This window comes from Procambarus clarkii, chromosome 64 (assembly GCF_040958095.1).
Source record: "Procambarus clarkii isolate CNS0578487 chromosome 64, FALCON_Pclarkii_2.0, whole genome shotgun sequence".
In the NCBI taxonomy this organism is placed as follows: Eukaryota; Metazoa; Arthropoda; class Malacostraca; order Decapoda; family Cambaridae; genus Procambarus; species Procambarus clarkii.
This window is the reverse complement of record NC_091213.1, coordinates 20,678,054-20,924,943: the sequence shown is the minus strand read 5'-3', so window position 1 is coordinate 20,924,943 and position 246,890 is coordinate 20,678,054. Positions and strand designations below refer to the sequence as shown.

Genomic DNA, 246,890 nt, shown 5'->3' with positions numbered 1-246,890 from the left:
AATGTCTCGGACGCCTTGTGTGAGGCATACCATGAGGGGAAAACTGAAGGTAAAGGCCTCATTCACATTTATGACATCACTTGCAATGGTAAACCTATGAAACATAGCAGAAACTATGAAAATAAAGATGAAGCAACTGAGGAGAATAAGGATGAAATAGTGGAAGAGGTTGGGACTAGGGAGGAGTCAAGCGTGGTGATAAATCTTATCCTTAGAGGAAATAGTTGAGGAAGTATAGTGACGAAATACTAAGGGACCTGATTGAAGGCCACAAGACGATGAAGGAGTTGCAGGAGGAACTGAAGGTTTTGATGAAAGAAGTTATAGACCTAAACAAAATTAGATAATACATATATGGGGAAAGTCCCCGGGGCCAACCAGGCGTCCCTTGGGGATAATCAGAGACTCGGGGGAACTCAGGGTATACAGGCAAAGTTCCGGATAGACATGCAGGGGCTCAAGTGAGGGATGCAGAAATCATGGATAGTCATTGACAAAAACTAACCACATTATAAGAAACTTTTCGAAAAAAGAGCACAAGAATGACAAGGAACTCATTGAGGCAATGTTAGAGAAACCAATATAAAGAGAAAAACTTAAGTATATCAGATTTCAGAAGGTTTGGTAGGCCGGAAGCAAATATAGTAAGAATAACCATTGTTAATTTTGAACACGAAAGGAAGATACTAAACCATGTCCACAAACTCAAAGATCTCGAGGGGTATAACCAAGTATACATATCTCCAGACTTCACTATAGAGCATACAAAATAGACAGGGGTGGTAAAAGGCAAACTGGAATTAAGAAACACAGGACGATACAAAAATGCACAGCTAAAGATCAGGAGAGGTCAAGTGATCCAGATTGCAGGTGGAGAAGATGTCTTAGTTCTTTACTCGGTCAGGCAGGATTAAACCTATTTATCTCGGACGATAAACAAGTTCAGAACCAGAGCGACATTGTTCAGAATAGTAATGTGATCAATACAGGAGCACTCTTACAGTGACCAGGAACAACGTCGTGAGTTTTAACGGTTTCTTCCCAAATGCCAGAAGCCTAGTAAATAATTTTGACTCATTATGTGCATACGCAGAGGCTGAAAATCTCGACATCGTTGGCATCAGTGAAACATGGAGCAGAGAGGACATTAGAAGGTGAATTCCATTCTCCCAGGATACCACTCACCATCCAGAAAGGACAGAACAATAAGAGTAGGTGGGTGATGCTGTATGTGTAAGAGAACCTGGCTGAAACCAAAAATAAGGAACTAAATACCATGGGATCCTCAGAGTCTGTATGTTGCAACATATTAACTCAAGATGGTAACAAAATGACTATGGGAGTATGCTACAGGGCTGATATAGCAGCGACACAAGAAATTGCGGATCTGCACTATGTGATCAATGTGGCATCTGAAACCCAAACCCTAATGATGAGGGACTTTAACCATAAGACCATAGATTGGATCAACCTAACTTGACAAGCAACAGGTGAACAATTTCTAGACCTAGTACAGGACTCCTTTCTCATACAGCATATGGTAGAACCCACACGTGGTAAAAGCATACTAGATCAGTTGCTAACATCAGAAGAGGGCATGATTAGTCAAATTCATTTGAGAGAAAAGCTAAGCCCGTCCTGTGATCACCATATTTGACGATGAACTACGAATACAGAATTCTCATAAAGGTCAAAGATAATAAATTTTTAGATTACTATCGAAAAGACTATCAAGGAATGAGAGAGGAACTGCAAACCATCTTCTGAAGGGAGCTGATATGCGTACATTGCACGAAAGCATCATGGAAAAATTGCAAGAGGGTCATCACGGAACTTGTTCATAAATATGTTCCGAAAAGAAGACAAGAAAGGGAACTAAACGGATGACACAGATCGTAAAGCGAGCATTGGTAACCAAGAGGACTCTCTAGAGAACATATAACTTAACGATGGGCATCATTGATTAGGAGTTATTTAAAAGGGCACTAAGCTCGGCCACCCAGAAAATCTGATCAGCCAAAAGAAACTACGAAAGAAAACTTTCCCAAAATATAAAGAAAGACACAAAATCTTTCTATGCCTATATACGAGATAAAACCTAAATAAAGAACTCAGTATGACCCATAATAGTTGAGAATTACCATGTAATAATGGACGATAAAGAGGCAGCAAACACTTTAAATGAATATTTTACATCGGTGTTCACATTAAAATAGTTAGATGACATCCTATCACCCACACCAATCTTAGAAGGAGGGGAGAAGAATGAGTTTAGAGATATACCTATAACATGCGAAATAATTAGGAAGAACATTGACGAACTGAAAGGTTCAAAAGACCCAGGTGAGGATGGCATCCAATCCAATGTCTTAAAGGAACTGGCAGAAGAACTATGCCTAACGCTGAAACTACTTTTTACCATATCCCTGGACCAGGAGGTAGTTCCCCTAGATTGGAAATATGCAAATGTCACTCCCATTTTCAAAAAGGCAGAAATTCAGCCGAAAACTATCGGCCAATCAGCTTGGCATCACGCATCTGTACGCACATGGAGAGAATCTTCAGGGAGGGAATAATTCACCATCTTATAGTGAACAGTTTTGCACAATCGACACAACATGGGTTTGTTAAAAACAGATCGTCTTATAAACCTGCTCACATTTTTAGAAACGGTAACCAGCAACTCAGACAAAGGCCTTCCGGTTGATGTAGTATACATGGATTTTGTTAAAGCCTTTGATAAGGTATTGCATGAAAGACTGATAAGAAAATTACAGGCTCATGGAATAAATGGTAAAATATTAGAATGGATAAAACTATGATTGAAAGAAAGAAAACAAAGGGTCGTGCTAAATAGGAACGATTCTGAATGGAGAAATGTGGTAAGTGGGGTGTCACATGTGTCCATTTTGAGGCCAACCCTCTTTTGTCACATATATCAATGACATATATGAAAATATTACAAACTACATCATCAAATTTGTAGATGACACTAAGATTTACTGAAAAGTGGCAAATGATAATGATGTTGAAGTCTTACAAAGAGATTTGCATGAACGCCACAAATGGCCAGAAGACTGACACAAAATGCCACACCCTGCATGTGGGACAAACAGCCCAAGCCACAGCTACCAAATTAATAGCAATGCATTACAGCAGATTGATGAAGAAAAGGACCTCGAAGTCAAAATCCCCAACTCACTAAAAGTTGCACAAGAGGTAGGAGTAGCAGTGAGAAAAGCTAGCCAAATCCTTGAAATAATCAAGCGTACTTTTGACCTTTGGGAAAAAAGGTAATGATTCAACTGCATAAATCGCTGGTGCGCCCTCATTTTGGATTACTATATCCAAGCATGGAGAACTCCTTTTCAGAAGGACGTAGCTGCTCTGAAGAAAGTGCAACACCGGTCAACAAAAGTCATTCCAGAGCTAAGTCATCTCGTATCAGGAACGCTTGAAGGTCACAAGGCTAACAAAACTGCAAACTAAGCATGACAGGGTGGATCTCATTTACTTCTAAAATACTGAACAGATTAGAGGATGTTGATCCAGAAAATTTCTTCAAAACGTCAGATGTTACTCAAAGAGTTAGCAACGGTTTCAAGCACAACAAGCCACAATGGAAGATTGAGAACAGGAGATTCTTTTTCACCCACAGGGTTAGAAACCCCAGTGAAACCATCTACTCGCTGAAGCTATAAATGCCTAAACTGTGTTGAGTTTAAAATATACACAGAAAATATCATTAAGGCAAATGGTAGGGGGGTGGGGGGGGGGGGTTCCTTCGACAAGCCGCCTGTCTTCGTCGAGGCCACTAGGGTTAGTGGACCTCAGGTAAATATATGTAATTCATGTTGGGGTGTTGACCTACTTTAACCATACCCGGGAGCCTGGGGGTTATATATAAAACTTAGTAGGACTTAAAGAGAGCCCTCCAAACTTCCTATCAATCCCAGGTTGTATAACTTTTATTAGGTCGGGGTGGGCCAGTGGTAGAGATTGTTGCTGAAAGTATTTTGGCCGAGGGTTCGAGTCACTTAAGAGCTCCAACTGATTTTCTCATTGATATATATCTCGTTAGTGTGATTTCTTTGTAATTACTATTATTATTATTATTATTATTATTATATATTTTTATTATTGTTTTTGTTTATAATAATAACAATAATAATAATAATAATAATAGTAATAATAATAATAATAATAACAATAATAATAATGATAATAATATCAATAATAACAATAATAATAATAATAATAATAATAATAATATTATTATTATTATTATTATTATTATTATTATTATTATTATTATTATTATTATTATTATTATTATTATTATTATGATTATTGTTACTGCTGTTGTTTTATTCAAGCCGTGAACTCAGCACTTGAATGTGTAGACATTTAACGCTCATTTGCTATTAAGTACAATATTATTTTGACTATATTTAGAACTCAAATCTTGTATGGGAGAGTACACTATGACTGTAGGCATGTAGTACGATAATGCGCTTAAATAGTTTTAGCTCAGCAATATTAACAGCAAGGTCTTGTGGCCACAACGACAGTCATCTTTACTAAGCTCCCCGTAGTCTTGGCTGTGATTTTCAAAGGTGTATTCATGAAGGCAGTATTCATGAAGAGTTAGTCCTTCAGGTGTCCACAGGTGTGTACACGTGTGTACTCCAACCCCCGTCAATGATGTAACAGGAGCACCCGGCGTCCTAGCCCTCACCTGTCACTGACCAACCTGTCCTCACACTTAATACCTCACAACATTAACATTTTCAACCCAAACGTTAAATTTTCTGTGATTTATTGAAAGTTAAAGCATTGGAAATTTAAAGCTTTCAGAGACCAATGAGCATAGTCTTCGACAAGTTATGTTGGTTGCCAGGGTTCGACTCTTGTGGTGAGGCAAAATCTTTTTAAATGTGAGGTTCAGAGGAAGGCTTAATTGAGGGTGAGGCGATTGGGGTCCACCAGAGCCAGTCTCTGCAGCTTCTCCACGGTGAGGGGAGCGTCTGAAACACCACAACAGTAGTGACATATATTAACATGCTTCACCAGAGGTGATCACAAAGTTCATTGTGGTTTGCCTCGTGGAAACTCGTGCTCTTTCTTTATTGTTTGAGACTGATCACGAGAACCAATCAGCGATTTTTAGGCTAACATAGCATATGTTGGGTTATGCTAGGATAGGTGGGTGTATTTAGATTTGGTTAGAGTAAATTAGGTTAGATTATTGAAGGTTAGGATAGGTTATGCAGGGTTAGATTAGGTTAATCACGGTTAAGTTAGGTTAGATTAGGTTAATCAAGGTTAAATTAGGTTAGATTAAGCAAGTTTTAAATTAGGTTAAGTTAGGTTTGGTTCTTTTAATATAGGTTAAATTAGCTTAAGTTACGTTAGGTTATGATAGGTTTAGTAAGGATAGGTTAGATTAGATAAGGTAAGGTTAGGTTAGGTAAGGATAGGTAAAGTTAGATAAGGTAAGGTTAGGTTAGGTAAGGATAGGTTAGGTTAGATAAGGTAAGGTTAGGTTAGGTAAGGATAGGCTAGGTTAGGTAAGGATAGGTTAGGTTAAGGTATGATAATATAGGTTAAATTAGGTTAAGTTAGATAATGTACTTATTCCATTAGAAAGTGTTCATGCAGTATGATCGTGATGAATGAGTAGATTAGGTCAGAGTGATGTATATCTAAATATTGCAGTTGCGACCCTAATTAATACTCACCGGTCGGTGACTGCATTGAAAATAATGAAATCAGAATTGCATATACAACTTGAGCTATATTTGAAAAGCTCGGCAAACTGTTGGTATATTTTGGCCAACGTGGTGTTCAATAATTCTGTAGTAATTAACCCTTTGATTATTCACATGTATACAGGTTTTGTTTCCCTATGAAAACTTAAAACCTATTTAATTTAATATTATATATATATATATATATATATATATATATATATATAAAATACATAATATATATATATATATATATATATATATATATATATATATATATATATATATATATATATATATATATATATATATATATATATATATATATATATATATATATATATATATATATATATATAATATACATACATATATAAAATAGAAGAAGGAAACACTATTGGCGCAATACGAGTCATCACCAGTGAGGACTCAATTGCCGACAGAGATGCCGCAACAGCTCAAGCCCTAAGGGAGAAACACCCACCCAGGGCTCCGCGTGAGGACGACATTGTACAAGTGGGGGCTACCGGAGCAGAACCTCTCTGGGTGGCTGAATCTGTGGTCCATAAAGCAGTCATGTCCTTCCCAACAGGATCAGCAGGTGGGTTCACAGGACTAACACCCAACCATCTCAAGCAAATGCTCAACCCTGCACTGGGTGACATTGCAAAGAACCTCTTGGTGGAACTAACCAGATTCACCAACACATGTCTAGCTGGCAACATACCAGCGTCCATAAGACCTATCTTTTTTTGAGCATCTCTCTGTGCTCTAAAGAAAAAGGATGGAGGGATCAGGCCAATAGCTGTGGGCAATTCTCTCAGGCGTCTCGTCGCAAAGGCAGCTGCAAGAACAGTTAGTGATGCAGCGACCAACATGCTGAAGCCAAAACAGCTCGGGTTAGGCATTCCACAAGGGTGTGAGGCGGCAGCCCATGCAGCTCGAGCCTTCATCGCCAACATCACAGACGAAAAGGCCCTTATCAAGCTAGATTTCAAAAATACCTTCAATTTGGTGCGGAGGGATGCTGTACTCCGTGCGGTTCATAGTCATTTCCCTTCCCTCTACCCTTTTGTACATTCATGCTACAGTATGGTTCTGAAGCTACTTTTTGGCGAACATGAAATTGACTCGTGGGAAGGCGTCCAACAAGGTGACCCCCTTGCTCCTCTCCTTTTCTGCTTAGTCATCAAACAAGTCACAGAGGTCCTGTCCAGCGAGCTTAACATCTGGTTCTTGGATGATGGTACCCTAGCTGGTTCCCAAGACTCCCTCCTGGAGGACATCAGAAAAATCCAGGAGCAAGGTGCAGTTTTAGGCCTCACCCTGAACCCTTCTAAATGTGAAATAATATGTTCCAACCAGGGCATCGTAGAGAGAATAGAGGGTCTTCTGCCAAATATCCATAAAACTAAACCTGAAGACAGCACACTCCTAGGAGCTCCCCTGGGGTTGAAAGCCATCGATGAGGTCCTTGATAAGAAAATCGCCGACCTTAGGAGGATGGATGGGAGGATTGAGGATATGGATGCTCATGATGCACTCTACCTCATCACCAGATGTCTGTCCCTCCCCAGGTTAACCTACTTTCTGAGGTGTTCACCATCTTACAGTAGCCAAAAACTAAGTGAGTATGACCGGTTACTGAAATCAATGCTAGAAAAAGCCCTTAACCTCTCTCTTGATGACCTACAGTGGAAACAAGCCTCTCTTCCCGTAAGACTTGGGGCCTCGGAGTTCGAACAGCAACGCAAATCGGTGTTCCAGCCTTCCTGTCCTCCTTATCAGCATCCGACGACCTTGTGAAGGAAATTCTACCTGCCCACTTACATCAGCTGGCAGGTGTACATGATCCCAATTTTACATGCTGTGCCACAGAGCGGGCCTCTCGTGCAGGCCCATCACCTCAACCATCATCCCCAAAAGCCCACAAGCAATCCAGCTGGGATGGCCCCATTGTAGACCAAGTTGCTGCAGAGTGCCTGGGTGCTGCAACAACACAACACGACATTGCTCGCCTCACAGCAGTAGCAGCCCCACATGCAGGGGATTTCCTGTTAGCAACCCCAATGTCGGCAACTGGCACGCGTCTCACACCACACGCCCTCCGAATTGCTGTGGCCCTCCGCCTTGCTGCCCCAATCCACACCAGATATAGGTGTATTTGCGGCGAGGTGGTGGTTGACAGTTACGGCCACCATGGCCTACTCTGCCAAAGCACAGGGGGATGGCACACGAGGCACAGTGAAGTTATCGACATCATCAAGAGGAGCCTCACCACAGCTGGATGCCCAGCTGAAAGAGAGCCCCGTTACCTAACGCCCCGTAACTCTGATGCTCTTATTGGTCGCCCGGATGGTATCACAGTGAACCCCTGGAAGAATGGCAAGCAGTTGGTATGGGACTACACGTGCGTATCAAACCTAGCTAACACCTACATTAACCTCAGTGTTGCACAACCAGATGGCGCTGCCACCCACAGGGAAGCAGCCAAATCCCGTAAGTATAGAGAACTGGATCACCACTACAATTTTGTCCCCATTGCTTCTGAGACACTCGGCGCCTAAGGTAAAAGTGCTACCAGTTTTTTGAAGGAACTGGGTTCTAGGCTCATTGAAACAACAAGGGACCCTAGAGCTGCCAGCTTTCTTTTCCAGCGCCTCAGCGTGGCGATACAGAGGGGAAATGGGCACTGCATCCAGGGTTCCTGCCCGCCATCTGAGGAGCTGGAGGAACTCGACAACCTATGATAACCATCTTTGTAACCTATATATAACACCTTTTTTGTAACAAAGTTCAAATAAAGCAAATATATATGTGTACATACAAAAGAATGGGAGTGGTAGGAGATTATATTAGTGTTCAGTGAGAAACCACAAGGTCTCCTCTGAATACTTTTTATTTTCTTCTCCGAGGCTATGGGTCCCCACATTGGCACCAGAGGTGGTACCCTCACAAATTTTATATATATATATATATATATATATATATATATATATATATATATATATATATATATATATATATATATATATATATATATATATATATTATTATTAAATATGACCGAAAAAGTAAGATTAATAATTCTAACACGAATTTTCTCAATCTTTCGTACATTTCTTTTCACTGTTGGAGGTAAATCAAAAATCAATTCTCCAAAATTCATTTTTATTTCTAGTCTGACGCGACACGAGCGCGTTTCGTAAAACTTATTACATTTTCAAAGACTTTAGTTTGCAAATACACAACTGAATAGAACTTACGCATCTCCGATTTTATATCTACATTTGAGTGAGGTGGATGGGGTGAGGTGGCATTAATAGGGTATTAATTTCATCAACACAAGACAGAACAAGAGGTGGTATTAATAGGGTATTAATTTCATCAACACAAGATAGAACACGAAACAATGGGTATTGAATAGAAGTGTTTGTAGAAAGCCTATTGGTCCATATTTCTTGATGCTTCTATATTGGAGCGGAGTCTTGAGGTGGGTAGAATATAGTTGTGCATTAATTGGCTGTTGATTGCTGGTGTTGACTTCTTGATGTGTAGTACACATCAAGAAGTCAACACCAGCAATCAACAGCCAGTTAATGCACAACTATATTCTACCCACCTCAAGACTCCGCTCCAATATAGAAGCATCAAGAAATATGGACCAATAGGCTTTCTACAAACACTTCTATTCAATACCCATTGTTTCGTGTTCTGTCTTGTGTTTATGAAATTAATACCCTATTAATACCACCTCTTGTTCTGTCTTGTGTTGATGAAATTAATACCCTATTAATGCCACCTCACCCCATCCACCTCACTCAAATGTAGATATAAAATCGGAGATGCGTAAGTTTTATTCATTACGGGCTATTCATGCCCTGCCACCTCTTGGGTGGCTCAATCTTTATCAATCATCATCAGTTCTATTCAGTTGTGTATTTGCAAACTAAAGTCTTTGAAAATGTAATAAGTTTTACGAAACGCGCTCGTGTCGCGTCAGACTAGAAATAAAAATGAATTTTGGAGAATTGATTTTTGATTTACCTCCAACAGTGAAAAGAAATGTACGAAAGATTGAGAAAATTCGTGTTAGAATTATTAATCTTACTTTTTCGGTCATATTTAATAATATATGTCTACAGGAAAGACTGCTACCAAAATATACTAATATATATATATATATATATATATATATATATATATATATATATATATATATATATATATATATATATATATATATATATATATATATATATATATATGTCGTACCTAGTAGCCAGAACGCACTTCTCAGCCTACTATGCAAGGCCCGATTTGCCTAATAAGCCAAGTTTTCATGAATTAATTGTTTTTCGACTACCTAACCTAACCTAACTTTTTCTGCTACCTAACTTAACCTAACCTATAAAGATAGGTTAGGTTAGGTTAGGTAGGGTTGGTTAGGTTTGGTCATATATCTACGTTAATTTTAACTCCAATAAACAAAATTGACCTCATACATAATGAAATGGGTAGCTTTATCATTTCATAAGAAAAAAATTAGAGAAAATATATTAATTCAGGAAAACTTGGCTTATTAGGCAAATCGGGCCTTGCATAGTAGGCTGAGAAGTGCGTTCTGGCTACTAGGTACGACATATATATATATATATATGCAATTGACGATCACAAAACACTGATCATTTTATGCGGAAAATCCACAGAGAAATATGAAATGAGGTGTAATAAGTGTAATAAGAGGTAATAAAAGGTTCTTTCACCTCATTTCATATTTCTCTGTGGATTTTCCGCATATATATATATATATATATATATATATATATATATATATATATATATATATATATATATATATATATATATATATATATATATATATATATATATATATATATATATATATATATATATATATATATATATATATATATATATATAATAATAATTTAGGACAAGTCATTGGAAATATATATATGAATTTATTTATGTCAGCAGGAGTAATATTGATATTGTAAAAAAAATTTGTAGGGAAAACTCATATCACAAAATACAGATTAAGTGCTTAAAACCATTTATCTTAGTTTCTTTCCATCTGATGTTGATGATTATTTTGTTCTTTAGTTAATTAAAAATATCATGTGTAAATCAAACTCAAGGCAAACTAAAAGTATACTGTAAGCGTCGCTGGATATTCACTCAGGTTAAACCTGTTAAGTTAAGAACATTGCTCACCCATCTGGAACCAGCCCGGGGTGCCGGCGTCCAGGCGGGCGCTGGTCAGCGCCTGGCGTAGAGCCATTATGATGGAGTACGCCAGACTCAGCGGAGGCTCTGCCGTCACTGTCAATCAACAGAGAAAACCTCCAGAAGTTAAAATGAACAAAGACTAAATATGGATTAATAACAGTAAAAATATAATTTATTATCTAAAGAGTTTGTGGGAGCAGTCTGGAGGAGATTCATAAGTATTCCGGAAGCTGCTACTATCCCAGCTCGGTCTTCGGTACTGTCCAGCAGCTGCTACTATCCCAGCTCGGTCTTCGGTACTGTCCAGCAGCTGCTACTATCCCAGCTCGGTCTTCGGTACTGTCCAGCAGCTGCTACTATCCCAGCTCGGTCTTCGGTACTGTCCAGCAGCTGCTACTATCCCAGCTCGGTCTTCGGTACTGTCCAGCAGCTGCTACTATCCCAGCTCGGTCTTCGGTACTGTCCAGCAGCTGCTACTATCCCAGCTCGGTCTTCGGTACTGTCCAGCAGCTGCTACTATCCCAGCTCGGTCTTCGGTACTGTCCAGCAGCTGCTACTATCCCAGCTCGGTCTTCGGTACTGTCCAGCAGCTGCTACTATCCCAGCTCGGTCTTCGGTACTGTCCAGCAGCTGCGACTATCCCAGCCCGGTCTTCGGTACTGTCCAGCAGCTGCTACTATCCCAGCTTGGTCTACGGTACTGACCAGCAGCTGCTACTATCCCAGCTTGGTCTACGGGACTGTCCAGCGGCTGCTACTATCCCAGCTTGGTCTACGGGACTGTCCAGCGGCTGCTACTATCCCAGCTTGGTCTACGGGACTGTCCAGCGGCTGCTACTATCCCAGCTTGGTCTACGGGACAGCCCAGCGGCTGCTACTATCCCAGCTTGGTCTACGGGACAGCCCAGCGGCTGCTACTATCACAGCTTGGTCTTCGGTACTGTCCAGCGGCTGCTTCTGAACCATCCACCCCACACTACTGAACCATCCACCCCACACAAATGAACCATCCCCCCACACAAATGAACCATCCCCCCCACACTACTGAACCATCCACCCACACTACTGAACCATCCACCCAACACAAATGAACCATCCCCCCCACACTACTGAATCATCCACCCACACTACTGAACCATCAACCCCACACTACTGAACAATCCACCCCACACTACTGAACCATCCACACTCACTACTGAACCATCCACCCCCACACTACTGAACCATCCACCCACACTACTAAACCATCTACCCCAAACTACTGAACCATCCACCCCACACTACTGAACCATCCACCCCACACTACTGAACTATCCACCCCACACTACTGAACCATCCACCCCCACACTACTGAACCATCTACCCCAAACTACTGAACCATCCACCCCACACTACTGAACCATCCACCCCCACACTACTGAACCATCTACCCCAAACTACTGAACCATCCACCCCACACTACTGAACCATCCACCCCACACTACTGAACTATCTACCCCAAACTACTGAACCATCCACCCACACTACTGAACCATCCACCCCACACAAAAGAACCATCCACCCACACTACTGAACCATCCACCCCCACACTACTGAACTATCTACCCCAAACTACTGAACCATCCACCCCATACTACTGAACCATCCACCCACACTACTGAACCATCCACCCCATACTACTGAACCATCCACCCACACTACTGAACCATCCACCCCACACTACTGAACCATCCACCCCCACACTACTGAACTATCTACCCCAAACTACTGAACCATCCACCCCATACTACTGAACCATCCACCCACACTACTGAACCATCCACCCCACACAAAAGAACCATCCACCCACACTACTGAACCATCCACCCCACACAAAAGAACCATCCACCCACACTACTGAACCATCAACCCCACACTACTGAACCATCCACACTCACTACTGAACCATCCACCCCCACACTACTGAACCCTCTACCCCACACTTCTCAACCATCCACCCCACACTACTGAACCATCCACCCCACACTACTGAACCATCCACAAATACAACTGAGCCATTCACCCGTACTACTGAAGCATCCACCCACACTGAACTATCCACCAACACTTCTGAACCATCCACCCACACTACTGAGTCATCCACCCACACTACTGAACCCATCCACCAACACTACTGAACCATCCACCCACACTACTGAACCATCCACCAACACAACTGAACCCTCCACCGACACAACTGAACCATCCACCCCACGCAACTGAACCATCCACCCACATTACTGAACCATCCACCCACACTACTGAACCATCCATTGAACCATACTCCAACACAACTGAACCATTCACCCACAAAACTGCACTAAACCCTGCTATTGTACTTAAATATATATTCCTCTATCAAAGAGTTAGGTAGATGTCATGCTCTCTCATTTATGCAGGATATAATTTGGAAGAGTAAGACAGTGTTTGAGAAATGCTTGTACATTGGTCCATCTCACCTTTGGAGGAGAGAACGCCGATCGGGTTGGGAGCATTTTGCAGGAAAGTCACTCTCAGGTCCACTGGAATGTCGAGAGCCATGGGCGGCTTGTAGTTCTGTTAAGTAAAGCATTAAAATATTGTTATACCTTCTTCACCTGGCTCCATGGCTCGTGTGTTCATGTTTTCATCACTTCTTTGTGTGCATAACCCACCTACAGTCTACTGGTTCCTACCATGTATGTAGTAACCCACTAACAGTCTATCAGATCCTACTATGTATTAAGTAACCCACCAACAGTCTACTGAATCCTATCATGTATTTAGTAACCCACCAAAAGTCAACCGGATCCTACTATGTATGTAGTAACCCACTAACAGTCTATGGGATCTTACCATGTATTTAGTAACCCACCAACAGTCTACCGGATCCTACCATGTATTTAGTAACCCACCAACAGGCTACCGGATCCTACCATGTATCTAGTAATCCAGCAACAATCTACTGGATCCTTCCATGTATCTAGTAACCCAGCAATAATCTACTGGATCCTACCATGTATCTAGTAACCCATCTACAGAGTCTTCAAGAATCCATCATGAATACCGCATCACCCACTACCCGCAGAGCCTACTAGTATGCTTGTAATATCGGTGACACTTCCTAGAACCCCACTACTACCTATTGAGCCTTACAGAAACCATTCACTTCATGTAGAGCCTACCATAACCCCACCCATTACGTGTAGACTCATCCACATCCTACCCTTCGGCCTCCAGTGCCTAGCAGAAATAACCCACAACTTATATAGTCTACCAGAGCCCACCCAACACATAGTAACCACCTACAGAGCCTCCCAGGGCTCACTCAGCATATAGTAACCACCTACAGAGCCTCCCATCCAGCATATATTTACCACTTAAGAGAGAGACTAGCAAAGTAGAGGCAGCCTGCGGGAAGACAACATAGAGGAACCTACCCAGGTGCTGTCAGTGAGCCTCTGGCCGGTAGATGGATTATAGAGTGGTTGTTCAGTTAAGAAGAGTCCCTGGCCCATGATGAATGCTCCCTCCACCTGTCCGATGTCCACCAGGGGGCTGAGGCTGCGGCCCGCGTCCTCTAGGATGTCCGTCCGCAGAACCTGCAACACAACGGTAGCCGGAAGGTCATTGTATGTGGCCATACACCCTTGTGTTGTCTGTGGCCATACACCTTTGTGTTGTGTGTGGCTATATATCCTTGTATTGTGTGTGGCCATATACACCTTTGTGTGCGAGTGGTCATACACCCTTGTGTTGTGTGTGGCTATACATCCTTGTATTGTGTGTGGCCATATACACCCTTGTGTGCGAGTTGTCATACACCCTTGTGTTGTGTGTGGCCATACACCCTTGTTTTGGGTGTGGCCATTCACCCTTGTGTGTGTGGCCATACACCCTTGTGGTGTGTGTGGCCATACATCCTTGTGTTGTGTGTAGCCATGCATCCTTGCGTGTGTGGCCGTACACCCTTGTATAGTGTATATTCACCTAGTTGTCCTTGCAGGGGTGGAGCTTTGGCTCTTTGGTCCCGCCTCTCAACTATCAGTCAACTGCTGTACAGATTCCTGACCCTACTGGGCTCTATCATATCTACATTTGAAACTGTGAATGGAGTCTGCCTCCACGACATCACTGCCTAATGCATTCTATTTGTTAACTACCGACACTGAAAAAATCCTTTCTAATGTCTTTGTTGCTCATTTGGGTACTAAGTTTCCACCTGTGTCCCCTTGTTCGTGTTCCACCCGTGCTAAAGGGTTTGTCTTTGTCCACCCCGGTGGACAAAGGCTCCCTTTGGGAGCCGGTCGGCCGAGCGGACAGCACGCTGCACTTGTGATCCTGTGGTCCCGGGTTCGATCCCAGGCGCCGGCGAGAAACAATGGGTAGAGTTTCTTTCACCCTGTGCCCCTGTTACCTAGCAGTAAAATAGGTACCTGGTTGTTAGTCAGCAGTCACGGGCTGCTTCCTGGGGGAGGAGGCCTGGTCGAGGTCCGGGCCGCGGGGACACTAAAGCCCCGAAATCATCTCAAGATAACCTCAAGATAACCCCTGTCAATTCCCCTCAGAATTTTGTAGGTGGTTATCATGTCTCCTCTTACTCTTCTGTCTTCCAGAGACGTGAGTTTCAGCTCCTTTAACCTTTCCTCGTAGCTCATACCTCTCAGTTCCGGGACGAGTCTGGTGGCATACAGCTGAATAATTTTCTCTAACTTTGTCTTGTGTTTAACTAGGTATGAACTCCAAGCTGAAGCTGCATATTCCAGGATTGGTCTGACATACGTTGAATATAGGGTCCTGAACGATTCCTTACTTAAGTTTCTAAAGGCTGTTCTTATGTTGGCCAGTCTATCATATGCCGCTGATGTTATCCTTTTGATGTTGGCCTCTGGGGACTGGTTCGGTGTGATATCAACCCCCACATCTTTCTCTCTATTTGACTCTTGTAGGATTTCACCTCAAAGATGGAACCTTGTGTTCAGCCTTCTGCTCCCTTCGCCTAATTCCATTACTTTGCACTTTCCCGAGTTGAACTTTAGTAGCCATTTTCTAGTCCATTCCTCCAGTTTGTCCAGGTCGTCATATAGTCTCTGTCTATCATCATCTGTCTTGATTCTTCTCATAACTTTTGCAACATTAGCAAACATGGAGAGGAATGAGTCTATACCCTCTGGAATATCGTTTACATATATTAGAAACAGGATGGGTCCAAGTACAGAGCCCTGTGGGACTCCGCTGGTGACATCTCGCTACTCTGATGTCCCTACCCCCTCTCACAATTATTCTGTTTCCTTTTGCTTAGATACTCCCTTACCTACTGGAGCACCTTATCTTTTATTCCAGCCTATTGCTCCAACTTTCGCAACAGCCATTTATGGGGTACTGTGTCAAAAGCTTTCTGACAGTCCAAGAAAATATAGTCTGCCCACCCTTCTCTTTCCTGCCTAATTTGTGTTGCTTGGTCATAGAATTCTATTAAACCTGTGAGACACGATTTATCATCTCTGAACTCATGCTGGTGATGTGTTACAAAGCTATTTCCCTTCAGTTGTTCTACAAGCCTTTTTCCTTCACAATCTTGTCCATCACCTTGCATGGTATTCAAGTTAAGGAAACTGACCTGTAGTTCAGTGCCTCTTGCCTGTCACCCTTGTTGTATATTGGGACTACATTAGCTGTCTTCTAGCTTTCCGGTAGGTCTCCTGTTTCCAGTGATCTGTTATACACCATAGAGAGAGACACATTTCGTGCTTTTTGCACCTTCTTTTAGTATCCATTGTGATATTCTGTCAGGCCCAACAGCCTTTGTCACATTCAGCTCCAACAAATCCCTTTTGATCACTGGTGAGGTCAAAATCCTCCAAGGTTGCTTGGTTTGCCTCCTCTTCATTTAGCACAGGGGCTTCTCCTTGTTCTTTTGTGAAAACCTCCAGGAATCTCTTGTTGAGTTCTTCACACCCCTCCTTGTCATTCTCTGTGTATCTATTCTACCCTCTTCTCAGGTTCATCACTTGTTCCTTCACCGCGGTCTTCCTCCTGATGTGGCTGTGGAGCAGCTTTGGTTGGGTCTTAGCTTTACTCGCAATATCATTTTCAAACTGTCACTCTGCTTCAATCTTCACTCTGAGGTACTCATTTCGTGCCCTCTGGTATCTCTCCCGTCTCTCTGGCGTTCTGTTATTCCTGTAGTTACTCCATGTTCTTGTACTCGATTGCTTTGCTACCTTACACAAGGGTGTGTGTTGCCATACACCCTTGTGTGTGTTGCCATACACTCTTGTGTGTGTGGCCATACACCCCTTGTGTTGTGTGTGGCAATACACCCTTGTGTTGTGTGTGGCCATACACCCTTGTGTTGTGTGTGGCCATACACCCTTGTGTTGTGTGTGGCCATACACCCTTGTGTTGTGTGTGGCCATACAACCTTGTGTTGTGTGTGGCCATACACCCGTGTGTTGTGTGTGGCCATACAACCTTGTGTTGTGTGTGCCCGCCATACACCCTTGTGTTGTGTATGGCCATACACCCTTGTGTTGTGTGTGGCCATGCACCCTTGTGTTGTGTGTGTAGCCATACACCCTTGTGTTGTGTGTAGCCATACACCCTTGTGTTGTGTGTGGCCATACACCCTTGTGTTGTGTGTGGCCATACACCCTTGTGTTGTGTGTAGCCATACACCCTTGTGTTGTGTGTGGCCATACACCCTTGTGTTGTGTGTGGCCATACACCCTTGTGTTGTATGTGGCTATACACCCATGTGTTGTGTGTAGCTATTACACCCTTGAGTTATGGTGGCCATACACCCGTGTTTTATGAGGCTATAAACCCGTCTATTGTGTGCCATACACCCGTGTAACGTGTGGCAATAAGTCCGTGTATTGTGTGGCCATAAATCCGTGTGATATGTGGATATTCACTCGTATTTTGTGTGGACTTAAACCCGTATTGTACTAAATACTTATATACTTAAGCTACTTGTACTTAAGCAACTTAAGTAGCGCGGGTTATGGTGAGCCCACAGTGAACATTCCTGGCTTAGGAACGGGGCTGTAACTGTGAAGATTTGTACATTTCTTGAGTATATATATAATGTTGGAAGAGAGGTACGGGAAAACACCATACTCAATGTAAGTAAATTAATCTCTTAATTCTAAATTAAAGTTAACTATTGCTAAAGTTAGGATTATTAATTACATAAATATATGATTTGCCCATATAATAAATAATTTTCCGGCAGGAAGGAGACAGCACCAATGAGAGTTACTGGAGACATTGACCACAAGGTGTGTGGCCATTTGCACGTGTTGTGTAGCCATACACCCGTGTATTGCTTGAGGCAATACACGCGTCTTGTGTGTTCTCATACACGCGTGTTTTGTGTGAACAAACACCCCATGTGTTGTGTGACATACACCCGTGTACTCGTAAACCTGTGTGTTTTGTGGCTATCCAACAGTGTTGTTTGTGTAGCAATACACCAGTGTGTTGTGTATGGCCATGCTCTCTAGTGTTGCTGTCATACACCCGTGTGCTGTGAGGCCATATCTTTGTAATGAGTAGCCATTCACCCCTGAGCATTGTGTGGCCATACCCATATGTTGTGCGGGAATACACCTGTGTGTCGCACGTGTGTGGCCATACACCCGTGTGTCGCGTGTGTGGCCATACACCCGTGAGTCGCGTGTGTGGCCATACACCCGTGAGTCGCGTGTGTGGCCATACACCCGTGTGTCGCGTGTGAGGCCATACACCCGTGTGTGGCCAGAAACCCGTGTGTCGCCATACACCTGTGTGTGGTCATACACCCGTGTGTCGCCATTCACCCATGAGTCGCCATACACCCGTGTGTGGCCATACACCCGTGTGTGGCCATACACTTATGTCTAGCCATACACCCGTGTGTGGTCATACACCCATGTCTAGCCATACACCCGTGTGTGGCCATACACCCGTGTGTGGCCATACACCCGTGAGTCGCCATACACCCGTGTGTCGCTATTCACCCGTGAGTCGCCATACACCCGTGTGTGGCCATACACCCGTGTGTGGCCATACACCCGTGTGTGGCCATACACCCGTGTGTGGCCATACACCCGTGTGTGGCCATACACCCGTGTGTGGCCATACACCCGTGTGTGGCCATACACCCGTGTGTGGCCATACACCCGTGTGTGGCTATACTCCCGTGTGTGGCCATACACCCGTGTGTAGCCATACACTCATGTGCCGACATACACCCGTGTGTGGCTATACTCTCGTGTGTGGCTATACACCCGTGTGTGGCTATACACCCGTGTGTGGCCATACACCCGTGTGTGGCCATACACCCGTGTGTGGCTATACTCCCGTGTGTGGCTATACACCCGTGTGTGGCCATACACCCGTGTGTCGACATACACCCGTGTGTCCCGTGAGTGGCCACACACCCGTGTGTCCCGTGAGTGGCCATACACCCGTGTGTCGCGTGAGTGGCAATACACCCGTGTGTCCCGTGAGTGGCCATACACCCGTGTGTCCCGTGAGTGGCCATACACCCGTGTGTCCCGTGAGTGGCCATACACCCGTGTGTCCCGTGAGTGGCCATACACCCGTGTGTGGCGTGAGTGGCCATACACCCGTGTGTCGCCATACACCCGTGTGTCGCGTGAGTGGCTATACACCCGTGTGTCGCGTGAGTGTCCATACACCCGTGTGTCGCGTGAGTGGCCATACACCCGTGTGTGGCGTGAGTGGCCATACACCCGTGTGTGGCGTGAGTGGCCATACACCCGTGTGTCGCGTGAGTGGCCATACACCCGTGTGTGGCGTGAGTGGCCATACACCCGTGTGTCGCGTGAGTGGCCATACACCCGTGTGTGGCGTGAGTGGCCATACACCCGTGTGTGGCGTGAGTGGCCATACACCCGTGTGTGGCGTGAGTGGCCATACACCCGTGTGTGGCGTGAGTGGCCATACACCCGTGTGTCGCGTGAGTGGCCATACACCCGTGTGTCGCGTGAGTGGCTATACACCCGTGTGTCGCGTGAGTGGCCATACACCCGTGTGTCGCGTGAGTGGCCATACACCCGTGTGTGGCGTGAGTGGCCATACACCCGTGTGTGGCGTGAGTGGCCATACACCCGTGTGTCGCGTGAGTGGCCATACACCCGTGTGTGGCGTGAGTGGCCATACACCCGTGTGTCGCGTGAGTGGCCATACACCCGTGTGTGGCGTGAGTGGCCATACACCCGTGTGTGGCGTGAGTGGCCATACACCCGTGTGTGGCGTGAGTGGCCATACACCCGTGTGTGGCGTGAGTGGCCATACACCCGTGTGTCGCGTGAGTGGCCATACACCCGTGTGTGGCGTGAGTGGCCATACACCCGTGTGTCCCGTGAGTGGCTATACACCCGTGTGTGGCGTGAGTGGCCACACACCCGTGTGTCGCCATACACCCGTGTGTCACATGAGTGACCATACACCCGTGTGTCGCGTGAGTGGCTATACACCCGTGTGTCCCGTGAGTGGCCATACACCCGTGTGTCGCGTGAGTGGCCATACACCCGTGTGTCGCGTGAGTGGCCATACACCCGTGTGTGTCACCTCTCAGCTCTGATACTACTCTGGTGGCATACCTTTGAACCTTCTCTAACTTTGTTTTGTGTTTAATTAATTGTATACTCCAGGCTGGAGCTGGATACTCCAGCGTTAGTCGGACATATGCCGTATATAAGTTTTGAATGATTTCTTTTACAAATTTCTAAAGGCAGTTCTTATGTTGTCCAATCCAGCATACGCCGCTGATGATATCCGTTTGACGTGAGCTTCTGGGCTACAAGTTCGGTGTGATATCAAGCCCCAGATTTTTCTCTCCACTTGACTGTTGAAGGATTTCACCGCCTAGATTGTACACTTCTCCTAGTTGCATTACTTTACACTTGAGTTAAACTTTAGTAGCCATTTTCTAGACTTTTCCTCTTATTTGTCCAGGTCTTCTTGTAGTCTGTCTGTCTACCTCTGTCTTGATTCTTCTCATAATTTTTATATCATCAAAAAATATTGAGAGGATTGAGTCTATGTTCTCTATAAGATCGTTTACATATACCAGAAACAGGATGGATCCAAGTACAGAGCCCTGTAGGACCCCGCTGGTGACATCTTGCCACTCTGAGTTCTTCCCCCTCACAACTACTTGCTGTTGTTGTTGTTGTTGTTGTTGTTGTTTAAGATTCGCTACTTGGAACTTTTTGTTCCAAGTATCATGGGCTATGGTGAGCCCGTTGTCGACTTACCTGGCACAGGAGCGGGGCTGTAACTTGAGCTACTTGCTGTTTCCTGATGCTGAGATACTCCCTTATCTACTGGAACACCTTACCTGTTATTCCTGCCTATTTCTCCAACTTTCGTAACAGTCTCTTATGCGATACTGTATCAAAGGCTTTATGTCAGTCTAAGCAAATGAAGTCTGCCCACCCTTCTCTTTGTTGCTTAATTTTGTCTCCATTACATTACAGACAACACACATGTTTGGGGACCCAGTGTCTATGAGCCATTACAGGAACCACCAATATGACTGGGGACCCAGCGGTCACGAGCAATTACATTCAGCGCCAATATGATTTGGGACCTAGCATCTACGATCCATTAGAGTCACCACCAATATGGCTGGGGACCCAACGTCTATGAGCCATTAGAGACAACGCCGGTATGACTGGGGACCCAGCGTCTATGAGTCGTGAGAAGCCCTACTAATATTATTGGGGACCAAGCGTTCGCGGGGCCAATAGAGGCAACGCCAATATGATTGGTGACCCAGCGTCTACGAGTCATTAGAGGCACTACCAATATGACTGTGAACCAAGCGTTCACTATCCATTAGAGGCACTACCAATATGACTGTGAACCAAGCGTTCACTATCCATTAGAGGCACTACCAATATGACTGTGAACCAAGCGTTCACTATCCATTAGAGGCACTACCAATATGACTGGGGACTATAAATAACTAGCAAGGAGGCTATTAAGAGCAACCAAGAACATTTGACTCCAAGGATAACCAAAGTCAGGAGATTGACTCACAAAAGTTTTGTAAACAATACTTTAGAGGATAGTATGTTTACTGAGAAGGTGAGGGGGTGGATGGGTCCATCTGGACCGTGGAGTGCCCCTGACACATTAAATGGTCTCATTATCATCGTTGCTATCTTGGAGATCACTGCCTCTAATGGTAAGATGGTGCTGGAGAACGACAGTAGCTACACTTGTTTCATCTGGACATTTTTGGGGTCCTTGAGCGGAACCTGACCGACGTGAAGCAGCGTTGCATGGTGTTCAACATATTGAGGCTGACCCTTGATAGTGCGCATGCCAGACTGTCTGAGGCGGAGGGTACCATTCGTGCCAACGGACTGAAGCAGGTAAAAATGGAGCCAGAGATCAACAATAACCAAATTCTCATCAATATATTTAAGATCAAAATATTTGGTCAGAGCCACGTGTCTCTCCCAGTGGGGCCTCCGGGCAAGACAGCACCTGTCAACATGTCCAGGGGTCCCCACACCAGGTGGGTGCTGGCTGTAACTGTAGCTGGGCACATGTTAGTGTCCGGGGCAGGTGAGGGACCTTAGACGCAACAAGGTCACAGATGTCACATCGGATGTCCTAACACAGACGGCTCTGTGTTAGTGCATGAGGAACACATTCAGTTGACAGCAACAACAACAGTTAATTAGCTCAAAGAACCCACTCCCACACCTTCCCTTCCCCAGTAATGTCGCAGTACTGGACATCACTGAGGCGGTTCCCTCTACTCAACACTTTTCTTCCTGAGTTATACTCTTCCAAGAGTTATTCTTTGCACCATCCTGTGGTGTGTCGAAATTCAACATTGGGTGTTTATCTCCAGCAGAAATGGGTGTTTCCTTAAAAGAGCGTGCGAATGTTGGCGATAAGGAGGCTATCCGCATTTGTCCTATTTCCCGTAAAGGAAAATATGACATTTATTTCGACTTCTACCCAGTTATTCAGTCTTCAATTCTCCCATTGGCAGGGTCGTTGGTCTTCTGTTATTGGTATAACATGCTCTTAAGGGTAGCGTGTCCCTATGGCTTTCCTCCTACCACCGTAACTGGCTATGGGAAACAGCTCTGGCGAGGTTATGTCTTGGCCATATACGTTTAATTCATGGACATTTAATGGGGTGCTGCCTTGCTCCTTATTGTCCAAACTGCATTGTCCTTTTTACGGTCGTGCATATCCTTGTTGAATGTTCTGTTTTCCCAGGATGTGCGTTCGTCTTGCTAGCCAACAGTCCCTCGCAGTTACCTGTCCTTCGATAGTATCACTGGTGAATTGGTTCTTTTTGATATCGTTCGCCTTTTGCACTTTTGCTCTCGTATTGGCATAAATATTAGTGATATTTTGCGCCTTTTCAATATCCTGCACATTTGATGGTGCTACATAGCCTTCACGGCTTGGTGCCTTCCTTTGATTGCTACTTACTTGCAAAGGGAAACGTGCAACACCACTCACCAGGTAATGGAAGGCCACCAGTCTTCAGGTACTATCCAGTCACCACTCACCAGGTACTGTCCAGTCACCACTCACCAGGTACTGTCCAGTCACCACTCACCAGGTACTGGCTGGTCACCACTCACCAGGTACTGCCCAGTCACCACTCACCAGGTACTGTCCAGTCACCACTCACCAGGTATTGTCCAGTCAGCAGGTCCAGCTCCACCTCTGTACACGCCACACCGAACACGCTGTAACCCTTCACCTCGTCCACTCCATTCCTGTAAGATGGAGCGGTGAAGCAAAGGGGGGTACAGTAATAAAATATGTTCAGAGAAGCAAAGGGGTACAGTAATACAATGGGTCATGTGAAGGAAGGGGTACTGTAATACAATTTGTCCAGTGAAGTACATCCCAATGGGACCATCTTTCTCTACCATTCGACAAGTACCTGCCCATAAAGTTTGAACAAATTAACGTATATAATATAAATATATACATATAATATTATAAAAAAGTAAATTACTAAAGTCAACAAGGGATACATACGGTGAAGCACCAATACAATACAATACATAAGACAATGGAGGTGTGTGGAGATTGTTATAAAGCATTTGGAAGATGTATTGTAGGCGTCAAATGTTGAATCTGCAACACATGATTTCACCTGAGCTGTGCAGAATTATGTAAACCATGCACAAACAGACAAGGAATATACTGGATTTGCAACAATGACAGGTTAATAAGAGAAAAGATAACCCAACTGATGAATGTTATACCCGAGGCACACAGATTAACATTCACAGAAAAAGTACCAGCGATAAATGCGGACTGTGAAAAGACAACATTGGATAACGACAATAACTCAGGTACTGGTAGTTTAGAGAACCACAGCAGAAGTGTGGAGGAAGAGGATATTGTGGTACAAAACGGCAGCAATATTGCAGAGTCAGGTAATATAAGCAATGAGAGCAACAGTGGGAAAGAGTGCATAAACGAAGGAATTGGGACAAAAACCGTAGATGACTCTAATAAAGAGTTTGACAAGACAGGCACAAGTATAAATTACATGGAAAAAATCTGAGAATATTTGTAAATTCTATGCACAATGAATCTGCATATATGAGAAAAATATCCAAAATGCACTTTTCTGCATCCTCGAAAATGCAGGAACATGTTGGCGGGCGTTGCATGCCATTTTAGAATGGAGTGCAGATACTTCCTCCCTAAACTAAGTTAATTTACAATTACTGACCAAAAAAATACAATCTTCAGTGCCCGGAATTCCACGTGAGAGGTACACAGCGTTATTGACTGGAAGATCAATATAATATTACTTTTTTTTTGAGGCAGGCAGAAACAGAGTAGAACATATAGGAGAGAGGAACAGGCAGATAGAACCACTGCAGGATTACAGAGGGATAGGTAGATATCCACAGGATTGGAATATAAGTCATCATCAAGCACACAGGTACTACACCACACAACACCCGTACTACTACCAAAACTGGATGAACTACTACCATAACTGCACACCCTGGAGCAGGGTGGAGAGGGGGGAGAATTACCAAAGCCCACCAAAAGTGACACACACAATATGGAAAATCATTCATATTTGCAAACATACAAGGCCTAAAGTCAAAATCAAGAAATAAAGTTAAGTTCATATATGGCCTTCTAATAGAATCGAACTCAATATATGGTGCATTTACAGAAACCCACACGAAAGACTACATGGATAGTGAAATATGGATCCCAAATTATAATCTATATAAATGTGACAGAGTAATTGCGTCAAGTGGAGGAGTAGGTCTGTATATTAAAGAGGAACTGGCATGCACAGAACTCATAAACTCGAAAAATGAGGTGGTACAGGTACTTGGAATCAAGGTAGAAAATATAATTCTAATTATTATTCTAATATTCAAACCGCCAGATGCAACAGTCGAGGAGATACACAAAATAGAGACTATTCTTGATAACCTAGCATACCCAGTACTAGATATTATCTTTCTTGGAGACTTCAATCTACCCAGTTTAAAATGGAGAATAACAAACAATAACATTTGGCAGGAAATCAACCTGGAAATAGCCAACTGCAAGTCAGAGAACTACTGAGATTCTGTGAAAAATTCTCGTTCAATCAGCAGATTACAGATCAAACTAGGAATGAAAACACGCTGGACCTGATATTCACGAACAATGCTGAGCAAATCAGACACATTACAATCTCAGACACTACATTCTCAAACCACAAGATCATTTAAGTGCAAACTAACATTAATAACTGTAATAGGCCCAATTAAGATAAACAACAAGTGAGAAGGGTTATTCAGTAAACTAAATTTTAATAATAAAAGGATAGACTGGGAGAAAATAAACAGGGACCTTACAAACATTAAATGGGAAACTGTTCTAAGTAAAAAAAATTCTACACAAGAATAGAAAAACTGACTTCTGAAGCATATGAAGTCTGTCTGAAACATATTCTTTTGAGGAAAGCCAGAAAACGGTCCAACATACAAAGAGAACGCAGACGACACTACAAAAGAAGAAAAAATATAACGGAAATGCTTAAGCACACACGACTTTCCATACAAAGAAGGAATAATTTAAACAAGAAAATTGAATAAATCGAACAGAGACTGAAACATCCATATCAGATTGAAGAAAGTCAACTAGAACAGAAAGCAATTCAAGAAATAAAAAAATATTTCTTCACATATGCGAAATCTAAAGCTAAAACCACTGCCAGTATTGGACCTATTCGTACAAGTGAAGGTTCATTCACGGAGGATGACAAAGAAATTAGTGAAATCCTAAATAAGCAGTATGAGGACATGTTTAGCACTCCAATAAACAGCATGAAAGTGGAAAATCTGGACAACTTCTTTATGCATGATATCCAAACCCCCTGTAAATATAGCTGATATCAAGACGAGCTTGGCAGATTTTGAAAGGGAAATTGACAACATGCCCAGGCACTCAACAGGGCCAGACTCATGGAATTCAAACTTAATAAAGAAATGCAAAGTGCCAGTAGCGCAGGCATTCAGTATAGTGTGGAGGAAGAGTTTAAACATTGGGGGGATATCAGATACGCTTAAATCAGCAGACATATCCCCATTACACAAGGGAGGGAGCAAAGCACTGGCAAAGAATTACAGACCAGCTGCACTAACGTCTCACATAATAAAAGTATTTGAAAGAGTGATCAGGAGTCAGGTCGCTATTTTCATGGAAACCATTGACCTCCACAACCCAGGCCAACATGGATTTAGAGCAGGAAGATCATGCCTTTCACAGTTACTTGACAACTACGACAAAATCACTGAGGCTTTAGAAGAAAAACAGAATGCAGATGTGGTATACAAGGACTTCGCAAAAACATTCGATAAATGTGACCATGGAGTGATAGAACACAAAATGAGGTCAGTGGGAATAACTGGTAAAGTAGGACGCTGGATACTCAGTTTTCTGTCGAAAAGAACAGAAAGAGTAACAGTCAACCGTATAAAATCGAGTTAAACCACATTTAAAACTCTGTTCCTCAGGGGCACAGTCCTTGCACCACTGTTTTTCCTTATTCTCATATCAGATACAGACTCAATTACAAGTCACTGCTTCGTATCATCCTTTGCAGATAACACAAAAATCAGCATGAAAATTACCTCTGTTGAAGACATTGAAAAACTAAAAGCAGATATTAATAATGTTTCGAATGGGCAGCAGAAAATAAAATTGTTTAACAGTGATAAATTCCATGTATTCAGGTACAGTAAAAATGAGGACCTTAAACATAATTCAGGGTACAAAACACAATCAAATCTGTCCATAGTAGGAAAACCGCATGTTAAGGATTTGGGAATAATTATTTCTGACGACCTAACGTTTAGGGAGCATAATCAAGCAAATATTGCGTCATCCAGAAAAATGATAGGATGGGTTACGAGAAATTTCATATCCAGGGATCCCATCACAATGGTTGTACTATTCAAATCGTTTGTGCTGTCCCGTCTTGAGTACTGCTCAGTACTTAATTTCCCCTTCAAAGCAGGAGAGATTGTTGAAATAGAGGGAGTACAGAGAACATATACTCACGCATAAACGCAATAAAGCACCTAAATTATTGGGATCGTCTCAAAGCTCTCCAAATGCACTCACAAGAAAGGAGACGAGAGAGATATCAAATAATATACAAGTGGAAAATACTGGAGGGCCAGGTCCCAAATCTACACAGTAAAATAACAACATACTGGGTGAACGATATTGAAGAATATGCAGAATAGAACCAGTGAAGAACAGGGGTGCCTGTTCTCAGTGCCTGCACAATCAGAGAACACTTTATAATCATCAGAGATCCACGTTTGTTAAACATCATCCAAGCGAGCTTAAGAAATATTGCGGGATCAATGTGAATATCTTCAGGAGAAAACTAAATTTTGTAAAGGAAGTGCCGGACCAACCGGGCTGTGGTGGGCATGGGGGCTTGCGGGCCGCTCCAAGCAAAAGCCTGGGCTCGGGCCGGGTTTGGGTAGTAGACGAACTCCCAGAACCCCAACAAGCAGATATCAAGCAGGGAGGAATGAGGTACAGTAATACAATGGATCCAGTGAAGGAAGAAAGTAGAGTAATACAATGGGTCTAGTGAAGGAACAGGGTAGAGTAATACAATGGGTGCCGTGAAGGAAGGGGGTATAGTAATACAATGGGTCCAGTGAAGGAAGGGGAACAGTGATGCAAGGAGTATAGTGATGCAAGAGACATAGTGATGTAAGGGGTACAATGGTGATGCAAGGGGTACAGTGGTGATGCAAGGGGTACAGTAATTATGCAAGGGGGTACAGTGGTGATGCAAGGGGTACAGTAGTGATGTAAAGGGTACAGTGGTGATGCAATGGGTACAATAATACCATGGCGTACAGTGATGATGCAAGGAGTACAGAGGTGATGCAAAGGGTACAGTGGTAATGCATGGAGTACAGTGGTGATGCATATGGTACAGCGGTAATGCAAGGAGTAGAGTGGTGATGCAAAGGGTACAGTGGTGATGCAAAGGGTACAGTGGTGATGCAAAGGATACAGTGGTGATGCAAAGGGTACAGTGGTGATGCAAAGGGTACAGTGGTGATGCAAGGGGTATAATAATACCATGGTGTACAGTGTTGATGCAAGGAGTACAGTGATGATGCAAAGGGTACAGTGGTGATCTTGAGGTTATCTTGAGATGATTTCGGGGCTTTAGTGTCCCCGCGGCCCGGTCCTCGACCAGGCCTCCACCCCCAGGAAGCAGCCCGTGACAGCTGACTAACACCCAGGTACCTATTTTACTGCTAGGTAACAGGGGCATAGGGTGAAAGAAACTCTGCCCATTGTTTCTTGCCGGCGCCTGGGATCGAACCCAGAACCACAGGATCACAAGTCCCACGTGCTGTCCGCTCGGCCGACCGGCTCCCTATGCATGTAGTGATGCAAAGGGTACAGTGGTGATGCTAGGGGTACAGAGATATAAGGGGTATAATAATACAAGGGGTACTATAATACAAAGGGTACAATAATACAAGGGGGTACAGAGATACAAGGGGTGCAGAGATACAAGGGGTACAATAATATAAGAGGTACAATAATACAAGGGGGTACATAGTGTCACGTGGGGGTGGGCGGTCCGGGGCTCTGCTAACACTCGGCTGCTAGGGGCTCAAAAGGCCCAAATACTCAGCCCCTCCGACTCCCTGGATACACCGGAGTCTCCTTGGTCACACAAGAGAGGACCAACAATGCCCACCTCCGCAGGTCTTTGCTTCCACCACAAAGGGGTGCCACTGATTCACCCTGGAAGCCCTTCAGTCAGACACGGGGAAACTGCTGTTAACAGTTCCGGCCTAGACCCGTGGGGGAGTGAAGGAAGACTCAGGCTTACCTATAACCATAACCTCCCTGAGTCTTGCCTGCCAGACAAAAAAAAAGGGTTGCAGGAACTCCTTTCCCGCCTGTCTTCTCTATCTTCCTCTTAGCAAGGTCGCCAGCTGGGTTATTGTATCTGCATCCCAGCAATGCAGTTCAGTGGGTGTATTATATATTATTTGTAGCCAGAAGTGTATGCTCATAGAGAAATATCATAAATGGAGGCGCACTCAAACACAGTAATAAAATGTGTGGATTTACTGACGCAAATTACATGAACACACACACACAATCACAAGTAATACATGAATATGGAATATGGATGATGAGTCTGGAGATCGTCAGCCTCTTCTTCCACGACCATCCAACGCTCCTTCTACTGGGCAGGAAGACAGGAGTCTCACACTCTCACAGGAGGGCCTCTTCACCACGTCGGCACCTCTTCTTCACTGTCCTGCCATCCATACACAATGTCCTCTCTGACAGTCCTGGACACAAGCTGCCTTGCAGCCTACTCTACTATTAAAGTAATAAAGTCTTGCTGCCACATACACGAGTAAATATTGTGGCCTAACTAGCCTACTCATACAAGGGGTAATGGGAGGGAAAATGATCTACCTTACACTCCTGGCTCACGACGCCTGTCCCCTCGATGGTGTGAGGTTCCCACGCTTCCTTGGGTCGATCCTCGACGATCCAGGGCGTTCCACAGGTCCTCAGGTGTCGTGAAGCCTTCGCGTCGTCGCCGTTCCAATCCCTGAGATTCAGCTGCCCCAATCCTGGTTCATCGATGGGCGCTGAGCTAATCACTATCTTTCCCCACACTCGCCTCTCCCACAGGGCGTCGCTCCTTGTCCTAGGCACGGTGTCGTCCTTCCAAGATTCTCAGTGGATGTGACCCCAGTCACAGCTAGCTTGCTCGCCCACCTTCCAGACCTCAACGTCCAGCCAGCGCGCCGCCGACTATTTTCCAAGTTTGGGCACTTCTCTGCTCACTGAACTTGGTTCCTCTTTGGCTTCCCAGAAGCGCAGGGTCTCCAATAACTATGGTGGGCAACGAAGGCCAGCTCAATCCACTGAACAAGGCTTGCAGAGCCTCCAATCTTTGAGAGCAGACCGAGGCGCGTCCTGTCGCTTCCACGGTCAGTACAACTCTGACGTTGGCGCCGCCCGGGGCACTCGGTGACGTCATGGCGGGCCCTGATTTGTCGCCCGCGACCTACGTCGGCCAATCCGCGATCGGCATAGTGTCCCTTCCACAAGGTCATATCTGCCGTAGGGGATACTGTTTCATTTTATATCAGGGCGCCAACCTTCCTTTATTTACAACATATAATATAACCTCATTCCATTAAATGGCAGTCGGTCTGGTCGCCACATATATCATTAGACTCCCTGAACCTCAGAGAATCAGTAGGGAGAGCTGATATGACTCTTTAAGCCGGCAAACGAAAGAAATAGGAGAGGGCACCGTAACATACCCCTCCCCTTAAAATAAGAGTCATATCGGAAGAGCGGCACTCAAGAGGGCAATCTATACTCTTGCTCCCTCCGTTCCTGAAGTGTCACTCCTCCAGTTGGTGACGTGGCTCGTACCACCTTGCCAGTCACTTGCCTCATTGTATCTCCACCTCGCATAGTACCGGGTGTGACGGGTGTTCCCTGAACACCTACAAGAAATCCTCTCTCCGTGGCTACGAGTGTACTCCCACGGCTCGTTACCACTGTAAGATTCGGTGCATGCAGCGCCTCCACCGCGTCGTGCACTCCGAGATAGTCTTGCATTTCCACTGCGTCCTACAGGTACTCCATGTTTCCTCTTATGATCTCCTCTTCGCCAATCTTCTCTCTTCTCGGTTTCTCTTCTCCCATAGGTGCGTTGTCTCCTCACAGTGGCACTTGTAACCTGTACTCCATCCAGCAGCTTCCTCTCTTCCACACTAGGCTTTTGCGATGGCCCAATGCCCCTCTGGTTAGGCTGGCGCCTACCCTGGGTGTACCTATTCCCTGCTTTCTCCGTATTGCCTTTCCTATACCACTCGCTCCTTCGTTCCCGACGAACATCTTCACTCCTCCATGAGATTCTCTTCCCTGCAGACGTCTTCTTCGGTTCGTGGTTGGGCTCATCCACCTCCCTGCGGCTCACCTCACCACGGTGGTTCATCTTGCACCTACCACTATTCATCTGGCCGGCATAGGGTGCTTTGCGTCGTGGCTCCTCCACTCTGCCCCTCACTGCCGTTCGCTCATCCACTGAGCTTACTTTATTCACGTTTCTGTATGGAGGGAGTGCGGTCTGCAGCCTCTTCACCGCCCCAGGCGTTTGTACAGCTGCTCCTCGCCACTCCTCCACACGCATCATCAGGCTTAGTCGGAGGTCCCCGTCGGAGTTTTCCACAACCTCCGACGACCTCTCTGCACTCTCGCCCTCGTTGTCGTCGTCTCTGGCGACGTTTTCCCTGGCGAATTCGGCTTCCTCACTATTATTTGGAGCGACCGATACCTCACCTGGCAGGGTTGTACCGCTGCTTGCAACATAGGCACTCTTGGCCCAATCGGGTTGTATCCTGCCTCCTCCGAGGTCATTACCCAGCACCATCTGTACATGCTCTAGGGGTAACTCAGGGGCTACAGCTACTATAGCTTTCTCGACTCCGCAGTCGGCAATCAGCTGTACTTCGTGAAGTGGCAACCTGTATTCCTCCCCCACACTGCGTATCCTCACCACTCCCACAGGTGAATCATTAAATCCCTTGGGGAGAATACTCCTGGTCACCATACTTATGTCAGCACCCGTATCTCGAAGCACGGCAACCTCCACTGGGTCTGACTTTCCAAACTTCACGTTGGCCCCGAAAACGAAGGGATGTTCACCCAACTTCATTTCCCAACCATTCACGTTGGGTCCACTATAATATGGGGTGTGAACAAACACTCTCTCCTCTTCCAACATTAATCCTACATTCCTTTGGTGCTCCTCACACTCGCGGGCATAATGTCCTCTCACGCCACAGTTGTAGCATCGGCTGCCTCCCCTGGGCGGCCACTCGCTAGTCACTCTGGCGGTACCACTTGCAGACGTCCCCTGGGTCCTCCTTGGACTCCTTGTCGTCGTGTCCGGGACTGCAGCACTTGCTCCCGAGTTAGGTCCACTGCTCACAGCTTGGGGCTTCCTCCCCGCGTCTCTTGAGCTCTTGAACCACGTTACTTCATCGGGCACACTACTCTTGGGAGAGTCCCCACCCGTCCTCGCTCCTCCTGAACTCCTAAGGTTCCCTCCCGACCTGGGGTAAGGCGAGTGTCTGGGCGGCCCCTCCCTCCTGATATGTAGTGCCTCCTCCAGCATGTCGGCTCGATCCGCTGCAGCCTTCAGGTCCTTAATACCTGCTTCTCTCACCCTTACTCGCAACTCAGGATGGAGCACTGACATAAACTTCTCCATCACTATCAGTCGTTTGATATCATCCACCGACTCCGCTTCCTCCGCCTTCAACCATCGTAGGAATTTCCGTTCCATATCCCTGGCGGTCTCGGCGTAAGTCTTTCCCGACGCTCTTGTACACTCTCTGAACCGCTTCCGGTACATCTCCGGAGTCAGCCGGAATGAGTGGAGAACCGCATTCTTAATCGCGTCATAACTAGTACACTCCTCTAGGTCCAGCATGTTATAGGCTTCCCGGGCCTCACCAGTCAACCTGCCCTGGACCAGAGCAGCCCAATCATCTTCCGGCCACTCCTTCAGAGTTGCTATCCGTTCAAAGTGTTCGAAGAACGCCTCAGCTTCTTGTGGTTCGAACGTAGGTAAGTCACGTTCCCTTACCTTGAGGTCATCCCGCCGTGCAGGTAGTGAGGGCAGACCACGTTCAACGCGACGCCATTCGACTTCTTTCTTTGCCTTTATCTCCTCCAGTCGCAGTCGTCTCTCTCCTTCTTCTCGCTGCAGCCGAGCTTCTCGCTCCTCTCGCTGCAGCTCAGCCGCACGTTCCTCTCGCTGCAGCTCAGCCGCACGTTCCTCTCGCTGCAGCTGCAGCCGTGCTTCTCTCTCCTCTCGTCGCAGCTGGGCTTCCAGTTGCATCTTCATTATTTCCAGTTGCAGGCTCCTCTTACTACAGCTGGACCTTCCACTGCTCCCATGTTCACTGTGAATTCTCTCCACACTGGTAGGCGCTTGGGGAGGCCCTAGTCGGGACGGTTCACCTTGCGATGGCTCTCCTCGGGACGGCTCCTCTTGAGATGGCTCCTCTCCCGTCGCTTCCTCTCGAGCTGTGAGCTGTGCCATGATCTCTATCCTTCGCTCTGCTACCTTAGTCGTCCTCAACCTGATCCCAAAGTGGTTTGCCACTTGTTGGAGCTGGGCCTTGGTACACTCCTCCAAAATTCTCTCGTCCCTTGTGTCAATAAATTTCTTTACTTTGTCTTCCTCCATCTCTATATCATCAAGCATACACGACGGCACAGACAAGTTAGTAGGCACTAATTTCACCGTTTCAGTCCCTTAGCCGGTTGAGTAACAGTACCACCGAATTCACTGGCCACCTGTATTAGTACCCTGGCAACACTTGTCTTGAAATTTGGTCCACACCGTAGCTTGATCCACGCTTCCTGGCGAGGTTCCCAGTTCTTGGCTACCGGGGTTCGAATCCTGGCAAGGTCGCCAGTTCTCTTGTCACGTGGGGGTGGGCGGTCCGGGGCTCTGCTAACACTCGGCTGCTAGGGGCTCAAAAGGCCCAAATACTCAGCCCCTCCGACTCCCTGGATACACCGGAGTCTCCTTGGTCACACAAGAGAGGACCAACAATGCCCACCTCCGCAGGTCTTTGCTTCCACCACAAAGGGGTGCCACTGATTCACCCTGGAAGCCCTTCAGTCAGACACGGGGAAACTGCTGTTAACAGTTCCGGCCTAGACCCGTGGGGGAGTGAAGGAAGACTCAGGCTTACCTATAACCATAACCTCCCTGAGTCTTGCCTGCCAGACAAAAAAAAAGGGTTGCAGGAACTCCTTTCCCGCCTGTCTTCTCTATCTTCCTCTTAGCAAGGTCGCCAGCTGGGTTATTGTATCTGCATCCCAGCAATGCAGTTCAGTGGGTGTATTATATATTATTTGTAGCCAGAAGTGTATGCTCATAGAGAAATATCATAAATGGAGGCGCACTCAAACACAGTAATAAAATGTGTGGATTTACTGACGCAAATTACATGAACACACACACACAATCACAAGTAATACATGAATATGGAATATGGATGATGAGTCTGGAGATCGTCAGCCTCTTCTTCCACGACCATCCAACGCTCCTTCTACTGGGCAGGAAGACAGGAGTCTCACACTCTCACAGGAGGGCCTCTTCACCACGTCGGCACCTCTTCTTCACTGTCCTGCCATCCATACACAATGTCCTCTCTGACAGTCCTGGACACAAGCTGCCTTGCAGCCTACTCTACTATTAAAGTAATAAAGTCTTGCTGCCACATACACGAGTAAATATTGTGGCCTAACTAGCCTACTCATACAAGGGGTAATGGGAGGGAAAATGATCTACCTTACACTCCTGGCTCACGACGCCTGTCCCCTCGATGGTGTGAGGTTCCCACGCTTCCTTGGGTCGATCCTCGACGATCCAGGGCGTTCCACAGGTCCTCAGGTGTCGTGAAGCCTTCGCGTCGTCGCCGTTCCAATCCCTGAGATTCAGCTGCCCCAATCCTGGTTCATCGATGGGCGCTGAGCTAATCACTATCTTTCCCCACACTCGCCTCTCCCACAGGGCGTCGCTCCTTGTCCTAGGCACGGTGTCGTCCTTCCAAGATTCTCAGTGGATGTGACCCCAGTCACAGCTAGCTTGCTCGCCCACCTTCCAGACCTCAACGTCCAGCCAGCGCGCCGCCGACTATTTTCCAAGTTTGGGCACTTCTCTGCTCACTGAACTTGGTTCCTCTTTGGCTTCCCAGAAGCGCAGGGTCTCCAATAACTATGGTGGGCAACGAAGGCCAGCTCAATCCACTGAACAAGGCTTGCAGAGCCTCCAATCTTTGAGAGCAGACCGAGGCGCGTCCTGTCGCTTCCACGGTCAGTACAACTCTGACGTTGGCGCCGCCCGGGGCACTCGGTGACGTCATGGCGGGCCCTGATTTGTCGCCCGCGACCTACGTCGGCCAATCCGCGATCGGCATAGTGTCCCTTCCACAAGGTCATATCTGCCGTAGGGGATACTGTTTCATTTTATATCAGGGCGCCAACCTTCCTTTATTTACAACATATAATATAACCTCATTCCATTAAATGGCAGTCGGTCTGGTCGCCACATATATCATTAGACTCCCTGAACCTCAGAGAATCAGTAGGGAGAGCTGATATGACTCTTTAAGCCGGCAAACGAAAGAAATAGGAGAGGGCACCGTAACAATAGATACATGGGGAAAAGAGATACAAGGGGTACAATAATACAAGGGGGTACAGAGATACAAGGGGTATAATAATATTACAATGGGTGCCGAGATACAAGGGGTACAATAATACAAAGGGTACGGAGACACGAGGGGTACAGAGATACACAGAGAAACAAGGGGTACATAGACACAAGGGGTACAATAATACAAGTGGTACAGAGATACTAGGGTACAATAATACAAGGGGTACAGACGTACAAGGGGGTACAGTAAGGCAATGAATACATAAGTGGCACAATGAATGAAGGTCTGTAGTGAAGTAAGAACCACAGTGATGAAGTGGGACCATTGGTGTTGTGTTGCATTAGAACAGTGACAGCGTTACAGTGAAGACGGACCACAGTGACACTATGCAGGAGGACTACCACAGTGACACTATGCAGGAGGACTACCACAGTGACACTATGCAGGAGGACTACCACAGTGACACTATGCAGGAGGACTACCACAGTGACACTATGCAGGAGGACTACCACAGTGACACTGTGCAGGAGGACTACCACAGTGACACTATGCAGGAGGACTACCACAGTGACACTATGCAGAAGGACTACAGTGACTGTTTTAAACACTGGTAACAATGATGCTGTTAGGCGGATGTATAATGATGAATATGAGGACACTGGTGTACATCTGTACAGAGTACACTAGCTTATGTGGGTACATGAGTACATTGGTGTACACTAGCTTATGTGGGTACACGAGTACACTGGTGTACACCTGTGCACCAGTTCACAATTGAAAAATAAATGAATGGTGTTCTGCCATTTTTAGAGATCATGATTCTTAGAATCGGTAGCAGTTTCAAATTCAGTGTGTATAGGAAGCCTACCAATGTGTGCTCGTATGTTCATTTTTACTCAAATCATCCTATTCTGGTTAAGCGGCCAGTTTTTTCTGGTATGTTTCTCAGAGCCCTGAAGGTTTACAGTCCGGAATTTTTTGATGAAGAAATAACGAATGTATTTGAAATTGGGAAAAAGTTAAAATACCCAAAATCGGTATTGGATCTTGCGTTTGGTCAAGCAAAAAGGACGTTCTACAAACAAGCTCCCAAGTCTAAACCAGAACTGAAAAACTCGTTGATATTACCATATTCTGATAGTCTAGTATATCTGGCCCCAGCCCTGAAAAACCTTAATATGAACCCAGTGTTCAAAAATGATAATACAGTTAGGTTCATGTTAATTAAGAACTCGCCCTCGTCTGTAGCAGGTTGTGTGTACTCCATCCCTTGTAATGAGTGTGCATGTGTTTTACATCGGTCAGACTTTTTCCTCGCGTTTAAAACAACATTCATATGCTATTCGTACAGCTCAGCACTCCAGTGCATTGTATTTGCATTCTAGTTTGTGCAATCATTCTATCTACTTCAGAGGGGGCAAAATGCATTGTTAAAAGTAAGGGTTTTGTCGAACGAAATGTGATCGAGTTTGTTTTAATCAAACACTGTAACAACAGCCTTAAAGTGAGCCCTGGTATTTACAAGTTGGATCCCGATATAAGCCTCAATATAGCACGTCAATACAATATAGCATCCATTTAACTATGTATGGCACTTTTATATATCTTCCAGTTCTGTTTATTAATGGGAGCTGCCTCAAATGAGCCAATGGGCCCTCTGCAATTACCTTCTTTTTTACATTTCCTTTCCTTCACCTTTTCTTGGTGGTCAGGTGATCTGCCCTGGCGGGTATAAAGGTCTGATCAACAATGTTTCCACCTCCATTCTACTTTGCTCTGATGAAGGCGATGTAACCGAAAACGCGTTAAGCATTCTATATTTTCCACATGTGGTTTTTCCGCATACTTAGATCAGTGTTTTTTTTATCATTGTTGCATACTGTGGACGCTTTATGTTATTCTGCACCGACCATGCCCATTCCTCCACTTGTTCACACCAATCAAGTTCCGAATTCCTTTGACGACAAAATGGTTACTGTACCTTAAACATTCGTGCAATATTAGAAGTCAAGAGCCAGATCCAGTCAAAACCAACCAGGGCTATCATTTAAGGTATTAGGACAGTGACTGATTAAAGTAGACTCAATCAAATTTCGCTCAACGAAACCGCCGCTACGGGCAATGCTTTTTGATGCTCTTCAATATCTTCCAGCCCCCCTCGAGTCCCATCTCCAACTTTTTCCCCCAATATCCCATCTCTCCCCTTCTTTCCCCTCTCATATCCACCTCTCCTCCCCTCTCTCACAGTCCCCCCCCCACCCGTCTCTCACCTCTCCTCCCGTGCTTTCTTCCTCTCTCTTTTTCTCAGGAAAATTATATAACAGAGCACAAACTGATGAATAAGTGTACATATAACACAACCAATATTTCAGACTTTATGCCACAAAACTCACATGGGGTTGGAATCTCTATATAAAGGGATATATTTTTTAAAGCTTTTTAACGTAAGAGTTCTCTGACTAGCCTATGACGATCTCCTACCCGACATGTTCATGGGGGTAATTTGGTTGAGGTGAGCCCTAAGCCCCTGGCCTCCAACCTTGGACAGACATTCCCTCTCTTATAAATATAAATAGAAAGCAATTAATGCAAGGCTTTGTTCCTCTTGGTGATATTTTATTTCATACCAACTCCAGCACTCCTTAGTTTTTCCATCCCTCACAAATGAGTAACTTATCTTCGCACAACCATAAAGACCTGACGTCTCTTGATGAGTTTCTCGTACACTTCTCTGTTATTTCCAGTGAATGAGTCCTCTCCTATCTTTATTTAAAATCCGTGCTACTTAACTGTAGTTTTATCTTGATGCTGTGAATCAACTTTGCTTCTGCTGGAATGTCCATTCTTAGCTGATTTTCTGCCATACTTCTCAATCTGAGATATTCATTCCTGACCCCATGAAGCACTCTCTATTTTCTCTATACATTTATTTAGTTTTTTTTGTCCTCGTGCTAATGCACGTCGCTTCCTTGCAGCTTTTGTTAAACCAAAATCAGTTATTGTCTTTCCTCTGAACTGCTAATTTGCTGGCTGCCTGTGAGCAAATCCCGTTAAAGAAGTCCATCATTTACAGTATTGACTTTCCCTTGAGTTCTATCTTTCATGACATTTTTAACAGACGTTTTCTCATTTCCTCTTACTTTCATCTTTGATATGCCAATCTTTCACCTCCAGGTCTGAATACCAAAGAGGGCATTGCTTTTGCTACAAGGTACTCAAATGCCGCCTCACAGTGGTCCTTTGGTCCTTCCCTGATCCCTTATTTCCAGGGAAGGTTAGAAATTTCAGTTCCTCTATATCTCGCTAATTTATTGTGAATATCAGGTAAATCAGGGAACTTTTTGCTATCCTCAGTCTTGTGGGTCTATTGTCATACATAGGAAGTTCCTTGTTTTTACCTCCAAGAATTTAGTTCACCATCACGAGAGCTCTTTCTAAAGAGCTAAAGACCTTTTCAGCCCTTTCTGTGGAGCTCCTCATTCTTCAAATCTTTCTTACCCTGATTGAAGTCCCCTTATGATTAAGATTAAGAGTCGCGACTAATTCCCATTTGCAACTGAGGTAGAAATTACTGGCCTATTGCTCCAGCCATACTCCTGCCTCGGTCTTCTGACGTTGTGTGGAGGATCATATATTACTGCTGCTCTTGCCTAGGGTCCTCTCATCCTTGTGTTTCTGTTATAGTCACTAAATCCATTGCATTTTTGACAGCTTCTTGAATAGCTAGCCATTCCCAGTCAATTTGAGTATTCACCCTTGCTCTCTTCCTTTCCTCTGCTGTTTGAAAACAGTAGTCTTGGGGAGTATTGCATAAGTTATGACTCTTGACACTTTCGTTTTTCGTTTTTTTTTGTACACAATTACATACAAGTTTTCCTGGAATGCTTGTAATTCCTTCTGTAATTAAATGTCGGTGTACAAGACTATTTATCACACTTTTCTCTTTGTATTCTTACGTGTAAGTTCCATCGTCCTTCATTCGTCCTGTAAGGGAATGGAGGACGATGGAACTATACACTTCCTTCACTATACAAAGTTGTATAGTGAAGGAGTTGAAGGGGTTTGGTGCTATTTACTATTTTATGGGAATTTAGGGGTGAAGTAGGGGAAGAGGATCAGAGAGGATATGAAAGAAGAGTAGACAAGTGGGGTGTGGATTAAATGCATGGGGGGTGTTAGGTATTACCAAGCTGTGAGCGGGTGTGAGGAAATGGATGATTTATGCTGCTGCTGTTGTGGTTGATCCTGGGGTGGTCGAGTTGGAGGATGCAGGTTTTTCATTCCCTTCTCTTTCCCTGCACTTTAATTGCATTTCTAGCAGTTGGCTAGTGTTCCTTGCTGCTTTCTGTGAAGTGGTTACATGCATTACTTCCTGCAATGCTTTCTTAGCCTCCGGGACCGTTGCCAAAATCTCCGTAAATGTAAACATTCCTGATGAAGGTTCTTTTTCTGTTCAGTTGCTTACTACATAGTACAGTTTACTGCAAAAAAAATGCACATTTATATAGTGTACTTTGATATAGTGCCCGTTGACACAGTGTAATATAATGCAATGCACAGTGATACAAAACAAACATACGGTGGACATTAAGAAGAAAAGCTCCCAAGACACGAGAAACACAGTGACAGACTGTGCCTAACAACTCTGCCTTACACGTATCTCTGGGAGATATCCACGCCCTGGTTGTAGGCTGTGAGCACCAGCTCCTGCCACGATACGTCTCCGCCGCCCATTGCTTCCTTGACGGCTTCCAATCTCTCCTTGATCATCTTGCATGCCTGGGCCACCACCTGGAGAACAGTCTCGGCTTAGCAACAACCAGCCGTTACTAACTCAGGTTCATTCAGTAAGTAAATAAGAAAAGACTATTGTTATATATTCATATTACGGAATTTTGTTATTTGCATTACAGCACATTCTATAATACTCTTACGGACAAATCTTTCATTTTCCTTTCAAATCTTTCGGTATACCCTAATCTACCTAACATTACTGGCCAGGAATGACTAAGATTTAATGAGTTATCGGATAAAGAACACTTCCCTTATTGTAGATGAAGATTGATCTGATGATGGGCGCTGTTTACACCCCACAACACCGAGTTTATAGGGAAAATTGTGGAGCGTATTGCAGCTCCAGCGAGATGTTTATTTACGTTAAATTTAATGGCGCCTCCCTCCCACTCACGCATCGAGCGTCTTGTCCAGACGTTTATCAAGAAGTGGAAGGAGGTTTTATATTTAAGATGTTTTAGTACTGATTATTGAGATCGTTCATGGGAAATGTTTTTATGATGTTTACAGTCCAGACATTTTTGTTTAAGAGAAATTTCTAATATTTCAACTGGTGAATTTAATAGTGACGTGGCAATGATATTCCCATATTCTTCCGGGGAAAATTCCACTGGATTCTCGTTTTCTTTGAATGAATAAATTAGTACACTATCCGCAGTAACATTAACTACATATTATATTAAATGTTAGTAATAGTGTCTTTTTTCCGATAGAAGTAAGCCTATTACAGTGTTCGGGATACTCATGTGGTAGTAGGCTTACTGCAGTGTTCCAGCCTCACATGGAAAAGAAGGCCTATCCTTTGTGTAAAATGACTGAATTAATGTCACTGACGTTCATGAGTCTCTCTGAGTGAGAATAGCGCTATTAGCCTTTATTATAACGAGTGTTGAGCCGATATGAGTTAACGTGTTGATGCTAACATCGCATGTGACCATAATGCAGGCTGCAACATATAGAACATACACAAGGACTTGTGACTCACGTAGCTAGCAGTGTCGGAGCCAGTTGAGCCCCCAGTGCAGGTGGAGTTGGGGTTGGTGTGGGTTGTGGTGGGCATTACGCTCACATACTCCAGAGGAACACCGAGCTCATACGCGGCACACTGGGCTGTCTGCAACACACAATATCCTCACTAAAATTTTATAACACGAAAAAAGTATGAGATCAATATATGGAGATGCGGACTGACTAGTAAATATGTTCCGGTGGTGTCAAAGTTGAAGATGATAAGTGAACAGGACATGAAGATCTAGAGTCAGACAGATGGACACAAGCATCTGTGCCCATCTGTTTGACACAAGCAAACTGAGAAAGAGCCAAGCTGACCTTAGTGTTGATACCCTGCCCCATCTCAGTGCCACCGTGAGAGATTGTCACGGTGCCATCGTGAGCGTCCACAGCGACCATGGCACTGAAGGGCATCACCAGGTTCACGCCGTATGGCCACAACATGGGCATCACTGCCAGACCCCGCTTCTTCCACAGGTTCTCCTGAAAGGGCGAGAGCAGGACGTAACATTATATTACACTCCTAACAGTTTTGTTTAAACAGAACATGCATGATGACTGCCTTATCACCGACTCGTCTAAATTAGCGAAATCTAGAGAACACTCACGAAATATTTTTGAAAAGTTGAATTCTAATATACAGATCATCTTAGACGATTGGCATCTACAAAAATGTGATACTGAATAGTTAAAATCTAAAAGATTGGAATAATTCAAAGACGGTGGTCTTTCGTTGAATGGTGAACTGATATAATAACTGTCATCTCCTGCACTGACCTTGTTGAACTGGGTGATATCTGTCTTCCGACTCTCCACATCAGCCGTTACCTTAATCTGCTCAATCATGTCCGAGAGGAGATTTCTGGGAACTATGATTTCCTCTGGTATTTTCGACATTTCTGTGAACGTGTTAGAGCTGGAATAGTTAACATGTCACCTTACGAGTGGGCTCAGCAAACTACTTATTTGTGCATTAAACATGATGAGTACTGTGGGCGGCCTGGCGGATCTGTGGTGGTTTGAGGACATTATTGAACAAGATGTAGCAGGAGGTTATCCTCTTGAGGGAGCATGCGAACAACAAGGACAGACTTTAAACAATCACTAACTCGTCGTGCCATAATGGATAACGGTTTTAAAAATACCATAAAGAAACATTGTGTCCCTGTCGTGAAAACTTCTAATGCGTTATCTGCGTCCGAGGACGAGTGGTCGAGGGAGGTGACACAAGCAACTGCAAAAGCAAGTAAGAGGATCTTGTTTGAGAGGATGTGCATGATAAATATATGGGAAGGATTTTCTGGCTATGAATAGGATAAGTTAATAATTTACTATGTGGGAGCGGTTAGTGGGAACATTGCTGACAGTAAAGATAAAGTTAAGGCTCTTGATGTAAAGGGAACACATTATTAGGCCAGCCCGTCTGCCTAAGGTTTCCCAACGTCAAGAAATTGTCATACTAAAGTGCCCATATCCTAACCTACCAGAGGACCCAAAACAGAAAACGGAGCTGAATGTTAATTTCGCGAGCCACTATTATTTCCTAGTGCGACAATATTTGGTCTTAGATAGGAAATACGTCAAAATGCGACATTCTATTACGAAGAGGGGTTGGATTAGCTTAGTGCAGGCAGGAATGATATTAATCAAGTTTGGAGCAAGGAAACAGTAAACAAGAATAAGACAGGGGCGAGATGCATTGTGTCTTTGTGATGTTATACTGCTCTTAAGACGCTCATACACAAACAATTTGTACCATAAGTAGCTGGCACCTGCAGCGGTGAGTCCCATACTGAGGAACTATAGCAGCGGTGAGTCCCACACTGAGGAACTATAGCAGCGGTGAGTCCCACACTGAGGAACTATAGCAGCGGTGAGTCCCATACTGAGGAACTATAGCAACGGTGAGTCCCATACTGAGGAACTATAGCAGCGGTGAGTCCCACACTGAGGAACTATAGCAGCGGTGAGTCCCATACTGAGGAACTATAGCAGCGGTGAGTCCCATACTGAGGAACTATAGCAGCGGTGAGTCCCACACTGAGGAACTATAGCAGCGGTGAGTCCCACACTGAGGAACTATAGCAGCGGTGAGTCCCACACTGAGGAACTATAGCAGCGGTGAGTCCCATACTGAGGAACTATAGCAACGGTGAGTCCCACACTGAGGAACTATAGCAGCGGTGAGTCCCATACTGAGGAACTATAGCAGCGGTGAGTCCCACACTGAGGAACTATAGCAGCGGTGAGTCCCACACTGAGGAACTATAGCAGCGGTGAGTCCCACACTGAGGAACTATAGCAGCGGTGAGTCCCACACTGAGGAACTATAGCAGCGGTGAGTCCCATACTGAGGAACTATAGCAGCGGTGAGTCCCATACTGAGGAACTATAGCAACGGTGAGTCCCACACTGAGGAACTATAGCAGCGGTGAGTCCCATACTGAGGAACTATAGCAGCGGTGAGTCCCACACTGAGGAACTATAGCAGCGGTGAGTCCCATACTGAGGAACTATAGCAGCGGTGAGTCCCATACTGAGGAACTATAGCAGCGGTGAGTCCCACACTGAGGAACTATAGCAGCGGTGAGTCCCACACTGAGGAACTATAGCAGCGGTGAGTCCCACACTGAGGAACTATAGCAGCGGTGAGTCCCACACTGAGGAACTATAGCAGCGGTGAGTCCCATACTGAGGAACTATAGCAGCAGTGAGTCCCATACTGAGGAACTATAGCAGCGGTGAGTCCCACACTGAGGAACTATAGCAGCAGTGAGTCCCATACTGAGGAACTATAGCAGCGGTGAGTCCCATACTGAGGAACTATAGCAGCGGTGAGTCCCACACTGAGGAACTATAGCAGCGGTGAGTCCCATACTGAGGAACTATAGCAGCAGTGAGGGCCCATACTGAGGAACTATAGCAGCAGTGAGTCCCATACTGAGGAACTATAGCAGCGGTGAGTCCCACACTGAGGAACTATAGCAGCGGTGAGTCCCATACTGAGGAACTATAGCAGCGGTTAGTCCCATACTGAGGAACTATAGCAGCAGTGAGTCCCATACTGAGGAACTATAGCAGCGGTGAGTCCCATACTGAGGAACTATAGCAGCAGTGAGTCCCATACTGAGGAACTATAGCAGCGGTGAGTCCCACACTGAGGAACTATAGCAGCAGTGAGTCCCATACTGAGGAACTATAGCAGCGGTGAGTCCCATACTGAGGAACTATAGCAACGGTGAGTCCCATACTGAGGAACTATAGCAGCGGTGAGTCCCACACTGAGGAACTATAGCAGCAGTGAGTCCCATACTGAGGAACTATAGCAGCGATGAGTCCCATACTGAGGAACTATAGCAACGGTGAGTCCCACACTGAGGAACTATAGCAGCGGTGAGTCCCATACTGAGGAACTATAGCAGCGGTGAGTCCCACACTGAGGAACTATAGCAGCGGTGAGTCCCATACTGAGGAACTATAGCAGCGGTGAGTCCCATACTGAGGAACTATAGCAGCGGTGAGTCCCACACTGAGGAACTATAGCAGCGGTGAGTCCCATACTGAGGAACTATGTTGGGAGTGATGACAACAAGAAAAAAAGGCTAAAATTTACTGATATTGATGTTTACAGTTATTTCTATTTAGAACTTGGGACTTATTAAGAGCGAATCCTGGTCGGTGGAAAGCTGTAAACAAGATAATCTTGCTGGTGATGAGGATGAAAAAAGTTTATACACAAATAAAAATATTAAGGAGTACAGTGACCTTAAGTAAAATGATACATTTCTCCAAATTAAATTGTTAAAAATATAACTAATTATTTAAGTGCGCTTGTGTGCAAATAAATAAATGATATTATTGTGATGAAACAAACATTGATGAATGTAGATAACAGGGATCATCCTCGCTATACAAACTGAATAATTACAAAAGGTTTCACATTCACAGCCAGAATAGATACATGTTGGAACGTAATAATATATGTCAGTCAAACTGTAAAAAGTTGTGATAAACACGAACTCATATCTGACCTAAATACGGAAACCATTTGAACTAAACTAAATATAATTAATGATTGACTAGTAATAGGTCATGCAACCTGGCAATATAGGCAGGATGGCATATATTTGAAGAAATGTTGTAGGCATCACAATCTAGTAATGTTTGCATTTCACGTGACTAATTTGAGTAAAATAAACTGAGCCAATAAAATAAGGAACGTCGAGAATAAAGAATTTTTAGAAATAGAAGAAGACATCTTTCTTAAACACTCGATTATTGAGCAATCATATGAGAACAATGTATTAGAGTTCATGCCGACCAGCAGTGAAACACTAGTAAATAACATGGAGAACAATGTATTAGAGTTCATGCCGACCGACACTGACACACTAGTAAATAACATGGAAATAGGGAGTGAGTTAGGAACTAGAATCATAAGAGAATAGTGTTTATAATAGCAAGGAAACGTTATGGAGGAGAAAGGGCTGATAAAGTTCTAGATTTTCGCCAAGCAGACAACAAGGAAGCGAAGAGTCAGGCGGGAACAGACCTTAATATAGGAAACGGACATCACTTGGACTGAATAAGGACACGGCAGCGGGGCCCCGCCGCTGGACCACGATGTGCAGGAGCACAACAACTCATCTAAACCTCCTCAACAAAACCCCAGAAACAGAACACAAATTAATTAGGCCGAATAAAAAATACCAATAATGGACAACCAGATACCAAAGAATCTTATCGTAAAAAAGGCCACACCCAAAGGAATTATGAATGTAGAAGCTTATCCAGAAATAGCAATCCATCACACAAGCAAGAACTGTTCAAGAGAGAAGCATGTTAAGCAAAAATATAAGTACGGACAGTTAAAAAAATCAGTGGCAACCTCCTCAAAACCCTCATACAAACCCTGTCACGTATTGTCCTCCTACAGGAATTCTGTCCAATCATGGGTTCTTAAGTCCATATCAAGTGTTTTTAAGAAAGTAAAAAATACTTACTACTTAATTAAATATAACAAACATTTAAAATAGGCATATTGCAATTGTTTAAAGATAAAATAAAGTATACATTTGTAATAAATAAATTTACACAATAAAAAATAAAGTAATAAGTTTGTCATTGTTTACAATTATTAACATGTAACAAGATATGATAATTATAAGGTTAAGTTAAAATAACAGTCACACAAACCCCCTCACTCAAACCCCTCATATAAGCCTCTCAAACAAACCCCTCACTGACACACACCATAGACTAACTACATTCGGTACGGTGTGATTTTTGACAGTGTGATTATTGCTTACTTGGGTAAACAAAGAGTATTAATGGACATGTTGTTTACTTTGATAGACTGGAGAAGGCCTTGATCTGAATTAATTTGATGAACTAAAATCGGAGGACAGGAATTGGAGCTCGGTTAACGTCCTGATAAACATTTAACTATGTTAGAAATATAGTGATCTTAAATCTCAGGGGATTTGGTCTGATAATAAAGAACTTGTACAAATGAGCTAAGCAGGGAACGAGAGTTGAAACTCGGTAACTGACTTGATCTTATTTCCTGTGTCTGAAATACAGGGGGTTTAAATTTCAGGAAAAACTGATGGGTTATTAACGTAGATACGAGAGAGAGCTAAGGCGGAGGACAAGAGCTAGAGTTCGGTAAATCTGTTATCTTTACTTACTCAGTTAGAAGTATGGCGGGTTTAAATTGCATGAAAATTAATGGGTTATTAACGAAGAAGCACGAGGGAACTAAGACTGAGGACGAGAGATGGAGCTCAGTAACTAAATTATTGTATTGTACTACGCTTGAAATATGGCTAATTAAAATTTTAGGGTGATTGGACTGTTAGTAAAGAAGTTACAGTGATAATTTAAGGCGGAGACAGGAGCTGGAGCTTGGTAACTAAATTATTGTATTTTACTACGTCTGAAATAGCTATGTTTTAAATCTCGAAGAAATTGATTGGATACTAAACAAGTTGTATTAGTAAAGTAAGTTGGGGAACAGGAGCTGGAGCTTGCTTACTGAATTGATTTGATTTACTACGTCTGAAAAACGACTGTTTAAAATTTTAGGGGGATTGGATTCTTAGTATTCAATATACGACAGGGGACTAAAGCAGAGACAGGAGCTAGAACTTTCTTACTGACTCGGTTGATTTGTGTAAAACTGACTCGTTTAATGTAAAGGAACTAACATTACGATGTCGAAAATAGTTGTACGGAATTATGATTGAAAGGGGGTAAGGTAACAGGTAGAGAGAGGGAGGAGGGACGGTCAAGATAAGATTACGGCGGTGAGTTGGCAGCGGCGTTTGGTGGGAGGGTGTGAGATTGGAACTGGTGACGCTGGGGGTTGGGCGGGAAAGGGAACGGGGGGGGGGGGGGGGTGATGAGAGGTAAGGTAGGGCTGGGTAATTAATGACGTCTCATGTAGCTGGCTAAAGCTACAGTTTTAGTTATACAGACATACTCGTTTCTAAGTAAGAATTCTACCTAAAAAGATACAGTCTAAAATAACTGTTTATTCTCGGTATGAACTCTGAAAAATTGGAATTTCTCCTATAAGAACTCTTAACATATTTTCATCATATGAACTCCTAACAAACTTCTAAAATCTCGGAAAATATTTTTCTCATAAGAATTCCCTAATTCCAAATCAGTGACTAGCCAAATTCACCTGTAAACCATGACAACATATCGACAAATGGGGGAAATTTACCTGGAACCCCTGAAGACTTAGCGACAAATGGCGGAAAAAAATTCCATTTGTCGCTGAGCCTTCATCCCTACTACTCCCGGCCGTGTGCCTTTTCTACCACTCCATGCACAGTGTATGGAGTAGTGGAGGCAGACTCCACACACAGAGTATGGAGTGGTGGAGGCAGACTCCATACACAGTGTATGGAGTGGTGGAGGCAGACTCCATACACAGTGTATGGAGTAGTGGAGGCAGACTCCATACACAGAGTATGGAGTGGTAGAGGTAGACTCCATACACAGAGTATGGAGTGGTAGAGGTAGACTCCATACACAGAGTATGGAGTGGTAGAGGCAGACTCCATACACAGAGTATGGAGTGGTGGAGGCAGACTCCATACGCGGTGTATGGAGTGGTGGAGGTAGACTCCATACATATAGTATGGAGTGGTGGAGGCAGACTCCATACACAGAGTAAGGAGTGGTGGAGGCAGACTCCATACACGGTGTATGGAGTGGTGGAGGCAGACTCCATACACAGAGTATGGAGTAGTGGAGGCAGACTCCATACACAGTGTATGGAGTGGTGGAGGCAGACTCCATACACAGTGTATGGAGTGGTGGAGGCAGACTCCATACACAGTGTATGGAGTGGTGGAGGCAGACTCCATACACGGTGTATGGAGTGATGGAGGCAGACTCCATACACAGAGTATGGAGTGGTGGAGGCAGACTCCATACACAGTGTATGGAGTGGTGGAGGCAGACTCCATACACGGTGTATGGAGTGATGGAGGCAGACTCCATACACAGAGTATGGAGTGGTGGAGGCAGACTCCATACACAGTGTATGGAGTGGTGGAGGCAGACTCCATACACGATGTATGGAGTGGTGGAGGCAGACTCCATACACAGTGTATGGAGTGGTGGAGGCAGACTCTATTTAGATGAAACAAGACGAAAAGTGTTAGGAAGTCTGCATATCAGTTGAATGAATGTTGAGGCGTGACCCAAGAGCTTAAGCTCAGCCCTCACCAGCACAAGTTGGTGAGCTTACATCTGTAGTGAAGCACTGACCGTTGGTGCTCAGTAACATGAATATTAAACCTGGTGATAAAGAGGAAGTGTTACCATGTAAGGTCATGTGGCTCCGTAGTCTCATCACGCCCTTGTTGATCTTCCTGGAGCCTCCGTCAGGAAGCAGGTTCTGCTGCCGGAACTGCAGGGGGTCGACTCCCAGAACGTCTGCCACCTGGTCCATTATGTTCTCCATGAAGGTAATGCCCTCTACCGTGCCTGAGGACCACAAGGAACACACACCATTAGCTTGGACATGTCTTTGTGTACTCACCTATTTGTGCCTGCAGGATCGATCACTAGCTCTTGGACCCTTGATTTTCTAGTCGTTGGTTGTTTAATGTAATGACGCCTGGCCTATTTCTCTATCTAGCTTTTATTTCTCTATCTAACTTTTAATGTTATGAATGGAGTCAGCCTCTTCAACCTGCTTCCTTAGATCATTCCATTTGCTCACTTCCCTTAGGCTAAAAGAAAACTTTCTAACATCTCTATGACACATTCGAGTCTCAGGCTTCCATCCGTGACCCCTTGTTCTATTGTTATTCATTGTAAACGTTTCCTCTCTTTCCACCTTGACGATCCCTCTAAGTATTTTATATGTCTGTATCGTGTGCCCCCGCGCCCTCCTCCTTTCTAACGTCGTCAGGTTTAGTTCCTTCAGTCTATCTCTTCGTACTTCATCCTTCGTAACTCTGGGACGAGTCTCGTTGGAATCTTCTGCACTTTTTTGAGCTTCCTTATGTGTTTTTTTTAGATGGGGGGCTCCACGATGGAGCTGCATACTCTAAGAATGGCGTCACATGGGCGGTATACAGTGATCTAAAAACCTCTTTATTCAGGTTTCTGAAGGATGTTCTGACTTTTGCCAGCGTAGAGTATGCGGCAGCCGTTATTCTATTTAAATGAGCCTCTGGAGTTAGATCCGGTGTTATGTCCACTCTCAGATTCTTTTACACTAGTCGTTATACAGAGTTAGTTTCCCTTCATCGTGTATCAACCTTTCAGTCTCCTGGCTCCTGGTCCCATTTCCATCACCTTACACTTGCTGTTATTGAATTCTAGTAGCATTTTCTCGGACGAGCTCTGCAACCTGTTCAAGTCATTTTGGAGATTCTTAAAGTCCTCATGTGTTTCAATCCTCCTCATTAGCTCATCAATCCTCAAACATCGATATATAAGACTCATTTCAAACGACTCATTAAAGTCGTTTACATAAATGAGGAATAGTATGGGACCCAAGATCGATTACTGAGACACCCCGCTTTTTACTCTACGGCAGTCCGATTCCTCGCCCCTCACTGTCACTCTCTGATACCTGTCTGTTAGGTAATTCCACTGAAGCCTAACCGGGGTTTCACACAATTCCCCCATGCACTCGGACTCGTTCAACTAGTAGTACTACCTCTGACGCTGTTTGTTAAGATCAGAGGCGCAGTGGAGCAAATTCAGCTCCTATAATTTCTCTTGGACGAAGTGTGATGGAGATCAGAGTAGTGTTCTACCATCATCAATACGCTGTCAACATAATCAAGGGAAGTGTCCTACCGAAACCCGTTTATCTAATCATTTCTGGCCAGTTAAATGTTAGGTAGATAAGGGCGAACCGGTTAGAATGTGAACCAGCCTCTTAAATAAAGGTAATTAAGCCTTGGCCCTTATTATCTATTATACAGTGTTTTCTCTGATATAGCTGTCATATATTAGGATTCTGGCTTTACAGCTAGTGCCCTTTGACAGGAACAAGAAGAGGAAGCAAGATTTGATACATCAGTTACTGGGTGATGGAAGCTAGCCTCAAACGAGGATAATTTGGTGTCTACATCCTAGTTATACCTGGTGGACTAAGCCTGCTGTACAATAAGATAAGGAACCTCCTCAATGTATACTAATATATCTAATTAACTTTAACTTTATAAAATTAACTAATAATATAGTTAATACTGTAGTTTGATTGGCTGCATATATATGAATTTAATATAAACTCCCCCTAATGTGTAAGGATCGAGTTTGAGATTATTGCAGAAATACAGTCTACTTAACATCATACCAATTGCTATCGAAATATATAAATTAACGTAAATATAAATTCTATATTAATTCATATAAATTAAATAAAAATAAATCTCACAGGTCGGTTCCCACATTATATAGTCCTTCGAACCTAGATGCTATGATCATTCAAACCTAGATGGTCTAGAGAGCTAGATTGTCATCAAATTAAATAAACTAGTGTAATAAATTAGTGAACAATACTTAGCCAGTCAAAGACCGGCAGCGTAGCCTCTTCGAGTGAGCTCAGGAACCCCTCAGCCCAGTTCAGCCTTATTCAGCGGTTTCATGGTCACCCACCGATTTAGTGGCGTGCTATTTTTGTGAAGTGACAGCGCTTATTTTGAAGCCAGCCAAATTAGTGGCCGTGTCCTCGCATGATTGTTCACGGATTTCGTGGTGTTAGTTTCGCGAGAGATTATCCACGAATTTTGTGGAGTTAATTTCGTGAGGTCACTAATAATATTTAATACTTCTTGAAAATATTAGAAGTTTCATAGAGGCAATTAAGAGGCTATCATCAATAATTGTGTATATTATTTCTCTTAAATTGAGAATTATTTAATATATATTGCACTAGTGTTCACAATACAATATTTACTAATTGCCAACCCACAACAGGGTAGGATATTACCATTGACTAGTTGAACTATTTATTGTTCATCTTAGTCCCATTATTACCATAGTCTAGTTGTGCTATATTAAACAACCTAGCACCATTAATGAATGGTGCAGACCCTATTTTGGGAGTAATTGTTACCAGTTCGAGTTGAGTTGCGTATATATAATAATTTATTTATGATCATTACACCTTTGAGTGATTAATTAGTGTCTATACAATCCTAGGGTGATATTGAGGAGCTAATCTAAAGGTACTTCCAGTGACACTGATTTATCACTCAAATCATTAGTGTGTATGATTATATATATATATATATATATATATATATATATATATATATATATATATATATATATATATATATATATATATATAAAAATATATATATATATATATATATATATATATATATATATATATATATATATATATATATATATATATATATATATATATATAATGTGTATTAATTTTAAGTGCTAACCTCTAGAAGAGGTAGGATTATAGCCTAGTGATTGCAGAATTTTACCCTAGGCTACCATCAATACTTGTTCAGTATTATGAGCAACCCAAGTACAAGCCCCACAAGGCTTAACCAACTAGCCAATATGGATAATGCAGGGAGAATGAAAAGAACCCTTGCAGGTCTTAAAGGCCACTTATCAAGACAGATCAAGAAATGTGAGGATTTGTCACAACAATCTCCAGTTGATTATGCTGACCTGGATAGCTATTATCAAGCAGCTGCAGGTAAATTTGAGCAAATCAAATGCCAAATTGCAACATATGTGGCTGAACTTGCCAACACCAATTTATCAGAAACAGAAATAGACGACATTATGGTTGATCTAGCGAGTTATGAAGATCACACTCAGGCCACGTTACGTCAAATTAATTGCCCAGAACAAGGCAACAGCAACAACAACAGTTGCATCTAATACGAGTCAAGCAGAGGCTCGACTACCTCCAATTACTTTTCCCACTTTCTCAGGAAAAGACGAGGAAGATTGGGACGAATTTTGGAACAAATTCGTTGACCTTGTGGACTCAAAACAATCTTTACCTAAGAGTAGTAAATTCTCTTATCTTCAAGGCCAATTATCAGGTGAGGCTAAAACAGTAGTATCTCATCTGAGATTAACTAATGACGGCTACGATCTGGCAGTACAACTCCTCAAGGATAATTATGCTGATCCAGAAGTAAGAACATCACATTTAGTTCATGAGCTGTTGCATTTACCCCCACCGAAGGCTTCAGCTGATTCACTCCAAGTCTTCAAGCTGGAGGTAGAATCAATGATCAATGCCCTCAGCCTGACAGCAGATACAAACGGGGCTGAGTGGGTCTTGAAAATAATTGTCCAGGAGAAAATACCTAGTGACGTATTGAGACAAATGAGTGCTCATTACAATAAAAGTATCTTATCCATGAATGAAATAACTGAGGGTTTAAGGTCAGTAGTTCATCAATTACGAACACATGACAAATTAAAACCACCAAGTAAACCCTCAGAAACCAGTAATAGTAAACCACAGAGTACCAAAGGTACTCCAAATCAATCTAGACAATATAATTCAACACCAAAGTGGAACAGTGGCAGTGTGGGCGTATATGCAGTGGGACCCTCCAAGCCCAAGTTACCGTGTCACCCAAGAACGTGACACCAAAGGGTACTGCATGGAACATGTTTGTTCTGCAATAAGAAACATTCAATGTACCACTGCCCTAATTTTCCTGATAGTGACACCCGTGTTGAGCGACTCAAAGATTTGCAACATTGCACGAGGTGCCTCAGGAAACATAACATCAACGACTGTGAGACCCAATTACACACCTGTAATAGGTGTAACAAAGGTCAGCACCATGTAGCATTGTGCAGAGACACCAAAACAACGTCTCCAAACCCCAAGGTGGAAGATAGCATTCCCACCACAGTACAGTACTGCAAAGTGCAACAAACAAAGAGTGTCCAATCGGCAAAGTCTAAGGGTAATACAACTTTGCCTACTGCCCAAATTACCATCCAGAATAAGAGGGCCAAGGTCCATACCCGTGGGTTGTTTGACCAAGGGTCCCAGAGAACATATGTCACTAAAAAGTTGGCAGATGAACTACAACTAAGGCCTGTAGCCCAGACGACAATCAACATCTCAGTGTTTCTAACAGATGCAGAACCTCAAGTCTACCAGGTGGTACAACCATCAGTACGTTTAGGCAGGTACGTCTGTCAAGTACAAGCCATTGTGGTGGACAAAATACCAGTAGATCTACAAGTTCAAGGTCTGAGAGCAACAGCCAAATTCCTGAGAAATAGAGGAATAAAATTGGCAGATAATATTAAGTCTGATCACCTCACCGACTTCGGTCTCCTTGTAGGGACAGACTACTACCATCGATTCATCGGTAGCCTTACTAAATATCAGGGCATAACCATGTTAAATTCTGCAGGAGGGAAATTACTCTCAGGCCCAGTAGTAAGCCTGAGCAGACCTATGCCTGGAGATAAACAATACCAAAAGAAATCTAAATTTGTCAGCTGATTATATTTCTCCAGTAGCATTATACTAAGGAGATTACAGCTGATATTAGCAACAGAGGTTGATGTTAATATCATCACTTAAAGCTGAAGATGAGTTCATGAGGCCTCAGTGGCAAATCAGTGAACAGTAGCTTAAACAGCTACAAGTCACTGCGACCAATGTCACTGAACCCACTGCAGTCTCAGAACCATTCTTGACTTTAATGATGGGCTATTCAATCCTCTGAATCAATTAACTAAATTAAACCCCAATAAATCTGATGACTGATTTTGATACATTTATTATTTAATCAAGATGAATTCTATGGGTCTCAGTGTATATATATCAGTGACCAGTTACCTGAACAAGCTTAAAGTTATCTAATGTCACTGATCTCACTGCAGTCCCTGAATCATACTTGACTGTAGTACTTGATCACATTCAGTCTTCTGGGTTAAATAATATGTATTTAGGCTTGAATTTTAGCCTTTCAAGAGTTAACAGGGAAATGAAATTGCATTAGACTTCTAATCCCTGCAACTCTAGTACAGGACATTCATCCTGTACGATCAGATGCACAAATGTGTGATTATTAACTACTAACATCAAATTAATCTAATAATTCGAAGGAGGAGTATAGATGTTCGTCTGTTCTAAATAGGACTTCGACCCGTGAGCAGCCCCCTGGGGAATTATATCGGAAAACCCAACACCATTTAATAATATTACATGCAATCGGCAGATAATATTACTGCTGTGTTGTATAAACAAGTTACCCATAGAAAATGTAGCTTGTAGTGGAATTTTCCGTCAATAGAAAACGGGATATAATTGCCACATAGTACTATAAATTCACCACCTATTGTGTTGGGAATTTATTCTTAAATACATTAGTATTTGGACTTTTATTATCATAAAAACATCTCATTTGAATTAACATAATTATCAGTATCAAAATAAAGTAAATGTGACCCTTCTATCAGTTACTGATATCTGGACAAAGTGCCAAGGCATCAGTGAGGAAGAAGTGGTCAGCGATTGTTTGTTAAGATCAGAGGCGCAGTGGAGCAAATTCAGCTCCTATAATTTCTCTTGGACGAAGTGTGATGGAAATCAGAGTAGTGTTCTACCATCATCAACACGCTGTCAACATAATCAAGGGAAGTGTCCTACCGAAACCCGTTTATCTAACCATTTCTGGCCAGCTAATAAATGTTAGGCAGATAAGGGCAAACCGGTTAGAATGCGAACCAGCCTCTTAAATAAAGGTAATTAAGACTTGGTCCTTATTATCTATTATACAGTGTTTTCTCTTATATAGCTGTCATATATTAGGATTCTGGCTTTACAGCTAATGCCCTTTGACAGGAACAAGAAGAGGAAGCAAGACTTGATACATCAGTTACTGGGTGATGGAAGCTAGCCTCAAACGAGGATAATTTGGTGTCTACATCCTAGTTATACCTGGTGGACTAAGACTGCTGTACAATAAGATAAGGAACCTCCTCAATGTATACTAATATATGTAGTTAATACTGTAGTTTGATTGGCTGCATATGTATAAATTTAATATAAACCCCCCTTAATGTGTAAGGATCGATTTGAGAGATTATTGCAGAAATACAGTCCACTAAACATCATACCAACTGCTATCGAAATATATAAATTAACGTAAATATAAATTCTAAATAAATTCATATAAATTAAAAAAATATAAATCTCACAGTTCGGTTCCCACAGTAAGGTTTGTGATGTTGTGTACCTTGACTTTAGCAAAGCTTTTGACACAGTGTCACATGAAAGATTCATTAAAAAGATAGAGCCTTCCGGTATTGGGGGTGGTATAAGAAGTTGGATTAGGGCTTGGCTATACCAAAGAAAACAAAGTTAGTATTAAATGAAGTTAAGTCAGAGTGGAAAAATGTTAGCGAAGTGCCTCAAGGCTCTGTCCTGGGACCTCTGTTATTTATGAATTATTTAGATTCAGGTTTGAAAAGCAATATTTGAAAATTTGCCGATGATACGAAAATCGGGAGGGAAATAAACACAGAAAAAGACTTACAATCTCTTTAAAACTATTTAAATAGAGTTTTGAAATGTTCAAAAGATTGCCAGATGCAGATTAATACTGACAAATGTAAGGTTTTGAGGCTAGGTAATGATGATAGAGTTACAGGATATGAGCTAGATGATGATGAGATTGCGAAGTCGGAATGCAAAAGGGATCTTGGAGTTATGATTAGTAAGAATTTAAAACCAAAAAAATCAATGCCTAAATGTTTTTAATAAGGCAAAAAGGACACTGGGATTTATTTTTCGAAACGTTAGTAATAAAACACCTCTGTCATTCTTCAGCTATATTATTCTCTTGTTAGGCCCCATTTAGATTATGCAGTTCAGATTTGGTCGCAATACCTTAGAATTTTTTCAAGCGTAGGTTAGACATATGAATGAGTTTGGGATATATAAATAAGAGCTGCCTCGTATTGGCCAATAGGCCCTCTGCAGTTACCTTCATTCTTATGTTCTTAATGTTATTTGTTTGGTCGGCTAACATGAAAGCTTTGTACCATTATGGATAAGTCGGTTAATGCAAGTGTCTGGCATCACCAGAATGCGAGTTCATGTCACTTCATTGCCTCAAAATGATTTTCATATATACATATATAAATAATTTCATTCATCTGGGCCCTTGGGAGCTCGAACCACCGACCCCAAGAGTGTGAGGCAGAAGCTCTATCGATTTTGCTAAGAGTAGTCTTAATAAGGAAAGATTCCAGAAGCAACTAACCTTTGATCAGCTGAAATTTTAGACTCTATGACTACTAATTAAGCTCAGAGGAATTAGTGATCCACGTTCCACGTCTATTTATTCATCAATCCGTCCATCTACCCATCTTACCATCCATATATCCATCTAATCTATTTATCTATCCGTCAATCCACCAATTCATCTATCCATCCAACTATCAATCCTTCTATCATTCTTCTATCCGTCCATCTATTCATCTATCTATTCATCCATCCATCTGTCCATCATTTCATATATATCTTCATCTATCCATCAGTCCACCTACCCACCTATTCATCTACACATCTGTCTATCCATCCACCAATATATGCATCTGTCTACTGTCTGTCACTAGCTGTGCAACCCGTCCTCTTAAAAATAACGTTATTTTTGGCTCATATGCGCACTATGGCCAAAAACTGAGGAAATTTGAAAAAAAATCGGCTCACGAATGTGATGTACTGTCCTGTCTTCTTTTTGAGTCCTCCAGCTTAGTCTGTTAGGTTAGGAGAGGATACTTTCAATTAACGTTTTTCATGACGTTTTGAAACTTTAAGACAATTTCCTGCTCTCCTAACCTACCAGAGAACCCTTAACTTACAGTTTTGGAAAAAATAATTCGAAATTTATTCTCAATTATTTTTCATATTCAAATTACGTCAGTTTTCGGCCATACGTGCAAACGGCTAAATTCAGATGTAATTTGTAAGAGGAAAGGTTGACGGTTAGTCTCTGTTTTTTAATCTTTGTCTTTATCTATCTCTGCCTGTCTATCTATCTATCTGTCTCTCTCTCTTTTATCAAAAATATAATTGTCGTATGTGTTGGTGGTGGGCAGTGAGAGGAGCTCAGTTGAGTGAAATACTAAAAAGAGAAACGTTGCCCGTTACTCTGATAAAGATAATAGTTGCCCCTTAATCTGGTAAAGATAATAGTTGTACCTTACTCTGGTAAAGATAATAGTTGTACCTTACTCTGGTAAAGATAATAGTTGTACCTTACTCTGGTAAAGATAATAGTTGTCCCTTAATCTGGTAAAGATAATAGTTGCCCCTTAATCTGGTAAAGATAATAGTTGTACCTTACTCTGATAAAGATAGTTGCCCCTTAATCTGGTAAAGATAATAGTTGTACCTTACTCTGGTAAAGATAATAGTTGCCCCTTAATCTGGTAAAGATAATAGTTGTACCTTACTCTGGTAAAGATAATAGTTGCCCCTTAATCTGGTAAAGATAATAGTTGTACCTTACTCTGGTAAAGAGAATAGTTGCCGCTTACTCTAGTAAAGAAACATTGATTGAGAAATCTCAGACGCTGTGTAAGGATCGTTTGTTTTAAGTGAGTACAAACAAATTATAGACAACAATAAATTTCTGATAATTTTCCCAAAATCAGTGAATAATAGTGCATATTACTGTATTTTTTAAATATTTAGCTGTGTAGCTGTCAGGCAGTGCCAAAAATCGTCGTGGGGGGTCTGAATGTGGCAAGCTGTTCCCTGTTGAATTCTGGTGACATCAACCAGCCTGTGTTTATCCCGTACCCCAGACTATTTCCTCGGCCAGTTTGGGTGAGGCTAGACCCAACTGAGTGGCCTCCAACTTTGAACATTATGGAAAAACAAAATTGCTAATAAAGGCATAAAAGGGACAGATTGACCAGTGTTCAACATGTCCTCTTAAAAATAACGTGGCATTTTGGCCGTTTACCCGTATTGCCGAAAGTGGACGTAATTTGAAAATGAAAAAAAAATGAAAATAAATTTGGGATTTTTTTTTCAACAACAGTAAGTTAAGGGTCCTCTGGTAGGTTAGGTGGGCAGGAAATTCTCATAAAGTTTCAAAACATTATGAAAAATGTTAATTGAAAGTTTCCTCTTCTGACCTTACTGAGTAAGCCGGACGCCTCAAACAGAAAACGGGACAGTACGTAATTTTTGTGAGTCGATTACATTTCAAATTACGTCCACTTTTGTTCATTGTGCGGCGTATACGAGCGAAAAGCGACGTTATTTTTAAGAGGACAGGTTGAAAAAAGTGCGTAAATAAAAGTGGGTTGTAGTGCTGACCTGGACTCCGACAGGCAGTGTTGGCGGCCGTGTTGGTGAGGACGTACTGAGGGGTGAGCAGCCAGTTGGGGCAGGTGTAGCAGCTGGGGAGGGAGAAAGCAGCGTAAGCAGAGCTGTTGGGGGTGTTCCAGGACCCAGCGTCGCTCGTCAGCGTTGCCTCCACCGCCTGCAGTAGCCCTGCGTCGTCCACTCCCACCTGTATAAGCTCAGCTCATGTCTCAATTGTCCCTCTCTTCTTTCTTTTCTCTTTACCCTTATTTATTTTCCTTTCTCCCTCCCCTGTCTCTCCTCTTTCCCTCCCTCTCATCCCCTTTCTCTCCCCTCCTCTCTGCCTCTCCTCTTCTCTATCACCCTCTTTCTTCAATGTCCACAAGTGAAAGTTGTTAACATTAGGAGAGTCTACAAGCCACTAGTACTGGACTAAAACCAAGCTCTCGTAAGTCAGGCCGAGCCCTGGGCCGGGCTTCCGGGGTAGAAAAACTCTCAGAACCCCATCAAGGTACAACCCAGGTACATGTTCACAACACTAAGACAAAAACAAGTGAAGTTTGGAAGCCAGTTTCCCTCCATAACTATTGTATTTGACAATACACTTAGAAATTATTTTCAAGTTAATTAGAAAAATTATTTACTTCCCCAATTGTAATTCAATTGTAATTCATGAAAATTAAAAAGTTGTTGCCAAAAATAAAACTAGACTCCAATCTGACATTCAAGGAATACGTGAAAATAAACTCCAAAGATCATTTTTGAAATATTTAAATTGAGAAGGAGCTTTGCTGACCTTGTAGGTACAGAGGAAAGGTTCCCGCCAGCCAATCGCAGTCATGTTGGTGCTAAGGTCAAGGGATATCCTAACGGGCCGACGGACCTTCTGGGCGGCGAGGGCGGCCGCTGATGCAATAATATTGCAACGATCAATCTTCCCTCCGAAACCTCCACCGATGCGCTTCACCGTCACATTAATCCTACAAACAAAATACAACATTGTCTTACAAAAACCTTAGATACATTTATTAAATAAAATATTTATTTCCGCTGCAGACAGGACAAAACATCGAGTGAGATTCGGCCAATTGTGATAATCACACAAGAAATTTTCAGCCGTACACAGAGAAATCATATTATCATGATATATCAATGAACAGATTCACAGGAGCCGTGATGAGGGTTCGAACCCATGCGTTGGGTGTTCCCAGGTGCACGCTCTAGTCAACTGCACAACGAAATAGTCAAAAGAATTGCTACCTGGGGCACTACTTCTTTTGACCATGTCATGTCGAAGTTGACTAGAGCGTGCATCTGCGAACACCCAGCGCATGGGTTCGAACCCTCATCACGGTTGTAGTTAATTTGTTCATGTTCAGCTGTATGACTTTTACTTCTCAGCTTTTTTCATGTAAGAACAAGAGTTCTTACATGTACTTACAAGAGTTCTAAAGCCAGCCCAAAACCATCCATAGGGTTTCGGGCAGGTCCTTAATCCTAATTTTCCTTGGAATACGACCCGCCAAATCGTTTAACAATCAGGAACCCATGCAGGAGATCCCTGAAACTTTACTCATGAATGGAAATTCCTGAAATCTAACCTTAAAAACACGAATCTAATATTTCAAAGAAAAGAAATAATATTGTGAATGTAACCGATTATATGATTTACCCAAAATTTCATATTTTGAACACTGCAAAATAGAAGTCAAGGAATTTCCTTCTTTTGTCCATGAGTCTGAGAGCGTTATTGCTCCATCGCCTGAACGGCTTTGAGAATTATGATGAAAATTACACCATCCCATCTTGAGGTTATCTTGAGATGATCTCGGGGCTTTAGTGTCCCCGCGGCCCGGTCCTCGACCAGGCCTCCACCCCCAGGAAGCAGCCCGTGACAGCTGACTAACTCCCAGGTACCTATTTACTGCTAGGTAACAGGGGCTTTCAGGGTGAAAGAAACTTTGCCCATTTGTTTCTGCCTCGTGCGGGAATCGAACCCGCGCCACAGAATTACGAGTCCTGCGCGCTATCCACCAGGCTACGAGGCCCCAAAAAGATAACATTCGAATCTGCTGACTTGATTTTGGCACAACTCGAGTAAAATGAAAGATGTTTACATACAGGCCAAATTATTTTTTTTATGAATTTATCATTGCTGAAATGAAGATGAAGCTGCCCTAGACCCTCCCCCGTGATGATTAATCTGGCTGTTGGAATATCATAATGTAAGATCTTTTTAGATGCAACATAATTTTAACATTGTTTGTGTTCTATTGAGTTTCCTTCTCTTGCCACTGACATATTACCTCTCAAATTGAAAACCACATGTTTTACATTTTTGTCTTAACAAATTACCTGCAGAACTATAATTAGCTGTTCTTGCTGTATAAAAGGTGGATGAATAATTGATCTCTATGAATGCTGTCTTCCGTAATGTATTCGTGAGTTTCTGTTGAACTATAAGAATCACTGAAGTCTAAACTAATGTTCTCATGTATATAGCACGCAATACTTCTGTTCTAACAGTAAATTGATACCCAGAAGTTAGGTAACTGTTGTGGGGTTGTATCCTGGGAAGAGCTAGAAGTTAGGTAACTGTTGGGGTTTGTATCCTGGGAAGGGTCAGAAGTTAGGCAACTATTGTGGGGTTGTATCCTGGGAAGGGTCAGAAGTTAGGTAACTATTGTGGGGTTGTATCCTGGGAAGGGTCAGAAGTTAGGTAACTGTTGGGGTTTGTATCCTGGGAAGGGTCAGAAGTTTGACATTGTGGAGGACCTCGATACAAGCGTAAAGTATATAAATACACACAGCCTTCCTGTCCCGCGACAAAATGAACTTTTGTAATAATGATTTTTGTTAATGACCAAACCACACATCAGAAAATGGAGACACGACGACGTTTTGGTCCGTCCTTGACCATTATCACGTCGTGTGAGAGAAGAGAGGATGTTGTTGTTGTTGTTTTAGATTTAGGTACTCAGGATGAAATGTCCATGAAGCACGGGCTATGGTGAGCCCGTAATTGAGTTCGGTTATATGCGATAACCTTGTTACTCTGATATTTTGGTCAAAGTTTTAAATGGAGGTGGGGTTTCCTGCTATTTCCCTGTTTATTTTTTGCTTCTTTATTAGTGCACTGGTTTTTAGTCTCGTTTTAATAACATTATGTTTGTGGCGGATGTATGTGCAGAATGTTCACTAGTGAGTCCCATTCCTTGACGGTTTTTTTAATCATTGTAGTCGCAGTGGAATGTGCATCTAATGCAGTTGTAGTCTTTGGATTAATGTTGAGTTTGATGCGCAGGGCTTCAGAAGCTTCACATTCCAGTAAATAGTGCAACAGTAGCGCCTCTGCTTCTGTTCCACATATATGACACTCTTTAACTATTGGGGTTTATTACCTCCCAGCAGCACTTGTAACCTGAGTCTGTGTATGGCTACTGCAATGTTTCTGGATATATTTTTATCAGGCTTGAAAGAGTAGTACCCAGTGGCTTGTTCGTACCATATCGAAGTAGATCTTTCTTCCCACTACTTTGGCTCTGTGGCGACTTTTGATAGTTGGAAGTATTTTCTTCTTGATTTGCTCCTTAATCTGTATAAAACTTGGAGGTGTTTTAACCTGTACAACAGGTAGAGCAGTGGTAGTTTTTACTAGTGCGTCTGCCTTTTCATTACCATCTATGACAATGTGACTTGGTATCCAATTTAGGGTGATTGACAGTCCTAGATTATGGGCTTCTTTTCCCATATGTTGGATTTCTGTGATGAGTTGTATATTACATCTGTGTTGACTGGATAACAATGCCTGGAGCGAAGATTTAGTCAGAATGAATGATGATATCATGTAAATTATTCTCAATTGTATAGTTTATTACCTCCTTCAAGGCATATAATTCTGTTTGCAATGTTGAGCACTCACTATTCATGCTCCAGGAAGCTTCATGGTTGGTAGTGTAAACTGCTGCGCCAGCAGAACCTCTTTCTTGATCAGTTGATCCATCTGTGAAGATGTGAGTGGTTGTAAGTCTTGGGATTGTTTCCGTTTGTTGTTTGATGACTACTTTGAGCCTCTTCGAGTCACATGCTGATTTTTTAACTAGTAATCCTTCAATGATTACCTTTAGACTCGATTCTTTCCTTGGAGGAGGCGGCCGAAAGTGTTGATATGGTCTATCTTCTCCTTTGTTTTTAAGGGTTCGTTTCAAGTTCACTTTCTCTAGAATCTTCACTAGATTATCCGTCCATGAACTTGTTTTATATTGAAGGTTTCTCTGAAGCGATCTGTGTATGCTATCTTTGATTGCCAGTCTAATGGTGATTCCAACAAGTTTTGCTGTTATGGTGGCTATCCTTTGATTGATCCTGTTTTCTAAGGCAGGTAAGTTGGTTTTCATTCTTAGAGTCTCTCGACGCGTCCATATAGGTGCTCCCAGCATTGTTCTCAGAGCATCATTTTGAGACACTTCCAGTTTCTCCCATTGGTTATCACTGAGGGAAGTAAGAGCAGGAGCAGCATAGTTAATGAGTGACCTAACTGCTTGAACGTAGTACATTTTGAATAATGGTAAAGATGCACCATCTCTAAGACTTATCAGGGAGCGCAAAGCTGTGTTTCTGGTGCAGGGGATGAGTCACAATAACGTGGCTAAGGTATGTTGACCAGACCACACAGTAGAAGGTGAAGGGACGACGACATTTCGGTCCGTCCTGGACCATTCTCAAGTCGATTGTGTCCTGGACCAATTCTCAAGTCCACAATCTTCTTGAGAATGGTCCAGGACGGACCAAAACGTTGTCGTCCCTTCACCTTCTAGTGTGTGGTCTGGTCAACTGTGTTTCTGGCTTTACAACGTTCCCGAAGATGTTAAATTTCTTGAATGAATTTCAACTGGATGTCTATTATGACTCCAAGGTATTGAAAAAAAGGAAGGTATTGAAAAAAAGGTAACCCACTCAATTTCATATCCTTGTATTGCGAGTCTGATGTCTTGAGTTCTCATTTTAACGGCCAATGCTGTGGTTTTATTGCCGTTTATTTTCACTGGTATGCGTTCTGCTTCCCTGTTGATAATATCTAGGCATTTTTGTGCATGGTTCCTTGAGCCTATGCCATTGATGATAACCACAAAGTCGTCTGCATAGTTAAGCAGTTTGGCTTTTGGTTCCTTGAGCTTCATGAATTGTTCCATGAGACAGTTGAAGAGGAAAGGGCTTAGTATTCCTTCCTGTGGAGTTCCATTTTCCAGCCCCTATGAGGACGATGTTTTTCCTTGGAATTTGACTGTAGCTTCTCGGTTAAGCAGGCTTCCTTTGGCACAGGCAAGAGCGTGTCATTTGATTTCCTTATCCACAAGGCAGCACAGTGTAGCTGGAGCACTGGCTAACTTGAAGGCTTTTTCTAGGTAAAGCAAAATAAGGATTCCGGGTTTTTCATTGATTTGATCCAGGAATTAGGTAAGGCATTCTGTGGTTCCAACACCTTTTCTGCAAGCAAACATATTTTGGTGCAGTGGATTGGCTTTTTCATTCAATTCGATTAAGAGCCATTCTTTCCACAGTTTTAGCCAGACAGCTTGTTAATGACATGGGTCTTGGATTTCCCGGGTCTTTAGGTTTTGAAATGGGAACTATATTGCACTGTTCCAAGAAAGTGGTCGAGTTCATGTCATCAATACTCTGTTGATGAGATTCAAGAAGGCTTTTTCACCCTTTTCTCCTAGCTTGGCCAGCATGTTGTAAGTGATTTTGTCCTCACAAGGAGCTGTGTTTTTAGTTTTCTTTGTAGCTCTTTTGAGTTCTTTCAGATTGAAATGTTGGTCTAATTCGTCAGGTAAGGCTAAAGCATCATCTATTTTTTCCATCTTGCTGCTTGAAGTCTTTGTTGGTCACTCAGAGTGGCTTGAGGAAGTTGAGTGGAACTGGCTCTTGAAGCAAATAGATTTGCTAACCTTTGTGCTTCTTGCTCTGGATGGACATGATGTGGCAGAGCATAAGACGATTTTCCTTTGGCCTTGTTGATCTGTCTCAAGATTTTACCCAAGGAGCTACGTTGATTTAGTTTGGGACACCACTCGAGCCATTTTTCATCTCTGATTGTTGCTGTTTCTTCGTGCTCATGATCTCGGACAGCTCTAAGAAGTCCTAGATTAGCTTCGGTTCTATCTCTTCTGAAATTCTATCTTACACAATTTATTCTGTTATGTAGTTCTTTGAGCCTATCACATTAATACCTATGGTCCTTATGTTGTGGGGTAATTGTTTTTCCTCTTGGGGATGGCGTGATTCGCTGCTCTATGTATTACATTTATTAAATCTTTTTCCATTTCTTCGGTGTTGTCAGGAGTAGTGTAGTTCTGGTTCCAAGTTTCGAGAGATTCCTGAAACTTCGTCCAATCTGCTTTGATAAAGTCCCATCCGGGCTCAGGAGCTGGAGGTCTGGGAGGTAGTGTCATATTAATAACTGTTTTTGTATCAAAGTGGTCACTAGTCAGTAAAAGGTCAACTGACCAATGACACAACTCATAAATACTGGTGGAGACAAACGAGAGATCCAGCTTCCCAACACCAGTTTTTTTTTTTACTATTATTTTTTTTTCTACCACAGATGTAGCCACACATTTAAAATGCTAACCAGCATATATACATTTTCTTCTGTCCTCCATGGACAGGGTTAGAGATCTGTTAAACATATAGTCCGGGATTTATCGAACAATCCCACACCAGTGAGAGTTGGTTCCGTTGAGTTAAGCAGACTGATTTCAGGCACTTTATCCAAAAGATGTTCAATATGTCTTCCGTTGGCGTCGGTTCTTGGCGAATCAAGTAATAATTCACTATGAGCATCGAAGTCGCCAGAGATGATAGTAGGTGTAGTGACTGCTATTTCAAAGATTGCAGAGAGATTCATGTCGTGTTCTCAATGGCTCCTGTATACATTGAAGATGAATAGCATTGAGTTCCTCATAGTGAGTTTAACACCCATAAGTTCGACGTTCTTACCACAATGAGGCAGGTCTTTGTTTGCCGTGGCATTGATATAATTTCTTACTAGAATTGAAATGCCTTTGGTGCCACCTTGGGCAATTGGGCAGTGGAAACCTTGATATCCTGGGATATTGATATATCTTTCAGTCCTGGTGAGTGTTTCTTGAAGTAGAACAATATCAATGTTGTCCAGGAGAAGCACTGCTCTGAGTGTTTCTGCTTTGTTTTTGAATCCTTGAATATTCCATTGTATAATCATGAGATTGTCCATTATTCTGTTAGAGTTGAATCCATTGAGTCCATGGTAGTTTCTAAAGTGCTGATTTCTCTGACGGCTTGTGTCTTCTTGGCTGGTGTGGAGACTGCCATTGGGTGCTGAAACAATTCAGTTTCGTCATCTTCTTCGACTTCTACTTCGTCAACCTTATCAGGTAGGGCTTGTTGAAGTGTGGAAGAAATAAGTTCAGTAGATTGTTTTTTTAACTTTGTTAACATTTCCGTCCTTGACTGTGGGTTGGTCTGCTCCAGTGATTGAAATGTTTTGTCAAGCATCTTGCTGAAGGTCTCTGGCAGGGAGGCAATAACCATTGGAACAGTAGTCACTTGATACGCCTTTGGCTGCCTTTCTTTTTTCTTGGTAGGTGAGGAGACTCTTGGTTGGGTCCTAGCGTCTTTGCTACATCCAGCTACTGCAGCATTTGATGATGTAGGGATCGTTGTTCGTGCTTGAGAGGTCTTAAAGGCAATAGCAGGTGTATTCGTTTTGCTGCCCTGATCTATTCGTTTGTTGTTGTCTTGTGGAGTAGTGCTTTGTTTTCTTCAGTTATTGAAGGCCCTGTTCTAGCTCAGATTAGAAGGAATTGGTGCTTTAGTCTGTGGCTGATTTGTATCTTCATTTATTCGGATTTGCCAAGGAGTGTGCCACTGGCTTTTAACTGAGGGTCTGACCGATTGTGGTCCAGGAGATGTGGCTTTGGGTGCTGGGTTGATCCGAAAGCTTGAATTCTTTTTACCCATTCAGGACATCGTTTGTTCCAGGCGAAGAGAAGATGTTGTTTCAGATTTAGCTACTCAGAATGAAGTGTCCATGTAGCACGGGCTATAGTGAGCCCGTAAAGCCCGAAGAGAGGATGTTGTTGTTGTTTCAGATTTAGCTACTCAGGACGAAGTGTCCATGTAGCACGGGCTATGGTGAGCCCGTAATTGAGTTTGGTTATACATGCTAACCTTTTTCCTGTGATATTTGGGTCTAAGTTTAAAATGGAGAAAGGGGATTTCTCCTTTTTCCCTGCTTATTTATCGCTTCTGTTTTAGTGCACTGGTTTTAATCTTATTAACATTATCTTGGTGGCGGATGTAGATGCAGAATGCTCACTAATGAGTCCCATTCCTCAACGGCTTTTCTAATCATTGTAGTCGCGGTGGAATGTGCATCTAATGCAGCTGCTGTCGTTGGATCAATGTTGAGTTTGATGCGCAGGGGTTCAGTAGCTTCACATTCCAGTAAGTAGTGCAATAGTGGCGCCTCTGCTTCAGTTTCACAGATGTGACACTCTTTAACTATTGGGTTCATTACCTCCCAGCAGCACTTGTAACCAAGTCTGAGTCTTTGTATGGCTACTGCAATGTCTCTGGATGAAGAGAGGATGTTGTTGTTGTTTTAGATTCAGCTACTCAGAACAATAAGTTCCAGTAGCACGGGCTATGGTGAGCCCATAAGTGGAGGCTCTTTGGAGCCATTAGCTGTATCAGTGGCTGATACTAGAGATATGGCGGCGGATGGGGGTCTTCATGATGGTTTTCCGCCTGGAGGGCTGGCTATACCAGTTATGGAGCTGGTGGGGTTAGTGTATACCTCTAGGTTTTCCGTTTTTTCTTTGCCTGCGACTTTGGCTGAGCTTTGCTGTCATTGGTGTTTGGTGACGTGGCCTCCATGAGGAAGTCTTGAACCGTGCATGTATCGTATTTGTGATGCGGCGATGGAGCTCCTACTATGATTTCCTCGTCTGAGGAGTCCGTAACCTCCGTAGTGGGCGTTTTTGTCTTTCGCCTCGCAGCCTTAGGTAGGCTTAGGTGTCGTTGATTGGTGGTTGTAGCTATTCAGGAGCGCTGGTGATGCTGTTATCATTTGTAGACAGCACGTCTTCTAGCGCGGCTGCTGAGATAGTGATGGTAGGAGTGTTGGGAGCTAAAGAAGAAATTACCTCTGTTTGTGTCGCCCGGGTCATGGGCGGTTCTGGAGTCAGTGTTGAAGTTGACCATCTGGTCGTTTTGGTGGTAGTCTCCGGAGTGGTAGAGGAGACAGTGAGATTTACGCCAGTGGCTATGATGGGGGCCAGGCCATTGTCTATGTATAATGCGTTTAGTTCACTGACAAAACGCTGGTTGTCTGGTCCTGCTAGCCTTTCCGCTAGTCTAATAAGACCAGGGATAATGCCTGCACGTGATGCAGGGGGCTGTGAAGGAGCCTGTGGGACCTTGGGTCCCCAATGAGAAGGCTGTGTCGCCTGCTGGGAGGAGTCACATGTTGGTAAGACTGGAAAGTCTTTTTGGTTGAAATTAGTGAAAGCTAAGGTGGTGGGTTGAACGCTTGGGGCTCTAGTCGAGGAGGTAGAAGGGTTGTTTCTCTTGGCTTCAACCTGGGCCTTGATGCTTTCCTGTCTGCGAGGGCAGCGGTAGGAAATTGCAGGGTTATTGCCATCACAGAGCAGGAAGGTACAGGCAAATATATATGACAAGAGAGTGAGATGAGAGGTGAGGAGCAGGTAAGAGAAAAATATGAATAGGATGACTGTAAGAATAGGTTGAATGTAAGAATAGGATCAATGTAATAATAAGGAAAATATAGGATGAATATAATAATAAGGAAATAATAGGATATATAGGAAAGATATATAGGAAATAAAATATAGGAAATAGGAAATAATAGGAAATAATAGTTAGAATAAGGAAATAATTGGATGAATAAAAGAATAGGGAAATATTAGGATGAATGTAAGAATAAGGAAAGAATAGGATGAATGTAAAAATAAGAAAAGAATAAGATGAATGTAAGAATAAGATGGAGAAATGTCGTCAATGGAAAATGGAGAAACGTTGTCTCTTCTCAATCTTGTGATGTGTAGTTTGGTCATCATCATCTGTATACGACTTTGTTGTATATTTTGCACATAAACAATGTGTTATTTTAAAAACATTAATCAATTGTAAAATAAAATTATATACGAATAAAGTTTTGATCTGATCTGATAGCACAAATGCAATGTTTACTGGTAACGTTTTCCATCTTCTGGACTAATAAAGTATTATTAGATTATGTTAGGTGAAGTTAAGTTAGGTTTGGCTTGGTTATAGGTACTATATTTACGTAAGACATTCAAAATAAAATATATTTAAAAAATTATGCTGTATTTGCGAACCGCATAATCAAGTTTCTTTATAAGGCTTCGATATTAATATTCAAATAACCCAGCACCACAGGAGTATGTATCCACATAACCCAGCACCACAGGAGTATGTATCCACATAACCTAGCACCACAGGAGTATGTATCCACATAACCCAGCACCACAGGAGTATGTATCCACATAACCCAGCACCACAGGAGTACAACCACATAACCCAGCACCACAGGAGTATGTATCCACATAACCCAGCACCACAAGACTATGTATCCACATAACCTAGCACCACAAGAGTATGTATCCACATAACCCAGCACCACAGTAGTATGTATCCTCATAACCCAGCACCAAAAGAGTATGTATCCACATAACCCAGCACCATAGGAGTATGTATCCGAGGGGCACCTCGATAAGACTCAAAGACATAATAATGTCCGACAATGACGACACAGTCAAAAAGATTATCTTTACACAGTCACGGTGAAGCTTTAGAGATGATACATCTGAGCGAACGACAGTCATACATTAGTCAAGAGTAACGCTCAGCACAGGTGACCACCCAGACCGTTCTCTTGAATTGCCACAATGTCTCAAAAATGATGTACTAAACTGTCCGAAAATAAACTAACCGAGGACCAACGTACAGAAAATGGCACAGCCGGTTAATTTGCCGAGCCGCTATGATTTTCAATACATCATATTTTGGCTCTTTGGGATTTATACATCAAATTGGGATGTACTATTCGCGAGAACAAGTTGATTAAACACCAAGATACTGAAGGTTTACCCAATATATAAACAATTATCCATAGTAAGGTAAATAAAACCATCAACCAGGAAAGTCGATGTGTTCGAGCCGATGTGAATCTGCTTGAGCTGGTCTGCTCAGCAACCCGTTCTCATAAACAAAAGCCAAAGTCCATTCCATGTACCCGCCAAATCCCATGTTTATAGATGAAAAAACGTTTACAAACGACTCACAACTGATTTCGATCGAACACTTCCGGAACAAGTGCTTCACTGACGAATTTTGTTCGAACCTCAACGCTGTAAATGCTTCACCCACGTACTACAGATATAAATAATCGCCAACAGAACCTAAACACCTAACCTATGCCTATATATGCACAATATGCATATATATTTTAACATTAATTTCGGTTTGAGAAAATTTCCGTTTTGAATGAACAGCAAGTGAAAATTTACGAATGCGTCTGTGGTGTCGACCACTGGATGTAATGGACTTGAGTGGAGGACGGAGATGGTAATACGCAGAACTCCTGGTTCAACCTTGACGCCGAGCGGACGTCTGGATACCTCCTCCGCCTGGGAGCCGCCGGATCACGTCCTGTTTTCGCGTTTTGGCTTTGCTACTGCAGTTTGGCATCCCTCTTCAACGGTCCGATTGTATGACGCCTGGCGCATATATCGCCTTGGGTCACGGGATTTTTTTTGGCGTGTTCTGGCTGGTTCTCCCGGCGGTGTGACGGTGTTCGGGGGTCGGCTTGGCCGAGAGGTGCCAGGGGTTAGCGGGTCTTGGTGGGTTTCTGGTGTGCCCTCAGCTGTGGTGGGCGGCCGGCCGGCCGGAGGACACTGGATGACTTTTTGCATTTTAGTTGGGGGGCAGAGTTTTGGTTTTGCTACCTGGTGTTATCTGTGTGGGCCGGGGCCGGTGCCTGTCACCCTGAAGGACTCCTGGGGCTCCCCAATCATCTGCCTGACTGTCCGTTTATTTGATGTATGGCATATTACTTTCTAGTGATTGGCGTCCCTCGTTTCGCGTTTTGGCTTGGCGTTTCACCTTTCCTGACTTCGCGATTCACTCTTAACGGGTACGCCGGGGCGCATCCGATCCCACGGTCGTCGTCGCCCCTAAATCAACAACAACAACAACAACAAATATACGCAAACAGAACTTAAGTACCTAACCTAATCTAGAAGGTTTGGTGGAAGGATTAAAGAGCATTTGGTCATTGTTGATGAGGACAGACTACGATACATTGATGGAATTGCTTCTTGCAGGGTTGGAGTTCGTTCCCTTGATATTCCAAGTGGTCGAGAGTCGTTCCTTTTCTTTTCAAATTCCAACTCCTTGCCCTCATATGACTTCCAAGTTGTATATAGTTATATGGAATAGATTCCTTACGTTAGCCCTGACTGTGACAGAGTCTCTCGCATTGGACAAACCCCAACGACCTGTGTCTCAATCACCTGATTAGCATTTGAGATAGTATTTTATATTTTTTGCTAAAATTTAAATATCTTTAAAGAAACTGTATTTTCAATATGTTTTTACAAGAATTAGTTTTGTGCAATCAACAATAATAAATATTTTTGTGTTATACATTTTTCATACTGGTTATTTAGAAAAAACACAAAACCTCGAAAGTTTATTGTAAACTAAATTAAAAAAACGTTTATTAAAGTGCTCAGTGCCAATAAGTAAACGAAGTATTAATCTTTTTTGGGGGGTGGGGGGGGGGGGATTATATTGTATTTTATCATTATTTTCAATTATGTAATTTAATTAAAAGAAGCTCTCCCATTTTTATCTTATAGAGTATTGTGTGCTTGTCTGTCCAAGCTTGGAGGACAGACGTTTGAGGCTCGCTTTACCCAACTTTACAAGGGGAATCGTCTGTGATACGGGATAAACATAGGCTAGTCGGAGTCGCCAGAATTCAAGAAGGAACAGTGTGCAAGGGTTATTCTCTGACACTATATATGATTTTTGACACTGCCTGCCAGCAACACCTAGCAAAATATTTTGAAAACACAATTCAAAGCAAAGTTTCTCTAATAGAAATATACACAATTATTCAATGATCTTAGGAAAATTAACATAAATTTCCTACTATTCAATCTTAAGTCGATGTACCATAAAATACCTAACTTCAACAAGTACCTCTCACCCACCTTGCCAGGGAAAACCGAAGACCGTCTGATAGATTAGAAAGGAGAACTATTCTATTCTATGTATCTGTCACTAATTATAAAGACATACTGACACATGTTCTTATTGTGTTACTAGTTACATTGTAAGAGAGACATAGAGATAGATAAAGAGAGAAGGAGAGAGATAAATATATAATCCCAAGAGTCATCAGGTCTGTGACACTGGACACTGCATAAAAATTATTGCTATAGAACAGACGGAAAATGAATTTGATAAAATTATTATATTTCAGTTTAAGAAGAGATTGAGACCCTACTTGTTGTCCGGGAGGTTGAGGACTTGACCCACGACCTTCTGAGTTTCCGAGGCCCATTGGCTGCTGGAGAGGATGTCCAGACCTATGTCCGTGGGCGTGGCCAAACACACCTACAGAAACAAATATCATGTATTGTAAGCAAATAGATAAGTTGGTAGAAGAGATTAGCAATGAGCAATAGGTCAATATTTTGATAACGTAGGTTTTCTTAGTTCCTGAGTGGCGGAGGCAGCAACTGTTCCCAAAAATATCTTGATAATTTCTAAGGTGCCTTTGTTTTACAAACATTTGATTTGCACTATAAACGTTTTGATTTGCTATTGATCAATCGCTTCCTGGCATGGAGACCAGAGACCAGATTAGTACTTTTAAATGACCCAACCAATGACAATCACTAAAGACCCATCATCCCGCGCCGTTGACGGCAATGGTCAGAGTAAGTTAACCAACTAATGTTAATATTTGGCTTATAGATCCTAAAGCTGTGTTTTATTTCCCTACAGGAAAGTTGTCACCAGCAACAGTGTACGAACCTGTGACTCCATGTGGAAGTGGTACTGACTGTCGTGGCTGACGGAGCCCTCGATGATGGTGCTGGAGGCAGCAAAACCAGCTACAGAGAGAGAGAGGACATTATTTGTGTGTGAGCTTGTCTCCTTATATATATAGTGATAGTATAATCACCTAACATCCATACCTCACAGTTAGCACATTGGGCCCTCACCTTGCACATCTCCCTGCTCGATGGGTGGATACTGGTCTGGAGGAAGAGGCAGCTTCAGAGCTTCCTGAATGGTAAGCACAGGAGGTTGGATATCGTCATAGGTGACCTTCATGGCACTCAGGCCAGCAGAGGCGGCTCCACGGTCAGTGGCCACCAGGACCCCCAGGGGCTGCCCATAGTACAACACCCGCTCCTCGGGGAACAGCTGATGTAAACAAACGGGTGCCATTGCTACAGTAACTTGTATTTTTCAACGTTTATTTTGTGGGATAATTAATTTAAATTTGTTGTTTATCCTACGTAATTTAAGTAACTGTTACAGCGGTTTTCCCAGCTACTGAATGATAAACAATGTCTCCTTATAGCCCGCCCCCAGTCCAGTCTACAGCTGTATAATACACTAATCTTTGATGGCAAGTTATCGAAATCATCATTAAAAGCAACAGTAAGATAAAGAACACTAAAATAAAAGGAACCACAAGTTAAAAACACAAAACTATTATTACACTTTAAGAAAAACATTACAGCCATTCAGGAGATTTTTACTGGGTAAATCAAAACTGTGGCAAACAATTTCCAGATCCAATTTACAGGATTGCTTGAGTGATAAACACTGATAACAGAACCGACAGCTACACCTTAATTTCAACAATTTAATGTTCTGTGTTAAATATGTGAGACTATAGTAGCACTTCATAAAACTCTATTATCCTAAATTAATCACCGTTCACACCCTTATCACTAATTGTAACTTAACTGAGGATACTAATTAACAATACTACTAATGGCAATGTACCTAATAAGGACAGTTATGTTGTATATTTATGATACAATTAGATATGATGAGCCAACAACACGTCATAAAATGATGAAACGACGAAGTTTCGGTCCGTTCTGGACCATTATAAAATCGTGTAATAGAAGAGAGGATGGATTCATTGATGAAGATTAAGCCACCCAAGAGGTGGCATGGGCATGATTAGGCATTCTACCACTCGCCTTCGGAAGATGGTAAGTAGTAGATTTTTTAGAGTGAATGTGATCTTTGGTTGTGAAAGGCTACATTGTGCTGAGCGTGCATTTAAATCGTCAGTCGTTATTATGTGGCTGGAGTTTGCCGACCTAGCCGGCAGGGGTGCTCCAGCGTGTCTGCCTGACCTGCCAATTGTTGCCTGGAGTTGCGAGAGGGAGGGTGCTGTTTGGCATGTCGGCGCCATAGGGACCCCTCCCCCCTCCCCCCCCCCTGTTTGCCGGACAGAGACCTTTGGTTTGGAGTTTTCAGGATGTGCTTCATACCTGGCTCTTGAGGTTGTGTTGTTGGATATGTTACGTGTTCGTGTGGACGAGGTGTACGGGCTCCAGCTCCTGACGACTTACCAAGCACTAGTGAAGTTTAACTCCCCAGCGTGTACAAGGAGTTCGTAGCCCGCTATGATGGACGAACATTGACCCTCCCTGGGGACTGCAGTACAGTCGCCATTTCCGACCGCTGTTGCTCTGTTACCTATGTGGCATTGCATAGCGTGCCTTCAAGTTTTCGGAGGCCCTGCTTCGGTGATACTTTGGCCAATATGGTACAGTGGTATCCCTCAGTATGAACTCTTTCGGCAGGTCGGATGGGGTGTCCTGTGGTACACGGACTCTCGCCTTGAGATTCAAGTCCCCGGTTCCCTCCACGGTTACCTTGCTGGGATACACTCTGCAGGCATTCTATGCAGGGCAGCCCCGCTCCTGTTTTCGTTGTGGCCTTGAGGGAAACCTGGCAGCCGCTTGCACTGGGGTCGCTGCTGTACCTGTTAATCTGTTCCGGGAAGAAGATGTTCCCCTGTTGGTGGCGCAGGACCTGTCTCCTTGTGATGGAGTGGGTGGGGAGGTTCCCCTGCCACCTGCTGACCCAGTGCTGGTTCTGAGTTCCTCGGCTGCTGGCCCGGTATGTGTGGATGGTGGTGAGCACAACGAGGTGGTGGTGTGTGCAGTTCCGCCCCCGCAGTCTGTGCCTTCGCTTCCGACGGCTTCTGCACCTGTTTCTGCCTCTGCGCCTCTGTCGCCTTCGATGTCCCTCAGGCTCCCTCACCTGTGTTGATCCCTTTCCCTCCTCTGGCCACGCCTGTTCTTTCTTCTGTCTCCTCTGTGGATGGCAGTCTCGTTCTCCGTGTCATTGAGGCTGACATTCTGCGGGGTCTTGCTCCCCCGGTTGTGGAGCAGCCTGTCGCCGGCTCTTCTTGGGTGCCTCCTGCAGGGGGTGACAGCTCCGATGGCCAACGACCTGTCCCCAAGCGTTCAGATACGAATATGAGTGCTTCGCCTCCTCGTATGTGGGCAGAGGAATGTGAGGATGCAGCATGTGTTGATATTCCTTCTGCGAGCTGTTCCTCTGTGGAGTGCGAGGATGGTACGTCTGGTGCTGGTGTGGTTCCGGTGGATGGTGTGGGCCCTGATGCGGCTCCTGCTGTAGGGGTGGGGGCCAGTGTGGCTCTTGATTCGAGTGCGTCGCCCGCGTCGGATAGTTCCGGTTCCTCGTGGGGAGTGGTTTTTCCTTGCAAGGTTGAAGGTGCGCGTGGCGACCTGGTGGTGGTGCTAAAGAAAACTGCTCGGTCTGAGGGTTCAGTGCCCCCTCCCCTGTCTCCTGTTTCGGCGACGGCGGTTTTGCCGCCCCTCATGTCTACAGTCATTTCTTCTGTGTCTCCTGCTTTGTCGGAGGCGGTGTTGCCGTAACGGCAGCCTCCGCCCGCTGTTCCGGTATCTCCTGCTTCCACGGCGGCGGTGTTCCTGCCTCACCTGACTAGTTCTTCGTCTTCAGTGTCCTCTGGTTGGAGGCGGTCGCTTCCGCTGGATTTGGTGGTCCCTGAGTATATGACGTACTCAGGGGAGCCTTGTGCGGGACCGTTCCCCTACCGAACAGGAGTATTTGATATGGGAGGCTTATAAGCGGAAGTATCCATCATGAAAGTTCCCTGAGAAATATCCTCCTAAATGATTACTGTGTGTTGTGGTGTTGCTTGCGCATGGGTGCGTGGTTGTAGGGTGGGGTTGCATGTGTGTGTCTGGGTGGGGCAGGTTTTGTTTTCCGGTTACTGCGTGTTCCTGTTTTTTGTTCATGGGTTTGCTTGTGTGGGGTTTGCGTGTGTGTCTGTGTGTCCGTGTCTTTCTGTATATGTTCTGTGTGGTTGGGTGTGGTTTTATACTTCTGGCTCTGTGTGTCTTATGCGTGGCTGGTTGTACTGTTGTGTTGCTGTATTTGTGTGTTTGGTGTGGTGATAGTTTATATTATGTACTTTTGTCCTTATGGCCTTCTGGTCGTTTGCATGTGTCTTTTTGTACTTTTTGTACTTACAGTTCCCTGTGTGGTTCTGTTTTCTGTTATTAATGTTTTGTGTTTCTTGTACTGGTTATGTGTCCTGTTCTGGTTTTTGTTCTTTATTTTGTGCCCGTGTAGGGGTTTATTGTATGCTTTGCACCATGTGTATTTCACTTTTGGTTCTTGGGTTTAGGTTCTTTTCATGTTGTATTACTGTATTCTGCGTATCAAGTATATACCTCTTGTTTTGATTTTTATGTGGTTTTCTGTATGTACATTGTGGTTTCTTTTATAAGTAAAAAACATGTGGCTGCTATCGCGGGGCATATAATGCTTGGCAGTATTAATGAGGGTGCCCAACTGCTAGATACCTTTTTCGACCAGAAGAGTGGCAGTATTGATTGCTTCAGGGTGGTTACTGCAAGATTCAGGGACTCCAAAAGCTGTTCTAAGGTCGTTGGTCGCTTGACAACCCAGGAGATAGTAAAGTAGTGGCTTTTCTGTGATTGTTTGGTAGAAGATGCATTCCCAATCTCTGGGTTCACTAATTTCCCAGTTGCATCTGTAACCTAGATGTGATCTTTATAACTGAACTGCCATTTCCTTGTGGATTCCTTTCGTGATATTTAACCTGTCTGCCTTGGTGGCCTGAGGATACCATATTGCCTAGTTCGAACCTTCTGCTACACTCTGGTGTAGATGGGCTTTGATGAAGTGTGCAAGGTTTTTGGTGATGGTGTTTTTTATGTAATCCAGGCTGGGTTGGATTCTTTTGTGGATCACTAGATGACGAGTTACCAATCTAGCAGTTTCATCGACTTTTTAATTGAATGGGATTCCATCATGGGATGGGATCCAGTTCAGAGTTATGTTGAGTCCTTTGCCTTTAGCTACTGCTCCCAGATACAAAATTGTGGTAATTATTTCCACGATGTCTTTCCACTGTTTTTGTTTCCAAATATTTGAAGTGCAGCGTTTGAGTCTGTATGTATGATTGCGTTTTTAGTGTTTCGTGCAATTACATATGCGAATGCCTGTTGTGAGGCAAACAGCTCAGTTTGTGTTGATGATACTAGTCCTCCCAGTCTCTAATAGGCCGGTGCGCTGTCCGCGCAAAGAGCAGCTCCTGCACTCGAATATTCTGTGTCCACCGATCCGTCTGTGAAGATGAGAGTGGCTCTTGCTATTGCAATGCCGCTCATTTGCTTTTCTATGATGCACCTTAGGACTGTTGGATCGTAGGCAGAGTTTTTATTTGGAAGACCTTTTATTACTATTTTGAAGGTAGGCTCCTCCCACAGTGGGGAACAAGTGTAGTTTGGGTGTTGATGATCACCTCCTCTATCAAGTAACATGCCTTTCAATTGTAGTCTGTTTAGGATTTCTCCCGCCCTGGCAGCCCAAGAATTTTCCATTGTTTTGTCAAGGACAACACAAAGGCCTGTCGTACTGTTACTGGATTAGAGGAAATAATTATCTTAATGATAATCGTAGTCGTTCTTTGATATATTCATTATTTAAGAAAGGGCAAATCCGTTTTGTCTCAGAGTTTCAAGTCTGGATTGTTTTGGGCTACTTCAAGCATTTTCCACTGTTGTTGTGATAGGCTTGTGAGTGCAGGTGCTGCATAGTCGATCACTGATATGACTGCCTGTGTATAACATAGTATGTGCGAAGGAGCTGTATTGAGCCCGTAATTGAGTTCGGTTATTCGTGATAACCTTGTTACTGGGACATTTGGGTTAAAGTTTTAAATGGAGGTGGGGTTTCTTCCTTTTTCCCTGTTTCTTTTCGCTTCTGTGTTAGTGCACTGTTTTAGTCTTGTTTTAATAACATTATGTTAGTGGCGGATATAGATGTACAGTGTTCACTAGTGTGTCCCATTCTTCTACTTCTTTTCTAAACATTGTAGTCGCTGTATATTTGGCATCTAATGCAGCTGCTCTTGTTGGATTAAAGTTGGGTGTGATGCGCAGGGCTGCAGTTGCTTCACATTCCAGTAAGAAATGCAATAGTGGCGTCTCTGCATCTGTTTCACATATATGACACTCTTTAACTATTGGGGTTTATTACCTCCCAGCAGCACTTGTAACCAAGTCTGAGTCTGTGTATGGCTACTGCAATGGCTCTGGATATATTTTTGCCAGGCTTGAAAGAGTAGTACCCAGTGGCTTGTTCGTACCATATTGCAGAGGCTCCTCCTTTCGCTACTTTGGCTCTGTGGCGACTTTTGATAGTTTGGAGTATTTTCTTCTTGAGTTGTTCCTAAATCTGTGAAAAACTTGGAGGCATTTTAACCTGTATAACAGGTAAATCAGTGGCCGTTTTTGCTAGTGAGTCTGCCTTTTCATCACCATCTATGCCAATATGACCTTGCATCCAATTTAGGGTGACTGACAGTCCAAGATTGTGTGCTTCTTTTTTCCATATGTAAGATTTCTGTGATGAGTTATATATTAGCTCAGTGCTGGCTGGATAACAATGCCTGGGGCTAAGATTTAGAGTCGGTATGAATGATGACATCATGTAAATTATTCTCAGTTGCATAATTTATGGCCTCCTTCAGGGTGGTATAATTCTGTTTGCAATGTTGAGTACCCACTATTAATGCTCCAATAAGCTTCATGGTTGTTAGCGTAAACTGCTGCCCCAGCAGAATCTCTTTCTTGACCAACTGATCCATCTGTGAAGATGTGAGTGGTTGCCGGTCTTGAGATGGTTTCCATTTTTTGTTCTATGACTGCTTTGAGCCTCTGCGAGTCACATGCTGATTTTTTAACTGGCATTCCTTCAATGATTATCTTTAGACTCAATTCTTCCCATGGAGGAGGCGGCCGAAAGTGTTGATATGGTCTATCTTCTCCTTTGTTTTTAAGGGTCCACTTCAAGTTCACTTTCTCTAGAAACTTGACCAGATTATCCGTTCATGCACTTGTTCTATATTGAAGGTTTCTGTCAATCAATTTGTGTATGATGTCTTTGATTGACAGTTTTTCCGGTGGCTACAAATATTTTTGCTGTTATGGTGGATATTCTTTGTTTGATCCTGTTTTCTAAGGTTGGTAAGCTGGTTTTCATTCTGAGATTCTTTCTAAGGGTCAACATAGGTGCTCCCAGCATTGTTCTGTTGATATCATTTTGTAACACTTCCGGTATCTCCCATTGATTATCACTGAGGGATGTAAGAGCAGGAGCAGCAAAGTCAATGAGTGACCTAACTGCTTGAACGTATTACATTGTGAGTACTGGTAAAGATGCACCATCTCCAAGACTTGTCAGAGAGCGCAAAGCTGAGTTTCTGACTCTACAACGTTGCCAAAGATATTCACTTGCTTGGGTGACTTTAAACTGGCTATGTCTTATGACTCTAGGGTATTGAAAAGCGGCAACCACTCAGTTTCTTGTTCTTGAATTGCGAATGTGATATCTTGAGTTCTCATTTTAAAGGCCATTGTTTTGCTTTTACTGCTGTTTATTTTCACTGCTATGCATTCCGAGTCCCTGCTGATAATGTCTAGGCCTTTTTGTGCATGGTTTCTGGTGCCTTTGCCATTGATAATGACCACAAAGTCGTCTGCATAGTTTAGCAGTTTGGCTTTTGGTAACTTGTGTTTCATGAATTGTTCCATGAGACAGTTGAAGAGGAAGGGAGTTAGTATTCTTACTTGAGAAGTTCCATTTTCCAGCCTCTTTGAGAAGGAAGCTGTTCCTTGGAATTTGACTTTAGCTTCTCTGCTAGGCAGACTTCCTTTACCAAAGGCAAGAACGTGTCCATTGATTTACTTATCCACCAGGCAGCACAGTGTAGCTGGATCATTGGCTAGCTCGAAGGCTTTTTCTAGGTCTAGAAAAATAAGGATTCCGGGTTTGTCATTGATATAATCCAGGAGGGAGGTAAGGCATTCTGTGGTTCTCACACCTTTTCTATAAGCAAACATATTTTGGTGTTGTGGATTGGCCTTCCATTCAATTCGATTAAGCGCCATTCTTTCCGCAGTTTTAGCTAGACAGCTTGTTAATGAGATAGGTCTTTGATTTCCTGGGACTTTGGGTTTCAGAATTGAAACTATAATTACACTATTCCAAGAGAGTGGCCAAGTTCTTGTCACCTATATTCTGTTGATGAGGTTTAAGAAGGCATCTTCAACCTTTTCTCGAAGCTTGGCCAGCATACTGTAAGTGATTTTGTCCTCACCTGGAGCTGTATTTCAAGTTTTCTTTGTGTCTCCTATGAGTTCTTTCAGCTTGAAAAGTTGGTCTAGTTGAAGAGAGGGTGTTGTTTTAGATTCAGCTAAAACAACATCCTCTTTTCAACTAGACCAACCTTTTAATCTGAAAGAACTGAGAAGAACTGAAGAGAGGAAGGTATAGACAAATACATAAGGTAAGAGAGTGAGATGAGAGGTGAGGAGCAGGTAAAAGAAAAAGATAAGAATACGACGAAAGGAACACCTTACGTCTTATTCTTAGAATAGGATAAAAGGCATTCATCCCCTCTAAAGAATTCGGTGAATGTAAGAATGAGAAAGTAAGAATAAGAGGAAGATAAGAATAATAAAATGGGTAAGACTAAGAGACACGGGTAAAGCTTAAGTCAGATCACGTTTGTTAAGAAGGTTGGATCATTTAAGTATGTACTGTGATAGGGAAGAATCAACAGCAACAAAGCCAGGACTGAGATTCATGTGGGGTAGGTTGTCTATCAGAGCCGACTCGAAAATACGGCGTCTGTGAAGTGTAGAGGTAGGAAAGATTCTTTAAGAAGACCAATCTATAGGATGATTAGAGACCATAACATGACAGAGGAGAGCATTTATTTTCTCTGCAGACTCTGCAGAACACTTTTTTTACGTTTCTTAACTATTTCATTCCGCGTAGGGCCAATTTCGACAAAGTATTGGAGAGGACAAGACGAATAGGAAAGAGCGCATTATCGACATGATAATGGTCCAGGACGGACCGCAACGTCGCCGTTTCTTCATTTTCTGATGTGTGGTTTTGGTCATCATGTTTTCAGCCAAGTTATTGTGGCTCATCGTCTGCATACAATTAAATGACTGGCCAACATGTCATGTTGTTACAGAGCGATGGTCTGGTGGTGCTTGCCACCACCAGACAAAAAAACGTGCTTCAGACTAAATGGGAATATCCTTAGACAATTAATTCCTAATTTTCTAACTCTCTCTTAGCTTACATCAATAACGTGTACATGTCAATAACACAACTCGGAACTCTTTAGAAACGATTATACAAGTTACATACAACTTCCTTTAGATTACATCTCAGCCTCTGCATACTCGTATTATCCCTAAATAAGATTACATAGGCCTTGCTAGATTTGCAAATTGTATTAAATATTAATAAATAAATTCTCCTTTGCAAATTATCAAAAGAATTCAAAATATTGTAGAATATATTTATATCAACTAAGAGAATTGCCAAGCCTGCTAATGTTATGTACGGCTTTCTGTCGTTAATTACTCTACTTCACAATTGAGTAATTGAGGCAAAATTCCTAAGCACATTTAGTAGTATGCATATGCAAAATACTAGATGTGCTTGTTACCTCAATTCCACGTTTAATTAATCACCAGCACTTTAGTATGCAATTTTTTTTATTTTTTATAAATATATACACAAAATCTTACATTCTTATATAGTTACTAGGACTCTTAGCGTTTCGGGCAGGTCCTTAATTTTAATTTTCCCTGGAATACGACCCGACAAATCGTTTAACTACCAGGTACCCATTCACTGCTGGGTGAAAAGAGGCGTACAACTAGGGATTGGCGCCGAGTCAATCCACCCCTGCCCAATTGCTTGTGAAGCGCCGGACGAGTGTCATATCACAGCGTCACTGGGACTGGCAAATTAATATTTCCATTACCACTAGTGGTATCCTACTCTATATGAATAACTCATTATAGTTCAAATTAGTTTAAGGAATAGGTTGCTCAATAAACATATGTGTATGCTATATCGTATTGGAACTTGAACGATTTAGTACTTCAGAAATACTGGGCGAGTAAAGGTCTTCTGGCTCATATTAAACACCTGTTGGCCAACAACCACCTCGTGCTGGCCAACAACCACCTCGTGCTGGCCAACAACCACCTCGTGCTGGCCAACAACCACCTCGTGCTGGCCAACAACCACCTCGTGCTGGCCAACAACCACCTCGTGCTGGCCAACAACCACCTCGTGCTGGCCAACAACCACCTCGTGCTGGCCAACAACCACCTCGTGCTGGCCAACAACCATCTCGTGCTGGCCAACAACCACCTCGTGCTGGCCAACAACCACCTCGTGCTGGCCAACAACCACCTCGTGCTGGCCAACAACCACCTCGTGCTGGCCAACAACCATCTCGTGCTGGCCAACAACCACCTCGTGCTGGCCAACAACCACCTCGTGCTGGCCAACAACCACCTCGTGCTGGCCAACAACCACCTCGTGCTGGCCAACAACCATCTCGTGCTGGCCAACAACCACCTCGTGCTGGCCAACAACCACCTCGTGCTGGCCAACAACCACCTTGTGCTGGCCTACAACCACCTTGTGCTGGCCAACAACCACCTCGTGCTGGCCAACAACCACCTCGTGCTGGCCAACAACCACCTCGTGCTGGCCAACAACCACCTTGTGCTGGCCAACAACCACCTTGTGCTGGCCAACAACCACCTTGTGCTGGCCAACAACCACCTCGTGCTGGCCAACAACCACCTCGTGCTGGCCAACAACCACCTCGTGCTGGCCAACAACCACCTCGTGCTGGCCAACAACCATCTCGTGCTGGCCAACAACCATCTCGTGCTAGCCAACAACAACCTCGTGCTGGCCAACAACCACCTCGTGCTGGCCAACAACCACCTCGTGCTGGCCAACAACCACCTCGTGCTGGCCAACAACCATCTCGTGCTGGCCAACAACCATCTCGTGTTAGCCAACAACCACCTCGTGCTGGCCAACAACCACCTCGTGCTGGCCAACAACCACCTCGTGCTGGCCAACAACCACCTCGTGCTGGCCAACAACCACCTCGTGCTGGCCAACAACAACCTCGTGCTGGCCAACAACCACCTCGTGCTGGCCAACAACCACCTCGTGCTGGCCAACAACCACCTCGTGCTGGCCAACAACCATCTCGTGCTGGCCAACAACCATCTCGTGTTAGCCAACAACCACCTCGTGCTGGCCAACAACCACCTCGTGCTGGCCAACAACCACCTCGTGCTGGCCAACAACCACCTCGTGCTGGCCAACAACCACCTCGTGCTGGCCAACAACCACCTCGTGCTGGCCAACAACCACCTCGTGCTGGCCAACAACCATCTCGTGCTAGCCAACAACCACCTTGTGCTGGCCAACAACCATCTCGTGCTGGCCAACAACCATCTCGTGCTAGCCAACAACAACCTCGTGCTGGCCAACAACCACCTCGTGCTGGCCAACAACCATCTCGTGCTAGCCAACAACAACCTCGTGCTGGCCAACAACCACCTCGTGCTGGCCAACAACCATCTCGTGCTGGCCAACAACCATCTCGTGCTGGCCAACAACCATCTCGTGCTAGCCAACAACCACCTCGTGCTGGCCAACAACCACCTCGTGCTGGCCAACAACCACCTCGTGCTGGCCAACAACCACCTCGTGCTGGCCAACAACCATCTCGTGCTGGCCAACAACCACCTCGTGCTGGCCAACAACCATCTCGTGCTGGCCAACAACCACCTCGTGCTGGCCAACAACCATCTCGTGTTAGCCAACAACCATCACGTACTGATTCATGAAGAATAAACAAATATATTGTCAATAACATCACCGATAGTTTGTAACTCATTATTAGGCTCGAAGGATTTCTCACGCGTGATGAGAAGACAACATAGACCTACCGGCTCAGGCGAGGACCAAGCGAAGACCTTGATGTTGTTCTGGCCAGTGATGTCCGCCGCTCCCAGGAAGGCCAGCACGCCAGGCACCTCCTGCAAGATAAAGGTACACTGGTCATCTGACGAGGAGGTGCAGCCTCCTCCACGGTGACCTGCTCACCAGAGGCCCCGGTGACCTGCTCACCAGAGGGCCCCGGTGATCTGCTCACCAGAGGGCCCCGGTGACCTACTCACCAGAGGGCCCCGTGACCTGCTCACCAGAGGGCCCCGGTGACCTACTCACCAGAGGGCCCCGGTGACCTGCTCACCAGAGGGCCCCGGTGATCTGCTCACCAGAGGGCCCCGGTGACCTGCTCACCAGAGGGCCCCGGTGACCTGCTCACCAGAGGGCTCACCAATGCCCCGGAGTGTCCTTCTTACCACTAGTACAAAACACTTACCAGAGCCGCAGAAGCGTCGATACTGACGATACGAGCGTTGGCTTCAGTGGAGGTGACGAACATACCGACTGCCTCTCCAGGCTGTGTGGGAACAGTGGACACGTACTCGGCTTCCCCTGGCGGACCAGACACCAACTTGTTACTTAATGACTCCACTCTGTAAATTGTCTCAAAACTAATTAATAGATAAACCCTTCACCCTACAAACACACATTTACACACAGAAAGGCGGGGTCCAAGAGTTCATAGCTCGATTCTGCAGGCACAAATAATAAATAGTAAATACACGGAAACAAAACTCTGAGGACTCATAACAAATGCAATGTTTCCCCAGGACCACACTGAAATATAGAAAGAGAGAGGGAAGGCAGGGTAGGAGGCGGAGTGGCCCGATCGGTGAGAAAGGAATGCAGTTTCGAGGAGATGGTTATCCCAGGCTGCGCGGGGGTCAGAGACTACATTACAGGCACTGTGACGATGGGAGGACCAAGAGTAGTAGTCGTAGTGATATATAACCCCCTACTAAATAACAGAAGACCCAGGCAAGAGTATGACAGAAATAACATAGCAGTTAATGTAATTGAGAAGGCAGCCTCTGTCGCCTATAGAAATTGATCTCGTGTGCTTATCATGGAAGATTTCAATAACATTATGATAAACTGCGAAAACAAAGAACTGCATGGAGATGAAGAAACGTGGGGAGATAAGCTATTGGATGTGGCAGCAAGAACCTTTTTAAGCCAGCATGTTAGAGGATGTTGGAAATAACGAACAGTTTATTCTCCTTTAGCTACTAATATTAACATTTACTAACATAACTAATACGTAGAATTAACATAATTAATGTTTCTATAGTAAGGCAATATTTTGCCAGATCCTTTCTAGTCCTCATGTCGCTGGGAGGCAGCGTCAAGCTGAAACTTGAAATCCTCCACGTTTTGTTGGAAATATTATCGAATCCAGTTAATTGCTTTTTCTTTCTAAGTATTATTTTTTATGAAAGAGTATAATTATATCGCGTACCTTTGCGTACTGAACCCGATCATTTAATCAGATTAATTACATCAGTAAATATTACTGCGACGTAAAATAAATACACGTCGACCCTTCTCGTTTAATGAGTGTTAATTAAACCTAGTGCCTTGCGAGAAGAGGTATTATGATTATATATATTTATCTGTGACATCAGTACTTGTCATGGTTCCTTACTTCCCTAATTAATTACCAGTAAATAAAATACTTTAAGCTCGAGATCACTTTGAGGTGTTCTGCGCATGCGTATCCGAGCAAGGGGAAAGGAGGAGGGCGTCACTCTGCCATACGCACTCACAGGCTTGCACCGTGGACGCCATTACAGAGAGAACAACGTGGTCAAGCAAGCAATACTAAAATGCTTTTAATTCTCGTGTCTAGTTTATATTTATCCCGTAATCGGACCTACTGCATCAGCGAACGTCAGGGACCATCAACTACTCCCACAATAAGCAGACACGATATCGGCGAGCGTAATAAGTATATCAGTTCCTACGTCAGTTTTTTTAGTGTACGCACATAAATTAACGTGTAGGTTGCTCGTCGTCATATAGCAGGAAGACCACAAAAACCACGTTAGTTTTATCTCGTATTTATTTATTCCCGCTTTTTATAATGAATAATGGAATAATTTATTAGCCTAGGCATTTTCTACAATTTTATTGTGATTCCAGCGTGAATTGTGAGGACAAGCCGAGATAATCTTCCCCTCCTTGCCGTTACACAACCAATTGGGCTGGACGGGGGAGCGGTCTCGCTTCATGCAGGTCGGCGTTCAATCCCCAACCGTCCAAGTAGTTGGCACCATTCCTTCCCCGCCGTCCTACCCCAAATCCTTATCCTGATCCCTTCCCCAGTGCTATATAGTCGAAATGGCTTGGCAATTTCCCCTGCTAATTCCCTTCCCCCTTCCCCTCCATGTGGTTTCCATTGTCCTGTGTTCTCAACAATAACATTGGCAACGAGATTACGTCTTCGAGTATTTGAGCTGTGAAATGAACGTTGTGAAGTCTTCTTTACAGCTAAGCCCTCATACTAATTTTTCGTAGATACTTTAGTCACATTCTTTATTTATTTATTTCCATGATTTATTACTTATACATGTGCTATTCATTTCTAATGCATGTATATAATATTTCAATGTGTAATTAGACAAATTTACATTAATTCATTGTCTAACTATTTACTTCAGCATAGAACCAGCGCTGAAATAATACTAGGGATATATTTATCTTTTAGTATGTAACCCTCCAGATTTATGTGTTAAGTCTACTCTTTAATTTCTTGTAACTACAGTTCATTTAGTGCTCTTAATATTCTACTGATTTAATCTAGGTCCATAGGACACTGGTTCTTTGGATCATTTCACACTAATTTATTTTTCCTTCTTTTTATATAAAAGGAGGTGGTCCTTCGAAGCTGTCGTTTGCATTTAATTTATATGATTATAATTAATATTGAGAGTTAGACTTTTCTCACAGTGGACCCACAAGAGTGAAAGGCAACAACGACCCAGCTAAACTCGACACCGTGAATGACTGACATAAGGGAATTCGAAGCCCCCGTGGGAATGATCGATCACATTGTACTGATGTTTATGTGCCTAGTTGAAGTAGGGTTAATGTACTTATCGAAGGGGGCACAGACAACAAAAAGCTGGCATTCCGAAAGGGAAATTATTACAAGAAAATCAGAACATTCCTGACTGATATAAAATAGGAAACAGAGCTAAGAGGAAAGACGGCCCAGGATATGATGGACTACATCACCCAGAAGTGGAAGGAAGCAGCAGACAAGTTTGTCCCACTCCAAAAAATGAAATAACGCAATGCAAATGAGGAATCCATGGTCTAATCAAGAATGTAACCTGTCAAAGCCACTAAGTACATGGACAAGAAGAAGAAACTATAGAAATAACAGGACACGAGAGCAAAGAACCTGAGTGCCAGGAATAAGTACCTCAGGGTGAGAAGAGAGGCAGAAAGACAGTAGGAAAATTGCCGCAAGTAAGTCAAAGACTCAGCCTAAATTGTTGCACAGCCACATCAGAAGGAAAACAACAGAAGGAACCAGTAATAAAATTGAGGGTAGGATCAGACAGGTTCACTGCAATTGACAAGGAAGCATGCGAGAAAATCAATATGAAATTCCAGGACACCGTCCCATTAGAGCAGGGAGATGTTCCTGAGATAAGAGAGGGAACATCTAACCAGACACCACAGAAGGAGTTTAAGATTAGCAGTGGGGAGATAAGGAAGCATTTGCTTCAGTTGAATGTGGCAAAGGCTATAGGCCCGGAAGGAATCTCACCATGGATACTAAAGGAAATAGCAGAAGTATTGTGCCTGCTGCTGTCGGTGGTGTATAACAATTTACTGGTACCAGGTGGACTGCCAAAAATTTGAAAGACGGTTAATGTAGTCCTGATACACAAGAAGGGTGCCAGATAGAAGGCACTGAACTACAGGCCAGTGTCCCTAACTTGCACACCTTGCAAAGTGATGGAGAAGATTTTTTGCCAAAAAACTAATAGAAGATGTGGAGCAAACGAATTTTGTGACACATCATCAGCATGAGTTCAGGGATTTCAGGGACTCAGTACAGCACCGGAGACTGCTATTTAAACCTGAGAGGCAGGCGGGAGTAAGCGGGAAAGCTCTAGCTTGTGTAAAGAATTATTTAACAGGCAGGAACCAGAGAGTAACAGTCAGGGGGGAGAAGTCAGACTGGCGAACCGTAACGAGTGGAGTACCTCAAGGATCGGTGCTGGGTCCAGTTCTATTTCTAATACACGTGAATGACATGTCTACAGGAATCGAGTCCTATAAGTCGATGTTCGCGGATGCCGCGAAATTATTGAGACGAGTTGCGACAGATGAGGATTGTAGGATACTCCAAGAGGACTTAAACATGTTGCAGTGATGGTCAGAGAAAGGGCTACTGGAGTTCAACACGAGCAAGTTTAAAGTTATGGATATAGGACCAGGTGACAGGAGACCTAAGTATCAGTACACAGTGAAGGGAAACTACCTGCCTGTAACGATTCGGGAAAGGAACGACGACATGACGACTAAAAAAAAAGTGGGGGCAGAGGAATATGATAGAGACAAAAAATACCCAGGTGGATTGACATAGTGGAAATATATGAAATGTTCACACCGAATACCAACAGAACAACCGAACATGGGACATGAATGAGTGGTGTCCATCCCCACTTATCATGTTGTTCCTCCCCACTCACCATGGTGTCCTTCCCCAGTCACCACTGGATCCCTCCCAACTCACTATGGAGTCCCTCCCCACTCACTATAGAGTCCCTCCTCACTCACTATGGAGTCCCTCCCCACTCACTATGGAGTCCCTCCCAACTCACTATAGAGTCCCTCCCCACTCACTATGGAGTCCCTCCCCACTCACTATGGAGTCCCTCCCTACTCACTATGGAGTCCCTCCCCACTCACTATAGAGTCCCTCCCCACTCACTATGGAGTCCCTCCCCACTCACTAGGAGTCCCTCCCCACTCACTATGGAGTCCCTCCCCACTCACAATGGAGTCCCTCCCCACTCACTATGGAGTCTCTCCCCACTCACTATGGAGTCCCTCTCCACTCACTATGGAGTCCCTCCCCACTCATTATGGAGTCCTTCCCCACTCACCATGGGTCCCTCCCCACTCACTATGGGGTCCCTCCCCACTCACAATGGAGTCTCTCACCACTCACTTTAGAGTCTGTTATGACCCCATGTAGCCTGGGTGGAACGAGTCTACTCCCGTGAGAGTTATTCTGCTTACCGAATATGAGACCCTCCACACTCACCACTACATTGAATGTTAACCTCCAGCCCCCCGCCACCCTCCACACTCACCAGTACACTGTATGTTAACCTCCAGCCCCCGCCACCCTCCACACTCACCAGTACACTGTATGTTAACCTCCAGCCCCCCGCCACCCTCCACACTCACCAGCACACTGTATGTTAACCTCCAGTCCCCCGCCACCCTCCACACTCACCACTACACTGTATGTTAACCTCCAGCCCCCCGCCACCCTCCACACTCACCAGTACACTGTATGTTAACCTCCAGCCCCCCGCCACCCTCCACACTCACCACTACACTGTATGTTAACCTCCAGTCCCCCGCCACCCTCCACACTCACCACTACACTGTATGTTAACCTCCAGCTCTCCACCACCCTCCACACTCACTAGTACACTGTATGTTAACCTCCAGCCCCCCGCCACCCTCCACACTCACTAGTACACTGTATGTTAACCTCCAGCCCCCCGCCACCCTCCACACTCACTAGTACACTGTATGTTAACCTCCAGCCCCCCGCCACCCACCACACTCACCACTACACTGGATCTTGGCCTCGAGCTTAGGGACGGCCTCGGCCAGGGGCCAGACGTCAGAGTTCGGGTCAAAGATTTGTTGTCCGCTGGAGAGCGGTCGCTGGAGGACGGTGGCGCCGCTGGCCACACTCGCTCCTGCTGCTGCTCCAATTATTCCCAGCACAGTCTGTTGGGAGAGTCACCACGTATGAGGGAGAGTCACCAGGTATGAGGGAGAGTCACCAGGTATGAGGGAGGGTCAGGAGTTATGAGGGAGGCTTAGGAGGTATGAGGGAAGGTCAGGCGGTATGAGGGAGGGTCAGGCGGTATGAGGGAGGGGCAGGAGGTATGAGGGAGGGTCAGGCTGTATGAGGGAGGGGCAGGAGGTATGAGGGAGGGTCAGAAGGTATGAGGGAGGGTCAGGAGGTATGAGGGAGGGTCAGGAGGTATGAGGGAAAGTCAGGCGGTATGAGGGAAGGTCAGGCGGTATGAGGGAAGGTCAGGCGGTATGAGGGAAGGTCAGGCGGTATGAGGTAGAGTCGTGAGGTATGAGGGAGGGTTAGGAGGTATGAACGAGGGTCAGGAGGTATGAAGGAGGGTCAGGAGGTATGAGGGAGGGTCAGGAGGTATGAGGGAGGGTCGTGAGGTATGAGGGAGAGTCGGGAGGTATCAGGAAGGGTCAGGAGGTATTAGGGTGGGTCGGGAGGTATGAGGGATAATCAATAAGTATGAGGTAGGGTCGTGAGGTATGAGGGAAAGTCGGGAGGTATGAGGGAGGGTCGGGAGGTATGAGGGAGGGTCGAGAGGTATAAGGTGGGGTCGTGAGGTATGAGGGAAGGTCGGGAAGTATGAGGGAGGGTCGGGAGGTATGAGGTAGGGCCGTGAGGTATGAGGGAGGGGTCGGGAGTTATGAGAAAGGGTTTGAAGGTATTAGAGAGGGTCAAGAGATATGAGAGATGGTCAGGTGATATGAGGGAAGGTAACGAGGTATGAGGGAGTATCAGGAGATATGAAGAAATATCGAGAGGTATGCGGGAGGGTCGCGAGGTATGAGGGAAGGCCATACAATCAGGTGGTATGGGATATGGTCAGGAAGTATGAGGGATGGTCAATAGGTATGAGGGTGAGTCAAGAGGTATAAAGGAGGGTCGTGAGGAATGAAGGAGGGTCGGGAGGTATGAGGGAGGGTCAGGAGGTATGAGGGAGGGTCAGGAGATATGAGGGAGGGAATCTTCATTTATAATATTAAAACCTAGAACCTCAGGAGCCGCTATAACGAGGTCATAAGCGCCGTATGGATACAGTAAAATTACACTCTAAAACAGTACCGATATTTTGTAGTATAATGAAAAGTCTAAGGAAACTAATTGATACTGAAACATATCATAAATGCAGGAAATGATGAAATTTTGTTTTGAGTTTATCAAATTTATAGAAGCTATATCAGAAGAAAAATAGTTTTCCTAAACGAAACAAAATTTCTTTCACCGAAAAGGTCAAACCCACAAGCCTAAAGATATCTGCATATTCCCGTATGTCATTCTCAGTTATCAAGATACCTGCCTGGACCGCACATTCTCCATGTGTGGTACACTTGGAGAATGCACGCACACACACACATTAACCTCTAGTTGATTGACAGTTGAGAGGCGAGACCAAAGAGCCAGAGCTCAACCAAGTTCAAGTTCAAGTATGTTTATTGAGATAAGCAATAAATACATCTCAAAGGGATAGAGTAGCTTAGGCTATTTCTACCCCTCAACCCCCGTACGCACAAATAGGTGAATACAAATAGGTGAGTACACACACACACACACACACACACACACACACACACACACACACACACACACACACACACACACACACACACACACACACACACACACACACGTGGGAAAGGAAAAAAATGAAATGCAGACGAGAAATCCATTGTTTAATCAGAGATGTAAGGTAGCAAAGCAACTAAGAACAAGGGCGTGGAGAAACTATAGAAGTAATAGGACACTAGAGAGCAGAGAAAGATACCAGAGTGCCAGGAATATATACGTCAGGTCGAGAAGAGAGGCAGAAGAGCAATATGAAAATAACATAACAAGCAAGGCAAAGACTCAACCTAAATTGCTGCACAGCCACATCGGGAGAAAAACAACAGAGAAGGAACAGGTAATGAAACTGAGGATAGGGGCAGACAAATTCACTACAAACGACAAGAAAGTGTGTGAGGAACTCAATAAGAAATTCCAGGAGGTCTTCACATTAGAGCAAGGAGAAGTTCAAGAGATAAGTGAGGGAATAGATGACCAGGCACCGCTAGAGGACTTTGGGATTACCAGTGGGGAGGTGAGGAAGCTTTTACTAGAGTTAGATGTGACAAAGGCTATAGGTCCGGAGTGAATCTCACCATGGATACTAAAGGAAGAAGCAGAAGCACTGTGCCTGACACTTCCCATGGTGTTTAACAAATCACTGGTAACAGGGGGAACTGTAAAAAACTTGGGAACACTGCTAATGTAGTTCCAATATACAAAAGGGGGATAGGCAAGAGGAAGTACACTACAGGCCAGTGTCCCTAACTTGCATACCATGCACGTTGATGGAGAAGATTATGCAAAAAATACTGGTGGAACATCTGGAGCAAAATAACTTTGTAACACAATATCAGCATGGGTTCAGGGATGGCAAGTCATGCCTCAGAGGATTTATGGAATTCTACGATCAGGCAACAAAAATCAGCCAAAAAAGAGAGAGGTGGGCAGACTGCATATTTTTGGATTGCCAGAAAGCCTTTGACACAGTACTACACAAGAGACTAGTGCGAAAGCTCGATATGCAGGCAGGAGTGAAAGGGAAGGTACTCCATTGGATAAGGGAGTACCTAAGTAACAGAAGACAGTGAGTCACTGTGAGGGGTGAGGTCTCAGATTGGCGAGACGTCACCAGTGGAGTCCTGCAGGGTTCAGTCCTTGGACCTATACTGTTTCCGATATATGTAAAGGATCTCCCAGAGGGAATAGACTCGTTCCTCTCAATGTTTGCTGATGATGCAAAAATTATGAGGAGGATTAAGACAGAAGAAGATAGTATGAGAATACAAGATGACCTAGATACACTGAATGAATGGGGCCAACAAATGGCTACTACAGTTTAACCCGAGAAAATGTAAGGTAATGAAACTAGGGAGTGGAAACAAGAGGGCAGAAACAGGATACCGAATGGGAGATGAGATCCTTTTTGAAACTGACAGAGAGAAAGATCTAGGAGTTGATATCACGCAAAACCTGTCTCCTGAAGCCAACATAAAAAGAATAACACCGGCGGCGTATGCGAGGCTTGCTAAAATTAGAACTACCTTCAGAAACCTGTGCAAGGAAGTCTACAAATGTATACCACATTTGTAAGACCAATCCTGGCGTATGCGGCCCCAGCATGGAGCCCGTACCCTGTCAAGCACAGGACTAAGCTGGAAAAAGTTAAGAGGTATGCCACTAGGTTATTCCCAGAACTAAAAGGCATGAGTTACGAAGAAAGGCTGTTTGAAATGCACCTAACGTCGCTGATAGCTGGGAGAGCTCGGGGAGATATGATCACCACTTTCAAAATTCTAAGAGGAATCGACAGAGATAAATTATTTAACACGGGAGGTGGGGGGGAGGGGGGTTACGCAAACAAAGGGACACAGGTGGAAGCTGAGTACCCAAATGAGCCACAGGGACGTTAGAAAGAACTTGTCCAGTATCAGAGTAGTTAACAGATGGAATGCATTAGGCAGTGATGTGGTGGAGGCAAACTCCATACAGTTTCAAATATAGATATGATAGAGCCCAGTAGGCTCTGGCATCGGTACAATAGTTTATTGACAGTTGAGAGGCAGGACCAAAGAGCCAGAGCTCAACCCCCGCAAGTACAACTTGGTGAGTACACACTATGGACAGGGGACAATAGGATTAGATGCAGCAAAGCTAGGAACGAATACATTAATGTAAGGAGAATATCGGAAAGAAAGAAAGAATGAGAACGACATTGTGATCAAAGCGAAAAAGCAACATAAATTACTACATAGTCATACAAGAAGGAAAATGTCAATGAACGACCAAGTGACAAGATTATGGAAAACTGGAGATTATGGAAAACAAAATTATATACTGAAAGCGACAAGAAAATCTGCGAAGTACTGAATGCCAGTTTTCATGGAGTGTTCACAAATGAGAGTGAGCAGCTCGCACTGTTAGAAGAGAATATGGCCCCTAGATGAGAGGCTAACAAATATAGAGTTGACAGTAGAGGAGGTAATGATACAACTAACCGCACTGGTGAAACTAAAGCAGTTGGACCACAATGTATCCCTGTGGATACTAAAAGAGGCAGTGTAGGCCCTCAGCGTGCCTCTAGGAAGGATCTACAATGATTCACTTACAAAGGGAGATTGGCCCAGATGCTGGAAGAAGGCAAATGTGCTAACAATTTTCAAGAAAGAAGATAGGGAAGAGACACTTAACTACAGACCAGTATCACTGACAAGCATCCCTTGAAAAGTGCTTGAAAGAATAATCAGGTTAGGATTAAGTTAACACTTAGAGAAAATTTGGTATGTCAGCAGAAACCAACATCGGTTCAGAGAAGGGAAATTATGCCTAACAAACCTTCTGAAATTTTATGATAAAGTAACAAGAATATGGCAAGTCAGGAGAAGGAAAGGCAGATTGCATATTTCTGGACTGGCAAAAAGCCTTTGATACAGTACCGCACAGGAGACTGCTATTCAAACTTGAAAGGCTTGTGAGAGTAAGCAAAAAAAAAAAAAACTATCTCTGGTTAAGAATTACTTAATAGGCAGAAGTCTGGATTGGCGAACCGTAACGAGTGGAGTACATCAAAGATTGGTGCTGGGACCAGTTCTGTTTCTAATATATGAGAACGACATATCTACAGGAGTCGAGTCCTATCTGTCGATGTTCGTGGATGACGCGGAATTAATGAGACGAGTTGTGACAAATACGAATTGATCCACCAAGAGGACTTGAAAAAGCTGCAGAGATGGTCAGAGAAATGGCTACTGGAGCACAATACGAGCAAGAATAAAGTTATGGAAATGTGACTACGTGACAGGAGATCTAAAGGTCAGGACACAATGAAGGGGAAACTACCTACCTGTGACGACGATTTGAGAAAGGGACCTGGGAGTGGACGTAGCACCAAATCTAACTTTTGAGACACATATAAATCGAGTAAAGACAGCAGCGTACTCTACTTTAGCAAAAGTTGGAACGTCATTCAGAAACCTAAGTAAGGAGGCATTTAGAGCTAGAGTGCTTTACACTGCCTAAATGAGACCAGTCGTTTTTCGAAAAGTTTTCTAAACTTTTCCAGTTTAGAAAACTGGAAAAGTTTCAGAAATTAGCGACGAGTCCCAGAGTTGCGAGGGGTGGGATATGAAAAGCGATTGAAGGATCTGAACCTGACCACGCTAGAAAACAGTGGGGAGACATTATAACAATATATAAAATACTTAGAGTGGATTGACAGAGTGAAATTAGAAGAAATGTTCACGGAGTCATTGCTTTAAACAACTGGCAGCTAGCAAGGCAGGATCCAAGAGCCAATGCTCGATCCTGCAGGCACAAATAGGCGAGAACACACACACACACACATAACCAGGAATGAGTATGTCAGGGTGAGAAGAGAAGCAGAGAAAAGTTATGAAAATGATATAGCAAACAAAGCCAAGACCAAACCAAAGCTACTCCACAGTCACATCAGAAGGAAAACAACAGTGAAAGAACAGGTAGTGAACCTTAAATCAGGCGAGGACAGGTATACAGAGAATGACAAAGAGGTGTGTGATGAACTCAACAAGAGGTTCCAAGAGGTCTTCACAACAGAACAAGGTGAGGTCACTGTGCGAGGAGAAAGGGAAGTAAACCAGGCGGCCTTGGAAGAGTTTGAAATTACGAGAGAGGAGGTCAAGAGACATCTGCTGGACCTGGATGTTAGAAAGGCTGTTGGTCCAGACGGGATCTCGCCATAGATACTGAAAGAGTGTGCAGAGGCACTTTGCTTGCCACCCTCCATAGTGTATAGTAAGTCACTGGAGACGGGAGACCTACCAGAAATATGGAAGACGGCAAATGTGGTCCCAATATACAAAAAGGGCGACAGGCAAGAGGCACTGAACTACAGGCCAGTATCCTTGACTTGTATACAATGCAAGGTGATGGAGAAGATCGTGAGAAAAAACCTGGTAGCACATCTGGAGAGAAGGGACTTCGTGACAAATCGACAACATGGGTTCAGGGAGGGTAAATCTTGCCTGACTGGCTTAATAGAATTCTATGACCAGGTAACATATTAAGCAAGAAAGAGAGGGCTGGGTGGACTGCATTTTCTTGATTGTCGGAAAGCCTTTGACACAGTACCGCATAAGAGGCTGGAACATAAGCTGGAGAGACAGGCAAGTGTAGCTGGTAAGGTGCTCCAGTGGATAAGGGAGTACCTAATTAATAGGAAGCAGAGAGTTACGATGAGGGGTGAGACCTCCGATTGGCGTGAAGTCACCAGTGGAGTCCCACAGGGCTCTGTACTCGGTCCTATCTTGTTTCTGATATATGTAAATGATCTCCCGGAGGGTATAGATTCATTTTTCTCAATGTTTGCGGACGATGCCAAAATTATGAGAAGGATTAAGACAGAAGAGGACTGTTTGAGGCTTCAAGAAGACCTAGACAAACTGAAGGAATGGTCGAACAAGTGGTTGTTAGAGTTTAACCCAACCAAATGTAATATAATGAAGATAGGTGTAGGGAGTAGGAGGCCAAATACAAGGTATCATCTAGGAGAGGAAATTCTTCAGGAGTCAGAGAAAGAAAAAGACTTGGGAGTTGATATCACGCCAGACCTGTCTCCTGCAGCACATATCAAGAGGATAACATCAGCGGCTGACCAACATACGAACGGCATTCAGAAATTTGATTAAAGAATAATTCAGAACTTTGTATACCACATATGTCAGGCCAATCCTGGAGTATGCAGCCCCAGCATGGAGTCCATATCTAGCCAAGGATAAGACTAAACTGGAAAAGGTTCAAAGATTTGCCACCAGACTAGTACCCGAGCTGAGAGGTATGAGCTACGAGGAGAGACTACGGAAATTATACCTCACTTCGCTGGAAGACAGAAGAGTTAGGGGGGCATGATCACCACATTCAAGATTCTCAAGGGAATTGAGAGGGTAGATAAAGACAGGCTATTTAACACAAGGGGCACACGCACAAGGGGACACAGGTGGAATCTGAGCGCCCAAATGAGCCACAGAGATATTAGAAAGAACTTTTTTAGTGTCAGAGTGGTTGACAAATGGAATGCATTAGGAAGTGATGTGGTGGAGGCTGACTCCATACACAGTTTCAAGTGTAGATATGATAGAGCCCAATAGGGTCAGGAATCTGTACACCTGTTGATTGACGGTTGAGAGGCGGGACCAAAGAGCCAGAGCTCAACCCCCGCAAGCACAACTAGGTGAGTACACACACATACACACACCTGTTGATTGACGCTTGAGAGGCGGGGAACCAAAGAGCCAGAGCTCAACCCCCGCAAGCACAATTAGGTGAGTACACACACCCACACCCTCACACGCGCGCAAGTGGTAAAAGAGAATGAGACGATCAAGGAAATGTGTGACTAACAAGAAGCAGAAATTAAACAAGAAATTAAGGAAAACTGCTTACAACAGTAAATTAGTAAAAAACATTGCAGATAGAACTAAGTCCATAATAATTTTCGGGTGTTTAAAAAAGAAAATATCATCTAGGGTGGAAAGAGCAGCAGTAGAGATTTTTTTGCAGGGAAATTCCTGCGCGGGCCCTAAGTTTCTGGCTGGCCCACTGAACAGAGCCACATAGATACTATAGGAAAGAGATAGTTGGGTTGACTGTGCCTCTCTGGACCAAAAAAAGCCTGTTTGTAGAGTGTTCTGACATGGATGACAAATGTTCTAACAGACAGATGAGGGCAGTAATCAGAGACAATGTATCTGACTGGAGGAGTGTTACTAGCGGAGTACCACAGGGTTTGGTTCTTGTACCAGTAATGTTTATCATCTACATAAGCGATCTACCAAAAGGAATACTGAATTATATGAATGCGTTTGTTGATGATGCTAAGATAATGAGGAAGATAAGAGACTTAGACGATTGTAATACCCTTCAAATTGATCTAGATAAAATAAGTGCTTGGAATATCAAGTTGCAAATGGAATTCAATGTCAATAAATGGCATATTATGGAATGTGGAATTGGAGAAAAAAAAACATACAAATTGTTCCAGTGATAATAAAGCCCAACCAAAGCAGAGAACCTTATTCCAGGATGAAAATTGTCAAATGGAAAGGACCTCTTCTAGAGAAAGGTAGGCTGCAGTAACCTGGGCCGACTTCCCAGTCACAATGATATGTACTGGGCAGCAGCAAAAAAACTTCTGGTCAACCATGGCACTTGACTAAATATAGCCATAAAGATCCTCTGAATCCAATGGATGTGTCGAGTTGAAAGAACTCATTGCTAAAATTGAAACATTTTACGTTGTTATAATGACCTTCAGTACGAGCAGATTCTGGATGATAAACATCCTACATTTGGTTATCACTAACCATTAAAATAATCTAAACCTTTAAAGTGATTGTTTAAAGCAATTTGTACACCAGTTGATTGACATTTGAGAGGCGGGACCAAAGAACCAAAGCTCAACTCCCGCAAGCCCAACTAGGTAAGTACCTTGTAAAGAAGGTTCTGGGTGAGGGCCAGCCTGTACTCTGGGGAAGAGGCTGCAGGATCATCGAGAGGAACCACCTCGGAGGCCAGAGCAGTAAACGCGGACTGTAGTGTTGCTTCGTCCTCCAAGCTCTGGCCTGCCAGCGCTGCCTCCGTTGCTGTAGCGCGCACCTGCAAGCAACAAGTCATATAGTGCTACCTAACAGTTGTATTCCACACTACAGGGTTTAGTTTGAAAATATATCAAGTGCATGCAATCGCTTGCCTTTCGATGTGCATCTCAACGATTGTATCAAAATCCAAAACACATATATAGCTGATCTTTTGACAAATTCTGAATTACACTTGTAAATGAAAGTAAAACACTAAACGAAACTCAATACCCATACGCTGCTTCTCAAATTTACTCTTATTGAAGGTGAATAAAATCAGACTAATGCTGCAAACAGGATTAACATGGTTGAGAATGTTTCACTCATGCTCCAGACATACCTAACAGGGTGAGAATGCTCCAGATTAACCTGACAAGGGGTGAGAAGGTTCCGCAAATGCTCCAAACTAATTTTACAAGGGCGAAAATGCTCCACAAATGCTCCAAATGAGGAATGGCTCCAAAACATTTTTATTTTGGCTGTATTTCAGATTTGAACCCACATATTATATGGTGAAATTTAGGCTTATATGAGTCCGTCATGGGGTAATATATTAATTAGGGACATATCATGCATCTAGTGTTGTACGTTAGTTCTTGGACTCGCTTCTAGATGTCAGTGATATATGGTGATAAATGGGAAAAAATAGCCTAAAATACATAAAGTTATAAGGTAATAAGATTATCTGTGTTATGTATTTACTATTTACTAGAATTTGTAAACAGTGAGACAAAGCTTTTTCTATAAAGCGAGAGCGGAACATCCAGTGTAACAGTGCTAAATGTGTATAGTATTGGAATCAAGTAAAGTAAAGTACAAGGTTGGGTGAGAGTGTTTTGGGATGACTGTGGAGATAAGATGCCGGATAGATAATGTACACAATAACAAAAGTTTTCCTTTTCCTATAATGTACAAGGAAAATATGTGGAATAAATGTTAGGTGAAGGATGTTCTATAAGGAATAGCAAAAACATGACGCATTGACAGGTGTCGAAGATACAATCTATTGGAGGATATGATATTTGAAGGCATGAACATAGCAATTATTATATTTTCAAAGAATATTGCGTAATAGCAAACCCAGTTCTAGGTTAGGTTGTGAAGGATGTTCTATAAGGAATAGCAAAAACATGACGCATTGACAGGTGTCGAAGATACAATCTATTGGAGGATATGATATTTGAAGGCATGAACATAGCAATTATTATATTTTCAAAGAATATTGCGTAATAGCAAACCCAGTTCTAGGTTAGGTTAAAGCTATTTGGATTTAACTGATGTACGAAAATGCCTAATAACTCTACTCTTCCTAGAAGAGTATGAGAGCTTAAGTTAAGGCAGAATGGGATGTCCTGCCAGTGTTCCAGGATGGGAAAATGTCCAAATAGACACTTTTCATAAGAATATATTGTATTAGAGACCAGAAGAAGCACTAATACAGGGAATTTGGATTAAAATGGGGGTAGGTAATGTGTGGATTGTATGCTGAAAATAACTAGACGGATGCCACTCTGACAGAGTGAAATGTTTTTAAGAAAGGCAAAAGCTGTGTGTGTGTGTGTGTGGTGTGTGGATTTGATGTTGGAGATCATAAATCAGGTTAAATTTAGGTTAAATTTTGATAACCTTAGTAAAATATAGTTTTTAGTTATGTTAGATTGAATTAACCTAGGCAAGTTAGGATAATTCCGTTGGTTGTGTGTGCTTTGCATGTGGGATTTTGTATACATGTTAGTGTTCAAATGATTTTGTTGTGAGTGTGGATTTGAAATGGGTATGAGTGCTTTTGAAAGTTTGTGCAAGATTATGTTAGTATGTAAACGTAATTGTGTTTATGAAAATGTGGGTCTTACGCCTCCCAACCATCAATCAACTGGTGAACAGATTCTTAAATCTATTGTGCTCTAACATATCTAGATTTTAAAATGTGCATGGAGTCTGCTTCTACCACATTCCTGTCCAACCCGTTCTCGCAAATGCTTATAGTCAATATATTGCTTATGAATAAGTGCATATGTGACATACTAATTTATTGTGAATATTTGAGTTTACCTTGAAATGCTGAATAGAAAACCACAACCTGACCTAACCTTCTTAGCATGTTAATATATTACAATTAGTACTGAACCTATACCAATATTGATTTTACAGTTTTATGAAAATAATAAAACAAAACTAAAATATTTAAATAAATTGTAAAGTAACTCAGGATATTGTCAAATTTTGTATAAAATCTCTACTGCTTAATAAAACTGAGAGAAAAAGTTAGTGCCTTGGAAAAAATGGTTCTTGGAATATTTCATATATATACTTATTTATATGTGAAATAGTAACTATAAGCAATAAGTCATATATGTGCTGTCTTGTGCGAGAGCGGGTTGTCCTGTCTAATGCATCTCATTTCTTAACTACTCTGGTAATGAAAAAGTTCCTTGTATTGGCTCATTTGAGTATTCAGTTTCCACATGTGTTCCCTTGTGTGGTACCACGTGTGTTAAATAAACTGTGTTGATCTACAATATCAATTCGTTTGATAATTTTGTATGTAGTGATCATGTCTCTCCCTAACTCTTCTTTTTTTCCAGCGACATGAGGTTCAGCTCCCGTATTTGTGTGTGTATGGGTCCAGTGTATTTTTTATTTAGTGCCTGCAGAATCGAGCTACTAGCTCAAGAACTCTTCCTTTTTAACAAATTTATTTTTCCTCCTTTATATCTTCTTCATATATTTCTCTCTGACACACGCACATACACACACTCACTCCGAGGAAGCCGCTCGAAGCAGCGGTCTAACTCGTAAGAACCTATTGATTATTAGATGAACAGGTGCATCATGGTGAAATTAGCTGCCCACTTGTTTCTGCCTCGTCCGAGAATCGAACCACGGCCCCTTAGGAATTATGACCCTAGAGCGCAGTCCACTCAGCCACGAGACCCAATATGTGTGTACTCACCTAATTGTGCTTGCAGGAGTTGAGCTTTGGCTCTTTGGTCCCGCCTCTCAACTATCAATCAACTGGTGTACAGGTGCCTGAGCTTATTGAGCTCTATCAGTTCTACATTTGAAACCGTGTATGGATTCAGCCTCCACAACATCACTTTCTAATTGTAGGAAGAGTGTAGCTTTCTAACGAAACCAATATATATTTTTCTAAATTGTTGTTGCTATCGTATAAAATTGTCTGTAATTTTGTTTTATTGTGTCTACTAGATGGGGTTCCGGCTGCACCCTGGTCTCTCTGCTATCTCCTCTATTGTTTCTTCCCCTCTCCCCACTCTGTTCGAATCTACCCTTGTTTTTATCTCTCTTCCTCATCCCCTCATCATCACTTTTCTTCCTCCCCTCCCTTTCCTCGCTCCCAATTTCCCCTTTCTCCCACCTTTCAGTCCTCCTCTCCACAACATCCTCCCTTCTCCATCTTTTCTCCCAATTTTCCCCTTCTCTCACCTCCCCCCAATCTTCTCCCCCTCTCCACCTTTCTCCCCACTCTAAGTCTTATTTTCAAAATTTATGCATTTCCAACAAATGCTAGTGCCAACCAATAGTTAATTTTTGTATGAAAATCTGCAGAACCGTTCAGGCGCTGGAGCAATAATAGACGAACAGACTCATGGATGCACACTTATAATTCTCTGGAATTCCAGCAATATCATATTTATCGAATACGGAAACATGTATTTCCATACAAATCACAAAATAAGGTTCTCTCGCAACAAAATTACTGAGGTATTACACAATTCTTGCCTTATGGCAGTCAGTATATATGTTATTTATTATATTCTGGCGCACTTTAAATAATTTTTAAAGATCAATACTGAGTAGCCTAAACCCGCCTGGACTTACGAAGTTGGGACTGATGCCGCCGTAGACGATGACAGGTGTGTCGAGGACTGTGTGGGCGTTGGCCTGGTCCACCCGCAGCCTGAAGGCGGCGTTGACATATGCCACGCTGTTGGTCACACGCGGAGTCACCTGAGTGAGGCCGAGCAGGAGGAAGGGAATTAAAGATCAAGTATGTAGTTTCTTGAAGCTCATCAACGCACATAAGTATATACGGTTGTTTATGTATCATACGCAAACACACATAATTTGAGGAGGTGCATGTGACGATTACAGAAGCCTTAAGCACACCCTTCTCTGCAACATTAAACACCTCATTGCAAAATTTATCCTATTTATGTGAATGCTGATATCTATATGTTTGTCATATTGAAGTTCATATATGATGATATTTCGATGCAGATAGGGAAAAGCCTTTGGCAAGGATGATCGCACTTAGCGATCATTTATCAAAAATATTTTTCACAACCACTAATAATTCAGGGCCTCCACCTGCGGCTTTGCATCACGTGGTGGCAAGTTCTAGTCCTATCAAGGGCATTTGGAACGTTCAAGTATTTAAGGTGAGGCCTGTGTGCTATTCAGGTTTATCATTTGAAATATATACATACATATATATTATATAGGAGCCTCGAACACACAAGATCCAGCATGGGAGACGAGCGTTCTATCGACTGCATGGAATGTTTTTATCCTCAGTATTGTGGTTAACAATTTATATGGCTCGGGCGTGAACATGAAAAGCATAACTAGCCAACCTCTCGCAGCATTCAAGAGGAAACCTGATAAACACCTCCAAAGTATACCTGATCAACTAGGCTGTGATTCATATGTCAGACAGCTAGCAGCGCCATAAAATAACCTAGTTGACTAGATCACCAACCAAAAGGCCAGGTCAGAGACTGGGCCACGGAGACATTAATCCCCGGAGCTATCACAAGGAAGGTAAATACCCAGGAAATTGACTCGTTATGACTGGTTAAATTTGTGCTGGTCAATGTATTTACGATGGCTCCTGGACGCACACACCATCCCTACCTTAAACACCCTAAACACTTCGTCCTCAGCCATAGGAGGAAGACTCATCTCAAGGATGACTCGGCGCTCGCCCTTCAGGTCGACCTGGAGCAGTTCCTCGACTGTGTGTGTAGCCGTAACCCCATCTGTACCGGCTGTGAGGGGAGAAGTCAAGTGAAGAAGATCGAGTAAATCTCACCAGTTAAGATAAGATCGAACAAAACATTAATAATATTCAGGTAAAATTAATATTAAAAAATATATCACTATGATATATAAAATATTTCTTCGTTTGGCTTTATTATTTAGTTTGTCGTAACAGATTGGTGAACTGTTTCTTCTGGCGTTTGAGTTTGGGAACTAGGCACCTTTAGAGTCTAGTATGACGTAGTTTTACGTGATGTAAGCCTAAGCAAAATCTGCTATTCCCTAACTTTAATGTGATGAACTTTAAAGTGGTGACCATAAAATTGATGAATTTTAAAGAGCTTATATCAGACGTTGCCAAGCATGCCCTGGCCGGATCATATATGACCTAGCCTGGCGTGTGGTGAACTTGTCTGACCTACCTGTGGTGATGGTGGCTCCGGCACCCAGAAGGCCAACAAAAAGATCTGAGGGGAAGTCCGGGTGGGCGACCTTGAGGGCCAGGTTGCCGGCCCAGCTGCTCATCTAGGTATTGAAATGATCACCGAACATTAATAACAACGATATTTACATGATTAGTTGACAACAAAAAATGTTAAAATAAGTAAAAATTTTATTTAGATTTCCAAATGAAAATGTACAATAATAGATGTGATAATTCTACCGTTTATAAGAGACATTGACAGGGATGCCTCACACTCACATTTCTGAGGGAGGTGGATGCGAGGTACCGCCACATCTGCACCAGCTGCAGCAGGTAAGCGTACCCGGCGCTGTATGTGGAGGCTGCTGTCTCCATGTTGGCCATGACCTCACTGATGGAGACGTTGGCGCCGAAGACGAGGCCATCTTCAGCCACCTTCACTTGTGAAAGGTCAGGGATATGTCGGGTGTATATGTAGTCATTGATGGACCCCGGGCTGAACACAGCTGTAGAAACACCTGTTTTTACACCTGTTCACGATTATATCAATTGTTGAAGTTTTTACTTGGGAGATGGTGGAGTATATCCATTCTTACTGGATGTGTAGAGTGATGTGTCGTGTGCTTATGCTCTTACTAGTGTGTAGGGTGATGGTCAGTGTTTATGCTCTTACTAGAGTGTAGGGTGATGATCAGTGTTTATGCTCTTACTAGAGTGTAGGGTGATGATCAGTGTTTATGCTCTTACTAGTGTGTAGGGTGATGATCAGTGTTTATGCTCTTACTAGAGTGTAGGGTGATGGTCAGTGTTTATGCTCTTACTAGAGTGTAGGGTGATTTGCAGTGTTTATGCTCATTCTAGTGTGTAGAGTGAAGGTGCAGTGTGTTTATGTTCTTACTAGTGAGTAGGGAAATATGCAGTGTTATTATGCTCTTACTAGCGTATAGGATGATAGGGCCTTGTGTTTATGGTCTAACTAGTGTGTAGGGTGGTGGGCAGTGTTATTAGGTTCTTACTAGTGTGTAGGGTGATGATGGAGTATGTTTATGCACCTACTGGTGTGTAGGGAGATGTGCATTGTGTTTATGCTCTTACTAGTGTGTGTTGGGTGATGAATATTGTTTATGCTCTTACTAGTAAGTAAGGTAACATGTAGTGTGTTTATGCTCTTACTAGTAAGTCCTTACTTGTAAGTAAGGTGATAGTTCAGTGTGTTTATGCTCTTATTAGTGTGTAGGGTGATGATGGAGTATGTTTATGCACCTACTAGTGTGTAGGGAGATGTGCATTGTGTTTATGCTCTTACTAATGAAGTAGGATTATGGGGCAGTGTGTTTATGCTCTTACTAGTAAGTCCTTACTTGTAAGTAAGGTGATAGTTCAGTGTGTTTATGCTCTTATTAGTGTGTAGGGTGATGGCCAGTGTTGATGGTCTTACTAGTGTTTAGGGCTATGATGCAGTGTGTTTATACTCTAACTGGTCTGTAGGGTGTTCTGAAGAGTGTCCAAGCTTTTAATAGTGTGAAGGGTGAGGGTACAGTGTGTTTATCTTCTTACTTGTGAGCATAGAGTGATGGGGCAGTGTATTTATGCTCTTACAAGTGTATTGGGTGATGGGACACTGTGTTTATGTTCTAATTAGTTTTTAGGGTGATGATCAGTGTTTATGCTCTTACTAGTGTGTATGTTTATGGGGTAGTGTGTTTATGCTCCTACTAGTGTGTAGGGTGACGGGGCAGTGTGTTTATACCCTTCCTAGTGAGTAGGGTGATGTGCAGTGTGCTAGTGTTTTTACTAATGTGTAAGGTGCTCATAGTAGTGTGTAGGGTGATGATGCAGTGTGTTTGTGCTCTTTTTAGTGTGTAGGGTGATGTGCAGTGTGCTTGTGTTTTTACTAGTCTGTAAGATGCTGATAGAAGTGTGTAGGGTGATGGTGCAGTGTGTTTATGCTCTTACTAGTGTGTAGGGTGATGGTGCACTGTGTTTATGTTCTTACTAGTGTGTAGGGTGATGTGCGGTGTGAAATTGTTTTTCTAGTATGTAGGGTGATGGGATACTGTACTAATGCTCTTACTAGTCGTAGGGTGATGGTACGGTGTGTTCATGTTCTTACTAGTGTGTAGGGTGATGGGGCAGTGTGTTTATGTTCTTACTAGTGTGTAAGGTGATAGGGAAGTATGTTTTCACCTGTGGATGGGGACAGGAACCCTGATAATATAATAGAGGCCTCCTTGGGAAAACCACTAACCTTCCACAAGACGCAATCCACAACAGTTAGCATTTTTTTTTTTTTTATTTTATGCTGGGTGAAGAGAAGCATCTGTTGTAAGAAAACTTGACAAAACATCATTCTTTGCCCACGATTTGAACCTTGGACCAATCGGGCATCAGTCAACAGCACTGACAACTGAGCAAATGGCAATATAACTAAGGTAAATAATATGCAGAGTTGCCTATCAAGTCAAATTTTCCTGAAATAATACATTTTCAAACTATTTCACTATTTTATTGTTGTTACCTTATTATTTTTTTATCTTATTTACAAGATATTATTTATCTTATTTACAAGAAGATGGGGTAAAGGCGTTCCTATGGCTCCTTAAAACCAGTTGCGTCGATCAGATGGGACTCGTCACTTGATTGATGAATGATGATGATTAAGCCACCCAAGACAGCCTAGGAAGACAGATCATCTAGGAGGAGGAAAACTCTGAATTCAATCATCAGCTGCCTTGCGGCTAAACCCACTCATGGAAAAGGCTTCGGGAGTCAACCCCTAGAAAAAATCCGGAGCCGGAGACCCTAAGGTGGTCTGCAGCTGTTTACAGCCACATTCTGGCAACTCCTGCGACAACACTGGTGCCAAGCGTATGTGGCCCCCTGTCCTTCCCGTGGACCACGTCGGTGGCGAGGAGAGGGAGGATTTGCTGCATGGGCAACAGCCGGTTCTCCATAACTACTTCCCAGGCCTGTGCCCTGGAGAGGACACTCCAGCGTCGATTTGGCGACAGCTCAACACGGGAAGTGACAGTTACCATTCAATTGGCGTAGAGTGAGGCGCCAGGGGTTGATTCCGTCGGTGGAATATATCATCCGATTTCATCGGACAGCTACCGCCCGCCTCAAGCTGGACAGCTCTCAGCCAATAAGGTGCTGTCCTGCTATGGTCCGCCTGCTCCACTGGATACTTTGGCTTAGGTCGCAATCCAGCAAGCAGATCGTCAACCATGCACCAGGCAAAAGAAAACAGACACAGAGCCACCCAGCTCTCAAACTGGGCACGTGGAATGTAAGGACCATGACACCGGGTCTCTCGGAATATCTAATGGAAGTAAACGACGCCTGCAAGACAGCTGTGATCAACAATGAACTACGCAGGTTCCAGATGGACGTAATCGCCCTGCTGGAGACACGTTTGCCTGCGACCGGCAGCATATGGGAGAAGGACTTTACCTTTTTCTGGACAGGGCAAACCACAAGAAGAGGTAAGGGATTATGGAACTGGCTTCACCATCAGGAACAGGTTGTCAGGGTCCATAGGACCGCCCACGGAGAGGCCTACAAGGACCCTCAAACTTCAGCTTCACACAGCAGCAGGAATGGTCAGCCTCATCAACGCTTACACTCCAACACTGACCTCCTCTACCGAAACGAAGGACGAGTTCTATGATGACCTCAGAGACATACCTCAACAAGAGCCAGTCTTTCTCCTGGGAGACTTCAATGCAAGAGTTGGTTCCGATCACAGCTCTTGGTCTTCCTCCCCGGGCCAGTTGGGATTTGGGAAGATGAATGAGAGTGGGCACCGCCTCCTGGAGCTTTGCTATCGTCATGATCTCTGTATCACCAATTCCTTCTTTGACACCAAGCCCCAGCACAAGATTTCCTGGAGACACCCCAGGTCTAAACATTGGCACAACTCGATCTGGTGCTTACGGGGCGTAGCAATCTGAGACGCATCAAACTGACCCGCAGCTTCCAGTGCGCAGATTATGACACCGACCACTCTCTCGTCATTTGGAAAGTAAAGTTCCAACCCCAGAAAATCTACAGAGCAAAGAAGGAAGGAAGACCACACCGGGGCCGACTTGGTGGTTTAGGAAAAGTTGTTCAATGTCAACCAATATTTTTTGACTAGTTGTATATGAAAAGTGCTGAAATTGTCCCAAGTTTCAGTACTGCAGCGTAAATAGAAAGGGAGATTTTTTTTCCAACGTTTTTTACACATTTTCAAGTCTACACTTCAGAACACACGTTTCAGATATAATTATTCTGTGACACTTTTCTGACACATTAGCATATAATAAAGGATTCTTAGTTTCAGAATTTCCAAAACATCTTTAGTTTTCCTAATACAAATGTTCAAAATTTCCCCCAAAAATTATGCAAATATGGCATGTTTATTGCTATTATAAAAACAATAAACGAACTTAGAGAAAAATGCTGTCTAGCAAATGTAGAGACATGCCCTCCACATATATTGTGTAAGTTTCATGTAAATTGAATAAAAAATGAAACAGTTTTGTAAACGTTTGTGTCAATTGATAAAAAACAGAAATTAATAAAGTCTAAGGTTCTAAAATCTGTGGTGGAGGTTGACATTAACCAATTTTCTCCAAAATTGGCATCCTTACAGATAGGCTTACGTGCAGTCAGGTGTGTAAGTTTGATGCAAATCGTCCGAAAAAAAAACAATAAAAAAAATGAAAAAAAAAATACATTTTTTTTTCTTAAATTTTTTTTCCAATTAAACTAATTATAATATTTGTTTAATATATACTATTGTGATAGCAAAGAGTCATAGTTATGATTTCAGTTTACACTTTTGTTTGATAATCGATTTTGACCATTTTGGCATAATTTTCACAACTACTTCAATATTTTTTTTCTACCTTCCTATTTATGCTACGATTCTGAAACTTGGACCAGATGAAATACTTTTCATATAAAACTTGTCAAAAAAGTTTGATTGAAATCGAACGAGTTTTCATTTATTGCATTTTTGGACCCAGATGCCCCCTTAATATAAAAAAGAACCTGGATCTTCACAAATTGGAGGAGTTCAATGCTGCGCTGGATAACGCCCTTCCTGGACCACCCTGCGATAGCACAAGTGAGAGGTGGTCACATCTCAGGCGCACCATTTACAACACTGCCACGTCTAGTTGTGGTAAGAGCCAGAACAAGTCAGCAGAATGGTTCGAGGCCAGTGTAGAGGAACTGTTACCCCTTATAGCGGAAAAGAGATAAGCTTTCTCAGCTTACAAGAACCTGCCCTCAGAAAGGAACCTACAAGTCCTCTGTACTGCCCACAGTAGAAATCAACAAGCTGCGAGGTGCTGTGCTAACGATTACTGGCTCCGACTCTTTTCCAGCATCCAGACCGCGGTCAGTGTTGGCAACATAAGAGGCATGTACGAAGGGATCAAACAGGCAACAGGTCCTACACAAAACAGGACAGCTCCTCTGAAGTCAGCCACTGGAGAGATCATTAAAGACCATGATCAACAGATGAATTGCTGGGTAGAACATTACTCCGAACTCTACTCTAGAGAGAACTTGGTCAGCATAGAGGCCCTCGATGCAATCAAGTGCCTGCCCATCATGGAAAAATTGTCCTTGAACCGACTATGGAAGAAGTTGAGAATGCACTGGGTTCACTTTCCTCAGGGAAGGCCCCCTGGAGACTATGGTATTTTGCTTGAAGTTCTCAAGTGCGCTCTAGGAACATTTAAAACTGAGCTTCATGAACGCCTGTGCCAGTGCTGGAGGAAGGGCTTGGTGCCACAAGACATGCGAAATGCGATATCATCACTCTCTACAAAAATATATGTGACAAAAGCAATGTCAACAACTATCGCGGCATCTCCCTCCTCACATCTTTCACAAACTCATCGCTAGGGTCGTCTTGGTCAGGCTCCAGATTCCTGCTGAAAGAGTATACCCAGAGTCAGAGTGCCACTTTAGAGCCAAGAGATCGACTACTGAAGCGGTGTTCTCCCTGAGACATCTTCAAGAAAAGTGCAGGGATCAGAGAAAAGCCCTGTACATTGCAGTCATTGACCTTACAAAGGCCTTCGACCTCGTGAGAAAAGACGGACTCATCAAGATCCTGGCCAAAATTGGCTGTCAACCCACCCATCCAAATCAGCATGATACAATCATTCCATAAGGACATGAAGAGTATGGTCGTGTACGATGTTCAAGCTTATGAACCATTCAACATCAATAGAGATGTTAAACAGGGATGCATCCTTGCTCCAATGCTGTTGGGCATCATCTTCGCGATCCTCGCTATACATGCCTTTGTAATCTATCTCCGTACAAGATCTGATGGAAAGCTCTTCAATCTATCCAGACTCCGAACAAAGATGAAATTACAGATGAGAATCCTCAAGGACTTCCTCTTCGACGACAATGCAGCGATCACCACATACACAGCAGAAGCCCTGCAGCAGATACTCAACCTCTTTGTTGCAGCCTGCTTCACATTCGGCCTGACAATCAGCCTGAAGAAGGCATAGGTGATTGGACAAGACGTCAATGAGTTACCATGCATAAACATCACAGATTGCGAGCTGGAGGCGGTCCACGAATTTGTGTTCCTGGGTTCCACAATCTCAGACACCCTTTCCCTGGACAATGAGATGAATAGGCATATCGGGAAGGCCGCAATAACACTGGCCATGCTCACAAAGCACATTTGGGCAAATGCCAAAAGTACAGTGCACAACAAGGCGCAGATCTAAATGGCTTGTGTTGTGTGAACACACCGCTACGGCTCGGAATCCTGGTCCCTGCGCTCTCGCCAAGAGACGACTCAATATGTTTCACATGCTGAACCTGAGATGCATGTTTGACATCACGTGGAGAGACTACGTCACCAACAACGCAGTGCTCGAGAGAACTGGAATCCCTTCAGTGTTCACTCTCCTGAAGTAGAGGCGCATGCAGTGCCTGGGACATGTCATTCGCATGGAAGGTGGCCGCATACCGAAGGACCTCTTATATGAAGACCTGGCCTCAGAGGCCCACCGGAAGACCCCAGCTGCGTTTCAAAGATGCCTGCAAATGCGACCTCAAGCAGCTGAACATCGACATCAATACTTGGGAGGCATATGCTGTGAACAGATCTTTCTGCAGATGCAAATTGTTAAAGTGACTCCAGCAATTCAAAGGCGAACTGAAGAGGCAGGCTGAGGAAAAGAGACTTCAGAGGAAGTCTCAGTCACTGACAGACGCAACCTTTTCGGCATTTATATGTACTCGCTGTGGTCGGGACTGACGTTCTCGGGTTGGACTTCACAGCAACAGCAGACGTTGCACCCAACCAGACACCCAGGCACAACTCCATAACCCAACGGGATTGATGGATGCCTACTATATTTTCACTCATAAAATGATTACAAATGTTAAATACTAAATAATAAAGACAAAATCCTTCCCTAACCTCTGCTAGGCCGGTATATTGTTGATGCACTGCACAGATTTGTGTGGTACAACGCCTTGAGCAGTTTATGTCATGTACAACACTCTCTTCTTTTTTCTTTTTTTATTTAAAAATGCATACATTGTCCCACGTAGTGCTAGTAATTTCATTTTTCAATGTGAGGAAGCATATAAAACTAATTAATGTTAAACACTGATATTTATAAGTTTTTGGCACTTTGAGCACTGAGAATGTTGCAAAGCTCCTATATTTAACAATATTACTTATACCTTGACAATGTTATAAATACTGGGAAGCCTGTGTTACTAACTTATTACGAATGATACTGATAAAGAAACTGCAAATGTCCATAATTATTCATTTTATAATATAATTAATATACTGTTACTTTTTGATACGTGAAATACATAAATATTTCAAGTTTCAAGAAAGACAGAATTATAAGCTATATAAAAAATATTTGTCAATATCAACACCTTGTCCAGTGTTGCCAGACACGAGAGTTACCTTAAGCAGTGTTGCCAATTACAAGGGTTCATGAAAGCTCACCTTGTTCAGTGTTGCCAGACACGAGAGTTTCCCTTAAGCAGTGTTGCTAGACACGAGAGTGTTCCTTAAGCAGTGTTGCTAGACACAAGAGTGTTCCTTAAGCAGTGTTGCCATACACGAGAGTGTACCTTAAGCAGTGTTGCTAGACACAAGAGTGTTCCTTAAGCAGTGTTGCTAGACACAAGAGTGTACCTTAAGCAGTGTTGCTAGACACGAGAGTGTACCTTAAGCAGTGTTGCTAGACACGAGAGTGTACCTTAAGCAGTGTTGCTCGACACGAGAGTGTTCCTTAAGCAGTGTTGCGAGACACAAGAGTGTCCCTTAAGCAGTGTTGCTAGACACAAGAGTGTACCTTAAGCAGTGTTGCTAGACACAAGAGTGTTCCTTAAGCAGTGTTGCTAGACACAAGAGTGTTCCTTAAGCAGTGTTGCTAGACACAAGAGTGTACCTTAAGCAGTGTTGCTAGACACGAGAGTGTACCTTAAGCAGTGTTGCTAGACACGAGAGTGTACCTTAAGCAGTGTTGCTAGACACAAGAGTGTCCCTTAAGCAGTGTTGCGAGACACAAGAGTGTCCCTTAAGCAGTGTTGCTAGACACGAGCGTGTCTTTAGCCAGTGTTGCCAAGTACAAGGATACATAATAGCTCACCTTGCCCAGTGTTGCCCGACACGAGAGTGTATAGCGTGCCGTCTGGGAGTGCTGCCAGAGTGTCGTACAGCTCCTGTGGAAATATTTGAAGACAACTTTGTTAGTATATTCATAAAGGCCCTTTGTTACGGCCTCGTCACCACCGTCTGAGTGTGGCTTGGTAATTCCAGCGCCATCTAAGAGTCTGCACTCCAACCCCCCCCCCCCCCCCTGATATTGGACGCTACGTAGGCAACACCATCTATTGGTGGTGGCGTGACAACGGCAAATGGCTCTGGTTTCCTGCCTTGGCTAGACACAGAGGTCGTTGTGGATGACATCTGATGATGAGGTGGCGGACCAAGATCAGCGCCACCTAGGTTGTACTACATGCATAATGTCAACTCCCCAGTGGGTAAGTGTTGCTTCCTGGTTTCACCAGTACCGTCCATGTAACTGATGACGTGTTTGTGTCCACAGAGGTGACGTGGGCCACCAGTGGTATTGAAGATGGCAGTTTACTTTGGGCAGTCCAGTGCTCTCGACATTACTTGGCTGTCCTGGAAGACGGCCAAGTAAGCCGCCGCCGATCAACGCAGTGTCTTTGCTGCAGTTGATGCAAGTGTTTGTAGAGATCAGCGTATCCCGGGATTGGCTTAAGAGTTCAAGACGACAGTGAGGTGCCTGTAGAAGTGCTGCTAGCCGGTCGCAAGAGGTTTCTGCCAGGGGTTTGCTACCCCTGTATTGGTTTTGTGTGACCCAGATCATTGTGTGACCCCATCATTGTGTGACTGAGGTCCTTGGCATGCGAGAGTGGCTGGAGAGTGGTCGTGGGGTTTAGGCCCCTCATGATACTGCATCAGTGGACTGGCCCACGTAAAAGTTGAACTCGCCGGTGTTTTCCCAATACTGTTGGACAAGGAACTGAGTGGGGGAAATGCTGGGGTTGATGGACTCTGCATGTGAGTGCCCGGTGTCTTGAGTGAAAGAGATACCGATGTACATAAGTGTAGTAATAGTCTATTTATTATATTTAAGGGTTTAAGGGTAAACATATTGGTGAAGGGAATAGTGTTTTGTTCATCCCCTCCATTATTTATTCATTGCACTATATAGCCAGATCTTGAAAGCGTACAACCGGCTTGTGGTCGGATAGTACAAACAAGGTTCATCCATCAAGAAACCGGTTACTGGTCATTCGTGACCGTAACACCTTTGCTACTGTTGATCCTATTGCTGCTGCTGCTGCTACTATTGTTACTGCTTTTGTTGTTGTTGATACTGCTCTTGTTGTTGGTGGTAGACCACAGACCATGCAGCAAGAGGGAGGGCCACGGGTGGTAGACCATGCAGCATGAGGGAGGGACACGGGTGGTAGACCATGCAGCATGAGGGAGGGACACGGGTGGTAGACCATGCAGCATGAGGGAGGGACACGGGTGGTAGACCATGCAGCATGAGGGAGGGACACGGGTGGTAGACCATGCAGCATGAGGGAGGGACACGGGTGGTAGACCATGCAGCAAGAGGGAGGGCCACGGGTGGTAGACCATGCAGCATGAGGGAGGGACACGGGTGGTAGACCATGCAGCACGAGGGAGGGACACGGGTGGTAGACCATGCAGCATGAGGGAGGGACACGGGTGGTAGACCATGCAGCATGAGGGAGGGACACGGGTGGTAGACCATGCAGCATGAGGGAGGGACACGGGTGGTAGACCATGCAGCATGAGGGAGGGACACGGGTGGTAGACCATGCAGCATGAGGGAGGGACACGGGTGGTAGACCATGCAGCAAGAGGGAGGGACACGGGTGGTAGACCATGCAGCATGAGGGTGGGACACGGGTGGTAGACCATGCGGCATGAGGGTGGGACACGGGTGGTAGACCATGCGGCATGAGGGTGGGACACGGGTGGTAGACCATGCAGCATGAGGGTGGGACACGGGTGGTAGACCATGCAGCAAGAGGGAGGGACACGGGTGGTAGACCATGCAGCATGAGGGTGGGACACGGGTGGTAGACCATGCAGCATGAGGGTGGGACACGGGTGGTAGACCATGCAGCATGAGGGTGGGACACGGGTGGTAGACCATGCAGCATGAGGGAGGGACACGGGTGGTAGACCATGCAGCATGAGGGAGGGACACGGGTGGTAGACCATGCAGCATGAGGGTGGGACACGGGTGGTAGACCATGCAGCATGAGGGTGGGACACGGGTGGTAGACCATGCAGCATGAGGGTGGGACACGGGTGGTAGACCATGCAGCATGAGGGAGGGACACGGGTGGTAGACCATGCAGCATGAGGGTGGGACACGGGTGGTAGACCATGCAGCGAGAGGGTGGGACACGGGTGGTAGACCATGCAGCATGAGGGAGGGACACGGGTGGTAGACCATGCAGCATGAGGGAGGGACACGGGTAGTAGACCATGCAGCATGAGGGAGGGACACGGGTGGTAGACCATGCAGCGAGAGGGTGGGACACGGGTGGTAGACCATGCAGCATGAGGGAGGGACACGGGTGGTAGACCATGCAGCAAGAGGGTGGGACACGGGTGGTAGACCATGCAGCGAGAGGGTGGGACACGGGTGGTAGACCATGCAGCATGAGGGAGGGGACTCACCTGTAGGGTGGAGGGCTCGTGCCATGTGGCGCCCTTCACTTGGAGCGTCCGTGGCAGGCGCTGCTGGCAGGCGACCTTCCCTCCCGCCTTCTGAAATGTGTGTAAAGCTGGTTATTGCCTCGCCCAGCATGGCACTGTTGCCACATCCAGCATGGCACTGTTGCCACGTCCAGCATGGCACTTTTGCCACGATCTTCGTGACACATTTGCCACACTGGGCGTGGCAACTTTGTCATGCAGGCGTGACACAGTGTTGTCAATGTCCTCTATATTACAATATAATGATTAATATTATTCATATCTAATATATTTCATATTACTTTTATAACTGATAAATTAATGTTATTACAATTGCACTATAATTAGTGATATTGCTATAATTATAAATATTTATTGTGATTGCTATAATTATAAGCATCTTTATTGATATTGCTATAATTATGAGTATATATTTTGTTATAATTTTGAGCATATATATATTTTTTTCTATAATTATGAGTATATTTATTATTATGGCAATATTTGTGAGTATATTTATAGTAATTGTTATTATTATTAGTATATTCTCGAAACGCTAGCCATGTTAGTGGGTTTGTTAAAATGTGAAAACATCAATGCTATGTACTCTCATAAACCCAATGCTCCTTCTTGTATATATAAAAAAAAATTGCATAAATTATGGCTATAATTATGGGTATTTATTGGTGTTGCTATAATTATGAGTATATTTATTGGTATTTATATAATTATGAGTATATTGTCATTTCTATAATTCATGGAATGTCTAATAAAAATAATTATATTTGTTTTGTATTGAGAGATGTCACTAATGTGTGTCTTCCTAAAGTAAATATTGGTGTTAATGTCACAAGTTTAAATGTTGTGAGTGATAAGTTTTGTGACGGTAATGACAGTAACAAGGGACAGGCAACAGGTTGCCTGGTGATATGTGACAGTAACCAGGGACAGGGAGCATCCCGACAAACACACCGAAACTACGACGTTGGTACAACGTTCAAACAAGTTTTGACACCTAACCAGTTATAACAACGTTCTAATACGTCATAAACACGTTAAGCCAAGATATAACAACTTTATTACAAGTTGTAACAAGCGGAAATTGGAGACGGTTTCAGTTTGTGTTTCCAGGGATGTTGCCTGGTGGTAGTAACAGTAACAAGGAACAGGGAGCATGTTGCCTGGTGGTGTGTGACGGTAATGACAGTAACAAGGAACAGGGAGCATGCTGCCTGGTGGTGTGTGACGGTAATGACAGTAACAAGGAACAGGGAGCATGTTGCCTGGTGGTGTGTGACGGTAATGACAGTAACAAGGAACAGGGAGCATGTTGCCTGGTGGTGTGTGACGGTAATGACAGTAACAAGGAACAGGGAGCATGCTGCCTGGTGGTGTGTGACGGTACTGACAGTAACAAGGAACAGGGAGCATGCTGCCTGGTGGTACTCTACCTGGTGGGGCCGGCAGTCGCCCTTGCAGGCCAGACCTGTCCTCGGACACGGGGCTGAGTGCCAGTCCTGCACGGGAATACATCGTTATGCAACATATTGCAAAAATACAGCAACATAATTCTAATCAATTGTCATCCACACTTCTGTGAAAATAAACATTCCATTCACCTGGGCTGTATGAGACTTGAACCGTGACTCCACGTGTGTGAGGCCGAAGCTCTATCGACTGGGCTATGAGTAGTCTTGATAAGGAAATTCCAGTTTGATGGAGCGTCAGCCTCACACCCTCACACACGAGGGGTCACGGTTCGAGTCTCATACAGCCTAGATGAATGGAACACACTTCAACACAATTTAACACAATACGTTGTAATACATTTTTTGTTTGCTTATTTATTCACTGTTTTTTATTTTATTTTTATTTTTGACCTATCGTAAGGCATTGATAATAGTATTTTGAGAGATTTCCGGTGTTGCCTGGGTCAGTCTGTCTGTCTCCATTATGTCCATCTATCTATCCATCCATCTATAAATCAATCTAATTTAATCCATCTACCTCCTTATCTAAGGAGACGATAAAGGTATCACATAATATATACATGGAAGATACTGGCAGGTCAGGTTCCAAATTTGCACAGTAGAGTAAGTAAGTAATTATCAAAAGAAGGCACCAAACCGGGAAGGCTATGTAGCACCATCAAATGCGCAAAATAATCAGAGGGCGCTAAATATCACCAAGGATGCCAATACGAGAACAAAAACGCATAAGGCGAACGATATCAAAAGTATCCGAGTCGCCAAGAATTCTATTGAGGGACAGATGACCGCGAGGGGCGGTCAGAAAGCAAGACACACGCTCGTCCTGGAAGTCAGGACATTCAAGAAGGACATGCATGACTGTAAGAGGGACAATGCAACTAGGACAATAAGGAGCAGGGCGGCGCTCCATCAAGTGACCATGGGTTAAGCGAGTATGGCCAATACGCAATCTCGCCAGAGCTATTTCCCACCGCCGGTTACGGTGGAAGGAGGACGGCCACGAGGAAACACAACATTTAAGAGTACGTAGCTTGTTACCAGTAAGAGACAACCAAGAAGCCTGCCAACGGGTAAGGACTGAGGAATGGATAACCGGGTAAAAGTCTGAATACGGAATGCCTTTACGAGAGATGGGACAAGAGCGGACAGCTTCCTTGGCGGCAGCATCCGCACGCTCATTTAAAGACAGACCAATATGGCTGGGAACCCAACAAAACTCAACCGACTTAAATTTACTGTGAACAAGAAACAGCCAATGCTGGATCTCTACAACTACTGGATGAACCGGATTAAAGGACCCGAGAGCCATGAGGGCACTACGAGAGTCAACAACAACTACAAAGGAGGACTGACAATGAGAAAGCAGGAGACGAAGAGCATAGAGAATAGCATAAAGTTCCGCTGTAAAGATGCTAGTCTCCGGAGGTAAGCGACACATATAAGTGCGATCAGGAAAAACAACAGAGTAGCCAACACCGTCCGCTGACTTAGACCCATCGGTGAAGACAGAAACGGAGCGGGAGTGAGAAGAAAAGTGCTCAAGGAAAAGGCATTTTAGAACCGTAGGAGGGGTAAAAGCTTTAGTGATACGGGTCAAGGAAGTACAAAACTGCGGAAGAGGGACTCTCCATGAGGGCAAAGAAGGAACAACACGAGGAGAAACATTAGAAATACGAACGGAAAGAGAATCCTGGAGGCGAGATAACCAGACAGAAAGAGGGAGGTGGTGAAGAGGAACAGGAACCGCAGGAGGGGTAAAAGTTAAAGCACGACAGAGGCGAGAGGAAGGATGTTGTAAGGACCGCGCAAGATAGCGAAGACAGTAGCGATCACAGCGGTCCTGGAGAGACAGGAAGCCAGTGTCAACATACAAGCTAAGGACGGGAGTCGAACGAAAGGCACCAGAACTGAGGCTCAACCCAGTATGGTGCAAAGCATCAAGACGGCGAAGAGTAGAAGGAGAAGAAGACGAGTAAGCAGGGCAACCATAATCGAGCTTAGACAGGACAAGAGAGGAATGTAAAGCAAGGAGAGTGCGCCTATCTGCCCCCCAAGAAGTATGGGACAAGACCCGAAGGAGGGTAAGGGCCTTAGAGCACTCAACACGGAGGTAAGAGATATGGGGAGACCAAGACAAACGAGTGTCAAGGAATAACCCCAAAAGCTTTGCGGAATCTTTGTATTCAAGGGGATGACCATAAAGTGACAAAGAGTGACGAAGAACAACCCGTTTCCGCATAAAAGTCATGGCACAAGTCTTAGAAGTAGAGAACTTGAAGCCATGATCAGTGGCCCAAGACGACACGGCATCAATTGCAAGTTGAAGCCGGCGCTGAAGGAGAGGCGAATCATCACCCTGACAGCAAAGGGTAAGATCATCGACATAGAGAGCGGAGAAGACACCAGAAGGAAGAGAGGAAAGAAGACCATTGAGTGCAACCAGAAAAAGAGTAGTGCTCAGAACACTACCCTGGGGCACACCTTCGTATTGCTGAAAAGAGGCAGAGAGCGCGGTACCAAGGCACACCCGAAAGGAACGACGGGAGAGGAAGCTGCGGAGAAAGAGAGGGAGATGACCACGAAGGCCAAAAGAATGAAGTTGAGATAGAATATGATATCTCCAAGTGGTGTCGTAAGCCTTTTCCAGGTCAAAAAGGACGGCAACAACGGAGGTCTTCGCAGCAAAAGCAGTACGAATATAGACCTCCAAGTTCACCAGGACATCTGTCGTGCTGCGGCACTTGCGGAAACCAAATTGAGAAGGGGAGAGGAGGTGATGGTGTTCCAGGAACCACATCAGACGAACGTTAACCATACGTTCAAAGAGTTTGCAGACACAACTTGTGAGAGCAATAGGGCGAAAGTACTTAGGGGAAGTACCCAGAGACCCCGGTTTGCGAACAGGGAGGACAACGGCATCGAGCCAGTCCTCAGCGACTGACGACGACTCCCAGATCCGATTATACAGACTCAGTAAATACTGAGACATGCACGGAGGGAGATGGCGAAGCATCTCATAATGAATACCGTCAGAGCCCGCCGCAGTAGAACCGCAGAGGGCCAGGGCAGGTTATCTTGAGGTTATCTTGAGATGATTTCGGGGCTTTAGTGTCCCCGCGGCCCGGTCCTCGACCAGGCCTCCACCCCCAGGAAGCAGCCCGTGACAGCTGACTAACACCTAGGTACCTATTTACTGCAAGGTAACAGGGGCATTCAGGGTGAAAGAAACTTTGCCCATTTGTTTCTGCCTCGTGCGGGAATCGAACCCGCGCCGCAGAATTACGAGTCCTGCGCGCTGTCCACCAGGCTACGAGGCCCCTTAAACAGAATGAACGAAGAACGAAGCAGAACGAAGTTCAGAGAGAGAGAAGGGATCATTATAGGAAAGTTGAAGACGAGTGCAGAAATCTAAAGGACGAGACTCAAGGACAGGTTTACGAAGAAGAAAAGATTGGGGAAGATGTAGACCAGAGCTAACAGAAGAAAAGTGGGAACCCAGTACGGAAGCGACCTGCAACGGGTCCGCCACAAGAGTATCATGGAGGTGAAGGACCGGTGAAACATCGGGAACGAATTTACCCGCTATCTTGCGGATACGCTTCCAGATCTGGGCCAGAGGAGTTTCGGACGTAATTGTTGAGACATAAGATGCCCAACATTTACGTTTAGCCGTACGGATGGCCCTACGAGCCACCTCACTCGCTTTCCGAAAGAAAAGAAAAGAATCGGTCGTCTGCCTACGGCGGTGCCTCTTCCAGGCTGCACGATTACAGCGGACAGCTCGAGCACAGTCCGCATTCCACCAGGGAACGCACTTCCGTGGACCCCGAGAGGAAGAGCGAGGAATAGAGCGGAGGGCAGCGTTGAAGACTGTCATGAAAAAGGAGGAGAGCGCGAGAGAGAGGCAGAAGGGAGAGGTCAGAGAGAGCAGCACTGAGGGTAAATAGGGTCCAGTCCGCCTTAGCAAACTGCCACCTAGGGAAAGAGAGGGAAGGGCGAAAAGAGAAAAAGGAAACAAGGATGGGGAAATGATCACTTCCATGGAGGTCATCAAGAACCTGCCACGTGAAATCTAAGTAAAGAGAAGAAGAGCAGAGAGAAAGATCAAGACAAGAAAGGGTTTGAGTCCGAGAGTCCAAATGAGTGGGCTCACCATAATTCAGAAGAGACAGGGAAGAAGAGAGGAGAAACGGCTCAAGAAGGCGACCCCGGGTATTCGTCAGAACGTCACCCCAAAGAGAATGACGACAATTGAAATCACCCAGCAGGAGCACAGGCTCCGGCAAGGAGTCTATGAGGTGTTTCAAATCAGGAAGAGGAAGCGGGACACTCGGGGGGAGATAAATGGAACAAACTGTGTACCATTTCTCCACAAAGATACGAGCAGCAGAACAATAGAGAGTCGAAGGAAAAAACAAAGGGACAAAGGGAACATCAGCACGAATCAAGAGAGCAGAAGAATTAGAAGCCCCAGCAACGGCTGGGGGGGGGAAGAGAAAGGAATAGCCACGAAAACGACCAGGACGAGCACCAAGCATCGGCTCCTGGAGACAGACACAAAGGGGCGAAAACCGCGAAATTAGAAGTTGGAGTTCTAGGAAATTGGCGTAATAACCTCGAACGTTCCATTGAAGAATGGACAACGACGAGAAGAGAAAGGACAAAAACAGAGAACAAGGAAGAAACAAAGGTGAAAGAGCAACAGAGCACGTTAAAGAATATCAGGATCGGGATCAGGGTCAGCAAAGTCAGGGTTAGGGGGCATGGGTAAACTGAGCAAAGACGGAGGGAAGGAAACGGGAGAACAGATCAGAGGTGGGCGGGCGGGGTCCGGAGGAGGAGGAGGAAAAGGAGGAAGAGGAGGAGACAACGGAGAGGAGCAGGCAAGGACAGCAGCAGGAAGAGGAGGGGTAGAAAGAGGGGAGCGTACCTCAGCAAGGGCAGCAACTGAGTGGGAAGTGGGGGCTAAAGAAACCTCCATAGCAGGAACAGGGGGCGCAACCACCGAAATGGGAGGGGAAGGAGCGAGAGAGGCAGAAGTAGGGGCCGAGGAAGAAAGCGAAACCTTCTTACCCGCCGGGGAGGAGGAAGGAGAGGAGTAAGGTTTACGCTTCTGACGTAAAGAGACAGGTGTCCCAGCAACCATGTACTGGGCAACGGATTCTAGCGTCTCAACAGGAGAAGCTGAACGAGAGCACACATGACGGCCGTTTGGAGAGCGATGGACATCAGCCCGCACCGACAGGCGGCGGGGAGAGTCAAGAGACGGAGGGGAAGGATGGGAAGGAGGAACGGAGGGAGACGAGGAAGAAGACACAGGAGACACGACAGACCGGGTAGAAGGAAGGGGAACCCCAGACAGAGGACCAGGAGGAGGATCCTTCGGGAGAGAACCCAAAGGAACAGAGGAGGGGGCAGTGGGCGCATCAGGGTCCAAGGCCCGGAAACGGTTGTGAGTCTGAGGAAGGCGGGAAGGACGAGGAGAGGAAGAGTGCAACACGCGTGCATAAGAGATATTAGCATAAGGCGGGAGCCGGCGAACCTGGCGTCTCACCTCAGGAAAAGATAAACGCTCCCGGTGCTTCAAGTTGAGGACGGCTGCCTCAAGCTTGTAATGGACACACGCACGGGAGAAGGTAGGATGGGCCTCACCGCAGTTGAGGCAACGAGCCTGGGGAGAAGTGCACTCCGACTTAGAGTGACCTTCGCCACCACTCAAAGGACAGAAAGAGACAGTCCCGGAGCAGCGGAGGGCACCATGCCCAAACCTCCAGCACTTGTTGCAGAGCCGAGGAGAAGGAATGTACTCCTGGACAGAGCACCTGGCACCAGCAAGAATGACAGAGGGTGGAAGGGTCCTACCATCAAAGGTAATCTTCACAACCCGGAGGGGTTGACGGCGACTACCACGAGGGGGACGAGTAAACGTGTCCACCTGGAGAATAGAATGACCCTGGGCAGCAAGGATATGCCGAATATCGTCGTGGCAGTCGCGCAGGTCCCGAACACCGGTCGCAACATGGGGCGGGAGCAAAATAGTGCCAACACTGGCATTCAAGTGAGCGTTCTTCGAGACCCGAACAGGGGCTCGCCAAGGCAGGATAAGGCAGCTAAGCGGGAAGCAACATCCTGAGAAGGAGCAGCAACGACACGTGTACCGAGACGAGTGGGGTTGAAAGTAATGGAGGCATCCACGGAATCAACGAGATGTCGATGGAGGGAGAAATCGTCAGGAGGCGCAGAATCAAGAGGGAGGAGATCAAAATATTTGGCCCACGAAGCGGGACCAAACAAGGCTTGATAGGTAGCAGAACTGGAAGGAATCGAGCGAGGGCGGCCGTGACGAGGACGGCGGTGAGAACCCCCAGAGAGAGAGGGGTTAAAAGGCGCAGTAGTTACAACTAGAGAAGGAGCCGCGCCAGGGGACGAGGTAGTAACCACTGGGGGCTTGGGGCTCGACCCAACCACAGAGGAGGGAGGGGAGCCAGGGGAAGGAGTCAGAGGCCAATGGAGGAGCAAGGTCGGGGCTCAATGCAGAGGAGGCTACAGAGCCCGGTCTTCCAACACAGACTGACTCGGGGGCTTGGTCGCCCACCCCACGAGCCTGAGAAGGTAAACCAGAAACAGCCGAAACAGGGGTCATCATTATTACGAAAAGAAGAATTCATTCACGAATGTGCCCCCACACCCACCATGGAGCCACAATTAGAGGCAGGACACCCAACAAGAAGCTATCGCCGATCTTGCCGGGGCCTCCTAGGGGTGCGTCGTGAGTATTCGCCCCACAAACGCCACTTTAAGAAACCGACAGTCCGTCGAGATCGGGTTCAGTGACGAAAGGGGGATTGACAATAAAAGGTTCCTCCCGCTCTCGACGTCGGGTACTACAGTTCTACGGGTGCAAGAGTATGCCTCCTCAAGCACCCGGGCGTCAAAATAGAAGAAGTCCAAGGGAAGAACCAGAACAAGCAAAAGGTCGGCAGGAAACGGCAAGCAGATAGGAGAAGAGGGGGGAGAAAAACGAAACAGAAGGAAAAGGAAAAGGTGCCCAGCAGAATTGGAGAGGACGGCAGCAGGAGCACAAGGCTAGAAAAGGACAGAGGACTGTCCCAAGGAGCATCACACTCCGGCAGCCACCCACTAAGCCCCCACACGGCGACAACGAGCTGAGCGGGGAGGGGGATTGCACAGTAGAATAACAACATACTGGAGTGACAGGTACGGGAGGAAATGCAGAATGGAAACAGTGAGGAGTAGAGGTGACATAGGCACACTCTGAGAGCACTGTATGAACATCAGAGGTAGAGTGAGGATTAGAGGTGCCATAGGTACAATCAGGGAGCACTGTCTGAACATCAGAGGTCCACAGCTGTTCAACAACCTTCCAGCAAGCATTAGAAATATTGCAGGAACGAAGATGGATGTATTCAAGAGGCACTTGAACAGGTTCTTGCAAGAGGTGCCGGACCAACCAGGCTGTGGATGATATTTGGGCCAGCAGGCCGCTCCAAGCAACAGCCTGTTGGACCAAGTTATCACAAGTCAAGCCTGGCCTCAGGCCGGGTTAGGGGAGTAGAACAAGTCCCAGAACCCTCTCTAGGTTTGCTCCAGGTATCTACCCAAAAATATGTTCATCCGTCTATCCGTCCACCTATCTATCCATCCAGCAAACTATCCATCACTATATACACCATCCATCTATCTGTACATCTATGCATCCATCTATTTTTTTATCCATTGATCTCTGCATCTATCTATCCATCCAAATATCTTTCTATCCATCTTTCCATCCATCTAATTTTCAATCAATTCATCTATTTATCCATCAATCAATATATCCATCCTATTATCCATCTATCTTGCAATCTTTCCCTCTAACCACACATCCATTCACTAATCCATGTATCCATCTATCTATCCATCTATATTCCTATCCATCCATCTATCGAACCGTCTATATTCGTCTCTCTATCCTTTCATATATCCATCCATCTAATTATCTATCTATTTATATCTCCAATTATCCATCTACAGTCTGTCTAGATTTCTTTCAGTTTCTGTTACTCTGTTTTTGTTTCTGTCTGTCTCCATCTGTCTCTATCTCTGTCTCTGTCTCTTATGATAAAATTATATGTGTAATATGAGGGTAGCGGCTGGTGAGAGGAGCTTAGCGGGTTAAAAAAAATGAATAAATAAAATAGAATAGTTTCTGCCTTACTCTGAGACAGGCGCATGGACTGAGAAACCTTTAAAGCTGGAAGAATATCTTATGTTTCATGCAAGTACGGGCTAATTATGAATAGCATAAAAATTCTGTTAATTTTATCGAGATCAAGAAATAATGATGTATATTACTATAAGAAATTTTTTGTTAGAAAGTTTTTGAGACAGCTTAATGCAGTACCAGCCGTGCAGGGAAGGCAGCTTAGTACAAGACCAGCCGTGCAGGGCAGGCAGCTTAGTACAGTACCAACCATGCAGGGCAGGCAGCATAGTACAATACCAGCCGTGCAGGGCAGGCAGCTTAGTACAAGACCAGCCGTGCAGGCCAGGCAGCTTAGTACAATACCAGCCGTACAAGGCAGGCAGCTTAGTACAATACCAGCCGTGCAGGGCAGGCAGCTTAGTACAGTACCAGCCGTGCAGGGCAGGCAGCTTAGTACAGTACCAGTGTCAGGAGACATATTTTTCCTGCTCTCTCGTGCACTGAATTAAGTACGAAATTGCATGGTGCACCAGTGATGTGCACCGTGATTCAACTTTCTGAATATAACTTTTCCACAGTCGTGTTGGGTGTCGTTGGACAGCCCATGACATTTGCTAGCCATTGATGTCATTCTGATCGCTGTATCAAGTCTGTGAAGGAAATTACAGGAGGGAGTTGATTTCAGGGAAATTTTGTACAAGTCAAGTGTAGAGAGGGAGGTATGGGGGGTTAACGGCTGTAGACCACCTCCCCCTATCACGTGTCCACCTCGTAAGAGAGGGGGCAGCGTCATGAGGCAGGTACGCCATTGGCCAAGGCTCCTGGGCCTCAGGAATGCTGAACAGTGATTGGCCAAGACGCTGAGGGGTACCGCAAGGTACCCCAGGGGTAGCCTTGGCGGGAAAAAGACATTCTTACCTAGAACGTTGCTATGAGAGGACGTAATTTTCCATGCTAGGCCAAGCATCGGGAAATACCGCCTGCAACATTACTAAAGTCACGCCTATCATCTTGCTATCTTTCCGTGTGCCGTCCGTAAGAATCCGGTAGTCGGAAAGTTGCTTCTACCGAACAGTGTGAACTTGTCACCTAGCCGCATAATTGTGGGACGCCATCTTAGAGCAACTGGACTGAGTGAGGCGTTAATTATCGGGCTACGAAAGTGACATCCGCCGTCTATCGTATCTGTGCTTGAAGGTACTGCAGTGAGACGTGCTAGAGAAGGTTTCAGTGTTATGAGAGAAACCTTAAAAGTTCAAGTGCTGAGTAAAAGAAACAAGCAGTGAAGGACTCCGTCTCGGGTCTCGTGTACCGTGTAACACCGTGTATCGTCGTATCCTGGGGTACTGTGTCAAGTGGAAGGGCGTGGTACCGCATCCTTGCTGTTGTGCGCGCACCCTGGTCTGCCTAAGCCGACGTGTCTGCGCCACCCTGGTCTCTGTGTGTGGAGCTAACCCCGTGGTCTAGGACCCTGTGCTCCACCTGACCACGTGTAGGAAGTGAGGACGCCTACGTCATCATCCAGCAGCAGCAGTGGGAGTGTGAGGTTGACGTGTATACAAGTGAATGGGAGTGTTGCGGGCCCGCGTGATTGATGTAAGTACACTGTTTCCGTTTGGGTAATAAAACTCTGAAGCTGGGTTCGCCCCCAGTGTTCCGTCTGTCCTCTGTCCCTGTGACCACCTGGTGAGGTGAATGGGAATTGGAGACGTGTGAGTCTACCCTGTTTGCCGTCATCAAGTTGAGGTTGGGCCCAACTGTGATTTTGACGTGTGTGAGGACACCTAGTGACACATTCAGAGGTAGAGTAAGTGAGTTATTTGCTGCTATTTTTCTCTATGTGCCGCGTATGTATTCCTGTAATTTGATTCCCTTTTTCAGCAGTGAAAGTGGTAACAGGGAGGTTTCCCTTGGTTATAAATTTTACTGTTGTGTTGTGGTAAAGTGTGAGTTATTGGTGGATAATTTATTGAGGGAAGTCATTTACAAGTTTTGCCGTGAGTGGCAAGAATGTACTGTGTTGTACCGTGTGTAAACCATAGACAAGTTTGTCCTTGGTGGAAGGCGTTGTGTACTGTGAAGGATTCCGTGAGAATTATAGTCAGTTAACGTCACCGGGGGTCACGATTTAATTAACGAGGTCACTTGTTCGTTGAACCTTGTTGTGATTAACGTAGGGACGTGTAAAGGCAACAGTCACAGTGAAGTTCACGCAGTGGAGGAATTGTCAAGTGAAGACTAACGTAGTGTTAACGATTTAATGAGCTGTCGTTAATTGAGTGATTAACGTAAGGGGTTGACGGTCTGTTATGATCGGAGTCAATTGCGCTGTAATTAAGCTGCTGTAATTCGTTGGACTGATCAGATCTGTCTGCGGACAGTGATTAGGCACTCGTAGCTAATTAAAGATAATTAGTAACCGCCACTTAGTGAATTCACCAGGTGTTGATGTTGTTGTTTACACGGAGTGTCTTGTAACCTTGTGTGTAGTACAGTAGTCTACCCTCGTTAAGGTAATCTTGGCGTAAGACCGGAAGAGAACTGTCAGTTGAGACAGTAGGCTTTATCAATACTCGTCTGAATTAATAGGCTGTTGTATTCAGTAATTAATTGGGAATTACTCACCGAATGCTTGACTTTCAAGTTGATGTAATTAACTGATTTACGAGTTATTGCTGCCATTTTAGTGTCGTTGAGACACGTGTGTTTTAACGTAATTGTGTAAATTCAATTAGAGTAACTTTTGTTTTTGATTGTCCTGAGAGACAAGTGTTAACGTAAGATTTTTTATAAGGGGTTATCATTCTTGGATTAACCGCCTTATTACTTGGTACCTCGTTGAGGGCAGCGAGCGCCAGTCAAGTTTTGTGATTAGAGTAGTGATCACCGTGAAGCCGTGACAATATTGATTGCAAGCTTGCGTCACCAGTAGGCACCACTTTGTGCAGTTTGTGTCATTAGTCAGTCAGCGATGACGGGATAAGGATACCGTGGGTCCATCAGGCTGTTGATTAGCTGTTCTTGAATGTGCCACTGGAGTGACAGTAAAGTAACGTAAATTCATTGTGTAGTAGTTTTAGTTTTGTTTTGTGAATAAATTGTTTGTTATAGAAAACGGTCGTTTACGTCAAACCTTCCAATATTACTGCCCCACATTTTATGTTCTACAACGCTTTGCCTGTTTATGTTCATATTAAGTCTGTATCTAAAGCTCGAGTCCATTGCACAGCACCACACTTCTATAAATAAGAAGTGAGAATCCGTCGGCTACCCTTTATTAGTTGTCAACTAGGAGGAGCCAGCGACCTAAGTGACAGGTGTTACCCGTGTGGTTTCGCCTGGCAGTTTGCTCCCGCGGTCCTATGATCTTAGGCTTTAAGATTAAATATCTGCCACTGGCAGCTCCTGCTGTTTAAGGTCTGCCTCTCTTGCGAGGTAGTTACGATTAACGTAACATCAATAGGACTTAATTCTTTTGATAATTGTCAAAGAAAAAAATCTCACAACCAGCCGTGCAGGGCAGGCAGCTTAGTACAAGACCAGCCGTGCCGGGCAGGCAGCTTAGTACAAGACCAGCCGTGCAGGGCAGGCAGCTTAGTACAAGACCAGCCGTGCCGGGCAGGCAGCTTAGTACAAGACCAGCCGTGCCGGGCAGGCAGCTTAGTACAAGACCAGCCGTGCCGGGCAGGCAGCTTAGTACAAGACCAGCCGTGCAGGGCAGGCAGCTTAGTACAAGACCAGCCGTGCCGGGCAGGCAGCTTAGTACAAGACCAGCCGTGCCGGGCAGGCAGCTTAGTACAAGACCAGCCGTGCCGGGCAGGCAGCTTAGTACAAGACCAGCCGTGCCGGGCAGGCAGCTTAGTACAAGACCAGCCGTGCCGGGCAGGCAGCTTAGTACAAGACCAGCCGTGCCGGGCAGGCAGCTTAGTACAAGACCAGCCGTGCCGGGCAGGCAGCTTAGTACAAGACCAGCCGTGCCGGGCAGGCAGCTTAGTACAAGACCAGCCGTGCCGGGCAGGCAGCTTAGTACAAGACCAGCCGTGCCGGGCAGGCAGCTTAGTACAAGACCAGCCGTGCCGGGCAGGCAGCTTAGTACAAGACCAGCCGTGCCGGGCAGGCAGCTTAGTACAAGACCAGCCGTGCCGGGCAGGCAGCTTAGTACAAGACCAGCCGTGCCGGGCAGGCAGCTTAGTACAAGACCAGCCGTGCCGGGCAGGCAGCTTAGTACAAGACCAGCCGTGCCGGGCAGGCAGCTTAGTACAAGACCAGCCGTGCCGGGCAGGCAGCTTAGTACAAGACCAGCCGTGCCGGGCAGGCAGCTTAGTACAAGACCAGCCGTGCAGGGCAGGCAGCTTAGTACAAGACCAGCCGTGCCGGGCAGGCAGCTTAGTACAAGACCAGCCGTGCCGGGCAGGCAGCTTAGTACAAGACCAGCCGTGCCGGGCAGGCAGCTTAGTACAAGACCAGCCGTGCCGGGCAGGCAGCTTAGTACAAGACCAGCCGTGCCGGGCAGGCAGCTTAGTACAAGACCAGCCGTGCCGGGCAGGCAGCTTAGTACAAGACCAGCCGTGCCGGGCAGGCAGCTTAGTACAGTACCAGCCGTGCCGGGCAGGCAGCTTAGTACAAGACCAGCCGTGCAGGGCAGGCAGCTTAGTACAAGACCAGCCGTGCCGGGCAGGCAGCTTAGTACAAGACCAGCCGTGCCGGGCAGGCAGCTTAGTACAAGACCAGCCGTGCAGGGCAGGCAGCTTAGTACAAGACCAGCCGTGCCGGGCAGGCAGCTTAGTACAAGACCAGCCGTGCCGGGCAGGCAGCTTAGTACAAGACCAGCCGTGCCGGGCAGGCAGCTTAGTACAGTACCAGCCGTGCAGGGCAGGCGAGGGAACATTAAGTAACACACAGGCGACACCAAAAAATGCCAGGTAAGAAAACACACTCCTGCGGGTACCTCAATATCTTGGACAGTGATGGACTTGAAGGCGTCGAGGATGGGTCGGTAGCCTGTGCACCGACAGATGGAGCCGTCGAGATGGTGCTCCACCTCCTCCGGGGTCCACGAGGCCTGGCTCTGGGTCAGCCTGCAGGAAAGCCAGGAAGTCATTATCAAGAGAGAGCATTTGGCCAGTATAGCTGTGAAGGTCTTGAAATACCTGTGAAGTCAAGGATTTGAGGATGTTGACGTAGGGAAGGATGATGCCTTCACTTGCACCATCCGATGTAAGGGGGCGCTATTACGCTTGTCTCATCCAACAGCACACTCCTGGGACCTTACTGCAGTACCCAGGACATGTACCCCACAGTACACTCCTGGGACCTTACTACAGTACCCAGGACATGTACCCCACAGCACACTCCTGGGACCTTACTACAGTACTCAGGACATGTACCCCACAGTACACTCCTGGGACCTTACTACAGTACCCAGGACATGTACCCCACAGCACACTCCTGGGACCTTACTACAGTACCCAGGACATGTACCCCACAGCACACTCCTGGGACCTTACTACAGTACCCAGGACATGTACCCCACAGCACACTCCTGGGACCTTACTACAGTACCCAGGACATGTACCCCACAGCACACTCCTGGCACCTTACTACAGTACCCAGGACATGTACCCCACAGTACACTCCTGGGACCTTACTACAGTACCCAGGACATGTACCCCACAGCACACTCCTGGGACCTTACTACAGTACCCAGGACATGTACCCCACAGTACACTCCTGGGACCTTACTACAGTACCCAGGACAGGTACCCCACAGCACACTCCTGGGACCTTACTACAGTACCCAGGACATGTACCCCACAGCACACTGGGGTCACTTGCCGGCAACAACCACAAGTTATCAACAGAATAAATCCCAATTACTTCCTCAGTTCTTCTGGAGTTAGCAGAAGTAGAGGACCATTCTGAAGAGGAATACCACCCCCCAGGGACCACCCTCCAGGGACCATCCTCCAGGGACCATCCTCCAGGGACCACCCTCCAGGGACCACCCTGCTGGGACCATCCTCCAGGGACCACCCTCCAGGGACCACCCTCCAGGGACCACCCTGCTGGGACCATCCTCCAGGGACCACCCTCCAGGGACCACCCTGCTGGGACCATCCTCCAGGGACCACCCTCCAGGGACCACCCTCCAGGGACCATCCTCCAGGGACCACCCTCCAGGGACCACCCTGCTGGGACCATCCTCCAGGGACTATCCTCCAAGGACCACCCTCCAGGGACCATCATCCAGGGACCACCCTCCAAGGACCACCCACCAGGGACCACCCTCCAGGGACCACCCTCCAGGGACCACCCTGCTGGGACCATCCTCCAGGGACTATCCTCCAAGGACCACCCTCCAGGGACCATCATCCAGGGACCACCCTCCAGGGACCACCCACCAGGGACCACCCTCCAAGGACCACCCTCTAGGGACCACCCTCCAGGGACCACCCTCCAGGGACCACCCTGCTGGGACCGTCCTCCAGGGACTATCCTCCAAGGACCACCCTCCAGGGACCATCATCCAGGGACCACCCACCCTTGGACCACCCTCCAGGGACCATCATCCAGGGACCACCCACCCTTGGACCACCCTCCAGGGACCATGCTCCAGGGACCACCCTCCCAGGGACCATCCTCCAGGGGCCACCCTCCAGGGACCACCCTCCAGGGACCATCCTCCAGGGACCACCCTCCAGGGACCACCCTCCAGGGACCATCCTCCAGAGACCACCCTCCAGGGACCACCCTCCAGGGACCAACCCACAAGGGACGACCCTCCAGAGACCACCCTCCAGGGACCACCCTCCAGGGACCACCCTCAAGGGACCACGCTCAAGGGACCACCCTCCAGAGACCACCCTCCAGGAACCACCCTCCAGGGACCATCCTTCAGGACCACCCTCCAGGGACCACCCTCCAGGGGCCATCCTCCAGGGACCACCCTCCAGGGACCATTCTTCAGGGACCATCCTCCAGGGACCATCCTCCAGGGACCATCCTCCAGGGACCATCCTCCAGGGACCATCCTCCAGGGACCACCTTCCAGGGGCCATCCTCCAGGGACCACCCTCCAGGGACAATCCTCCAGGGACCACCCTCCAGGGACCATCCTCCAGGGACCAACCTCCAGGGACCACCCTCCAGGGACCATCCTCCAGGGACCAACCTCCAGGGACCACCCTCCAGGGACCATCCACCAGGGACCATCCTCCAGGGACCACCTTTCAGGGACCACCCTCCAGGGGCCATCCTTCAGGGACCACCCTCCAGGGACCATCCTCCAGGGACCACCCTCCAGGGACCATCCTCCAGGGACCATCCTCCTGGGACCACCCTCCAGGGACCACCCTCCAGGGACCATCCTCCAGGGACCACCCTCTAGGGACCACACTGCAGGGACCACCCTCTAGGGACCACACTGCAGGGACCACCCTCCAGGGACCATCCTCCAGGGACCATCCTCCAGGGATTACCCTCCAGGGACCATCCTCCATGGACCACCCTCCATGGACCACTCTCCAGGAACCATCTTCCAGGGACCACCCTCCATGGACCACCCTCCAGGGACCATCCTCCAGGGACCACCCTCCATGGACTACCCTCCAGGGACCACCCTCCAGGGACCACCCTGCAGGGACCATCCTTCAGGGACCACCCTCAAGGAACCACCCTCCAGGGACCACCTTCCCAGGGACAACCCTCCAGGGACCATCCTCCAGGGACCACCCTCCAGGGATCACCCTCCAGGGACCATCCTCCATGGACCACCCTCCAGGGATCACCCTCCAGGGACCATCCTGCATGGACCACCCTCCATGGACCACCTTCCAGGGACCATCCTCCAGGGACCACCCTCCAGGGACCACCCTCCAGAGACCACCATCCAGGGACCATCCTCCAGGGACCACCCTCCAGGGACCACCCTCTAGGGACAGTGAGGGACTCTGGTAGTCCTCGTGGGAGCTGAGGGTCCAGGTTGTGTCTGGGAGTCACAGGTGTGGAGTCCTTAGCACGGGCATGGAAGCCGACTGTAGGATCCCCAACACCACCCATCCAACTATTCCTCCATCTATGTATCTATTACTCCGTCTATCTCACTCTATCCATGTGGTCACTTATCTATACACCTATCAATCAATATGTCCATCCAGCTATCCATCAAACCATATCCCTATAACCGTCCATTTACCTTTAAATCCATCCGTCTGTCATCAGTCAATCTCTCTATTTAGCTTTCTATCTATATATCTATCTATCCATTAATCTACCTATTCATCTATCCATCTATTTGTCCACCTATCGATCTATCCATCTATTTGTCCATCTATCTATTTATGCATCCATCTACTCTACTCATCTGTCTTTCCATCCATCTACTTTACTCATCTCTCTATCTATTCATCTGTCTATCCATCCAGTTATCTTCTTATCCATCTGTCCATCTTTCCATCCATCTATCTGTTTATCTTTCCATAAATGTATCCATCAATCTATCTATCAGTCCATAAATGTATCCAGCTATCTATCAGTCCATCTATCCATCAATCTATCCATGCATATATCCATCCATACATCTATATATCAATATCTTTAGCCATGCATTTATTCATTCATATCTGCCTGTCTCTCTTTCTCTGTCTGTCTGTCTGTCTCTCTCTGTGTGTCTCTTCTATAAAAAATATACTTGTCTAATGAGTGGGCTGTTGCCGGACACTAAAATACTAAAAAAGAATTGTTAACCCATTTACACTGATAAAGGAACGTGGCTTGAGACACCGTTGAAACTGTGGCAAGTTTCATGCTAGTATGGACAAATTATGATTAGCAGGAAATTTATGGTAATTTGCCTGAGATCAGTGAATACTGGTACATATTACTATAAGAAAAATTTATTTAAAAAAAATTGTTTTGGAAATATTTAGTTGAGTATCCGGCAGGACGGAAGTGCCAAAATTAGTCATGGGGGTTGAATGTGGCACTGACTCACTGTTCCCTTTGGAATTCTGGCGACCCTGACCAGACTATGTTCATCCCATACCCAGACTCTCGGGTACGGAATGAACCTCTACCAATATGAGAGAGACTAGACCCAGTGTCTGGCTTCCAACTTTGTGCAAAAAGACAAACAGACAGAGACATCATACTTTATAATACGGATAGGTGGAAAAGCATCTCTTGGTTCCTGTCCAATCATTTTAGCTTGTTGTGTGAAATCATTGCTTCTTGTTCGTGTTGCAGCTACCCTTTAGAAAACGTGATCTGGATGAATATCATCCTAATTGTTCAATATTTTAAATTTTTTGATGAGATCAGCCTTGTCATGTCTTGTTTACAGTGTTGTTCAATGTAAACAAGACATGACCGGTCAAAACAACTCTAGGGGTATTTTTTAAAATATATTGTTACGATCACTAAAACTATATGGGAAAAAACATCAAATATTACACACACGAAAATGAAAATCGCATGAGTTTGCCTATAAATGTTAATATTTCTTGAAAAAACTTAACTTGGACCAATCCTGACCAGTCTCTGTCCGTCCCAAACCACAAACCATTTGTCGTACAAAGTTGGTTGGGACTAACACCAAGCATCTGGCTTCCCACTTTGGCTAAACGAGCAGACATTCTCTCTGTTTCATTGTGTATAGATTGTGTTTAGTTAGTCCTATGATTAATTAGGTGTTTTGGTTCTGTTAATAGTTATTTGCAATCTTAGTATGTGGGAGAAGCATTTACAGAGGTGCGAGTCAACAAACCGTCCTCATAAACTGAGGTTAAATGCTCATTAATCTATCTGCCAAACCCTCTGTTTATGAATGAAAAACTATTTATAAACGGCACATAACTGATTCCGTTCAAACTTTTACTGAATTGGCAATTGTTCTTTTTCTTCTTGTTTACGATTCGCTCACTATAAATGCCTCACCCACAGACAGCAAACACAAATATTTGTCAGAAAAACAAAACCCCTAACCTGATGTATCCTAGACTTAAATATACACAAAGTATTTATATGCATTGATATTAATTTATTTTCAATAAAGTATCAGTTTTAGATACATAGTTCATTATAATTGAGGAACGCGTCTATCCGGGCGGCCGCAGCTTGGATGAGCCTAGCCTGAGGACAGGTTGTAGTATCGACAATGGGAACCAGTTGGGTAATATATACTTTGCTCTCAGTGAAGTCTTTCATTAAATTACACATAATAAACTATCAAACTAGAGCAGAGGAAATGATCAACAATATGGCGGAAGACACACTGAAAAAGTTTAGATTCAGATAAACCTGGATAAACATTAGTTTGGAAATAGGGTTAATTATATTTGGAACTGATTTCCGGGGAACTTTAGATCACTTGATGGTTTCATGTGTAGGTTAGACACATAAATGAATGAAAATAAGTAGAAGCTGCTACATGTAGGCCAATAGACCATCAGTAGTTACCGTAACTCCTATGTTCACATCTTCCTGTTGTTATACATGTTAATGACCATACCTGGCCACTATACATACTCATGACCATGCTGGGTCACTGTACTCACCCATACATACTCATGACCATGCCTGGTCACTGTACTCACTCATACATACTCATGACCATGCCTGGTCACTGTACTCACCCATACATACTCATGACCATGCCTGGTCACTGTACTCACCCATACATACTCATGACCATGCCTGGTCACTGTACTCACCCATACATACTCATGACCATGCCTGGTCACTGTACTCACCCATACATACTCATGACCATGCCTGGTCACTGTACTCACCCATACATACTCATGACCATGCCGGGGGAGCAGTAGCCACACTGGGTGCCGTTGTAGTCAGCCAGACGCTCCTGGATGACGTGGTAACCATCGAACCTGTTCCCGAGACCCTCCACCGTCGTCACCTCCCACCCCAGGCACCCCAACACTGGCACCAAGCACTGTGGGAGAGGTAGGCCTAGTAGTATACACACTGTGGGAGAAGTAGGCCTAGTAGTATACACACTGTGGGAGAGGTAGTCCTAGTAGTATAGACACTGTGGGAGAAATAGGCCTAGTAGTATACACACTGTGGGAGAGGCAGTCTTTGTTGTACAACCACTGTGGGAGACGAAGTTTTAGTGATATTCATTGTGGGAGGTCAGTTTTAATAAATCCACGCTGAGAAGACAGTCTTAATAATGCCTACTGTGGGAGGAAATTTTTAGTTATACCCATTTTACAGAGGCAATGTTAATAATACCCACAGTGTGGGGTCAGTGTTAGTAATACCCACAGTGTGGGGGTCAGTGTTAGTAATACCCACAGTGTGTATGGTCAGTGTTAGTAATACCCACAGTGTGGGGTCAGTGTTAGTAGTACCCACAGTGTGGGGTCAGTGTTAGTAATACCCACAGTGTGGGGTCAGTGTTCGTAATACATATAGTGTGTGGTCAGTGTTAGTAATACCCACAGTGAGAGGTCAGTGTTAGTAATACCCACAGTGAGAGGTCAGTGTTAGTAATACCCACAGTGAGAGGTCAGTGTTAGTAATACCCACAGTGAGAGGTCAGTGTTAGTAATACCCACAGTGTGGGGTCAGTGTTAGTAATATCCACAGCGAGGGGTCAGTGTTATCTGGACATATCTGGACATTGTGCAACAGTGTGTGTAGTTGTGCCGTTAGTTCTGTCACTGTTGTGGTGGATAAGTGCCCTGGAACCCCTCCTGTTGCCCCAATGTGGAGTATAAGTGCCCTAGAGCCCCTTCTGTTGCCTCCAGTGTGGTGTATAAGTGCCCTGGAACCCCTCCTGTTGCCTCTAGTGTAGTGTACAAGTGCTCTGGAACCCTTCCTGTTGCCTTCAGTGTGGTTTACAAGTGCCCTGGAACCCCCTGTTGCCTCCAGTGTGGTGTATAAGTGCCCTGGAACCCTTCCTGTTGCCTCCAGTGTGGTGTATAAGTGCCCTGGAACCCTTCCTGTTGCCTCCAGTGTAGTGTACAAGTGCTCTGGAACCCTTCCTGTTGTCTTCAGTGTGGTGTACAAGTGCCCTGGAACCCCTTGTTGCCTCCAGTGTGGTGTTCAAGTGCTCTGGAACCCTTCCTGTTGCCTCCAGTGTGGTGTACAAGTGCCCTGGAACCCTTCCTGTTGCCTCCAGTGTGGTGTATAAGTGCCCTAGAGCCCCTTCTGTTGCCTCCAGTGTGGTGTACAAGTGCCCTGGAACCCCCTGTTGCCTCCAGTGTGGTGTATAAGTGCCCTGGAACCCTTCCTGTTGCCTCCAGTGTGGTGTACAAGTGCCCTGGAACCCCCTGTTGCCTCCAGTGTGGTGTATAAGTGCCCTGGAACCCTTCCTGTTGCCTCCAGTGTGGTGTACAAGTGCCCTGGAACCCCCTGTTGCCTCCAGTGTGGTGTACAAGTGCCCTGGAACCCTTCCTGTTGCCTCCAGTGTGGTGTACAAGTGCCCTGGAACCCCCTGTTGCCTCCAGTGTGGTGTATAAGTGCCCTGGAACCCTTCCTGTTGCCTCCAGTGTGGTGTACAAGTGCCCTGGAACCCTTCCTGTTGCCTCCAGTGTGGTGTACAAGTGCCCTGGAACCCCTTCTGTTGCCTCCAGTGTGGTGTACAAGTGCCCTGGAACCCTTCCTGTTGCCTCCAGTGTGGTGTACAAGTGCCCTGGAACCCCTTCTGTTGCCTTCAGTGATATCACGTCTTGGTCGTTATGTTCAGAAGATTCTTATGAATGTTCGGAGAAGCCTTCCAATAATCGCCCGTCATATAACTGGTCAGTCTTTACTCTTTTGTATGTATATATAACTAAATATGTATATGTATATTATGTATAATTGAACCGTCTGCCTGCCTGTTTGTGTGTGCCACAACCTGTGTCCGTACAATTGACTTCCCTAAGCCTCAAGCTCCCTGTTCCCACGCCTCTGTGTTGAAGCTTATGTTGGTGGGTGTAAGCTTGAGCGTGAGGCTATACTGACACTGTTGACCGCCTGAGTCATCTTCTTGCCCGTGGCAGGGCTGGTGACGGAGGCGACGACGATACAGGCGCCGCAGCCACCCTCGTAGCAGGTGGTGTGGGTTCCTGGCAGCCCCTGCGCCTTCAGGAAGCTGGCAAGGCGGGTGGAGGCGCTCACGTCTGACCCAACTGTGCGGCCAGCAGGTCACCCGCAGCAGCGCATCACCAGAAGTATCATCACCAGCAGCAGCGCATCACCAGAAGTATCATCACCAGCAGGTCACCAGCAGCACCAACAACAGAAGGAGGAACCAAGTTATGAGGAAGCAGGGGCATATGTGATTGAAATACTGGAGCATAATGTAGGCGTCTAGTAACATGACAACATAAAGAAGGTGTCATGGCAACACTAGACACAATATAGGAGCATAATGTACGCAACATAGAGACGGTATCATGGCAACACTAGACACAATATAGGAGCATAATGTAGGCAACATAGAGACGGTATCATGGCAACACTAGACACAAAGGATGTAACAGTAGGACTGTTGATATAAAAAGACCATCCCACTACTGCCACCATTGTAACGGGGGCCAGCCTTTAACCTCATTTACTGGTTAAATGCTGGTCGTTATTAAGTAAATATATACAGAAACCAGAGATCTACTGTGTAACCTTCAGTTCACCTCCACAAGATCTAAACGTTTGACCGTTTAGATATCACGGCTCGAGGATACTGTACCCTTCTATGCTACACTGCAAACTCTGACTTACACAACCACCACCTGCTATCCACTGAGTAATTCCTCCAATGGACGGTGAAGCAGGATACCGTCAATTAGGTATAAAACCCCGAAAATGTATCCCCAATTATTCGGAAAGGAGGGATAAGATTTATGTTAGTGTGGAAATTAAATCCAAGTATAAAGGGATTTTCTGCGAAATTAAGCAAATGCTTGCTGGCTTGCAGAGGGGCTATTTCCAAACATGATGCTTGCGCCCAACAGCAATGTAAAGTAAACGTTGGGGAAATTTCACTAAACACCATAATATTGTAAACAAAATTTATTAAATCAAAGGTATTCAAATAAATAAAGTAACAGTAACACTCCCTAAGCTGAACACTCTCCTAACTAAATATTTTCCTAACTGAGGCAATTGGTAATTAACTACAGCAATTAATGTGGATTTCTACACTATAATAAACTCAGACACAAACAATTACCTTAAAATATTGCAGCCAGGCCTCAATGTTTTGACGTGGCTCCAGGGAGAGATGTTGACCCCAGTTGATACACAGCCTACACTGAATCTTTCTCTCCAATACTGACCTCTCAGAGGCTGACCCTAGGCTAGTTGTCAGATTAATCTTTGAAAATTGCTAACTAAAATCCAGTATTTGTCACTGAAGGTGACTTCTAATTCCAAAACAAATGGGAATTATCTTGATACTCGAACCAGGCTAATTACAATATTGAGTACCTCTTGTATTTCACTAATTTACATGATGTAACAAACAAGATGGTAGGTACCTATTTTTCCAGTGATGAAATATATTTTACCTTTTTCAGATCTTACTGAAGTCAAATGCTTTTTTGATAACATACGAGACTTATTCATTATTCTCAATTGCCGTTAATTTTAACATAAGTGCTTAACCACGATTGATTATTCCTTCTAATTCTTTAATACATGACTTCTTCTCCTAGTTTGATGACTCGACACTGGGTCCCTGTGGCGTTGCTGTACAATGAGCTCTAATACCTAGGGGAAGGGATTACTCCCAGCCTGTCAGGTCACTACCAACTCACTACTGGCTTTTAATGTTAAATCTATGGTCTTTCTATATTAACAGTCCTACTGTTACATTGTAACGGGGACCAGCCTTTAATGTCATCACCCACCAGCTGCGTCGTCAAGACTGCAAGCAAACCGGAAGTAAATATAGAGAGATCGGGGAGGGAGACAGCATGTAGCAGTTCTAATTATTCTCTTCGTTGGATCCATGGTTACATCGTCTATTGTAACGCAAGCGGAACGAGGCGGACACTAGATAAACGACACGGGCTCCCTACAGCGTATTGTTGACTCGCCATAGAAGGGGGGGCCACAGCCTCCCTCGGCCCAAGGGAGGCTGTGGCCTCTTAACTGTACAAGGGTATGCACGATTGGTGTTTACGGTCTAGTAGTCTGGTGTCATCAAGAAACCCCTGCGATGAACTGAACAACGGTGACTGAAGATTGGGAGCCACTTGTTTTGCAAACACGCCACCCACCTCAACGCCTTTCTGCAGCTACTTCCGTCACGAAACATCGTTGTTCGTTTACGTCCAGCATTTCCGTGGCTCAGCTACCGGTTCAGTCTCTTCTATCAAGACTGTTTTGTGGGCTACAAGATGAGTAATGAGTCACGTCTCTTTAGGGAGGTTCACCCGACCGGCGACAGCCAGTCACAGGCTGTCACTGGTCACTCAACACTCAATTCTAGGACAGTATGTTGTCCTTCAGCGGAAACTGGATGAAGTACAAGTGGACCAGGATTATCTACAGTCAGCAACTGATGGTCGTTGAAACTACAATCAACTAATCGTCGGTCTTCGAACATCATCATCTATTTTTTTTGTGTTCATGAACAACTGTGGAACAGTAAATGTAATTGCCATCTTTGTTCTATAATATTAATGTAATGCTTTTGAATACCTAGGAATATGAGTTGGAATAATAGTGATTAAATGTTGAAACCAAGAAAATAAGTTACTAAAATTCTGGAGAAGGACAATTTTGTTAAATAACACTGTCTAATGAAAATCTATGGCACGGTACCTAGAACAACAGGTACTAGGAAAATTGTTGTCATGTCGTGTTCTGTGCTTTCAGATCAAGAGAGGCGAACTAAATATTACTGACTAGGTCAATTAGAGTCCTACCCTGAAAGGCTAGGCGATACCCAGGACTTCATTGTGGGACAAGCGATGACAGCACCAGTCTCCCACCAGCAACTGTCAGACTCGGCACATCTTCCAAAATTCAAGATAATGCATACAGACAACTTTCCTACAGCATATGGAGCAGTGAGGACAATGGAAGAGGAGCAGCCAGAGATCAAACTTTCTAACAAAGTCAATTTGAGAGGAGGAATTATAATAACATTAGGAGACCAACAGACTGCAAATTTCTTAGAAAAACGTAACAGTCCTGCAAGGAAAACTTTTATGTTTGGAAATGCTGGACCCTTCAGAAAGGCGCACACGAGTCGTGTTTTGGGGATACCTAGTCGACTTTCACTGGATCCAATACTAGAACATAAGCAAATCTTGAATGTGTAACGATCCCGCTCAAATGTAGACAAAGCACTGACACGTCAGGTTCTGGTGACCGTCATGGGACATATGCCAGAAACATTCAGTCTTGAAATTGAGGAATATACCGACAGAGATCATAGGTCCTTGAACCCCTGTGCTGCTTCAGATGTCAAAAATGCGGCCACCATCAATCACGCTGCACCGGACAAGAGAGATGCGGAGTGTGCAGCCTGAGGCATCCAATCAAAGACTATATAGCCAAGAACAACACAAACCAGACTACAATAGCCAAATGCCTAAATTATGGAAGTCAACATCAAGCATGAAGCATAACCTGCTCTGCATGGAGAGAAAAGTGCAGACAACTCAGACCAGGACCAACTCACAGACCAACAATACGTACACCAACACCATCATCTGGAACACTCGTGCACACCCACTATGCACACCCACTCTCACAGAACAAAATTTCCCAATCTTCTCAATGAACTCCAAATAAAAAAAATACACCAAAACCGCTGCTGAAATACAACAAAAGGCAATCACTTTCAGAGTCAACACAATAAATTTACAGTTTTACGGAGGTCCAGCTGAAAAACATCGTGAAGATCATGGCAGAAACCATTAGCAATTGCCTACAGATAAGAACATAAGAACATAAGAATAAAGGCAACTGCAGAAGGCCTATTGGCCCATACGAGGCAGCTCCTATCTATAACCACCCAGTCCCACTCATATACATGTCCAACCCACACTTGAAACAATCGAGGGACCCCACCTCCACCACGTTACGCGGTAATTGGGTCCACAAATCAACAACCCAGTTACCGAACCAGTATTTACCCAAGTCTTTCCTAAATCTAAATTTATTCAATTTATACCCATTGTTTCGTGTTCTGCCTTGTGTTGATACTTTTAATACCCTATTAATATCCCCTTTGTTGTGTCCATTCATCCACTTGTAAACCTCTATCATGTCACCCCTAACTCTTTGCCTTTCCAGTGAATGCAATTTAAGCTTTGTTAATCTTTCTTCATATGAAAGATTTCTAATTTGGAGAATTAACTTAGTCATCCTACGCTGGACACGTTCAAGTGAATTTATATCCATTCTATAGTACGGCGATTAAAACTGAACTGCATAATGTAAATGGGGCCTAACCAGAGCAAGATATAGCTGAAGAACCACACCAGGTGTCATGTTACTAACGCTTCGATTAATAAATCCCAGTGTCCTATTTGCCTTATTACGAACATTAAAGATGAACAGATGATACAGAACGCCTCACAACAACACACACAAGAAATCACTTGTCTAATAATAGATAAGATCGCACAGCAGACCAAAGTTACACAAGAAATAGACAGTCTGAGACAAGACGGAGCACAAGAGGACAAACACCGCGACATGGACATACAGATTACCAACAACAGTCTGGTAGTCAAGACACTAGACCATCAAGATCCACAAAAGCAACTGCAAGAAGCAGTGGCCAATCAAGATCAACGGAATCTTACAACACAATAAACAGACATCAACAGCAAATGCAGTCTGATAGGCAACAACACTAACAAAGAAGTATTAAACAGCAGAGATGAACAGATTCCGACAACACAAGAGGCGGGCATGAACAATCAATGCAGTCTGATGTGCAGCAATAGCAACATCGAAGTGATGGACAACAGGGATGCCTAGATTTCAACAATGTAGGAGATGAACATGAACAATCAGTGTAGTCCGATTTGCAGCACCACACGACTTGCGAGGTGGAGAATATAGACGTCGATTCTGAAGAGGAGTTCTACTAGAACAGGCAACACCAACCGAAACCGTCGTCGGGTCATTACCAATACTGCAGTGGAACATACACGGTCTTGGAAATAAAAACTACACCCTTCAGGAAGCTGCAATCAGTACGAAAGCAGATATCATCGTTTTGGAAGAAATTCTATTCCCAGTCACAAAATTCTTCACATTAGCTGGATATCAGTACTATATTATATGGTATAAACAGAGGAGACGATGAGGTTTAATAACCCTAGTCAGAAACACCATACCCAGCCCGAAAAGAGACCCAGTTTCATGTGGGGATGGAGTAGAGGTATTAACAGTAACAGTGAATAAGGCTAATATTGAGTTCCTCATATACACCGTCTTCAAGCCCCCTAGACGTAGACTAGAAGCAGAAACAGTGCTTGCCTTGATCACGCACGAAAATGTAATTATTGCTGGGGATTTTAAAGCTCATCATCCAGAGTTATGTGCGACTGGGCCAGCAATGCAGATGGGCGCCATTTAGCTGCTGCTCTGCGAGAAGTACCTGAAATTACACTTCTCAACACTGGGGAACCCACTCACATTCAAGAGGGTTCCCTTGATCTTACATTAATCTCAACAGTGCTCAAGCATCAGGCGAAGTGTGAGGTAGACCCGGTGATCACCAGTGACCACTACGCTACTGTCACAACACTAAACATAGAACGACCTCCTACACAACGTGCACAATCTCGGTGGAATTTCAAAAAGGCCAATTGGAATATATACCAAGAGGAACTTGAAAATGTACATGTGACATACACGCCACCTGAGGATTTGAACATACACGAGACCAGTCTCTAGGAAGGCGTTACAGCTGCTGTGGACAAAGCTGTTCCAATCATTATCCAAGGAAACACAAAAGGAAAGAACTATTGGTTCTTTAGTAGTGTAGTTAAAACATCTGCAACACCTACCTCAACATCTAGAACACCTGTCTCAACATCTACAACACCTACCTCAACATCAACAACACCTACCTCAACATCTAGAACACCTGTCTCAACATCTACAACACCTACCTCAACATCAACAACACCTACCTCAACATCTGCACGCCTAACTTAACATCGACAACACCTACCTCGACAACTGCACACCTACCTTAACATCAGCATCACCTACCTCAACATCTGCAACACCTACTTCAACATCTGCAACACCTACTTCAACATCTACAACACCTACCTCAACATCTGCAACACCTACCTCAACACCTGCAACACCTACCTCAACATCTGCAACACCTACTTCAACATCTGCAACACCTACTTCAACATCTGCAACACCTACTTCAACATCTACAACACCTACCTCAACATCTGCAACACCTACCTCAACACCTGCAACACCTACCTCAACATCTGCAACACCTACTTCAACATCTGTAACACTTGACTCAACATCTGTAACACCTGACTCAACATCTGTAACACCTGAGAAGTGTGTTAGCTGCTGATTTACGCATTGTTGGTAGACATTGGCGTACCACGGGATTGGCTTAGGAGAGTAACGGACAACAGTGAGGTGACTGTTGTGAAGTGCTGCTAGCCGGTCACTAGAGGCTTCTGAAAGGGGGTTAGCTTCCCCTGTATATGGTTGTTTGTGACCCCAATCAGCGTGTGGCTGAAGTCCTCCGCCAGCGAGTGGCTGGAGAGCGATAGTGGGGTATAGGCACCGCGTGATAATGTGTCAGTGGACTGGTCCATATAAAAGGTCAACTCGCCAGTGTTTTCCAGTACGAGTGGACAAAGTATTGAGTGGTGGAAACACTGGAGTTGGTGAACACTGCATGTGTGCGCTTTTGGTGTCCTGTGTGAAAGTGACACTATTGTAAATAAGTGTGGTGATAGTCAATTTTTATATATTTAACGTTGAAAGTGTAAATATATTGGTGAAGGGAACTGTGTGTATTATTCATCCCCCTTTCCCTTATTACACTATACAGCCAATCCTTGAAAGCGTATTACCGACTTGGGGTGGATACTATAAACGAGGTTCATCTATCAAGAACCCGGTTACTGGTCCATAGTGACCGTAACAACCACAGATGTCTGAGTGTGAGTGAGTGTATGCCACAAATGTAAGTTCAGGATCCTGATTGTTTCATTGTGTGTCTCGTGTGATGATTACCGGTAATCATTCAAAACGTATTTCATCAGAGTCAACTCGCAACGATTTCTCTGCCATCAAGTAGAGATTGTGAAGCGTTTATGGCCTCACTCTTGGCAGAGTGTGAGTGGAAACCTTCAAGTGTGTCACGCTTCTCTGAGGGCGACCAGGCATGGCTGATTAAACACACGTCAGATTAGGATTGTGTCACCAGCATTATTAGTTATTGTCTCAGTGACCAAAAAAAATATATATTAATTGTAACATTATTATTGTTATTTTGATCCTGCAAGCGTCGACATGCAGAAATTGCAATAGTATTCACCCATTACTCGGGCCGAGCGGACAGCACGCTGGACTTGTGATCCTGTGGTCCTGGGTTCGATCCCAGGCGCCGGTGAGAAACAATGGGCAGAGTTTCTTTCACCCTATGCCCCTGTTACCTAACAGTAAAATAGGTACCTGGGTGTTAGTCAGCTGTCACGGGCTGCTTCCTGGGGGTGGAGGCCTGGTCGAGGACCGGGCCGCGGGGACACTAAAACGCCCCGAATTCATCTCAAGATAACCTCAAGATAAGATAACCCAAGTTTAGATCAGTTTACTTTGTATGACTCGTGCAAGAGGGTCGAGACTCCTCATACTAGAGCGGTGGGAAACGGTTCCTGCTGTGTATGATTTGTGTAGCTAATTGATGTGACACTCTTAATTATACTAAAGGATTCACATGTGTTGTACTAGTTGTTAAGTTGTAAATAAACTTGTTAAACGTTACACCATTTTTCCGTCAGACCTGACTCTTGACAAATTACACTGAAACCTAATTTACACGACCCCAAGCTAGCATTCATCAACTTTCTAACAAATTAATGTGAACCTTAATCATTCGGTACATCTCGTGTACATAATGAATGACACGGCCAACGTGACTCACAGTCCTATCGGTATACCTCTGTCTTGAGTAGACCGCTCACTGAGGGGTCATAACTCGACAGAGAATACTTAGGCGACTGCTGCAAGCACAACAATCGGGTAAAACAAGTAAAATATCTCACCATAGAACTTTTACTATATTGTGGAGTAATGCTGTGAACAGCTTCGTTGACGATGCCTTTTACCGAAACTCTTGCCACTAGTACAGATGGCAACTGGAAATATATTTACACAAATGAACACTTGACCCACACTTATACAAGTGAACACTTGATCCACACTTGTACAAGTAAGCACATGACCACACTTGCACAAGTGAACACTTGACCCACACTTATACAAGTGAACACATGACCCACACTTATACAAGTGAACACATGACCCACACTTATACAAGTGAGCACATGACCACACTTGTACAAGTGAACACTTGACCCACAATTGCACAAATGGATATATACTTGACACTTAAACAAATAGATACATGAACTACACTCACAAAAATGGATACATTACCCACACTCACACAAATGGATACATTACCCACACTCACACAAATGGATACATTACCAACACTCGCACAAATGGAAACAAGACACACACTCACACAAGTGGATACATGACCTGCACTCACACAAATTGATACATGACCCACACTCACACAAATGGATACAATGCGGGTCATGTATCTCTGCAGTGGCAGGGATACTAGAGGAGATAGGAATGGAAGGGGCTGAACGAGACATAGAACAGTTTTTCCGGATTGGCCAGTACAACAGAGACAAAAAGAGATTGATCAAGGTAGTATTCAAGAGCGAGGACATCAAAGAGGACATACTAGTAGAGAAGAGCAAACTGAAAAATGCAAGGAATTACAGAGAAGTATACCTCCAGAGGGACATGACCAGGGATGAGATAATAAGGGCAGCAGATACAAGGAAAAGGCGCAGGGAGAGGAAATAGAGCCAGGAAACCCCAGCTTCCAACCCAGCAATCCTAGAGGGGAGTGAGGAACCTCAATCCAGCAATTCAGGAACCCCAGAAGGGAATGCAACACCCCAGCCCACCACCACCCTGTAGGGCTCCCGCCACAACCCCAGCACAAATTTTTCCCTGCCCTTGCACAATGTCCACCATATCACTGAAATCCTCCCTCCCCCCTTACCCTGAGTATCCTCTGCTTTCCCATCCCCTGGTCTTCTTCCTGCCCCAGGCAGACCCAGGAAAGACCTAGGCCCTCCATCCCCCATTTCACCTCCCCCCAAACCCCTGTCAACTACACCACAGGAGGGCATACCCTCTCCTCAAGCAATCCCTGACCCCCAACCTCAAGCACTCCCTGCCTCTCACCACCAGGACTTCTTCCTGCCCCAAGCAGACCTGAGCAAGACCTAAGCCCTCCATCCCCCTATTCCACATCCCCCTGAACCCCTGGCAACTACCTCAAAGGAGGATGAGCCTACCCAAGTAGCAATAACCATGGAACAACTTCCTACACTTGTGGGGAGGGAGGGTGAAAATGAATATAGGAAAGTGAGCTTCAAGGTAATGTACTTAAACATTGGTGGGATTACCAATAAAGCAAGTGAACTGGCGAAAAGGGCTCAAGAAGAAAACCCAGATGTAATAGAACTCATGAAAACAAAATTGTCAGGAGTCATAACTGACGCTGTGTTTCCAAAAGATTACTATATAGTAAGGAAAGAAAGGGAAGAGGAGGTGGAAGAGTAGCCCTGCTAATAAGGAAGGACTGGAGTTTAGATTAGATGGAAATTCTGGGTGGTGACGAGTTCAGAGATTACATAACAGGAACTATAACAATGGGTGGACCTAAGATAATAGTGGCAATCATTTACAACCCTTCCCTAAATGACAGACGACCCAGACAGGAGTTTGATAGGAACAACATGGCAATCAATAATATAATAGAGAGAGCAGCTTCAGTTGTTGGAAATTTCCAACACTGATACATCTCTATTGTATCAAAATACACTACTGTTGACATCGAGAGACAGGATTGCGTCAGATAATGTCTATCTAGACATATTTATTACCAATATGTTAGAGAATTGAATATGGTTCTCTACTTTTATCAGTATTCTGTATAATAATTAATTACTGATATCATTACTCCTAATGATCCAATAACTGAGAGTTATTAACTAAGATTATCACTAAATAACAGTGATATATCTGTTATATCTGAATATATATCTGTTATATACGAACGCCATGGAAATATTTCCCATTTCTTGTTAATAAGGAAACGGTGCTTAATCAACACTATCTAGCGAGAATATAAACAATATAGTTCCCTACAATTGCAACCCTATTCTTTTAAAGCATTACTTCAGTATTTACACGGAAAAGAATTCTCCATGATTACTAAATTCTATTGTGAATGCGAGGAGGGGGTTGAGGGGGATGCTAGCGATGAGCCGCCATTCCTCGCGTGTCCGATTGGCAATTAGGAAGGGAAGTCGCATGGAGGTGGTGTGACTGAAGAGTTTTTCAACATTAATTATGTTGCAACTCCACCAATAGTCACCAATTACCTCTCCTCGTGTTCTACAGTGCCTACCAGTTAATAACGCGTCAACAATTGAAGTCACGGGCCGTAATTACGCATACACAGCAGTGGACGCCTGGGACTGGCAGACGCGGTTTCGGAAGACTTTAGTGTTTGACACGCTCACGTTAAGTATACTATACTTGTTTGATGCGCATTCTAGATTGTGTATTTGTGGGTAGTCTGTTGTTATGTAGCAAGAACAACAACTATACAGCGTTAGTTGATTTTCTTCATTTATTTCAATTTCAATGAATATTGAAATAATTCATAGCCTAATAAAATGCTACATAATTTTTCCTGATTGCAGCTTGTAGACGAGGAGTTAACAAGTTGTTTCTCATCACTAACGATATTCTCCACTGGTTCCTTCTTTGTTGGGATCTTGTGATCACGAGGACGCGTAACGAAACGGAATTACAGAAGTCGTCTTACGGCTAAGACACCCGTTTTCGTATAAATTTAGCTAAGATTAATGTTAGTTTCTATATAAATTCACATATAGAATATTTACAGAGAATAAGTTAATGCTAGAATTTATTTCTTAGTGATTAATGTGTTTTACTCCTATTGTTGCTCAACATTTCATAATCTCTCAATATATTCATTATTTGATATGTCATATCTTTGAATCTATATTTAGTTCAGATTTGCCATGTTACTAACTCAACAACGAACTAGTGACGAACCACACTGGTTCCTATATATATATGAACTTCAAGAAATACCCTCCCCCCCAATGTTGATATTTGAGGCTTTGACTTTAATTAATCTTTGACTTTAATTAATACAGTCTATTCATTATCTTCAAGTGATTGTTAACTTAATTATCGCACATACGAACTGGTTCTATAGAGTCAATTTAATAATCACCTTTATTCGTTTTCCCTCTTTTCTCAAAAGTGGGTGGTCCTTCGATTTATGTACCAACATAAATCCAATCCAGATACCTAACATTTTGGTCCTTTTCGAACCGAACACATACCAATTAACATAAAACTATATCGGACACATACCAATTAATCATAAAACTCTATATCGACCAACACAACATTTTGGTCTTATCGAACCGAACACATACCAATTAATAGCAGAATCAAGCTATTCTAATTAACCATAACTAATCACTGTGTGAAGTAATCTAGACTAACCACATTTTATTATTTGTGGCTACCGGCAGTGTACCACATAAGTTAGCCTAATTCACACCAATTTATTTGCTGTTTATACCTCATGTATAAAGTAGCACTATTGGGACACAGTCAATTACCCACAACACTCAGACCTATACCTCACACTGAGGTAAGAATCTTCAGGTCACCAGGAGCAACACCTCACAATTTCTATAATAACTCCACATTAACACCTGCGTTAGATTGGCCTCACCATCTAACCATTATTTATCTAGGTGGTAATGACATCCATCCTACTCGACACCCAGCTGAGGTAATTAATCACCTTAAAACAATAATTTCCTCATTTAAAGTTGTCGGCAGTTCAGTAGTGTTCACAGTAGTGGAACCTCGCCAACAAAGAAATAATAATAGTAGTTGGGGAGTGAGTCCAGAATATTACCAAAGGGCTGCCAAATATATACTTTCGGCTGAGGAAGAGAGTACGATTGGATGCTACTTACATTCAATTTACAGCCAGACCATACAGGCAAAACCTGGCAAGAGATGGTGTACACCTGTCAGGTGAGTCTAGGTCACATGTAGTTGACAAGTTGGTCAGCACAATCAACCACCATAAAAGGCTGTGGCTAGCAAGCCAAAATTAACTGTATATATTTGTGTTTTCACCTGTGTGTGAAAGTGCACATTTATATAAATAATAAAATCTAAAAAAACAAAAACACAGCACAACTATATATTCACATTATTGCACCATAAATTAATTTATGCCAACCTTTATTAGGTAGGAATTTAGGCTGTGATTGTGCTGAGTTTTGCACAAATGCAGACTAAATAATTTAGTAGTTTCTTTAGTAGAAATCCTTTCAACTAGTCTTGAACTAGCCAGTAGTGCATACATTATTCATTCTTGTGCTGACCCTACCAAGGGTGGGATACAAACTTTATAGTAACTCTGATTAGAGTATATACATATTAATCATTTTGTGTATTCATTATTTGTGTGTATGAATTTTGAGTGCTGATGAATGATCACTATTACATCTAATGGTGATAATGAAGAGCTAGCCAGATGAAAGTCTAATGGTGATATTCAAGCACTGCTCAAAATCCTTAGCTACTTATTGTTAGGTAGGAACATTTAACCTCGAATGAGGAAGAGTGTAATTTAGCCAGACTGATTTAGGCTATATTCAATTTACTTGTCAACTAATGAGCAAGTACCCAAGCTACATTAGCAATACTTATTCAAGTCTTATGAAACTTGGACTTAAAGCCACCATGGCTACTCCTGAACAGTTAAGGAGAACCTATATTGGCCTTAACTGTCATTTAACCAGACTGATTAATAAGTCTGATATTTTGTCTAAAGCAACTCCCATTGATTACCATCAATTAGAAACATCATTGAGAGTAGCTGATCTCAAATTTGATCAGGTCAGATCTACTATCCAGTCTTATCTTAACATACTGGATGCAGCTGAAACTGATCCTGATGAAATAGATCAAACTCTAGCAGAAATTTCTCAGTATGAAGATGAGACTCAAGATAAACTTAATGTACTATCCAATATAGTAAATCAACATAAATCCAATGCAAATAATACTATGTCTCAATCCAGTATTCAATTACCTGAAGTTCGTCTGCCTACTTTAGACTTACCTACATTTGCAGGGCTGGATGAAGAAAATTGGGACACATTTTGGACTTCCTTTGAAGTTCATATACATAAAGAACCTTCTCTTGACAGAGTTTCTAAATTCCCTTACAGATTCAGATGTTTATTCAGGTAAGGTATATACATACAAGTGATGTTACATTAATGGATTGATATATAGATAGAGCTAGTACATACAATGCCTAAAGCCACTATTACGCAATGCGTTTCGGTTACCTAATCAGTCTTCTCACAGGGGATGCTAAAAAGGTCATAAATAATCTAGCTCTCACTGAGAGTAATTATGAGGACGCTATAAAACTACTAAAGTTGAATTATTGCAACAAGGAGTTGAGTATAGCTAACCTGTATTACCAGTTACTGGATCTGAATGCACCAAGTAACCGACCAGACTCACTTCAAAGCTTCAGGCTACAAGTAGAGTCTCTAGTGAAGGCCTTAGGTACTAAAGTTGATGTACCAGGCTCCGAATGGTCAATTAAGTTACTTTTACTGAGGAAATTACCTCAAAATATTTTAGCAGAAATCTGCTCACACTATAAAACCGAGTTTCTCACTCATGAGCAAATATTCGAGGGACTAAGAATAACGGTTAATAGGTTGAAAACTCATGATAAGATTAAACCTGAGTCTAAACAACCTAACATTAACAACTCGGTCAAACCCAAATCGACTTTGAACAAGTCCAATAAATTCAAACCTAGGACTGCTCCATCCACTGGGAAAATGAGTGGTAGCGTAGGTATTTATTCAGTATCTCCCTCTGACGTTACAACTGATGTGTCTACTAAGAAGACAAACTCAGCAAGAGAAAGTGTCTGCTCTGTGAACAAGTACATGTCACCTATAAGTGCAATGTTTATCCTAACTTTAATGCCAGGATTAAACGGCTACAAGAATTACACAGATGCACCAAGTGCATGGGTTCTCATGATCCCAGTAAATGTGTAATACATCTACGGTTGTGCAGTAGATGCAACAAAGGTGTGCATCATTATGCCTTATATAGAAAAACTTCTTCACAATCTGTGACACCTAAGGAGAATTCTATGAATTCTACCACAGTACAATATTGCAAGGTACACCAAGAAATCAATGTACTTGCTACTGAGTCAGGCAATAATACTACTCTGCCTACAGCTCAACTTAAACTAATTGATAGGAAGTCTAGAGTTAACACTAGAGGTCTCTTTGATCAAGGATCACAGAAAACTTTCATCACACAACAATTAGCTGACAAGTTGAAATTAAAACCTGCCAAAAGTGTGAAACTGAATATCTCTGCTTTTTTGACTAATAGTGGACCTCGTGAATACCAAGTAGTCAAGATGTTAGTGAGACTTGGATCTTCTACTAGTCCGATACTAGTGGTGGTAGTAGATAAACTTCCTTCAGACCTGCAGGTCACAGGACTAGCTCACACTGCGAGATATCTCAGATGTAACCGCATGAGGCTAGCTGATCACAAAATAAATTCTGATTGCCTCACAGACGTTGGTATCCAAATAGGCGCTGACTATTATTACAGATTTATAACAGGATGCACCAGACAATACGGAATTAATTTGGTGTCATCTGCTGGAGGCAAATTGCTAACAGGGCCGGTGCTTTTCCAGCAAAAATCTGTGTCAACCAACAAACAAACTAACAATTCAATAGTGGCGTGACTAGGCTTGGAACAGTCACCCCTACATTTCAGAGAAATATCTGAAGATAATGAGTCTGATCCACCTGTATTTCGTCTGTGGGATTTAGACACTTTAGGTATTGTCCCTGATAACTAAGCCCTGATGATATGTGGACTTACCAGCAAGATCTGGATACAGTTGTCTATAAAGACAAACAATACTGGGTGAGACTGCCATGGAAGTTGAATCATCCACAACTTCCAGTTAATTATTACATGGCAGCCTCTCAATTAGTCTCAATTAATACGGCTGAAGAAACAGCCAGATAAATTGAACATGTATCATCAATTAATTCAACAACAACTCAACAGTAAATTTATCGAAGTTGTTGATGATGATGACCGAAAAACAGGTCACTATTTACCCCATCATGCTGTAGTGAAAGATTCATTGACAACACCATTACGTATCGTTTTCAACTGTAGTGCCAAAGTGAAGGCAAACAGCGTGTCCTTGAATGAATGTCTCCAAACAGGACCTAGCCTGACACAAAGGCTACATGACGTATTGTTACGATTCTGTACTGGTATTTTCGCTTATACTGCTGATATCAGTAAAGCTTTCCTTAGAGTAGGCTTACAAGAGGAGGATCATAATTACACCAAATTTCTCCGGATTAAGGACCCACTGGATCCTGACAGTAATGTCGTAACCTACAGGTTTGCCTCTGTGCTATTAGGTGCGACTTCTTCCCCGTTTCTACTTCAAGCCACATTAGATACACATTTGAAGAAGTCAGACAGCCCTTATAAAACGGACATTAGTAACAACTTGTATGTAGACAATTTCCAGGGAACTACTGATGACAAATCCAAATTGGTAGAAATCTACCATGAGGCTAACCATGAATTACTAGGAACCAATATGCCACTACAATCACGGGCCTCAACCAACAACAAATCATTAAACCAGATAATCGAGAAAAAATTTCTGGGTTATCGGGTACCTAATCAATTAAAAGTTCTGGGCATGGAATGGAGTACAGTTACCGACGAGATGAATGTCAAGTCAGTACAAACCAATACTTCAACCCTTTCCATGAGAAAATTACTCTCCTATGTCAGTCAACCATTTGACCCTTTGGGCTTACTTAGTCCTATTTTAATAAAGGGCAAACTCCTCATGCAGGAATGTTGGCAAAAACATATGGGATGGGATGATCCGTTGCCAAATGAGTTGCAGGACAAATGGCAAATACTCACAACGGATTTTAATCAATTCCGTGTTTTGAAATTTCCTCATAATGCTTCAAGACAAAACTTACCCACAAATTTGCATGTCTTTTGCGATGCATCTGGCAAAGCGTATGGCGCTGCAGCGTACTTAGTCAATAATGAACAATAATTTTTACTCACATCCAAAGCAAGAGTTGCTCCCATCAAGAAGAGATCTTTACCTCAAATGGAGTTAACTGCATTGCTGGTGGGAGTAAGATTGGCTCATTGCCTGACCAAGACACTCAACAATATTCACTTTGGTGAAATCGAAGTGTGGTCAGACAATGAGGCAGTTTTACAATGGGTAAGAAATAATAACAATAAAACTCCCTACGTTAGCAATCGTGTTAGGGAAATCCATGAATTATCTGCAGGATGCAAATTCAGACACGACCCCACCAAGGACAATCCTGTAGATTACCTATCAAGAGGCTTAACATTAAAACAGCTAATCAAGTCTTCGATGTGGTTTAATGAACCTTCATGGCTTGTTAGTGGTCAGTGCCCCAAACAGAAACCACAAGACATAGTGACCAGTATCACTACTCCCATGAAAGACCCAGAACCTCATCGAACCTCAGCTATTATTCCTCACAAATATTCCAACTTGAGAAAGTTATTAAGAGTGACAGCACATATGTTTGAATTTCTTGCTAGGATAGGAATCAGGCATAATTTTCCCAATCCTATCCTCTACTAGATCAAACGTGCACAACAAGAGACGTGTGGAAGTGAATATGAAAATCTTCCAGATAAATTAACCAAGTCTCTAGGTATCTGGTATGATACCAACACTCATAATATAATATATTAACGTGTGGAGGACGTCTGCTACATGCAGAAATTGATTTGGATACAAAGAATCCGATCCTTCTACCACGTCACCACATTATTACGAAACTTCTAGTTTTACAACATCATCAATATAATACTTTACATGGTGGAGTGTTACACTCTCACCGACTTGAGACAGAAATATTGGCTTTCCCAAGGTCGTCAAACTGTCAAATCTCTCATTAAGTCCTGTGTGATCTGCAAAAGATACGACGCTCGAGTGTATCCTTACCCAGGCAGGTTGCAACCCGTCCTCTTAAAAAGAACGTCACTTTTGGCTCGTATGAGCGATATGGCTAAATTTGGACGTAATTTGAAATGAAATCGACTCACAAAAGTGACGTTCTGTTCCGTTTTCTGTTTGAGTCGTCCTGCCTACGCGCAGAGGCTATAAGAGGACACTTTAAAACCCAGGACCTCCACCACTCCCTAAAGAGAGAGTAGTCCATCTTCGTCCTTTTTAGGCCACTGGTGTCGATTACACAGGAGCCTTACTTCTCACTGGCGCTCCAGATAAGGTACCAGTGAAAGCTTATATTTGCCTCTTCACGTGTGCAACCACACAAGGCGTACACCTAGAAGTGACTTCTGAAATGAGTGCAGAAGCCTTCATCCAAGCCTTTCGTAGATTTGCCGCTCGCAGATCTTGTCCCAAACTAACGATATCCGATAATGGTTCAAATTTTGTGGCAGGAGAAGTCTGCCTACGAGAGATATGGAATCATCCAGAAGTGTAGTCTGTCATGCAGAGACGACAATGCCACTGGAAATTTATAGCTCCCAGAGCGCCCTGGCAAGGTGGGTTCTACAAACGTATGATAGGGACTGTCAAGAAATGTTTAAGGAAGACCTTGCATCGACAGAAAATTAGTTTCCCTGAACTACAAACACTCGTCATAGAAATTGAGGCGCAGGTCAACAACCGCCCTTTATCTTACCTATCAGATGACTTCTCACAGAGAGAACCCCTGAGTCCCTCACATTTATTACATGGAGGCCTGCTGAGCCCTCTGATACCTTTGGCAGAAAAGGATCCACTTGACCCTTCCCATGTGACTAGGAGTGATTTAGTGGTAAGTTACCAACATCTCTCGAGAGTAATTGAAAGATGGAATGTGGTGTGGACTCAAGAGTACCTCACAGCTCTACGAGAGTACCACAATGGAGCTTCGAGCCCCTATAATAAGGTTCAACTCAAACCAGGAGATCTAGTGTTGATTGACAGTGATGGACCCAGGTCAGAATGGCCTGTAGACAAGATTGCTCTGTTCACCCAGATCACCAAGACATCCTGAGAGTAGTACGGGTTTTGTGCCGAGGCACTACTACTCTAAAAACATTAGAGAAGTTGGTACCTCTCGAATTAGCAGAACGAGAGTGTTCAACAGAACCAATTTCACCTACAGTTTCCGAGGACAACAATTCTGATCCACCGAGCACTCGCCCACTTAGAGCCGCTGCTCAACAATGCAAACGGAAACTACAAACCTATTATAGCTCTGATTGAGAGCAAATAAATTACCATCCAATTCAAGGTAATCATGATGATACCGTGTTGTGATGTCCAGTAACTAATCAGTTACAAGTCACAGTGACCCAGGATATTCACTTCTCTGTGGATTCTACGTCACCTTGAATTGTATGCTTCCATTATTAATTTGTTTGTGTAGGCTATAAACTACACCATTATTACATCTAGAGTACTGCAGAGTTTACAAAGCTTTAAGAGTTAGTAACCTAACCGTTACACGTCATAGTGACACCAGTCATTGAGTATATAGTAGGCTTTAGTTGTTATTAACTTTAGATGATTTATCATTCAATGTTCTACATTTAACTTTAATTCCTTTACAAGACTTAGAGTCTTATCTGTCCTTGACAAATATGGGACATCCATTATGTGCGTACTAACATACTAACATTAAATTAACTTCAGGATAGGTACGTCAGTACTCAACATTGAACTGCAACTCAAGTTTCCCCCCCCCCTGGAGTTATGTTGGAAATTTCCAACACTGATACATCTCTATTGTATCACAATACACTACTGTTGTATATTAACCACAATATCAATTAACCTTACTAACTGTAATACTAACATAAATAAATATTTCTGTATCTGCGCATTAATTGCTGAAATTCTCACGACATCGAGAGACAGGATTGCGTCAGATAATGTCTATCTAGACATTTATTACCAATATGTTAGAGAATTGAATATGGTTCTCTACTTTTATCAGTATTCTGTATATTAATTAATTACTACTAATATAACTCCTAATGATCCAATAACCGAGAGTTATTAACTAAGATTATCACTAAATAACAGTGATATATCTGTTATATCTGAATATATATCTGTTATATACGAACGCCATGGAAATATTTCCCATTTCTTGTTAATAAGGAAACGGTGCTTAATCAACACTATCTAGCGAGAATATAAACAATATAGTTCCCTACAATTGCAACCCTATTCTTTTAAAGCATTACTTCAGTATTTACACGGAAAAGAATTCTCCGTGATTACTAAATTCTATTGTGAATGCAAGGAGGGGGTTGAGGGGGACGCAAGCGACAAGCCGCCATTCCTCACGTGTCCGACTGACGATTAGGAAGGGAAGTCGCGTGGAGGTGGTGTGACTGAACAGTTTTTCAACACTAATTATGTTGCAACTCCACCAATAGTCACCAATTACCTCTCCTCGTGTTCTACAGTGCCTACCAGTTAATAACGCGTCAACAATTGAAGTCACGGGCCGTAATTACGCATACACAGCAGTGGACGCCTGGGACTGGCAGACGCGGTTTCGGAAGACTTTAGTGTTTGACACGCTCACGTTAAGTATACTATACTTGTTTGATGCGCATTCTAGATTGTGTATTTGTGGGTAGTCTGTTGTTATGTAGCAAGAACAACAACTATACAGCGTTAGTTGATTTTCTTCATTTATTTCAATTTCAATGAATACTGAAATAATTCATAGCCTAATATAATGCTACATAATTTTTCCTGATTGCAGCTTGTAGACGAGGAGTTAACAAGTTGTTTCTCATCACTCACGATATTCTCCACTGGTTCCCTCTTTGTTGGGATCTTGTGATCACGAGGACGCGTAACGAAACGAAATTACAGAAGTCGTCTTACGGCTAAGACACCCGTTTTCATATAAATTTAGCTAAGATTATTATTAGTTTCTATATAAATTCACATATGGAATATTTACAGTTAATGCCAGAATTTATTCAACCAGGAATGTAAGGTAGCAAAGAGACTGAGTAAAAGAACATGGAGAAACTACAGAAATAACTGAACACCGGAGAGCAGGGAGAGATACTCGAGGGCCAGAAATGAGTACCTCAGAGTGAGAAGGGAAGCAGAGAGACAGTATGAAAATGACTTCGTGAATAAAGCCAAGACCCAACCAAAGCTGCTCCACAGCCATATTAGGAGGTAAACAGCAGTGAAGGAACAAGTGATGAAACTGAGAAAAGGGGAGAACAGATACACAGAGAATGGCAAGAAGGTGTGTGAAGAACTCAATAAGAGATTCCAGTAGGTCTTCACAATAGAACAAGGAGAAGCCCCTGCACTAAATGAGGAGGCAAACTAAGCAACCTTGGAGGAATTTGACCTCCCAAGTGATGAGGTCAAAAAGTGTCTGTTGGAGCAGGATGTGACAACGGCTGTTGGGCCTGACAGAATCTCACCATGGATTCTAAAGGAAGGTGCAGAAGCATTAAGTTTGCCACTCTCTATGGTGTATAACAGGTTACTGGAAGCAGGAAACCTACCAGAAAGTTGGAAGACAGCTAACGTAGTCCCAATATACAAGAAGGGTGACAGGCAGGAGGCAATGAACTACAGGCCAGTTTCCCTAACTTGTTTACCATGCAAGGTGATGGAGAAGATCGTGAGGAAAAGGCTCGTAGAGCATTTGGAGGGAAGTAGCGTTGTAACACACCACCCACATGGGTTCAGAGATAGTTTATCTTGCCTCACAGGTTAAATGGAATTCTATGACCAGGCAACAAAAATTAGGCAGGAAAGAGAAAGGAGGGCAGATTGCATATGCCTGGACTGCAAGAAAGCTTTTGACACAGTACCCCATAAAAGGCTGTTAAAAAAATTGGAGCAACAGGTAGGGGTAAAAGGGAAGGTGCTCCAGTGGATAAGGGAGTACTTAAGCAACAGGAAACAGCGAGTAACGGTGAGGGGGAAGACATCAGAGTGGCGAGATGTCACCAGCGGAGTCCCACAGGGCTCAGTACTTGGACCCATCCTGTTTCTTATATATGTAAACAATCTTCCAGAGGGTATACTCATTCCTTTCAATGTTTGTTGATGATGCAAAAATTATGAGACGAATCAAGACAGATGAAGACAGACAGAGACTACAGGATGACCTGGACAAACTGGAGGAATGGTCTAGAAAATGGCTGCTAAATTTCAACTCAGGAAAGTGTATAGTGATAAAATTAGGCGAAGGGAGCAGGAGGCTGCACACAATGTACCATCTGGGAGGTGAAATCCTGCAATAGTCAAATAGAGAGAAAGATCTGGGGGTTGAAATCACACCGAACCTGTCCCCAGAGGTCCACATCAAAAGGATATCATCAGCGGCATATGCTAGGTTGGCCTACATAAGAACTGCCTTTAGAAACTTGTGTAAGGAATCGTTCAGGACCCTGTATACCACTTATGTCAGACCAATCCTGGAATATGCAGCTCCAGCCTGGAGTCCATACCTAGTTAAACACAGAACAAAGTCAGAGAAGATTCAGCGGTAGGCCACCAGGCTTGTCCCGGAACTGAGAGGAATGAGCTACGATGAAAAGCTAAAGGAGCTGAACCTCACGTTCCTGGAAAACAGAAGAGTAAGGGGTGACATGATAACCACCTACAAAATTCTCAGGGGAATTGACTGGGTGGACAAAGACAAACTCTTCAGCACGGGTGGGACACGAACAAGGGGACACAGGTGGAAACTTAGTACCCAGATGAGCCACAGAGACGTTAGAAAGATTTTTTTTAAGTGTCAGAGTAGTTAATAAATGGAATGCACTAGGAAATGATGTGGTAGAGGCTGGCTCCATACACAGATTCATATATAGGTATGATAGAGCCCAGTAGGCTCAGAAATCTGTTCACCAGTTGATTGACGGTTGAGAGGCGGGACCAAAGAGACATAGCTCAACCCCCGCAAGGTTGAGTACATCTAGGTGAGTACAACTAGGTGAATACATAACTCACGCTCACACAAATGGATACATGATCCACACACAAATGGACACATGACCCACACACAAATGGATACATGGCCCACACTCACACAAATGGATACATGACCCCTCACACAAATGTATACATGACCCACACACAAATGTATACATGACCCACACACAAATGGATACATGACCCACACTCACACAAATGGATACATGACCCACACTCACACAAATTGATACATGACCCACACACAAATGGATACATGGCCCACACTCACACAAATGGAGAAATGACCCACACACAAATGGATACATGACCCACACTCACACAAATGGATACATGACCCACACTCACACAAATGGATACATGACCCACACTCACACAAATGAAGACATGACCCACACACAAATGGATACATGGCCCACACTCACACAAATGGAGAAATGACCCACAAACAATGGGTACATGACCCACACTCATACAAATGGATACACGACCCACACTCACACAAATGGATACATGACCCACACTCACACAAATGGATACATGACCCACACTCACACAAATGGATACATGACCCACACTCACACAAATGGATACATGACCCACACTCACACAAACAAGATTTACTGTAATACAGTAAAGGTATATTCTTCCCTTGTCTTAGGCGTGTGAGACATGTTAGTACCGAGAGTCCACTGGTGACCCTCCAGGGTCGCTGGAGGGACGGCTTCACACCTTGCAACATGTCAACAAATATACTATTCTAACTTAACTAAAGACATTAATAAAACCAACAGCAGCAGCAATAATATAATAATAATAGTGATAATAATAATAATAATAATAATAATAATAATAATAATAATAATAACAATGTGAATAGTGGCATTTACCTTCATATTGTTGGCCGTTAATGGTTATTGTCAGTGGATCTGCCATGTTGGTGTGGGCAGGTATCTGTAATACATAATAAGATAAGAATTAAGGACACTGCAGAAGGCCTATAGGCTCAGGCACCGAAGCTAGTATTTATATCCACCAAAGTTTATTCACATATGTCTAACCTACGCTTGAAACAGTTCAGCTGTCCCACGCCTAAAATGTTTCCCAGTGATTAGGTCCACATATCCACAATCCAGTTCCCAACCAACCCAATATTTACCCAGGTCTTTCCTATATCTAAGCTTATATAACTTATATTCATTGTTTCGTGTTTTATTTGTGTTGATGTTTTATAACCTTATTAATATTTCCACTTGTTTTGCCCATTCATCTACTTATACACTTCAGTCATGTCATCACTATCTCTTGACCTTTCTAAAGAATGTAAATTAAGCTTTCTCAATATCTTCTCATATGGAATATTTCTAATTAGCAGGATTTTAATTATTAGAATAATTATTCTAATTAAATTTAATTTATGTCCATTCATCAGTATGGTGACCAAAATTAAGCTGCATGATCTAAATGGAGCATAATAAACTTTCCATCCTCTCAAAAAGTATATCTCATTTTGATGTATAAATCCCCTAATGCCAATTCCATTCACCTGGGCTCTAGGAGACTCGAACCGTGGACCCCACACATGTGAGGCTGAAACTCTATCGACTGAGCTATTGAGAGGTCTTAATAAGGAAAGATTCCTTACAGCCGTCATTTATATACCGTGGGCGTGGATCACTAATTACAACCGTCCTTTATATACCGTGGGCGTGGATCACTAATTACAACCATCCTTTATATACCGTGGGCGTGGATCACTAATTACAGCCGTCCTTTATATACCGTGGGCGTGGATCACTAATTACAGCCGTCCTTTATATACCGTGGGCGTGGATCACTAATAACAGCCGTCCTTTATATACCGTGGGCGTGGAGCACTAATAACAGCCGTCCTTTATATACCGTGGGCGTGGAGCACTAATTCCTCTGAGCTTCAGTATGCTGCTCCTTGAATCTTTCCCTAATAAGACCACTCAGTAGCTCGGTCGCTAGAGCTTCGGCCTCACAAGCGTGGGGTCCACGCTTCATGTCTCCAAGAGCCCAGGTGAATGGAATGTTTATTTCCCCTAGAGCCAAAAACTGATTTGTTATAAATGGTAGCGGCTCAAAAAATTGACGTGATGTCCCGTTTATTTTCCATGGTCCTCCGTCAGGTCAGGTTCGGGCAATTCAGTACATCAGTTTAGTGACGTTGGGAACTATCAAAAGGATTAGCTGTAACAAGAGCAAGATGCAACTGAAGAATAACGTTGCTTTATTGCCATTGCATCTGGGAATAAATCTCAGTATTGAATTTGACTGATTCAAAACATTTCTGCACTGCTTTTTGGGCTTTAAACTCCTACTAATCATGACCTTCAGATCTTTTTCACATTCAGACTTAACAATATCAGCTCAATCCAGCTGATTCCACCAAGGAGATGTCCCGAGCCCCAACTATTAAACATTTCCATGAATGTCATCCATAATACTTTTTTTACCAGAAGAAGTACAAGTATGATATACAGATGTCGTCATGGCAGAAAGCCCTTATAAAGATGTGGTCCATTTAACTCTCTGATAGAAAATACACTGAGCTTGGCTTAATTATCTCTACAAATATGACAAAGGCCTATACTTCCATGACAAGCGGTGAGAAAATGAAGTCCTACAAATTCATGGTGAAGCTCTAGAGTAAGTTGACCACATTAACCAAGCCGGTAGCTGTTTGCACTAGTGAAGAAAATAAAGAAGAGCTTGATCAACTCTTAGCAACATGCAACAGTTGCCTCGAAGCCCAGAGAGATATTTCCTGGATAGTTATGGGGATAGCATTGCCGTACTTATATTGATGTGCACAACAATGTCCTCTCCGTCATAACCAATGTCCCACTACTCTTATGCATGTTCTTAAACTACATGGAAAGCTTGACATCGTTTAAAACGACTTTATAACAATAATTTTTGGAACAACAAAATCTGCCAAAAGATTGAATCTACAAGAAATAGAATTTTCTAGGACGAAAGGCAGGATCAAGGACCCATATGCTGAGTTTGCTATTAAGAATGTGACAGATCCTCATTATATTGACACTACCAAGAAAACGCAGAGTTCTGAATAGATTATAAGAGAAAAAAGAAACAGAGTTGATGCTTGTAAGAGTGGCTGTTCCCTGGGAAGAAGAACAATGCACAATTAACAATAACTGAGATGACAAGGAAAACGTCCAGCATGTTAACCCCGAGAAATGAGACATACATCGAGGAAATTAAATGAAACAGAAATTGTACTATAGCGAGTCCCCCACTCAGGGCAGGGCTGAGAACCCCACACGCACTAAACACGTGTGGAAAATTCCACCCCATCATATTAATATTATTATCTAAGGAGTGTAATATTTCCATATCATATCCATATTTTACATCAGAATCATATCTTTACTGATGATTTAAGAATCATCAGTATCTTCATCAGTATCCTACATGACCATTTGGTCAAGTACACGATTGGGCATAATGTCTTTGTGATTGTACATGTAATTTAAAAAATATAGAAGCTTCCAGATAATCCAAAATATTCTATGAACAAAATTATTGCTTCCAGTGACGTATTTTCAAAATCCTTAATAAAGGACAAATTCTACTATTAAGTACTGCCAATAATCTTCAAATGCACTAGGTGTTTATCTTGTGACATAACTTTATCACAATAATCAGTCTATATAATGAAAATTTTCAATTTATAATCATTGTCGGCACCTTGACAGGAGTGGAGGGGGGCGCCGCCGGTGGGTAGAAGCATCCAGTACCGGAGCTCCTGGTGTTTACGTCGGAACGGTGTGCACGTGTGAGGTGCTGGAGACATTTTGCAACAAGATATTTACGTATAAACTAATTGTAATCCTCAGTGGTGACTCCCTGGATATTAGGGGAGTTCCTGAACCTTATATAGGAAGGAATTCCTAATACATTTATCCACAGTAAGAGTGTGGAAGTCCACTCCAGCAGGTGAGGCCGCCACCACCACCTCATCCATCAAGATAGACGCAACAGCGTGTACACTGTATCCTAGCAAGGTACTAGAATCCTTAACAGCAACGCTGTGACATCAAAATCAACAACATCAAGCTGCCATATCTATCAAAATAGACAGCCTGGTCTCAACAAGAGAGATATCATCTGGCAACTCTCAGAAAGGCTCCAGTTCTCAATTTTGGATAAGTATTAAGTGTTATTTGTAATGTATTGATTGTCTAATTGCATGTTTTATAACTTTAATAAGTCCATATATAAAATGAGAGTCGTTAGGCAGCGAGGCAACGCCTCATCAATCAATAAGTTTTGATTTGACCTATTCAGTGACGGATTCTTTAGCAGCATTACAACTATCTACCAGTACATTAAAAAACATTGAAGGAGGAATAACATTTTGTGATTCTAAATCTGCTTTTCAGGCAATCGAAAACTTCTCCTGGAAGATCGACAGCAAGAGCCTCATACTACCAATTATAAATGATCTAATTGCTGCACAGAGTAAAGGTTCTCGAATCTCTTTTATATGGATACCTTCACACATAAATATAACCCATCATAATGAGACAGACATTGCAGCCAAGTTATCGTGCAACAAAGATGAAGTTGAATTAGATCTAGGTATCCCCATCTCTACTGTCAAAACTATATTGGTCCAAACACTCAGGTCTGACAGGAAAGAAATTACTGACTCCCAACGACCTGAAAGTACTAGTATTAAAAGCTTTGATTTGTTCAGATCTGAAACCTATATCTATGGGCAGCACAAAACGTTCACCAGACTGTGCGAAACAGTGGTTGCAAGGATCAGGTTGGGTTACCGTTTCCTATGGCAGGTGGCTACAGGTGACGGATCTCCCAATCCTGGGCACTCCAGGTGCAAACTCTGTGAGCAGGAACTGCGGCATGATTTCCCACACTACATCACCGAATGCCCAGTTATTAGACCTTTCAGACTAGTTAGCATGAGGTACCTGGAGCTTTGCAATTACGTTATTCACTCTCGTATACTTGAGGATATCCTCATATTGCACCCAAAATTTGCAGTGCAGGCTACTAAACATATGGCCCGAATGACTAACCATCCTGCGAGATGGGGGACTTATATTACCTCTGCTACCTTTTTCACTCTTGTGTTGATGATATCTTCAAAATGCATCCGGAGTCTGCCAGTGCAGACTGCCTATCACAGGCCTCTGTATGACTAATTATCCTGTGTGATGGGGATATTTTAGCATCATGTAGCTGAATTTTTTGATACACTGTACTCCACTTCATATAGTCTAGGGTAACTGCACAGATGCAGATGTACCTCATGTATTAATTAAAAAAAAATAATATTGAAGAATCCTTCATATAAATCTGATCTATATTTGAGTATATATAGTCATCATGTGCATATAATATTTTCTTTGCATATTTACATGTACATTATTCTTGTGTAATTGTAACTTGTTGTGTGTACTATTACATTCTGATTATTGGCTGCTATAATATTGTCAGAGCTGGGCTAGACAGCGTATATTGTTCATATCCCTGGCCATGAACCGTACCAGTGTTTACAGTTATAGAACTGTGTTTATCAATTTATCCTTGAAAAAATATACAAGTTTAATGTGTTGAAATACCCGCAGGTATATTGTGGTTCGTCTATCAATTACCTAGATCAGCCTTAAGGACCCTACCTGCTACAGCCCATTACCAGTATCAAGGACACAGAGGATTAATTGGACTTACAATCTAAACAGAGGACATTTGCCCTTTGCTAAGAATTAGCCTTCATATTTTAGTATTCAAATGTAATATGTTCAGTACTTAATTTTTTTCAAGTCCTAAGTATTTCCTCTTTATCAATATAATCAAGGTATTTTTCCCACATTTATGGTCCTTCTTGTAACCGAATATTACAGTAGCAAAATACATAAGAAACTTATATTTTCCATTGGAGTAATTATATATAATTTAGCCTATTCTTCTAGCTGTGAAGAAATATAGCAGTGGTCAGCACTGACTCAAGAGCTGCAGGAAACACAAGAGGAGTCATGGTCAGTACTGCTTCAAGAGCTGCAGGAAACACAAGAGGAGCCCTGGTCAGCACTGACTCAAGAGCTGCAGGAAGAACAAGAGAAGTCTTGTCAACCAAGGGCGGAGGTAGACGGCCTAATGATAAGGGATCTCAAACTTTTGAGGTATTGGCGTTTGCTCATGCCTCATAGTTATTATATGGTCTCTAGAGTGGGGTAAGAGCTGCTTACTACACTTAACGTGTTAGCTCAGTAGTCCTTTCCACCGAAGGCCCATCTAGACTCTCAGTTTAAAGTTTACGGATGTACTAGATCTGTTATGCAAAATCTCACACTAAGTCTAATACACGCATAGAACCTTCCCCTCCCCCCTACGCCGAACCCTCCCAGCCCCCACTCAAATGTTCAGACAACTCTCCCTCTCCCCTCACCCCACTCCCACCCTGCAACCCCTCCCCTACTCCTGTCCCCCCTCCCCCCTTTCCCCCACTGTCCTCCCTTCATCCCATAACCTCCCTATTCCCCTCCCTTCAATTGACCCCCCCCCTCACCCCTCACTCTAGTATCCTCTGAGACCCCGTTATCCACCCCACAAATCCTCACACCCAAGGAACCGCTTCCCCCATCAGCAGAACGCTCACCAAGAAGGCGATATGAGAAGGGACAGAAGAAAGTGAGTATCAAGGCAATGTACACTAACATAGATGGGATTACAAATAAAACAAATGAACTTGGAAAAATGGGTACTTGAAGAAAACCCAGACATAAGGGCACTCACAGAAACAAAGCTAACGAAAACCATAACAAACGCAGTGTTTCCACAGGACTACTGTGTTGTGAGGAAAGAGAGAGAAGGAAGAGGAGGCGGTGGTGTAGCTCTACTGGTAAGAAAAGGCTGGAGTTTTTTGGAGATGGTTGTTCAGGGCTGTGAAGGTTTCAGTGACTACGAAACAGGTACCATAGCAACTAGAGGACAAAAAATTATAGTTGCAGTCATATATAACCCACCACCAAATGACAGAAGACCCATACAGGAATATGATAGAAACAACATGGCCACAAATGACATATTAGAGAGAGCAGCTTCTCTCACTAGCAGGAAGGAATCTGGACTACTAATCATGGGGGACTTCAACCACGGGAAGGAAGATTGGAAGAACAGAGACCCACATGGAGGACCAGATACATGGAGGGCTAAGCTGCTGGACGGCAACAAAAAACTTTCTAAGTCAACACATCAAGGGGCCGACATTAATGAGAGGGGAAGATGAATCAGCTATGCTTGATCTGATATTTATCCTAAATAAATGGGACATAAGGGAAGATCAGTTGGAAGCACCCTTGGGAATGAGTGATCACAGTGTATTGATCATTGAGTACGTGGTAGAGTTAGGATTTATCTCCCCCCAAAAAAGAGGAGAAACAAAAGGAAACAAAGGCTGGCATACGGAAAGGGGAATTATGAGGGCATGAGAAGTTTCCTAAGGGATATGCCATAGAACACAGACCTTAGAGCTAAATCTGTACAAGACATGCTGGACTATGTCCCCCAAAAGTGTCAGGAGGCAATAAACAGGTTTATCCCGGCCCAAAAGGTAAAATCCGAGGAGCAAAAGAAGAATGCATGGTTTAACAGGGCATGCATGGAAGAAAATGAACTGAACCAAAGGGCGTGGAGGAACTTTCGAAATAACAGAACACCAGAAAGCAGAGAGAGATACCAGGGAACCAGGAATGAGTATGGTAGTGTGAGTAGAGAAGCAGAGAAAGATTATGAAAATGATATAGCAAACAAAGCCTATGACCGAATCTAAGCTACTCCACAGTCACATCAGGAGGAAAACAACAGTGAAAGAACAGGTAATAAAACTTAGAACAGGTGAGGACAGGTATACAGAGAATAACAAAGAGGTGTGTGAAGAACTAAACAAGAGGTTCCAGGAGGTCTTCAGAACAGAACAAGGTGAGGTCACTGCACTAGGAGAGGGGGCAGTAAACTAGGCGGCCTTGGAAGGGTTCGAAATTACGAGAGATGAGGTCAAGAGACACCTGTTTGATCTGGATGTAAGAAAGGCAGTTGGTCCAGACAGGATCTCACCATGGGTATTGAAAGAGTGTGCAGAGGCACTGCTTGCTACTCTCCATAGTGTATAGTAGGTCACTGGAAACGGGAGATCTACCAGAAATATGGAAGATGGCTAATGTGGTCCCAATATACAAAAAGGGTGACAGACAAGAGGCACTGAACTACATGTGATTGTCCTGAACTTGTATACCATTCTAGGTGATGGGGAAGGTCGTGAGATAAAATCTAGTAACATATCTTGAGAGAAGGAACTTCGTGACAAATCGCCAACATGGGTTCAGGGAGGGTAAATCTTGCCCTACCGGCTTAATAGAATTCTTCGACATGGTGATAAAGATTAAGCAAGAAAGAGAAGGCTGGGCGGACTGTATTTTTTAGACTGTCGGAACGCCTTTAACACATTCCCCCATAAGAGGCTGGTACAAAAGCTGGAGAGACAGGCAGGAGTAACTGGTAAGGTGCTCCAGTTGGTAAGGGAATACCTAAGCAATAGGCAGCAGAGAGTTACAGTGAGGCGTGAGACCTCAGATTGGCATGAAGTCACCAGTGGAGTCCCACAGGGCTCTGTACTCGGTCCTATCGTGTTTTTGATATATGTAAACGATCTCCCGGAGGGTGTAGACTCATTCCTCTCAACGTTTGCTGACGACGCCAAAATTATGAGAACGATTAAGACAGAGGAGGACTGCTTGAGGCTTCAAGAAGACCTAGACAAACTGAAGGAATGGTCGAACAAATGGTTGTTAGAATTTTACTCAAGGAAATGTAATGTAATGAAGATAGGTGTAGGGAGCAGGAAGCTAAATACAAGGTATCATTTGGGAGACGAAATTCTTCAAGAGTCAGAGTGAGAGAGAAAGACTTGGGAGTTGATATCACGCCAGACCTGTCCCCTGAAGCCCATATCAAGAGGATAATATTAGCAGCATATACCAGGTTGGCCAACATACGAACGGCCTTTCGAAACTTGTGTAAAGAATCATACAGAACTCTGTATACCACATATGTCAGACCAATCCTTGAGTATGCAGCCCCTGCATGGAGTCAATATCTAGTCAAGCATATGACTAAACTGGAAAAGGTTCGAAGGTTTACCACCAGACTGGTACCTGAGCTGAGAGGTATGACCTACGAGGGGAGACTGCAGGAGTTAAACCTCACGTCGCTGGAAGACAGAAGAGTTAGGGGGACATGATTACCACGTACAAGATTCTCAGATGAATTGATAGGGTAGATAAAGACAGGCTATTTAACACAAGGGACACACGCACTAGGGGACACAGGTAATAAACATGGGTAAGGGTAATAAATGTTACCTGTTGATCCTGGATTTATATAAAAAAAAAAATATGGATGTTCACGTGTGTAATTGCACGGCATCATCTGTAACATGTGACTTGGTCAGGAAAACATTTTGTAATTTTGGATTGCCAAACATGGTGGTGTTAGATAATGCTCCTTATTTTGTGTCTGGTGAAATGAAGTTAATCTGAAGGAAGAATGGTATAAAACATATAACATCTGCCTCTTATAATCCTTCTTCACTTGGTCTGGCTGAGAGAACAGTAATCCTTAAAAGAAGGGTTACAACGGTTTATGGAGGGTAATATTGATACAAGGCTTTCTAGATTTTTGAATATTCAAAGAAAATTTTTCATGCTACCATTGGTGTAATGAGCATAAGCAAGAAATGTTTGTAATTTAGGCAAAGGTATTTCAGCCTTCTGAATAACTGTTTAATAGGCACCTTAAAGTGCACATGAAAGCAATAAAAACAGTTCCAGTTAAAAAGAAAATCAGTATCTAACCTTCGGGAAAAGTCGAAAGGCCTTCGGGTGTGGATATGACAATTAGTGATTCCCAACCTAATAATGAAGAGGTATCACCTGCAGGGGACAGGGAGGCAGAGCAAAGATCAACAGAGGGGAATGTGTATACAGCTAACCCTATGAACTCAGAACTTAGTAATTCAGAAGAAGGTTCCCCAGAAGATTCGGGCCTGGAGCTCTAGCAGAGAAAATCACGGAGAGTCATACGATCCTCTGATAGACTTGATCTGTAGTGGGTAGAGCTTATTTAAAAATTAAGGAATGTAAGGATTGAAGGTGTTTTGTAACATTAAGTATAATGAATCTAGGTTAGGTTCAATATATTAGGAGTTGCTGCTCTTTTGTTCAATAAGTCCCGTGAATAATGGATACATGGAATCTATTCCGATGATTTTAGTTTTATGGAATAAAGCCATACTAAAGTAACATGTGTTTTCCTTCCTGGTAAGAACATTACAATCTGTTAACTCCAGCCACAGCTGTACACCTGCTTACTCCAGCCACAACTGTACACCTGCTTACTCCAGCCACAACTGTACACCTGCTTACTCCAGCCACAACTGTACACCTGCACACTCCAGCCACAACTGTACACCTGCTCACTCCAGCCACAACTGTACACCTGCTCACTCCAGCCACAACTGTACACCTGCTCACTCCAGCCACAACTGTACACCTGCACACTCCAGCCACAACTGTACACCTGCACACTCCAGCCACAACTGTACACCTGCACACTCCAGCCACAACTGTACACCTGCAGTGTACAGTTGTACCTTTTAAGGCAGTGTCTGATGGGCACCCAGACGCAGGTTCGAATCCTCGTCACTGCCCTTGTGGATTTGTACACCTGCTCACTCCAGCCACAACTGTACATCAACTCACTCCAGCCACAACTGTACACTTGCTTACTCCAGCCACAACTGTACACCTGCTCACTCCAGCGACAACTGTACACCTGCTTACTCCAGCCACAACTGTACACCTGCTCACTCCAGCGACAACTGTACACCTGCTTACTCCAGCCACAACTGTACACCTGCACACTCCAGCCACAACTGTACACCTGCACACTCCAGCCACAACTGTACACCTGCTTACTCCAGCCACAACTGTACACCTGCTCACTCCAGCGACAACTGTACACCTGCTTACTCCAGCCACAACTGTACACCTGCACACTCCAGCCACAACTGTACACCTGCTTACTCCAGCCACAACTGTACACCTGCTTACTCCAGCCACAACTGTACACCTGCACACTCCAGCCACAACTGTACACCTGCACACTCCAGCCACAACTGTACACCTGCACACTCCAGCCACAACTGTACACCTGCTTACTCCAGCCACAACTGTACACCTGCTCACTCCAGCCACAACTGTACACCTGCTTACTCCAGCCACAACTGTACACCTGCACACTCCAGCCACAACTGTACACCTACACACTCCAGCCACAACTGTACACCTGCACACTCCAGCCACAACTGTAAACCTGCTTACTCCAGCCACAACTGTACACCTGCACACTCCAGCCACAACTGTACACCTGCACACTCCAGCCACAACTGTACACCTGCTCACTCCAGCCACAACTGTACACCTGCACACTCCAGCCACAACTGTACACCTGCTCACTCCAGCCACAACTGTACACCTGCTCACTCCAGCCACAACTGTACACCTGCTTACTCCAGCCACAACTGTACACCTGCACACTCCAGCCACAACTGTACACCTGCACACTCCAGCCACAACTGTACACCTGCTCACTCCAGCCACAACTGTACACCTGCAGTGTACAGTTGTACCTTTTAAGGCAGTGTCTGATGTGCACCCAGACGCAGGTTCGAATCCTCGTCACTGCCCTTGTGGATTTGTACACCTGCTCACTCCAGCCACAACTGTACATCAACTCACTCCAGCCACAACTGTACACCTGCTCACTCCAGCCACAACTGTACACCTACTCACTCCAACAACAACTGTACACCTGCTCACTCCAGCCGCAACTGTACACCTGTTAACAAGTGTACAGTTGCGGCTGGAGTTAACTCCAGCCAAAGCAGTACACCTGCTCACTCCAGCTACAACTGTAAACGTGTTCACTCCAGCCTCAGCTTAACACCTTGTTCATTCCAGCTACAACTGTACACCTGTTTACTCCAGCATCAACTGTACATATGTTCACTCCATCAACAACTGTATACCTGTTCACTCCATCAACAACTGTATACCTGTTCACTGCCGGTACAGGTTATACACCTGTTCACTAAAGCAACAACTGTACACCTGTTCACTAAAGCAACAACTGTACACCTGTTCACTGCATCAATAACTGTATACCATATACCTTTCACTGCCGGTACAGGCTGTACACCTGTTCACTAAAGTAACAACTGCACACCTGTTCAATCCAGCCACAGTTGCACACATGTTCACTGTAGCCACAATTGTACACCTGTTCACTCCATCCTCGCTGTACACCGGTTCACTCCTGTACACTTGTTCTCTCCAGCCACTACTGTACACCTGTTCACGTCATCATCAACTGTACACCGATTCACTCCAGGTACAACTATATAAATATTCTCTCCACTCTCAGCTGCACACATGTTCTCTCTAGCCCCAGATGTATACCTGTTCACTCCAGCCATAATGTTCTTTTGTTTACGCCCGTCACAAGTGTACACCTGTTCAATCCAGCCTCAGCTGTATACCTGTTCACTATAACTACAATATTACACCTGTTCACCCAGCCACAATTGTATCGACTTTCATAAATCACTGAAGAATGAGACTTTTTTTTAATGTTTGTGTGAGCTTTGGCTGTATGTAGTTTTTATTGTGTACAGCTTGTTACTTGGGCCTTGAGTTGAATGTCCGCCCTTGCTTGTCGTGCTGCTGGGTGGTGTCCAACGTTGCGATGAGAATTGCAATATGTCCCCCCCCCCCCTTTAACTGTCCGGTCTTGTCCCTTTTCTATATAAGCCCTATATATTTTTTTTCTATATATATCTATAAAAAATATATCCCCCCTTTCTATTTACGCTGCAGTACTGAAACTTGGCACAATTGCAGCCCTTTTCATATACAACTAGTCAAAAATATTGGTTGACATTGAACAACTTTTCCGAAACTGAAGTAATGCCCCCTTGAGGGGGGGATGTTGCTTCCGGTGGTGTGTGCGCCCCCTTTCCTGTGACTGTGGTCAGTTGTATTGTCTTGATTCCCTTGGGGAATTGTATGCTCTCTGTTGGATTTCCCTTGTAGGGACTTATTATGTTGGGTTGTTCCTTGTATTTATTATTCATTTTGGTGGGTAATAACGGCCTCCGTCTGTTGAGGTCCATTGTGGATGTTATTAAGTCTTATGTTTAATGCATGCACTGTTATGTGGTTTTAGAGCTCTGATTTTGCGGTACATTATCTGTGTTCCACTTTTGTGGTGGGTGTAATTACGGGCGCGATTTTGCGCCTTGCCGTGGGTACGGGTGTATTGTATTATCGTTGTGTGTGTGTATATATAAATATATTTGTTATGTATTGGTATGGTGCATGTTTGAATCTTGGATTGGAGCACTGTATCTCCCTGTGTCGGGTGGTGGTCGTGTACTGCAATGTTCTAAAGTAACTTCCTTTTATTGTATATATATGTAGTTTTATATAATAAAGAAAAAAACACTAACATTATGGCGGTGAGTTCACTCATGGGACGAGTGGCGCTCAACAACCTGTCCTCTTAAAAAGAACGTCGTTTTTGGCCGTTTGCCCGTATGGCCGAATTTGGACGTAATTTGAAATAAACAAAATTAAAATAAATTTGGGATTTTTTTTCAACAGTAAGTTAAGGGTCCTCTGATAGGTTAGGTGGGCAGGAAATTCTCATAAAGTTTCAAAACGGTATGAAAAACGTTAATTTAAAGTGTCCTCTCATAATCTCTGCGCGTACGCCGGACGACTCAAATAGAAAACGGAACAGAACGTCACTTTTGCGAGTCGATTTCATTTCAAATTACATCCAAATTTGGCCATAGCGGCGCGCATACGAGAGAAAATTGACGTTATTTTTAAGAGGACGGGTTGCTGTCACTATAGCGGTGAGTTCACTCATGGGGACTAGTGACGCTGCCTAATACTGTCACTATGGCGGTGAGTTCACTCATGGGGACGAGTGACGCTGCCTAATACTGTCACTCTGATGGTGAGGTCACTCATGGTATGAGTGACAGAACAAACGCCCACCTCGTGGCAAAATAAAAACAAGTATAGAGTGTGTAGTAGAGAACGGAAGCCTCACCTTGCAGGTCGATGTGTACACTCAGCACTGTCCTGTCACGCGCTGAGGGAAAGCAAGTCCCTCCAGGTATATATATCTCTGTACACCCCGGCCCAATCTCCTACTCATTCGTCCCCACCTAGCCCCTCTCCTAGCCCCGACACAAACTTCCCCCTACTTATCACAACCGCCCCCCCTCTATCCCCACCAAGAATACAACCCCCACCCCCCACACACACTCAATCCCATTGCTCACTTTAGAGACAAACAAAACAAGAGAGTAATCAGTGAGTCAGAGTGTGCAGCTGGTGCACGTATGGTGATAGTGGCGGTGACTCACCACAGTTGAGGCAGTGAGGGGGGGGGGGTGCAGGTAGGTCATGGTGACGACCCTGACAACGTTGGTAGTCATGGTCAGAAGGACCACTGACAACTATTACTACCACCACCCCATGTCACAGTCAACAAGTACCACCACCACCACCCTCACTACCACAACACGACAACCACAACAGTCAACAAGTACCACCACCACCACCACCCTCACTACCACCACACCACACCCACAACAGTCAACAAGTACCACCACCACTTCCCTCACTACCACCACACCACACCCACAACAGTCAACAAGTACCACCACCACCACCTCCCTCACTACCACCACACCACACCCACAACAGTCAACAAGTACCACCACCACCACCTCCCTCACTACCACCACACCACACCCACAACAGTCAACAAGTACCACCACCACCACCTCCCTCACTACCACCACACCACACCCACAACAGTCAACAAGTACCACCACCACCACTTCCCTCACTACCACCACACCACACCCACAACAGTCAACAAGTACCACCACCACCACCTCCCTCACTACCACAACACGACACCCACAACAGTCAACAAGTACCACCACCACTTCCCTCACTACCACCACACCACACCCACAACAGTCAACAAGTACCACCACCACCACTTCCCTCACTACCACCACACCACACCCACAACAGTCAACAAGTACCACCACCACCACCACCTCCCTCACTACCACCACACTACACCCACAACAGTCAACAAGTACCACCACCACCACCACCTCCCTCACTACCACAACACGACACCCACAACAGTCAACAAGTACCACCACCACCACCCTCACTACCACCACACCACACCCACAACAGTCAACAAGTACCACCACCACCACCCTCACTACCACCACACCACACCCACAACAGTCAACAAGTACCACCACCACCACCCTCACTACCACCACACCACACCCACAACAATACAAAGAGAACAATACTCCAAGCTCAGCTCCAGATAATCATACCAAGATAAGGTGGAAATGTATCAATGGAAGAGACTGCCACTGTATAAGCATCATTTGTTGAAATACTTAGAAAGTGTCCTGAAGTAATGTCGACAGTGAGGGAGGTAGCCATATAAAGCAGCTACCACACAGGTAGTAGCGAGGTGCACTAGTCAGCTGCTGGAGAAGAAAAGATCAGTGATAGTAGTGGGAATAAACGAACAGGAAGGCTTCAGTATGACTGAATGGATTAGCAAGGACAATGAGGTAGTGAGAAGGATTGCTACGGTCACTATGGACCAGTAACCGGGTTCTTGATGTGTGAACCTTGTTTGTAGTATCCGACCCCAAGTCGGTTGTACGCTTTCAAGATTTGGCTATATAGTACAATGAATAAATAAGGATGAACAAAACACTATTCCCTTCACCAATGTATTTACCTTAACCATTAAATATCTTAAATATAATAGACTATTACTATACTTATTTAAAGTAGTGTTGCTTCACACAGAACACTAAAAGTGCACACATGCAGTGTTCGCCAACCCCAGTGTTTCCACTGCCCAGTACCTCGTCCACTCGTACTGGGAACCATTGGCGAGTTCACCTTTTACGTGGGCCAGCCCACTGACACAGTATCACGAGATGCCTATATCCCACTATCGCTCTCCAGCTACATGCTGGCAGAGGACTTCAGCCACATGCTGATCGGGGTCACAAAACTACCAATACAGGGGTAGTGAACCCCTGGCAGAAGCCTCTAGCAACCGGCTAGCAGCCCTTCACAACAGGCACCTCACTCTCGTTTTTTTCTCTCATAAGCCAGTATCGGGATACGCCGATCTCTATGTAATCAGCAGCTAACTAACTGCTTCAGATCGGCGGCGGCTTACTTAATCGTCTTCCAGAACCATGTTGAGAGAACGTGGACTGCCCAAGGTACACTGTCTTCATCAGTACGACTTCCCCCACACATCACCTCTGTGGACATGAAACATCAGTTAACAGGATGGTACACTGAGGAAACCAGGAGGTAACACTTACTTACTGGTGAGTTGATATTATGCTCATAGCACAACCCAGGTGTCGCTGATCTTAATCCACCACCTCACCAGAGGTCATCCACAACAACCTCTCTGTCTAGTCAAGGCAGGAAACCAGAGTCATTTTCCGTTGTCACGCCACCACCAATAGATGGTGTTATCCATGTAGCGGCCAATATCAGGAGAGTTTGAGTGCAGACTCATAGATGGCGCTGGAATTGCCATGCCACACTCAGATGGTGGTGATGAGTCCGTAACAGGGATCCTACAGGGATTAAGATGAAAAGACTGGACAAGGCATAGAGAAGGATTTCAGGCTAGGCTGGTACAACAAGGACAGAGATCACCTGATGAGGATAGTGTTCACAAGCGAAATCGCAAAGGAGGTAATTATAGCAAGGAAGAGTTATCTGTATTAAATGAGTGGTTACAGGAAAGTATTCCTCCAGAGGGACATGATGAGGGAAAAGAGAGTAATGGCAGCAGAAGCGAGGAGGAAGCGCAGGGGGAGAGGAAAGAATCAGGACACCAATGCCCCCAACTCATAGTCCCAGAAGGGAGTGGGGAATTCCAAATCAGCACCCCATCAATCCCAGAGGAGAGGACAACACCCCCCATCTTCCTCCCCATGGAAACCCTCCCTTAACCTGAACATTCCCTGTCCCCCTTCAAATGCTTATTCAACCTTTCCTCCCCCCCCCCTCACCCAATACCCTCTCTGCCCCCCCCCCCTTCCTCACCCCATACCCTCCCTGTGCTCATTCCCCCTCACCCTTTACCCTTCCCATTCCCTTTCTTCTCTTACCCCATACCCCTCCTTGCCCCCACCCTCTATCACCCAATCCCCTCCCAGCCCCTTCCTCCCCCTTCACCCCATAACCTCCCTGTCCCCCCCCATTCCCTTGACCCCCCGAATCCTCTGAGACCCTGTTAACCAACTCACAAATTTCCTCTCCAACCACAGATCTCCCTGCACCGCCCCCCCCCCCTCCAGACTCCCCTGCACTATCCAATTATGACCTCCCTCCCCCTCCACCACATTCCCACAACTGCTCCCCCATCCCATGCCCTAATTGACCCCCCAACACTAGACCCCTCTCGGCCACACCACTCCAGATCCTCCCAGTTCCCCTGTACCAGATCCTCTCAACCATCCCCCCCCCTCATACGCCAGATCCCCCAGGACCTCCGTTCTAGTCCTCCCCCCCCCCTCCTTACGGACACCAGTTGTCCCCCAACTCCAGTGGAATCAACAGAACCTGAGGATGTACAGAAAAAGAGTCAGCTTCAAGGTAATGTACTTGAACATAAATGGGATAGCAAGCAATGCAAGTGAACTTCGGGAAATGACACACAAAGTGAACCCAGATGTACTGGACTCACGGAAACAAGACTACCAGAAATCGTAATGAATGTGGTGTTTCTCCAGGACTACACCGTAATAAGGAAAGAGAGGGAAGGAAGGGAAGGAGGTGGAGTAGCCATACTGATGAGAAAGGAATGGAGTTTCAAGGAGATGGTAATTCCGGGCTGTGAGGGATTCAGAGACTTCATAACAAACACCACGACAATGGGAGGACCAAGAGTAGTAGTTGCAGTGGTATATATATATATATATATATATATATATATATATATATATATATATATATATATATATATATATATATATATATAACCCTCCACCAAATGACAGAAGACCCAGGCAAGAGTATGACAGAAACAACGTGGCAGTTAACACTATAATTGAGAGAGCAGTCGCTGCTGCCTGCAGAAATCAATCCCATCTGCTCATCATGTGGGAATTCAATCACAGAAGGATAGACTGGGAAAACAAGGAACCGCATAGTGGCGAGGAAACGTGGAGAAGTAAACTGTTGGAAGTGGCAACAAGAAACTTTTTAAGTCTGCATGTCAGGGGACACACAAGAATGAGGGGCAATGATCAACCTGCGAAGACTCGACCTAGTATTCACTCTGAACGACTAAAACATAAGGAAAATCGGCTTCGAAGGACCTGTGGGAATGAGTGATCACAGTGTACTGATGATTCAGTACCTGGTCAAAGTAGAGTTAAAGTACTCAAGGACGGGCCCAAGAAACAAAAGGCCGGTATTCCGGAAGGAAAACTGAAGAGATAAGAAAATTTCTTACAGATATAGCTTGTGAAACAGAGCTCAGAGGAAAGACTACCTAAGACATGATGGACTACATTACGCAGAAGTGTAAAGGGGAAGCAGACAAGTTCGTTCCAGTCCAAAAGGAAAAAAATTAAATGCAGACAAAAAACCCATGGTTTAATCAGAGATGTAAGCTAGCAAAGCAACTAAGTGCAAGGGTGTGGAGAAACCATAAAAATAACAGAACACTAGAGATGTGGGAAAATCCCAGCAGTTTTTATTCTTTTTCATTTTGTGAAATATTAATTATTTATATTATTTCATTTTTTAAGTGACTTTAATATTATATTATTTTTCTTCTGAGTTAGTTCTGAGTTAGTGGACTGTATATTCTAATTCAGCTGCTAGAACTTATCACACACAGTTGGGGGAGGGACAATTTGTAGCTTAAACCACTTTGAGGTGGATCCTTCATAAACCACGGGAGCCGGTCGGCCGAGCGGACAGCACGCGGGACTTGTGATCCTGTGGTTCTTGGTTCGATCCCAGGCGCCGGCGAGAAACAATGGGCAGAGTTTCTTTCACCCTATGCTCCTGTTAGCTAGCAGTAAATTAGGTACCTGGGTGTTAGTCAGCTGTCACGGGCTGCTTCCTGGGGGTGGAGGCCTGGTCTAGGACCGGGCCGCGGGGACACTGAAAAAGCCCCGAAATCATCTCAAGATAACCTCAAGATATAACCACAAATTGTTTACCTAGTCTTTAATATATAATTATAAATCATACCACTTATGGTGGTCTAATCTACTGGTATACTTATAGTTAATTTAATTATGTATACTACTCTATCTACAGTATTAATATCTACAGTATTAAACACAAAAGGGCCTTATCTGATACTGTAGTTGTGGCCTGCTAAGGCTGTGTAATTGTAGCATCAGATCAGGGTGTGGCCCTGTGCCTCAGAGTGCCACGTAATGGCGGCTATCTGGAGGCCTGCAAGGCTTAATGTACAGCAAGGTAACAAATTTTTATAATTATGTTGGGAGCCAGTTGTAATCCAAGGTAACTTCACATCACTCATTCCTGCCGAATGTTTAGAATTAATAATGGTTCCCTAAACATATAAGTACAGGTATGACATGGAATATGTGTGTGTGTGTAGTAGAGCTGAGTAAACGTACTTGACTGGGATTTTCTCATGCTAATAACCGGCTACTTAATCTATATTATACAGTGCACCTATAATACTAGAGTCTAAAGCAGTCGGATACTTAGCTTTTCTCTTTGCTAATGAGATGTTCGGTTGGGCGGATCGTAGAGGATCCTGTGTTGAAGCTCGGAGGAAGAACTTTTATGTGTTGTAAAATTTATCAGGGAGTGCTTCTTGACTGTGTTTACAAGGTCCGTGTTGTGATGCTCAGCCTCCCTCCTTGTTCCAATGTTTTGGGTCTACTTCTGAGTTTAATTTAACAGTAACAAGGGAGTCAAACTGTACTTTTGGTGTAGTTAATTATATTCAGTCCTAGTGAACACTTTTTTATTAAGTTTAAATACTAGACTGAGGTTTAAAATGAGATGAGATATATAAATATACGTCTTGTTAGGTGACGTCACAGAATAACCCACTCTCTTTTTCTTTATGGGGGTAATTTATGTTACTTTGTGTGCCGGATTTCCGACATGAGATCTGAGGAAGATACCAGGTCTCCACGAATGAATACGTCAGGATGAGAAGAGAGTCAGAGCGACAATATGAAAATGACAGAGCGAGCAAGGCAAAGACTCAAGCTAAATTTTTACACGCCACATCAGGAGAAAAACAATAGTGAAGGAACAGGTAATGAAACTGAGGATAGTGGCAGACAAATTCACTACAAGTGACAAGGAAGTGTGAGAGGAACTCATTAAGAAATTCCAGGAGGTTTTCTCAGTAGGACAAGAAGAAGACTCAGAGATGAGGGGGAATATCTAACCAGACACCACAAGAGGAGTTTGTGATTGCCAGTGGGGAGGTGAGAAAGCATCTGCTAGATTTGGATGTGACAAAGACTATAGACCCAGATGGAATCTCATCATGGATACTAAAGGAAGGAGCAGAAGCTCTGTGCTTGCCGCTATCCAAACAAATGTTCCGTAAAGGTGTCAGGACGTGTTAAATCGCCACGCCAAGGAAATATTACAAACGTGTAATATCAAAGTTCATATATAAATATATATATATATATATATATATGTATATGTATATATATATATATGTATATGTATATATATATATATATGTATATGTATATATATATATATATATAAATATATATATATATATATATATATATATATATATATATATATATATATATATATATATATATATATATATATATATATATATATATATATATATATATATATATATATATATATATATATATATATATATATATATTAAATATGACCGAAAAAGTAAGATTAATAATTCTAACACGAATTATCTCAATCTTTCGTACATTACGCTTCACTGTTGGAGGTAAATCAAAAATCACTTCTCCAAAATTCATTTTTATTTCTAGTCTGACGCGACACGGGCGCGTTTCGTAAAACTTATTACATTTTCAAAGACTTCACAAATACACAACTGATTAGAACTTACGTATCTCTGAGTTTATATCTACATTTGAGTGAGGTGGGAAGGGTGATGTGGCATTAACACAAGATAGAACAAGAGGGGATATTAATAGGGTATTAAAAGGGTATATTTTACAGGAACTTCTTTTCCACAGCTCATAAAACGGAGGAAAGGGTCCTGAAAGATATTGTTAATAGAAACGTTATCCCTACAGACAAAAATCAGAGGATACAACTGACGATTTACTATAAAACCAGAAAAACGCCCAGCCTACTCATGAGAAACTCTCCAGACACAAAACAGAACGCTTTAAAAGAGACTAACGTCGTCTATGCCTTCAAATGCCCACTTGGGAACTGTAAGCTCCAAAAAAACCAGTATATAGGCAAGACAACAACATCTCTTTCTAGGCGTTTAACGATGCATAAGCAACAGGGCTCCATTAAGGAACATATAATCTCTTCCCATAACCAAACCATCGCCAGAGAAATCCTAGTAAACAACACAGAAATCATCGATAGATACAGCGATAGCAGGCGGCTTGACGTTTGCGAGGCACTACACATCAAGAAGTCAACACCAGCAATCAACAGCCAATTATTGCACAACTATATTCTACCCACCTCAAGACTCCACTCCAATATAGAAGCATCAAGAAATATGGACCAATAGGCTTTCTACAAACACTTCTATTCAATACCCATTGTTTCTGTTCTGTCTTGTGTTGATACTTTTAATACCCTATTAATATCCCCTCTTGTTCTATCTTGTGTTAATGCCACATCACCCTTCCCACCTCACTCAAATGTAGATATAAACTCAGAGATACGTAAGTTCTAATCAGTTGTGTATTTGTGAAGTCTTTGAAAATGTAATAAGTTTTACGAAACGCGCCCGTGTCGCGTCAGACTAGAAATAAAAATGAATTTTGGAGAAGTGATTTTTGATTTACCTCCAACAGTGAAGCGTAATGTACGAAAGATTGAGAAAATTCGTGTTAGAATTATTAATCTTACTTTTTCGGTCATATTTAATAATATATGTCTACAGGAAAGACTGCTACCAAAATATACTAATATATATATATATATATATATATATATATATATATATATATATATATATACATATATATATATATATATATATATATATATATATATATATATATATATATATATATATATATATATATATATATATATATATATATATATATATATATATATATACATTAAAATATTGCAGGAGGAAAAAGGACAACAATTGTGAGGGTTGTTTGGGACCAGTACGGCTCGTCTGGTAGCAGCAATTCTGATGGCCAATCAGAATCGCCGGACGAGGCAATGAACACATGGAAAAACTGGAGCATAGTCAGTACTCCACTCTCTCCAGCGACGCTGACTATAAGTCCAGGCTGTCAGTCGACGACGTATTTGATTTCAACATTAATCCACTCAGTAATAGCGTGATGTTTCGACGCTCTAGGAGTTAAAGAATATCTCTTGATGACGATGTGTGCAGAGTATTGAAACGGCGTAGAGGGAGACGACAGAGGGAGTTACGCGAATTCTTTGAAATTACGAATACTGGAAATAGTCAGATGAAATGTTCTGTTTGAGATGTAGACCGCCATTGTGAGTATTATTCTGTCACTTACCTTGTATATATCTCTGTACATACAGTGTACATAAGTGATTGTGAATAATATGGATGATATACGGTCGCTGTGGCACATAATTTTCCAAGAGATTTATTTCGTGGCCATAGTCAGGGCCCAGCCTCGTGAAGTGTGTCGCACCTGACGATGGTCCAGGCTAGGAAGAAAAACAGTTGATCGATCCATAATGAAATGAAACCTCAGTAGGAAAACTTGGATTTAATACTAACATAAATGGTGTAAATGTGTTGGGTCTACTCCTGAAAAAGAAGTTCGATCGCAACCCAAATCACTGGTAACAGGTGAACTGCCAAAAATTTGGAAACCGGCTAATGTAGTCCCAATATACAAGACGGGTGATAGACAGGAGGCACTGAACTAGATACCCCTAACTTGCATACCATGCAAGATGATGGACAATATCGTGCGAAAATAACTAGTGGAACATCTGGAGCGAAAGAACTTTGTAACACAGCATCAACATGGGTTCAGGGATGGCATGTCCTGCCTCACAAAATTAATTGAATTATATGACTAGGCAACAAAAATCAGGTAGGATAGAGAGAGCTGGGCAGACTGCATATTTTTTATTGCCAGAAAGCCTTTGACACAATACCACATCAGAGATTAGTGCTAAAGCTGACGATGCAGGCGGGGGTGAACGGGACGGTACTCCACTGGATGAGGGAGTACCTAAGCAACATAAGGCAGCGAGTCACTGTGAGTTGGAGGTCTCAGAGTGGCGAGGTGTCACCATTGGAGTCCTACAGGAATCAGTCCTTGGAACTATACTGTTTCTGATATATGTTAATGATCTCCCAGAGGGAATAGAATCGTTCCTTTCAGTGTTTGCTGATGATAACAAAATTATGAGCAGGATTAAGACCGAAGGAGATAGTATAAGGCTACAAGATGACCTAGACAAACTGATGGAATGTTCTAACAAATTGCTACTAAAGTTCAACCCAAATAAATTTAAGGTGATGCAACTAGTCGGAGAAAATAGGAGGCCAGACACTGGATACAAGACTGGGAGAGGAAGTCCTTCACGAAACGGACAGGGAGAAAGATCTAGGAGTTAATATGACGCCAAACCTGTCTCCTGAAGCCCACGTCAAAAGAATAACATCTGCGGCGTATGCGTGGCTGGCTAACACCAGAACTGCCTTCATAAACCTGTGTAAGGAATCCTTCAGAACCTTGTATACCACATATGTAAGGCCAATCCTGGAGTATGCAGCCCTAGCATGGAGCCCGTACCTTGTCAAGCACAAGACGCAGCTGGAAAAAATTCAGAGGTACGCCACTAGGCCAGTCCCAGAACTAAGAGGCATGAGTTATGAGGAAAGACCGCGTAAACTGCACCTCACGTCGCTGGAAAGACAGAAGAGCACGAGAAGACATGATCACCATATAAAAAAAAATCAAAAAGATTGTCAGGGTAGACAAGGATGGATATTTTAACACGCGTTGAACACGCACATGGGGGGCACAGGGTGAGGATTAGTACCCAAATGAACCACAGAGATATTAGAAACTTTTTCGGTGTCAAGAGTAGTTGGTAAATGGAATGCACTAGGAAGTGAAGTGGTGGAGGTTAACTCCATACACAGTTGTAGAATGTAGATATTATAGAAATAGATATATGTAGATATGATAGAGCTCGAAAAGCTCAGGAATCTGTACACTAGTAAATTGACAGTTAAGAGGCGGGACCAAAGAGTAAGAGCTCAACCCCTGCATGCACAACTAGGTGAGTACAACAGTCAACAGCCACCACCACCACCCTCACTACAACCACACCACACCCTCAACAGTCAACAAGTACCACCACCACCACCTTGATTACAACCACACCACACCCTCAACAGTCAACAAGTAACACCACCACCACACCAAACCCTCATCAGTCAACAAGTACCACCACCACCACCCTCACTACCACCACACCACACCCACAACAGTCAACAAGTACCACCACCACCACCTTGATTACAACCATACCACACCCTCAACAGTCAACAAGTACCACCACCACCACACCACACCCTCAACAGTCAACAAGTACCACCACCATCACCCTCACTACCACCACACCACACCCACAACAGTCAACAAGTACCACCACCACCACCTTGATTACAACCACACCACACCCTCAACAGTCAACAAGTACCACCACCACCACACCACACCCTCAACAGTCAACAAGTACCACCACCATCACCCTCACTACCACCACACCACACCCACAACAGTCAACAAGTACCACCACCACCACACCACACCCTCAACAGTCAACAAGTACCACCACCACCACCCTTACTACCACCACACCACACAAGCCACGCAGTCTACCGTAGCCTGCAGCACGTCATCACCCGGCTGTAACAAGGTCGTTGCCGATATCAACGACCCTCCCTGATACCGCGAGTGTCAACATATCAACATTATCAGTGACCTCGCTCACCACTAAACACAGATACAGAGCTATCTGTACCTATGGGAGGGAATGACTGTCTGTCTCTCTGTCTGCCTGTCAGTGTGGGAGGACAGACACTAGGGAAGAGCCTCGCCCATATTTCAGGGGAGATGGTCTGGGGTATGGGACGAGCATTGGCTGATATTGCGTAGGCCTAAGGTGAATGCTTAAAACATTATAACCTATAGTAGAGTAACCACGGGCGGTTTGCATGAAGGCAGAAATCATATCGTGGATATGTTGTCCTCAGTGTTGAGATTACTCCCACTCATTACCAGCACATGTTATCATCTAGTTTATATATAAATGGTAAGTTCCATCTACCCACTTGGTTGTACTCACCAAGCTGTACTCACCTAGTTGTACTCACCTAGGTGTTCTCACCTAGTTGTATTCATTTAGTTGTACGCACCTAGGGAGCCGGTCGGCCGAGCGGACAGCACGCTGGACTTATGATCCTGTGGTCCCGGGTTCGATCAATGGCGCCGGCGAGAAACAACGGGTAGAGTTTCTTTCACCCTATGCCCCTGTTACCTAGCAGTAAAATAGGTACCTGGGTGTTACCCAGCTGTCACGGGCTACTTCCTGGGGGTGGAGGCCTGGTCGAGGATCGGGCCGCGGGGACACTAAAACCCAGAAATCATCTCTACATAACCTAGTTGTACACATCTAGTTGTACTCACCTAGTTGTAATGAGTTGTACTTACCTAGTTGTACTCACCTACTGAAACACTTGATGATATATTGGACTTGTACTCATGATTGACCATGTAATGTATCAATTATACAATGTATGTGATGTAACTATATAACCTGAACTTGTAAAAGCACCTTAATCACCTTCAGTGATTAAATGCTTAATTAAGCACTAGTTTCTCTATTAGCTATCTCACCCTGTCAGAGTAAAAGAGACAAATGTATGTGAATGCATGTGTGTGTATATATGTATATGAACGTATATGTGTGTGTGTATGTATATGTATGTGTATAAAGTATATATGGAAGCTGATCAGAATTATATTTCACCTTTGTAACTTTTACAAAGTTTTTACTCCCCACAAGAACTTTTCACACTAGAGATGCTATACCGATGATTATACTTTTAAAACGCTTGAGCTCTCTAGAGTGAAATACTGCTGCACAATGACAGCCCCTTTCAAAGCTGGAGAAATTGCTGACCTGGAGAGCGTGCAGAGATCCTTTACTGCTAGAATCCACTCAGTAAAACATCTAAACTATTGGGACCGACTAAAAAGCCTAAAACTCTACTCCCTTGAGCGCAGGCGGGAGAGGTACATAATAATTTACACGTGGAAAATATTAGAGGGGCTGGTCCCAAACCTGCACACAGAAATAACATCACATGAGACCAGAAGACATGGCAGGATGTGCAGAATACCCCCGTTGAAAAGCAGAGGTGCAACAGGTACTCTGAGAGAGAACTCTATCAACATCAGAGGCCCGAGACTGTTCAACACGCTTCCACTACACATAAGGGGCATAACTGGCCGACCCCTCACAGTGTTCAAGAGAGAACTGGATAAGCACCTCCAAAGGATACCTGATCAACTAGGCTGTGACTCATACGTCAGGCTGCGAGCAGCCGCATCCAACAGCCTGGTTGATCAGTCCGGCAACTAGGAGGCCTGGTCGACGACCGGGCCGCGGGGACGCTAAGCCCCGGAAGCACCTCAAGGTAACCTCAAGGTAACGTTGTAAATGCACATTAATGACAATATGTAAAAGACATATCAAACACTTTATGAAGGGCATACGTAAATCTGTGTATCTATGTACTCACCTAGTTGTGTTTGCGGGGGTTGAGCTCTGGCTCTTTGGTCCCGCCTCTCAACCGTCAATCAACAGATGTACAGATTCCTGAGCCTATTGGGCTCTATCATATCTACACTTGAAACTGTGTATGGAGTCAGCCTCCACCACATCACTTCCTAATGCATTCCATTTGTCAACCACTCTGACACTAAAAAAGTTCTTTCCAATATCTCTTTGGCTCATTTGGGCACTCAGTTTCCACCTGTGTCCCCTTGTGCGTGTGCCCCTTGTGTTGAATAGCTTGTCTTTATCTACCTTATCAATTCCCTTCAGAATCTTGAATGTGGTGATCATGTCCCCGCTAACTCTTCTGTCTTCCAGCGAAGTGAGGTTTAATATCCGTAGTCTCTCCTCGTAGCTCGTACCTCTCAGCTCGGGTACTAGTCTGGTGGCAAACCTTTGAACCTTTTCCAGTTTAGTCTTATCTCTGACTATATATGGACTCCATGCTGGGGCTGCATACTCCATGATTGGCCTGACATATGTGGTATACAAAGTTCTAAATGATTCTTTGCACAAGTTTCTGAATGCCGATCGTATGTTGGCCAGCCTGGCATATGCCGCTGATGTTATCCTCTTGATATGTGCTGCAGGAGACAGGTCTGGCGTGATATCAACCCCCAAGTCTTTTTCTTTCTCTGACTCCTGAAGAATTTCCTCTCCCAGTTGATACCTTGTATCTGGCCTCCTGTTCCCTACACCTATCTTCATTACATTACATTTGCTTGGGTTAAACACTAGCAACCATTTGTTCGACCATTCCTTCAGTTTGTCTAGGTCTTCTTGAAGCCTCAAACAGTCCTCTTCTGTCTTAATCCTTCTCATAATTTTGGAATCGTTAGCAAACATTGAGAGAAATGAATCGATTCCCTTCGGGAGATCATTTACATATATCAGAAACAAGATAGGACCGAGTACAGAGCCCTGTGGGACTCCACTGGTGACTTCACGCCAATCGGAGGTCTCACCCCTCACCGTAACTCTCTGCTTCCTATTGCTTAGGTACTCCCTTATCTACTGGAGCTCCTTACCAGCTACACCTGCCTGTCTCTCCAGCTTATGTACCAGCCTCTTATGCGGTACTGTGTCAAAGGCATTCCGACAAGCCAAGAAAATGCAGTCTGCCCAGCCCTCTCTTTCTTGCTTAATCTTTGTCACCTGGTCGTAGAATTCTATTAAGCCAGTCAGGCAAGATTTACCCTCCCTGAACCCATGTTGGCGATTTGTCACGAAGTCCCTTCTCTCCAGATGTGTTACCAGGTTTTTTCTCACGATCTTCTCCATCACCTTGCATGGTATACAAGTCAAGGACACTGGCCTGTAGTTCAGTGCGTCTACATTTACGTATGTATCTACATATGTAGGTTAGCTTAGCATTTTAAAAGCACAGAATCGCCTTCTGTGGTTGATTGTTCAATAAACCCCTGAACTATATGTTTAACACATCTCTAACCCTGTCCATGGAGGACAGAAGAAAATGTATATATGCTGGTTAGCATTGTAAATGTGTGGCCCCGTCTGTGGTAGAAAATAATAATAATAAAAAAAATCTAGTTGAACTCCTAGTTGTACACACACCTAGTTGTTCTTGCCTTGTTGTACTCACTTTATATATAAATGTGGTTGTTGGAGATTCCCAGGTGAGGTATTTAGATACAGCTTTTTGTGCCAGAGATAAGGGGAACAGATTAAGGGTTTGCTATGTGGGAGCAGGAGTTGGTGATATAGTAAACAACATGAATGATAATATGGCTGGAAATGGGAACATACCCATTATTAGTGTCAGTGCAGATGGAAAGGATGTAGGACGAGTTAGGAGTGAGTCACTGATACAGAGGTTTAAGACAGTCATAATATTAGTTAGGAGCAAGGAAGGAATCCCGGTCATTTTTGGCATTCTTCCAAGAAAGGGAGTTGAAAATGAATGGTTGTCGAGGGCACTTGGTGTCAATTGCCGACTGGACAAATATTATAAATCAAATTCAATATCCTTCATTGATAACTGGGAACACTTTTATTGGAAGGACCGACATGTATGCTCGGAATGGAATGCATTTATATAGGGCTGGGGTTGTTGCTGTTGTCAACTCGTTGGAACCTGTGGTTGGAGGGGTTTGTTTTGAGTTTAAACTGTTAATAGACAGGGGTTTAGGAATTGATATGGAGAAAAGAGGCAATTAAAGTATGTGTTGGTAGGGAAAAACAAATGGCAAAATGAACAGGGAAGGAGAAGGGCTTCAAAATAACAGTACACTTAACGTAAATTGCACAAACAGTAGGAGTCTAAGAAACAATAAATTACATAAATGCTCTTGTTTGCACAGAAACAATATATATTATTACATTTATCGAAACATGGATGATTGAAGAAAACAGAGAACCATTAGCTGAATATAAAATAAACGGATTTAACTATTTCACACAGATAGTTATATTAGACGAGGTGGGGGAGTAGCCCTGTATGTTGGGGGAAATTTGAAATTTGGTCTCAATGAAGGAATCAAATCTGAGCCAAACACAGAAACTATCTGGCTACAATTAAACGAAACAGCTAAAAATCATATAATAGGAGTTTATACAGGTCACCAAACTTAGACTGAATGGAAGCAAAGCATCTATTGGATGAAATATCTAGAGCATCTAGGTCAAACAGTATTTGTGTCAAAGTGTCATGAGTGACTTTAATTCTAGTGGAATAAACTGGATTAACTTATCAGGGAATATTGAAGCAGAAGATTTTCTAGAATTCATTGGCTATTGTTTCCATAAGCAACATATTAAGGAACCAACGCAGGAAAATAATATTTTAGACTTAGTGTTAACTAACAGGGAAACATAAATTAATGAAATCAAAATAGGGAGTGAGCTGGAGAACAGTGATCACAGATAAATCAGATTTAGCATAGAATGGAATGGAATAGAGTGTAGGAGAAAATTCTGTTAAAGTGCCAGATTTTCGAAAAGCTGATTTTAATGGTCATAGAAATTTTTTGGGGTGAAATAGATAGGAAAGTCCTGGGCACGAAGGGTGGGCCAGTCATGGAGCAAGACGAGAAACCAGTGATTGGTGATGTTAAAAGGGATTTCGATGTGGATTCAAAATATAACTTATATAAGCATATTATAAGCAAAGCAAAGGCACGAAGTATACTATACAAGTTAAATAGATTGAATAATAATGACCCGAAATGGATAACAAACGATCTGAAAAACCTTATAGGTAGAAAGTGAGCCTGGTACAAAAGGATTAAGAATAGGGAAGTCAGTTTAGTACAAGAATTCGTCCAACTGGTTAGAAATAATAAAAAAGAGATAAGGAGAGTAAAAAAGAAACTATGAAGTTCACACAGCAGGGCAAGCAAAGACAAATCCTTAAGTTTTTTCAGTAATATCGAACAAAGATTTAAGAAAGAATAGGTACATTAAAAATTGAGACAGGTCAGATTACTAATAATGATGAAGAGATGTGTATTGGGTGGATATAAATAGGATCTGCGTTGTATGGGCCAATAGGCCTTCTGCAGTTATTTTTTTTTGTCCCCTTAGCTCCCTTTGCCTCTTCGGGGGGGATAAAGGTGTTGCTCTAGCTTAGAGCCCAGCGGCCCAGCCACAGGGCATGGGTCGCTTGGGCCCTGCAGCAGTAACCCTAAAAAACATATTACAGCTAAAAAACAACTAAAATACGTGTATGTTGTCTACGACGGTAACATAAAGAAACAAAAAATACATGGAAACATAAATAGAAACTTACTAAAATATAACATATAATAAATTAAACATAGGGGCACTGGCATGCCAAAAAAGTAGATGAATCAATGTTGGTCGTCTCAAAGTGAGACGACCAACCTTAATTGTCATGCACGCATGAAAAATAAATATTATGGGGAAGGTATGCCTGACTTGAAGCAGTCAGGTCCCCCGGAGAGCGTAATGGGATCAGGCACACATGTGTGCTTCCGGCAGTAGCTTGTCCTCTCACGGGTTCGGTTAAGCCACCCACCTTCTCCAGAATAGTCAATGGGGAAGTGGTACCCCAAGATGACGTCCGGCACTTTAGCCGGAGTCCACTCACCCTGGTTGTTTCGTGGGTATTCGGGGCACAAGGGTAAGACCACCCATGCCCATGTCCAGGGGTGATCATTATCAACCCCTTCCCTTGCTCTTGGACCACATAAAATCACATACTTCCAGGTTAGGGCTTTGAAGGAACAGATCTCCATGTCCCCATTAGTCAACCCCAACCTTTTAAGAACACGGGCACTCTCCATACAGAACCAGCCTCTCCAATTCAAACTGATTTAGGAGGCAGAAGCTGTATTGGCATCGGTATAATCCCTAACCCATTGAAGGATCTCGGGGGTACTATATTGGTCACACTTGCTCTGGTGTGGCTGGGAGAGTGTCTAAGATTATGGCCTCGTTCCCTATGCAAACAATGGTGTCAGGCTTGCAAAAGGTCCCACCATCGGGTACCCGCACCTCCCTCACCACCTCGTACCCTCACTGTCTCAATCGACCAGCTATGAAGTGGATGATATCGTCATGAAGTACCACCCGTGCTCCGTAAGTCCTCGGGCATGCTTGTGAGATATGCCCAAGGGTGCCAGGTTTTCCGCATTTATCGCACATGCCACTGGCACCTGGGCCTCCCCTGGCAGCCCTGGACGGCGTGGCCAAAGCGTTAGCTCGCACCTGTACTGCGTGAGCGAACTCACCACCGTTCAAAAGGCGGGTGCCGGATGAGATCTATCCCAGGCACGAAGGAACCTCGGACTATGACCTCAGTCCAGCACCTGTTGGAAATTTCCAACACTAATACAATACTATTGTATTATAATAAATCAGTATTATTATGTACTATCTACAGTAGTCACTAAAACTTACTAACAGTAATGTTCACATAAACTAACCAATATATCTGCATATGGATGCTGGAATTCTTACGAAACCAAGCACCAGTATTGTGTCAGATTATATCTAGTTAAACACATTTATTGCCAGTGTGTTAGAGAATTGAATGTGATTCTCTTAAATCATCGGTATTCCATGTGATAATTATTTATGGATAACGTAACTCCCAAATAACTCTAAATCGAGAGTTTTTTTTAGTTACAATTGTTATCAAGTAATAATTTTACCGTCACGCGTGAATGCCATGGAGAAAACTAAAATCTTCTCCATTTCTCGTTTACTACCTTAAGACGAGAAAGCAATAATGTTTAAATCCCTAGAATCACAACCCAGTCTTTATTAAAGTATTTCAACCACAATTGCGCAAAATAGTATTATTCATGATAAATAATTTCTGTGGTGAATGCGGGGACGAGGGTTGAGAAGGGAGACGCCATTGTGTGTGTGGGTGGTGAACTCGTGTTGCGGAGTGAGCAACAAAAAGTCGTGGCATCAGAGTCTGAGACACGTGACGTTGGGATTATCAGCAAGAATTACACTGGTACTCAACTCAGAACGAATAATAATTATTCTACGTGATCTGCAGTGCTCGGTCAACTAATAACGCGTCGATATTCAGGCCAAGCTCAACCACGTGTACGACATTGTGGAAGTTTGAGACTGAGACGCGATACCGGTAGGCTTCAGCATACTTTGCACCCTTCGATAAGTATATAATTCTTTCTTGATGCATCATTTGAGATTGTATATGTCGTGGGCAGTCTGTCGTTACATCGAATGACTACAAAAAATCCAACGTTAGTACCGCACTAATCTTTATTTTATATTTCATGAATATTGAGATTTAAGTAGCTTAGTTCAATGCTACGTAATATCCCTTAAATTACAGCTCATATGTGAGGAGTCAACGAGCCGTTAACTACATTCGTGTAGTTAACAACGCTAAGGGCTTCTACGTGGAGATCCTGAGATCACGAGGACGAGGCGTGAATGATGTCATAGAAATCGTCTTAAAGCTAAGACTTTTTGTACACATTTAATTACTCCAATTATTGCTACTTGTTCATGATATTATCGGATTGAATACTCGTCATGTACACTGGAGATAAAGTGTGTTAATTTAGATGATTGCTTTCCAATGCTAATAATCTTTATAATTTCTATTTGTACTTGCCTGTTGATTCTATAATATTTGGTCACAATATTCTTTATTAATCAATGAACTGGTGCACGAACCACACTAGTTCCTAGATGTATATGAAGTTCTAGCAATACCCCCCCCCAATGTAGGTTTTTGAGGCTCTGACTTTAGTTAATTAACCATACAGTCTATTATTTATCTAAGTGATTATTCTTTCTAATATTTATCCATAGACAATAGTTCTTCTTTGTGTTTCTAATGATCACTTTTATTAGTTTCCCTCTTTTCTCAAAAGTGGGTGGTCCTTCGTAATAAATTTCATTAATTTAATAATTAAATAAATTGAGTCAAGCCCCAGATATCCCACAACACCGTCGGCCATGCGGTAGAGTCTCTCCCACCATGTCCGAAAGCACTCGGCTCTGTTGGTTACCGGCTCACCCCCGATTCAAGGCCAAGCCAATCCACCGATGCATCTTATCTTGGATAGCTAGTAAAAGGATCACTGCCCGGACCGTTGGGTCAGCCGACTCCAACAGACTGCTGAAATGCTTGTTCTTATGTATTGTTGCTGTTGTTTAAGATTCGCTGCTTGGAACAAAATGTTCCAAGTAGCACGGGCTAAGGCGAGCCCGTACTTATGTAGCCGGATTGAAGAGGCAAATTCAGGCATCCCCAGACCACCGTCCTTCCAGTCACTGTAGAAGAACGCATTCGGGGTGTCAAGTGGGAGATGGAGCCAGCTACGAATAGCCTGTCTCATCCTCCAGTCGATTCTTGCTAGATGAATCTTAAACATCACACCCAGAATCAGATGATGGTTCAGTTTAGGAATGAGGTTGTGCTTCAGCACGTGTAACCTCTGCTGGGGTTTGAGGGGGCCCTGCGTGATGTTAATAATGCCCTCCTCAAACATACTATGAAGTGGACCACTTCACTTGTGAGCCGGACCGCAAACGACTAAGTCGTTTGCGAGGCGAGATACCACTTCTTGCGCTTGCCATCGATCTGTAGGCTCAGTGATCGGCACTTTCCCGCGTTGACCCTCAAGCCAACACCAGTCAATGTATCTCATATAATATCTATCAGTGTACCAAATCTTCCACAAAATCTAGTACTGACACCTTTTCCTCCCCCAGACGAACCCTCAACCCCAGCTTCTTTGGATTGGCGAATCAATCACGAAATTGAAAAGCAATGGGGACAAGGAATCTCCCTGTTTGACTCCCCTAATCACAGGGATTACCCTCGATTTCTCATACTGGGTGGTTATGACAGTTGAGGCGCCATCATAGCCCGACATAATATAATCCATAAGAGGCTTAGGGATTTCCTTGCGCTCCATGGCCCGATCAATGGCCGCATGAGAGACACTATTAAAAGTTTTCTCCATGTCGAGGAACGCAAGGTGCGCCGGATGTTTTAGCACTCGGGCCTCAGCCAGAAGAGCATCTAGGATCGCCAGGGTTTCAGTGCATCCAACCACAGGGATGAATGCCTTCTGCCTCCCGTCGATCCTGATAGCCTGAGAAAATTGGCTATTCACGATCTTATGAAACAGCCGTACTATCGTAGAATACATGGTGATGGGGTTTCTGGCCTAGGAATCTTAGGTATAAGCACCGTTTTGCACGCTCGGAAAGGACATGGCAGGGAGCGGCTAGCTTGCCACAAGGTTGAACATTTTAGTGAACACCTTGAACGTATGAACCTGAGAAGATGCGTAATTATCCCGTCAGAACCGAGTGTAGAGACCTTACTTGTCCATAGAGCTTTCTGGACTTCCATAGGTGATATAGTCTCTAATAATTGCTGAACGGCAGAACCAGAGCCGTTCTCAATAGGCCGTTGGTCCGGCGGCGAGGGCCTGGAAAAGAGGTTCCCCCAGAACTCAAAGACGCGATCAGGCTCTACCTCGGAAGGTGTAATCTTGCAATCTCCGGAGAGGACATGCGCCGCCGCTGAAGACCTGTTCTTATTATACAAGCTTTGACACAGGTTAAACTGTGCCCTGCGCTCTCCCTTTTGGCCGGTCAGAGCCGGTGCTCGGTTGTTACTTTTTTTTTTTTATTTTTTTTTTTTGCAGGGATATTCCTGCGAGGGCCCTAAGCCTCTGGCTGGCCCACTAAGTGTTGCTTGTTTCTGTTTTACTTGGGCGGAGTATGAGTATTTATGACTCGTAAGGTCGCTTCAGTAAGATTGTTACGGCTGATTCCTGGAGGTCTCTGTCTGCGGCCAGGAGCAGTCCGTGGTGAGTAATCACCGGATCTTGAGGTAGAAGTCACCTCGATCACATGCTGCTCGCATGTGATCGAGCAGCATATTAACCCTTATGCACCGTGCACAGGGTGCATAAGGGTTAATATAGTCTTGCTTAGGTGAACCGCAGCCAGGATAGCTGGTAACCAAATATCTAAGCAGAGTCGTCATCTGGAGTACCACTTCTCCAAATGGTGTCTCACAAGAGGGTGGATGACCTGGCCAGAGACCACGAGTGGGTAAGGCGGCGGCCGGAGGGACCCCCATGCGCATACATGATATCCCTCCAACTCCGGGGCCTTGTTAGGAGCTTCCACTATGAATAGTTTTTTTCTATGTATGCCGATGTTAAGTCACCAATCCTGCCGCTTAGGCAGCTTGTTGTTTTGCCTTCAGCTTCAGTTCTTTTTTAATGATATACCGTGCACCTCTCCCTTTGTATGCCGTGTTTCATATAAGAAAAACCAAATACAAAAGAATTTTCCATTTTGTGTATGTCATTTTCATGTTATTATTATCATCTTAACTCTTGTGGGTTGTGATGAGATCTGCCATTTATGTGTATTTTAGTTTGTGTTTGATAGGGAATTAGGTATGTTTAGGTGACTTCTCGCTATGCCCTGTGGCTGGGGAGATTGGGGCCCTGAAGGTACATAATCACCCTATCCCCCCCCCCCCCCCCGAAGTGGCAAGGGGAGTTAGGGGACAACTATCGACACAAGACATAACACGAAATAATGGATATAAATTGGATAAGTTGTTGATTTGTGGAACCAATTACCCCATAACGTGGTGGAGGTGGGGTCCCTTGATTGTTTCAAACGTGGGTTGGACATGTATATGAGTGGGATTGGGTGGTTATAAATAGGAGCTCCCTCGTATGGACTAATAGGCCTTCTACAGTTACCTTTATTCTTATGTTGTACAGGTCTCTCTTCTCCCCCTCCCCTTCACACTTGTTTAATCTCCCCTGTCCCCAACCGGTAATAAATCCTAAGAGTCAAGCATCCCTTGGTGGTGAGACCGTCTCAGGGTCTAGCGTCACCTTCTCCCTTTTGCCCACTTCTCTCTTATTTCTGCCCTCTCACCCTCATTCTCTCTCCTCCCACTTCGTTTTTCCTCTCTCTCCGTCCCCTCACCACAGTCATCATGTCAGGTTGGACACTCAATATTTTCGAACCATAATATATCCATTCTCGTGTTACCTCTAGAGGCCTTAGTCCTGAGGTCTGTTTTGTGTAATGTAGAAACAGACAAGGTCTATGGCTGCATTTTTTTTTATTAACATATTAGGTACATCTGCATTAGTGAAGCTACCCTAGACTTTATGAAGTGGAGTACAGTGTGTCAAAAAAGCTAGCTAGGTGATGCTAAGAAATCCCCATCACACAGGATGGTTAGTCATACAGAGGCATGTGATAAGCGGTCTGCACTGGCAGACTCCGGATGCATTTTGAGGATATCAACAACACAAGATTGAATAAGGTAGCAGTGGTAATACAAGTCCCCATCTCGCAGGATGGTTAGTCATACAGAGCCATGTGTTTAATAGCCTGCACTGGCAAATTTTGGGTATACTGTGAGGATATCTTCAAGAATACGAGAGTGAATAAAGTAATTGCAAAGCTCCAGGTACCTCATGCCAACTGGTCTGAAAGATCTAATAACTGGGCATTCAGTGATGTAGTGCGGGAGATCGTGCCGTAGTTCCTCATTATAGCCTACGGGGGTAAAACATACCCTTCCAGGCAGGCCAAGCCTGACGTGGAGCATCACTGGCGGAGAGCCGAGGGTGCCAGGGTACAGGGTGCAGAATGGCTGTTGACCAATGTGAGCGGAGCTCCCTAGGGGGTTGTGCCGAGGCACTCATTGGGTAGTAATCAGAGCTTTAACTGAACATTGAATTGATTGGCTGTATACTTTGTGGGCATATAGCCTTGGGCCTTCCTGAAAGCTTTAAAAAATGAAATGTTGGTTAGTGTGTACTGGGGTGTGAATTGGGTTAGGTCACCAGGGCTGGGAGAACGTCATGAACATCTTTGGCTGGTAATTGCAGGGAGAAGGTAATGTTCTTCCGATTTTAGCTAATTTTCCCTCCAATTATTTATGAGACATTAAATTCTCATTGCATGCTATTTTGGAAACTTCCTTGTGTTCCTCCATTCTATTCTGAATTAAAGATGCCCCCCTTATTCTCAGTAAGTAAACTAAAGTTTCTATAAATTATTCCCAAGTGATTAATTTCCAATATTCTTCCCCATCACCGAGTACTGGACGCCACTTCCTCTAGTCCAGTATTCTGTTAGTCCCACTCAAGTAGGGGGGAGAGGTGGCGGGTTTAAGTTTAAGCATTATTAAATATTAAGGCATAACAACAAGTTTGTCTTCTCGGAGGAACAACCGTTCAGCAGAGATGGTGAACACCCTTTTGGGGTCAAAGTGGGCCTGGCCGACAGTTGTTAAGTAGGTGTTACAAAGTGAAGGAATGGAATAGTCTGGTGTTACAATGGTGAGCAGCGGTGTTTTCAGTAATTTTCTTTGAGAATTACTGAAGCCTCATGGGCCTGTCCATTCGGTCATCTCCTGTAGTGATTAAGTGTCGCTATTTTTAAGGGTTGACAGTTAAGTGTAGTGAGTTAGGGAGGCAGCTTTGAGCTGGTGGAACAGGGTTTAATAATCGACTCTTAGGAGTTGGTTACTTTCATATTTCCAACTACAGTTCTGTTTTAGAACTGTCGTGGGTGGAAAAATAAGTAGGACTCTTGTATGATTTTTCCAAGGGCGTGGTAGACGACCCAACAGTTAGGATTTATGGTAAACTCATGAAGGTGACCAAGGTTAAATGAGTGATGAGATAGTAAAATTCCTGGCAACGAATCGACGACTGGTGATCGTACACTCAGTCGGGGAATTGATTCGCATTCTGGTCTAGCCATTGTCGCAAAAGTGGCATACCGTGTGGTTGAAATCCAAGTGGTTAAGGTCACTAGGATTCGGGCGGATTTGCTAGCTGGTAGGGAACACTAAAGTCTTAAATTCGAGTTCTCGTAGGTAAAATTCAAGTGTTCCCCATATAATAAGTTCTTCCCTAAAATTAAGTGAAACCCGCTTGCTAATTAAGTGCTTCCCTTGATTTAAGTGCTCCTTTATTTTTTCTCAGTTCCTTTAGTTAAGTTGTTGTTGTTGTTATAGATTCAGCTTCTCAGAAAAGTTCCAAGTAGCACGGGCTATGGTGAGCCCGTAACTTACCTGGCACAGGAGCGGTGATGTGTGTGTTAGTTAAGTTTCGATGTTCTCTTAAATATAGTTGTCAGGTGGAATGTGCAGTAAAGACTGGATCATTTCCTGTATTTATATATTATTAATTCTCTGGAGAATTTAATAAGATGAATCGTATTGATATTTTTACAAGTGGTATTGTGGAAAATGCAATAAATTAGTGGAAAAGTTCCTGAAAAATTTTTGTGGTGAAAATTATCTAAAAGTCGAGATTGTGCCAGATTTGGATATTTTGAAGGAAATTGCGTTGCGTGTGTTCAGTGGGTGTTTCGTGTCATTAGTGTTTAACAGTATTGGGGATATAACTGTGCCCTGTGTTAAAGTTCTTTGACTGAAACTCACTTTTATCGTGTTTAACGAAAGTTTGGGAAAAATATTGTATTGAAAATTTTTCTAAGTACATTTTAGACAAGAACTCGTATTTTTGTGAGAAATTCTATCTAGTGTGTCACGTTTGCAGCCCAGACGTCATCAGTAGTCATTAGAGTGCACTATTAAAGTGTGTCGTGTTCTGGCTTTGGTGGATCAAAATTCGAACTTTGATCGTTTAGAGAATTAGCGCGGGACTGTATTTCAGCATGGTTGTATCTCCGATCTTGCGGGTCAGCAGCGGTCTTTAATTGTTTAAACTCAATCTAGTGTCCAAGTGACTAGCCAGTGTTTTATTAGATCAAGTAAACACTAAGTGTGCTACACGAGAATATTTAATTTAGAATTTTGGAAAAGTAAATACTTGAATATTTAAGAATTAGCGCAACTCTGTTATTTTCCCCTAGGCGCGGTGTGAGGGTATTAATCAGTCAGAGATTATCAGTAAACTACAATGCTAACACAAATGAGCAAGATTATATTATTTAAACATTCACCTCAAACAGTTAACGTAAATAATTTGATTTAAATTAAAAATATAAATTTTTAAATAAATGACAGCTAGTGTAAAGTTACGCTAGTGCACTGCAGTTTGCGCCTGCATTACCAATTAATCTATTTTATAGACATAAACCTCTCACAAGTGTTAAATTATTACAATAACGTCAAATAAAAAATAAGTGCATCATGCGAATTAAAATAAATGAAAAAAAGGTAGATAATTAAAGTGGTTTTGGTCATTTTGTGCAGGTTTTGGAAGCTTTAAATATGTTTGCTACATCAGTAAATTCACGAAAAAATTGTTCATTGCTTATATTTCAGTGTAGTTCGTCATGGAAAATTATTAGTGCATATTTTATGTATATTGTTCATGTGTTTGGTATTTAGCTATTTTTTGGGGGTAAAATACATTGGACTTGAGGTTTAGCGGCGAGAAAATGTTTAACTTTAATTCTTTTTGTATAATGCAATAACCAGTCAACATCGAGTGTCAGTAAGTACAATAAATAATTACATTTTATCAAGATTATTCTAGTTTTTTGGGCAGTAAATGTATTAAGTAATCTTTTTTTTTAATATGCGCATGGATTTATTCAACCATTGAAAGCGGGGTATTTTGTTTCGTAGTGATTATATAGTAAACAACTACGTGGGCATATTTTATCCTGTCCACGAATTAATTTACGAATGTTGAAGCAAGGTTAACAAGAGACAAGAATTTAATTAATTTGTTGGGCTTACTCAACACAATTCAGCCACTCGGTACCTGGCATCGCCTTTTCAGCAGTGAGGGGATCTATAGCTTCTAGCGGGTCTGGAGGATTTGATTAAAATAGATGGATAAATTTTAGTTCTGGACTAGACACGCGGGAGCTTTTAACGTAATGGTTTGAGTAACGCCTTAAGAGGTTATTGCACGGGTATATAATAATAGCTTGTCGGGGACAGATTTCACAAAGTGAGTGCTATGTTGTGGAATTTACAAATAACTTGCAAGTTACAACTGTATGGTAATTACCAGCAACATGGCTAACCGCGATAATATCTTGGGGGTGTCTTCAGTCGATACCCTGCTTGTGGGGGCGGTGGAAACATTACACCTCGAGGGTGGAACCCAAGCGGATCTCAGGGGGGGACAAGCGGATCCCACGAGTAGACAAGTTGATCTCTCAGTGGACCATGAAATGCCAGGTTGGGGGGACAGGAAGCGACAGCCTTTGATGACAATAAGGAGTCTGTAGGTGACTCTCATTCAGGGAATGTCATGATCGTTGGGTTACCCACAGGGAGTGAAGAGGTTGCTGACCCGCAATAGAGCATCCACCCCGGTCCAACACCAGGGGATGACACCGCTGCTAGACCTCCAGCACAGGCGCCCTCTGGTCAGACGAATACAATGCAACCACAAACAGAACACAATCAACAACAACCGTATTACCATCCACAACTAGCACATCCATCACAACCACCACACTAACCATAACCACCACAACAACTACACCAACAACAACCACCACACTACCAACAACAATCACAACCACCACACTATCAACCACAACAACCACCATATCAGGGTCCTCCCATTATTAGCCCCTCCCTAGAAGTATCCCCTTACCCACCTGTTATTTTCCCCATCCCAATTCCAATCCCACCTTCCCCCTACCAACCTAACCCACATTCTTTGTCTCCTCAATCCTTCCTCTCAACCCTTCCCAGTCCATTACCCCATGTATCAACTCCCCTCTCCCCACCCCCAGCCAGGCGTCCTCTTAGACTACTAACTCTTCATCATATCAAGCGGGTTTGGCCGCTTCACTCCAAAAGCTAACCTTGCCTTGGTTAGTTTGTTCTGAGCTCACATCAAATAAGTTGGAACGGAACTGCTGGGTGGAAAACTGGCTATGACAGATGGATTCTGAGCTACCAGCAGCCCCGATGATGAGACAAAGATTGCTCTGGCCACTGGGGTTTGTGTGGATAGCGATGGTCCACTTAAGAAGTCTGAGAAATTATGACATCTGGTGACCTGGCCACAGTTCATTCAGGCCATCAAAGATAGATATAAGGAAAACATCACAAAAGAGGTGGCACGTCGGTACTTAACGTCGCATATGAGAAATAGCGTGGTTCAACCGAAGGATTTTGCTGCCTCTATTAGGAATAAGTATAGTGACCTAGCACAGGAGCTCGGGTACGATGCATCCCAAATGGAACGGTATGCGAAACAATTGTTCAGTAAGGTTTTACTCCTAACGTCAGGCTGTACCTGGCAACGAATGTCATCTCATTGAGTTTCAAGGAACTCGTGTGACATGCCGTTGAACATTTGGATGAAGATTTGGATACGGAGAAGGAAGCAGCCCAGTTATCACCATTCATATTAAAATTCAAAATTCAAATGTTTATTCAGGTAAAGTACATACATACAAGATGTGATACAAACATTGATAGATTTATAGATAGAGCTAGTACATACAATGCCTAAAGCCACCATGACACAAAGCGTTTCGGGCAGGAAAAACACTAAAGGCTAAAATTTAATAATAATTGTGATTAAGGTATAAATTGTGTGGAGAACATATATAAATAAAAAAGGAGGAACATGGCAGAAAAATAGCAAAAATACAATTTGGTCGACAAAATGTATTGTTTAAAAATACGACCATCAACCATACATTGATGCGGTCAGTATGAAGGAGATGATGGGACAGGATAACACTAAATCAGGTTACCCTTAGAAGAAAACAATAGGAGGTACGCACACGCCCTCCTCCTGACAAATGCTATCACAGCATAACAGGAAAAGAGGCAAGTATGATAACCAGAGGTAACAGGGGAATAGGGAAAAGTCAAGTGATGAAATGAAGGAAATGTTCGCCCAGTTTTTATAGTATATCAAGAGTGTGATGCAGGAAATGAAGAATGAAATAAGCAACCTGAAAAGAGAGCTGACAGTAGCAAAGGAGGAGATTAGAACCCTCAAAGAGAACAGTGTTGATGCTGAGACTCAGATAATCATCCAGGGAGAAGGTGGAAATAGTATACTGGAAGAGAATGCCACTATAAAAGCAACATTTGCAGAAATGCTAAAGAAAAATAACTAAAGTAATGTCCACAATGATGGAGGTGGCCATAAAAGCAGCCACCTCACAGAAAGCGGCACGTTCCACTAGTCAGCTGCTGGAAAGAAAAAGATCAGTGGTAGCTGTGGGTATTAAAAAGCAGGAAGGATCCAATAGGACAGAGTGGAACGACAAGGACAACACGGCAGTGAATGAAATACTGAAGGCACTAGAGATGGAAAGGGCTGAGCATAGAATTGAGAAGGTTTTCAAGCTAGGCTGGTACAACAAAGACCGAGATCGTGTGTTAGTGTTTGCAAATGAGAACACATGGAGATGATTCTAACAAGGAAGAGCCACCTGTAATATGTGGGAAAATTCAATAAAGTATTCCTCCAAAGAGACATGACGAGGGAGGAGAGAGCCATAGCGGCAGAAGCAAGGAAGAAGAGCAGGGCGAGACGGGAAAACCAGGAAATCACAGTTCCCAACACAACATCCCCAGAGCTGAGGGGGAAACCCACAACCAACTACTCAGTAACACCAGAGGGGAGGGCATCCCCACCACTCTCCTCAGCATAGAACCCCCCCCCTCTACCCCCTGCCCACACTCAAATGCTCAGCCAACTCTCCCTCCCCCCCTCACCCCATTCCCACCCTGCTACCCCTCCCCTCCTCCTGCCATGTCTCCCCTTTTCTTCCTGTCCTCCCTACCCCTTCATCCCATACCTTCCCTTTCCCCCCCCCCTTCACTTGACCCCCCCCCCACCCCTCACCCCAGTATCCTCTGAGACCCTGTTATCTACCTCATAAATCCTCACACCCATGGAACAACCCCCCCCCCCTCCAGCAGAACACTCACCAAGGAGGCGATTTGAGAAGAGACAGAAGAAAGTGAGCCTCAAAGCAATGTACACTAACATAGATGGAATTACTAATAAAGCAAATGAACTTGGAGAATGGGTATTAGAAGAAAACCCAGACATAATAGCACTCACAGAAACAAAGCTAACGAAAACCGTAACAAATGCAGTGTTCCCACAGGAGTATTATGTTATGAGGAAAGAGAGAGAAGGAAGAGGCGGTGGTGGTGTAGCTCTGCTGGTACGAAAAGGCTGGGATTTTGTGGAGATTGTTATTCAGGGATGTGAAGGCTTCAGTGACTACATAACAGGTACCATAACAACTGGAAGACAAAAAATTATAGTCGTAGTCATATATAATCCAACACCAATGACAGAAGACCCAAACAGGAATATGATTACTAATCATGGAGGACTTCAACCATGGGAAGATAGATTGGGAGAACAGAGATCCGCATGGAGGACCAGAAACATGGAGAGCTGAGCTGCTGGACGTGGCAACCAGACACTTTCTAAGCCAGCACATCAACGAACCAACAAGAATGAGAGGAGAAGATGAATCAGCCATGTTCGATCTGATATTTACCCTAAATGGGTAAATAAGGGAAGTTAAGATGGAAGCACCCTTGGGAATGAGTGACCACAGTGTATTGAACTTTGAGTACCTGGTAGAGCTAGGAATTATCTCCCCCCAAAAGAACTAGGAAATACAAGGCTGGCATACCGAAATGGGAACTATGAGGAGATGAGAAGTTTCCTACGGGAAATACCTCGGGACACAGACCTCAGAGCTAAGTCTGTACAAGATATGTTAGACTATGTCACCCAAAAATGTCAGCAGGCAGTAAACAGGTTTATCCAGGCCCAAAGGGAAAAATCCGAGAAGCAAAAGAAGAATCCATGGTATAATAGGGCATGTATGGAAGCAAAGGGACTGAACAAAAGGGCGTGGAGGAACTTCCGGAATAACAGAACACCAGAAAGCAGAGAGAGATGCCAGAGAACCAGGAATGAGTATATTAGGGTGATAAGAGAAGCAGAGAAAAATTATGAAAATGATATAGTAAAGAAAGCCAAGACCGAACCAAAGCTACTCCATAGGCACATCAGGAGGAAAACAACAGTGAAAGAACAGGAAATGAAACTTAGAACAGGCAAGGACAGGTATACAGAGAATGACAAAGAGGTGTATGAATCCAGGAAGTCTTCACAATAGAACATTGTGAGGTCACTGTGCTAGGAGAAAAGGAAATAAACCAGGCCGCCTTGGAAGGGTTCGAAATTACAAGAGAGGAGGTCGAGAGACACCTGCTGGATCTGGATGCTAGAAAGGCTGTTGGTCCAGACGGGATCTCGCCATGGGAACTGAAAGAGAGTGCAGAAGCACTTTGCTTGCCACTCTCCATAGTGTACAGTAGGTCACTGGAGACGGGAGACCTACCAGAAATATGCAAGATGGCGAATGTGGTCCCAATATACAAAAAGGGCGACAGGCAAGAGGCTCTGAACTACAGGCCAGTGTCCTTGACTTATATACCATGCAAGGTGATGGAGAAGATCGTGAGAAAAAACCTAGTAACACATCTGGAGAGAAGGGAGTTCGTGACAAATTGCCAACATGGGTTCAGGGAGGGTAAATCTTGCCTGACAGGCTTAATAGAATTCTATGACCAGGTGACAAAGATTAGGCAAGAAAGAGAAGGCTGAGCGGACTGTATTTTCTTGGATTGTCGGAAAGCCTTTGACACAGTACCGCATAAGAGGCTGGTACATAAGCTGGAGAGACAGGCAGGTGTAGCTGGTAAGGTGCTCCAGTGGATAAGGGAGTACCTAAGCAATAGGAAGCAGAGAGTTACGTTGCGGGGGTGAGACCTCAGATTGGCGTGGTCACCAGTGGAGTCCCACAGGACTCTGTACTCGGTCCTATCTTGTTTCTGATATATGTACATGATCTCTCGGAGGGTGCAGATTCATTTCTCTGAATGTTTGGTGACGATGCCCAAATTATGAGATGGATTATGACAGAGGAGGACAGCTTGAAGCTTCAAGAAGACCTAGACAAGCTGAAGGAATGGTCGAACAAATGGTTGTTAGAGTTTAACCCAAGCAAACGTAATGTTATGTAATGATGATAAATGTAGAGAGCAGGAGGCCAGATACTAGGTATCATCTGGGAGATGAAATTCGTCAAGAGTCAGAGAGAGAAAAAGACTTGGGGGTTGACATCACGCCAGACCTGTCCCCTGCAGCCCATATCAAGAGGATAATATCAGCGGCATATGCCAGGCTGGCCAACATAAGAACAGCATTCAGAAATTTATGTAAGGAATCATTCAGAACATTGTATATCACATATGTCAGGCCAATCCTGGAGTATGCAGCCCTAGCATCGTGTCCATATCTAGTCAAGCATAAGACTAAACTGGAAAAGGTTCAAAGGTTTGCCACCAGACTAGTACCCGAGCTTAGAGGTATGAGCTACGAGGAGAGACTACGGGAATTAAACCTCACTTCGCTGGAAGACAGAAGAGTTAGGGGGGACATGATCACCACATTCAAGAATCTCAAGGGAATTGATTGGGTAGATAAAGACAGGCTATTTAACACAATGGGCACACGCACTAGGGGATACAGGTGGAAACTGAGTACCCAAATGAGCCACAGAGATATTAGAAAGAACTTTTTTAGTGTCAGAGTGGTTGACAATTGGAATGCATTAGTACGTGATGTGGCGGAGGCAGACTCTATACACAGTTTCAAGTGTAGATATGATAGAGCCCAATAGGCTCTGGAACCTGTAGACCTGTTGATTGACGGTTGAGAGGCGGGACCAAAGAGCCAGAGCTCAACACCAGCAAGCACAATTAGGTGAGTACACGGGACAACCCCCACGAAGAGGAGGGTGGAACTCGCGAGCCTGTTATAAATGTGGCAAACAGGGTCACATGAGGGTGGACTGTCCGGAGGTGTCAAAAAAAGACTGAGATGAGGTGCCCCCTAGTGATGGCAGACCGACGTTTGAGGTGAAGATCGATGGGGTGAGCTTGGCAGCATTTGTGGGCACTGCAAGTCAAGCACCTCTGAGGAAAAATTCAGCCTTCACCAAATTGAAAAATGCACGCCATAAGCATTGTGAGTAACACTTAACAGCAGTTAATGGTTAGCATATTGATATCTTGGGTCAAGGTACAATTAATTTTGAAGTAGGTAATGAAGAATTTACCCTCACAGATGCATGATTGTCGAGAATCTTGCATCCCCTGGAGACATTTTAATGGGTATGGATTTCTTAAATAGATTTGATTACTCCTTCTCTGCAAGCAAAGGAGTAAGAAATTGCAGATTACGTTTGTGAAGGGTTTTATACCAGGTTAAGATGGTTGAACACTCGCCAGTTGTCGCTTCCATTAAGAATTTTTGAAATTGTGCTTCACATATCCTCAAATTGTGCTTCAGTGAACCAATGTATAACCCTGATTTGTTATCCTAATGTACCGAGTAATCCTTGTTCATTATAGTGTATTGTTCTTATTGTGTATTATTCTAATCTTTTTTTTCTGTCAAAATTTCTTACAGTGTACCTGTAATTATTTTTTGTCAATTTTACTGTAATTTATCTACGTAAAATTATCTTTATCTGTAAAGTACCTGTAAACATTTTTTTCAATTTTATTGTGAATTATCTACTTAAAATTATCTGTTAGTTTAAGGACTTGCCCAAAACGCTATGCGTGCTAGTGGCTTTACAAGAATGTAAAATCAACTTCATTTCTATGTTCTCTCTTAACCCCCAATATACCTTCTTGTATATAAATAAATAAATAAATAAGAGGCAGAAATATAACATTCATTATCCAAAATTGCTGCCTAAGTCTTTTCCAGGCACAAGCAAGAAGTCAAGTGTTTTGCACACATTGACTAAACAATGTTGCCCACCACACTCAGTAAAGTTCATTAAAGTGTCCGTGGGACATCACATTGTTCCAGGTACCACCCTTCAGGTGGCAGGTAGATTCGACACATTATTAATTCTTCACCATCTAATTGGTGTGCTTGACAAAATGGTGCACTCATTCCAGTCGTCAAACTCATAAAATTTATCGCTTCAGAGTAGGTGATAAAGTATCTCAGGGTACGATTGTAGATAACACTGAAAATTTTCAGCATAAAAAACAGGAAGAGATACCAGCCATCACTGCACAATGTAATGCATTGAATGTAATAGAGTGTTAACAGTTGAAGAAAAAGAATGAGACTGGGGTTGAAGTACCACACAGGATGTAGATTCATTAATTTCTGCATTTGATTTTCAACATGTACATCAGTCAGACAGGAAACTTTTGAGAGGGATCTTACGTGGATTCCCTAGACTGTTTGTAACAGAGGACGATCAAATTGGTCTTCTTGGTAGGATCCATTACACTATTCCAACAGGTGACTCCTTATCGGTTTACACTCAGCAGTGGAGACTCCCAGAACAGGCCAAGAAAGTAATTAGAGATGAGTGTAAGAAAATTTTGAGAGAAAACGTGATAGAGCCTAGTACATCACCATGGTTGTCTCCTGATGTGTTGGCTCGTAAACCGGATGGTAGTTACTGGTTTTTGTGTGGACTACCGGAAGGAAAACGGAATAATTAAGGGTGATGTATATCCTTTACCCCAAATTCAGGAGATAATAGATCAATTTGGTGCAGCAAAGTCCTTTTCCATTCTTGATGCAAAGTCTGCATATTGGGAAATACAAGTGGCAGAGAAAGACAAAGAGAAAACTGCATTCTCTGATGGCGTGCAAATGTATCAATTCATGCGTATGTCCTTGGGGTTAAAGACAGCCCCTTCGTCATTTCAGTGGGCAATTATATACATCTTCAGTCCAGTCTTCGGATGGCACTCACTCGCGTACCTGGATGATGATGTGATATATTCCAGAACATTTGATGAGCACTTACGAGACTTGACTGAGACACTGACTTTATTAGATAAGATGGGTTTGAAGTTGAATGTTCAGACATGCACCTTAGCATCAGAAAAAACAGGTCTCTGGGGTTTCAAAGGAGCACAGACAGCATCCGCCTTGACCTCAACTCCAGTCGGCAATTGCTGACATGCCAACACCAAAGATGGCAAGGGATGTTTACAGGTTTCTGGGGGCAGCCAGATATTTCAGTCACCACGTTGATAATTTTGCAAGTACATCAGCACCCTTAACTGACCTGACTAAGAAAAATATTAAATTTGTTTGGAAATCTGAGCATGATGCTACCTATGTAAAATTAAAAAGCCAACTCATCATGACACTAGTATTGGTAGTGCCTGAATTTGATAAAGAGTAGGAAGTACACACCGACGCCAGTGGTATAGCAATTGGTTGGTGTTAGTGATGCAAAGCTATAATAACAATCATATTTTATTTTTAGTAGGAGATTTAAGGGGCCTGAGGTCAGGTATTCTGCAACGGACCTGGAGGCTTTAGCTGTCGTAGAATGTCAGATACTTTGAACCGTATCTATTCCAACGCAATTTTGTCATTTACACAGACCACACACCTCATACACACATTTTTAAGAAAAGAAATAAATGCCCACGTATGTCACGTTGGTTCCATATACTGTTTGCACATACATTTCAGATACTTTACAAACCTGGACCGTCCCATGTAGTGCCAGAAACTTTGAGCAGAAACATCACCTCAATTAATGTAAAGATTAATGTATTAAACATTTCATGTCAGAAAATGAGAGAATTCCAGATGAATGAACCTAGGTGAAGGGAAATCATTGAGCATTTGGAAGGGGAAAAATACCCTTCAATGAAACGTAATTTACCCATACATGATTTTGAATTAAAAGAAGGAGCATTGTAGTATGTAAATGACCAGAAGGATTGTGCAGTACTTCAGCTGGTCATTCCAGATAAATTAAAATCATCAGCATTGAAACTTGCACATGCATAAAAGATTGCAGGTCACCCGGTGTTACGGTGCCCTCTCCTATTTCTTTCGTTTGCCGGCTTAAAGAGTCATATCAGCTCTCCCTACTGATTCTCTGAGTTTCAGGGAGTCTATTGACATATGTGGCGACCAGACCGGCTGCCAGTTAAGGGAATGAAGTTATATTATAAGTTGTAAATAAAGGAAAATTGGCGCCCTGTTATAAAATGAAACAGTATCCCCTATGGCAGATATGACCTTTTGGAAGGGACATTAGCCGATCGCGGATTGGTCGACGTAGGTCGCGGGCGACAAATCAGGGCCCGCCATGACGTCACCGAGTGCCCCGGGCGGCGCCAGCGTCAGAGTGGTTCTGACCTTGGAAGCGACAGGACGCGCCTCGGTCTGCTCCCAAGGATTGGAGGCTCTGCAAGCCTTGTTCAGTGGATTGAGCTGGCCATCGCAGCCCATCATAGTTATTGGAGACCCTGCGCTTCTGGGAAGCAAAAGAGGAACCAAGTTCATTGAGCAGAGAAGTGCCAAACTTGGAAAATAGTCGGCGACGACGCTGGGCGGCGCCGCTGGCTGGACGTTGAGGTCTGGAAGGTGGGCAGGCAGGCCTAGCTGTGACTGGGGTCACATCCACTGAGAATCTCGGAAGGACGACACCGTGCCTAGGACAAGGAGCAACGCCTTGTGGGAGAGGCGAGTGTGGGGAAAAATAGTGATTAGCTCAGCGCCCATCGATGAACCAGGATTGGGGCAGCTGAATCTCAGGGATTGGAACGGCGACGACGCGAAGGCTTCACGACACCTGAGGACCTGTGGAACGTCCTGGATCGTCAAGGATCGACCCAAGGAAGCGTGGGAACCTCACACCATCGAGGGACAGGCGTCGTGAGCCAGGAATGTAAGGTAGATCATTTTCCCTCCCATTACCCCTTGTATGAGTAGGCTAGTTAGGCCACAATATTTACTTGTGTATGTGGCAGCAAGACTTTATTTCTTTAATAGTAGAATAGGCTGCAAGGCAGCTTGAGTCCAGGACTGTCAGAGAGGACAGTGTGTATGGATGGCAGGACAGTGAAGAAGAGGCGCCGACGTGGTGAAGAGGCCCTCCTGTGAGAGTGTGAGACTCCTGTCTTCCTGCCCAGTTGAAGGAGTGTTGGAGGTCGTGGAAGAAGAGGCTGACGATCTCCAGACTCATTATTCATATTTCCATATTCATGTATTACTTGTGATTGTGTGTGTGTGTTCATGTAATTTGCATCAGTAAATCCACACATTTTATCACTGTGTTTGAGTGTGCCTCCATTTATGATATTTCTCTATGAGCATACATTTCTGGCTAGAAACAATATATAATACACCCACTGAACTGCATTGCTGGGGTGCAGATATAATAACCCAGCTGGCGACCTTGCTAAGAGGAAGATAGAGAAGACAGGCGGGAAAGGAGTTCCTGCAACCTTTTTTGTCTGGCAGGCAAGACTCAGGAAGGTTATGGTTATAGGTAAGCCTGAGTCTTCCTTCACTCCCCCACGGGTCTAGGCCGGAACTGTTAACAGCAGTTTCCCTGTGTTTGACTGAAGGGCTTCCAGGGTGAATCAGTGGCACCCCTTTGTGGTGGAAGCAAAGACCTGCGGAGGTGGGCATTGTTGGTCTTCTCTTGTGTGACCAAGGAGACTCCGGTGAATCCAGGGAGTCGGAGGGGCTGAGTATTTGGGCCTTTGAGCCCCTAGCAGCCGAGTGTTAGCAGAGCCCCGGACCGCCCACCCCCACGTGACACCGGGTATTTTTAAAACTCATATGAAAGCAAAGTCCTTTTTTATTTTCTAGTTATGTTATCAGAAGTAATTAGCTATGTAAAATCATTCCCCCCACCCCCCCTCACTGTCAGAGAAGAAAAGATACCCTTAAGGTACAAGATCCATTGCAGGAGTTCCTAGAAATTTCTGAACCCTTAGATCTGGTGGGAGCTGATTTGATTGATATTAATCATAGCCATTCAGGCAACCGACACGTTTTGGCATTAGTGAACTTTATTATAGTGATTAGATTAGTGTATCTAGGTACAATACATTAATTTCGATACCTTAGAAGGATGCTCTTATTGTTACTGACGCATTCTTGCGAAGGTTTGTCACGGTATTTGGCCCACCAAAAGTATTATTTCTGACCGAGGTCAGGAATTTGAAGGTAACATTCTTAAAGAGGTTTGAGAAATTTGCAAAAGTTTGCACAGAATGTGTAACGGCCAAGTACTACTGGGATAAGAAGAAAACGCCAGAAGATGATGTCGCCCAGGAGCTGAGGTCAGAACCACCTGTCCTGCCACCAAGCTAACCCTCTCAACGGCACTCGAAGCTCACTCCGACGCGAGACATCTTTGTATGTCGAAGTTCTGTTCTACTGCTGGCAGCCATGGTTAACAGACTCGTCCATCATGACTGCTTGGGAGCTATGAGTTGTCTGGTGAACCCGAGTACTTTTGGTGTTTTGGCAGATACCGAAGTGTGAGTTCAAGAGGACCAGGATCTCTTCAATACCAACAAAAAATAGTAGACAGATCTACAGCTCAACTACGTGTCAGCAATTTATATCTCTAGAAAATCTTTAATAGAAAATATAAACTGTATTATTGGTTGATTTCGATATTATTACAACTTTTGCTATTCCATCTTGAATCTAAGATCATCTTAATACCTAAGAATGGGACTCTGGAAATATATAAATTTGGAAACCTGGAATTATATAAATGTGGAAACCTTGAAGTATATAAATGCGGAATCCTAGAGTTATAATGGTGGTACCTAGACAAATAAATCTTGAAAATTTAGCATAAACATAATGTATAAATACACAAACACCATTCTTAAACAATACCCCTTGATATGCATAAACACCCATCCCAGCAAACACAGAACGTTTGTGGACGTTTTTAAATGGTCCCACAAAGGTAATACTGTAACTTTTGACATAAATACGTATATCTGACGTTCTTAAAACCAAAGGATATAACTAAAAACATATATTCTTGAGACACAATTTTTTAAGATTTATGTAAAAATTTAAAAATAATAGTAAATGCTATGGAATTATAATGTTTTCATGCTTTATATTTAAGAATAAATAATTTTCAGTCAACATTTAGTTTTTTTTGTTTACTTTCTGTAAAGCTATCCAATTTACGTTCTTATAACATAAATATAACATTTATATGACGTCAGTATAACGTTATTTACACGACATCATTACGTTATTATGATGTTATATTAACGTATAATTCCTGTGTGAAAACCAGAATATATATTGAACTTTATGTTTTAAACCTTGTAAAGTTATCATAAAACTTGGAATAAGACGGTAAGCATGCTTTACTTATGAAAATATACAAACAAATCAACAAAAACATTTTAACATAAAAACATGAACAACATGAATAAAAACATGAATGAATTTGTAAAGAATTTTTTAATTTCAGTTAAACTAAATACAAACTTAATATGTTTTGCTAACGCAAAAATATATTCCCGAGGTATTGTAATTGCAAATAAATATTTAATACAATTATTTGTATCATTTTTTTTATTTTTGATTTCCGTATTGCTTGATAATATATAATAGCGTTTACATAATGCTAGCGCTGGACATTCTTTAGGCTCGTTGCATGTTGTGGTAGTCGCCGCCATTTTAAAACCGTGTCGAGAGGGACTGCTGTTGGCTTATCCACAAAATCCTGCTGCATCTTCAATAGTTAAGGTAACTGTTTTCTTTTATTTGCTCTTAGACATGTGTAGTATATATATAAGCTTGTGGTGGTAGGCTGGATGGTGTGTTGATGGCCCTGGCTGGAGGTGTGTTGATGGTGGTGTTGTGTTGATGGCCCTGGCTAGAGGTGTGTTGATGGTGGTGTTGAGTTGATGGCCCTGGAGGCGTGTTGGTGGCCCTGGAGGTGTGTTGATGGCCCTGGAGACGTGTTGGTGGCCCTGGAGGTGTGTTGGTGGCCCTGGAGGTGTGTTGGTGGCCCTGGAGGTGTGTTGGTGGCCCTGGAGGTGTGTTGGTGGCCCTGGCTGGAGGTGTGTTGATGGTGGTGTTGTGTTGATGGCCCTGGAGGCGTGTTGATGGCCCTGGAGGTGTGTTGGTGGCCCTGGAGGTGTGTTGGTGGCCCTGGAGGTGTGTTGGTGGCCCTGGCTGGAGGTGTGTTGATGGTGGTGTTGTGTTGATGGCCCTGGAGGCGTGTTGATGGCCCTGGAGGTGTGTTGGTGGCCCTGAAGGTGTGTTGGTGGCCCTGGAGGTGTGTTGATGGCCCTGGAGGTGTGTTGGTGGCCCTGGAGGTGTGTTGGTGGCCCTGAAGGTGTGTTGGTGGCCCTGGAGGTGTGTTGGTGGCCCTGGCTGGAGGTGTGTTGATGGTGGTGTTGTGTTGATGGCCCTGGAGGCGTGTTGATGGCCCTGGAGGTGTGTTGGTGGCCCTGGAGGTGTGTTGGTGGCCCTGGAGGTGTGTTGGTGGCCCTGGCTGGAGGTGTGTTGATGGTGGTGTTGTGTTGATGGCCCTGGAGGCGTGTTGATGGCCCTGGAGGTGTGTTGGTGGCCCTGGAGGTGTGTTGGTGGCCCTGGAGGTGTGTTGGTGGCCCTGGAGGTGTGTTGGTGGCCCTGGCTGGAGGTGTGTTGATGGTGGTGTTGTGTTGATGGCCCTGGAGGCGTGTTGATGGCCCTGGAGGTGTGTTGGTGGCCCTGGAGGTGTGTTGGTGGCCCTGGAGGTGTGTTGGTGGCCCTGGAGGTGTGTTGGTGGCCCTGGCTGGAGGTGTGTTGATGGTGGTGTTGTGTTGATGGCCCTGGAGGCGTGTTGATGGCCCTGGAGGTGTGTTGGTGGCCCTGGAGGTGTGTTGGTGGCCCTGGAGGTGTGTTGGTGGCCCTGGCTGGAGGTGTGTTGATGGTGGTGTTGTGTTGATGGCCCTGGAGGCGTGTTGATGGCCCTGGAGGTGTGTTGGTGGCCCTGGAGGTGTGTTGGTGGCCCTGGAGGTGTGTTGGTGGCCCTGGCTGGAGGTGTGTTGATGGTGGTGTTGTGTTGATGGCCCTGGAGGCGTGTTGATGGCCCTGGAGGTGTGTTGGTGGCCCTAGCTGGAGGTGTGTTGATGGCCCTATATATATATATATATATATATATATATATATATATATATATATATATATATATATATATATAAATATATATGCGAACAAGCCTGAATGGTCCCCAGGACAATATGCACAATATGGTGTGTGAGTTTTCAGTTATAAATATATATATATATATATATATATATATATATATATATATATATATATATATATATATATATATATATATATATATATATATTAATATATATATATTATGAATATCAGAGGTCCCAGGACATTGGACCCAGGACAATTATTGTGCATGTGTAGTATGTATATTTATGTAGTATATTTGGCATATTTTTTGGCATTTAGTTAATGCCAGTTAGTGGCATGTCTCTGCACCGTTTCCAGTTTGTTGATATGCTTCTTAAGATATGGGCACCATACAACTGCTGCATACTCCAACTTTGGTCTAACAAAAATTGTGAACAATTTCAAAATTTCTGTTGAAGAAATCCTGTTTCCTAGTTCTGCATCTGTTTTGGTATAACACCTCCTTTTTTTCACACCTCTATTTTTTACATTCATCAATGTTTCGGTACGTGCAATAGTATGTATTGTTTCATTGCAGATAACAGCATTTAAATTTAGTTTGTTTCTTAGACTTAGACTCGTACTACCAAGTTGCTGTTGGCAATTGGATAATTTTTTTATGAAGTCATTTGTTATTTTTTCCCCTATAGTAATTTATGCTTTTGATCTCAATTAGTTTTATATCCTAGCTTTTTAATTTTTTCCCCTTATATATTGCCATCTTATCTGTCTGCTTTACATGGCTTAAGCAGAGTCATGTCTGCTTAAGCCTTTGTTATTTTACTAATTTACCTGTTTTAATTATTATTTGTTTTCAAAGTTTAGTTTACCCCATTTTATTTGCTTTTTGCAGTACAGTACTTTACTAATAATCTTGTAATAGTAATTGGTAATGTAGCACTTGGCCTTTCTCCTTCAGAATGTATGCACACATTATAGAAAAAAGAAGAGAATACCACACAAGTTGGCAGCGTATGTCACGGGCCAAAAAGCGACGCTTTAAAGAACAGGCGTCCCAGCGTGGCAAAAACGAAAATAGTGATGAGGTTGAGATTCAGTTGTTGAATCAGGATCCTTTGGCCAATGTTACAACAAACAGCATAGACGATGACCATGCTGCTTTGTCATCTAATTCAGAACCTAATATTGGTTGTGGAGCCAATGAAGATGCATCATCTCTGGAAAGTCAGAGAGAGAGAGATTGGACTTGGGACATGATTGATGAGCATGACCCAATATCATCAGAGCCAGAGAGCAGTGGTGATGAGGATGATAAATCATTATCAGATGTATTGTTAGTATGGGTTAATAAATATGGCATAACACACAATGCCATTGTTAATTTATTAAAAAAATTGAGAAAACAGGGACATGCTGACTTGCCAAAAACAGCTCGTTCGTTACTGAATACAGTTAAACATATACCTACTGAGACTAAATCAGGCATGATGTATATCTACTTGGGGTTAGAGGAGGAAATGTTGAAAACTTTAAGGCTGTATCCTAAATCAACAATAAGAGATTTGGCAGAAATATCTTTAATTTGCAACATTGATGGTTTGCCAATATTTAGAAGTAAAAATGAAAGTTTATGGCCTGTTCTTTGTGCTATCAATAATGTCAAACCTATAAGAGTTTTCCCAGTAGTCCTCACATACGGAAGCTCTAAACCTAGTGATTTAGATTTTTTAAATGAATTCATTCAGGATTTGAAAGAAATTATGCACTATGGATTTAAAAATGATGACAAAACATTGCCAGTAAAACTAAAAGGAGTCATATGTGATGCCCCAGCAAAAGCAATGGTGAAGGCAATCAAACTCCACTCTGGCTACTTTGGGTGTGATAGATGTACCCAAGAGGGTGTTTGGAATGGAAGAATGACTTATCAACAAGTGAAAAATTTACAACTCATAACAGATGAAGATTTTCGTAATCAATCTAATTCTCAACATCACCATGGTAGATCACCATTCTGTGACTTAAATATAAATATGGTGAGTACTTTTCCCATAGACTATATGCATCAGATATGTCTTGGGGTTATGAAAAGGTTACTTCTTGCCTGGATACGAAATAAAAACGTAAAATTATGTGCTCGCCAAGTTGATGAAATTAGTCAGCGTCTAATTCAACTAACACAATTTGTGCCTATGCACTTTGCACGTAAACCTCGAAGTCTTTCAGAGGTTGATAGATGGAAAGCGACTGAATACAGGCAACTCCTTCTCTACACCGGTAAGATTGTACTGAAGGGAATCTTACCCAAAGAATTGTATGACCATTTCCTGACTCTGAGTGTAGCCATTTCTATTCTTGTATCACCTAAATTGATTCAGTTAAATTACAGCCAATATGCACATGATCTTTTGCTGTACTTTGTGTTAAAGGCTCGTGAGCTGTATGGTAAGGATTTTTTAGTGTACAATGTACACTGCCTAACACACATATCCTCTGATGCCAAAGAGTTTGGTAGTTTGGACAGATGTTCAGCATTTCCATTTGAAAATTACCTGCAGCAGGTTAAGAATATGGTTCGATCAAGTAAAAACCCTCTTGTTCAAATTGCAAAGAGGCTGAAAGAGATGCAGCATGCTCAAAGGATTTATACACCAAATACAGAACATAAAATATATACCAAGGCACCAAACAATGCCTATTTGCTGAATAATGAAACTTGCTGCCAAGTTTTGGACACTGTCAGTGACACCGATGAAAATGGAGACAGCATGTTCCTTTGCAGGGTATATTCGAGAAGTATACCTCTCTTTGAGAAACCTTGTAACTCCAAATTAATTGGAGCATTTAAGGTTCTTACTAGGAATTCATCCATGAAGGTGATTCCAGCAAGAAAACTAAACCGCACAGGTATGATGATCGAGACAGAAAGCGCAAATACTTTTCTGTCAATACTACATGACTTATGACAAGTACGTATTTAAATACTGTATCCATGCTTTAATAATAGTTTGAACTAATATTGTAAGTTAATGAGATTCACAATTTTGTTTTTTATTAAAGCTATTATCTTTTGACCAATATTTACCTGTTTAAAAATCCCATTACCCTGTATTTCATGAAAATTATTAATATTTTGAGAGCACATTAAGAGATAAAACTGTATTAAGCCTTTTAGTCCATACATGGCAGCTACTGTTTATACCAACCGAAAATCATTTACAAATGTGGCTAATCTATGATTGACACAATCAAGTAAATCTATTACCAACTTTATGCTAATTTCTTTTTTTGGGGAGAACAACCCTTAATAAGATTTTTCAATTTTGTAGATGACATCTGAAAAGCGGTATGCAGTGGTAGGCTTCAATGATCGTAGTGTGGGTATCATCTCCACAACCTGGATTGAAAAATCTGATGATGTAAGCATTACTTTGAAACTAAAAAATTGCATACATTGAGTTGCTTTAAAAATATTCCAAATTAGTGCTAAAATTAGCATGTAACAGTTTATTTCGACTTTTCAGGAAAAAATATTGTGCTGGTGGCCACAGAGCAGGCATACAGTTAGTGCCCAAAAGCACGAAAAGCCAGACACGACAAATTGGCGAGTGCATGTCGTATCAACAATCCTATCAACAACTGGTAGGTATTAAATTTATAATTATTAAGATTTAAGATACAAGACACCTATTCATTCATTCACCATAACTTTAACACTGCAGACAAAAACAGCATTATAATTATATTTTAATCACAAGATGGGTTTCCTCATAGCTACTTAAGACTTTTGTGCCCCAGTTATAAGTTCCAAATCATGTACGTCGTTTTATTAAACATCTCTTTAGGAAGCTGATTTAAGTTATTTCTTAGTGTTCACTACTCTACTAGGTAACGATAAATATATATCTCGCTGATATATTACTAATTATATTCAATTATTACAGATGATTTTGACGTTGCAAAACGAAGATGCTTAGCTGCGGAAGACACTTCAAATGTCGAAACTGAAGACGATATGGGCTATCCTCGACAACGAAAAAGGAAACCATGCTTCAAATATGAAGAAGAGAATTCCGAGAATAACAAACGTAAGTATTGATAACCTACTACAGTAATTTAAAAAAAATTTGCAACTTGAAAAATGCCATTCAATACATTAAGCAATTTAAATAATTTCAGGCAATCATTACTCGTCTCAATCCAAGAAGAAGTGTTCGCCATCTTCATATGAGAATACACCTTCAAAAGAAATAAGTCCTCCGCAAATACCATATTATTCTGGTATATTAAGTGAATGTAAGGATTAGTAGTAAATAACATTAAAAGTTCTAAATTGATATTTAACCATGCTTCCTTTGTTTGGTTATTTATGCTTTTGGTTTAAAAATAACTAAAAACTGCTCTAAACTTAGTTCTTGCTGTTTTTTTTTTTTTTTTTTTTAATTCCTTCTGGAAGTACTAGAAGCTTTGAGTAATTTTTATGCTTATCTGGAATTTCTGTATAGAAATATGTGTTTATTTCTAATTGTTTAATATTAAGTATATTATTCTTTTATGTGCATATGGGGTCTAGTGAACTTTTCCCACTTTGTCTAGCAGCTGCTTTTCACTTGTCACAGTTCAGGGAAATTTTGGTTTTCCTTTGATCTAGTCACTAGAAACAAGCAGGTTTGTTATTACTTTTCTTTTTGTTTGTCCCTTACGTGTTAATTTGTCCTTTATCTTACCTTTACCTTACGTGTTAATTTGTCCCTTACCTTAAGTTAATTTTTAAAATATGTATCTCATATTGACCCCCACCTCTCTCATGTTAGTTCAAACTATATTAAAGTCTTAAAAATATATTTTGGTTAACAAGTGTTTGAAATAAGCATAACTCCTTTTCAGCTAATAGAACAGTCCTACAAAAGCCGTCTCCAGTGAAGACTACACTTCACAATACACCGTTGACGCCATCAGTATTTCTTCATGAAGGTAATAAGTAATTATTTAAAATATATATCATGTTGACCCACTCTCTCATGTTGACCCTCATTCTCTCTCTCATGTTGACCTCCCTTTTCTCATGTTGAAATTTGTTTTGTTAATTTTGTTCTGTCACCTCTTCTTATTCTGTGTGTATGTGTCTGTCTGTCTCTGTATGTCTCTCTATCTTTCTTTTCTTTCTTTTTCTTTATTTATTTCTTTCTTTTCTTTTTTCTTCTCTTCTCATGTTGGCCCTCCTCTCTCTCATGATAACCCCCCCCCCCCTCTCTGATGTTGGCTCACCCTCTTTCTGATGTTGGGTAGTTTAAATGTGATGTAGACATATAGTATAACTTATAATATTAGTATGCAGTAGTAAAAGCTCATGAAATTTGTTGATTATACAGTACAGTAGTTAGATTTTAATAGCTAAATCTTGCAATCTTAAAGACAATGAGCTGGTCACGCCAAGTACTTCAGTCGTTAGGACTCCAAGGTCAAGGAATTTATTCGACCCAAAGTCACCAGACAAGAACGATGGGAGTTTGAAAGAAATGATGCAGAATATGAGTAACTTTTGAAAGTTTAATTAATTTATTATGTAGCCTATAACCTATATGTACCCTATGGGTGATAGGCATAAGTTTCATGTTCAAGTAGACTGCAAACTGAGCAGGTTAGATTGCTGAATTTGCTTCCAATTATATAAGCAGTTTCATAATTACTAAGAAATTATCCCATTATCTATCACATCAGTCATAGCCTACTTTTTGGGTGCTTTCTCAGTGTCAGTTATTTTAAAATATACTTTATAATGCTTTTATTTTAAATGTACATTCAAGATATGTAATATAATAGCATGTACACTTTCTATATACTGTATAAATTTCCAGGTAACATGTTGCAGGCCATATACACTGAAGTGAATGAACTGAAAAGTGATGTGAATGAACTGAAAAGTGATGTGAAGATATTGAAAGCAACTTTGACTACAAAAGAAACAGACAAGATCATAGAAGATCTAATACCAAATCCTATTGCTGCAGAAGGTGATCTTAATGTTCTCAATAGGAAGTTAGCGGAATCGAGTTTCAGAACAAAATTTGTAAGTGGTATTTTAACAGTAATGTTTCCTTCAAATTTTCATCTTAAATATTACAGATATTTGCTAATTTTCTAATTAAAATTTTTTGATAGTTCATGCAGAAAAGATAAAATTGGTAAATAATAAGAATAATGATATAATCTTGTTTATATAGGATAGGATAAAATATAACACTTATGTATTTGTAAATTATGTAATATTAACACAGAGTCTTTCACACTCTCCTGAGTGCTTTCTCAAGGTCTTGAGTGTATGGTTAGGATGAGGCTTACATTTCAACGACTATATTTCTCTTGCTAATTTTGTTGGTCGTTGAGATGTATCTCTTCATAACACACACACTTATCTGCTTGATGGGGGTCTGGGAGTTCTTCTACTCCCCAAGCCCGGCCCGAGGCTAGGCTTGACTTGAGAACTTTGGTCTAGTGCTTGGTGATTGTGGGGATTATCATAGAGGATTACATGCTGTTATGGAAATAGTCAACTAGAGGGTTATTTTGTAGACCCAGGTCAATATTGAAATCACCTCCTAGAATGATGTGATTTTTGTTGAGATGTTATTTATGATAAGATGCCTTATCATAAGTTATGATATATATATATATATATATATATATATATATATATATATATATATATATATATATATATATATATATATATATATATATATATATATATATATATATATATATATATATATATATATATATATATATGTCGTACCTAATAGCCAGAACGCACTTCTCAGCCTACTATTCAAGGCCCGATTTGCCTAATAAGCCAAGTTTTCATGAATTAATGTTTTTTCGTCTACCTAACCTACCTAACCTAACCTAACCTAGCTTTTTTTGGCTACCTAACCTAACCTTACCTATAAATATAGGTTAGGTTAGGTTAGGTACGGCTGGTTAGGTTCGGTCATATATCTACGTTAATTTTAACTCCAATAAAAAAAAATTGACCTCATACATAGAGAAAAGGGTTGCTTTATCATTTCATAAGAAAAAAATTATAGTAAATATATTAATTCAGGAAAACTTGGCTTATTAGGCAAATCGGGCCTTGAATAGTAGGCTGAGAAGTGAGTTCTGGCTACTAGGTACGACATATATATATATATATATATATATATATATATATATATGTTTCATTGAATATGACCGCATATTCTGTATTTATTATTTTCTGGTTTAGGGCTTCTATCCCTCTAACTATTTTCTTAGCATCAGGGCTTAATTGAAATAGGAGTTCTCCAAAACTCATTTTCGTACTTTTAAGGTGAAGAAAAGAAGTGATTTACTATAGAGTGTATTACACTTATTTATATAATTTGCACGACGTTTCGAACCTCCATGGTTCATTCTCAAGTGAACAGATCTTACAATACTACTTGATTTTATACCCGCACTGGCTCAGGTGATAATACAATGAAGGTGAAAACATGGGGGGATACATAAGGGATAAATGTGAGGTGAAACATAGAGGCTGCAGAAGGCTTATTGGCCCATACGAGGCATCTCCTATCTAAACAAAGATTAATCCAGTGTAATTGGCATGTTATGTTGGACATTGTCTTCTGTGTTGGCATCGATATGTTCTTGTCTTGTCCTTACTCTCATGGTAGGTAGAGTAAATAGTTCCGTGATTTGGGTGTTCATGGTAGGTCGCTCTATTCTTATGTGAATTGCCTCAAGAATTTGTAATCTTCTTGCATCTTGGGTTTTGTCTATTATGCAAGTATTCTTGTTCAACATTTCTCTTGTTAGAAACATTTCTCTTGTTTTCTCTTGTTGTTCTCTCTAAGAGAACTAACTCTAAGAGAACTCTCTAAGAGTATTGTAAGATCTGTTCACTTGAGAATGAACCATGGAGGTTCGAAACGTCGTGCAAATTATATAAATAAGTGTAATACACTCTATAGTAAATCACTTCTTTTCTTCACCTTAAAAGTACGAAAATGAGTTTTGGAGAACTCCTATTTCAATTAAGCCCTGATGCTAAGAAAATAGTTAGAGGGATAGAAGCCCTAAACCAGAAAATAATAAATACAGAATATGCGGTCATATTCAATGAAACATATATATATATATATATATATATATATATATATATATATATATATATATATATATATATATATGTTTCATTGAATATGACCGCATATTCTGTATTTATTATTTTCTGGTTTAGGGCTTCTATCCCTATATATATATATATATATATATATATATATATATATATATATATATATATATATATATATATATATATATATATATATATATATATATATATATATATATATATATATATATATATGTATATGTATACATACACATACATACACATACATACATACATACACACATACATACATACATACATACATACATACATACATACATACATACATACATACATACATATATCAAAATTACTAGTGTACTACATTTTTGTTGTTGCTTTTAGGTGTTGCTTTTAACCAGTGTACGTGGGTCTGATTGTGCAACTACGGTTTGAAGAATGATGAAGAAGATAGGAACAAACGGCCTTTGGTCATTATACAGCCTAAAAGGACAAAACAAGAAATTAGCATTTCTAGAAAAACAAGAACTATATAATGTTATTTTAAGTAAGTAACAAAAAAATTAAATAATTTTTTTTTATTTAAAATTCACTAAAAAATTAAAATTTTAAGTTCAAATTAAGTGTACATTAAGAATAAATGATTATATTTCTATCACTTGCTCTTAAGATTGTTTCATTTAATAGAGGTTGGTCATAATTGTTCTCTGCTGCTAGTACTGTAGAACTGACTGACTTAGCTATGGGAAAATGTAAACTTAATTGGCTTATCCTTTACAGTATTTTGCAGTTTATTTCATGATCCTGTGGTTAATACTTGCATAAATAGTAGATTGCAAAATGCATTTTTATATCATTAGTATTAAATAATAATAATAATGTAAATAATTGACTTTTAAACAACGTACAATTCATTGGTCGGTGAGATTATATTAGTAATATTTTTTCATTCTTGCAAAGCCTCAATAAAGCCGTTAACATATTAATATAAACTTGATCACCTTCCACTTTTTTTCTCATGTGCTACCTACATGTACGAAACCTTATTCCTAAATGCATATCTTGTTCTGAAACTTGTCTTTTATATGTTGTGTATCACCATCTCTGGAGAGTTTTATCTGATGTGTAAATTACTTTTAATTTTACAGAATATTATTGTTATACAGAATTTGTTATATAAATAACTGTTAATTTTACAGAATCATCTATCAACGCACATCCGCAAGTTAAGGTGGAAGACGTGACCTTTCAAATTTCTGAAGTACTTAAACATGCTCCAAACAGGCCTGGTGGATCTAGGTACAAGGTAAAATAATTTAAATTTTTGTTGTTTTCACTAATTATCTGTTTATATATATATATATATATATATATATATATATATATATATATATATATATATATATATATATATATATCGTACCTAGTAGCCAGAACACACTTCTCAGCCTACAATGCAAGGCCTGATTTGCCTAATAAGCCAAGTTTTCATGAAATAATTGTTTTTCGATTACCTAACCTACCTAACCTAACCTAACTTTTTCGGCTATCTAACGCAACCTAACCTATAAAGATAGGTTAGGTTAGGTAGGGTTGGTTAGGTTCGGTCATATATCTACGTTAATTTTACCTCCAATAAAAAAAATTGACCTCATATATAATGAAATGGGTAGCTTTATCTTTTCATAAGAAAAAAATTAGAGAAAATATATTAATTCATGAAAACTTGGCTTATTAGGCAAATCGGGCCTTGCATAGTAGGCTGAGAAGTGCATTCTGGCTACTAAGTACGACATATATATATATATATATATATATATATATATATATATATATATATATATATATATATATATATATATATATATATATATATATATAAATATATATATATATATATAGATATATAGATAGATATATAGATAGATAGATAGATAGTCAGTGTCAGACCACGGAGGAAAATTGAAACAAGAATTTTTCCGATGCAGGAACCACACACAGGCCCAAACATGGATAATCATAGCATAAAAATAGTAAATATTTACAATGAATTAGTGAGACAAATGTGTTCCAATGATCCTACTTAAATCGCCCTTTAATTGATCTATTAAAAATGGATCTAAGTTATATAAACCGCTGCTAATGTTCAATTTACTTTCTTTTGTGATCTGTATCAAAGCAGATCCAATTATGTTTCTGTTATAAGTACTTTTACAATTCATTATTGAAGAAGCCATCTCCCAATCTATGTTTGGGCCTGTGTGTGGTTGCTGCATCGGATGGGCCAATAGGCCCTCTGCAGTGTCCACGTATTGTACCTCGCCTCACTCCACCATTCTCTCCTGCCTATTTATGTCCAGTTCTCGACCTGTAAATCCACTCGTTCTGAAGATGTCCTAATGTCCGAAGATGTCCTAATGTCTTAACAGCAAGTGTTTTTGTCAAATTCCTTAAGGAAATATCTGAGTTCCCCATTATGACCTCTCCACAAATCAGGTTTTTCAACTGCTTCAAGCTCATTTTCTTCCAGATTATAATGCATTGCATACTTTAGTCCCAAAAAGACATGATCACTTTTACCCAAGGGAGGGAGGTACTGAATGATAAATCTCTCCTCTTTCCTGGTAAATATAATATCCAGCATGGAGGGAACATCCCCTTCCCTCATATATATATATATATATATATATATATATATACATGCAATTGACGATCACAAAACACTGATCATTTTATGCGGAAAATCCACAGAGAAATATGAAATGAGGTGAACGTTTCGGCTTTGTTAAAGCCTTTGTCAACACCAGACTCAATCAGTCTGGTGTTGACAAAGGCTTTAACAAAGCCGAAACGTTCACCTCATTTCATATTTCTCTGTGGATTTTCCGCATATATATACATATATGCAATTGACGATCACAAAACATATACTTCCCGCATATACATATATATATATATATACATATATACATATATATATATATATATATATATATATATATATATATATATATATATATATATATATATATATATATATATATATATATATTTGTGTGTGTGTAATTTATATAAACAAATAAATATTAATTAATTTTGTTAATATCTTTTCAGGGAAAACTTGCAAGTACGATTCGTATACAAGAGGGGCAACAAGAGGCAGAGGATGTCTACTAAGAAAATTCACAATTAAGTGTTTATCCTCACTCTTGATATATGGTCTTCTCTGGTCTCTTTATTTTCTCTCCTCACAAATGTCCCTTTTTTTAATTTCTTTTACGTTTCTCTTCTGTTTTTCTTGTCTCTTTTTATCTCTCCTTTCCTCCTCTCTTCTAACACCTCTCGTTTTCTGTCTCTTCTAGCTTCTCTCTTCCTTTACTTTTTACATTTGTGGAATTCACTTGCGTCGTTTTTATCTTGTATCTTTTTCTTATATTGTCTTTCTCTTCCCCTTCTCTTCAATGTTCTCTCATTTCTCTCTCCCCTCTCTGTTGTTTCTATTCTGTCTTCTCTCCCCTTGCCTTAATTTTGTTCTGTCTCCTCTCTTCTTGCATGGTGCTAACATTTGAATAAATGATTTATAATTTGTATTTTTAGTCATAGAAAAACTATAGTGTTATGTTATATAGTATATAGTGTATACTCAGGAAATTTTACTTGTTTTAGTTTTAAGTAACAATAACTGCTTGTGACGTCAGACTGATCTCAGCATGACATGAATCACAGCCTGCTTGATCATGAATTGTTTGAAGGTGCTTAATTGTCAAGTTCTCTTGAATAATATATATTTTGTCTCTCTTTTCTTTCTATCTTTCTTTTTCTTTCTCTTTCTTTCTTTCTCCTTTGTTTTCTTTCTTTCTTTCTTTCTCTTTCTTTTTCTCTTTCTCTTTCTTTCTCTTTCTACATGAATATTATACTTGACTGTGTTTACATTCACTTGTAGATTTTTATTTTTAGTTAATTAGTCCTAAACTTTTGATTTATAGATTTTTATTTTTAGTCACAGAAAAACTATAATGTTATATGTATACTCGGGAAATTTTACTTGTTTTAGTTTTAAGTAACAATAACTGCTTGTAACGTCAGGCTGATCTCACTCAGCATGACATGAATCACAGGCTGCTTGATCACGAAATCTATTGTGTTCACATATTGCTTATATAGATTTTTACTTTTATATTCTATTATAGATATAGTCTATATATTTCGAGCTATTACATATATTTTGTTGTATTACTCAATCTTAAATAAATATAATATTTTAATTCTCTTTTTGTACCCTATTTATTTGTAATTTACACGTACATATATAGGATGTCCATTTCTTTCTCAGATATGTCTTCTTTCTTTCTCTCCCTTTCTATTTCAGATATAATTTAAAAAATTATTATACCCTGATTTACCCTAAATGTTTTAATGTAGGTAATTAAAAGATTATAAAAAGGTTTTTTTAAATGTTATTTATTTACGTTCTAAGGTCGTATAAAAAAATTCTCAAAAAACATTTTTAAAACGTAATTATAAACGTGCTGAAAACAATGAAATGTCGTTTTTAGAACGTTTTAAAAACGTGAAAATGTTTGCTGGGATTTGAGCAAATTATCTCTTGAAATGAATAAATACTCATATTTAACAAATATCCCTTGGTTATAGTTAAATATTCCATCTTTAACAAATACCCATTGAAATAGTTCAATACCTCAAATTAAAAAAATACCCCTTGATATGTATAAACACCTCTCTTCAACAATATGCCTAGAAATGCATAAACATCCATTTATGAGCAGTTAACCCTTGAAATGAATAAATTCCTATATACATATATTTAACAAATATCCCTTGATATTGCAAAAATACTCCATCTCTGACAAATACTCTATCTTTAACAAATATCCCTTGAAATGCATAATCACTTCTCTTAAACAATGTCCCTTGAAATGCATAAACAACCATTAGATCTATTAACGCAAAAAATGAATTAATACCCATATTTAACAAATTTCCCTTGATAACGCTTAAATTTCCCATCTTTAACAAATACCCCTTTGAATCGTTAAAACACTCCATCATAAACAAATACCCCTTCGAATGCATAAACACCCAAATATAACAAATATCCATTGAAAATGAAGCAAAATGTGTATGAAAGAGAGATTGATAAACATAAACGAAACTGAAGAAAACATATATAACTATGATAAGATGATAAATGTAAACAAGAACACGTGTAAAGACTAAATGATGTAACTGACTTTCATGTAAATTATTTGAAAATAAAGAGGAAATATAAAATAAGTTAAGGTTATGTGTGGTGTGATAAGTTAAGATAAACATAAAATGCTGGGTGGGTAGTGTACAAGTAAAAAATATAGATGGGAGTGATGCTATGTTAGGTTAGAGTTGGTTGGGGTAGCATGAAGTTGAGGTTATTAGACTATGTAAGGGAGGGATGTTTAAAATATGCTTTACCAAGAACCATAGACATTGGAAGCAGAACAAACAGAGGGGAATAGTAATTCAAATTGGCAATGATAAGATAAGTAGATAAATTAGTTGGATACGAGTTTTAAAAAATGTTCTGAAACTAGTATTAGTGTAAGAGTAACTTAAAGTGGCTAAGTGATTTGTGAGAGATGTGCTAAGTAACAGGGAAGATTGTATATAATAGTACATAAAGGTATTTACATGTTTGACTGAGTTTATGAATATTTGTGCAAGTTTAAGAAAGAGAGTAAGATAATGAAATGAGTGAATGTGTGGATGCGCAAGTCTGTGTTTGTTTAAGTGGGTGAACTATGTATATGCTTAAGTTGTAGAAGTTTCATGAATGTAATTATTTGTGTGTAATTTTCTACATGTTTCGTATATAAGAAGGAGGAGGAGTTTGTATGTGCAGATTCGTAATATAAATTTATGTGAATGTGCTCACCTAATTGTGCTTGCGGGGATGACCTCTGGCTCTTTGGTCCCGCCTCTCAACCGTCAATCAGCAGGTGTAATGTGTATTTATAAGCATGTATTAGGTAAATTACATTAGGGTAGGACTAGTACTAGTCAATCAGGTTAAGCATCATGATGAATTGTTGATCATAGAATTGTTTAATTTAAAATACAGTGGATGAGAAAATGCATTTTATCAGAATAATTCATAAACAGAACTGCAAGTTTGTTATGAAAAGGTGAACTAATTACTTGAAAAATCGTGTTTGTGAAAGAGTTAATATGAACAAGGTGTGAAACATAGTAAAAAATTGGTAAGTTTCTGGTCTTAGAATCTTTATATTAAGTTGATAGAAAGATTTTACTCATCTATACACATTGCATACGTTTATTACTACGTAAAGTTGTACCTGTTTAGTTTGATATAAAACTTAAAGTTGCATGAGACTAGATAATGACATGACTTAGTAAGCTTTATTACTACATTAAAGCAATTATAAATTTAAAATAGGACAAAAAGTTATAATTTATAATTTATTTATTGAATGATGAACTACGTTTGTTACGGCGAGAAATTATTTAATGCAAATAAGGTCTAATGAGTAAAACTGAATATATAAATGCACGATGAAGAGTGCAAAATGATAATTTAATTATATCGAAGAGTAATATTATTTTCTTGGACAGTTACTTTAAATGCACGAAGATGTCATATGAGAATCATTTGAAGCATAAATATGATCTAAAAAGTGCACATGATAATTAAATGATCTTGGAACGTTTTATAGCTGTCTTGGAGAGAATCTTTAAATGCAAGAAGATATTTAGAGTGAGATAGTATTTTGATGACTTTGAGCATGTCATTGGAGAATAAAGATCATATGAGAGTACGTGTTTTTGTGTGTGTGAGAGTGAGAGATATTATTATTATTATTATTATTATAGATGTGAAAACATAGTAAATGCAGATAACATGCTAGTCTTAGCACCATTGTAATAAGTTGCCAGAAAATATGGGTCAGAGATGTGATATAAAGTTATGGAAAACATATTGTATAACAGGTTACATTACATTACAAGATACGACTTTGGTAAAAAAAAAATTATAATAATTATTTCATATAGACAAAGACATGAGAGTATGTGTTTTTGAGAGAGTGTGTGTGTGTGAGAGACAGAGAGAGAGAAAGAGAGAGAGAGAGAGAGAGAGAGAGAGAGAGAGAGAGAGAGAGAGAGAGAGAGAGAGAGAGAGAGAGAGAGAGAGAGAGAGAGAGAGAGAGAGAGAGAGAGAGACAGAGACAGAGAGACAGAGAGAAATTATTATTATTATTACAGATATGAAAACAGAGTAAATGCATATAACATTGTAGTCTTAGCACCAATGTAATAAGTTGATAGCAAGTTTGGGTCAGAGGTGATGGAAAACTTGTGGTATACAGGATACATTACAAGAGACGACTTAGGTAATATTTTTTTAAGGGCCGTGACGAGGATTCGAACCTACGTCTGAGAGCATCCCAGATGCTGCTTTAATCGACAGAGCTACGACATGGTATAAGAATTGCAACCAGAAATTCTACTGAATTTTCTTGTATCCTGCAGCCTCTACGAGACACAAACCAGGATTTTACACAATTCCCCCCATGCACTCGAGCTATGTCAATAGGCCATTCTACCTTTTCGCCCTTACTTCATTACACACAGAAATCACAATAGCATGATGCATCAAATCACAGAATTCCGCTCAAATGCCTCCTTCAGCTCCTGCAGACGTCTGACATCAGGTACCTGTGTAAAAATGTCATCAACTTACCTGAAGTGTATGGCGGGCTTCAAGTCCATGTCAACTAAGGCCCTCTGCTCGATGGTACCCATGCAGAAGTTCGCAAACAAGACACCTATGGGAGAACCCATGGCGAGCCTATCTACTTGCTTATACATGTGCCCATCTGGGCTCAACAAGGGTGCCTCTTTAATGCAGGTTTGGAGCAGCTTCCTCAGTATGTTTTCTCACATACTGAGGAATGTGAGAAAACATAAGAAAACATACTGAGTAAACTGATATATATATATATATATATATATATATATATATATATATATATATATATATATATATATATATATATATATATATATATATATATATGTCGTACCTAGTAGCCAGAACTCACTTTTCAGCCTACTATTCAAGGCCCGATTTGCCTAATAAGCCAAGTTTTCCTGAATTAATATATTTACTATAATTTTTTTCTTATGAAATGATAAAGCAACCCTTTTCTCTATGTATGAGGTCAATTTTTTTTATTGGAGTTAAAATTAACGTAGATATATGACCGAACCTAACCAACCCTACCTAACCTAATCTAACCTATATTTATAGGTAAGGTTAGGTTAGGTAGCCAAAAAAAGCTAGGTTAGGTTAGGTTAGGTAGGTTAGGTAGACGAAAAAACATTAATTCATGAAAACTTGGCTTATTAGGCAAATCGGGCCTTGAATAGTAGGCTGAGAAGTGCGTTCTGGCTATTAGGTACGACATATATATATTTAATATATATATATATATATATATATATATATATATATATATATATATATATATATATATATATATATATATATATATATATATATTATTAAATATGATCGAAAAAGTAAGATTAATAATTCTAACACGAATTTTCTCAATCTTTCGTACATTTCTTTTCACTGTTGGAGGTAATTCAAAAATCAATTCTCCAAAATTCATTTTTATTTCTAGTCTGTCTGACGCGACACGAGCGCGTTTCGTAAAACTTATTACATTTTCAAAGACTTTAGTTTACAAATACACAACTGAATAGAACTTACACATCTCCGATTTTTGTTTATATCTACATTTGAGTGAGGTGGGTGGGGTGAGGTGGCATTAATAGGGTATTAATTTCATCAACACAAGATAGAACAAGAGGTGGCATTAATAGGGTATTAATTTCATCAACACAAGACAGAACACGAAACAATGGGTATTGAAATGGAAGTGATTGTAGAAAGCCTATTGGTCCATATTTCTTGATGCTTCTATATTGGAGCGGAGTCTTGAGGTGGGTAGAATATAGTTGTGCATTAATTGGCTGTTGATTGCTGGTGTTGACTTCTTAATGTGTAGTGCCTCGCAAGCGTCAATCCGCCTGCTATCGCTGTATCTATCGATGATTTCTGTGTTGTTTACTAGGATTTCTCTTTCGATGGTTTGGTTGTGGGAAGAGATTATATGTTCCTTAATGGAGCCCTGTTGTTTATGCATCGTTAAACGCCTAGAAAGAGATGTTGTTGTCTTGCCTATATACTGTTTTTTTTGGAGCTTACAGTCCCCAAGTGGGCATTTGAAGGCATAGACGACGTTGGTCTCTTTTAAAGCGTTCTGCTTTGTGTCTGGAGAGTTTCTCATGAGTAGGCTGGCCGTTTTTCTGGTTTTATAGTAAATCGTCAGTTGTATCCTCTGATTTTTGTCTGTAGGGATAACGTTTCTATTAACAATATCTTTCAGGACCCTTTCCTCTGTTTTATGAGCTGTGGAAAAGAAGTTCCTGTAAAATAGTCTAATAGGGGGTATAGGTGTTGTGTTAGTTGTCTCTTCAGAGGTTGCATGGCGTTTCACTTTCCTTCTTATGATGTCTTCGACGAAACCATTGGAGAAGCCGTTGTTGACTAGGACCTGCCTTACCTGATGGGCACATGTATTAGCAAGTAGATGGGGTCGCCATGGATTCTCCCCTAGGTATCCTGTTTGCAAACTTCTACATGGGTACCATCGAGCAAAAAGTCTTAGTCGACATGAACTTGAAACCGGCCATATACTGCAGGTATGTTGACGACATTTTTACACAGGTACCTGATGTCAGACATCTGCAGGTGCTGAAGGAGGCATTTGAGCAGAGTTCCGTGCTGCGTTTCACTTACGAGATGGAAAAGGATGGGAAGCTGCCCTTTCTGGATGTAACAGTCATGGAAAAGAGCGGAGGTTTCCACACTGCAGTCTACACTAAGGAAACGAACATAGGAATGTGCCTAAATGCCAATAGCGACTGCCCAGACAGGTACAAGAGGAGTGTTGTTAACGCATATGTCGACCGTGCTCTAAGCTACAGCTCAGAATGGAAGCAAGTCGACGAAGAACTCTGTAGGGTAAGGCAGGTCCTAGTCAACAACGGCTTCTCCAATGGTTTCGTCGAAGACATCTATATATATATATATATATATTGTGACGATAATCTCCTTCAAGAGATTGAGCCTGCTCTTCCCTCCAAAGTTCGTCGATACATACATCTATACAAAACTAATATGGAAGAAATATTCAACAACGACAACAACATCTCCAAGGTTTGCCAGAGAGCAAAACGTATGCAGCCAGGAACACCTGCTCCACCTCGATCCACCAAACTACCTGTCTTGTCGCCTGCTCCTCGCTGATTGGCTGCGAGTCCAGCTGTAACTGCACTCCACCCACCATACTACTTGATGTCTGGGGCCGCCACGACCTCAGTCCTCAGAATATCCCGTGCTTTCGACAAGTTAACACATCTCGTTGGTAGACTAAGCCCCAGGCTTACGTGTACTAAGAGAGGTGGCAGCTTGAAGCCAATATTCCTGCACCTATTTACTTTGTTTGCCATACACTTGTTATTTGTTCACTTGTCTTAACGTAACTTTTCATTTTGCCCTTTGATTATTCTTATTACTTTGATTGATTTTATTATATGAATTTGTATGTCTATTTTATTCATGTTTTGCTTTCTTTAACGTAATTAAAATTTCATTGTTAAAATTTACTTGTGTTTTGTGTGTCTTCTCCTTACCTTACCACAGACGAAGTTCCAGATTGTCTATTTTTTTTTTCAATATGTGACGAGGCCATACCCCTAGCTTTTGAACAGCCGAACACCAACGCGTTACCGTCACAATATATATATATATATATATATATATATATATATATATATATATATATATATATATATATATATATATATATATATACATATATATATATATATATATATATATATATATATATATATATATATATATATATATATATATAGTTATATATATAAATATATATATATATATATAATAGTGACAAATTTCCCTTACCTCTGATTATAACTCCAAAAGGGTATGGACGGTAACTCTCACACGCACTCACTCAGCGTGTCAGTAAAAAGCCAGATGAGGAGACAGGCGGGTGGGCTCGAGTGTGTGTTTGTACTCACCTGATTGTACTCACCTAATTGTGCTTGCGGGGGTTGAGCTCTGGCTCTTTGGTCCCGCCTCTCAACCGTCAATCAACAGGTGTACAGGTTGCTGAGCCTATTGGGCTCTATCATATCTACACTTGAAACTGTGTATGGAGTCAGCCTCCACCACATTACATAAGAACATAAGAACATAAGAACAAAGGTAACTGCAGAAGGCCTATTGGCCCATACGAGGCAGCTCCTATTCTATAACCACCCAATCCCACTCATATACTTGTCCAACCCGTGCTTGAAACAATCGAGGGACCCCACCTCCACAATGTTACGCGGCAATTGGTTCCACAAATCAACAACCCTGTTACTGAACCAGTATTTACCCAAGTCTTTCCTAAATCTAAACTTATCCAATTTATATCCATTGTTTCGTGTTCTGTCCTGTGTTGATACTTTTAATACCCTATTAATATCCCCCCGGTTATGTCCATTCATCCACTTGTAAACCTCTATCATGTCACCCCTAACTCTTCGCCTTTCCAGTGAATGCAACTTAAGCTTTGTTAATCTTTCTTCATATGAAAGATTTCTAATTTGGGGAATTAACTTAGTCATCCTACGCTGGACACGTTCAAGTGAATTTATATCCATTCTATAATATGGCGACCAAAACTGAACTGCATAATCTAAATGGGGCCTAACTAGAGCAAGATATAGCTTGAGAACCACACCAGGTGTCTTGTTACTAACGCTGCGATTAATAAATCCAAGTGTCCGATTTGCCTTATTACGAACATTTATGCATTGATCCTTTTGTTTTAAATTCTTACTAATCATAACTCCCAGATCCCTTTCGCAATCCGACTTCGCAATCACAACACCATCTAGCTCGTATCTTGTAACTCTATCATCATTACCTAACCTCAGAACTTTACATTTATCAGCATTAAACTGCATCTGCCAATCCTTTGACCATTTCAAAACCCTATCTAGATCAACTTGAAGTGATAGTGAGTCCTCCTCCGAATTAATTTCCCTACCGATTTTCGTATCATCGGCAAATTTGCAAATGTTGCTACTCAAACCTGAATCTAAATCATTTATATATATTATAAACAGCAGAGGTCCCAGGACAGAGCCTTGAGGCACTCCACTCACAACATTTTCCCACTCTGACTTGATTCCATTTATACTAACTCTCTGTTTCCTTTGGTATAGCCATGCCCTAATCCAGCTTAATATAGCACCCCCAATACCATGAGACTCTATTTTTTTAATCAGTCTTTCATGTGGCACTGTATCAAAAGCTTTGCTAAAGTCAAGGTATACAACATCGCAATCCTTACCACTATCAACTGCCTCAACAATGCTAGAATAAAAAGATAACAAATTTGTTAAACATGAACGGCCATTTATAAAACCATGTTGCGACTCAATTATTAATTTATGTTTTTCAAGATGAAGACGAATTTTATTTGCTATTATAGATTCGAGTAACTTTCCCACAATAGACGTTAGGCTAATTGGTCGATAGTTAGACGCAAGTGATCTATCTCCTTTCTTAAAAACTGGTATCACATTAGCAACTTTCCAAAACTCTGGCACTCTGCCTGACTCTATTGATTTATTAAATATGGTTGACAGTGGGTCACAAAGCTCCTCTTTGCATTCTTTAAGCACCCTAGCAAACACTTCATCCGGCCCTGGGGATTTGTTTGGTTTGAGTTTTACTATTTGTTTAAGAACATCCTCCCTGGTAACTGCTAAACTCGTCAACCTGTCCTCGTCCCCACCCACATAGACTTGTTCGGCTGAAGGCATATTGTTAAGTTCCTCTTTAGTAAATACAGATACAAAATATTTATTAAAAATACTACTCATCTCTTCATCACTATCTGTTATTTGACCTGTCTCAGTTTTTAATGGACCTATCCTTTCCCTAGTCTTAGTACGATATAACTGAAAAAACCCTTTAGGATTTGTCTTTGCTTGCCCTGCTATGCGAACTTCATAGTTTCTTTTTGCTTTCCTTATCTCTTTTTTAACATTTCTAACCAGTTGTACGAATTCCTGTTCTAAAGTGACCTCCCCATTTTTAATCCTTTTGTACCAAGCTCTCTTTTTACCTATAAGGTTCTTCAAATTCTTTGTTATCCACTTTGGGTCATTAGTATACGATCTATTCAATTTGTATGGTATACTACGTTCCTGTGCTTTGTTTAGAATATTCTTAAATAAGTTATATATTGAATCCACATCGAAATCCCCATTTAAGTCACCTATCGCTGGGTTCATGTCTCGCTCCAAGACCGGCCCACACCCCATACCCAAGCCTTTCCAATCAATTTGACCCAAAAAATTTCTTAGGCTATTAAAATCAGCTTTTCGAAAATCTGGCACTTTAACAGAATTTTCTCCTACTGGTCTATTCCATTCTATGCTAAATCTGATTTCTTTGTGATCACTGCTCCCTAGCTCACTCCCTATTTCGATGTCATTAATTTGCGTTTCCCTGTTAGTTAACACTAAATCTAAAATATTATTTTCCCGTGTTGGTTCCTTAATGTGTTGCGTAAGAAAGCAATCGTCAATTAATTCTAGAAAATCTACTGCTTCACTATTCCCTGTTTTGTTCAACCAGTTTATTCCGCTAAAATTAAAGTCACCCATGACATAAATACTGTTAGATCTAGATGCTCTAGATATTTCATCCCATAGATGCTTTGCTTCCATTCTGTCTAAATTTGGTGGCCTATATATTACTCCTATTATAATATTATTAGCTTTTTCGTTTAATTCAATCCAAATAGTTTCTGTGTGTGGCTCTGTTTTGATTCCCTCTTTGAGACTACATTTCAAATTGTCCCTAACATATATGGCTACTCCACCTCCTCGTCTAATATATCTATCTGTGTGAAATAGTTTAAATCCATATATTTGATATTCAGCTAATAGTTCTCTATTTTCTACATTCATCCACGTTTCGGTAAGTGCAATAATATCTATTTTTTCTGTGCAGACAAGAGCATTTAATTCGTTAATTTTATTTCTTAGACTTCTACTGTTAGTGTAATATACCCTAAGTGAATTGTTATTTTGCGGACCTTCTCTTTCCCTGATCGTTTTGCCAATTCCTTTCTCCCACAAACACATACTTTTATTACCTCCTTCCTCCAAATCAATTCCCATACCTCTATCTACTAACAGTTTAAACCCAAACAAACACCTCTAACCACTTCTTCTAGCGAGTTCGCAACAGCAACAACCCCAGCTCTCGATAGATGCACCCCATCACGAGCATACATTTCATTTCTTCCATAGAAGTGTTCCCAGTTGTCTATGAAAGATATTGCATTTGATTTGCAATATCTTTCCAGCCGGCAATTGACACCAAGTGCCCTCGATATCCATTCATTTCCCACTCCCTTTCTTGGAAGAATGCCACATATGATCGGGATTCCTCCCTTGCTCCTAACTAACTCTATGGCTGTTTTATACCTCTGAATCAGTTCCTCACTCCTGACTCGACCAACATCATTTCCTCCCACGCTAATGCAAATAATGGGATTGTTCCCATTACCAGCCATAATATCATTCATGTTGTTTATAATATCACCAATGCCAGCTCCGGGATAGCAAACCCTTAACCTGTTCCCCCTGTCTCTAGCACAAAACGTTCTATCCAAATACCTTATCTGGGAATCTCCCACAACTAATGTTTGCTTAGGTACTTCCTTTACTTTCTGAGGGGCCTGCGCTTCCTTTCTCTTCGTTGCTTTGCGCTTCCTTTCTCTTCGTTGCTTCCTAATGCATTCCATTTATCAACCACTCTCACACTAAAAAAGTTCTTTCTAATATTTCTGTGACTCATTCGGGCACTCAGTTTCCACCTGTGTCTCCCTAGTGCGTGTGCCCCTTGTGTTAAATAGCCTGTCTTTATCTACCCTGTCGTTTCCCTTGAGAATCTTGAATGTGGTGATCATGTCCCCCTAACTCTTCTGTCTTCCAAAGAAGTGAGGTTTAATTCCCGTAGTCTCTCCTCGTAGCTCATACCTTTGAACTCAGGTACAAGTCTGGTGGCAAACATAAGAACATAAGAACAAAGGCAACTGCAGAAGGCCTATTGGCCCATACGAGGCAGCTCCTATCTATAACCACCCAATCCCACTCATATACATGTCCAACCCATGCTTGAAACAATCGAGAGACCCCACCTCCACAATGTTACGCGGCAATTGGTTCCACAAATCAACAACCCTGTTACTGAACCAGTATTTACCCAAGTCTTTCCTAAATCTAAACTTATCCAATTTATACCCATTGTTTCGTGTTCTGTCTTGTGTTGATACTTTTAATACCCTATTAATATCCCCTTTGTTATGTCCATTCACCCACTTGTAAACCTCTATCATGTCACCCCTAACTCTTCGCCTTTCCAGTGAATGCAACTTAAGCTTTGTTAATCTTTCTTCATATGAAAGATTTTTAATTTGGGGAATTAACTTAGTCATCCTACGCTGGACACGTTCAAGTGAATTTATATCCATTCTATAATATGGCGACCAAAACTGAACTGCATAATCTAAATGGGGCCTAACTAGAGTAAGATATAGCTTGAGAACCACACCAGGTGCCTTGTTACTAACGCTGCGATTAATAAATCCAAGTGTCCGATTTGCCTTATTACGAACATTTATGCATTGATCCTTTTGTTTTAAATTCTTACTAATCATAACTTCCAGATCCCTTTCGCAATTCGTCTTCGCAATCTCAACACCATCTAGCTCGTATCTTGTAACCCTATCATCATTACCTAACCTCAGAACTTTACATTTATCAGCATTAAATTGCATCTGCCAATCCTTCAACAATTTCAAAACCCTATCTAGATCAACTTGAAGTGATAGTGAGTCCTCCTCCGAATTAATTTCCCTACCGATTTTCGTATCATCGGCAAATTTGCAAATGTTGCTACTCAAACCTGAATCTAAATCATTTATATATATTATAAACAACAGGGGTCCCAGGACAGAGCCCTGAGGCACCCCACTTACAACATTTTCCCACTCTGACTTGACTCCATTTATACTAACTCTGTTTCCTTTGGTATAGCCATGCCCTAATCCAGCTTAATATAGCACCCCCAATACCATGAGACTCTAACTTTTTAATCAGTCTTTCATGTGGCACTGTATCAAAAGCTTTGCAAAAGTCAAGGTACACAACATCGCAATCCTTACCACTATCAACTGCCTCAACAATGCTAGAATAAAAAGATAACAAATTTGTTAAACATGAACGGCCATTTATAAAACCATGTTGCGACTCAATTATTAATTTATGTTTTTCAAGATGAAGACGAATTTTATTTGCTATTATAGATTCGAGTAACTTTCCCACAATAGACGTTAGGCTAATTGGTCGATAGTTAGACCAATTTAAACCTTTGAACCTTTTCCAGTTTAGTCTTATGCTTGACTAGATATGGACTCCATGCTGGAGCTGCATACTCCAGGATTGGTCTGACATATGTGGTATATAATGTTCTGAAAGATTCCTTTTTCAGGTTCCTGTGTGTGTGTGCGTGTGTGAACTCACCTATTTGTACTCACCTATTTGTGCTTGCAAGATCAAGCATTGACTCATGGATCCCGCCGTTCCAGCCATCGGTTGTTTACAGCAATGAATTCTGTCCCATATCCCTATCATATCTAGTTTTAAAATTGGGAATAGAGTTTGATTCCACAACCTGCTCCTTAAGTGCATTCCATTTTTTCACTACTCTCACGCTAAAAGAATACTACCTAACAACTGTGACTCATCCGAGTTTCCAGCTTCCACCCATGTCCCTTCGTTCTGTGACTATTCCGTGTGAACATTTCATCTACTGCCACTTTGTCAATTCCAATGAGTATTTTATAAGTTTCTATCATATCCCCCCCTCTCTCTTCTTTTTCTAGCGTCGTAAGTTTCAGTTCCTTCAGGCGCTCTTCATATCCCAACCCTCGTAACTCTGTGACAAGCCCCTTTGCAAACTTCTGAACCTTTTCCAGTTTCCCTATGTGTTTCTTCAGGTGGGGACTCCATGTTGGCACATCATACTCTAAGACTGGTCTCACGTAGGCAGTGTAAAGCGCCCTAAAAGCCTCCTCACTTAGGTTTCTGAATGATGTTCTAACTTTTGCCAGTGTAGAATATGCTGCTGTCGTTATCCTATTTATATGTGCCTCAGGAGTTGGATTAGGTGTTACGTCAACTCCCAGGTCTCTTTCTCGAATCGTCACAGATAGGCAGTTCCCATTCATTGAGTACTGTTCCTTTGGTCTCCTATCACCAGATCCAATTTCCATAACTTTACATTTACTCGTCTTGAACTCCATTAGCCATTTCTCTGACCATCTCTGCAATCTGTCCTGGTCCTCTTGGGGGTTACTACATTCCTCATCAGTCACATCTCTTATCATTAATTTTGCATCATCCGCGAACATTGACATGTAGGATTCCACTCCTGTAAACATATCATTTACGTAAATTAGAAATATAATTGGTCCCAGCACCGATCCTTGTGGTACTCCACTCGTTACTGTTCGCCAGTCCGACTTCTCACCTCTTACCATTACTCTCTGGCTCCTTCCTGTTAGGTAGTTCCTTAACCGTCCTAGGGTCTTTCCACTTACTCCCGCCTGCCTCGCAAGTCTGAATAGCAGTCTCATGTGCGGTACTGTATCAAAGGCCTTTTGGCAGTCTAGAAATATGCAGTCTGCCCAACCTTCTCTGTCCTGCCTTATCCTTGTTATTTTTAAAAAGTAATTCCAAAAGGTTTGTTAGGCATGATTTTCCTGTCCAGAACCAATGTTGATGTTAGTTTACCCTATACACTCTTTTACCCTATCGTAGCTCAGTCGATTAAGGCAGTGTCTGGGATGCTCCCGGACGCAGGTTCCAATCCTCGTCACGGCCCTTGTGGATTTGTTCATTTGGCTCTTTGGTCCCGCCTCTCAACTGTCAATCAACTGGTGTACAGATTCCTGAGCCTACTGGGTTCTGTCATATCTACATTTGAAACTGTGAATGGAGTCAGCCTCAACCACATCACTGCCTGGGATATAAACGTATCTGGCAGCTTTCTCAAAACCCAAATGTCGAGTACACAATGTGTCAACTTTGTGAAAGAGAAAACATGCACTCTCTTGAACATTATATTGTAGAATGTCCCATATTGGAATGGAATGAGTACTGGAACACTTGATGATGTATTGGACTTGTATCCAAGATTGACCATGTAATATATCATTTATTCAATGTATATATATGATGTAACTATATAACCTGAGCTTGTAAAAGCACCTTCATCACCTTCAGTGATTAAGTGCTTAATTGCACACTAGTTTCTTTATCAGCTATCTCACCCTGTCAGAGTAAATGGGACAGATGTATGTGAATGCATGTGTGTGTATATATGTATGTATATGTATGGGTATAAAGTATATATGGAAGCTGATCAGAATTACATTTCACCTTTGTGAATGTACATTAATGACACTATGTAAAAGACACATCAAACACTTTATGTAGGGCATACGTAAATCTGTGTATCTATGTATTTACGTATGTAGGTTAGCTTAGCATTTTAAAAGCACCGAATCACCTTCTGTGGTTGAGTGTTCAATAAACCCTTGAACTCTATGTTTAACATTTCTCTAACCCTGTCCCTGGAGGACAGAAGAAAATGTATATATGCTGTTTAGCATTGTAAATGTGTGGTCACGTCTCTGGTAGAAAATAATAATAATAATATAAAAAAAGAACTACGTAATGCATTCCATCTGTTAACTACTCTGACACTGAAAAAGTTCTTTCTAATGTCCCTGTAGCTCATGTGGGTACTCAGTTTCCACCTGTGTCCCCTAGTGCGTGTGCCCCCAGTGTTGAATAGTTTATCCTTGTTTATCCGGTCGATTCCTCTGAGGATTTTGTAGGTTGTGATCATGTCTCCCCTTACTCTTCTGTCTTCCAGTGTCGTAAGGTGCATTTCCCGCAGCCTTTCCTCGTAACTCATGCCTCTTAGTTCTGGGACTAGTCTAGTGGCATACCTTTGGACTTTTTCCAGCTTCGTCTTGTGCTTGACAAGGTACAGGCTCCATGCTGGGGCCGCATACTCCAGGATTGGTCTTACATGTGTGGTGTACAAGATTCTGAATGATTCCTTACACAGGTTCCTGAACGCTGTTCTGATGTTAGCCAGCCTCGCATAAGCCGCAGACGTTATTCTTTTTATGTGGGCTTCAGGAGACAGGTTTGGTTTGATATCAACTCCTAGATCTTTCTCTTTGTTCGTTTCATTAAGTACTTCATCTCCTATACTGTATCCTGTGTTTGGCCTCAGGATTTGTGTGTGTGTGTGTGTGTGTGTGTGTACTCACCTAGTTGTGTCTGCAGGATCGAGCATTGACTCTTGGATCCCGCCTATGTGTGTGTGTGTGTGTGTGTGTGTGTGTGTGTGTGTGTGTGTGTGTGTTTACTAGTTGTGTTTTTTTGCGGGGGTTGAGCTTTGCTCTTTCGGCCCGCCTCTCAACTGTCAATCAACTGTTTACTAACTACTTTTTTTTTTTTTTTTTTTTTTTCACACACCACACACACCCCAGGAAGCAGCCCGTGACAGCTGACTAACTCCCAGGTACCTATTTACTGCTAGGTAACAGGGGCACTTAGGGTGAAAGAAACTTTGCCCATTTGTTTCTGCCTCGTGCGGGAATCGAACCCGCGCCACAGAATTACGAATCCTGCGCGCTATCCACCAGGCTACGAGGCCCCTACCAGGCTACGAGGCCCCTGTGTGTGTGTGTGTGTGTGTGTGTGTGTGTGTGTATGTGTGTGTGTGTGTGTGTGTGTATGTGTGTGTGTGTGTGTGTGTGTGTGTGTGTGTGTGTGTGTGTGTGTGTGTGTGTGTGTGTGTGTGTGCGTGTGTGTGTGTGTTTGTGTGTACTAACCTGACCTATTTGTATTCACCGATTTGTACATGCGAGGGATGAGCTCTGGCTCTTTGGTCCTGCCTCTCAACCGTCAATCAACTGATGTACAGATTCCTGAGCCTACTGGGCTCTGTCATATCTACATTTAGAACTGTGTATGGAGTTAGCCTCCACCACATCACTGCCTAGTGCATTCCACTTGTTAACTACTCTGACACTCAAAAAGTTCTTTCTAACGTCCCATTGGCTCATTTGGGTGTGAGAGTTTTTTGAGAATTTGTGGAATAAGTTGAAATTGGTATAAGGAATTTTAGCTCGGAAAATTTCTAAGAACTTTCTTTATTCTTTAACCTTTATTCCTGTCGTGATATTCAACTAGGTCGCCTGAGGAAGGACTTGCTTAGCTAACACACCAGTGTAGTAACCAGCTCATTCCTCACTTTGGGACCATGTATGAACAATTGACTAGGCGCGAGCAAACGCCGAGACCCCAATGAAAATTGAAATCCCCCCCACTTAGGCCGCCGACCTTCGCCAATCGCCGAAGCGAATCTAACGAGTAGGTCACGGGCTCTCACAACAATAATTTATTGTTGTGTGGTGCCGTATATTTGATCCAAAGCTCAGAAAATTAGTCTCAATTTTAGTCGAGTGTGAAGAACATTTGCATAACAATAATAATGTGTGGGGGTGTAACGAAAACCCAGCAAACATTTTCATGTTTTTAAAACATCCTAAAAACGACATTTCATTGTTTTCAGCACGTTTATAATTACGTTTAGAAAAGGTTTTTTGAGAACTTTTATATACGACCTTAGAACGTAAATAATTAACATTTCTAAAAACTTTTTTATAATCTTTTAATTACCTACATTAAAACGTTTAGGGTAAATTAGGGTATAATAATTTTTTAATTCATATCTGAAATAGAAAGGGAGAGAAAGAAAGAAGACATATCTGAGAAAGAAATGGACATCCTATATATGTATGTGTAAATTACAAATAAATAGGGTACAAAAAGAGAATTAAAATATTATATTTATTTAATTAAGAATGAGTAATACAACAAAATATATGTAATAGCTCGAAATATATAGACTATATCTATAACAGAATATAAAAGTAAAAATTTAAAAATCTATAAAAATCTATATATGCAATATGTGAACACAATAGATTTTGTGATCAAGCAGCCTGTGATTCATGTCATGCTGAGATCAGTCTGACGTTACAAGCAGTTATTGTTACTTAAAACTAAAACAAGTAAAATTTTCCGAGTATACATATAACACTATAGTTTTTCTATGACTAATAATAAAAATCTATTAATCAAAAGTTTAGGACTAATTAACTAAAAATAAAAATCTACAAGTGAATGTAAACAGTCAAGTATAATATTCATGTAGAAAGAGAAAGAAAAAGAGAGAGAGAAGGAAAGAAAGAGAAAGAAAGAAAGGGAGAAAGAGAGAGAGAAAGAAAAGAAAAAAGTCATGTATAATATTCATATTAGCACCATGCAATATAACTTAGATTAAGTAAAAATCTCAGACATTTTTAAATCAAATGAAATATGAGAGCCAGAGAGAGAGAGCGAGAGCCAGAGAGAGAGCGTGAGCCAGAGAGAGTCAGAGCCAGAGAGAGAGCCAGAGCCAGAGAGAGAGAGCCAGAGAGAGAGAGAGAGAGAGCCAGAGAGAGAGAGCCAGAGAGAAAGAGAGAGCCAGAGAGAGAGAGAGAGAGAGAGAGCCAGAGCCAGAGAGAGAGAGCCAGAGCCAGAGAGAGAGAGAGAGCCAGAGAGAGAGAGCGTGAGCCAGAGCCAGAGAGAGAGAGCCAGAGCCAGAGCCAGAGAGAGCCAGAGAGAGAGAGAGCCAGAGAGAGAGAGAGCCAGAGAGCGAGAGCCAGAGAGAGCGAGAGCCAGAGAGAGCGAGAGCCAGAGAGAGCGAGAGAGCCAGAGAAAGAGAGAAAGAGAGGGGGAGAGAGAGGGCCAGAGCCAGAGAGAGAGAGAGAGAGCCAGAGAGAAAGAGAGAGCCAGAGAGAAAGAGAGAGCCAGAGAGAAAGAGAGAGCCAGAGAGAGAGAGAGAGCCAGAGAGAGAGAGCCAGAGCCAGAGAGAGAGCCAGAGCCAGAGAGAGAGAGAGAGCCAGAGCCAGAGAGAGAGAGAGAGCCAGAGAGAGAGAGAGAGCCAGAGAGAGAGAGCCAGATCCAGAGAGAGAGCCAGAGCCAGA

The 246,890-nt window shown here is 42.9% G+C and overlaps 2 protein-coding genes and 1 long non-coding RNA gene across 3 annotated transcripts; 2 read left to right on the top strand and 1 right to left on the bottom strand.

The window, feature by feature from the left end:
• Nucleotides 1-4,356: 4,356 nt before the first annotated feature.
• On the bottom strand, nt 4,357-175,912 carry LOC138354749 (xanthine dehydrogenase/oxidase-like). The gene is made up of 31 exons (XM_069309237.1): nt 175,823-175,912; nt 162,460-162,523; nt 139,072-139,238; nt 136,890-137,050; nt 131,051-131,180; nt 117,858-117,923; nt 116,389-116,478; nt 113,780-113,852; nt 105,411-105,637; nt 105,130-105,232; nt 104,582-104,715; nt 103,547-103,675; nt 99,555-99,722; nt 90,805-90,970; nt 85,416-85,531; nt 84,979-85,068; nt 73,789-73,993; nt 73,598-73,677; nt 73,065-73,174; nt 60,258-60,441; nt 59,474-59,669; nt 49,474-49,638; nt 42,409-42,530; nt 41,950-42,114; nt 41,606-41,734; nt 40,481-40,617; nt 23,706-23,793; nt 14,461-14,622; nt 13,501-13,597; nt 10,989-11,096; nt 4,357-5,027 (listed from the first exon to the last, which is right to left on the bottom strand). Exons 2-31 carry the CDS (start codon nt 162,503-162,505, stop codon nt 4,957-4,959), a joined length of 3,885 nt encoding a protein of 1,294 aa, XP_069165338.1. The 5' UTR covers nt 162,506-162,523; nt 175,823-175,912; the 3' UTR covers nt 4,357-4,956.
• Nucleotides 175,913-214,870: 38,958 nt separating this feature from the next.
• Nucleotides 214,871-224,958, top strand: LOC138354784 (uncharacterized). The gene is made up of 9 exons (XM_069309275.1): nt 214,871-214,967; nt 219,695-219,784; nt 219,890-220,007; nt 220,310-220,453; nt 220,545-220,661; nt 221,253-221,339; nt 221,781-221,900; nt 222,224-222,435; nt 224,908-224,958. Exons 2-9 carry the CDS (start codon nt 219,695-219,697, stop codon nt 224,956-224,958), a joined length of 939 nt encoding a protein of 312 aa, XP_069165376.1. The 5' UTR covers nt 214,871-214,967.
• A 585-nt stretch (nt 224,959-225,543) lies between these two features.
• LOC138354636 (uncharacterized) lies at nt 225,544-228,788 on the top strand. Its single transcript, XR_011223617.1, has 2 exons — nt 225,544-225,829; nt 227,638-228,788. It is a non-coding gene; the product is annotated as an uncharacterized lncRNA (long non-coding RNA).
• The last annotated feature ends 18,102 nt before the right edge of the window (nt 228,789-246,890 follow it).

Excerpts from the sequence above, each read along its gene's own strand:
- LOC138354749 (XM_069309237.1), bottom strand. The coding sequence starts at position 162,505 with ATGGCAGATCCACTGACAATAACCATTAACGGCCAACAATATGAAG. Across the intron at positions 73,994-84,978 it reads CTTGGTCCTCGCCTGAGCCG|CTGTTCCCCGAGGAGCGGGT; the intron begins GTAGGTCTATGT and ends TGTTTACATCAG. Across the intron at positions 5,028-10,988 it reads CCCGGGCTGGTTCCAGATGG|ACGCTCCCCTCACCGTGGAG; the intron begins GTGAGCAATGTT and ends GTGGTGTTTCAG.
- LOC138354784 (XM_069309275.1), top strand. The coding sequence starts at position 219,695 with ATGACATCTGAAAAGCGGTATGCAGTGGTAGGCTTCAATGATCGTAGT. Across the intron at positions 220,662-221,252 it reads TTCTGGTATATTAAGTGAAT|CTAATAGAACAGTCCTACAA; the intron begins GTAAGGATTAGT and ends ACTCCTTTTCAG. Across the intron at positions 221,901-222,223 it reads AGAAATGATGCAGAATATGA|GTAACATGTTGCAGGCCATA; the intron begins GTAACTTTTGAA and ends ATAAATTTCCAG.